Here is a 285927-nt window from a genome sequence, read left to right on the forward strand (position 1 = left end):
TCTATTTATTTGTTTATTTAGAGACAGAGTCTCACTCTGTCACCTTAGGTGGAGTACCATGGCATCATAGTTCACAGCAACCTCAAATTCTTAGGCTCAAGCTATCCTCTCCTCTTGCCTCAGCTTCCCCAGTAGCTGGGACTAGAGGTGTCTGCCAGAACATCGGCTAATTTTCCTATTTTTATTTTTATTTATTTATTTATTTATTTTTGAGACAGAGCCTTAAGCTGTTGCCCTGGGTATGGGCAACAACCATCATTGTTGTTTGGCAGGCCTGGTTTGGATTTGAACCTGCCAGCTCAGGTGTATGTGGCTGGCGCCTTAGCTGCTTGAGCTACAGGCGCCGAGCTAGTTTTCCTATTTTTAGTAGAGATGGGGTCTCATTCTTGTTCAGGCTGGTCTCAAACTCCTGAGCTCAAGTTATCTTCTTGCCTCAGTCTCTCAAATAGCTGGGACTACAGGTGTCTGCCACGACACCAGCTAATTTTTCTGTACTTATTTATTGATTTATTCATTTTTGAGACGGAGTCTCAAGCTGTCCCCCTGGGTAGAGTGCTATACCATCATAGCTGGCAGCAACCTCCAACTCTTGGGCTCAAGTGAGCCTCTTGCCTCAGTTTTTCTGTTTTTAGTAGAGATGGAGTTTCATTTTTTGTTCAGGCTGGTCTGGAACTCCTGAGCTCAAGCAATCCACCCTCCTCGACCTCCCGGAGTGTTAGGATTACATATGTGAGCCACCATGTCTGGCTCCAATTTTTCTGTTTTTAGTAGAGATGGGCTCTTGCTCTTGCTAAGGCTGGTCTCAAACTCCTGAGCTCAAGCAGTCCCACCTTGGCCTCCCAGAATGCTGGGGTTACAGGCATGAGCCACCACACTTGGCTGCAGAGATTTGTAGAGATGGAACTGTGGGGCTCACGAGTCTCACTGGGGCTGGGATTAGGGACGGCCACAAGACCCAGGGCCTGTCCCCAGCTGTGTCTCTACCATTGCATAGTGAGGGCAGAGGAAGTGAACCCACAGTGGAACAGAAAGGCACAAAGCAGCCACCTCTCCAGGGTGAGCCCTAACAGAGAGCCTTGGTGGCTCCGACGGTCCCAGGCCTGGTTCCTGCCATCCAGCTGTGTATGTCCTCATCTTACGGGACCCTCAGCGAGGTCCTCCTTCACCTGGAGTTGCTGCCAACATGTTATTTAGACTTGCTACCAACGGGCGCCAGCTGTAACAAGTTCTGGTTCTTGTCATCGCTGTCTAACGCTGTGGCTTTTACATTCCTTTCTTGGGAATTCACTGAGGGGTGTGCGTGTATGTAAAATCTGTAATAAACTTTTGTATATATTCCAGAAAAGATGATGTATGTGTCTTCTCTATGCGATGCAAAGCTGTACTTACAGTAAATACACACGTATCAGCTTGAGTCTCTCCTTTGGCCCCTGAGTGTGGGACCAGCTGGGTCTCTGTGCCCAGGTCTGGCTCAGTTCATGGCAGGGGGACAGGGTCAGGCTTCATACACCCTTAGGAGGGGTAAGTGGGTAAGCGCTGCAGTCCTGGGCCAAACACCACGGCCACTACAGGCAGAGACTGAGCCCAGCAGGGTAGGGTCTGAGGAGAGTGGGGGCAGCTTCAGAGCCTGTGAAGCTTCCAGGGTTGGTGGCAGAGGCTGGCACCAGGTCAGCATTCCCGCAGGGACAGTGGGAAGTTCTAGTGGCTGTGTAGGTGGCAGACATCTGTGTGGAATCCCCCCACCTCACTATGGTCCCAGATCCTGGGTCCTGGGTCCTGGCAGGGAGCACATGGGTGCATGACCATGTGTCAGCTGTGCCTAGCACAGCGTGTGACACACGTGTCTCCCCAGAATGGCAAATGGATACATGCTGCTGGCCTCCATTACGGACTGAGTGTTCGTGTTCCCCTCAACCACCGATTTGCAGTCATGACTCAGGGACACAGCATGCTGGTGTGAGAGGATCGTAGGTGTGCTGCCAAAATTAAAAAAGAATCATTAATCAAATTAGTTTAAAGCGCAGTAAGTATGTTCCTTTCCTTACTCCTTTTATTTTATTTTGTTTTGAGACAGTCTTACCCTGTCGCCCTGGGTGGAGTGCTGTGGTGTCATAGCTCACGGCAACCTCAAACTCCTGGGGCAAGCCATCCTCTTGCCTCAGCCTCCCAAATAGCTGGGACCACAGATGCCCACCACAACGCTGGGCTAGTTTTCCTATTTTTAGTAGGGACAGGGTCTTGCTCTTGCGCAGGCTGGTCTCAGACTCCTGAGAAGAGGGCCCTTTATGAACCAGGAAATTAGTCCTCAACAGGCCCTCACTGGTACCTTGATCTGAAACTCCAGAACCATGAGAAATAGTCAATTGTCCTTTAAGCCACCAGCCTATAATGTTTTTGTTATTAGCCTAAACAGACTAAGACAGCCACCTAGCCTCATCCTGGGTGCTTTTAGATATAGAAGCTTGACCAAGGGCTTCTCCTCCTCATAGCCCTTCAGTGGTTCCCCACTTCTCCCCACAAAACGAGGTCCTGGCATCTGCCCCCACCCCCCGGGGCTGCAGATGGCTGTGTACACTCCCCTTGGCTCAAGCCCACTGTTCCTCAGGGCAGGTCCAAATTAGAGGTGAGAACCAGCCCTAGGAGGTCACATGCCCTGTCAGCTTTTGGGCACCCCTCCCCAGGCCAGCGCCCCCAGCTGTACCCTGGTCCCACCCTTTGGTCACCATCCAGCACCTTGGTTCTCTCCTCCCTGACACTCTTAGGCCAGAACGCTGGCTGCAATTCTATGGGGAGCCCAATCCTAAAAAATGACGGCGAGCTCTTGTCCCTGTGCCATTAATTCTCCTGTGACCGAGGCCTTTTCCCCAGGGTGAGTGCGGGGTGCAGGTGACTGATTTCACCTGCTCGGCCTCTCGGGAGGACTTTGGCCGGTGGGCGGTGTTGACAGCAGTTCCCAGGTGAAATGCTGTGTGGAGATTAATGGTCTGAGCTGTAGGGTCTGGTCCCCAAGGCCTCAGTACAGCTGGACCTGCCAAGCATGTGGACCCCTAACCTCACCCCGCCCCGCATGGCCCCTCAGAGGAGCAGAGCGGGGGGGTTCCTTGCCTGTGTCCGGGTCCCCAGGATCTCCTAGAAATGGTGCCTCTGCTCCATGCCTGAAACCTCAAACACAAATAATTTTCAATTTGCCTGGGAGTTTCAGTCGCACAATCCAATGTTAAATAATAGATTAGATGCCTCAGGGAGAGAAACAGGATTTAAGAAGAAGAAATAACTAAAAGGAAAAGTAAAATTCAGCACATCGGTCTGGAGAGGGAGGAGTGAAGCTTTCCCTCCCAGCCCAGCTCTGTCCTGCCCTGCTGGGCTGCTCCTCGGGGCCTGAGGGGATTGCTGTGAGCCCAGGGGCAGACTCCAGGCTTCTGCAGCCCAGGGGCAGACTCCAGGCTTCTGCAGCCCAGGTCTCGTGGTCAGCTGGTGCTGGCCGAATGGACCCACTCTTTCCCCTGCAGCCCTGCTCCCAGGCACTGCACCCCAGGGCAACCCTAACTTGTCGTCCCGGCGACTGCCACCCACCAAGGCAGACAGGTGACCCAGACACTCAAGCAGATATCAACAGACAGGTACAGACTGTCACAGGCAACACTCAGATAGGCACACGCAGTAGACACTGGCTGGCACAGGGGACAGCAGGCAGGTATGATCTGATGGAACTGGATGCAGGCACAAACCCTGTAGCAGAGGTCATCTGTGACTTTACCCTCTGCCCATCCTGGCCACCCCCGCCCCTGGCCACACTCTGCCTGTCAAACTATCTCCAACGTCACAGATCTCCCCTTCCTCCTTGGACCCTACCACCTTCCGTTTGCCCATCAGCCCTCTGTCTTCATGCCCTTCCTTGTCCAGCCAGGCCCCCTTGGGCTACCATTTCTCTATCCCCTTTCCTTCTCCTGTCACACGTCCCTAGGAGGAGTCCAGCTCTAACCTTGGCCCACTGGTGTCCCTGCACACTTATCATAACAAGCCACCAAGGGGCTCTCAGCAAAGCCTGGAAATGTCCCTCTGTTTTCCAAGATAGTGTGCCTTCCCCTTGTCCTGGTGACCATTTAATTCCTTATTTGCTATTGTGAAACCTCCTACCACACTGGAGCACCCGAAAGACACTAAGTTCTGTATACTACAGGGTACAAGCGTGTATAGCCGGGCTTGAATCCTGGAACATCCCCTTAATAGCTGCGTGGCCTTGGGCAAATTACTTAACCTCTCTGTGTCTCAATCTCATCATCTGTGAAAAATGGAGAGGATGATAATTGTGTCTATTATACAGGGTTGTAGTGAAGATTAAATAAGCACAAAATGCTTAGAGCAGTGTGGTAAACCAGTAAATACCACAGTTAGTTCTTACTTCAGGGGCCAAAGCAGGAGGTGATTGTGGCTTGGGTTTTTTTTTTTTTAGAAAGAGTCTCACTATGTCGCCCTTGGTAGAGAGCTGTGGCATCACAGCTCACGGCAACCTCAGACTCTTGGGCTTAAGTGATTCTCTTGCCTCAGCCTCCCAAGTAACTGGGACTACAGGCACCCGCCACAATGCCCTGTTATTTTTTTGTTGCAGTTGTTTAGCTGGCCGGGGCAGGGTTTGAACCCGCCACGCTCAGTGTATGTGGCTGGCCTCCTAACCACTGTGCTGTGGGCGCTGAGCCTGGGCTCGGGTTTTGATGACAGCACTACACGGACTCAGGACCCTCTCAGGAGGCAGGGCTGGGATGGGAGGCCTGGGAGAGGGGAGGGGCCAACAGAGGTGTGGTGAGGTAGCCGTGGGGACTAGAGGTCAGGCCACAGAAGCAAATTTGGGAAGTCTAGGGCATGTGTGTACTGAGCTGGTGCAGGGCGTGTAACGTAACTGCTCAATTCTGAACGTGCGGGCGGTGGAAGCTGCCTTGTCAGCCACCTCTGTGAGCGCTGGGGCTGGAAGGCAGAGCAGCGGGGCCTCCAGAGTAGAAGGAGGTGATGCAGGAAGGATGAGTTCTGCTGGGAAGAAGGACAGCAACTGGCAGGCGCTGGAGGGGCCGCAGGGCAGCTTCATTTTGTAAGATGGGAAAGCCAGGAGAGAGAGGAGGCCAGTGCATGCGGGGGTGTCGGACAGGAGCTCAGAGGCTAGAGTCCAGAGAGTGTGTTGGAGGGTTGGTGGCTGAGGACTGTGGGGGACGGGGGACCTCTGACCAGGTGCCAGAGCAGAGGTGGAGACAGGGCAGTGCGGAAAGTGCAGGGATTTGACCTACGAATTTGGTTCAATGCAGCAAAGGCACCTTCCGAAGCTGGGTGCTTCTATGTCTATGTGAGTGTGTGGGTGCACACCTGCCTGTGCGTCTGGACCTGCGTCTGGTGTGCGTTTGTGAAGATGGCTGTGTGTGCCTGTGTCTACAGGCATGCCTGCGTGTGTCTGCTCCTGTGCGTGTCTTGGGTCAGAGAAGGCCTATTGTCACCTTCACGGAGAGTGGGGAACAAACTCCACAGGGTGTGTGTTAGACCCCTGGGAGGCGTGAGGGGCGCTGGAGGTGTTTGGGGGCTTGGTATTAGGACAGGTGGGTCCCTGGAACTGGTGGGTTGGAGGGTGACCTACAGGGTCTGGCTGGAAACAACCGGAAAGGCAGGACCCGCACGACCCCACGGTTGGGAGGGACCGAAGACAGAACAGTAGGGGAGGGGTGGGAGCGCAGACGCCTGCAGGGCTGGCGGACGCATCGCCCACAGGGACCCGCGCAGCCCGAGCGTTGCTGCCATCTTGTGGCCCAGCCGGGGATACCCGGGCCTCTGCTCAGGAGCGGGGACGTGGCCCCACCTGGTGGCCGAGGCCGGTCTCTGCGCCTGTGGACATCCCACCCCCACCCCCACCCCACTCTGCCCGGGGCACTCATGGACAGCACCGAAGGCGAGAAAGCCCCAGCCAGACCGCCTGGGGGGAAATCCCAGCTCCACCTCCACAGGTGTGCAGCTGTGTGGCTGTGCCGTCTGGCAAAGCTTCCCTGTGCCTCAGTTTTCTCAGCTGTCCAGCAGGGTGAGGGCTGGAGGGAGAGGTGTGTGGGGCACCCAGCAGGCCATGCCCACCATACACCTGACATCAGGCTGGCACGATCAGGCAGTGTGGCAGGGTTACCTAGGCCCCACGGCTGGGAGTGACTCCTCTGCCCTAGCTTCAAGGCTGGGACCTCCAGCCTACTTTCTTTACTTCTGAGGCCACTTGGGTATGTGTGTGTGTGGGGGTGGGGGTGGGGGGGTGGAGGGGGGGGTGGTGGAAATGTTTATTCCCTAGTGGCCCAGTCTGGCCCAGGCCCGACCCCGTCTGCTGCCCTTGTGAGACCCTTGTGCAAAGGTTCCCTCTGGGCAGGGGGAAGAGTCAGGTCACAGCACAGACTCACCCCAGCCAGGACAATGGGGAAAACTGGGGCTCAGGGGTAGCTCATACCCTCCCCAAGCTTGGGCCAGCAGGGCAGCCAGGACTAGCACTGTGTCCCCTCTCCACACACAGGAGGGTGGCTCCCCAGGGTTCCCCTAGCACCTGCTTATTCTTCACCCAGGTGTCATTGTACCCATCAGCACAGGGCCCTGGAGATGGGGGCAGTGTTATTTGAACCCAGACTACTCCCCACCCGCCCCACCCTTGCCCATTCCTGGGCCCCTGGGTCAGCGCTGAGTTCCCTGTGCCCAGCTCTGGGTCCTCCTGCATGTATGGAGGGATGAGGGGCACCAGAGGACATTCCCTTGATTGGCCATCGGTGCTTCCTGGCTAGAAAAGGGCTGACAAGGGAAGGGGGCAGTGAGGTGAGGCCACCTCCAGGCCTGCACGGGTCCCCTCTTCCACCAAGGGGCTCACCCTGAGGATAAAACTGGCAAACAGGCCCTGCGACTGGGGGAAAGTGCTGGAGGGCAGTCCTTCCATCCACTGCCTTGCCTGACTCTGTCCAGGTCCCCTTAGACAGGCCCTAAGGAGCGTCAAGCCCAGTGGAGACAGCCAACATTTCTTAGTGGCCAGAGCCACCTGACTCTCACACCTGCCCACTTGTCCGCACCTTAAATCCCATCTCCCCAGAAGACTCAAGGCTTTCTTGATTTACAGGCCCCAGGGAGACCCCAGGCTGCAGGATGTCTGGTCTCTTTACCACTCAGGGCACAGCTTTGTCACCTGGATAAGTCTTTAGCCATTCATGGGCAAAGGCCTGGCAGGGGCCTCCCCAGGGGCTGCACCAGAGAGGCCCTGTTTGAGGGACATAGCCAGGAGAGGGCACTGGGGCTTATGTGGCTATGTATCCAACTTGATGTGCCTACTTGACCCCTGAGAGCTGTCTGTGGCCTTTTCTTGGGTCCCTGATTAGATGTCACCCCCTACCCCGACTATGCCCAGGAAGGGGTGAGCCGATGGGCTGGGTAGGGGGATGAGGTAGGAGAGGGGTCAGCACAAGGTGGTCCCAGAGAGGAGAGGACTATTCACTACCCCCCCTACACACACATGGATACAGCCTCACACACACCCTCCCCTGCCCTACACATACTCAGGTGCACACTTGTCCATGTGAGGCCGGCTGGGTTAGGGACTGGAGCTGGGTCCAGCACCAGCTCAATGACTTCAGGATGGGGTCCCAGGGCTGGGCCTCTGGGCCATGACCTCCGTTGGAGGTGTGCTACAGGCCATCAGGTGGAGATCCTGGTCACTGCCTGGACACTGTGTCTCCTGTCATCACCACCAGGAAAGATAGCCCTTTGATGGATGTATTGTGAGTGCACATCTGCCCGGGTGTGCAGGCCTGGGTGTCTCCTCAAGATGACACTGGGAAGATGTCTCCTACACACTCACACACACTCAGACTTGGTGGGGGGCAATCCCCACCATTGCTAAGCTGCCATAGCAGGAGTAAAGCTGTCCTGCAGGCTGCTCCAGCTGGACGTCCAGGTGTCACTTTGCTGAGCAGATGACATGGTAATACTCTGCCTGAGGCTTCATCAAAGGCATCTGTGACCAGGGATACTTTATTGTGTTGTGAATCCAGTCTCATGTTCTGGGCACCAGAGCCTGGGTCAGCTACCTCTGGGTCATCATCAGCCAGGCCCCTCCCTGCCTCCTCTCACATTGACCCTGGCTCAGGTCAGCCTCTCTGCCTTCTCAAGCCACCTGGCAGCTAACTTCCCACCTTCTGTGAATACCCAGAGTCCCTCAGACCCTGACAGAAGCTTCCTCCCAGCTCATGTGTCAAATGGCCCAGGACACTTGTAGCTGGAATCCAAGGGGAGGGCTCACCCCACCCAGGGTCCAGGATGGATGTGGCTCCATGGAGGCAGGAGGCAGCCTCAGTGCCTTGCTCCCCCTTCACAAGGTCCGGAGCCTAAGGTGGGGGCAGAAAAAGAGATGGGGTAGCCCCATCTCCAGCAGTGCCTCCCCAGCAAGTGAGAGCCATCTCCTGGGGTTGGGGGACTGTGGAGAAACTCCATAGGGCAAGCAACACAGGCTGACATGGCTGACGGAGAGAGGGCAGAGACCCCACCAAGAGGCAGTACTTCTCATCAGAAGCCACACCCAAACCCGGCCACAGCCACACACCCTCTCCAAGCTCCACAAACACTTCCTCAGCAACCTTGCCAGAATCACCCTAGCTTTTGACAGTTCCAGAACCACGTATGGCGTATGGTGTGTAAATGTTTGCTTTTGGAGGTGGTTTCCTGTACAGTTTCTCCTCCCAGGCAGATGATCCTGGCAGCCCTGAGGTGGCTTTGACAGGGGAATGGGGCCAAGGATCGGGCTGAGGGTTGGAGAGTGACAGCTTTAGGCCAAAGCCCCTGAAGAGCCCAGGGGGTGTCAAAAGCTGGGGATGGCGTCACTCCCCACTGAGAATCACACCCACTGACGCCTGCACAGGGCCTTGGGGCTCCAAGTATTCAGAGCTCCCTCCTGCCCCCTGCAAGGTGCACTGGCCAGAAGGGACCTCGACGGGCCTCCACGGGGACAGGTCTCTCCTCTCCTTTTGAATTTGCAGATTCTGAGACCAGAGGGTCTGGCAGAGCTGGCGTTGGTTGAAGAAGCCTGAAGAGCCCCTGCAGGCCCCAGTGGAGGGAGTCTCTGGGCCCTCTGTCCGCTCCCACAGGGCGGCTCCTGCCCTGGGCTTCCTGGAAGCAACTGACGCCTGCTGGTAGCTGCTCGGGCTATCCCAGAAAGGCCTGGAGCGGGAGATGTTCCCATACCCCCACAGAGTAGACATTGCCACTCTGGAAACCGTGTGCTTTATTTGTAACCTCCATCCAAGGGGACATCCCCCCTGGGTCATAGAAAAGCTGCAAACCGCATGGTTTGGTACAAGGCAATGGCTAAGGGACCGCTAGAAATCCCTTCCCGCTGGGGCCTAGTCCTCGGGCCTCAGGATTCCCTGGTCATTGGAACTCCTGGCTGAGCTCCTGGGGGTCAGTCTGCATTTCCCTCAGCCAAGGAGGAGGAGGTGGGAACACGACGAGGGCCAGGGTCCCCACCCAAGAGCAGAGGCCTCTGTCCCCACCTAGGGCCTGGGGCATCCCACAGACACCTGGCTCTACATCTCAGCTGGGGACGCGGCCCCACAGAGAGTGGGGACGCCCCTGCGCGCCGCACCGCCAGCCGGCCCCGCCCTTCAGTACAGGTCTGCGAAGGGCTTGGAGTAGTTGAAGGTCAGGTAATCCATGTAGTAGAAGTCGTAGGCGCGCTGCCGCTGCAGGGCCGAGAGCTGCGCAAAGTACTGGTGGGTGATCCTCGCTGTCGTCCGCGCCTCCTCCGAGTGTCTGTCCTTGAACCTGGGGAAGGTCAGGTTCCCTGGCGCGTGGATGAGGCTCAGGAAGAAGTTGGCATCGTCCTCCATGCTCTCAAACTTGCCCACAAAGTCGTAGTCTATGAGGCAGGGGCTGCAGAGCCGGCTGACGTGGTCCCAGTGGATGTCCATGCCCACGGGCCGGTGCACGTCCAGCAGGTACTGCACGAACTCGGGGAAGCGCACCCCGGAGCCTGTCCGCAGCGCCTCCCGCGAGGCGTTGACCCGGTACCGGGCCAGGATGGCCTTGCCGAAGACGGGGTGGTAGTAGCTGTTGGGGTGCTCGAACTTGTCGCGGAAGGCAGACACCAGCCTCTCGAAGGGCTCGCGGACGAAGAGCATCTTGGTGTAGGTGCTGAGCCGGTGCAGGATGCCCTGGCGGTCGAAGGTGTCCAGGCGTCTGAGGGCGCTGCCGTAGTGCACCGTGTTGTGCTGGATGTGGGCGGTGGACGACGCCAGCCCCGCCAGCACCATGAGCACCCGCTTCCAGTTGGAGCAGCCCGCCTTGGGAACCTCGCAGTACAGCACGCGGTGGCGGTCCTCCACGAAGATGCGGGACACGTGGCGCGGAGTGACGGCCCGACGGCTGCTGCTCGCCCGGTACTTGGCACAGGCCTCCTGCATCAGCCGTTTGCGCTCCCGCTGGCTCTGCTGCAGGCTGACCCAGCGGCCGTCCAGGGCCCGCGGGCGCGGCTGCGCGAAGGTCCAGGCCGAGCTGTTGGCTGGGGCTGCTGCTGGCATTTTCTTGATGAGCAGCCGGCGGCGGCGCTGCCGGAGTCGCAGAGGGGACACCCTCTTCAGATGGGGTTCATGCCGCTCAGGCACCGGCCAGTCGGGGCCCCTCGGGGTTCCGCTGGACAAATCTCGTATGACCCTCTCTGTGGGTACCTTCAAGTCACCATCCTGAGAACTGCCTTGCGGCGGGAGGTCCTGGGGGCAAGAAGAGAAGTGGTTACCAGGATGGGACAGGTCAGGGGGCCACCGAGAGTCACCCAGGCCAAGTCCTCACTGCGGCTGCGGTTCCTGCCCTCTTTGTGGCCTGAGTTTGTTCCGGGTGAGAGAGACAGGCTGACTCTGCAGGTGTGACCCCTCTGAACCCTGGCCCAGCACCCAGAGGCCTCCCTTCCCTCTGGGGGCCACGTCCAGCCACAAATAGCGCAGGACCTGAGGCGCCAGTGTCATCTCGGCCACAAGATGGCGCGGTCTGCCCAGGAACCTGCGCTTGGGGACGGGCGGTGGGAGCCGGTGGCCTGAGGGAGGCAGGCTCGGATTTACTGCATCTATTACAGGGGTCCAAAGCAGCAGTCTAACAGCAGAGGGAAATTCATAGACCCAAAGCCCTGTGCTTTGTTCCCAAGGCGCCTGGGAAAGACTGGACACATTTTTCTTTCCAAGAATGGATTCACTGTGAGCTCCAAATTTTCTTCCCTGCCCACCCCTACTCCCCCAGGCTGCCTGCTGAGATTTATCCAACTCTCAGAACTTACCTCCTGGGCCTGCTGCGGCCTGATGTTGAACTTTATTCCTGAAAAGCAAACAGAGGAGAGGACAGGATTAGGCGCGAAGTACCACGTGGCTCCCAGGGGCCTGTTATGGACTCTTGGCTGTGGATACCCAGGCTGCAGGGAGCCTGGGGCCAGCTCTGGGCAAAGACAGTTTTGGGGGTAGGGGGTGGGGGGACAGCTCGCTGTTGGAGCTCCTCCATCCTCTGCCCTCTCAGAAAATGGGGGTGCAGCAACGATGCTGCCCCACTGGCTCCCAAATGATACTCACTTCTCTATATCACACCTCTTGATAAACCTGCAAGGTCTGGACAGGCAACCTGCCCAGGTGTGCCCACACACCTGTCCAGAGGAGTGGCCAGAGGTCTCATAGGCCACCTGCTGCCTCACCTCCCTAAGTCACAGGGAAAGGACCATTCAGAAAGCTCTACCTGTCTCCCACACCCTATCAGCCATGCCTTAGGTGCTCTGTACTGAAATATAATACATTCACACACCTTTGCGCACACAGACCAGGGGATGGCGTTCCCTACCCTGGGCACTTGCCTTGTGATTTTGGCCTTCTAGCTGTCCATGTCTGGCTCACCCTGGTCTCCAAAGGGCTGAGCCCAGGTAGTGACTTCCCCATAAGCACTAACTGCCAACTCAGGGAAGCTGGGGATCACACTCCAGAGTCGCCCCCTCTGCCCACCAGGGCAGACCCTCACCTGGGCTGAGCCAAGGTAACCCAGAATTACAAGTTCTGGGCAGGCAAACCTTTGGCCAGTCTGCTCCACATTCTCTTTGGTCTGTTTGGGGAGAAGGACCTGGGAGGACACGGACGGTTCCCTCCGAGGGAATCAATTTAGAAGTCTGGGCCTCCTTCCCCATTCCCTGCCTGGCCACTGAGGTGTCACTGGCTCTTTCTCCTCCTGTGCCAACTGGATGGAGATTTTTGCTCTGAGGCTTTGCCAAAAGCCAGTCATCAGAACCAGGCAGCCCTTAGACAAGCAAAGCTTGAACTTCCAAGCTGGCAGGTCGGGGCACTGTGTCCAACCACATCAGACCAAATCCTGGCTGATTCCTGGGGAAGGGGGATGGTACTAGTGGCTTTCCATGTCCCCTGCCATCTCTGTGTACTTGACAGAGGTTCAGTGGCTGGAAGCCCAGATGGTGAGGGGACATAGGACTTCCCTGACCCTGCAGACTTCTCTATGGGGCCCGTTTTCACAGGGTCAGCCAGGGCTGCGACCTGACAGTCCGAGGCTGTGCCTTCACGGTCTCTTTCATCCATTAGCAAGGGAGGAGGGGGATGCAGTCACTCCTGGACTGATAAGCCTCAATTCCCTGAGCTTGCTGGAACCTTCCTCAAGTCCCAAAAAAGGCAGAGACGAAGACAGAACTTGAACACACCAGTCCTTTTGTGCACTCCTCCCTCTGGGCTGAGAACAAAGGTTTGTTCTTTCCCAGCAAAGGGCAGAGTGTCCCCACCTTCCTGGGTATTCTCCAGCTTCTGCGTGCATGCATGTGTGTGTGCACAGGTGGGGGAGCTCCGAAACGGGCCTCTAGCCTCATCCTTGAAGGCTGAGGGTAAGCTGTGTATAGCACTGGCTGTATCCCTCCATATATATCTCCTATTGGTTTTATTTCTCTCGTACACCTCTGAATTCAGAAATCCCCCCGCCCCCCGTGGTAGGGGTGTGGACAGTGGATGTCGGGCTTGAGAGGAGCCTTTTAGAATCAAGCCCCTCTCCAGAGCCCCCTCTCAGTCCCGAGCCTACTTGCTTCCCTCTTCATAGCCACCCGCTCCTGGTCCTCACCCGTCTACCCCACAGTCATCTCATTTCCCTCTGGCTTATAGGGGATTCTTTCCCTCAGCCAATGATGACAGATCCCTTCACCAGAAGGGACCCGCCGGACCACTTGGTTTCCCTCTGCATGGCCCAGTCTCCTTAATTATTTTCTTCTGGCAATGGCAGCTGGCTCTGCTAAATCACCTCTCTTCCTCAGTCTCAGATACAGGAATTTACTCTGCTTGTCACTCCTGTCAACTCGTCAAGGTGTGATGGTGCTTATTTATATCCCTTTTCTGGAGCAAATGAGTCATGCCAGCTTCAGCCTAGATTGGGGCTGGGGAGCCACTTCCAGAAAGCACCTGCTGGACGGTGAGGTCGGAAGAGCATGTACTCATGGTGGGGGGACGCTGCAGTCCCTGAGGCTGTGACCTCCCAGTGGCACTGCTCCCACACCCTGGGTGGGAGGTGGGCTGTGGGTCTGTTCTGTTCTAACTGCAGAATGGACAGAGGGGGCTCTGTCGCTTGGACCTCCGGACTCTGAGCCTAAAGTAGTTCCCCAGGTTGGCCTATATAAGGCTGGCCAGGCTAGAGCCCTGGGACTGGAAGAAAAGTTGCTGCTAGACAGGGCTTGGCCAGCCTGGCTTGGACTGCCCCCTTTGGAGGAAAAACTGTTTCGTGGACAGTAAGAGAACCAATAACAGATCACAGCAACACATCTTACGTGGAGCCTGTGGGCTTGGCACAAGCTGTATGTTCCTGACCCTGAACCTCAGGCAGCTTATTGGACACAGCATAACCCCAACCCCAAGAGGCCATTTTTGAATAAAGACAGAAAGGTAATGAAGGAAATATAAAGGGCTCTCCCCCTTGCCAAGAGTCCAGTATCCCCACTTTCTCCATGGAGGCAGCTCCCCTTCCTTGCACTGCTTGGATAATGGTAGAAACAAAGTGCACCCCAGAGCTGGGCAGGGGAAAGCCGGGAGCCTTGGGTCTCCTGGGGCTGGGGTCTGCTCATCCCCTGGGTGGGCTGCACTTCAGGACCCTGGGCAGCCATAGGGAGGGCAGCTAAGGGCCCAGGAGGAAGATTTGCCCCACCCCCACCCCTGTGAGTCCCTAGTACAAGTGCTATGCAGGCTATATAGGGGGTAGAGGGCTTATAGGGGTTGGGGGGCTTTGGCCTCAATATAACCATCATCAGGTCTCCCAATAAATGGTTCATCTAGATAAAATCAGTGACCTTGCTTAGCAACATGAGTCTCAGCGCCCAGCCTCCTCTCCCACCCAATGCTACTGTGCTGCCAAGCACACTCCCCCCCCACCTCCGCCCCCACAACGGGAGAATCCAAGGCCCGCCACACGCATTTTGCTTTCAGTATCTGAGTTACCCGTCCCCTCCTCTCAAAGTTGCGTTAACGGTCTGTAAGACAGCTCCATCCCCCCCCCCCCGCACAGTAAGAAATAAACAACCACTTTCTCTTTCTGGACAGATGACATTCGCAGAGAGGCTGAAACACATGCGTTACGATAGCGTGAGCATCGGGGAGAGGGAACGAGGCGTGAGTTATTGGGATTGCCAGACGTGCTCTGAGGCGAGAACTCTTCATTGGCTGAAGGTTTTTTTCTTGGCATTTGGCTGAAAAGCTTCCTGGTTACTAACAAAGGTTGATGAGAGTGTGCAAAGCCAGTTTCATAGTAATTAGGCTGTGTGGCCTGGGGAGGGGCCCGGGCTGGGGAAGGGTCAGCCTGTGGGCAGTTCACTCCTCTCCAGAGGCACAGGAGAGAGACTGGATGGCTGTCACTGATGCCCAGGACCCACTTGTGGTACTGATTGGGGACAGCCTTTCAATCAGGCCCTTTATTTTATTTATTTATTTATTTTGAGACAGAGTCTCCCTATGTCGCCCTTGGTAGAGTGCTGTGGCATAACAGCTCACAGCAACTTCAAACTCTTGGGCTTAGCCGATTCTCTTGCCTCAGCCTCTCAAGTAGCTGGGACTACAGGCGCCCGCCACAACACCCAGTTATTTTTTTTTGTTGCAGTTGTCATTGTTTGGCAGGCCTGAGCTGGGTTCGAACCCGCCAGCCGTGGTGCTTGTGGCCAGTGCCGTAACCACTGTGCTATGGGCGCCAAGCCAGTCAGGCCCTTTAGACAGGCCACATGGCTGTGGGTAGGGGTATAACTGCCTCATGAGCCCCTGAGCTCCCCAGCTCCAGGTCGCTCATGCCCAGGAAGGTGACAGCTTCTCTGGCTGCTCCAGTCCCTCCCCTGGCCCTGATGGGCACAGGTTGAGATGGTCCTGTCACTCTGAACACTGCAGACAGGGGAGGCAGTGCTATCCTTAAAGAATCAAATCCAGGGGGACAGACACTGGAGAACTAGGGGGGTCAGGAGAAGCATGGAGTGGGTGCCAGCCTCAAGTCCCTGTCTTGTGTGGAGTTTGACTTGTGTATCTGTTGGGTTTCCCAATGGAGCTGTGTCCTTGGCCACCTTTGCACCGGCTGGGCCTTCGTGGTGGCTAAGCCGTGTGGCCACCCCACATCCATCAATGATGTACACTCACTTACACTGCTCAGCTGGCCAGGGAGCTCCCAGGGCTTTTGGCTGGCCTGAAGGGTGTGGCACTGAGGGTGTGGCCCTGACTGCATCTTTTTTTTTTTCTTTTTGAGACAGAGTCTCACTAGAGACTGGACTATAGTGCCATGGCATTACTGCTCATAGCAACTTCAAGATCTTGGGCTCAAGCAATCCTCTTGCCTGTAGACTCCCTACAGAGGCATCAGATGGGACCAGGCACTACTGTCCCAAGCAGCAGAAGGATGCAGGTTCCACCTCCCAGTCAGAAAGGGGCAGACCTAACAAGGGCGTGAGAAGGGCCTCCAGTCACAGCCCCACACGCCAGTCAGTGCCAAGCCACAGGTGGCCCGCCCTAGTGCGGGGTGCTGGTGGGGGAGAAGGCAGCCAGATGGGTGAGCTGCCCACTGGGGCCAGCGGAGAGAACCCTGAGGGAACTGCCAGGCCCCATCCCGAGGGAAGTAGGGGAGGTTTCTGAGTTTGCAGGTGTTCAACAGAAATAGAACCAATAGGAGATATATATGGAGGGGTGGGTAGGGGGAGAGGCAGAGGAGAGGCGAGAGAGAGATTTATTTTAAGGAGTTGGCTCACACAATTATGGGGGCTGGCAATCTAAAGTCTGCCTGGGGAAGGACTGATGTTGCAGTCTGAGCTGGAAGGCTGTCTCAGAGCACAGTGCCCTCTTCTTGGGGGAACCTTGGTCTTTTCCTTAAAGCCTTCAACTGATTGGATGGGGCCCACCCACCCTCTCAATGTCTTCATGACAACATCTAGACTGTTGTTTGGCTGGACAGCTGGACACCATCGCCCTGCCAAGTTGATACATGTGATTCGCCATCCCAGTATCACCATAACAAAGTCTCCCAAACTGAACAGCTTAAGAAACAAAAAGGTGCTTGCTCACAGCTCTGAGGTGGCCGTCTGCAGTGAAGGTGTCAGGAGGCCTCTCAGGAAGGACCCTTCCTTGCCTCATCCAGCTTCTGGCAGCCCCAGGCATCCCTGGACTTGAAGGAAGGGGAATTCAGTTTCTGCTTCTATATTCACAAGCTCCTCCCATGTTTGTCTCTTCTTACAAAGGCCCCTGTTGTACTGAGGGAGCACTCACCCTACCTTATCTTAATTTGATTCCATCTGGAAAGATCCTATAAGGTCTCAGTTACAGGTACACGGAGTTGCAACTTCAGCATTACTTTTTTATCCCTAGGGTACACAATGCAAACCAGAATAGGGGTGAATATGATTTCAGGGGGCTTTAAGAGTGTCCTGAAGGCAGGTTAGGGACAGCCTAAAGGAGGTGAAAACTGGTTCACTTTCTGGGTTGCATCTCCTGATGAGTAGAGAAGGACCACATTAGTTCTTGATGTTCTTGGGGCAGAACCAGTGTCTTGTGGTCTTGTGTCAGCACACAGGAGCTCAATAAATGCTTGTGGAAGGGCTGAGAGCTGCCTGGACTGAGAGCTGGCCTCGGAGGTGGGGATGGGTGTGGGGCCTCACCTTGTAGAATTCCAGCCCTCACCTTCCAGAATTCCATGTCGAGGTGGCAACGGATACACACAGGAGTGGCCCCAGCCCAGGGATCTGTCCAGCCCCAGGCCCAGCTGGGTGGCCCTGAAGTGCAGCTCCGCCCACCTCTCCCTGCCAGAGCTGGAGCCTTCAGAGCTGTGAAGGAACACATTTTGCTCTGGGACTGGGATACACCTCCTCTGGTTCTCCTTCCACCAGCTCCCACTCTGCCCTTGTGAGGTGTCTGCTGGCCCCCTGGGTGAAGGACAAACTGCCCCCCAAGGGCCTCTGCCTCATAGTGAACTGCTACCACCATCTGGGGTAGGTTGTTAATATGCAGATGAGATGCAAAACGGAAGTTTTAACACACTCAGCAATTAGAAGGCAGCCTGGACTCAAGGCACAGAATTCAGATGAAAGCCGAAAATTCTCCCTGTGTGTGCAGGAGGATTCGACTTATTAAATTCCTGGCTGGGTCCCCAGGGGGTAGCCTGGAACCCAGCCTCTGTTGCAGCCTCACCCACTTCTGCTGCCCCAGAGCCCAGGACAGGTAAATGGGGATCCAGGTATTGGGGCTGCCCCGGACACAGGTGCCAGCTGCTCCAGGGCCCTGAAAGTGGCTCTGTGGCCAGAGTGTGGCCTGAGGCAAGGTGGTGGCCAGACACTTCTGGGCAATGCAGCATGCGGCCCCTGCAGCCCCCTCCCCTCTCTTCCCTTGGGCTCCAGGGTGCACTTCTTCCCATTTGCTCAGAGACAACTGAATTGGTCATAGTGGGGTCATACGGGGATCCCTGACCTTTGGCTCAGACCAGAGAAGGGGCTTACTCCCCACCACCTGGAGAGTCCCCTCTGAGTGACAGCCTTTAATGAGGAGTCAGCATAGCAACAAAGAAGAAAGAGAGAAAGTGTATGTGCACCACTGTGTGACCTTGGACAAATTCCTCGACCTTGCTGAACCTGTTTCATCTATAAAAAGAGCTAAAAATATGCATCTTGCAAGTCCACAAATGAGGCACAGCCCTGGGCACGGTGAGAGGCTGTTGGCTGGAAGCTGTCAGCTCCTGGCTGCCCATTATCTGGGTTTTTTTGTAGCAGCAGAGTTTCCCAGAGCTCAGCTCCAGCACCCAGCAGGACTCTGGGATGCTCTGCCAGGGTGGGGAGCGGGGATCTTCCTGTTTTGGGCGGATGCACACCTGATGGCTCTGACCGCTGCTTGTTTTGTTTAATGATTCTGTTCCCTCGCCTCCGTGATTAGGAACCAGGATTCGCCGCCTGGTAGCTCCCTGTCAGCTCAGCCTCGGCTGTGAATTCCCTCGGAGCTGTCAGAGTCGAGCATCAGGGGGCTGCCTGTCAGTCAACCAGCCAGCCAGTTAGCCAGTCTGGTCTGCGAACCCACCAGCTGTTCCCCCCACCCCCACTCACGTGCCCATCAGTTTGCAGGGGAGGGGAGTCCTGAGCGCCCCCCTCTTGTGCTTCTCCTATCCACAGGCGGAGGTCCTCACCTCCTGCTTTACAGAGCTCTTCTGTTAGATCCTGCAGTGACTCCTACAGTGTTTAGTGGGGGGCGTGTGGTCCCAGCATCCGCATGCACTCACAGCATTATGTCCTGCATTGGGGGAACGCATGTTGCAGAGGGTGGATTCGGATGTTTTATAGATCATAAAACTGTGTGCCTATTAGCCCACAAATGTGGGGGGGCTGCATCACAGCTCACATCTGTGTGGCCCGGGGCATGCTTCCGGCTGTGCGTGGTGTGATGTGGCGTGCCCGAGGTGGGGACTGTGTCTGTGTTCACGTCCCGGTGTGGTTTCTGGGAGTCCGCCACACATGGTTTGGAGCAGGCCATACCTTTTCCCTCCTTCATGTACTCTTGGAAGGATGAGCAGGAGCTGGTGAATGGTGCTGCAGATGGGAAAGAACACACTTGGTGGCACCAGCTGGTACCCTCAGGGTGGCCCTGGGCATTCCCCAGTTCTGTTTCCTGAAGGACACTGGCAGTGAGATCACTCAGCCGCCTCCACCTGGCAGCACACGACGGCAGAGCAGTCCCCCTGTCCAGTGCCATTTATCCCTCCACTCAACACTGACTGAGCATCTGTAGGGGCCAGGCAGTGTCTAAGACACCAGTGACACACCCCAGCCAGGACTGGATCAGTCATGGCCCTGCCCTCATGGAGCTTACAGTCTAAACAGGAATTGAAGTCTGGATGGCAATTCCAGGTGGGACAGCCATCAGGACTGTGCATGTGTGACGGGGTGTCAGCAGCCCAGGACACCAACTGACATCTCCCAAAGGTGAGGAGGGCATTTCCGGCAGAGCTCAGTGGCCTTGCAGTGGGATGACAGGTGTCAAGACCACTGGGGCTGGAAGGCCAGGGACAAGGGCCCTTACAGCTCTATGTCCCGAGGCCCAGGTGAGCTTACGAGGGCTGGCAGCTGTGGAGTTATTTTGAATGTAAGTACCTTTCAGGATGAAGAAGCAAAGACAGAGCAGAGAAGTTGGTCAGGGGATGACAGTCCAGGCAGGTGACATCTGAGCTGAGCTGATCGTGAGAGAAAGCAGAAGATGCCAAAGATATTCCAGGAGTGACATCAGCATGGTGGTGTGCTGGTGGAAGGCTGACAACAGGCTCTCCAGGCAGTGGGATGGATGGGGGTGGGGGGAGCCTGATTTGTAGTGTTTTCTGATTTCCATGGTCTGATTACTCCTGCCTGGCAGCAAATTTCAAGCTCCTGATGTGACGGTGGAGTTGAGCCCTCCTGGGCCGGTACAATCCAGCTCCAACTTGACGCCACAGCAGTAGGAGTCCCTGGGGACTCGCTGGGTGCAGAGGGAGACTTTGGTTTCTGGCCTGAGCAGCGGGTGAATGTTGGTGCTGTTTCCTACCAAGGAGGGTGGTTCCCCTTCCGTCTCCTGGGTGCAGATGTCCCTAGGGCAGTTGGAGGAGGGTGACACGGTGATGACAGGTGGCTGGGCAGAGCAGTGGGGCAGACATTTTTTTTTGTTGTTGTTAATCAAAGATGGACAAGAGCTTTGTCTCCTGACCATGGAGATTGTTTCAACATCCTGCCCAGCAGCCAGGGTGTTCACGGAGGCTCGGGGGTGGGGGTGTCAGTAGGGCCTGGCTTGCCTGTCTTAGCGTTAGGGATGCCTGTTCACCACCAGAGCTCTCCTGGGCAGGCGAGGGACCAGCACTTCTCAGAGAGGAGGCAGGGTGGAGGTGGCTGCAGCCCTGTTCTTCGCCTGGCCCTGGAGGAGCCTTGCAGCCTCACAGCACCATGCCTGGGGGTCTGACTACAGGGATGTCAATGACGTCTCTAATTTGGCTGACAGGGTGCCTGGTGACCACTTTCCCATCAGCTCTGCAGGAAGGGGCCTAATTTGGTCTAAATAATGGTGAATCCTGCTGTGGGGTTACCAGGAAATAGAAGTGAGTCAGACTAAAGCCTGAGGCTTGGACGGCTCCATGCAGGGGCTGCTCCTTTGCCTGGAAAAGTGACCACCCCACCCACCAGCCTGGCCCTGACACGGGTGCCCAGGGACAAACACAGACAGTGCAGTCCTTGTTCACTGCAATGGAGTCAGGCCATAGGAGGCAGCCAGCGGGGCAGCCTCATTACCAAAGTGGCCTGGCTGCAAGATAATGATCAGACCAGCTCCAGCCGGCCTGGGGGTGTGTTGTTCCGGCTGCAGCATCAATTACTGAGCTGGCCTGCGGCAGTCAGACCCACACAGCTGTTGCCTGCCATACCCCGAAGAGCCACAGAAGTAAATCTGTCCCAGCTGGTGCTCCTTTGAAGCACCCCCCACTGCAGGCTGCTCTGGCCCCCCGTGAGGCACTACAGGCAAGGCTGCTGAGGGTGGGGGTAGGGGCTCAGGAAGGGAGGCTCTTGAACTTTAGAAGAGCTTCCCAGATGGCTGTGCACTGGGGGTCAGTGCTGTCCACTGATCCTACCCCGAAGGGTCCCTGAGTCTAGGTGGCGGCCCAACTTGAGCACAGCCGATGGGCAGCTGCAGCTCCAGACACGGCCCCCTGCCCCACCCCACCGCGTCCGGCTTCTTCTCCAGCATGTCAGGGAACACCCAGGAGCAGCTGCATTTGAGGGGTCATGCTGTGTGCCCCCAAACAGAACAGGGCCTCTGGCAGCTCAAAGGCAAGGCCAGGGGCTGCCTGGAGTGCTGGTGGGTGGTGGTACTGGCAGCGGCCCAGCTATTCCCTGCCCAGGGCCAGGATGGCTGAAGTCTGCATTTGAGAGCAGAGGTAAATCTCCCAGGGCAGGGCCTTGACCTCAAAATCAGGTTCAGCCAAGGGCTAGGGCAAGAGCTGTTCAGGAAGCCTCCGGCCTGAGGAACAGACCAGCTTCTTTAAGGGGTGAGACCCCCTGAATACTGACATCAGTCCTGGGTCAGCAGTGGCTGGCTGTGAGGACACCACCTTCCCTGCACACCTAGCTGAGGGTCCACTTCTGTTCCCTCTGCCCAGCTTGGCCCATATGCCATGGGCAGCAGAACCCACAGGGCCATGTGGATGCAGGGCAACCGCAGGCCATCATGGGGGCACAGACAGCCTGTCCTCTTTTTTTTTTCTTTTTTTTTTGAGACAGAGTCCCTCTATGTCACCCTTGGTAGAGTGCCATGGTGTCACTGCTCACAATAACCTCAAACACTTGGGCTTAAGCGATTCTCTTTGCCTCAGCCTCCCAAGTAGCTGAGACTACAGGTACCCGCCACAATGCCCGGCTATCTTTTGTTGCAGTTGTCATTATTGTTTGGCTGGCAGGGGCCGGGCTCGAGCCCACTAGCCTCGCTGTATGTGGCTGGCACCATAACCACTGTGCTACGGATGCCGAGCTGAAAGCCTGTCCTCTTACCACCCATCACGGCCATGCCACCTCACCCTCTCATCTAGACCACAGGCCCTCTGCACCTCACTGCCTGCACCGCCTCCACTCTGGGACCCTGACTGCAGGGCTGAGGACAGGGGGAGTGAAGAGGGGCCCTGAGGTCTACATGTGCCCCGTCATTCTGGAGGGAACTGGAGAAGACTGAGGCCCCAAAGGAAGTGGGAACACGGATTAGGATCATTACATTGCTGTGCAGGTGAGGAGTGGTGAGGCCTGGACTTTGGTGGGAGGACTGGGGGTGGGTGGTCGGAGAAGAGGAAGGTAGGTTTTTGTAGACCCACCAGGCAGGAGGGTTTGGTGAGTCAGAGGTGTGAGGGGTGAGGATGAAGAACGTGTGGGAGAAGCCCCCATGAGGCACGGACTCGACTCAGCACAGAAGGGAGGTCTAGGGCATGGAAGGGCCCAGCCCTGCCCGGGTTACCCAGAGCCAGAGACAGACGTGAGTAGCACCTGCAGGGAGAAGCTCTCAGCTGGAAACAACGCCCATTAGCCGGCTCTGAGCCATGCACCTCAGTCCAGGAGGCAGCACAGATACAAACCACACCACCCAGCCCTGTGACCTCCAACATCCTTGAAATGTGTCCGCACCACTGCACAATGCCACCCTTGTTAGCTCTAAGAACTAGAAACATCCGCAATTTTCAAAATTGTCACGTGTGCTTAGAATCTGCCTAAGTCTTTGAAGGCCAAGAAGATCACGCCCTACCCCCCATCTTCTCCCTTCTCCAGCATTTTGGGGGTGTCTCCCTCTCTGTGAGAGACACCGTTCACAGGGAATTTGATGCCAGGGTTTGCCTGGGTGGGGGTGGAAGGCTGCCAAGTTCCTGGGAGACACCACTTGAGGTCCCAGAATCTCCTTTCAAGGCTGGGCAGGACCCTTCTTAGCTGGCACATTTGTAACAGGACCCTGGAAATTTGTCACGACGGGCTTTGCAAATGGAATGGGCTCCCATGTAACGGTCGCACATCTGGTAGCTGGGGTGGCTGTGAAGGGAGAGCTAAAGAAGATGTTCTGAGCTGCTTTCCTGCTTCCTTTGAAGTCCAACTAGCGTGACTGCTCTCAGGACAAAGGGAGCCAACTGCAGGTGCTGAGGGGCCCCTCCCCGCTGCCTACGCTGCTGTCTGCATTTCCAGAACGATTCTCCAGCCTGGATCCCCAGGCATGCTTCGCAGGTGTGAAGGGTGCTATTTCAGGAAACAAAAGCAGCCTGGCTTGTGCCTTCAGCCTTTCACACCTGTGAGTGGTGGCGGTGCAAAGCTGCCCATAGGCTAGGGAGGAGGAATCTTCTCTAGAATTAATGATTTGCTAGTTGGTGAGAGCTGCTTGGCCCACCGCAGCATCTTCTGCAGGATTAAACGTCATTCCTTCTAATGACTTGATTTATGTCTGGAGGTTTACAGCTCCAAACAAAATATTGTGATGACGGCAATAAATCACGCTGGGGATGCTTATGACGGCGACTGCCGTGTTTTCTGTTTGTCTGGGAGTTCATTACCAATGAGGGCTGCCATGTGACAGCGTGTGCGGGGCAAGGTGAGTGAGCACAGGGAAGGTGGTGTCAGGTGCCCGGGAGCGTCGGCAGAGAATCTGTGGTTGGCAACGGCAGGGATTTGGGAAATCTGGAAATCAGTAAGAAGGGACCATCCCAAGCTCCAAGGCAGGTGCGTGAGTGGTGGGAATCCTGAGAATGTCATTTCTGGCTTTCAGCTTCCTGCCCTGCTGCCTCTATGAGTGAGAGACCCGAGGATGGGCCAGGTTAGGGGGCTCTCTAGGGCTGAGCTCCAGGGAAGAATGATGATCAGGCCATAGACAGGTGCCCCCTGGGCCTGCACGCCTCACTCAGATGATGGGGAGAAAGGGACCTCTTCCCAAGACCATGGCCTGCACAGCAAGACCTCAGAGAAACTGAATTCAACATCAAGGTTTGCTTCCAAAATAGTAGAAACCAGCGGCCCTGCTTGGCCAGCTGTGTCCTTAGCTGGTCTTGTTAACTGTCACCCTTGTCCCTAACAGAGACTAGAGACAGCAAAGGAGGGTGAGCAAACACTCGAGGGGCTGCCCCACAGAGCACCCTGGACTGTGTCCGCTAGCTCAGCTCACAGCTTATTTAACTGGGGGGTGCGGATGGGGAGCAGCTCCTGTGCTGCACAGGGGTGTCCTCCCTGTCAGATGTGATGGGCCACTGATGAAGGGCAGGTGCGCCTGTGGGCCTATTGATGACAGGTGGGATGGTGGGGGGAGGGTGCAGAGGACAGCAGGTTGGCGGGGGATAGATGGTGGGTGGAAGGTGGGTGAGAGGTGAGTGGACAATGGGTGGAAGGTGGGTGGATACTGGGTAGAAGGTGGGTAGAAAATGAGTGGGAGGTGGTTAGTGGGAAGGTGTCTGAGGCCCCCCAGGGACAGACTTGAGGTGAAGGCCTAGCAAAAGCTAGGGCTGACTGTGTGCATGGCTGGGATGGAGACAGGCCGGGGCAGAGATGGAGAAGCTATCGTCCAGTCCACTGGCTGAAGGTGAAGCCTCCTGCTGTGTCTTCCCCATGGGCAAGAGGGACAGGAAGCTTGGGCTGCCTCTCTGACCTTCTCTGGCATCCCTGACACTCAGGGTGGCAGCACAAGTGACAGAGGTGGCAGCTCCAAAGTAAAGGCAGTCAAGGCCCCACTCGCCCCCTCCCCGGAGCCTCGGTGAACACCCTGGTTGCCAGGAAGGATGTTGAGAATAATCTTCAAGGTCAGGAGACAAAGCTCTTGTCCATCTTTGATTAACAGAAGAGCAAAAAAAAAAAAAAAAAAAAAGTTGTTTGTTTTATAAAGTCTGGAAGATTTTGATAATGAAACCTTTAGAACATATAATTCTGAACCCTTTCTAATTCCAGGCAGATAAGGAATAATAGTAACGTATTTCAACTTCAGAAGCAAAAATAACCTTTTATCACCTAATTTAACAATGTTACTGGGGAAATAGGAGAATGTAAAATGTTATTTAAATGATAAAATATGCTATCTGGGATAGGCAAGGATTTTAATTGCCACAATCAGAGTCTAAACACTTCCATGCCAGCCCTGACAGACACCACTAATGACACGTGTCCGTAACAAGGAGTGGCGGAAAGGGTCAGCCTCAACTATTGAATCTCCCCAGGGAACTGCCAAAAACTGACAGCTGTCTGGGCTCCGCGCTGCTCATCTACAGAGCTGGCTTGTGAAGTAAGAGCCGGTTCAGATATTAATATTAATCGGCCAACACATAAATATTAATCAGTTAATATATACTTCCCATGACAATAAGAGATAAAGGAATCTTATTATGTGGCGGATCAGGGAACACAAACGTCTAAGTGGATTTCTTCGGGACGCACAGCATAAAGAAGGCCTAAGCCTCTTAGGCTTGTCATCTCCGCGGAGAACGCAGCCAGGGCTCCCGCGTGGGCAAAGCAGCGAGCAGGAAAGCCCTACGGGAGCGAATTCCTCTCCACGGGCAGCGGGTGTTGCTCGCCCCCAGCCAGTGGGGTGGGTTTGGTGGCACAGTGGCCAGCATAGGCGGCCCCCAGGTTCCTTCCTTTCAGGGCTCAGGTGCAGAAAATCTCCCCCCAAGTCCTGGGCAAGCAGGTGCAGTGTCGGCAGGCTCAGAACGGCCAGGCAGGAGCCCCCCACTGCCCAGGAAGGGAGCACACAGTGACTCTGCCTCACCCGGCCCCTCTTGGCCCTGCTGCTGGGGACCGTTGATTCTGCAATTATTCATTTGGAGAATAACTGGGAGGAAGGTGACTCTGGTGTGTGCCAGGCTCTGTGCTGAGAGAACAAGGGTGATTTTTTTTTCCTGGAGACACAGTCTGACTCTGTCCCCCTGGGTAGAGTGCTGTGGCACTCTAGAGTTCACAGCCACCCCAAACTCTCAGGCTCAAGTCATCCTCTTGGCTCAGCCTCCCGAGTACCTGGCATTACAGGTGTCCATCACAACACCTGGATATGTTTAGAGACAAAGCCTCCCTCTTGCTTAGCTGGTCTCGAACTCCTGAGCTCAAGCAATCCTGCCTTGGCCTCCCAGAGTGCTAGGATTACAGATGTGAGCCATCAGGCCTAGCCCACAAGGATGAATTAAAAAGTGGTCCCGCTAGGCTGGGTGAGGTGTCTCATACCTGTAATCCTAGCACTCTGGGAGGCCAAGGAGGGAGGATTGCTTGAGCCCTGGAGTTCCAGACCAGCCTAAGCAAGAGTGAGACTCTGTCTCTAAACATATCCAGGTGTTGTGATGGGCACCTGTAGTCCTAGCTAATTGGGAGTCTGAGCCAAGAGGATTACTTGAGCCCAAGAGTTTGATTATGATGCCACAGCACTCTTCCCAGGGTGACAAAGTGAGACCTTTTCTCAAGAAAAAAAAAAGGTCCTGCTGTCGTGGGGCTGTAGCTGGGTATGTTCTATTCTGCCAGTGAGACAAGAGGGCAGACTCTCAGAGAGGTTAAGCACCTCACGCTGTCCACACTGCCGCCCAGGTGGGTGGCAGAGCCGGTGTGCCAATTAATGTGTATCTGAACCGGTTCTTACTTCACAAGAGACTCTGTGCCCTTGTCCTAAACATTGTCCATCAGTGTCAGAGGACACCAGGCTGGCCAGCTCAGGGCTTGGGTGTACCTGGGAGGTCACAGGAGGTCTCACACTACTGTTAGGCAGGTGTCAGGCAGTCAGGGTGGGCTCCTGGTCTTGGGCTGCCCACACCAGGGTCCCTGGGAAGGCCCAGCCTGTGCGGTGCTGACCGGGGAGGCACGGAGGTGGAGATCGCCCAGGTGCAGGCTCACATGCAGACGGCCTCCACAGGCAAAGGCACATCTGAGCACAATTAACATTTTAAGCACTAATTATTTTACTTGGGAGTCTAAGTCTGAGGATCCTTCAATTTCAACTTAATTGGAGAAAAATGGTCAGCAGTTATTGAACAGCAGGAGGGGAGCTCTAGGCTTCCTGACTCTGAGCCAACCGTGAATGATCCTGACTTGCGGGTCTCCACTGCGGCAGCCGTGCAGACAGGCCAGGCGAGGGTGTGGTGGCCAGCCAGGCCCTGGGCGCCCTACCCCACCATCCCTGACATCTATCTGCTGGGAAGGCTGTTTGGCCAAGTTAATTACTTGCCTTTTTATCTTTTCCATTTCCTGTGACAGCATGTTGCAGGAAAACCAAGTGTAGAGGAAATGGGATTCATTATTAAGAGGGGAGCTTGTAAGTTCCCCATCACACCCCCTCGCACTGGATAATAATCTGAACTCACAATAAAATCCTCGGGTTCTCCTGTGGTGGGGAGGGTTGGCAGGTGGTGCACTTGCCGGCTGCTGAGGGTCACAGGTGCTGTCACCTGGCTAACCCCAGGGCCCACCACGGCCTCTCCCCTCCCTTGAGGGTGGGCGGCTGGCGCCTGGGGCCCCGTGGGAGAAACATGGGGCTTTGTGAGGGAGGGGGGCTTTCACGCTTGTGGAAAACCAAACAGAATGTTTTATTTTGCTTTGCCTATTTTTTTCCTTTGGTCCCCTATGGGCAACCAATTAAGAGAATCAATAAGTTCTGGACCCTAGGTGGGAAAGTGGGCCACAGTGGTCTGGCTGCTGGTGGACGAATGTGCCTGGCTGTCTCTTCAGCCTTCAGGGATGGGGTTGGGGGGTTGCAGAGATGCTGGCCCAAGACACAGGGAGGTGCTAACTCTGGGGGGCTCTCCTCCAGGACAGCCCTCAGCTCCAGGAGGAGAATAAGCAAGGAACTGAGTCTGTCCCAGTGCTTGCCTTGACTGGTGGCCCTGAAGCCCCTGCTGAGGACACCTCGTTCTGAGCAAGTGGAGTGACTGAACTCAAGTGACAGGCCCCTGTCCGACACACACCCTCCCAACCTCACTGACCCAGCTCGAGGAGCCCTCCCCTGTCACAACCTCAGTGGCCCCTGTAACTTCATGCTGTTACCACCCCCTTCCTTGGGTTGCAGACCTCCTCGCCACTCCTCCTCAGTGACGCTCCCTCCCTTCCCAGGTCCCTTTTGGACCTGGGCCTTCTGGCCTGTGTTTGGTCCCCCAGTCCAGTGAGCTTCCTGGACTGGTCCTAGCCAGGGCTCCTGGCTTGCTAGAGGAAAGCACGTCGGCAGGACTCAGGTGATTCAGCGTGTGGACAGGTGAAGGGCAGGATTGTTTTAGGTCCCAGGTGCTGTGGATCAAACAGTGAGAACAGCCTGGCTTTGAGGGGGAAGCACAGCATTCCCCAGGTCCTTGTTGGGAGGGGGCATGGGACAAGGGCCCTCTTGCTGCTCCTGAGGGACACGGACTTCTCCATCCACAGGGGTGCCTTCCTCCCCCACCAGAACTCATTAGGAGCATGAATTCTGTTGTCACACCCAGTGGACAAGTGGTGGGGGGCAAGAGACTTGCCAAGCTGCCTCCACAAAAAGTCATGCCCGGGTGTGCCACTAAAAACAAATAATCTGGCACGGTGGCTCATGCCTGTAATCCTAGCACTCTGGGAGGCCGAGGTGGGTAGATCACTCGAGCTCAGGAGTTTAAGACCAGCTGGAGCAAGATTGAGACCCCTGTCTCTACTAAAAATAGGAAAATTAGCCGGGTGCTGTGGCAGTCCTGCCTATTTGGGAACCTGAGGCAAGAGGATCACTTGAGCCTAGGAGTTTGAGGTTGCTGTGAGCTATGATGCCACGGCACTCTACCCAGGGTGACAGAGTGAGATTCTCAAAAACAAAAACAACACCCCCCCCCAAACCTCTCAAAGCTTAAAAGTCTTCCTTAGAATTATTTTTCTTCATGAAACACTTCATTCATACAAAAGAAAGTATACGACGCATAATGCAGGCATTATGAAGAACAATAGAGTAGCACACACCCTGGATTCACCACCCAGCTTAAGAAGGAGAACTCTGTTCATATCACCGAAGCTCCCTCTTGAAGGTTTCCCTCCCCTTCTTACCAGGGGTGACTGTTACACAGAATTCCCTTCCCTTCTTAATTTTTTTTTTTTTGCATATGTTTATAGCCCTAAGCGACTTGTTACGTATTTTTACATGGTAGCTTAGAATCTGATGCAGCTGGGGTATTTACCCCACAGAAATTGGCAAATGCTACAGATCAGGGCTTTGTGTTCTGTCCCCCTAGAAAATGGCTTTCCCAGCATGTGAATGCTTATAGCTCACCTTCCTCGGGAAGGTGTCACCTTCTAGGAGCAGGGGCTCCTGTCCCCTGAGGTTGAGTCTCTGACTGAGGATGCAGCTGTGAGCTATTAGCAGACCACACAGCCCCGCAGCTGAAGTGGATCTGAGTGGGGCGCTGATAGCTTCTACCACAACAAGTTATAGCAAGGTCCAGACTAGAAGTGACCCCACAAATCTGCCCCTTTATTTTTTTTTTTTATTCTTATGGCTCCTAATATTTACAGGCTGTTCCCTGGAGTCAAACACATGCTTACTAGAGCTCTTCCCAACCTGAAATTATTTATGACTTGGCATTCAAGGTAGAAAAGCAATTTTCTCAAAACGTCTGATGTCATGATATATAGTCCATTTGACACGCACGTGCCAAAACCCACGGCTCCGCAGGTCTGTTCCTCCATCACCATCATCCTGAATTAAAAAGGAGAACTTGTGTTGCTTGGCAGGGTGCTAGCTCAAGGAACATCCAGAGAAAATGCCTAGAGCATCTCATGGAAAATAAATGCCTGGGAAGAAATAACAAAATGTACCAGTTCTTTGGCCTGCACACTGTTCCCCCGGGGTCTTTTGTCAAATGATGCTGGGGTGAAGTGACATCTGGCCTCCTGGTTCACGGAGCCTGATCTGCCACCTCAGGGCTGCCTGGCTGTGACAGGTCACACCTCCTACCTGGATGTCACTACAGAAGGCATGGCCTGTGTCCAGGTATGCCATGACAGTAAACTCAACAAACGCATCCAACAGGTGAAGGGATGAATGAACCACGGCGCGCCCACACAATGGAATATTCCTTCTCCACAAGAAGAAATACAAGATAGTACGGACGAGTGTCACAAACGTTACCCTCAGCAAAATCAGCCAGACGCAAACGAGTACATACTGTCCGATCTCACTCAGATACAATTCTAGGACAGGCCAAGCTAATCCCTAGTGATGGAATAAGATCAGTGGTCGCCTGGGGGTCGTGGGTGGGGAAGACAAGCAGGGGTGTGACGGAGTATTCCAGGGTGAAGGGATTTTCATATTTTGATGTTTTCATATGGTGATGGTATATATTAGTCAAAACTCATTTACAATGCATTTTCTTTTTTTTTTTTTTATTGTTGGGGATTCATTGAGGGTACAATAAGCCAGGTTACACTGATTGCAATTGTTAGGTAAAGTCCCTCTTGCAATCATGTCTTGCCCCCATAAAGTGTGACACACACCAAGGCCCCACCCACCTCCCTCCTTCCCTCTTTCTGTTCCCCCCCCATAACCATAATTGTCATTAATTGTCCTCATATCAAAATTGAGTACATAGGATTCATGCTTCTCCATTCTTGTGATGCTTTACTAAGAATAATGTCTTCCACGTCCATCCAGGTTAATACGAAGGATGTAAAGTCTCCATTTTTTTTAATGGCTGAATAGTATTCCATGGTATACATATACCACAGTTTGTTAATCCATTCCTGGGTTGGTGGGCATTTAGGCTGTTTCCACATTTTGGCGATTGTAAATTGAGCTGCAATAAACAGTCTAGTACAAGTGTCCTTATGATAAAAGGATTTCTTTCCTTCTGGGTAGATGCCCAGTAATGGGATTGCAGGATTGAATGGGAGGCCTAGCTTGAGTGCTTTGAGGTTTCTCCATGCTTCCTTCCAGAAAGGTTGTACTAGTTTGCAGTCCCACCAGCAGTGTAAAAGTGTTCCCTTCTCTCCACATCCACGCCAGCATCTGCAGTTTTGAGATTTTGTGATGTGGGCCATTCTCACTGGGGTTAGATGATATCTCAGGGTTGTTTTGATTTGCATTTCTCTAATATATAGAGATGATGAACATTTTTTCATGTGTTTGTTAGCCATTCGTCTGTCGTCTTTAGAGAAAGTTCTATTCATGTCTCTTGCCCATTGATATAAGGGATTGTTGGCTTTTTTCATGTGGATTAATTTGAGTTCTCTATAGATCCTAGTTATCAAGCTTTTGTTTGATTGAAAATATGCAAATATCCTTTCCCATTGTGAATGCACACGTTTTCTTGTTTATAAATTGCACCTCGAGTAAATTGAGAAATTACATGAACATACTTTAGCACTCTGAAGTGTCATGTTAAGAAAAACACACTTCAGTTTTGCAGAGATCTTGCTTGTGTAATAGAAACCAAATGGCAATACTTGGAAGAGAAAGGTTTTTATAAAACTGAAAAAGGAAAGTTAATTAAAGAATACCAGATACAATTAATTTTCAGTGATCTTCCAATAAGCAAAGTCATTTAGAAAAACTATCTCCCCATCCACTCCTTGTCCCATGTGGGATGGAGGGCCAGGTGAGCGGGGGCTGAGAGTTAGAGGTGAAGGCTGCAGGGAGGCTGGATCAGGGCAGCTCATGGCTGCGTCTCCCTCCAGAGAGGGCTGTTGGCTGGAGAAAGTCCCCTCACCTGAGGATGTACCTCTTTCCTGAGGGCTGCCTTTATCCAGTCTCCAGTTGATGTGCGGTAAAAACACCCAGCCATCTTGCCTCAATCCAGGCCGACTCTGTAGGGCCTTCCTGACCCTGGGTCTCCATGTGGAACTGGATGACTAAATCACACCTCAACTGTTCCCTGGACCCTCTCCTGCTTTCTTCCTTCCCCACATGCGCTGAGTCCAAGGCCCCCTGCCCCCTCCTGCAGTGTGCTTCCCACACGGCCCCCAAGACTGCTCCCCTGGGACCTGACAGCCAGTGCAGGAGCCAGGAGGAGAAGTCAGGGTTGAATCACCTGCTGACCAGACACCCAGGAGGACCCCAGTGTAGGAGGCACCTGTGGGAAATACTTTGGCGATAAGGGATTGGGGAAGGGATTTAACAACATTTAATACTATTTAACATCATTGGTCTCTCGTTAAAGAGCACGAGACAAGAACACCGACATGATGGCAAAGCGGTCTCCACACTTTATAGAAGTGATAGGAGAAGTTAGCCGGGGTTCCTCCTCTGGCTCCTCCTTTGGCTCCGCTTCTTGCTCGCAGGATGGCTGATCAGCGCTCCCCTCCCCTCTCAGTGAGCTGCTGAGATGCCCGCTCCTACTAATATTGACTGTGACTTCTAAGGTGCTTCGGCACCTGAGACCTGAATGAGACCCACCCCGAGTAAGCTGGCCCTGTGGCCTGCGTCCAGACAGTTGAGTGGGCTGGAGCTGGAGACCTAGCGTCCCGGCTCTGATAAGGCCCTGGGTTGGGGCCGGAGACACGGCGTCGTGGGCCCCAACACCCCAGACCTGGTGGCAGGTAGACAGCCCCTGCCAAGTGGCCAGAGGTGCTGATGCACCTGTTAAAATATGTCCTGGTGGTGGGGGTGTGCTCAGAACGAGGCTCCTCTGTTTAGAACACACCCAACAGGGGCCGGACGTGATGACTCCCACCTGTAATCCCAGCACTCTGGGAGGCCAAGGTGGGTGGATTACCTGAGCTCAGGAGTTCACGAGCAGCCTGAGCAAGAGTGAGACCCCGTCTCAAATGAAAATAGAAAAACTAGCCAGGCATCACAGTGGGCACCTGTAGTCCCAGCCACTGGGGAGGCTGAGATAAGAGGATTACTTGAGCCCAAGAGTTTAAGGTTGCTATGAGCTATGACACCATGGCACTCAACCGTAGGGTGACTGAGTGAGACTCTGTCTCAAAAAACAAAACAAAACACCATATGAAACAGGAATCTTGGGTCATTGTGATGAGGAGCACAAAATTTGGGACCTCCCTATGAACAATTTCTCTATATGTAAAGAATAAAAAAATTACAAAATGTATGCAGAAGGCACATGGGTGATCACTGTATAATCCTTTCAACTGGGCTGTATGTTTGAAAAATTGTCTAATAAAATATTGGAAATTAAAAAAAAACAAGTGTACTGGTGGTGAGCCAGGATGGCGTACCAGTGGCAGGAAATGGGGCACAAAAATGTATTTGAAAAGTTGAAGAATATGGGGAAAATAGTAATTGGGGGATGACAAAATCACCTGGCAACTATCTCTTTGGTAGCCTATAAAGAGACTGTCATCTTGTGCAGCAAGGGGACAAGTCCCAAGACTTAACGATGAAAGCAGCAGAGCTACAGAAGGTGAATTTTTAGCAATGGCAGGTGTATGTTGGAGAGGAAAGGGTACCCCAAGAAGCGAGATGGGGACTTGCAGGTCGATGCATGCTGGAATCTTGAATGCCCAGATTTTCCTGAACCCTCTGGGGTGCAGACGCATACCACCCTCTTCAATATAGGCGACTGGCCCTCTGGTAACTGAAGACACTGCAGGGGTCTCTGCCTGTACCTCCTTTCCGCTAGACCAATAACTACAGAGAAACCACAACAGAACCCAGCTGGGGAAGTGCTGGGGCAGAGAAGGAGCTGGGTGAGTATGCCTAGCCCTTGATGCTGAGGCTGGGTGAGCACATGGAACACCAGGTTGGATGAAGAGGAACCCGATGGGGGCGCATTCTCCTGGGATGCAGGATTTGACAGCACGGCAAGGACCCCAGAGGGCCGAGGGGGGGGGCGGGGGGGAGGGGGACATGCTGCTGGGATGGTTCTCAGAAACGTGGAAGAGGCAATGACCCACAGTAAATAAAGCAGCGATGACACACCGCCGTGACTGCTGGTGCAGATGGGCACAGTGGATAGTGCTACAGTGGACACATAGGAAAGGCTGGAAAACCCGTCACTGCCGATGCTTTGTGGGAGGGCCCAGAGGACACCCCCCCGCTTTCTAAAGCAACACGGAACATGTCGGTGAGAGAAGCTCTGGGGTGCCTCTCCTCTGCACGGCAGGCTTGAGTGCAGGCAAGGCCGATACAGCCCTGGACTCCTCCAGATCGATAGGATTGTAAAATAATAGAAACTGCAGGGTGGTGCTTAGCCATCGTCACCAAAGTGTGCACACTTAACCTGGTGGGCAGCAGTGTCAGCATGGCAGTTAAGGGGGGCTGACCTGCAGGGTGCAGGACGTGGTAACCGACTAGGATAATCGATATATACATTAGAAATCACGGACCGACAACCGGGAGGCTGAGGGCAGTGACCCCGTAAAAATCACAATATTTTGTCCAGTTTTCAGATCCAGAACTCAACGGCCAAAGGACAGATAGGGTCCCCGAGAACAGCATCTGACATCATGACAAGTACACACAGTAATGCTTCCTGTTTCCCCCAAAGTGAGCGACAGCAATTACAAGGACAGATGTACGCTCAGAGAAGGGAACACGCAAACACTTCTGGATTTTTGTTCAAGTTGACATCTACACTTGGCTGCTGGGGACCTGAAGTGTCACTGAGGCGCCCCGGGCCTGATGAGGGCGTGCAAGATGCCAGGAGGTGATGAATGGCCCAAGTCTGGTTCATGCTGGGTTCAAGGCTCCAGCCTGGTGACCATTTCTCCCCAGGCTCTGGAGGTGTAATCAGAATGGATATATAAGTACATTTGGCAAAAGCCCCATGTCCCTGACCTGTGGGGACCATCACAGTAGGGAAAGCCTAGTAGAAACCCTCAAAAGTGACCCTCTCCACTGAGTTCAGATATTAAATCAAAGGCAGCATCGCTTCCTGGGGCATGGTGGAGATTAGCGCTATTCTTTTTTTATCCATAGGACTCTGCTTGATAAGGGCCTTTTTAAAAGATCTAAAGTGGTTTGTTTTGGTCGTGGCTCAATGCCTGTAATCCTAGCACTTTGGGAGGTGGAAGAAGGCAGATTGATTGAGCTCAGGAGTTGGAGACCAGCCTGAGCAAGAGTGAGACCCTGACTTTACTAAAAATACAAAAACTAGCAGGTATTCTGGTAGGCACCTGTTGTCCCAGCTACTGGGGAGGCTAAGACAGGAGAATGGCTTGAGCCCAAGAGTTTGAGGTAGTTGTGAGCTATGATGCCACGACACTCAACCTGGTGCACAGAGTGAGACTCTGTCTCAATCAATCAACCAATCACCTAAAGAACACGGGGACAGATATCATCACCTCACCAGTGTGGAATTCACCCTTCTAGTCCTATAAAAGGCAATGGGTTCTAGCAGAATATTGCAAACCCCTATCATGTTGTAGCCAGAGCTGCAACCACTCTGTTGGTGGGGTATCTTTGCTGGAGAAGATTACGTGGCCTCAGATACGTGGTGTGGGGCCACTAGTCTGACAAATAGGTTGTTTTCCATCCCTGTCAAAACAGTATCAGAAACAATTCACATTGATTTGGGATGAACTGAAGACATTTATATTTTGCTCCAAAGTTATTTTAACTCTTCTCTGTCATAATATATTCCCAGTAAGCTTTCTGCACACAAATCTCTGCCCCAGAGTCTGCTTTCCCAGGGAACCCACGTGCAGCTGGCTGGAATGAAGTACAGGTTTACAGTCACAAGCCAACCTGGGTCAGGGGCTGGCGAGACTGAGGTTACAGGAAGAGCTGATTCAGGCAGGATCATTTAGGGGCTCAAGAGTATGATTGAAAGCAAGAGCCCAGGGCGGCGCCTGTGACTCAGTGAGTAGGGCGCTGGCCCCATATACTGAGGGTGGCCGGTTCAAACTCAGCCCCAGCCAAACTGCATCAACAACAAAAAAATAGCCGGGCATTGTGGTGGGCACCTGTAGTTCTAGCTACTCAGGAGGCTGAAGCAAGAGAATCACCTAAGCCCAAGAGCTGGAGGTTGCTGTGAGCTGTGATGCCATGGCACTCTATCAAGGGTGACAAGCCTTTTTTAAAAAAAAAAAAAAATACGAAAGCAAGAGCCCAGACTTTTGGGGTCTAAGCTAGATCAAGGCAGAGAAACTGGCTATTAGGTCACCAAAACCAGGCTGAGGGCTGGCACAGATATCTCTAATCCTGCCGTAGCAGCTCAGCCAACTAGGAGGCTGTTTTCAGGACCATGGACAGCCCCCAAATGTTATCCACCCCCACCACCTGACCTCACCAAATTCTCTGGGATAGGAGACCTCTCAAAATGTAAGATGTGAAGTTTGTCAACATCCTGGACAACAAAGATGAGGTCCTGGCCGTCCACATGATTAAATGAAGCGGCCACAACTGGGTCTCTACACCACCGACAGGTTCTCCCAACACAATGAGAAGCCAAGAATTGTACATAGACACGATGCCAGTTGCAGGGCCTAGTGCAAACAATATATGACTTATCTCTAGAGAGGTTCATTCTTTAGGGGGGGAAGGGAGGTAGGTGGGCACATAATGGCCTTTAAGGGTCTCCGAACCTCTTGAAACAGTCAAGTGTGCGTGCGCGTGTATGTATGTGTGTGAAAGAGAGAGAGCTGGGGAAGGGGGGAGAGAGAGACCCCCCCCCAAACATTAATACCCACTCCTCTGGACCTTTGGCTGAAAGTCAGTGTTGTGGTTTAATCACAGGGGTCTGAGCGTATGCCTTACCCTGCCAGTCTGGGTCTGTTTCAGAGGGATTCTCTTCTCCTAAGGGATATTGTTTCTGTTAATTCTCTAAAATGACCTAGTCCATTGAATGTCTTTGTCCCAGATCCAATTTCTCATGGCAGATGGCCACACAAACTGCAAGGCCCCCCAGAGACCAGGAAGGTCTCAGCCCAGCAGGTGCCCAGGCTGTGAACTCAGTCTGGCCTGGGGTTTTCACGGTCCACTCGGCAAATGGATGCCCACAGGCTTGTGAAAGGCCCTGGAGGTCACTGGAGAGGTACTCTCACCCTCAGGGGTTGGGACTTTCCACCAAGGGATCCCACAGCCCACAGGCGAGATACTTCTAGAAGGAGCTGCAGGACATATGCTTCTGTTTGAGTTTCTCCACTCAGGGTTCCTATAGCTCACTGGATGGTTCCAACACAGGCTCGTATTTATATCTAATTCTGAGATGAGTAACAGGCATCTATTAAAAACTGACTTAGGGGCTCAGTGCCTGTAGCTCAGCAGCTAGGGTGCCAGCCACCTACACCGGAGCTGGCAGGTTCGAACCCAGCTTGGGCCTGCCAACAACGACAACTGCAACCAAAAAATAGCCAGGCATTGTGGTGGGTGCCTGTAGTTCCAGCTACTTGGGAGGCTGAGGCAAGAGAATTGCTAAAGCCCAAGAGTTGGAGGTGGGTGTGAGCCGTGATGCCATAGCATTCTACCAAGGGTGACAGCTTGACAGTCTCAAGCTGTCTCAAGCTGAAAACCGACTTAGGGTTGGGCGTGGTGGCTCACGCCTGTAATTCTAGCACTTGGGAGGCCGAGGCAGGTGGATTGCCTGAGTTCACCCGTTCAAGAGCAAGAGCGAGACCCCACCTCTAAAAATAGCCGGGCGTTGTGGCGGGTGCCTGTAGTCCCAGCTACTTGGGAGGCTGGGGTAAGAGAATCACTCAAGCCCTAGAGTTTGAGGTTGTTGTGAGCTGTGATGCCATGGTACTCTACTGAGGGTGACAAAGTAAGACTCTGTCTCAAAAAACAACAACAACAAAAAACTGACTTAAATACTAGGTTAAAGTATTAACTACATACTTTCTTTTAAAAGGTATTACAGAGAGAATCACGAGGAAGTTGCCAGGCTCCCTGTCCTCACTCTGCCTCTAAGAGTTGCCATCTCTAACCACGCCGGCCTGAAGCATCGGGGCCTTTTGTGTTAGGTGACACTTTCCGGGATGTGGGTTTATCTGGTTCTTTATAGCACCTTCGTTCGTCTGTCAGACCTCATCAGATTCTCTGACCATCTCTTTTTGGCTCTGGGTGACCCCGATTGCAGAGGAGAGAGATCTCATTCTCAACTCTTACCTAAGCATTCAAGAGACATTAGATAGAAATTAAAAAGTGTTTCTGGGGTGGCGCCTGTGGCTCAAGGAGTAGGGCGCCGGTCCCATATGCTGGAGGTGGTGGGTTCAAACCCAGCCCCAGCCAAAAACCACACACACACACACACAAAAAGTGTTTCTGTAAAAAACTAGTAAGTACCTGTGAATTCTTGGGAAAGATGTTTTATGGCTGATGAAATGAGCCTTGAACTCCGTGCAGTGCCAGAGCAGGTACGCAGTCACACCCCCATGCATTCACAACTCTAAGTACCATGAGAGTAAATGAGTGACTTAATTTCTATTTATCAATCAGCTCTGAGCACACAGGATAAACCAACAGCGTAATGTGGGATGAACAGCTGCAAACACTGTGTAGGATCTCGAAGGGCCATCAGATCCTCAGGGAGGCAGGCAGGTGGCCGCGTGACCCTGCTGGAAGCGGGGCTGGGGGGCATAGGGTTGGGGGGAGGGACAGTTTCCTGCTCCCCTGACTCCTGAGGGACGGGTGACACTGGGTTGGGGGAGTGACTTTATCTGCTGGTTAACACTCCCCCTTCCAGAGGTGGAGAGAAGAATCAAATCAGGCTGGGAGCAGAATGGGACAGAAATTAGGTAGTTGGAACTAACAAAAATGAGACTCAATCTCCATGGATTTGATTTTTTCCTCTCTCTCCCCCTCTCAGGGCTCAAGGAGAGTCGTTAGGAAAACCTCGTAACTTCATGCAGTGAAGGGGTTCCTGAAGGAGGGCAAGGTTGGGGTGGGATTGTTTCCCACACCAGGGAGCCCTCCTGGGAGGCAGGGTCCTCACAGCCTTCGTCTTGGCAATTTGCTCTCCTCCCACCATCTCCCTCCCCAGCCAGGGAACAGCTGAAGCACTTGCTAAAGAACTTTCCCTCTAAATGTCAAAAGAGAACTAATATTGACACCAGAATAATAGCACAGTAATCCTGACTGGCTTCTGCTTCATTTAGACTCAATTACTCTTTGCTTCTGAGAGGACTGAAGTTTTGAAGTAATAGGGGAATGTGTTTAATTACTCCCTGCTCTGCTCAGGGCCAACTGGTTTGCAGCGTTTTTGCTGCAAGCCCAGGGATGGGGCGGGGGTGGTGGTGGTGGTGGTGGCTCCAAATGACTGCAGATTCATCACTGAAGGACAAGACTCCTCTAGCTTCCACAGTTGGTCCATTTTCCCAATTAATGTCTCCATGAAGGGCAGAGATCAAATGCTGCGAAAATTTCCCAGGCAAACGTTCCCAGGGCCTTTTAACTTGGCCAGTCCGTGACCCTGTCCTCTCACACAGGCTGAGGGTGAACGGGGGTGGGGGGTGTGAGTCACAGAATCCCCAGATCTGCCCTGGGAGGTTTTGAGCCGTCAGAGAATATGATGTATTTATCTAGCAGAATGTTCTAGCTGCATGTCATATCCTCATCAAGAATGGGAAAAGGGTAATTGGATTTAAATGTCAAGATGTTCCCAGAGTAGGGTGGAAGGCACATATCTATTTTCTCAGCTGCAGTTTTTTTTTTCCCTGTCTTATGATAATGAAAACTGCAACTACTTGTTGCCGAACATGACAGGAGATAAATGCTGAGTCACAGCCTGGGGGCCTGGGGAGCGGCTATCAGATGCAGAGGCAGTGCACCTGGTGGCCACGGGAAGAGGGACAAGTCTTCAGTCACTCAGCAGGCAGGGGAGAGTCAGTGGGCTGGTGGTGGGAAACTTCAGAAGGCTCTGGGGGGTGGAGGAGATTCCAGGGGAAGAGCTGGCCAGGACTCCCATCTGGGGAGGACAGCCACACTTTGGGGAGATGTGCCAAGTCCCAAAAGTCCCTGGGGACATACCCATCTGGGACTTCTGTCCTGAGGCCTTTTTCTGGATTTGGAAAAGCTGACCATCAGGACCTAATAGCATGAGGAGGTAGAGGTCACCACCACTTGTCTCAGCTCCAAACATGGCCATGGTGAGCCCTTACCACTCCCTGGTCACCAGCACAGCTAATTTCCCCTACTAGGGACAGCTCGGGATGCATGTTCCAGTGGCCCTGTCCCTGGGTGTGGAATGACAATGATATACCACATATTCTTTCATGTACCTTGGGAACCGGGCTGTGGACTGAGTCCTACATGGCCACAGACCTCCGACTTCTGCAGCACAGGGTAGAGGGGCAGGAGTGGTGGCCAGGGTGTGGTGTCTGCTGGTGCTAGAAAATCTCTTCGAGAACTAGAAGGGAGTCTGGACAGGACATGTCCTGGCTGCCCCCAAAGACGCAGGACCCTGCTCACACACATTCATCTGCCAGGTGACCGTCACCCAGGGGGCCTAGCAGGAGCAGGGGCTGGACGAGGCTTGCAGCCTGGGCTCAAGCAGCCTCTCCTCGGGGCCTTGGAAGAGCCCACAAAGGGATTCCTTCTCTGTAGATGTGAAGTCACTGTTTTCTGGGGAGCACAATGTTAGTCTAACAAAATGGCCAGGTGCAAATGGGACAGGGCATGGCCAGCAGGGGAGCTTTCTATGCGCCTGCACTTCCCTTCTGATCAGGAGGGTCTAGGCGATCCCTGGAGGACCCTGATATGCACACACAGGTAAGGACCTCTGCTTAGACTAGGCCCCCAGTTGCTGAACAGGGGCGGGGGCTGGAAGGGCCTAGAGGGGGCTGGAAGGCTGGAGAGTAGAGTCCAGAGGACACCCGTAGGGGCCCAGTCATGCTCCAGGCCAGTTACAAACTCTGGGGAGATTAACTCCTGGCTAGTCTTCCACTGCCAGCTCCCAAAACACCTCGCCTTGGAGGTACACCCCAGCCCCCAGCTTGTCCCCCAGCTTCCTTCCTTGCTCTAAGTCTTGGTTCAGTAAGCACCGTAGACAGGGATAAGAATGAAGGCATGCCGTTCAGCCTGGACACAGAGCACGGGACACAGGCCCACCAGCCAGGAATTCCAGGGGGCTGCCTCTGCTCGGACAGAGTCAGAGGACAGAGGGTGTGTGACAAGGGGGTGAGGCAAGAGGCTGGAGTCCCACTCACTCCCCGAGACTGTCTCTGTCACTACAAATTCTTGGCACTGATGGGCTGAGGCCACCCTGGGCCCCTCAGCTGAGAGTCCCCTTGGGAAGGAAGGACCCTGCTGGGTGGTGAGATGGTGAAGTGCACATCTTTGATTAGACAGACATGGAGGGATGCAACTCCACTTTCAGGACCTAGCGATCCTCTGGTGGAAGGTGGGGAACGTGGTTTGATGTGGCTGCTGTGGGGAGTGAAGTGGGGGTGGGGCGCAGGGCCTTCCAGTGGCCCTTGGGGTGAGGAGTTAGAAGTGGCTAGAGGCAGACACTGTTCCCCCTCACACCCACAATCTCATGCTGCCAGAGGCTTGAGCTCAATTGCTTACTCTGTGAGGATTTTTAAGTGTCATTCCCATGCGTCCCTCCCTCCCAGCGGTGCCCCTGACTCCCCCACTGCAGCAAGGTGCAGCCTCCATGGGTGGGAGGCCGGGAGCCAGCAGGGAGACAGCAGTAGCTGCCCCCACCTCCATCTCTCCCAGCCAGGCTGTTTCCAGGGATTGTCTTTGTCTCTGCCAATAGCTGGGATTTTCTGATCAAAAGCCAGGCCTGGCCCTGCTGCCTGCCAACAAACACATGTCTTTAAAAGGGTCCTCCTCCTCCGCCTCCTCCCCTGGGCCAGGGACTTCCCTGCCTGACATTTGCTACAGCTTCTGGTCTTGCTTGGGGCTGTGGAGGGGACCCTCTGGGAGATGTTGCAGGGACCAAGCTAGGGAGGAGATATAGTTGCCAACTATATCTCTCCCTATATCACTCCCACCGACCCTGCGGGGTCTTCACCCATTCCCCATGCCAGGAAGGACCTCAAGTTAAGTCAGAGCTTCTGAGGTGCTGTGCTGGGCATAGTGGGAGGGGGAGGCTCTGGGGCCAGGAAGACGGGGCCCTACTCCCCACAGACCCTTCTCCCAGAGTCCCTCCTGCTGTGGGCACTGAGCAAGTTGCTCTCCCTCCTTGCTCTCCCTCACCAAGTTCTGGCATTTGGGGTGACAACGGAAGAACATTCTCCTGGGACTCAGAAGCCTCCAGTCTGGCCTGGCTAGTTGCCACCCTGTTCCTTCATCTCTACTCTGCCTGAGGGCAGCACCCCTATGTCATGCCACGTGGGTCCCCACCACTACCTGCTCGTAGAGAAAGGAATCTTGCCTTGGAGAATCATAAGATCAAGGACTGAGACTTTACTTTGAGCCCCTTGAGAGTGGTGCTCCTAGATGTCAGGTGTGGCCCACATAGGAAGTTCCAGCTCTTCTGGAGCTGAAGCTAGAACCAGCAAGGATTTATCTGTTATACTCCATCTTGTGCAGAGATGGTTCAGGATGGCATAGAAGACGTGACAGAATAAATTAGAAGTGGGCCTGACAGGCGAAAACAGACACACACAAAACAACAACAACAACAACAACAACAACAAAAACAACAAGGGGATAATAAAATGGATCCAGAAGTAAGTCTGAAAGTTGATGGGCTGTGGGATAATCAAGAATACGTCTTGTCTTTGTTTGTTCTGGACACAGAGCTTCAAAGACTTTGGAATTTCCAGAGTGATAGTAGTGTCTCGTTATGCTACTGACAGGTCTCCTGCTGGGGCCCTACAGAGCTTCTAGATGGATAGGGGCTGGTCACCAGAAAGTCCACCCACCTGAACAGAGGAGCAGAAGGTCGTTGGAGACTGAGTTCAATCAATAGTCATATCAATGAAACACCAATATGCAATGCACTCCCAATAAAATCTCTGGACACGGAGGCTCGGAGGAGCTGCTGGTTGAACTCCCTGATCTGCCGGGAGGGTGTCACGCTCTGAGTGCACAGGGGAAGAAGATGAACATTCTATGTGCAGGACTCTCCCAGGCCGCGCCCTGTGGGTACCTTTTCTGATAAAACTGTGACTGTAAGTATAGCAGCACTCTCCCCAGTTCTTTGAGCCATTATAATGAAGTCTTCAAACTGAGGGGGTCCTAGGAATACCTAAATTTGTAGCCGGTTCATCAGTAGTTCAGGTGGCCTGGGGACACTGCCACTCCCCACAGCTGGTGTCTGAAGTAAGTTCAGTCTCGTGGAGGACTCTGCCCTTAACTGCGGCGTCTAATGCTAACTCCAGGTGGTTCATGTCAAAACTGCATTGTGGTATAGCCCAGTCGGGAGCAGAACAGATCATGGGCTCATACATTAGGCATGAGCCGCCCAATGGCTGGTACAGAACAATGATTCTTGGTACAAGGACTAGACAAGAGGATCTCCTGAGTGACAGGCAAATGTGTGTGACCTCATCCTGAAAGTAAGGGCGATCATGAGCCTCAGGGGGCTGCTTCTCAGGGCTTCAGAAGAAAGAGGCAGCGTTGCAGGCAGCTCTCAGCAGCACTCACAGTGCTAAGCTCATGTGGCGGCAGACCTGGCTGGTTTGAAGTGGAGGCTCAGCCATCCCAGCACGGGGATTAAGGAATTCCCCTCCCCCTGAACCTCAATCTCTGCCTGTGTAGATGGAGACATTGAGACAGGCTCTCGTATTCCTCTGAGGCTGTGAGCTTCAGCTGGAAATGGGGTTGTTAGAAGCCTCGGCCTGCAAGAGAACAGAGCATCCTCACGCCTCTTCTCCACTCACCCCCTCAGGGTAAGTGCAGAGAATCTGGCCACACACTCCTGCAAGGCCCTGGGCTCCTCCGGGAGAACTTGAACCTTGTCTCCCCAGCCATTGTTGCTCACACATGAAGACAAATGAAGCCGTATTCCATGAACGGAAATGGGCAGAGGCACACACCAGACTCTAAGAGCAGGCCATTGTGGATCTGAGAAAATGCGTGAGCTGAACGTGGTCCCTATATTATTATCCCATTTGATTTTCATGATGCCCCTGGAAGTAGGCTCTGTTATTCACCTTACATCTACCTTACAGAAAGGGAAACTAGTTTTGGCGAAGAAAAGTTTCTCCCAGGCTGGGCATGGTGGTTCATGCCTGTCATCCTAGCACTCTGGGAGGCCAAGATGGGTAGATTGCTTGAGCTCAGGGGTTTGAGACCAGCCTGAGGAAGAGAGATACCTCATTTCTAAAAGAAAAATAGCTATGTGTTGTGACAGGTGCCTGTAGTCCCAACTACTTGGGAGACTGAGGCAAGGGGATCGTTCCAGCCCAAGAGTTTGAGGCTGTAACACAGAACACAGCCACAGTGATGAGGTGTCACTTCTGAGGCTAAGTTACAAAGACACTGTGACTTCTGTCTTGTTTCCATTTCTTGCTTCCTTGCTCCAAAAGAAGTCAGCTCCCATGCTATGGACTGTGCCATATAGAGGACCATGTGGTTAGGAACAGAGGGAATTCTGTGGCCAAGAACTTCAGAGGAACAAAATTCTACCAATAGCCACACGGCTGAGCTGGGAAACAGATCTCCACGGTTGAGCCTTCTCATGAGACTGCACCCTGTTTCCTTCCAGTGAATTTCCCTCTAGTCCACTGAGGCCTGGAGCTATTGGGATCCCCAAATTTCAGAGCATTCTGGTGCACAGTAGAGGAGGGCCCATCTCCCCTCTGTCCCATACCTGCTGGATACCAGCAGACCAGCTTGTATTTCTCAATATATGCTCAATGCTCTTCTTGCGTATTCTGAGCTTGTCCACAGAGAGTGGGGCCAGAGGCTGGATTAGAGCCCTGTGTGAGCTCACTTCTGTCCCTAGAACCAAGTCTCCCTCCCCGGGCAAGCTTGCCTTGTGTTGTCTCCCCAGATGGTCCCAGCTCCTCTGGCTCCGGGCTCACAGATAACTCAGGGAAGCTAGAAGGGTGGGGTCTGCCTCCCTCCCTCCCTTTCTTGCTCTGAGCTCCCCCACACCTGTCTCTCCTCAGCACCTCTCCTCTGAGTGTGTGTGGCTCACTTCCCCGTGGGCTGGGAGTCTGTTGAGGGCAGGTGCATAGCTGGGTGCCTGGGGCCAGTTGAGGGATGTTGATCAAACCAAACCTCGGTACCAGGGGACTCCAGGAATTCTCTCCTAGGAGTCTGTGAGGCCCTTGGGGCCTGGTTACAGGAGGTTGGGCTGAATGTGCTCTGTCTTCTTTGCCTGGCATCAGCTGGCACTATGTCCCCACCCCACCCCTTTCTTTGATCCAGCAGCAAAGACATCCATCCAAAGACTAAGAGACATCCATTGTTGAGGGGTGTGATGTGTAGTTCTAGGCAGAGCCAAGACGAGAAGCAGCTGCTCCCCAGGGGGATGAGGGCACACCCAGTTCACAGAAGCCACCCCCAAGGCAGCATCTGCATACAGCCACATCGAGGACACGAACACCACCCCTCGCCCAAGCCTGACCTAGGAGAGAATTTTAAACTAGATGGGGCTGTGTGAATTATCCTGAATTTGTCCAAGAAATCACGAGCTGGACCAAATCTACCAGAAAGAGTAGCTAAATAAATAGTCTGATGTGGGGCAGGCTAGGGGGTCTCAACTGAAAAAATTACATCTATGCTGGAAATAAAGAGAGGTCATCCTGCTCTTCCAGCTTTTGTGTGGATAGCCCACAGGTGTGGCCGTGAACTTGTCATGAGAGCAAAGGTGCTTGCTGGACCCACAGACTGTGCCCACCACAGTACTAGTACTCTGGGAGGCACCACAGTACTAGTCCCATCTCGGTGCAGCGGCCACCCACGGCCTGCCTGTGGTCCTCTGGAGCACGTCCTGGGGCTGGGCCAGAGGAGAGCTCCTGCTTGAGGCTGGGCGCCCAGCTGAGCAGGCATAGGGAGTGGGGTGCAGGGAAGAGGGCGCCAGAAGAGAAGGCATACAGGTTTCCGCAAACAGCAGAGGCTGGCCTGGAACGCAGCCACCAGCCTGCTACTGCGAGAGGCTTCTCCAGGGAGCGGCCTCACTTGGCACCTGGTCACGGTAATTACTGCTGAACTTTAAAGTCTAACGTGGCAAAACCGCAAATATTTAACATGTGCTCCTCCTCCCGGGGGGCCTGGAGGAAACAAGAGCAAATGGCCAGATTCACAACCTGAACTCCCAAGTCTGTTCACAAAACAGATTAATGAAGAAGCCGATCGCAAGGAGATGTGCAGTCCCCACCCCCGGGAAAGCAACGGGTCCAGTCCTCAGCCCTGCCTGGCTGGGGCGGGCTCTGGGCGTCCCCATGGCCCGCTCTGGGACGCTGTGGCACACACGTGTACACGGACGGTGTGTGCATGTATGTGCACAGCCATGGGCTGTCAGGGCTCTGGAGCACACAGATGTAGGCCCACACCTCAGGTCTTCAAACCACACGCGTGGGGTTTCCTTGAGTGGTGCTGAAAGCCACCACGGGAGTCTGGGTTAACACAGGGCCTGTCCTCTCTGTCCATCCTAAGCCCTGCGGATGGAGGATTAAAGGTACCAAGATTTTTATCCCTGGCAGGGACTTGGGGTCAGCCTGGGAGCAGGGGTGGGAGAAGATCCTGACTGTGGGACACATATGGGGAAAGCTGGACAGATCCCAAGCCGGTAGGACCTGGTACACAGCTGGTGGGCCCTGTCCCCTGCCCAGCCCACACCATACCTCCTGGTCCTGGCTGCAAAACACAATCATCTCGAGAGGTCAGTGGCCCGAGTCTGTTCAGTATACAGAGGCCTCAAGACAGACGCACATCACCTCAGACCCCAGCTCTCCCAGGAACACAAGAAGTTCCCCGCTGCACTGGGCAATAACCTTCCTGCCCATCCCAGCTGCTTTTCTGCACCAGAGGGGACAGGACCACCTCTAGGCCAGAGCCCTGAGTAGCCCCATGCTCAGTGTCCCCAGTGGGCAAGTCCAGCTCGGCTCAGGACACCAGCCATCTAGACCCAGGGCCAGGTCTGGGCTCTAAGGCCACTCTAACCTGAGGCTCAGGTTAGAGCGACCATGACCAGACCAGGAGAAGCAGGGAGCAGGGAATGTGCAGCCAGAGCCGAGAGCCCGCCCAAAGCTGAAGTCTCCAGGCTTGTTCTCACCTTCATAGCTTGTCCCCAGCTCTGTGCTGAAACCCCTGCAGTCCCAGTCTGATGGGGGGCAGGGGAGAGCCCTGGAGGGGGGGAGAGTCACGGGACAGTAATGTCTCCTGATTGCATGCAGGTGGGACACACGGGTGAAGGCAGAAGACTCACCCCTTTTTACCAGTGAGGAGAGGGGTCCACTCAGCTCCCAGCAGAGCAGGCAGAAGAGACGCTGCTGCCTCCCAGGCCACACAGAGGGCCCAGCGGGGGCCCTGGCCACTGCAGTGACCCAGAGGCTCTGCCGTGGGGTTTTAATTTTCACCTTTCACAAATTTCATTACTAGGGATTTCAGATTTGAAAGATTAGGACTGCAGGCTGGGCTCTCAGAGTGAGGGTCTGGGAGGGGCCCACGGCAGCAGGTTCAGGATGGCCTTGGGGGTGCCCCTGGGGGGGTGTAGGGCATGTGAGCCTGGGCCAAAGGGAGATGTCCTTCCTGGCAGGACCTCTTAACCCGATCTAGAGTTTGTGACCTAAAGAGCCACAGACACAGAGCCTTAGTTGCGCTCCCAGAGTCACACACAGCCACACGGCTCTGAGACACCCACACACACAGGTGCACACGTGCACCCACAGCGAGGTCGTCTGCTCATGTTAGACACTTCCTAGAGCTCCAGGTGATTCCTGCTTCCTGCTTCTGCACATCTGCAGGGTCCCTCCTCCAGGGATCTACCTTTGAGGCAGCAGCAGCCTGGCCCCTAGCTGGGGTGTGCCCAGGTGTCCCCTCTGGGTCACAGCCCATCCCTGGACCAGCCCCTACCATGGCCAGGGAGAGAGGGGTCTGCTGGGCACCTCCCTGGGTCAAAAGCAAGCCTCTCTGTGCCAGCTGGCTTGGGACTTGCAGCAGGCCCTCCTTTCCCGCTGACCCATTTCTGCCCTGGGGGCTCTGAGGGTGGGGAGGAAAGAGAAGGCCGGGAAGGAGAGAAGGGCCAGGGGTCTGGGCCTTCACCCCTCTCCAGGGCCATCCCTGACAGATGGGCTCCAGCAGCATTGTCTGGGCCTGCTGCACACAGCGGGGGAGGGGCATCCTCAAGGCTGCAGACGCACATTTTAAGGTGTCTTCAATTATTCATGGAGACTTGGAAGAGCTGCCTGCCTGCCATGAGCAGCCCCGCAGCCATACTTTGCAGGAGGACGGCTTGAGGCTCCTCTGGCTGTGCCCGACAAAGCGTCCTCATCTAAGAAAGGGAGCACCGCTGGGAATGCGAGGCCCCCCCATGCTGTACCTGACCCAAGGGTGGGGGCCTGACCAGCACCTTCCCCTTCTTCTGAGAGCCTGCATGGGACCAGGGGACAGTGGAGGTGCCAGGCCCCGTGCCTAGGGCACTACTACCTGTGGGGCAGGGTCTGTCTTCATGTGGTGGGCAACTGTGGAGGAGACAGACTGGGCTGGCAACCCCTGGAGCCTGCTCAGGAGGCACGTGGCCAGGGCCCAGGGTCATCCAAAGCCTGAGGCCAGAGCAGCTGCCCTTGGCTGCCTCATAGTGGCACCAGCACCCACTTGGGGCTGGGGGCACTGAGGAGCCAGGCCCAGTGTCCTGTAGGCTGAGCCCATTAGCTCCTGGGACAACAGACTCCACCCCAGGAGGAAAGCACCCATATTTGGTCCTGCCCGCCCAGCCTCTCCATTCCCATCTACATCGGCATCTTTCTCTCCATGAAGCCATCCCTTCCCACGCTCAGCACCTGCAGTTTGGATAGGGTGACACCACACACACTAGGAGGGGCATGTGATCCAGTTAAATCAACCGCCTTAGTTTGTCTTCTAGCTATAGGAATCGGCTCCAGCATGGTCAGGTGACAAACCTAGGGTGACACTGAGGGTCCAGAGAAGCCAGGGCCACTCCGTGGGGAAAGGCTGCCTGGGACCGAAGCCTGCAAGGAGAACAGAGGAATAGAGAAGGAATAGGGAAACTGCGTTCTAAAGACACCGAGATAGTACCTAGATACAGCCCTACCTGATGCTGTCACTTGCCATTGAAATGTTCCCATCCAACCCCCCCTTCTCCCCAGAATGTCTTCTTCTGATGTGCACAAGCTTTCTCCAGCAGGAAGGGGGATGGCAGGTAATCACAGGGTTCCCACCATCATGCCTCCCTTCCAGGCACCAGCCAAGAGGGGGTGACAATGTGATGTCCCAGGGCAGGGCAGGCTGTGGGGCATCCCCATATCTTGGAGAGAGGACTTGGAGGTAGGCAAGGGGGACATAGTCAGTGGTGTGTACAGCAGCACCCTGATGGTGAAGCCAGGCCCCCCAGCCCCCCGACACCTTCCTGTAGACGCACATGCACGCAGATAGAGAGACGTGTGCGTGACACACTCACGGGAATACTGCCAGGCACACAGACATCCACATGCACACGCAGACACTCATCTATGCACTCACGGGCATGTACATTCCACCTCCAGGCACGCACGCACATACAGACTGTCACACTCACAGGCACGTGTGTGCTCTCGAGCCCAGGGTGTGCACAATTCCCGCTGAGCCCCCTGCTCTGTGCAGGGTCATGTGTAGGCAGCGGGAATGTGAGGCTGGAGCCTGGGGCTCCTCAGGGAGCGGGGCTGAGGAGCTTCTGACGTTGCTGCTTCATCTCCAGCAGGCCTCAGAGCAGAGTGTGCTGTCTCCGGAAGGGTGAACACCAGGTGACAAATGATTAGCTGTCACTCAGCACTTGACACATGCAGACTGCCTTCTCCCCTCACTCTCAGCGCAGGCCTGACATGCTATTGATCCACTTAGGGTATTCGGATCAGCAGCTGCACGGCAGAGCCAGGGCAAGCTGAAGAGCATCAGCTGGGAAGGAAGGAGGCACGTCAGGGTGAGGGGCCGGGGGCTGCTGCTGCTGCTGCTGCAGCTCCCTGAGACCCTCGCTGGGCCAGCAGTTATGCTTGTGATAGGGAGCTGATTCTCCCAAGAAACCTCATCTCTAGCCACATACCCTCCGGGCTGGGGTTACCGACTGTGAATGCCCAGGCCAGGGAAGCGGGGAACAAGGAGGTGAAAAAAGCAGAGCCAGCGTGCAACCTGGTGACAAGGCCACAGGAAAACTGGATGTGAGAGATTCCAGAGATGTTGTTAAGTTCTCTCCCTGTTGTCTGAGAGAGTTTAGTGCATACCAGAGGCTATGGCTTCAGTCTACCAATAAACCTTTGCTGAATTCCCCTCACTTCCTTCTTTCTTTTTTTTTTTTTTTCTTTTTTGGCCGGGGCTGGGTTTGAACCCGCCACCTTCGGCATATGGGACCGGCGCTCTACCCCTTTGAGCCACAGGCGCCGCCCATTTCCTTCTTTCTTATACTACAATTACCTATCCAGCCATCCAACTATCCACTCATCATCCATCCACATGTCTCATTCATCTATCTGTTCATCCATCCATATCCATCCATCTGTATATACATCTATCTATCCATCTACCCACTCATCCACCCACCCATCCATCCATCCATATGTCTCATTCATCTGTCTGTTCATCCATCCATCCATCCATCCACCCACTCATCCATTCATCCCTCCATCTGCCCATTTACCCACCCATCCATTCATCCATCCATCCTTCAATTCATTCATCTGTATATCCACCCATCGACCCACCCACTCACTCAACTATTCACCCATCCATCTGTCCATCTTCCCTTTCATTCACTCAACAGATATTTACTAAGCACCTAGCATGTGCGAGGCTCTGCACCCATTGTGGTGATGAGAGATGGGAAGGTGTCTGAGGGTGGACAGAGACAGGAAGAGATCTGAGCTTTGTTGGGTCGGATGCCCAATCTCAGAGGACCCAGAGGGACAGAGAAAACTGAGGCCAGCCTAGGTCATGAGCTGGCTCAGGACGCCCTCTGCCGGCGTAAAGGCAAACACACACTGCAGGAGCCAGGGTTGACCTGGAACCTTGAAACAATGGAGCTCCCAGAGAAGGTTCCCAGAGAGGACTACCCTTCCTGTCGGGGCCTGTCACCTCTCAAAAAGGGGTTCCTTATGACTGTGTGAACTTTGGGTTTTCTGTTTCTACAGCCCAGGCAGATATGGGACAAATGGCCTTGAACCTGGAGATGGCCACAGGTGCAGGCTAAGAACAGGCAGGGTGACTCAGGCCAGACCACATGCAGCCTCCCCAGCCTGGGCCAGGTCTGCAGACCACGCCTCCTGCATCCAGGTCAGGTGAGTCTGGTGACCACTCTGCTTTCAGCAATGACAGGCATGGCTCCCACTGATGGGCCCTCTCCCAGCTCCCAGGCGAGGCTGACCACTGCAGGGGAAAGGAACTGAGGGGTGGGTTAGGATAGGGGAGTGGGCCCTGCCCTGCCTGGTCCCAGTGCTCATGCCATTGCCTGTCTAGCTCCACCTCCTGAGGCCTCATGGCTCTGGAGTAAAGAAGTCCCCCAGCTCCCATCACTGTGCCTGCCGAGATCCCCAGGAGCCCCCTGAAGGAAAGAGTGCAGGTGCCAGGGTTGGGAGAGAAGCTGCAGCCGGGAGACAGTGGCCAGCCAATAGAGTTTGTGTAGGGCGTGGGTGTGTGCATGTATGTGTGTGTATGTGGGGTGTACATATATGGTGTGGTATGTGTGTGTCCATGTGTGGTGTGTGAGGTGCATGTGTATGTGGGTGTTAGTGTGTGTAGTCTGTGTATGTGGAGTGCACGTGTTTGGTGTGCTGTGTGCAGGTTTGTCTGTGTGTGGCATGTGCACCTGTCAGGCTCAGACAGTCTCTCCAGTCCCTTCCCGATGTACCAGGAGCCTGCCATGTCCTCCCTTTGGGTTTCTGGGGAAGAAGCCCCTCACCTGGCAGGAGGGAGCCACCTCACAGAAGAGGACTGTGTCACCTCCCGGAGTGCAACCTGCAGAAAGAACAGACCCGGTGCTCTCCCATGGGGAAACTGGAGCCCCAGGGCCTTCTTGGTGGCCCGAGGCCTCCCCATGTTCATCTAGTAGCTGACACATGGGGTGTGCGGATGCCGCAGGCACTGTCACAGAGGCCAGGGGCAGCCAGCCTCCCTGGCTGGCTCGAGAGCTGCTTGTGGGGGACAAAGGAGTGTCACGTGACATGCTCGAGTGGAAAGCTCATGCCTGCTGCAAATGGTTCAGGCCCAAGTGCATGAGATTATCTTTTTTAACTACGAGAAAGTCACTCCAGGTTCCCGTGCTACTGAGGTGACAGCCAGGCTTGTCGGTATTTAGCCCCATCCTCCTCTCCAGGGTCCTGTGAAGCTCCCAGGCCTGGACACCCTGGGTGTCTGGGGAGACCCTCTGCCTCTGTCATCTCTGGTCATTGCAGGTGGGTGGAAAGTCCAGCTGTGAGACTGCAGTCCTGTCTCCCCCGTGTCCCCCGTCCTGTCTCTCAGGTTGCCACCCTACTGGGCTTGATGCCCGCCACCCAAGTGACACTTTTCTTTTCCTGAGCTCAGGCAAACTCCGTGTCCTCTGAGGTTTGGACATCACATCTTTTTGACCTTTTTCAAAGCCAGCCCCCACCCCCACACTGCGCATGCTCGCTTTTCCCACGCACATTCAGGTTTTCTCACAGACATCGCACCTGAGGACTCAGCAGGGACACAGAGACCTGGAGACATGCAAGTGGAACGAACACAGATCGCTGCTGCAAATGATATAACTGTCAGCCCCTCACTGTCTGCCCCAACCAGGCCTCCCCCTCTGCCCCGGGGAGGAGTCAGGCCCTGGGCTGCTCCGATCCCACCTCCCTGGCACAGGCCGCCCCCACCCGACCCACCCCCGGCTGACAGAAGGTATTTGCTTTATATCAAGGGAAGTGTAAACGTTTTAAAAAACATTTTAGCAGCTTCAGCAACAGTTTGGAAAACACATTTTAATTTGGAGGTGGCAGACGCCTGCCTGGTCTCTGGCTGTAGAGTGTCACACCTATGACATCACCAGCCGGGGGTGGGCTGGGGAGAGGACGTTGGGCGGGTCCTGGCCCCTGGGAGCCCACGCTGGGGTGGAAGCCGTGGATTGAGCCAGACCCCAGGCCCTGCAGAGCAACACCTGGGAGCCTCCTTGCTTCTGTCTCTCTGGCACATGTGCAGGCCCTGGTACAGCCTCTGTCTCTCCCTCCTCAGCCCTCGTGGTGGTGGCCTCTTCCCACAGGATCCAGCAGGGCCCAGAGAGCTCACGGCCAGCCTGGGCTGAGTGGACTCAGCGCCCTCCTCCGCAGGCTGCAGCTCTGACCTCTCGGTGGGGAAGCTTCTGGACAAACACTGCAGACTGAACACACCCACGTATCTCATCTTCCTCCCAAGATCCCAGTATAACGACAGCGAAGGAATGAGCCAGAGAGAGGCCCATGGTAACAGAGAGAACCGAGGGGACAGGGGCAGATGCCAGATTCCAACGTGTCTTTGGAAGATGGAAAGTGGAAGGGGTGGGTGGGTAGCAGATTCCACAGGATAAGGGGACATGCTAGCCCAGCCTGCAGGGGCATGCGTGGGAGACCGATCTGCCCCCCCAGAATCCAAAAAGATGGGGGACTTGGCAGTACGAACACAGGCAGATGGCCGGGGTGAGGGGTGGGTTTGCAAATCTAGCAGCCAGGCAACCTTCCCAGCTCCACCCCAGGCAGGTTTACCTGCAATGGGACTGCAGGGCGCTGGCACTCCAGGCTGGGAGGAGGGGCAGGAGAGCACTGAAATAAGAGGATTAATCTGGAGCCTTCAGAGGGAGGAGGCAGATCCCCGGCTCCCTCCCCGTCCTGCACACTGGGGGAGTCTCTGCCAGGATGAAGACTGCAAGTCTGTTGGTTATGGGGTGAGTGTGTCTCCTCCAAATCCATGTTGAATCCCTTACCCAGAGTACCTCTGAATGTGACCATAAAGAGGGTCTTTGTAGAGGTAACTAAGTTAAAATATGGTTATTGGTGAAGACCGTGGTGACTGAAATAACTGATGTGTTTATAAGAAGAGGAACGTCTGACGCCGAAGGGATAAAAGCAGAGTGTGAAGACACAGAGAGAAATGGCTCCCACAGGCCAAGGGTCTCTGCACAGAATAAACCAATCCTGGGCGGCGCCTGTACCTCAGTGGGTAGGGAGCCGGCCCCATATACCGAGGGTGGAGGGTTCAAACCCGGCCCCGGCCAAACTGCAACAAAAAAATAGCTGGGCGTTGTGGCGGGTGCCTGTAGTCCCAGCTACTCAAGAGGCTGAGGCAAGAGAATCTCCTAAGCCCAGGAGTTGGAGGTTGCTGTGATGCCATGGCACTCTACCGAGGGCAATAAAGTGAGACTCCATTTCTACAAAAAATAAAAAATAAAAAGAAGAAGAAGAAACCAGTCCTACTAACACCTTGACCTCAGACTTTCTCTAGGACTCTGAGGAAATACATTCCTGTGATTTAAGCCACCCAGTCTGTTGATGCTTTATATGGCAGTCCTAGCAGACTTGGATAGCTGACTCCTCACCCAATACCTTAAAGGCCTGTCCCCCTATTTTACATCAAACAATCAGGCATCTCAACTATGGCTGGGTGACTAAGGGTCACCAAGCACCCAAGGACAGCCTCCAACGCAGGGGGGATCCAAAGAGGCAAACAGAAAAAAAGATGTCCTCAGAAGAAACAGAAATAATTTCTGTCAAAAGACCCAGAAAGATTTTGCACCCATAGTCTCAGCTTCTCCAGAGCCTGAGGCATGAGAATTGCTGGTGCCTAGGACTTCAACTCTAGTCTGGGCAACATAGCAAGACCCTGTCTCTTAAAAAAAGAAAACAATTGTAAACAGGTTAAACATAAATCAGTAGGAGCTGGTTAAATGAATCAATGATACATCTTTACAATGAGTACCATAAGGCTATGGAAAGGTGGCAGGTGTGGTGGCTCAGGCCTGTAATCCTAGCACTCTGGGGGTGCTGAGGCAAGTGGATTGCTAGAGCTCAGGAGTTCGAGACCAACCTGAGCAAAAGCAAGACACTGTCTCTCCTAAAAAAAAGAAAAATGAGTCAGGCATTGTGCCAAAGGCCTGTAGTCCCAGCTACTCGGGAGGCTGAGGTAGGAGGATCGCTTGAGCCCAAGAGTCTGAGGTTGCTGTGAGCTTTGACACCATGGCACTCTATCCAGGGTGACAGAGTAAAACTCTGTCTCCAAAAAAAAAAAAAATTACAGTAAGTGGAGCCAGATCACGTGTATGCAAATGACGTGTATATAGGGTAGCCCTGGCAGCGGCCAACAGGCTTGTGATGCGTGAGTGTTGACAGTATCTTCTAAAGGGGTCCACTCACGTGCCAGGTGAAAAATCTCTATGGAATTCCTGACCTCCAAGGTTGCCCAGATGCCTCTGGATTCAAAGAGTCATTCCTGTATGACCCAAAGGGCTGGGAACTCATGTACTTACCTGAGAGGCTAGCAAGAAACCCAGCTCAAGGACTACTTACTGGATTAACAGACTGACAGATGGGAGGATGGATGGATGGGTGGATGAAGGTGAGGAAAGGGCTGGAACAGCTGGCTGGGCACGATCATGTGATCATGCAGGCGGCTAGATGACAACCAGGGCCAGCTACCCTAGCAAGGTCAAGTTCACCCTGAGCTGTCTGCCGCTGAGGATCTGCGCACCTCCAGGGGTCCTACCACCTTCTGCCTAAGAAGACACCATGGCCAGAAAGGAAGTTTAACCTGTTGAGTTGCCAAGGCAACCAGAAGCATGCTGGGCTGCAGAGCTGACAGTCCCAGGGAAGTCCTGTCTCCTGCTTGCTAAATCACAGCCCCACCGGCTCTCCCTCAAGGCCTAACCCTGCCTGTTCAGAGAGAGGCCCCTGACCCCAGCTTCTGGGAGAAACTGCGCAGCTCTGCCAAGAGCCCCACGTTACCCACACAGGAGCCTGAGCTCCAGCAGAGGCTGAGGTCACTCTGGGGACAGCAGGACTGGGGGAGAGGCAGATGCCACAGCCCGAGAGTGGATTGGGGGGTCTCAGGCCATTCACATCACATTCACTGACCAAGCTGCAGCTCCCAGGTAACAGAGAAGGGAGGGCTGGGGCACAGGTAAGGAAGAGACTTGTTCAAGGATGGGGCCAGAGCATCTCACTGTCTGCAGAAAGGATCAAGCTCAGAGGTGCCAGGGCAAACGTGACCAGAGCAGAGCTGGCATCTTGGGCTAGTCAGCTAGAAGGCAAGGGGTGGTGGGAGAAGTGATGGCAGCCTTGGTGCTGGAGCTGGGGTCTGCCAGGGGTGGGGCAGGCTGGGAGTGTCAGGGCGGGTGCAGGGGGAATGCTGTGCTTGCCAAGATGGCCGGCCGTGTGGTCAGGAGGCTGCTGCTCGCCTGAGCCTCAGAAACGGGTTTGCTGGAGCCCAAGGTCAGAGAACTTGGGGAAATGTTGGGGGGGAGCAAGCCCTGGACTTCAGGAACCCCACGAGGGATGAGGAAGGTGAAGGTCAAACCTCCCCAGAGTAGACAGCCCAGCCAGAGGAGAGAAGAGAGGAGGAAAGAGCTGTCACAAGCTAGAAGGGCCACGAGCCTGGGATTTGGCATCTGACGACAAAGAGCTGTTCACCTGTGAGCCTTGACCGCTCCCAGGAAGCATTCTCCATCTCTCAGGCTTGTGGGGTATTAAAGTCCCCCAAACCAGTGTTTCTCAAACTTCAAACTGCGTTCAGACCACCTGAAAATCTTGATAAAACGCAGATACTAAAGAAGTAGATCTGGGGGTTGGGGGGCTGAGAGAACGCTCCCGAGGGTAGCCGATCCTGTTGGCCCACAGAACAAACTTTACGCAGGATGATTCTGAAGGGAAGCCCTTCCTGTCAGAAATGTGCAATCCCTGGCTCCGCACCCGTAGCACAGTGGTTACCGCACCGGCCACATGCAACGAGGCTGGCGGGTTCGAACTCAGCCCCCAGGCCAGCTAAACAACAATGACAACTACAACAAAATAATAAATAAATAAATATATAAAAATAAAGAAATGTGCACCTGAGTCAGAATCTGCTGTCCCCGTGATCGGTAGTCCTGTTAATGTCAGAGAAAGCCTATTCTGAACGAAGGGCTTGCAGACTTGTTGACACTGTGGGGTCATCTGGGGAGCTAGGAAGACATCTGGTACCTGGGTTGCACTCCTAGCGATCCATCCGAGGTGCAGCCTGGACAGTGAGGGCATAAACACCTCCACAGGTGAGTCTAGCAAGTAGCGGGTTGAGACCTGCCATGTCTGTCCTCCTGGCCCTGGGGATGGATGGAGCCACAGTGGCCAGGCTGCTCTAGCCCCCAGCCCTTCAGCCCAGCATTCTGCGACTTCAAAGAGACGAAGGGCAGGTTCAAAGGTCCCATGGACACCAGCCTCCCAGTGACCAATGAGTTCAGAAAGCTCAGGCTCTCCCAGGAGCTACATGGAGGCATGGAGATGCCGGAGGAAAAGGAAGAGGTGGGCAGCTGCCTAACCAATGGCTTCCCAGGCTGCTGTGGTGTTTGTGAGAATACAAATAAAAAATGCCGGGCGGCGCCTGTGGCTCAAGGAGTAGAGCGCCGGTCCCATATGCCGGAGGTGGCGGGTTCAAACCTAGCCCCGGCCAAAAACCACAAAAAAAAAAAAAAAAAAATGCCCAAGCAGCAGTGCCCTACCAGGGGGAGCCGGTCCTGATTCCTCCACTAGCAAATCACTCCGGAAGATGTGGTGTCACCACAGTTCCCTCTGGCATTTTGGAGAAGCAGCAAATGGCAGGTGGAAACTCACCTGTACCCACCCACTGAGCCAATCTAGGTCTGGAGATGGCAGCGGGCACTGCCAGGCTACAGACCCCTCATGTGGGTCAGGGGTGGAGGGATCTGGGCCGGGTGGGGCTGAGGTCACCTATGGCCAGGTGCCAGCTGCCCAGTACTGGGCTCCGGGCCTCGTCACTGACACCTGGCTGCTGTCTGAGGGATGAGGCCCACCTGCGTTGCCAATCTCATCTACATCATGTAAGTAGGAGTTACAAAACTGAGCCCCCGGCTATGGTTGTTTAGACCATGTCCATGGAAATGAAGGTGGACAGAGGGTAGAGAGACAGACACACAGACAGTCACAGTGGGAAGCACAGGGTGACCAGAGCCCAGGGCAGGTGCTGAATGGGGTCCCAGCACCCTCGGTGACACTTGGGCAAGGAGCCTCCTTCCCAGCTCACCTTGGCTCGGGGCAGCCCCCACTTGGGAAGAACTATTTCCACCCTTCAGCTCCTGTGGGGTAAGACCTAAAGTGGAGGACTTTAAAATCACATATCAACTGGACATCTGGTGAAACTGGGAGGGCCTTAAATGGCCTGACTGCAAGTTCCCCTCCCCACCACTCCTCTGGACAAAGTCCCCTTCCAAACAGCCTCCTCACCAGGGGAAAGGCAGAGTGCAGGCTCACCTCTGAGTAGTAGGTTCCAGCTCCCTCCGAGCTTGGGGAATTATTCAAGGCAGCCAATGACATCTTCCTGCAGGAACTGCTGGTCACCTCACCCTCTGGGTACTACAAAGCTCACCTCCACAGCCCTGTTTGCTCACCCTGTCATTTGGCGTGGTACGCACTGTCCTCCCCAAGCTCCCGGTGACTAATTACCTGCTATTAATCTCTGTCCAGTGGTGAGTATTTGCCCTCCCTGTAACCAAGAAGTGGGAACCTCCCATTCACCAAAGGGGTGAACAGGAGGAGATTAAACACCTGCCAAGTTCTAGGATGTGGCCCCACCGGGAGGGGCCAGGGCAGAGGCTCAGAAAATACACATTCATATCTCTCCAGTGCTGCGGCGTGTTCTAAAATATAGTCCAAAGTGTGTTACTATGCTGATTGTCCTCCCTAACAATGTAAAGATCTTGGACATTTTAACTCCAATTACTGCCCCCATCTAAACTTCTATGTTACTGCTATCCTTGATCCCGTGAAAAATTCGTGTTTATAATTATTATTTTTGAGACAAAGTCTCACTGTGGAGAGCTGTGGCCTTATAGCTTGCAGTAACCTCAAACTCCTAAGCTCAGGCGATCTTCCTACCTCAGCCTCTAGAGTAGCTGGGACTATCGGCACCCGCCATGATGCTACATTACAGCGACTATTTTTAGTAGAGATGGGGGTCTTACTCTTGCTCAGAATAGTCTCCAACTCCTTAGCTCAAGCAATCCACCCACCTTGGCCTCCGGGAGTCCTAGGATTACAGGCATGAGCCACGCCCAAGCTTATTATTATTTTTAATGCAAACATTTGTTTAGACTTAATTTATATGCCTCCAATTTATTTCCTCACCACTATTTCTTACAGCTCCTTCTTTTTCTTTCTACAGAAATTTTCTTCTTACAGAAGTACATCTACACAACGAGTGTGTTATTTATCATCAAAATAAAGCCACACCAAGCTGCAGGTGTAAAGGGGGATTGATCCGGCAAACTGGGCCTGTGGCAGAGGTTTTGATGCCTTCTGAGGGCTCTATTTACAGAGCAGTTGCATTTCCAGCTGAACACCAGGGTTAAGCTGGAGACCTTATCTTCTGTCTGTGTAGATATCAAGACCCCAGTCTCAGAGGTACGGCTTTTGGAATTAGCTGAGTGAAGAGCTTGGTAGATTCTTTCCCACGACAAAATGATAGAATGGGGGGAAAAAAACCCCACCATTAAGAACAACCGTTTAAGAACTCTGGAAATTGCTGAGAAGCATACAGTGCACTAAGAGGCATTTATTCAAGAAAATCTGCTGGAGCCTGGGAAGAGAGTATGAGCCCGGGGCATCGTAGCCTGGGGCTGCCACATCCCCACTCAGCTGCCTGGTGGCTGAAGTTCTATCAGGGTGAGGTAGGCAGGAAGACTGACTGGAAAATTCCATGCCCAGAAGCATTATTGAAGATAATGATTCTAAAATCTCAGGTAGCCCAAGGTTGTGATATGGGTTGAAGGAAACAAGAGACCAGCAGATCAGATAGAAATTTAATAGGGAGATCCAGCAGATCTCCAATAAAGTGTATTACAGCTAAAGCAGTGCCCAGAGGGCCATTTATAGCTGTAATGTCTACATTAGAAAAGAAGGTGAGGAGGTTGAGGGCAGAGTTGGGGTGACAGTCCACAAGAAGGAGAGGTGGCCAGCCTTCTTTCCCTCCTTTATTAGGGAGGGAAAGAGCAGCGTGGAGTCTGACCAAGAGCCAGCTCCCTGTCACACAGCTTTAAGATGCTTTTGTTGGTCTTATCAGTGTGGTTGGAACGTGGGAGGGGTTGCTGGGGAGTCATTCTCTTCTGCAGAGGGACTGATCTTTGCACCAAGGGCTAATCTTGGAGTCACTCCCCTCCACGGAGGGGACCAGGGGTTTATTTTTGGTGCCAGCTGGGGCCAGAGTAGAAAGCTGCTGTTCTGTTGTTTCCTAGGAACACTGGCCTTGAAGCCTTCCAAGCAGGGGGTTTGCTGGGATCATGCAGTGTGGTTTCTGGCCTGTTTTCTGCAAAATGGCTACACTCTTGTCAGGAGTCAGAGGAGTCCTTCCCCACTGAAGGTCTCAAATCAATAGCCTGCTCTTCCACCTAGGAAACTATAAAAGAACCAACTAAATCCAAAGCAAGCAAAAGCGAGGAAATAATAAATACTTGAGTAGAATCCAATGAATAGAAAGCGGAAAAACAACAGACAAAAGCAATGAAATTTAAAGTCGGGTCTTTACAAAGATCAACAAAACTGACAAACTTTTAGCTAGGCTTACCAAGAAAAAAGAGAGAAGACATAAATTACTAAAATCAGGAATGAAAGAGAGGACATCAGTAATGATTACAAGGGAACACTGTGAACGTGGCTATGCTAACAAATGAAACCACTCCAATAAAATGAACCAAAGCCCTAGAAAGGCATAAATTATTAAAGCCAACTGCAAGAAGAAATAGAAAATTAAAAAAAAAAAACTATAGCAAAGAAATTGAACTAATAATTTAAAATTTAAATTTCACAGTACATGGAGGGGGGTGGAGAATGGGGGATAGGGGAGGGAAGGTGGGGGTTCACGGTGTGTGACACACTTCTTGGGGGCAGGACACAATTATAAGAGGGAATTTACCTAACAAATGCAATCAGTGTAACCTGGTTCTTTGTATCCTCAATGAATCCCAAACAATAAAATAAAATAAATAAAATTTAAATTTCTCTAGCCAGGCATGGTGGTATTCACCTGTTGTTTCAGCTACTCAGGAGGCTGAGACGGAGGATTGCTTGAGGCCAGGAGTTTGAGTCCAGCCTGGGCAACATAGAAAGACCCTGTCTCTTAAAATTTTTTCTTAATTTAATTTCTCACTAAAGGAAAGTTTAGTCCCAGATGGCTTCACTGGGGAATTCTACCAAACATTTAAAAAGAAATAATGCCAATCCTTCCTAAACTGTTCCAGAGAAACAGAAAAGGAGGAGAAAGAAACACTTCCCAGCTCATCCTAAGACCCGTACTAACCTGATACCGAAGCCAGACAAAGACATAATAAGAAAAATATCCCTCATAGAAACCTACTACACGATCTCAGCAAACTGAATTCGGCAGCATAGAAAAAGGATTATACACCGTGGCAAAGTGGGATTTATCCCAATAATGTGAGGTTAATGTATTAATATAATATACCATCTTAACAATAAAGGATGAAACTACATAATCAACTCAATAGATGTAGAATAAGCTTTTGACAAAATCCAACACCTATTCATGGTTAAAAAAATTATTTTCCAAAAAACGAGTGATGTAAGGAAACTTCCTCAAACTCATGAGGATCATCCACAAAAATCCTACAGTGACCACTGTGCTTATTGCTAGAATATTGAACAATTTCCCCCTAATATCCGAATAAAGCAAGGATGCCCACTCTCAACTCTGTAATTTCAGATTGTTCTAGAAGTTTTCTATTCAGCTCAATCAGTCAAGAAGAACAAACAAAAGGCATTCAGACTGTAAATGAAGAGGTAAAAATCTATTTAAAAACAACATGACCCTATATTTAAAAAATCCTACAGAAATCACATAAGGAACAACTAGAATTAATCAACAAGTTGCATGGTACAAGGTCAATATACAAAAATCAATTATATTTCTAGATACAATCCAGAAGTGAAATTATGAAAATAATTCCATTCACTGCAGCATCAAAATGAGGAAAATACTTAGGAATAAATTTAACAAAAGGAGGGTGAGGCTTATATACTGAAAGTTACAAAATACTCTTAAGAGAACTTATACAAGGTATAAATAAATGCAGAGACATTCCATGTTCATGGAATGGAAGACTCAATGTTGTTAAAGGGAAATTCACCCCCCAAGTTTATTTTTAGATTCAATGCAATGTCTATTAAAATCCCAGCAGGCTTTCTGTTGGCAGAAATTGACAAGCTGTTCCTAAAATTTACATGGAAACTTAAAAGACCCAGAATAGCCAAGACAATTTTGAAAAAAAAAGAACAAAGCTAGAGGCTTTACACTTCATGATTTCCAGTGAAATATGAAAGTGAAAGCTAGAGGCTTTTCACTTCATGATTATAAATCTATAGTAATCAAAACCTTGTACTATTGGTAGAAGGAGAGACCTGTAGACCAATGGAATAAAATTGCAATTCCACAATTAACCTCTTACATTTGTGCCTAATTTATTTTTGACCAAGGTCCCAAGGCAATTCAACAGGGAAAAGACAGTCTTCAGCAAGTGCTAGGTGCTGGGACAACCGGGTATCTTGCAGAATATAAAGTCGGACATTATCTCACACTATGCACAAAAAGTAACTCAAAGTGGACCACAGCATAGATATAAGAAGTAAGACCATAAAATCTTTACAAGAAACATAAGAGAAAATCTTTATGACTGAAGGTCACGGAGTTTTCTTCACTGAAAGCATGATGCATAAAAGAAAAAAAATTGATCCAAATTCAAACACTTTTACACTTCAAAATCACCATTAAGAAAATAAAAAGGGAGTTTTCCCTTTGTTCTCTGGAATGTTCCTTCACTCCTTTGTGCGTTTTTTTGTTTGTTTTTAACCTTAGAACATTTTAAACTATGGTAGGTTTTGAACTTTTAGCCACATAAAGAATAGTATTTCATCGGCGCCTGGACCTCCGTAAGAGCTGTGCACAATCAGCGATCAGCGCCAGGACCTCCGTAAGAGTTGCACCGTGATCAGCGATCTGCTCCCACTCAGACCCTGGTAAGAGCTGCGCCAGCTGGGCCTCTAAACACCCTGACCAGGAAATCCGGGAGCAGTGCAAACACGCATCCTCCCTCCTGTACCCTCCCTGCCTCCACTCCGGCCTGCTCGCCTGGCCGGGACTCTGGTACCCGAGTGCCCTCTGGAGCCCTCCTGCCTCTGTGCACAGCCCTTCTCCTGGCCAGAGACTACTGGAGCCTTGGGCTCTCTGAGCCAAAGTCACTGGGTGCCAGGCACTCCCAGAACCATGTGCATCCCCCCCACCCCCACCCCCACCCTGTTGCTGGATCTGGGTGTGTCACACTCTGGAGCTGCTCCCACGACCAGAACTCCCTGGCTGGGGCAGCTCCAGAGGAGCTACACAGGGTCACTCCCTACAAAGATCCAGCAACAATAGAGTCATCACACTGGGGTCTAATCTTGGAGAGGCACCTCCCCAACTCTGTGGACAGCTAGAGGCAATGGTGAAAAAACAATCATGAAGCGAAATCAATGGATAAACTCTGGCAATATGAATAATCAGAGTAGATCAACTCCCCCAAGGATCAATGGGGCAGACACAGCACAAGATCCCATGCACAAACAAATAGCTGAAATGTCAGAAATCGAATTCAGAATCTGGATAGTAAATAAGATTGAACTAGAGTTCCAAGCAGTAACCCAAAAGATATCTCAAGAATTCAATGAATTCAAAGACCAAATGACCAAAGATTTTGATACATTGAGACAAGAAGTTGTAGCCCTCAAAGATCTGAGAAACACAGTAGAATCCCTCAATAACAGAATGGAGCAAGCAGAAGAAAGGATTTCTGACATTGAAGATAAAGCTCTCGAACACTCCCAAACTCTAAAAGAGGAAGAGAAATGGAGGGCAAAAACAGGTGACTTTCTCAGAGAGCTCTTGGATAATTCAAAGAAAACCAATATTCGTCTTATAGGGATCCCGGAAAGTGATGAAGTGGCTTCACAAGGCATAGAGTCTCTTCTCCATGAGATTATGAAGGAGAACTTTCCAGACATGCCAAGAGATTCTGAAATTCAGATAGCAGACAGTTTCAGAACTCCAGCATGACTCAACCCAAATAAGACATCCCCCAGATACATCCTAATCAAATTCACTAAAGTTAATATGAAGGAGAAAATTCTGAAAGCAGCCAGACGAAAAAAAGCATCACCTACAAGGGGAAGAATATTAGAATAATTGCAGATCTCTCTGCTGAAACCTTTCAAGCTAGAAGAGGATGGTCATCAACCTTTAATCTCCTAAAACAAAATAACTTTCAACCCAGGATCCTGTCTCCAGCTAAACTGAGTTTCATTTATGATGGAGAAATTAAATACTTTAATGACATTCACATGTTGAAGAACTTTGCCATAACTAAACCAGCTCTCCAGGATATTCTCAGACCTATCCTCCATAAAGACCAGCATAATCCTCCACCACAAAAGCAAATCCACCCAGAAAATTTTGATCAAATTCCAACTTCCACAGTTGCAAAAGGATTAAAAAATGTCCACCGGACCCTTGAAAGGCTTATCAATATTCTCAATTAATGTTTAAATTGTCCTCTAAAGAGGCACAGGTTGGCTGACTGGATACAAAAAAAAAACTTGAGCCTGATATCTGCTTCATACAAGAATCGCATCTTACATTAAAAGACAAATATAGACTCAAGGTGAAGGGATGGTCATCCATACTCCAGGCAAATGGAAAGCAGAAAAAAGCAGGCATTGCAATCCTATTTGCAGATGCAATAGGCTTTAAACCAACCAAAATAAGGAAGGATAAGGATGGACACTTCATATTTGTTAAAGGTAATACTCAAGATGATGAGATTTCAATTATTAATATTTATGCACCCAACCACAACGCACCTCAATTTATAAGAGAAATTCTAACAGACGTGAGCAACTTGATTTCCTCCAGTTCCATAGTAGTGGGAGATTTTAACACCCCTCTAGCAGTGCTGGATAGATCCTCCAAAAAGAAGCTAAGCAAAGAAATCTTAGATTTAAACTTAACCATTCAACATCTGGACTTAACAGACACCTACAGAACATTCCTTTCCCAGCAAAACTGAACACACATTCTTCTCATCAGCCCATGGAACATACTCCAAAATCGACCACATCCTAGGCCACAAATCCAACCTCAGCAAATTAAAAAAAATAGAAATTATTCCTTGCATCTTCTCAGACCATCATGGAGTAAAAGTTGAACTCAATACCAACAGGAATCTGCATACCCATACAAAAACATGGAAGCTAAACAACCTTATGCTGAAGGATAGATGGGTTATAGATGATATTAAGAAGGAAATCACCAAATTTTTTGAACAAAATAACAATGAAGACACAAATTATCAGAACCTCTGGGATACTGCAAAGGCAGTCCTAAGAGGGAAATTTATAGCACTGCAAGCCTTCCTCAAGAAAACGGAAAGAGAAGAAGTTAATAACTTAATGGGACATCTCAAGCAACTGGAGAAGGAAGAACATTCCAACCCCAAACCCAGCAGAAGAAAAGAAATAACCAAAATCAAAGCAGAATTATATGAAATTGAAAACAAAAGAATTATACAACAGATCAATAAATCCAAAAGTTGGTTTTTTGAAAAGATCAATAAAATAGATAAACCTTTGGCCAACCTAACCAGGAAAAAAAGAGTAAAATCTCTAATCTCATCAATCAGAAAAGACAAACACGAAATAACAACAGACTCTTCAGAAATTCAAGAAATCCTTAACGAATATTACAAGAAACTCTACTCTCAGAAATACGAAAATCTGAAAGAAATCGACCAATACTTGGAAGTAGGCCACCTACTAAGACTTAGCCAGGCAAAGTGGAAATGTTGAACAGGCCTATATCAAGTTCTGAAATAGCATCAACTATACAAAATCTCCCTAAAAAGAAAAGCCCAGGACCAGATGGCTTTACGTCAGAATTCTACCAAAACTTTAAAGAAGAACTAGTACCTATATTACTAAAACTCTTCCAAAATATAGAAAAAGAAGGAAGACTACTCAACACATTCTACAAAGCAAACATCACCTTGATCCCTAAACCAGGGATCAACGCAACAAGAAAAGAAAATTAAAGACTAATATCACTAATGAATATTGAAATACTGAAATACTCAATAAGATCCTAACAAACAGAATCCAACAACACATCAAAAAAATTATACACCATGACCAAGTCAGATTTATCCCAGGGTCTCAAGGCTGGTTCAACATATGTAAATCTATAAATGTAATTCACCACATAAACAAACTAAAAAATAAAGACCATATGATTCTCTCAATTGATGCAGAAAAAGCTTTTGATAATATCCAGCATCCCTTCATGATCAGAATACTTAAGAAAATTGGTATAGAAGGGACATTTCTTAAACTAATAGAGGCCATCTACAGCAAACCCATAGCCAATATCGTATTGAATGGAGTTAATTGAAATCATTTCCACTTAGATCAGGAACCAGGAAAGGTTGCCCATTGTCTCCATTGCTCTTTAACATTGTAATGGAAGTTTTAGCCACCGCAATTAGGGAAGAAAAGGCGATCAAGGGTATCCATATAGGGTCAGAAGAGATCAAACTTTCACTCTTTGCAGATGATATGATCGTATATCTGGAAAACACTAGGGATTCTACTACAAAACTTTTAGAAGTGATCAAGGAATACAGCAATGTCTCAGGCTACAAAATCAACACCCATAAATCTGTAGCCTTTATATATACCAACAATAACCAAGCCGAAAAAACAAGTTAAGGGCTCTATTCCTTTCACAGTAGTGCCAAAGAAGATGAAATATTTGGGAGTATACCTAACAAAGGACGTGAAAGATCTCTACAAAGAGAACTATGAAACTTTAAGAAAAGAAATAGCTGAAGATGTTAACAAATGGAAAAACATACCATGCTCATGGCTGGGAAGAATCAACATTGTTAAAATGTCTATACTACCCAAAGCAATATATAATTTTAATGCAATTCCTATTAAAGCTCCATTGTCATATTTTAAAGATCTTGAAAAAATAATACTTTGTTTTATATGGAATCAGAAAAAATCTTGAATAGCCAAAACATTACTCAGCAATAAAAACACAGCAGGAGGAATCACGCTACCAGACCTGAGACTGTACTATAAATCAATAGTGACCAAAACAGCATGGTACTGGCACAAAAACAGAGAAGTAGATGTCTGGAACAGAATAGAGAACCAACAGATGAATCCAGCCACTTACCATTATTTGATCTTTGACAAGCCAATTAAAAACATTCAGTGGGGAAAAGATTCCCTATTTAACAAATGGTGCTGGGTGAACTGGCTGGCGATCTGTAAAAGACTGAAACTGGACCCACACCCTTCACCATTAACTAAGATAGACTCTCGCTGGATAAAAGATTTAAACTTAAGACATGACACTATAAAAATATTTGAAGAAAGTGCAGGAAAACTCTTCAAGGAATCGGCCTGGGTGAATAGTTTATGAGGAAGACTCCCCAGGCAACTGAAGCAGTATCAAAAATACATTACTGGCACCTGATAAAAATAAAAAGCTTCTGCACAGCCAAGAACACAGTAAGTAAAGCAAGCAGACAGCCCTCAGAATGGGAGAAAATATTTGCAGGTTATACCTCCGATAAAGGTTTAATAACCAGAATCCACAGAGAACTCAAACGTATTAGCAAGAGAACAAGTGATCCCATCTCAGGGTGGGCAAAGGACTTGAAGAGAAACTTTTCTAAAGAAGACAGATGCACGATCTACAAACACATGAAAAAAAGTTTATCATCCTTAATCATCAGGAAAATGCAAATCAAAACTACTTTGAGATTACACATAACCCCAGTAAGAGTAGCCCACGTAACAAAATCCCAAAACCATGTTGGTGTGGATGTGGAGAAAAGGGCACACTTCTACACTGCTGGTGGGAATGCACACTAATACGTTCCTTCTGGAAGGATGTTTGGAGACTACTTAGAGATCTAAAAATAGACCTGCCATTCGATCCTATAATTCCTCTACTAGGTTTATACCCAGAAGACCAAAAATCACAATATAACAAAGACATCTGTACCAGAATGTTTACTGCAGCCCAATTCATAATCTCTAAGTCATGGAAGAAGCCCAAGTGCCCATCGACCCATGAATGGACTAGCAAATTGTGGTACATGTATAACATGGAATATTATGCAGCCTTAAAGAAAGATGGAGACTTTACCTCTTTCATATTTACATGGATGGATCTGGAACATATTCTTCTTAGCAAAGTATCTCAGGAATGGAAGAAAAAGTATCCAATGTACTCAGCCCTACTATGAAGCTAAATTATAGCTTTCACATGAAGGCTATAACCCAACTATAGCGCAAGACTATGAGGAAAGGGCCAAGGAAGGGGAAGGGAAGGGGGAGGTTAGGGTGGAGGGAGGGTAATAGGTGGGGCCACACCTGTCGTGCATCTTAGAATGGGTACAGGCAAACTTACTAAATGCAGAATACAAATGTCTACATACAATAACTAAGAAAATGCCATGAAGGCTACGTTGAACAGTTTGATGAGATTATTTCAGATTGCATATGAAACCAGCACCCTGTACTCCTTGATTGCACAAATGTACATAGCTATGATTTAACAATAAATAAATAAATAAATAAAAAAGAATAGCATTTGAGACATGATTGCAAGAGGGACTTTACCTAAAAATTGCAATCAGTATAACCTGGCTTATTGTACCCTCAATGAATCCCCAACAATAAAAAAAAAAAAAGAATAAAAAGGCAAGCCACAAATGGGAGAAATTATTTACAAATCTAATAATACTTATATCTAGAAAATAAAGAATTACGACTCAGGACAAAGATAAATAACCCAATTTTTCAAATGGGAAAAATAATTTGAATAGATGCTTAACTAAAATAGATACTTGAATGGCAAATAAACGCATGAAAATATGCTCAAGATTGTTAGTCATTAGAGAAAGACAGATCAAAACTTCAATGACATTCCACACCTGGGTGGCGCCTGTGGCTCAGTGAGTAGGGCGCCAGCCCCATATGACATTCCACACCATACCCACCAGAATGACTATAATTTAAAAGATTGATAATAAGGATTGATAAGAATGTGGAAAAGTTGGAACTCTCACATACTGCTGATGGAAACATAAAATGCTACAGCCATTTTAGCCAATAGTTTGGCAGTATCTTTAAAATTTATCATAAAGCTGGGGGCAGTCCCCAGCTACATGGGAGGCTGAGGTGGGAGGATCACTTAAGCCCAGAAGTTCAAGGCCAGCTTGGACAACGTAGCTAGACCCTTTCTCTTAAAAAAAAAAAAAAACATCAAATAAAAATAATAAATTTAACACAAATTTACTATACAACCTAGCAATTCCACTCCTAAAGCGTCTACCCAGGAGAAATGAAAATATATGTTCACACAACGACTTGCATGTTAACATTCTTAACAGTACTAGTGATAATAGCCAAAAAGTATAAACAGTTCAAAAACCCATCAACTAGTGGAGAGAAAAACCAAAACTTCATGTCATAGGATACTATCTGGCATTAAAGACAATCGAAATACGGCTGACCCCTCAATGCACAGATTCACTTATATGCAAATTTCCTTTCTCCTCTGCCATCTCCTGATACTGCAAGACCAACACCTCTTCCTCCTCCTCCTTCAAGAATGAAGACCTCATTTCCACTAAATGAGCAGTAAATATATTTTCTCTTCCTTTATGATTTTCTTAATAACATTATCCTTTCTCTAACTTACTTTATTATAAGGATACCGTATGTAACTCACATAGCATATAAAAGACAGTATGTATTAATCAACTATAGTATTTATGTTGTTGGTAAACATTCCAATCAACAGTAGACCACTGGTAGTTTGGGGGGAGTCAAAAAGGTACACCCTGATTTTTGACTGTATAGGGCCATCAGTGTCCCTAACCCTATGTTGTTCAAGGGTCAACTATCCTGAGATAGTATGCTCACAACAACTCTCAAAAACATTCTGCTAAGTGAAAGAAGCCAGATGCCGAAGACCGCACCTTATATGATTACATCCAAATGAAAGGTTCAGAAACAGCAAATCCATAGACAGAAGGGGGTTGTGGTTGCCTGGGATGGGGGCTGGGAATGCAGGTGATCACAGATGGAGACGAGAGATTTGGGGGTCACAGCGGAAGTATCCTGAAATCGGGTTGTGGAGATGGTTGTGCAACTGTGTCCATTCCCTCAGAGTCTTTGAAGTGTGCACTCAGGTGAATTTGTGGCTTGTCAATTATGCCTGAATAAAGCTGTGCTTTACCAAAAACAAAACTCCCAAACAAAAGACTCCCTAGCCCCAGGGCTTGTGGTGGGCATCACGGAGCTCAGGGCTTCCCTCACTGTCTGGTTCCTGGGGTTCCCCTTTTCCTTCTTGAATTTTAAAGGTGTAAGTTCTGTTTTACCCGGAGTGGGTAGATAGAGCGGCTCGGCCCACCACACTGCTGGTATTGACTTTTGTCTGGCTCTGGACCTTTCTGCCAAAGTCTAGAAGGGCTCCCTGAAGAGGGGTGTCTTCCCCTCAAATGGAAGGAATCAACAGGCGTGCTGGAGGGGGGTCCTGACCTGGTCGTGAAGCTCCAACTTGACTCCTAATGCCACATGAGAGGGGGTCCCTCACCCCCATCTCTGCTCAGGTGGTTCCAAGCCATGCTTTTGGCCCACCCCTCTCGTCCTCTGCCTAGTGGGAAGTCTTAGCATACTCTCAGACCCTAACATGCGGCCCAAAGTGGGTGGGCGCAGGACCCTAACTTACGGCCCCAAAGTGGGTGGTGGACAACACCCCACCCTGAGAATACCACTGAATCCTTTCAATTTCAGCATCAGAGGGAGGGGATACACAGGGGCAGAGGGGACACTGTGAGCCCATCAGACTAGCGACCTTTCAGTAAATATCTCTAAAATAGGAAGAGTGAAAGTGGAAAAGTTCCCCCAGCAGAAAGAAGCCATCCCCGCCTCACCTGGGGCCTTCCCTTCCTGCTGGCAGCCCCTACCATTCCGCAGAGAAGGGACGCGGTTTTGTGGGCCCTGTACACTGCACACGCTGGATGAGCAGACTCGATTTAAGCCCAGAAAATCCTTAATTACCGCCGCTACTTCTGGCTGGGTTCTGGGAAGGAACTAATTCAAGCAGTGATCGCTCGACCTGAAATATTATGAATGTAATTTCATTATGTGGTCTGTCTGGGTCACGGGCAAGGGGTTACAATAACTGGTTTTGCTGAGTGCCTGCTCGAGTGGCAATTCCTCCCTCACGTCTGTGGCTGACAGCTACAGACAACTCACCCGGTGGTGCTCGCATCACCTGTGCCCCTGCCTGCACCATGATGTGGCAGGTGAAAATGTCGGGGTACACTCAGAGCAGCCCCAGACTTCATCTGATATGCTGCACACACAAGCTGTGCACCTGAAGGCTGTGCGGTAATACTGAGGTGAGCACATGTTTGGACTCATCCAGGATCACGATGACAGTCACATGAACACACACATTTGCAGAGGTACCTGACCTTCTCCGCACACACACACAGGAACTAGACCATGTGTGCCACGCGCAGGACTGGAGCACGTCCCAACCCTCAGCAGGGCGGTGCACTGCAGGCCCCCTAGACTGGCCCTACAACGTTGCATGTCTCAGAGTGTGGTGCTCCCAGCCCTGAGTAGCTGTTGGGTCACCAATAAGACTCCAGATGTTTGTCTGGCTGTGTGACTTTGGGCAAGTGACTTTGTCTTTCTGTGCTGCAGTTTCCCTATCTGTAAAATAGAGACAGGTGTAGGCTGGGTGTGGTGGCTAATGCCTGTAATCCCAGCACTCTGGGATGCTTAGGCAGGTGGATCACCAGAGCAGAGGAGTTCAAGACCAGCCTGAGCAAGAGCGAGACCCCATCTCTCCTAAAAATAGAAAACCTAGCTGGGCATCATGGCAGGTGCTTATCGTCACAGCTACTTGGGAGACTGAGGCAGAAGGATTGCTTGAGCCCAAGAATTTGAGGTTGTTGTGAGCTATGATGCCACAGCTCTGTACCCAGGGCAACAGAGTAAGATTCTGTCTCAAAAAACAAAAAAACAGAGATAGGTGCAATGAGGCTCCAGTGCAAGAATATTTGCAAATTAAGTAAGTGCAGGGCCTAATACACCCCAGGCCTTCGGTGCTCACACCACACCCCCAGAGGCCGCCTCCTTGAATGTTGTTGGGACTCCCTGATCCCACTCACAGCCCTGGTGACGTCACTTCTGACACAGAAGCAGCAGGGAAGGGAGGCTCTGCAGAGCACTCCTCGCTCAGCTAGGCCTAACTGCTCTCCAGGGAGACCCCTGCAGGTGTGGGTGCCACAGCGTCCCAGGTGGGGAGGAAAGGAAGCCCGTATAGTGGTCCTTGCCACACCCATCACTGCGGCAGCAGAGGCAGAAATCCCTTTCCACTGCAACCCAAGCCCATCCCACAGGGCGCCCACAGCCCATTCCTCAGGCCCATCCCACAGGGCGCCCATAGCCCATTCCTCAGGTGCTCAATGGAGGGACCACTCTTGTGGGAGGTCTGTCCAGAAATGATTCTTCATTTATTACAGCAACAGAAGCTTGCTGGTGGGTGCAAATATTTGCATTCCAGTAACCATATGTAAATGAAGGCAGGCTTCAGTTATGTGCCCTCCCCAGGGCCCCCTTCCTGGCCCTGGCCTCATTCATATCTCTGCTGAGTTTGCCTTCTGAGCCTTCCAGGTCCCCTGCCCGACCTGAATGGTGAACAGAGGCCTGGCAGGGCTCTTGGCCCCTGAACTGAGCGGGAGCATGGTAGGACTCTGTGAGGCCACTGTTGGTCGGCAGACCTTTAGAGAAGCTGTGCTCAGGGCCCACCGGGGTCTGGCTTGACAGGAGCCCTGTAGGGCTAGAAAAAGTTAACAGAATCCCCTTCCCGTCAGGGAGACAGAGCAGCCACCTCCCTGTCCTCCTGGGGGGCACACACCTGACAGCAGGTGTGCAAACTCAGCTGGAGGGAGTTGGGGATATCGGACAGGCACTCTCCTTCCTGCCCATCCAACCACCATTCTGAATGACAGCTGCCTCTTAAAAATCAGGAGAAGCCACATAAATGCATGCTACAGATTCCCAGCTTTTGTGGGGGGGTGGGGGGGGGAAGAACAAAAAGGGAGGTCTCGCCACCTTGGGCCACATTCCTGCACAGAACTTTTGGCTGAAGCTGAGGTCAGTGGCCATTGCCACCAGGGCCCATCTGTCCACTTCCCCACACCCTGTCCCCCATGTCCTCTGATCCCTTTCTCTCTACTGCCCTGATCAGGTCCACTCCCTGTGACCACACAGGTCTTACTGACACCCCCTCATCTCTTTCTTGCCCCCATCTCCCTCCCCAGGATAGGCTCAGATGCTGAGAGCAAAGGCCAAGTGCACCCTCAAAGGGCTGTAGCCTTGGAGGAGGCGGGATGGGGGTCACAGAACTCCATCAGGGCCCAGGGAAGGCAGGGGCAACCTTCCCAGGCCTAAGCACATTCCTGACCAAAATATGGCAAAGGGTCCACAGACCATCCTGCTCCATCCAGCCCAAGGGGACAACCACTGGCCAGGGAAGTGCCTCCATCAGGCCTCAGGGCAAGAAGAGAGACAGGCCCTGCTGACATTCCCTCTGGGACCCTAGACCGTGACCATAAGCTGCTCCCTGGTCCCCTCCTCACCCTCCACATGAGCAGCCACTCTGCAGGGGCCTGGCAGCAGCTATCAGGGACCACCCAACCAATTTAAGTTCAGCCATTTTCTCCACATAAATAAATTTTAAAATGAGAGAATCTTCCACTGACTTCCACTACGATTTAAGTCAAAAACTGCAGAGCCACAAATCCTGGAAAATAAGCTTCCTAGTGAACACATCAGCAGGTGCAGAGCGCTGAGCTTTTGGCTTGAATATCTGCCTGGCAGCTCCTAACTTCCTGCAAATATTGTGAGAAGGAATAGCGGGACCTAAAGGCACAGCTGCTGTGGCAGCCTAAAGGGAAGAGGGGGTGTGCCCCCAGGGCAGGCGGTTTGCCCCATGCTGGGCCCTTCTGGCCCCAGGGCACAAGGGTCTCAACCCACACCCACGCCACCCACAGTGGGCTCATCCCTCCCACCTTGGGACATGCACCTGCCCCCAGATCCAGTCTTCCAGTGTTTCTGTTGTCAGAACAATCACCATGACCTTTCTAGGGGTTTAAGAACAGCCCAGTGACCCTGGAGAAGGGCGACAATAATAGCAACAGCCTGTCCTCGGAGCCTGTGCTGGCTCAGCAACAGTTCCCCACTTTTCACAGTAGCAATAGGGAGGGGCTCTAGGAGGGTGGAAGGGCAGCACGTGTTAGCACCCCACAGCCCTTCCCCACCCTGGCAGTGGGTGCCCTGTTTCAACTCACTGTGTGTCCCAAGGCCACCCCCCCATCCCTGGCCCTGAGACCTCCGGCCAAGTGAGCCTGAGGGAGGGGAGGGAGCCAGGTAGAAGGGGCCACCCCCTCAGGCTTCCTCTGAGCCTTGTACCCCGTAGGGACCAGAGTCTCGCCTGCCCTCAAGCTCTCTCCGGCAGGTCACCTGGGCTGAGTGGGCTGCTTGGCTCTGATGTCAGGTGACCAAAGAGGCCTGGTCAGGGCATGGGGACTGGTGGGGGAGGGGGGGCTGTGGGGCACAGACGGAAGGAAAAAGAGCTCAGCCCATGAGTCCCTTCCCAACCCCAGTCTGGAGTCGAGTTCCAGACCAGATGTCATCTGGGGACATCATCACCCACAGAGTGACCTCGGCCTCCTCCTCCCCACCGTCTCTCCAGTACACTCTGGGCCGGGCAGAGTGGGAAAAGGGTCGCCCCACACCTGAGACCCGCTCTGGGACTTCTGAGCTGTGACTCATGTCGCAGGCGAACAGCCTGATTCATCCCCCTGGGGGGACCCCAGGGAACAACTGGCTGCTGTGGAGACAGAACCCGAAACCAGGGTTACCCAAGGACAGGGTAAGCCTCGGAAGCAGCACCCCCGCTGGACCCCACCCAGGCCCACACACAATGGGAGACCTGGTTTTCCAGCTGGCTGTAATTTCAGAAGGACTCTTTGTTGTGGGCTTTATTTACCCAAAAAGCCGTGGGGGAGGGGGGGGCACCTGGGGCCTGGGTTCAGGGCATTGTCTTTTACCAAAATCTGCTTAGTGTTGGCACAATGCCCTTTGAAGAAATGGTAGAAAACCACCAGGAAATAAAGGAAATATGGACTGTGACATTACCTAGTAGCAACAGGAGAGGACAGAGGGGGCTGAGTTCAGACAGATCTGAGTTCGAGTCCGGGCTCGGCCACTCGGGCTGCAGGACTCTGGGCCCTGGATTTAACCTGTTGGATTCTAAGCTAAGGATGAAGATCCCTGCACAGAGGGCCCAGGAACACAGGAGAGTGCCCCGGGCATGCCAGGCACCCAATAAACAAACCGTGACTATGTTTCCTGCTGGAGGAAGCTTAATTACATTGTCTCATTTTACAAACTGCCACCACACAGGTGCATGGGGCTCTGTGGTTTCCAAAGCCGTTTTCGCCCATTACTTCATTAGACCCACACCACGATCCTGTCTTCTATTTTTAGCGTTTTACTGTAGTTCTTTTAAAATGTCTCACTCTTATTGGACACGATGGTCCCAATTTCCTGTTCTGTTCTCCTTTTTAATTTCCCCACCCCTAGGAACCTTTAGCATAACAATTCTGGGACCATTTTCTATTAATATCAATTTTCAGATTACAGCAATATGATGTCTGTTTCCTAATTGAATTAGGTGATTCCTGTTATTAGTTCCTACATGCTCATTATTTTTCGTTTAGCATATTTTAAGGCACCAGAGGAAAGTGAGGCTCAGGCTAGCAGCCCCCAGGGCGTCTCCTGCGGGAAGGAGGGAATATTTGCTCCACCTGCAGGAGGGTGGAGGAACCCATGGAGTAGGGGAAATATATAAGACTAGGGGTCGGGCATGGGCAGGGACAGTCACAGGGAATGGCTCAGGCTCAGGTGACAGAGGGCAGGGTAGATAATCTCCCACTGCAGAGATGGGGCCCACAGCCGGCACCCTAAGTCTGGGCCTCCCGGGGAGTGCAACAGTGAGGTTTCTCTGTGGCCCCCTCTCCAAACAGCAGAGCCCAGCAATGGCTCCAAAGCTGTCACTGCCAGGACCCAAACCCCCTGGTCTCAGTGTATCCAGACTTGAAGGCTGCATGTTCTGACCCTGCCTCTTTCTGGCATTTGTTGGATTATCACCTTGTGGAGGCTCCATATCCACCCCTCCATCCATACTTGCCCTGGTACAACTCCAGGGGGCGCCTTTCACAATGCAGCCTAAGTAAATGATACCTCAGAATCAGTGAAGAATGCAGCATGGGTGGGACCCTGCCTGGTGTAAAGCATCAGCTGGGGCTTGGCTCTCTGTGTCCCTGGGCTCTGGCCACCCCCTTGTTCCCTACCCATCTCCAAGTGAGCCCACCAGATTCCTCCTTCCCTCTGCTGGCACAGTGATGGTTGGCCTGGCCCAGAAAGAACCCCCACAAAGATATTCTGGAATCTACCAGAAAAAGGAGGGCAGGAATCCCAGGGCCATGCTTGGGAGGAGCGCTTTTATAAGCATCCCACCTACGGCTGTGACCTCAAGAGACTGGCGCAGCAGGTGACAAGGAGGGGACACTCCAGAAGAACTGAAAACCCAGTGGGCGGCTTTCCCAGGTGACACTGTCTCTGCTGTGGCCCAAGAAAGGTGAGCACGGGAGGCGGCTCTTGTCAGCGTTTGCTGAGAAGTTTGAAGACGCTGCAGGTGTGTTTAGAAACATCGGTTCGTAGAGTCCCAGCCCTGCTGATTCTGAGATGATATATTACCAGCTACTTAACAGGATGGATCACTGCAATTACATGTCACTTCTGATATTCACAGTCACAACAAGGATGTGTCAGCCTCGCAAGGTTTGTGGGAAATATATATGATGTTCTGCAATGCCATTAGAAAATGGTTTTGGGAAACAGACTCGAGAGGATTCCAATAAAACCCACCTGCCTGGGGAAGGGCGGGAGGCTCCATGGAAGCTGGAGGGGCTGGCTGCCCGACCAGGAAGGAGGACAGGACTTGCCTTCCCACCTGATGCCAAGCTGCCCAGGGAAGGTTGATGGGGCGGCTACTCCATCTCACTTACTCTGTCACCCCACTTGGTTGAATTGTTGAGAGCCTCTTAGCAGTTATCCCCGTGGCTCTGGCGCAGCCAGGGCTTTTGTCCTGGTGGTGTGGTCTCAGAGCTTCAGAGAGACACCCCTGGTCAAAGATAGTCACTGTAGGGGCCAGACACAACTGTCACTGCCGGGTAGCCCTCAGCACCGGCACAGGCAGGGCTGTGTGTCCTGGGTGGACTGTGTGGGACCCAGCGTGAGGGCCAAGCCGCCTTCAGTCCACACAGCCCTGCCTCTAGGGAAGCAACCTAGAGCCCTGGAGTCCGTGAGACCCACGGGTGTTGGAAAACTGGCTCTGTTGACTTCTAGCTGTAAGACATTGTGCGTGACCGCAGATCCAACAGAGTGTCACCAGGCCCACCACACTGCTGCCCCTGGAAGGCTGCACCTCTTATGCACTAGAGAGGATGAACACTGGCTCACAGCACCCCTCCTCCAGATGCCCTCCTGTGTCTTCCAGCTCTCACCTGCCGAGCCAGGACTCACAGCCTGCCCTGTCTCTGAGTATCCATCCCCTGGGTAAGTTCTCCCAGGGCCCCCTGAGGCAAGGCCAATTCCCCTCCTCTACTCTCTCCAGACTGGAGACCTCCAGGAAAGGGCCTGGGAACCCCCTTGCTGAACCCCCACACTGTGAGCCCCTCCTGAGAGCACAGCCTGAGCTTTTTCTCCCTGTCTCGCCCTCCTCTGCATCTCTCCCCCACCCCAGCACTGCTCACTTGGTGGCTGGGCTCACAGTGGTCTTGCTCAGATGTCACACACATGTCTCTCCCCCTGCAGCAAGCCCAGAGACCCAGGCATAGAGGCCTCCTCACAGGACAAGGTGAGCAGCTTTGGGCAGAACCCTGATTTTCAGCCCTGTGGTGGAGGAGTCACAGGGCAACTGCACGCATCCTGCCAAGCATCTCCAATGCCGTAGCCCAAACAACAACACACAGTCTCCTGCCCCCTCCCCAGGGCCTGTCCCCATCTGGCAAATCTGGCTTGGAGCAGGGCACCCCTGACTGCCCTCTGCCAGAGCCAGAAACCCCAGGGTCCTACCCTACTCAGCCTCCCACCCCCAAGGTCACCAACTCTGCACCTGATGCCCTTGGTGGCCCTGAAACCATCCCTCACCCAGCCCTATCTGCCCCAGGCCTGCATCTCTCCTGGCTTCACTCGACACCCTCCCAGCGGCTCTCCTGGCTTTCATCCTTTCTCTCCGTCTGCTCCTTGCCCATAGTCACATGACATGCAGCCACCAGAATAGACTTTCTGATACAGCACCCCCCACCCTAAAACCCCAAGTCCTCTGCCATGTTCCAAGGGTCTGCTGGGCCTGGCTGTGTCTGCAGCCCTAAACCACTTGGAGTTGTCTGTGTGCCATGTTCTGTCATGCCTCCAAACCTCTATCCGCACTGTTCTCTCTGCCCAGGCTCTGCTCCGGGTAACAGCAGGTGCCACAGTGCTGGGGACACAGTCTGGTGCAGTGGTCAACAGGAAGCTGCCTCAGGACACACAATCTGAGGGAGCTTCAGAGCTGGGCTGTGTCACTGGGCACAGTTAGGTCTTAACCACTCTTATCTCAGTAGTCTCATCTGTCAAATGGTGTACAAGGAATTAACACAGGGGGTTTTCAGTTACTAAATGAATGTTAAATACATGGATGGTGGCTGGGTTTGATGGCTCACACCTGTAATCTCAGCACTCTGGGAGCCTGAGGCAGGTGGATCCCCTGAACTCAGGAGTTGGAGACCAGCCTGACCAAGAGTGAGATGCCATCTCTATTAAAAATATAAAAAAAATAAGCTGGGCATCCTAGCAGGTGCCCATAGTCACAGCTGCTCAGGAGGCTGAGGCATGAGAATCTCTTGAGCTCAGGAGTTTGAGGTTGCTGTGAGCTATGATGACAGGGCACTCTACCCAGGGTGACAGAGTGAAACTGTCTCAAAAAAAAAAAAAAAGTAAAAAACAAAAGCAGTATCCCTATGTGGAAGGAGCTGGAACATATTCTTCTTAGCAAAGTATCTCAAGAATGGAAGAAAAAATATCCAATGTACTCAGCTCTACTATGAAACCAATATATAAGCACCCACACTTCCATATGAAAGCTATAACCCAACCACAGCCCAAGATGAAGGCGAAAGAGGAGGGGGAGGATGAGTGAAAGGAGGGAATCGGTGGGACCACACCCATGGTGCATTTTTACAAGGATACATGTCAAATCTACGAAGTGTAGAGTATAAATGTCTTAATACAATAATTAAGAAACTGCAGTGAAGGCTATGTTAACCAGTTTGATGAAAGTATTTCAAATTGTATGTAAAACCAGCACATTGTACCCCATAAATGCATTAATGTACACAGCTATGATTTAATTTAAAAAAAGTGCTCTTTATAGTGTACCAGCGCAGAATCTGTATCATGGTCATATTTTTTTTTAATCTATCAGTGAATAAACCAATCAATCCACCATGCACTTTAGCTTCATGGGTCACTGACAATGGCTCTTCTTGCCCCATTAAAATAAAATCCATTCCACTTAAAAGAATGACGAAGGAACGATAAAAATCAGAACATTGCCCTGGTGTAACCCCCAGTGAACAGATGATCGGTGACTAAGTGACATCTCAAGCAAGCCGGGCAGACGGGAGCCTGCCAGACCTGAGCCCCTTGATGGAGGCACACAGAACCAATGAATCATGCCAAGAGCCCCTCCCCAAAACAACAAAAAACCCCAAACCTATGTCTGATCAAGCTTCAAGATTGACCCAATTTATTAGGACTACAAAGAACAGAGGAAAAAATTAAACCACCCCAAACAGCCCCAATCAGCAAAATCCCAACGGTGGGAAATTCTATAGGACCCATGACCTGGTTTCCTCAAATAAATAGCAAGAGAAAATAAAGACATAGGGAAACGTACAGATTAAAAGAAACTCAAAATACTTAGCGACCAACCACGATGTGCAGGATGAAACAAACTGGAGATAAAGGTATTTTTATTAGTGAGACAACTTGTAAACTCAATGGGGAGTGGACTTGTGATGATATAAAGGAGTGGGTTTAGAGGTCATGTTAAAAAAGGAGTTCTTGGCCGGGCCTGGTGGCTATGGGAGGCCAAGATGGGAGGATCCTGTGAGCTCAGGAGTTTGAGATCAGCCTGAGCAAGACAAGACCCCCATCTCTAATAAAAATAGAAAAAAATTAGCTGGTATTGTGTTGGGCACCTGCTGTCCCAGCTACATGGGAGACTTGGGCAAGAGGATTGCTTGAGCCCAAGAGTTTGAGTTTGCTGTGAGCTAGGCTGACACCAGGGTGACACTCTGTTTCAAAAAAAAAGAATTAAAAAGAGTTCTTAACTTCTAAACTGAGAAATGTATTGGAATGTGGACAAACTGATAGGATGTCAAGTATAAGCTTCAAAATCAGAGAGAAGGTGGATATTGTTGATGTGGACTGGGCCACTTTGCCCATGCTGGGGAGTGTCAGGTGACAGGTACACAGGGTTCATGGCACTATCCTAATCTACTTCTCTGTGTATTCCAATCTCTCCATGATAAAAGTTAATAACAAAAGGCAGCTCAGGCCTAGCGCAAGTGGCTTAGGCCTTTAATCCTAGCACTCGGGGAGGCGGAGGCAGGTGGATACCTTGAGCTCAGGAGTTTGAGACCAGCCTGAACAAGAGCAAGATCCCATCTCTACTAAAAATGGAAAAACTAACTGGGCATTGTGGCAGGCACCTGTAGTCCCAGCTACTCAGGAGGCTGAAGTAGGAGGATTAATTGGACCCAGGACTTTGAGGTTGCTGTGAGAGCAAGGCTGACTCTAGCCCGGGTAACAGAGAAAGCCTCTGCGGGAAGGGAAGGGAAGGAGAAGGGGGAAGGAGGAAAGGGAAGAGAAAGGCAGCTCACAAGATTGAGTTTGCCCAACAGAATGTGAGTTGGGGTTTGTTATTCCTGCTTTGGGCCTGGTCTCCAAGTCCTCCTCTTGGAGAAGGGGTGAGTCTTATCACCTGAGCCATGGATTGAGTTTCCTGAAGGTAGACACGCTGGCCTCAGGGCCTGGCAATATTGAAAACTGGAAAATAATTGTAACTGGATAGGTGAACTCTTGGATATGCAAGAAAATCTAATCTTGGAATGCAGGTCGCTCTTTCTGTATCAAAATATCTGGGTTGAAATAGAGCAAGTTTTAATATGATTTGATTTACAAAACTTAGCAACCCCATAGGATTCCATCCAATGCCCGAGGCAGGTGAAGTTGCCGGGCAGGCCCAGGAGAAGTTAACACCTGGCAGCTGCCAGACCTGGAGAGGCCACAGGCAGCTGAGAACTCTGCTGCTTTCTCAGGCCTTTTCCTGAATCCTCACAGCTCCCCTTCCCCTCCCATCTTTGTTGTGCAACAAACTGCAGATCCCAGAGAACTCTGTCCCCAGGAAAAGTTTGTGCCTCAATGTGAAATTTCCTCTGACCCTCTCCGACTGCAGGGCAGCCTCCAGAGCCTGCAACTCCCATAGACAGAAATGCACAGAAAGACTTGTCAGGGGCCCCAGGGGCCACCCAGCCGTGCAACTGGACACATACACTTTGTGAGCACTGGTTTCCAACAGATAAATGTAATCAAGGTTTATATGCCCAGAGAAGCCAACAGGATGGGATTGTTTCACTTGAAAGATCAGAAGAAAATTGTAACTAATGTTGTGGAAAATTACTTTGATATTGCTTTCTTGGTACAGAATCACAATTAGGCCGCTGTGAGAAGTACAGGGAAGGAATAAATGAATAGTAACAAATCAACACAAACAGCCTGTGTCAGGAGCGCTTTGAAGGGAAAGTAACGTAAGTATTACTTAAAGTTTTATGACTGTGTTTGGTGTGATGTACGGACAACGTCAAGGGTGTCCGCCACCCGGCGCACATGACCTCACGGAGTCTCCTCACCTGGGTCTGCTGCTGCGGGGGGACGCTCGCCTCAGCTCATGACATCAGAGGCCCCCTGCTAGCCTGAGGCTCCGAGCACCCCACTCTACCCCAGAGACCCCAGTCGCATGGCAGGCAGGAGTCATGGCCACCAAACCAAAAAATGCCACCAGGAATGTCCAGCCTGGCCCAGGAATGTGTCCAGATGGGCCCAGACCCCTGTCCCAAGTGAACATCTCAGATACACTCACACCTCCTCTCCTAGGCCCTTCCCAAAGAACACAGACTCTAGACACCCGGGCCACCTGCTTACAGATGTGTCCCCAACCACTTACACACCAAGATATTCACCGAGGACATACACAACACTTATCCCGAGCAGCGTCTGAACGCCCTTCTTCCAGAGTACATTTCTGTATGTAACATACAACCTTGGGGACCAGCTCTCAGCCTGCCCTGACAGCACTGTCCCATGAGGCCCCGTTCTGCTGACGCAGAGTCACTGGCCATTTCAGGGCTCTTGCGAGGCTGCAAAGTCCCCACAGAGAAGCTAGGCCAGTCATGTGCTTCTTCAGAAGTCTAGGAACAGCCATGCTCACTTTTGATAGCCACCACCTGTGGGGACCGGCCCAGGAGTGAGTCAGCACCGATGATTTGCCCACTGTCTCTTGGGGGCCCACTGCCTCAGCCACCTCCTCTGATGCTCTGTGATGAAACATCCGCTCGTAGGCCTCTCCACACAGGGCCCCTGGTGGCCGCTGCCAGCCCAGCGCCCCAGCTCTGTTTCACCTGCCTTCCCTCCTGGTGCCCATGGGCCCTCACTTTGCACTCAAGGCCACACATCATGGGTGCCTGGCCCCTGTCTGCAGAAGCAAAACAATGGCAGGGTGGTTTGCAGAGAAAGAGTGTGAGCCACTGAGAGCTGCGAGTGCAGCCTCACGGAGGAGGCTGCAGCCGTAGGACTGAGGGCAGGTCCCTGGGCTCTATGTGCTCTGGGCTGCAGGCAGGCAGGGCTCAGGATGCCTCGGCCTAACCTCAGGCCTCCACTGCTCTCCCGCCATCTCTGGTTCACAGACAGAGTGAGCGCATGCTGGGTGTGGAGAGTGTGTGAGCACGGGGTTGGGGGAGTCTTCATGGACTTGCCCCAATAGGGGCCACTGTGGAGACCCCTGCTTCCTCTTGCTCCAAAGCAGAGCACTCCTTGGACTTGGCCCTGCCCTGGTCACCTCCAGCCCTGCTGTGTCCCTGGCGACGGGAGCTGTGACCCAGTAGCGGAGACCTTGCTGAGCTCCCCTCTGCATGGTCCATCTGCCCTGAGGCACGAGACCCACCCTTCCTGCTCTCTCCCCTCACCCCCATCCCACCTGTCCCCAGCAGACCCCCGAGACCCAGGGAGCCCTCCAGCACATTGTCAGGCACAGGTGGCATATCAAGCAGCAGGTGGGGACAAATGGGGGGCACTGTCTGTCAAAGCCAGGAGGAACCCCGACCCCCTTTGTCCAGGCCAGAGGGGCGAGATTCAAGGGGTTTTCTGGGCTGGGTAGGGAACTGAGCCTCACTCGGGAGGCCTGGGCTCAGGGAGAAGTCCACAGTCTGATGTCGCAGACGACGCAGAAGACACCTGAGCGGGGGCAGAGCCCTGTTTATATCTGAGTTTCAATAAAGGCCTAAACAGGCTGAATAGATAGGCAGCCCCCTCCCCCACACTGTGGTCTCTAAGAGCAGGTCTGACGTCAGACATGGCCTTCCCACGTGGGAACCAACGACCCCCACAGGCCGGGCACAGACTCAGGGCACATCGCCCCTGGCCCGGCACACCAGGGCCTCAGGTGGGGGCGGGCTCACCTGGCGCCTGCGGGGGGGCGAGCTCCGTGGGGTCCTGCAGGCTGATGAAGAGGAGGAGGCCCGCAGCCCCGAACAGCAGGACGGATGAGAACATGCAGGCCAGCCGCATGGTCCCGGGTCGCGGGGTCATCCGGGGCTTGCTCCGGGCTCACCTCGCAGGTGGGGGAGGCATGTTCCTCCCTCATTGTCCACACCAGACGTCCATCAGGCTGAGATCTATGGGGCAGAGGAGCAGAGCGTCATCGCCGAGTCGCAGGCCATCTGGCGGGGGGAGCCCCATCGCTGCGGTGGCCCTGGAGCCCTGCGCCCTCTGCAAGTGACTTGGGTGTGTCCCTTCCACCCTTTCAAGCCCAGGGAGGCTGCGGCCAGGACACCAGCTTCCTGCCAGTGTCTCCTACCTCTACATCCCACGAAAAGCCATGACATGACGCTTTCTGGTCCTGCCTGGGGGAGTCCAGGGGGTTCCCAAGACCTATAGTGCTGAAGTAGCAGCCACCCCATGCAGTGTCCAGCCTCTCTGAGCCACCGAGGGAGCACATGTGGGGGGGTCTAGGTGCAGGCGGGAAGCTAGGTCCTTGTCCCTGACAAGTGGCTCAGTGAACAGAGAAGCTCTGAGTCTCCTCAGAGACTTTGAGGAGCCACCCAGCCTAGAGGACATTCATGCCTAGACTAACTCCGCAACGCCAGCCAGGATAGTCCTCACTAACACACATGGATGGGCCGGCAGGATTCAGGCCCCACTGGACAATCACACCGGTGGGACCTGGAGCTCTGGCCATGTAGGCCACAGTTGTTCTTGCCCTCCCTCAAGGCCCTAGGGCTAGCGTCCCTTGTGGTGCTGCTCGTGGACAGTCGGCTCCAGCTGCTGCGGACCCAGTGTGCCCACATGAGCTGTTCCCTCACCCTGTGTCCTCCTAAAACCAGGGAAGAATTCCTAACACCCCAGGTACCAGCCAGTGAGCCCAACTGGGCCAGGCTGTGGATCACAATGGGAGCACCCCAAGACTTCTGCCTGAAGGCAGGATAAGTTCTAGCAGTGTGCTATGAGTGGGGTGCAGACAGGGTGCACAGGAGTCAGGCCACAGCAGGTGTCCCAGGGACCTCCCCTTTGAAGCAGGGTCACTCTGTTCCTTCCTTTCGCTCACTGCCTACTGGCCCAGGTCCCGGGAACCACCCTCTTTCCACTCAAGGAATCCTGGGGGAAGTTCCCAGCTCCCATGTGGGCAGCTCCCAGCGGCCTATGAGACCACAGCTGCATGGCCGGTCAGGCCCCAGACTGGCTGCACTGCCTGGCACAAGGACATTTCCTTGCTGGGGTGCAGGTCCTCTGTCAGGGCACCCAGCCCTGGCACTAGGAGAAGAAGCCCCACTACTGTCTCCACATCCAGCCCCTGGAGCTCAAGGCGCCCTCCCCTCCCCTGCCCAGAAAAAAATTCCCAAAGCCTGGAGGCTGCGGAGTATAAATGCAGGCGTGGGTTTCTCCCCTCTGCAGTGTCTGTAATTATTTTTTCACTCAGTTAACTTTAATTAACCTGCCCCAGGCCTCTCCCAACCAGAGGGCTGTGGCTGGCTCCCACGACCTGCTGGCTTTTATGGCTGGGAGGCAGCGCTGAGTGGGGATCATTTCGCCTCTGAAGCTGGCTCTGGGACTTCAGGCTGCCCTGACCTCAATGCAATGGCCCCTGCTCCAAAGAAAGACTGCTGCTGCCTGCGGCCTACGGGGGCCACCCTGTCCTGCTTGAAGAAGGTGGAAATGGGCAGCCACAGGGGCGAAACCCAAAGCCCCTCGCATGGGGCCAGGGCTGGATGGGACTGTCCATGGGTCGGGTTCACTGTCCTGCAAAGACACGGACGCAGCAGCACAGGCTCCAGCAGGCCAGACGATCAAGACTCCCCAGCCCTTCCCTCAGTGAGGACAGGACTCACTGCACAGGTCCTGGCATAGGAGCGGCTGATGGGGAAGCAGAGTGTTCCCTCTGTACCTCACGCTGGGAAGCCCAGGCAGTCATGGAAAGCAGTGAGAAGAGTGGACACGGGGGACAAGGGCGCCAAGATGGGGAGCAAGGGGGGCAGCTCAAGGCCACTCACTCACAGACACACTCACGTGTGTACCTTGCCTATGAACTGGAGGAAGTATGTGTGTGTGCACTAACAAGTACACACACATACCCTGGTGCACGCTGGTGGGCGCCTCCACACACCATCCGCCTCTCTTCCCAAGGCCTCTGCTGTGAAGAAACTGCCAGGAACCCCTGAGTCTGAGGCAATGGTGCTGATACACTCCTTGCAGCCACATTCAGGCCTCCTGAGTCAGAGGTCAGTCTGAACCAGTGAGCTGCAAGGCCAGGCATGGTGGCTCATACCTGCAAACCCAGCACTCTGGGAGGCTGATGCTGAAGCTGATCAATTGAGCTCAGGAGTTTGAGACCAGCCTGAGCAAGAACCAGACCCTGTCTCTACTAAAAATAGAAAAATGACCCAGATGTGGTGGTGGGTGCCTGTAGTCCCAGCTACTTGGGAGGCTGAAGCAAGAGGATCACTTGAGTCCAAGAGTTTGAGGTTGCTGTGAGCTACGACACCAGGGCACTTTACCCAGGGTGAGAGAGTGAGACTCTATCTCAAAACAAACAAAAAAGAACCCGAGTGAGCTCTGACATCAAGACATTTTAAGGGTGGAGAGAGGGATGAAGACAGAAGAGAAGAGGACAAGTTCACGACCAGCACATAAAGCTGCCTGGTAAAAGGGCTAATAAAATATCACCCCGTGTCAGCCCAAGACTCTATGTGATGAACAAAGGGGACCCAGGAGCTCATGTGATCACAATCGGGTTGTCTGTTCAGGAGCCGGTGCTGCAGAAGTGGCTACAGGAGAACTGGTCTGTCCCTACTTCTCCCCAGTCTGTCCCACTGCTGCTGCTGTTGGCGCCAGCACAGACTTCCCCCTGTCAAGGACTAAATGGGTCCTGCAGCCACAACCCATCCTCACTTGTTTCTGAACCTGCCCAGCCCCTAAGCCCCAGACCCCAGCTTTTCCCTCTGGGCCCCTCCTCCCCATCTTCACTCTATCCGGGGACCATCTGATCCACTAACGCCCTGCTCTGTGCAAACAGCAACCAAGAGGTCAGCACACCTGCCCTTCTGCAAAACTGGCCCCAGGAGGGGACCAAACTCTTGGGCACTGCAGGAACCTCCTTTTCGAAAGCTGAGGGATGGGAGGGGGGTCACTGACAGGCGGCCGGACATTCCAGAGAGTGTGCACAGCTGATACCTGATTGATTCTCTGAGGGTCCTATTCTTCAAAGTCACATTTTATTTTCAAGGCAACAGGGAGAGGCTGGTCCAAATGCCGTTTCTCTCCCTCTCCTGGGAGTCGAGCTGCTGCCCAGGGAGTGGACACCACCATCTGTCGCAGGCTGGAGCCTGGCTGCTCCGGCGGGGGCAAGGCGGGGAAGGAGACACACTCATGGGCCTCAGCTCCCACCTGGGACTGCCCCATCTTCAGCACACACTGCATCACACTCAGCTCCGATGACAAGGGCAAAACCTTTCTTACCTCCCTGCACCCCTCTCAAGACCAACAGACAATAAGAAAATTCGAATTACTGGGAGGCAGAGCAGGGGAGGGTTACAGAAAGATAAATAAGCATCCCCCACGGAGTTTCCAGGCGCTGCTGCCAGCCTCCCAATTCCTAGTCCTCCTGGAGGCTTCCCTCCCCGAGGCCTGAATGGCGTCACCAATTTTTACTTTAAGAAAAAAAAGAAGATCCAATTAATCTTAAAAACACCTCTTGGGACACAGGGCAGGGCCAAGGATTTCTCCTATTTCCTTATTTATTTGATTTAAAAATTTGTCTCTTTGGAGAAATTCACTTCGGGATACAAGCAAGGACTTGGGAATTCAGCCAAAACACACGCACCTCCAGTGGAGACAGGCCGGCAGGCTGACGGACGCATGGACAGCTCCAAGGACACGCTTGGCTGCGGCTGCTCCCAGGCCTGGATGCTAGCCCAGAGGGTCCCCTCTGGCTGGGGGGACTCGCCCCCGCACCCTGCTCCAGGCAGCATGGGTGCACCCACGTGGTCTGCAGACCCCTGCCCAGGAAAGTTCCCTGTCCGGCCAGTCTCCTCTTCTCATGGGCAAGCGCGAGCAATGACGTCCCTCCCGGCTGAGGGCTCCAGGAGAAGCTGCTCGTTGGGGAGAGAGGCTGCTATGGCAACTTGAGTAGAATGGAGCCAGGCACAGCCGTCACCTTGAATCCGGCACCGTGCCTTCTGCTGTGGTGGCCACAGAGGGGACCCCGCGCCCGGCTCTCCCCGCTTTGCACAGGGCACTGGCGCCTGACCCCCGGCTTCTGTCCTCGGCTTCCTGGCCTCGGGAACTCATCTGCTCATGGCCAGCCCACAGCCTTGTCCCCTGAGAGCACCACCTCCATCTGTTTTGTCAAGACTAGTTCCTCCATGTGCGTGGCTCCTGCTTACTTCAGAGATGGGGCTCTTGATTTCAGCTCATTAAAATCCTGCAGCTAATTAAAACTGCTCTAATGGCAGCGGTGGCGGCAGCAAACTCTGGGACGAGTCCCTCCAGTCTTCATGCGCAGGCATAAAGTTGCAAAGCTCTGCACGGATGACGGATGGCTGCAGGGGTTCAGACTCAGCAGGGCTGCCACTCGGAATCGCTTCTGCCTGCATCTGGGTCTAAGGAGCGCTGGCCTGGGGTCCTAAAGTCCCCAAGGCCCAGCCTTGGGACAACCGCAGGGCCCCACCCCACTTCTGGGAAACGCAATTTGCCAGCTGTTCACTGCCCTGCCCCCATGCTCGCTTCGGGGAGAGGATGGGCATCCAATCATGTTCAAATGGCCCCAAAGCCTTGCCCTCCACTCCCTGCCCCACCAGGAACACCACAGCGCAGTCTGTCACATCATGTACCCAGAGAGAGACTGTGAGATGCCTGCAAACACGCAGCTGCAGGGAGGGGTCCTGAGAGCCTCCTCAAAGAGTCCCGAGCTACCACACACCCCCTGCTGGTAGGGGGAGAACCATGCTATGGACTCCAGCTCTATCCAGGACTTCTCACATATTGAGGACATTTTATGCCATGGGGCAGGGCAGGGGACAGTAATTCTGCAGGTAGAGAAACTGAGTCCCTCTTCACCCCGACCCTGGCAGAATCCATGATGCCAACTCAGCACCCTGAATTCTGTGCTGGTGGGAACCCAGGTCACAGTCCTGCCCCCACTGTGCGGACTGCCTTTGCTGCCTGTCCCAGAGCTGGTGCCTGGGGGCCAGCGGCAGGTCTCGCCTCGCCTCTGTAATCCCAGCACTTAGCCCAGTGCCCGGCACAGGCAAGGTGATCAATAGTCTCAGCCGCACGTCAAATGAGCATGAGTTAATAGATGGGAGGGTCTGGGGCCATCTGGAGAGAGGCACTCCATGAACCTAGAATTTTAAAAAGGTCATTTATGTTTCAGGGAGCTGGTGGATTTGTTTTGATCAGTATGGGTTGCCATCAGGTACAAAGAACAGCCTATGAGAGCAGAGAGGTAAGAAAGTGAGGCCCTCCCAGGGAACCCAGGAAAGTGCCCAAGGCACGCCACCTGCCAGGATGTCCCTTTCATAGGCTCATGTTGGCGTGATAGGTTTCAGATCGCAGGGCCTAAGACAAATATCCTCTTAAAGCTAGTCACCGACTCTGTCTCTACTACACATAGACACTAACAGGTATAAGACAGACACAAATTTACAAGTCTTTTAGGTGCCATAAAACTGATCTAACCCAAACCTATAACATTGTATGATGCTACGAAGCCCCCAAATTCCATCTTGCAGATGTCATCAAAAGTCAACGGAAGCAATGCAGGCTACCACACATGTGACTCTTGAGGACGTTATGTTGAGTGGAACAAGACAGGCTCAAAAGGACAAAAAAAGTGTGAGCCTCTTTGTAGGAATAGAGAGTAGCTGGGTTCACAGGGACAGACAATAAACTAGAGGTTACTGGTGCTGGAAGGAGGAACTGGGAGCTATCGCTGAGGGCAGTGTTTTTCAACCTTTTCTATCGCACTTGAACCTATAGTTAAACTTCTGCGGCACACAAATTATGTTGATCAAAAAAAAAAAAGAGAGAGAGAGTAAACAAGATAATATACTTACTACAGTTTGAACTTGGTGGAAAATAATTTAATTAATGATCTTTAAAATTTTTTCCTGGCACACTGATTGAAAATTGCTGATTTAGTGGATACAGAGACTCCATTTGGGACAGTTCAGGAAGATTGAAAACGTTCTGGAGATGGACAATGGTGACAGTAGCATTAAAATGTGGATGTATTTAATGTCACTGGGCTGCCACTTAAAAATGATAAAAGTGGTAAATTTTATGTCATTTATATTTTACAATAATAACAAAAAAAATCAATGAAAACAGCCTGAGCAAAGCAGCCAGATGTCACAGGACAGACACCAGGCTGAGTGGGAGACCACGTTCTAGCCCTGGCTTTCCCTCTAATCAGCTGTCTGAGCCTCTGGACTTGATTTTCTTTATTTCCGAATCTGTCCTCATCCAAAATGCCTCCCACAGATGAGCTCTCAAGTCCCTTGCAGCTCTGGTGTGAGACAAATGTCTTGGAAATCAGACAGTCGCTCTGTGAGTTTTATTTGCATGGGCTGCTTTCAAGGAGAGCAGGTGGCCCTCTGGCAGGGGTGTCCCTTGCCACAGACAGATCTGCGTCACTGCTGTGCTGCAGCCTCAGGAAGGCTGTTGGGTGGGGTGGGGAGCCTCTCAGAGTTCTATACCTCCAGGAATGGCTGTTCCAGATACAACTGGACCCTGCGGACCATAGGAGCCCAGCCAGGCGGTTTCTCTTTGTGACAACTCTGTCCTTGTTTGAGGAATTAGTGACCTCACTGCAACTGTCAAGGCGGTTCTCAGGTTCTTTCTGATCTGTGCAGCCCTGCTCACTTGAGAGCTGCCTGGCTGATGTTAGTCCCATCTGAGGCTTCTCCCCACCTGCCACCATTCCTCTGCTTGTGAGCACCTGTGCCAAGCCTAGCTGGGACCTTAAATGATGGAAATCAGTTTCAAGGCAGAAAACTAGCAGAGATAATGATCCTACAGTATCTACAGCCATCTTTTTCATGTAAAAAAAAAAAAATCTTTAACTGTTAAAGAACTTAAGAGAAACAAACAGGGACCCTTTCGGGGATGGAAATGTCCTTCCTCTCGACTGTACTAATGTCAACATCCCAGTTGTAATATTGGACTATACAGTTGGGCCCAATGTTACTGTTGGGAGAAACGGTGTAAAACGTACATGGGATTTCTCTGCATTACTTCTTAGGATCATTTGTGAATACATGGTCATCTCAAAATAAAAAGTTTAATTAAAAAAATCAAAAACTTAAAAAATGAAAGCTACTGGCCTTTCAGCTCATGCATAATGGAAGCGAGTTCTAATGCTGTCCACGTAAATAATAGATGGGCATTTTCATAGATCAGTGCCAGCCCCTGTTGTATGAGAAACATTTTAAAGGTAAGGGACTATGCCTTTAATAGGAAAATTTGATGTGTTAGCAACTACTGGTTGATCCTTGTGCATTTTTCAATTGCAAATTGCACTTTAAAAATGCAAACAATTATTAATATTGATTTGGACTAAAACAATATTGAATTTCAATATATTTCCAGCTCTTTTTACGAATTACCCTGTGGATACATGGTGATTATGATAAAAGAGTATTTGCATGCTCAATTTCTTTTCATTGAGGAACCTTGAAGAGGGCTGACGTGATCCAGGGATAATGAACTTCACAGGGACAAGTCTGGCTCCAGAGTCATCTGCCCGGCTTTCACATTTAGCCAAGCACAGACTTTTCAGGGCTACTTTCCTCGCTGGGTTTTTTTTCTAAACTGTTATACACAGCACAGGTTATGAACACCTGCTCAAGGCCTGGAATAGAATTTTGAGTCACAGGTTTTAGGGGAAGGAGACGGAAAGGAACGGATATTTATCATGCTTTGTTAATGTTCCAGGCACGACTCGAGATACTATATAAACATCCCATTTAGCTTCCACACAATAACCTCTTGAAGTGAAAATCATTATCTTTATTTGTCACAGCTTTGGTACTCTGTATGGAGATGATGAAATGGAGGATAGGGTGCAAGATGTTTATTAAGGACTTGGGAAGGGAAAGGAAGAAAATGAAGTGGGCAGGAGACATCAAGCCGGGACAGAGGCCGGGACGGGGAGCTCGCGTGGACACAGCCTGTCAGAGTGTCCTGCAGCAGGCAAAAATGGCTGGACCTTTATGCCTCCATGTGCTCACAGCTGGATCTGGGATGACCAGAGGAGGGTATGATCTCAGAGGAGACAGTTTTCTGCAGCTGATGGGGCTGATGGCTAGAGAATGGCTTCTGACCAGATGTCCCCAGCGTGGCCAACAAATCCTTCCCGGGGGGAGGATCTGGGCCGCCTACATCCAAGCCCATCACTGTCTCACAAATGATAAAATCAAGGCCCAGAGAAACTAAATCTGGCCAAGGTTATACAGCAAAGAAGGGCTGTCCCAGATCTGTCTGGCTCAAATCCTGCTTCTCTCAACCCCAACCACGCTTTTCCCAAACAAAAGCTTAGATCAGAGCATCCTGACCTTCAGTTACGGAGACACAAAGGTTTGAAAGTCTCCAGAGGAGCAAGCAGAAAGTTCGGCTGTGTAAGCAAATATGCATATTTGTAGTTGCTAACACTCGCCCCACCTCCCCCACCGACATCCGGCAACACGCATGCACACGCACAGACACACACACCCTGGCAATTATCACATGACCAGCGGGAGGTGGGGACGGGGATTCTTTGCGATAAAAGTTCCCTTGACAGTACAGCCCGGAGAGCTCCTCCCGGCAGCAGAGCTGCTGGGTCTTGCCAAGAGTGGCGTGGACGGCTCCTGTTCCTTTTTGAAAGCACGGAGCTGTTCGCATTTTCTGCTGCTCTGACATCCACAACCACAGCAGGGAAAATTACAGGGAGGAAAAAATTGCTTATTTACGTCTCAAAATTGAAAGTTGGGGTATAACGTAGACAGAAAGGAGTGTGTCAGTAAACCAGAAGTGTCCTGGCCCCTGGCGGGGTGCGGCTGTCGCCACAAGTGGCAATTCACAGACTCCAAGGGAGGAGAGAACGGCAGGCAGGTTTGGTTCCCTTCCAGGGAATCCCTCTGCCTGTGGCTGGCACGAAGAGGCCACGAGGGACTTGCCTTTGTGTTCCCAGCTGCCAACAGCATGCAGCACAGAGTAGGAGCTTGGGCTGTATGTGGTGAGCAAAGAGAAATTAGTAAGAGGGGGTGAAGGGGGGAAGGAGGAGGCCGCGTCCCCCCAGCTGAGCTAACGTGGAGCCCAGCAGCTGTGCACGTGGCCACCCCTTTGGAGGCAGGCTGATCTCTCTAAAGCTGGCCCCAAGGTGACCACCATGTTCTTGACACCCCCCTCCCACCAGCTCAGCATGATTCTCCCTGGAGCTCCCCTCAAAACACACCAGTCTCTTCCAATCTGCAGGCTCAAAGGATAAGAATGTGGTGTAACAGTCAAGTCTCCCGGCCCTATCCACTTTGTTCTGCGGGAAAACAGGTCTCTCTCAGGCCAACAGGAGGGGGCCAGGGCTCTGAGTGACCTGGAAAGCTCTACCGAGTGGCTATGCCCCAGGCAGGAGCCTGTCTTCTTCCAGCTGGCATCCTATACTGCAAGTCTCCCTGAGCCCCCTGATTCCTTGATGTTACCCTTCTCCCCGCAGGATAGGGGGGCCCTTCCTAGCCCCTCCCCCACATCTGAATGCTGACCCAGCCTTCTGAATCTGTGCTCAGTGTCTGTCTTTCCAGTTCCCCGTGAGCCTCCTATTCAGCACTTGGGGTCTGGACAGCTCCCCTCTTGCAGCCCTGCTGGGCAGAATTGGCACCTCTGCACTAAACCTTCCAAGTTACCCACCTTGGCCACCAGGCACTCAATGGCCCAAGTTCAAATGTCTCAGCGCAACCTGTGAGGTCTCTGGAGATCCAGTCTGCTGACCTCCCACTTCAGCCTCAGCTCTCACCATCCCCTGATGGCCCCTAAACAAACCAGGTGAGGCACCCATGTGTGCTTCCAGAATCCCCGGGCTTTCTCTAACACAGGTAACTGTGAGAGCGCAGCAAGAATGGTTAGCATTAAGTGTCCTCACTAGGAGAGGTTCGGCACCATCATTCACACCTCTGAGCTTCAGTTTTCCCAACCAGTAGGTAGGTCCTTGTGGGAAGAAGATGCCTCCCGTGGTAGGGTGGAGGGCAGAGGCTCAGGGTGGGTGGGGCGGGCTGCTGGCCCCAGTCCTCTCTGCAGGGTGCATGCTCTCCTACAGCTCAGTTCACCTGCTTTTCAAATGGCTTTGCTGACTTCTTTCCTCCTCTTGAACAATACCCAAGGAGGTCTGTCTTCTACCACCACAGCAACCCCCTCCCCCCGCCCCCCTCCCCCCACCAGGCCTGTAGGCTTTCTTCTACTATCCTGAGTCCTGGGTGTTCCTATCACTCAGCCTCAAGGACACGGGCAGAAAATCTGTGACCCTGTATGATCCCAGGGCACGGCGCTCCCTGGCATCTGTTTACCAGGCTGGGACAGGTGGGCGGAGGATGCAGGCAGCACCCAGTTCATTGGAAGTATTGCAAAGCAAAATAGCTCCCACTCATGCTCACACTTGAGCCCTGGGCCACCCCATTGGCTGATCACGCGAGGAGCTGCTTCAGTCCTGACCTTTTACGTGGTTGCGTAAAGAGGAAGGGAGACGCATTTTTGTAACAGGACCCAAGTGCCAGTCACGGGTCTTCAGTGAGCACCTGTTTGAAGCAGCTCATTCCCTATCATAACCATATGACATTTTTATAATAAAAAAAATTAATAACACATCCAGTGACCCCTGGTAGCAGACCTAGACCTTCAGATCCTTCAACACAGATTTTTAACTTCGAATTTCCTGATTCTCAAATTGGCGAGCAATGCACATTTAAAAAACCTACTTGAGCTGAACCAAAGTCACGTCCAAGCTGAATTTGGTTTGGGGTCCACCCACTGCCACCTCTGCCATGAAAATATAGCCTAGATTTGGGAAAGGCATGTAACCCCTGGATAAAACCAATGCTTACTGGTTCAAAACATTTTGTGCAAAATAGCTGAGGGGAGAAAAGGCCTGTGAGAGGCTGGTGTGAACAGAGGTTGCAGCAGCCTCCTGGTCAGGTGCTGGTCCCTGCAGCTCTGTGACCAGACAGCACATAAACACGGCAGCTCTGTGTTGCTTTGTTACAGCAGCCCTCGCTGACCAACACGGGCCCTGTGCCACGAATGTCAGCCCTGACCTACAGGGCAGCCTCCTCGGTGGGATGGGAAGGGAGCTAGGGTGTTTCCAGGAAACCAGCTCTTGCCTGGTTCAATAATTGATGAGGACAGTGCATGACGGTGTCAGACCATGCATTTGACACAAACCCTGCGTCAGTCAGGATGGACTTGGAGATAAGCCACAGCCGGAGTTGGTGGGAATAGTGGGGCTGGACAGCATCACTGGGGACTCAGGGCCTTCCTGTGCCTCTGCTCCTCTGTCCTTGGGGCAGGCTTTGTCCTCAGATGGTGGCCATCTCTGTGTCCACTCCCTCATGTCTCCTACTCATTGATCTGGGGAAGGACTGACCCTACCCCCAGCTCCAGGAGGGCAGTCTCATGCCACTGATTCTGGTACCTTTCCCTTCATGGGTCAATGGCTACAGCCATAGTCCAAGCTATAGCATCCTGTGTGTCCAGAGGGACACACTGTCCCCAACTGTGGAACAAAACTTCTTGACTCTGAGCCAATAAAATCTTCTGTACCTGTGCCTGGGACTGAGGGAGTGCCCTGTGCTGGTGGCTGCAGGTCTGGGTCCTGGAACCAGTGGGAGGGCACTGCCCCCACCTCTGGAACTTTGTGACAAGGAAGCACCAGAGAAGGGACACAGAGATGGCCACTAGAATCACACATGTCCTAAGTGGACATATGTGATTTATGTGTGACGGAGCAGACGTGCCTTTGTGGCACTGTGCACCTATGCGTCTGGGAGAGCTCGTGTGGAAGGGACAGGCCTGCGCACACCTCCCATTTCTCTCCCCATGGCCACCAGCTAGGAGCAGTCCAACCACAGCCGGGACATACCAGCCTCTGGCCACCCTTCCACCCAGCTCCGCGGTGCTTCCTCCCAGCGGCTGCCCGAGGTCGGGCACGCTTCCTGGCGGAGGAGAGAAGGGGCCTCCCTTTTTCCCACCTGGCCTGTAGGGGAAGGCGGTGGGAGGGTGGCCAGGGGGTGGGGCTGGGGGCTGGGGAGTGGCAGCCTCAGCAGGGCCATCTGCCATCTGTGCCTCCCGCTCCACTCCCCCCTTCCGTCCCTTCTCCGCCTCAGGGTGCATCGCTCTGGCAACCCCTGGGAATTGGAAGCTAATTTTCCACGATCATTAGTGATGCAAAGACCTCAGGTTCTGCCTTTAATTAAAGTCAAACGTGGGGCTGAGGAGAAACGCGGCATGCAATCGTCCTCTTCTCGCTTGTGAAAGCCATGTGCAAATAATTAAGCAAGGTATGGAAGCCATAATTAAAAATTTCACAGACCCCCTCATTAGCTCTGAGCAGTCTGCACAGAGAAGTGAGCCGAGACTCTCCCCCATGCCAACAGCGGCTCCTGCAGAGGATTAAGTGGGTCTGAGGGGAGTGGCGGGCCACACCTAGGTGACAGTGCACCTGCCAATTAGCTGGCAGGGTTCCTGGCCTCTCTGGAGGCTTTGTGGCCACTGTGCAGGGACTGACCCACCTGAAGACACAGGCCCAGCCAGGATACCCACACCCACCCAGAAGCTCCTCTCTCCGCCCCAGCTTGTGGGTATCTCCAGCCTGGGTGGAGGGATGAGATAGCAGGGAAGTGCGCCTGACCTCGCTGCTGCCGACACATCCTCTGGCCCCCTCCAGGTTTCATGGCTGCGGCCCTCGGTTCCCACAGACGTCTGCTTCACCTCATGTCCTCATTGATCCTGCCAGGCAAGTCACCGCAGGCATAATCTCCACTGGCTTATTGACATTTCCAAATGAATATTCACTCGTCCCAATTGTGGCCACTAGTTTTCTGCCTGGCCTGATCAATGGTTCTCCTCAGAAAGAGTCACGCTCACCAGCGGCATTGATCGACATCTGGGAAGCCGCCGAGTGTGCGGGGACCAGATGTGCCCACCCAGTCACTGGCCAGATCTCCTTGACATGGACACCCCAACCCTGGGCTGGTCCAGAGCTTCCACACCGCCGAGTGTGTGGGTGTGCACACGTGTGTGCACCTAGATGGGAGGTGAGCATGAACAGGTCTGGAAAATAGCTCAACTTTTGAGGATTTGGTTGGGGAGTCGCATGGGCCACCAGGAGTGGCAGAGCTAAGTGTGTCCTGCTCCTGTCTATCCTGATCCAGGGCATTCCTTCCCTCTTCGTCCAGATCCCTGGGCCCAGCCCATTCCATGCAGGCCCTGCCCTCCTTGGTGGCTCAAAAAACATCATTGCTCTCGCTGTCTCTCTCTTTTTTTTTGAGACAGAGTCTCAAGCTGTCACTCTGGATAGAGTGCCGTGGCTTCATAGCTCACAGCAACCTCCAACTCATGGGCTCAAGGGATCCTCTTGCCTCAGTTTTTCTATTTTTAGTAGAGACAGGGGTCTCGCTTTTTGCTCAGGCTGGTCTTGAACTCAATGAGCGCCAGCTATCCACCTGCCTCGGCCTCCCAGAGTGCTAGCATTACAGGCGTGAGCCACCACACTCGGCCAGAAAACATGATTTCTCTTTCTCCCCTTCCTCGGCCAAGCAGAGGGGACACAGGCAACTCCAGCAAGGACCATCAGACGTCCCCCTCCCCACCTCTCTGGACATTTTGCTCTCAGAAGCTGGCCCAGGGCAGTCTTGAGCCTGGATGACCCTCCAACTCACTTTCCCCGAACACACACACTTTGACAGGCGGCCCTCTTAGGCAGCTCGGGGACCCCTGGCTGCCCTGCTGCTCAGAGCCCTCACCCTGCCATCTCCTGCCCTCTACACCGTGTCTGTTGCAAACCATCTACCCCAGGGCCTGCACTCGCCACCGCTAACATGAGGTAGGCAAGGGAAGGGGAGTATTCCACTCATGTGAACCACACATGAATTTTACTTTTTGACCCTGTTTGGTTTTTAGAAATCCCTTGTGAAACATGATAACATGCCTTCGTTTCCTCTTCGTGAATACCTAGTAAAGGGATTGCAGGAGCAAATGGTAGGTCCACTTTTAGCTGTCAGGAACCTCCATATGGCCTTCTGTAGAGGCTGCACCGCCATATGTCGCACAGGCAGTGGGGGGATGGGGGTGGCACACTACCTGGGTGGGGGACTTTAACCTTACAAATGCAAACTGTGGAACCTAACTGTTCATACCCCCACATTCATCTGAAATTAAAAGAAATCATTATGAAACATTTCAGATATACTGAATAATATAAATATAAGTATATAATAATATAAGTAAGCGACATGTGTAGTAAATATTTAATAAGCACCTACTACATGCCTGGCACTCTTCTAGGAAACCGGGATCCATCAGTGAACAAAACGAAGATCCCGCATTCAAAGAATTATATTCCAACCACAAGAGAGACAGGCAATGCAACAAACATAATAAATTGGTGAATTACATATAACATTAGAGGGTGGTGGCCTGGCACTGTGGCTTCCACCTGTAATCTTAGCACTCTGGGAGGCCAAAGAGGTGGATTGCTTGAGCTTAGGAGTTCAAGACCAGCCTGAGCAACAGCGAGACCCTCTCTCTGCTAAAAATAGAAAAACTAGCCAGGCATTGTGGTGGGCCTGTAGTCCCAGCTACTTGGGAGGCTGAGGCAGGAGGATTGCTCATATCCAGGAGTTTGAGGTTACTGTGAGCTGTTGCACCATAGCACTCTACTAAGTAGAAAAGAAAAACAGGAGGGTGGGAGCTTGAGGCTAGAGGTGGGTCTCAAGACTTGAGCACACGGGAGGAGGCCTCACTAGAAGGTGATGTTGGAAGCATAGGTTACCTAAGGAACAGCCTGTGCAAAGGCCCTGGGGTGGAGCATTCCTGATGCCTAGTGTGTCTGGAGATGCCTGAACATAAATGAGAAGCAAGGAGATATGGTCAGCGAGGTAATGTGGGGTGGACTTGGGCTTTGACTTTGAGAGCGACAGGAGCAGGGGACAATATTATCTGACCTGGGTGTTGGTGGGACCCCTCTGACCAGGCAGGTAGGCCAGAGCAGAACTAAGAAGACCAGGGAAGAGGCAGCCACAATAGGAAGGGCCCAGGAGAAATCTCTGCCTTCACATGGAAATCTGCTTATACCCTTCTCATGTGAAAATTGGTGCTTTCAGAAGGCTTTATTTTGATGTTGCAAATTATATGTTTTTACTTTGATGCTGTGATATCAATGTGTGTCTCTAGTCCCCTTGCTGTCCGGGAGCTTTCTGGATCCTGAAAAAACCGTAAGTCACTCTTCTCATGGAGCCCAGCCCTCTCTGCTTATTTTCATATCCAGAGGCTCAGGAAACCGAGCTGCTCAGTACGCATGTGAGAAATGGAAATGGAATCATGTAATGTAATGGAGGAGGAGGAGGACTCTGGAGCTGCCGGGATGCCTGGGTCCAAACCCGGGCTCCACCACTTAGCAGCTGTGTCACTCTGGGTAAGTTACTTGACATCTCTGTGCCTTGGTTTTCTCATCTGTACAATGGGAGTAATAACCCCTCGTGGGCACTTCTCAAGGTTGTTATGAGGACATGATGGGCAACAAGAGTGACGCTCTTGGAACAGTGCCCATACCCAGGGAGTGTCGATCACGTCAGCGACTACTCTGGAGAACGTGAACAGAGCTCCCTCACACGCTTCTTTCCCAGGCAATTCCATCAGCCAGAGGAGTTGGCAAAGGCTGAATGCCTGCAAGAAACGGGAGCCATGTAAGCTTCCAACAGAGGCTTCCAGGAAGTGTCTCATGAGCTCAGGCTGCAGGCAGACCCGCAGAAAAAATGTGACACTCCTGGAAAGGGCTTCCAGGAAACTGGCCCTTAAGCACTTCATTAAGAAGGGAAAATGAACAGTGGCTCTCTCGGCTCCATGCCTCTGCCGCTGGCGCCAGCCCTGGGCTACCACTACCAGCATGTGTCATGACAAGCAATGGGGTTGGTATTTATGTTTAAGTTCTGTGTTTGCAAAACTATTTCAGTCATGTCTGCTGAGTATGCCAAGCATCATTCAGAGCGATCAAATTTTGAAAGTTTGACGCAGCCGGTTTTTTTCCTTGATAAGGAAAAATATGGTAACCTTCAGCCATCAATTCACCGAGCACCTTTGACAATTTCAGTTCAGATCAGAAGAACCCAGTGCACAATTTTAATTCACTGGTCCTGAATGTCATAGAATCAGGAAAATAAACAGTATGGAGTTCAATGCACTGCAGTTTGGGTTTTGATTTTTTGTGGAGTTTTTGTGTTTTTGTTTTGTTTTTTTTCTTTCTTTTCACATAATGAATTACTTGGCTAGCCAGGTTGAAGTCTTCTTTAAAAAATTGGCAAAATGCTAGAAGCTGATGCTTGGCAGAGAAAAAGAGAATATAGTCTGAAAATATTTGTAAGGCTTCCCTTTCTATTCACACACACAGAGACACGGAAACAATCCTTGTCTTGAATTTGGCATTGCTGGAATACCCATCATGGAAATCTAATATTATTTTCCAAATCAGTTCATTTACTTTGAAGAAATTTGACTCTAGCTCAGAGACAATTTTATTGGTAGTCTCTCAGGTGTAAGAAAACAGCGTGCCAGGATGCTGGGAGGCTGAGGTGGGTAGATTGCTTTAGCTTAGGAGTTCAAGACCAACTAGGGGGTCCTCAAACTATGGCCCGCAGGCCACATGAGGCAGTGTGATTGTGTTTGTTCCCATTTTGTTTTTTTACTTCACAATAAGATATGTGCAGTGTGCATAGGAATTTGTTCATAATTTTTTTTTTAAACTATAGTCCGGCCCTGCAACAGTCTGAGGGACAGTGAACTGGCCCCCTGTTTAAAAAGTTTGAGGACGCCTGACAGCTAGTGCAATAGTATCTCTACTGAAAGTAGAAAAATGAGCTGGGTGTTGTGGTGCACGCCTGTAGTCCCAGCTACTCGGGTGGCTGAAGCAAGAGTATCGCTTGAGCCCAGGAGTTGGAGGTTGCTGTGAGCTGTGATGCCATGGCACTCTACCCAGGGCTCTGTCCCCCTCAAAAGAAAACAGCATCTCCCTGGTGACAGTGTCTTCCACTATGCCTGTCACACATATCTTGGTACACATGCCTGGGTTCCTTCGTCACCCATTCCTCGCAACTAAGAGCCAGGCAAGAGATTTGACCTTTTGCACAATTTGAAGCCTGCCACCCTCACCGGGTCGCTACTTTGGCACTGCACAAGGAAGCCCTCCAGGTTGCCTTCTCAGCTTGTGGGACAAGTCCATTTCTGTCTGCCTTTGCCACGGGGTTTACGGGAGTTATCCAGGAGGTGAGGATTTGTCTGCTTTAAGACTGCAAGAGTTTTGCACAGATGGGTGGCAGGCGTTTTGGAGCCTGATGAGGTGTTTCATTCCTAATTTCTCTCATGTGAAGCAAAGAATGGAGCTTTGCAGGAAGACATAAAAACCACAGCTTTTAGAATAAATCTCACAAGATCTCGGTCCAACGTTATTTAAGGCAGGAGGGTGGCTGGGCACGGCTGCCCAAAATTTGCCAACACCTCAAGGAAGGTGCCCTCCATCTTTGCAAGAAACTTCGGTCTGCCCTAGATGTGAGCCTCAGGCACCATCTCTGGCTACCCCAAAAGGACAAAGAAAAAAAAACCACAAGACCCCTGATGCTCAGTTTTAGTTTGCAGTTGGCGATGTGACCTCTGTGGCCGGCTGTAGAGAGTGGTGTGCTAGGCCGGGCGTCCATTCGATAGATGTGCCTGGACTCTGAGAGCAGAAATGTGTGTGTGTGTCTGTGATTTCATGTAGCGCAAAATGTCATGAGCATGGTACATGGGTGTCTGAGGCTGAGGGAAATGACCCTACTTTGGAGACCCTTTGATTTCCAGTATGTAGTGTTAAATCAAACTTTAAGTCTTGCAGAGAGCAGAACTGAAGTTATAACACAGATAAGTTTCCTGAAGGCTCACAAAACCCAAACATTTTCCCCAAACCGTATCCTCACCTTCCAACAGGAAACACTCACGTTTATGGTCTGTGATGGGGACTGCAAGACAGAAGGTAACATCCGTGCATGACAGCCATCCCATCACATATCTGGGGGGTCACAGAGCAAAATCTCAGAATCCCCAGATCTCTTGCTTTGGAAATTCTGCAGAGCCCTGCCCACCAGGAAAATGACAAAAAGCCTTACCTTGATTATAAAAATATAATTTTAGATTTCAAAGTCCCCACAGAAAAGAAAACCTTTCTAATTATTACATTTTCTTTTTCAAACCTCCCCTCTCTTCTCTCTCTCCCCAGAGACCCTGATACACCTGCTTCGGAGTCATCCGATCCTCCTCTCCACCACCTTCCCGGAGAATCGGAGCATCGCTGCCCTACAGGACCACCTCTGGAGAAGGTGGTAAGACAATTGCACATGTTTTTCCAAACCCTAATCACTCGAAGGCTGTCCTTCCCTCCCCCACAAAGCCACGTCATCTCTTCCCACTTCAGACATCTGCGGACCAAGCCACAACAGCCAACATGGTGGAGGCTGTGCCTTCTCACAGCCCAGCAATAAAGAGAACCGGGAAAGCTCTGGAAAGAAAAACAGGGCTTTAGGTAGCGTGCATAGCACGGAAAACCCAGGGTCCCCAAACTACGAGGCTCCATCTCCTGGCAACAACCAACTCAGATGCAATTTTGTGAATTCCCTTCTACACCATCTCAACTTTCACAGCACCCTTCCCGAATACAATAGTGGCAGAGGCGGTCCCGGGGATGAGGGGACCTGGGGAATCATCTTTGCTTAAGCAGAGACAATCGAAAACCAAGTGTCAGATTAGATCTCTGACACCTGTGGGGGCTATCCCCACTCTCATTATTTCCCAAAGCCCTGTTATTTTAGGATGATATGAAGTGACTCTAAAAACGACCCATATATTTGCTCCTACACAAGGGCATAAATCACTACATCTTCGGCGCTTTCTGTGGGGTATCGATTTTTTGAGAACGCAGGCAGATGGTTCCGATACGGCATCATCTAATATTCCCCCAGCTTGATTTATAGATTTCTTTGTGCACTACCTGAACATAAACCAGTGTCACATTATTCCTTGCACACTTGGCAAATTAAGGTAAGATATTCTTGTTGACCTTTAAACCTAAAAAATTAAAAAAAATTAAAAAAAAGATGAATGTGTCTGAGACATTTTCCAGCAAGCATTAAAATGAGCTGGGCCCTCAGATGCCAATTAAGAGGGTGTAATTAGGAAGGGGGTCGTCTTCTGTGCTGCTGGTAATGATTTAATTTTAGTTTTAATGCATTCACTCAATGGAGAGAAAGAAAATAAGCTGGTTACGAATCATCTGCAAAACAGACAAGAACAATTTGGCACCATTTGTTCCTTAATTTACCAAAATCGGAAGGAGCTGGGGGAGCTCGCCGCCCCAGCCTTCCAGAAGGAACGAACACTTCTCCAAAGGTGCAGAAAGAAGCGTCCTGGCAAGAACAAAAATAGATACACGGTGGCCGTTTGCTGCGATGTTACCAAACAGAGCCAGCACCAGCCTTCGGAGGCATGAGGGTGTGAATTGGATCTGATTTCAAGCAGGGGAGGAAATTCCGTTTGGGGGCTGGTGGCACTCAGCCTTTTTCTCTTACGGTGGCTTCTTCCAGGGCCCCTCCCATAGTCGGCCCGTCCCACATCTCTGGGCCACGCTCACTTATGGTTGGCTGAGCCCTGTCTGCCAGGACACAAGAGAGATGGATGCATCCTTCACCCGCTGTCTGCCAGCACAGCTCTGCAAGGTGACACAATGCTGGCCGTACCCAACCAAGCCAGCCTCAGCGCAGCCAAATCTAGGGGCCTGAGCACAGGCACCCATGCACACCCCTGCACACACCTGTGACCAGACAGGGCCTGGGCCACCATCAGAAAAAGCATACCACTGAAGAACCAACCTCCAACTAAGGCTGCCTTCAAATCTCACTAAAACAACCAAAGGGCTTGCATAGGTCACACCAGCTCCCCACTTAGAGCCCTCTGTCCCCACCGCTGTCATAATATCACTGACATCCTTTTTCTCACTCTGTCTGGACTCTCTCAGTCTGTCTGTCCTCATGCCCAGCCTCCCCTGCCCGTCCCTCCTTTTCTCTGCTGTGGTAACCCTGCTCTTCCCGGATCCCTGCCCCCCTCCCTTCCTTGTTCTCATCCATCACCAATTCTGGAAACACCAGAAAGAATTCTCCTTGTGAAGCTGGGAGAGGTGTAGCGGTTCCTGGCGCCCTGTCCAGGAGGCCAGAGGCCTGCCTTGTAGCACCCAGCTGTGGGGACACCCCTTGTCTCTTCCCGAACCCAAAGATATGGTTGATCTTCCCAGACCTGACCTCGTTTGCCACCTCCCCAAGGCCAGGCAGGCCACCCAGAGCCCTGCTCACTTTAGCAGGTGCTACATAAGCACCAACCTCATGCAAGCTCAGCCGTCCAGCAGGCCTGCTCCCCACGAGCCACAGAAGACACAGTCCCTACGGTCCCTTGCTCCTGGGCTCTGGTGGCCCAGCTGGAAGACGTGGCAGGACAGTATGCTCACGAAAAGCAACTTTTTTCTCAGTTTTGCAGGTCATCAAATAGTCCTTTCAATGTGATACTTCTGATTAAAAACCTAGTATGGTATTTCAATTTGTCATTTTTCTCTTTTCATACCCATCTGTGCTTTAAAATCAATTAAACCAGGCTGGGTGTGGTGGCGTGAGGGTTAATCCCAGTGCTCTGGGAGGCTGAGGCAGGTGGATCACCTGAGCTTAGGAGTTTGAGACCAGCCTGAGCAAGAGTGTGACCCCATCTCTACTAAAAATAGAAAAATTAGCTGGGTATTGTGGCAGGCACCTGTAGTCCCAGCTGCTTGGGAGGCTGAGGCAGGAGGATCGCTTGAACCCAGGAGTTTGAGATTGCTGTGAGGTACGATGATGCCACAGCACCCTATCCAGGGCAACAGAGTGAGACTCGGTCTCCAAGAAAAAAAAAATCAATTGGCTCGGCGCCCATAGCACAGTGGTTATGGTGCCAGCCACATACACCGAGGCTGATGGATTCAAACCCAGCCCTGGACAGCTAAACAACAATGACATCTGCAACAAAAAATAGCCAGGCATTGGGGTGAGCGCCTGTAATCCCAGCTACTTGGGAGGCTGAGGCAAGAGAATTGCTTAAGCCCAAGAGTTTGAGGTTGCTGTGAGCTATGATGCCATAGCACTCTACCAAGGGCGACATAATGAGACTCTGTCTCAAAAAAAAAACAACAAAAAACAATTAAACCAGAATTCAGCAAACTGGGGGTCAGATCTGCCAGCCACCTGTTTCTGCAAATACACTTTTATTGGCACACAGCCATGCTCATTCATTCCCACTTCATGCTTTCAAGTCAGATGGCAGAGGTGAGTAGTTTCAGCAGAGACCTTCTGACCCACAAAGCCTAAAATATTTACTAATGGGCCCTTCAGGAAAAAGTTTGCCGTCCTCTGACCTAAACTACAAATATAATTTGATTGTAAATCCTCTGTCGCATAATGTTTTGGGATGTCTAATAAACGTTGGGTAAGCCATCTAACACAAGATCAAAGAAATAAAAATTAAAATCTCGGAAGCCCAGGGTCAACCAACATAGATTCCCAATTCTAAATCTACACAGATGAGACAATTAAGTTTGCAAACTCATCCTAAGAAGTGCTACATACCTAAATATCATTACAGTCATCCTCAGGGTATTCCCCTTTGAAAGCTGCGCACCAATGCCAGCGCCGAGCACACCCTCCAAAGCCATTTTGGAACTCTTTCTGGAATGGCCACCAGAGCTTATCATCACAGGAGGTCTGATAATGAAGTTTGCAAACTCATCCTAGAAAAAGTGCCACACACCTCTTTGCTGGCTATCACTATGGTCACCAGATGGCCAAGGGAAGTACTTGGAAGGTGACCATTGTGATATTCAGCAACGAGGTGTGTATCATTTTTCCTAGGATGGGTTCGCCAACTTAATTGTCTGACTTCATACCACTCTTTAAATCACACGAGTACACAGAAACACATCGTCACAGGAGAAAACTGCAGGCAACATGGCTAAAGTGAAGACGGCTTTGAAAGTCGTCCCAGTCCAGTCCACTCTGCAATAGGATCATTGGTGGAATTCCTTCCAGACATCTTTCTAGGTGTGTGTTTACAGATACGTAGAGGATATACAGTTGTGGCTTAGCCATAAATGGCATAGATGTACATATTGTTCAATAGTTTGCTTTTTTGCATTTAACAACTTCAATAGTTTGCTTTTTTGCACTTAACAACTTTCGCATTTTTTTTTTTTGAGTCACAGCCCCACTCTGTTGCCCTGGGTTGACTGCCATGCCATCATCATAGTTCACAGCAACCTCAAACTCTTGGGCAAATGATCCTCTTGCCTCAGCCTTCCAAGTGGCTGGGATGACAGGTGTCCACTACCATGCCCAGCTATTTTTTTTTTTAATTTTTAGCAGAGACAGGGTTTCACTCTTGCTCAGGCTGGTCCCAAACTCCGTGAGCTCAGGCAATACATCTGCCTGGGCCTCCTGAGTGCTGGGATGACAGGTGTGAGCCACCACGCCCGGCCTTAATAACACTTTTTAGACAACTTTCCCGGGCAATACATATGCAGAGACCTAGCAAGCTTTTTAACTGTCTGGAATGTTCCGAGGTGTGGGTGTTGCAACATCTGAGCAGTTGCTGAGCTCAGCATAACCAGCTCTCCTTTCCAGGGAAGGGGTTCATCGTGCCATCTATTTGATATCCCCACTCCAGGAGTCCAGGCCTTTCGTCTACAAACGTGGATCCTACAGGAAGTCTTTGCATGACCCTCAGCCTCTCCTGGCAGAGTCCCTACGATCCATGACTCCAAAACCCCATTCCAAGAAGTTTTTGAAAGGAGAATCACTGTGAATATAAATGACTTTCTCAGAAGCTTGACTTTTAAAAAGGGAATATGGATCTGGCCCTTGCAAATAAAAAACAGATTGAGAAGCTGAGCTTCATGGAGTGACTTAAACAGGCGTTCAGAGTTGGCACCCACTGGGAACAGTGCAGCGTTCGGAACAGACAGAGCCTGGAGCTTGGCACCAGAGCAGCCCTCCCCTCCTCCTCTATCATCTCCTCTCCCCCCCGCACCCCCTGCCTTTCACCATCTCCTCCTTTCCTGCCTCCTGGCCTTCCCTTCATCCCATCCCTTTGTCCCATAAAACCTCACTGACCACCTGCTATATTAGGTGTGCAGCGCTAGGACCTCAGACCCTCCCTCCCAGAGTTCCCAGCCATGCAAAGACATTTCTGAGCAAGGGACCACAGCATGACACCTGGTCTGCGGGGCAAAGCAGAGGGCCCCGTGCTAGTGAGCAAGATGAGACCTCAAAGGGGAAGGGAAGGGAAGGCAGAGTTCTGACAGAAAGGATGTAACCAGGAGAGTGATGGATGAAACTGTCCTTTTAATAAGCCCTCTTTGGCTGCTGGTGGAGGTCAGCTTTGTGGGAGGTCGGCTTTGTGAGAGGAGTAGGCTGGCTGCTCCCACGAACAGCTGAGGCAGGGGCCCAGCTGACTGCAGGACAGGGTATGGCTGACCCGTGGGCATTGCTTCTTTCCTGATGGCCCTTCAGTGGACAACCAGATTGCCCTCTGCACAAAGGGCTCCAAGGACCCTCCCTAGGGAAAGACAGAGGGTCTCCCAGGGCCCTTGGAGATGCTGTCCAAGGATATGCCCCCCATGAAGGAGCCCAAGAACATAGGACTCAGGCGAAGATCCCTGTGAACTGCTGACCAGCTGGAGGCCACACATGGGGCAGGCTCAGCTCCTCCTTATAGGCCACTCTGCTCTGTTTGTTCTCAGATAACAGAGCAATGTCCTTGATCCAGTGCTGGACACATGGGGAGTGCGCAGTGGATACCTACTCACATCCAGTTTGCAGGAGAACCAGTGCCTGCCCAGGTCTTACAGATGAGAGGGGAGTATAGGAAGCCTCCTTCCTTCAGAATCCAAGCCCCTGACCACAGGTCCCCAAACACATAGGCCAGGCTGCTGGCAACCCCACAGTTCTGTGCTGCCATGCAGGGATCAGGGGTGCTAGAAACATTCCTTTCTGCCATGAGCCCATGTACGGATGGACAGTGTTCATCAGGGGCTAAGGAAGGAGGTTAAGCTGAGGAGGTGGGAAAAGAACTTTCAAGCTTGAAAAAGCAGTGGTGCAGAGGAAAGGGGCTTCTGTGTTAAAACGGCAACAAGTACCATTTGTTTAATCCATTTCTCTCCAAAATTCCCATTGATGGGAGCAAATAAATATAAAAATGGGGTGAGGGATGGGGCCTGTATCAACAGAGGAAAGCCAGGCAGGGTGCCACCACCAGTTGGCCCTAGCGAGGAGCTCCTGTAAGCCATGGGGCAGACAGAAAGCAAAGAAAGCACAGCCTAGGGCTCAGCCCTGACGTCCACATGCGGGAGAGAAATCTTCATGGCCCTGACAAGAGTGCAGCCATGTTGGGAGACAGCTGGTGGGAAACCAAACTGCATGATCACAGCAAACTTCCACCCAACTCCTGGAACGCTTTAAGGCAGGTGTTCCTGGGAAACAACAGAACAGTAACTTTTCTTCTGGCCCCAGCTGGCAGTCAATGAAGAAAGTAACTCCTAGATTTGCTCTGAGTGCAAAAATCAGTCCCTCTGCAGAAGGGACTACCCTTTCTGGGAACCACCACTCTCACAGTCCCAATCCGTGGACTGCCCTCCTCTCCTTTTTTTTTTTCTTTATTGTTGGGGATTCACTGAGGGTACAATAAGCCAGGTTACAATGCCCTCCTCTCCTTTATACAGACCCACTCCATCTCCCGACCCTATCCCTGTCCCCTGACATGAAGGCTTCAGTGAGGTGCCAGGGGTCAGCCTGTGGAGTAACCTACCATGGACTGACACCCTTGCCTCTCACAACACAGCTTCAAAATCTATAAAGCAAATCCTTAGATTGAAAGAAGGAGATTTAACAAATCCCCCAGCATCAAGATCCCAACAACTTTTAAATGAGTAAGTTACACAAGCAAAATTAGGTGAGAATATTAAGGATCTGAGGAATAAAACCTGGTGCACCAATAAAGGATACATTTGGCATGAAGAAAATGAATGCGAAAATAAAGAATGAGTATTAATTAATTAATTAATTTCATTTTTTTTGAGACAGAGTCTCATTCTGTGTCCCAGGTAGAATGCTGTGGCATCATAGCTTACAGCAGCCTCAAACTGTTAGGCTCAAGTCATTTTCTTGCCTGACCCTTTCAAGCAGCTGAGACTGCAAGTACCCGCCACAATGACTGGCTATTTTTAGTAGAGATGGGGGTCTTGCTTTCGCTCAGGCTGTTCTTGAACTCCTGAGCTCAAGCAATTCACCCTCCTCAGCCTCCTACAGGGCTAGGATTACAGGCATGAGCCACCAAGTCCAGCAAGAATGAGATTTTAAAATAAAACGAACATTGGTATAATTTATTAGTAAATTTAACTGACTATTGGCTGTATGTATTAGTAATACTTTTTTTGTATTAAGGTAGAAAAAATTCTCAACTATCACACTAAGGAAGACAGGAGAGAGCATTCAGCATGGTGTGTGAAAGTCCTTGCTTATTTCGCAAGATGACAGAGATAATAACTTTAGCCTTGCTAAAAAATGTATAGTTAAATATGAATGTTAACATTTTATGGGTGCCAAAAATAATGGTACAAAAAAAAATCTAGAGTTCTCAAATCAGCAATTAAAAAAGAAATAAAATTGTATCAATTGGACTGAGTACAAGAAAAGAAATTGTTGAAGAGAAACCACAAATAAGGTAATAGAAGCAAACCCAAAATATTAGTGATGACAAATATTCAGTGATTAAACCCCTCTAACACTTTCTGATTGTGTGAGATATAGCCATGGTCTAAGCATTTTACACGTCTTGGCTTGCTTAATCGTCAAAATGAGTCCATGAGGTGGGTACTTGTGTCACATTTTATAGATGGGGTGACTAAAGCTCCAAGAGGTTGAGGAATGTGTGCCAGGATTCAGACCTGGCATCCTGGCTCCCTGTCCCTCACCCTTCCTTATGTTCTCTGCTGTCTCTGAAACAGGTGCTTAAAAATGCAGATCTAGGGTATAGCTTGCCATGCTTGCCACGCACCTAGATGGGTAGACATCCTTGGAAAAGCAACGTGGAAAGGCTGGAAATAAGTAGATGAAAGTGGAACACCAGGAAGTACCATCCAAAGGAAAGCTGACACTGTGATAGTATCATCATCAGATAAAATTGAATTCAAGGCCAAAAAAACCCCCCAAAGCATTAATGGGGTAAGGAGTGTTGCCATACAAGAAGAAAAAGAACAATCTAAATAGACAGTACCCACAGCTCAGTGGGTAGGGAGCTGGCCACATACACCCAGGCTGGTGGGTTCAAACCTGGCCCGGGCCGGCTGAACAACAAGAAAAGCTGCAACAAAGAGATGGCCCAGCATTGTGGGGGTGCCTATAGTCCCAGCTACTCAGGAGGCTGAGGTGAGAGAATGGCTTAAGCCCAGGAGTTTGAGGTTGCTCTGAGCTTTGATGCCACAGCACTCTACTGAGGGTGACAGGGTAAGACTCTGTCTCAAAAAAAAAAAAAATCTTAAAAAAGATATAACAATTATGAAATTCTAGGCAGCTAACAACAGAGCTTCAAAATACATAAAGCAAAAAGTGGTGATCACCAGGAAAAACAAATCTACCCTCAGGCAGCACCTGTGGCTCAGTGAGTAGGGCGCCAGCCCCATATACCGAGGGTGGCCGGTTCCAACCTGGCCCCAGCCAAACTGCAACAATAAAAAAAAATAGCCAGGCATTGTGGTGGGTGCCCGTAGTCCCAGCTACTTGGGCGGCTGAGGGAAGAGAATTGCCTAAGCTCAAGAGCTGGAGGTTGCTGTGAGCTATGATGCCACAGCACTCTACCAAGGGTGACAAAGTGAGACTCTGCCTCTAAAAAAATAATAATAAATAGATAAATAAATCCTCCCTCAGAGTAGATGATGTTAGCAGTTCTCCCCAAAAAGGAAAGGTCAAGTGATAAAAAATAGTATCAAGGATATAGAAGATTTGAAAAACACAATTTCAACACAGATTTTATATGTGCCAGTGATTTTCAGCCTGTGTGCTGTGAGAGGATCACAGGTGTGCCTCAAAAAATTTTAAAGATCATGAATTAAATTATTTTCAAAAGAAGTTCAAAGCACAGTAAGTATATTCTTTTTACTCTTTTTTTCAGATCAACATAATTTAAGTGTGCCATGGAAGTTTAACCATAGGTTCAAGTGTGCCGTGAGATTAAACAGGCTGAAAAACATGGATACAGGCCCCTTGTGATATCTGTATGTAAAGTATATAATGTATAGAAGGTATACAAATACCTATAACCAGCAAATAGAAAAGATACATTATAAAAGGTAAATAGTGATACCCTGTAAATATAGTAGAAATAGATAAATGTATTTCAAGCACTTTTAAAATATTTATAATAACTGACCACACACCATTGACCATGTTACAAGGAACTAATACAATATATAGAATACAATCATATTCTCTGACCACAATACACTTAAATTTATGGACAAATAAACTTTATATTTCAGACATTCTAAGATGTACTATATTTTTTCACATCATCTCCCAACCCAGGATGTTTCTTATAATTGATGAGATGTTAACAGTTTAACTGGCAACATTTTTTTTTTTCTTTCTTAGTGGTATAAAAATTAATGGTGTGTATTACGATCAGGAGCTTTTAGATGTCATGAAAATATGGTAGTTTTTTAAAAATGTATGGGATACATTACCACCTAACTAGAAACTAATAACAAAAATAATAATAATAATAAAAAGCTTTAAAGTACTCTGCTGAATATCTGTCTTGTATCAAAGAGGAAATAAAAATAGCGACTCTGAAAAATTATGATAATGACCATTTATGCATACCAAAATGTATGGAACATGGCCAAAACTGTACTCAGAGGAAACTTTATTAGTTTAAGTATTTTATTCTTAAAGAAAAACGATCATAAATGACCTGGACATTCAACTTTAAGATATTAGAAAAAGGGCAAGAAAACAAACCTTAACAAGATATTAAAGACAACAGGAGGAAGTCATATTTTTCAAAGAGTTCAACAGTAGGATAAACAAATAAATTTAATAGTTGTTTCTTAGCAAAAGTCAAGAAAATAGACAAATTTATGGTAAAGTTTAATCAAGAAAAGAGAGAGAAAAAAACATTAACAAGAAAAATATATGAGCAGAGATGCAAAAAAAATTAAAATATAAGTGTAGTACATAGAATACTACGCTAATACATTTTAAAATCTTGATTAAACGTATAATAGGCTAGGGAAGCAAAGGTGATAGAAACTGATTTGAGAAGTTGAAAAGCTGAATGGAAAATAAGTGTGGAAAACAATCACCCATCCCCGAAGGCAGTATCCTCAGACAATTTCAAACCTCTGAGGAACAGAAATTTTCTGTGCTATTTAAAAATGTTCTAGAGAATGAAGAACAAGGAAAAAACCTCCCAATTAATTTTATGAACAACGCATAACCCTGGTAGCAAAACCTGCTAAAGATGAAACAAAAATAAAATCACAGACGAAATCTTGCTTGTCACTATAGATGCAAAAATCCTAAATAAAAGACCAGGGCAGGCAGACCTGGCACCACCATCACCATGCCCAGCTCCCAGTGTATAGCAATGCTGGATAAAATGTAACGTAAAATACATGTACAGTGGAGCTTGAGGGGAAGGTTAGGAAATCCTCAGGTGCAAACAGTGAAAAGAGGAGTAATCGGAGCAGCGAGCTGTTAGTGCCCCCAAGACCCTAAACAACAGGTGTCAGACCCCACAGGCAGGACCTGGGGCTTTGGTGCCCACAGGAGACTCAGCCTGGGCCTCATAAGAAGAGGAACTGAAACCATCTTCTTACACAGAGTCAGGGCTTTAAGAGGCTCTACCTCAGTAAATGGAAGCCTGGAAACCTCAGCCCCCATCAGAGGGAAAATACACAAAGTCCTAGGGAAGGAGAAAATCTTCTAGATGGAAAGGAAACCCCAAGTCTCTACTCTAGTTGTGGAGTCCAAATTTACACTACCTATGTGGTGCTGCTATATACACCCACATAACAGAAATAATGGGGAAAATAGGTCCCACAACGATGCATTCATGCAGACCCCCAGCAGAAACAATTTTTGAAATGCTCTAAGCAACACATTTACAACCCAGGAAGAATAGGGCTACCATTAAAAAAAAATATATATTAAATGAGTTTGCATAACTTCCGGTTCCCCTAGAATATGATATAGAAATTATAATCCACTGAAGGAAATGATTGACCATGAGGAAAAATCAGCAGAAAGTCCAGAACCTGAGATCAGGGAAAAACCTGATTTGTGTTCATTGATTGATTTATTGATTGATTATTTGCATTTATTTATTTATTATTTGCAATCAAGCAGAAAGGCTGGAACCTTGAGATCAGGGAAAAACCTAATTTGTGTTCACTGATTTATTATCTGCTAACATTTATGTTTTGAATGAAGTGAGTAAAAGAAAAGGTAAACACAATGATGAAATGATGGCAAACTTCACAAACAAGTACATAGATTTGAGATTTTTCCATAGAATTACTAGAAATGAAAAGCATAGCAATTGATATTAAAAACAGGTTACTGGTGGTTAAGAACAGATAGGAGATGCAGTGATCCAGGAGAAGGCTCTGATGTTATCACCCAGAATGCATTGATGGAAAACACAAGTTTCCATTCTATACCCAGCTCAACTATTAAGAGCAAAATAATAAATGAACAAGGGCCAAGAGAGTTTACACAAACCTTTCCTAAAAGAACTATGAGAGGGTATGTGAGGAAGTTGGAAATGGAACCCAGAAAGAAAGAGTAAGATGCAGTAACCAAGAGTGAACAAAGACATTGGTAAACAGCTATAAATCGAAATAATCAACAGTAATTTTTTTTATTGGAAAAGTTATAAACACTAAAGCACTATGGCACTCAAGTTTAACAAAAGATATGAGTTGGGAATATGATTAGAATTAAAGGTTTCTAAGATCACAAATTTTTTATAAATGTGTTCTAAGATCATTGCATTGTGTTGAAGGAAGGTAGGTAGTTTTATTCAACTTGAACCATGTTAAACCAAGTGTGTGTATTAATAATGTAAAAGTAATAACTGGAAAAAAAAACTATCTAACGCTCAAACCAGTAGAAGGAGAAAGAAAGTATATACAATCAATCCTTTGGAAAGCAAGATAGATTTAAAAAAGAAACAACGAAAAACCAAGGTAAGTAGGAAACACGAAATAACATAGCAAAATGAAAACAGATTAAACTTGCTGTGAGAGACACTCCCAAAACATGATGATGCAGAAATGATGAAAGAGAAGACCACCATATTACCAAGACACAGTTGTTTTTATTAATATAAATACAGTATTAATACTGTGACTGTATCAATACAGTCAATACAGTATTAATAGAAGGCAAATAGAATTTAAAACAAACCAAAAAAAAGCACTGATAGGGATTTTAAAAGTTATTACACAAGGAAAAAGGGAAATAATTCACTAGGAAGACATAACTGTCTTGAACCTATATGTACTAAATAACATTGCTTTACAAAAACATAGAGAAAAATTGATAAAATTTCAAAGAAAATCAACACATCCATAACCATATCGATAGATTTCAACACATCTCACTCTGATGTTGATAAATTAAGCAGCCAAAAAAGTTAAGACTATAGAAGACACAGATAATATAATTAAGACTGATCTAAGAATGTATATACATACAGATGCGTACGGAATTCTGCACCCAACAGTTAGAGGACATGTATTATTCCCAAACATAATGGAGTTTGAAAATAACCATACACTAACCAGGACACCAAGCAATTCTTCACTAAAATCAAATAATCAATAGCAACAAAGCACAGCCTCTGGCTACAATGCAATAAAATTCAGAAACTGATTTTTACAAAAGCAGAAAAGAAAAAACTCTCCTTGAAATGTCCGAGTCTAAATAATTCATGAGTTCAAAGAGTGACAAGGAAATTATGAACCCTATGGCTATTGAACAACCGGTATAATCAAATTAGTATGTATACTAACAAATTAAGATTTAATTCAGAAATTCATTATGGTGGCTCAATATTAGACTATCTATTAATATAATGTATTGCATCAATAGATCAAATCTCCATAGATAGATTAAATACATCTTGGGAGGGGGAAGTCCTCAATTATTTATGAATGCTAGTAATAGAGGATTCTTTCTTAAAAGTTTAAAAAATCTCAGCCCAGCACCCATAGCATAGTGGTTCAATGCCAGACACATGCAGCGAGGCTGGCAGGTTTGAACCCAGTCCAGGCCAGCTAAACAACAATGACAACTGCAACAAAAAAATAGCCAGGCATTGTGGCAGGCACCTGTAGTCCCAGCTACTTGGGAGGCTGAAGCAAGAAAATCACTAAGCCCAAGAGTTGGAGATTGCTGTGAGCTGTGACGCCAAGGCACTCTACCAAGGGTGACATAGTGAAACTCTGTCTTAAAACATACGAACAAAAAAAGTTTTAAAAAATCTCATCCCATAGACACAATCATGATTAACGGTGAAATATTAAAGTTAGCAATAGAACAAAGGAAGCCCACAACTACTTAACCTTGTCCTGGGAACACTAACCAATTCAATTAGAAATGAAAATTAAATAGGAAACACAAATAAAGAGCAGAAAGAGGTGAATCTTCATAGGTCAGACACGATACCAAAAACACAAGTGAGAAAGAAAAGAGAAAGAAAAAGAAAAGAGAGAAAGAAAGAAAACAATGTAGCCTAAAAATTGTACTCTCATATTAATTTGAAGAAATAAAAAAATACAAACAAAAAAAAGAAAGAAAAGAAAGATAGAAAGAAGGAAAGAAAGAAAGAAATTAGACTTCATCAGAATTAAGACCTTTTGTGTTGCAAAGGAGACCATGGAGAAAATGATAAGACAACCTACAGAATGGGATAAAATATTTGTAAATCATATATCTAATAAGGAACTTGTACTCAGGATATAGAAAGAACTCTTGCAACTCAATTTTTAAAAAAATAGACAACCCAATTAATTTATTGGCAAAGGATTTGAATATAATCTCCAAAGACACTCAAATGACCAATGAACACATGAAAAGACAGTCAACATTAGTCATTAGAGAAATGCAAAACAAAACTAAGACGATGTACTACTTACTTCATACCCACTAGGAGAACTATAATCAAAGGGCTAGATAGGCCGGGCACGGTGGCTCACACCTATCATCCTAGCACTCTTGGGAGGCCTAGGTGGGTGGATTGCTTGAACTCACAAGTTTGAGACCAACCTGAGCAAAAGCCAGACCTCCGTCTCTACTAAAAATAGAAAAACAGAGGCAAGAGGATCTCTTGAGCCCGAGTTGGAGGTTGCTATGAGCTGTGACGCCACAGCACTCTACCCAGGGCGACAAAGTGAGACTCTGCCTCAAAAAAAAAAAAATCAAACGGCTAGACAGTTACAAGTATTACTGAAAAGAAGAAGAAATTAGAACTTCCGTACATGGCTGGTGGGAATGTAAAATGATGCAGCTACTTCAGAAAACAGTTGGGCAGCTGCTCAAAAATCTGCGAAGCACAGATTTCTGAAATGCCCAGCAATTCCGCTCTTAGGTATATAACACCAGATCAAGAAAAAGAGTAAAAAAAATAATATAGTACTTTGAACTGCTTTCGAAAATAATTTAATTGATGATCTTTAAAAATATTCGAGGCACATTGGTTGAAAAAAATTACTGTCTGTTACTCACCCCCCATCTAATCCACCAGGAAATCTCACTGGCTCTGCCTTCAAATATCTGGACGCCGTCCACTCACCTCCACTGCGGTCATCACGCACTGCCAGCCCTCTTCAGCCCTCCTCATGGCGGCAGTAAAAGAGTAATCCTCTCAAACCATCACTTCAACGCTGGCATCTGTCTCTTCAAAGCTCCACATTTGCTCCCCATCTCACTCAGGGACGACACCAAATTCCGTACCCTTTACCCTGCCTCAGGAGGACCAGAGCCTCTGCCCTGGCCCCCTGCTCCATGTGGCCTCACATGGAGGTGAGGCCTTCTCCCTACTCCCCACTTCTCTGCTGCTCCTCATTCCCACGTGAAGACTTTCACTACCCCCCTCGGCCGGGAGCCATCTTCCCCTAGATTAGGCTTTCTCAACCTCACCACTGGGAATATGTGGGGCTAGACAGGCCTTTGCTGTGGGGAGTGTCCTGTGCATTGTAGGCCATTTAGCTACATCCATGGCCTGTATCTGCCACGTGCCAGGAGCAGCCACACACCCCCAGCCCCCTGCCATGACAATCAAACATGTCTCCAGATATTGCCAAGCCCCACTGGGGGGGGGGTGGTGGTGGTGGTGAGGCATACGTTCGTCCCAGGCTGAGAGCCACCAGCGTAGACCACCATATGGCCCAGGCCCTCACAGCCCTCAACCTCAACATTACTCTTTTACTAAGTACTAAGTATCTTCCACGTGCACTGTCTGCTCCCCTTGCTAGAATATGGGCGCCACAGAGATGGGGCCCTTCTGCTTTGTTTTCTGATGTAACCCCCCCAATGCCTAGAACAGCACCTGCCACACACTAGGTTCTCAAAAAATGTTTGTTGACTAAATGGCTCTGACCAGAACACTTGATACAGTAGTACATGATAAATATGGCAAAGAAGTTGATTTATCCGTAACTTATCCTAAATTGTATCTATAACTGAAAAACTACCCCAATACGAATCTCTATTGCATGTTATTTGAACCTGACTCTCTATGCTCAAAAGGCACTTAAAAGAATAAAAATGTGGTCGGGTGTGGTGGCTCACACCTGTTAGCCTCGCACTCTGGGAGGCCAAGGCAGGAGGATCACTTGAGCTCAGGAGTTCAAGACCAGCCTGAGCAAGAGCAAGACCCCATTCTCTACCAAAAATAGAAAAATTAGTGGGTCATCATGGCAGGTTTCTATAGTTTTAGCTACCGGGGAGGTTGATGCAAGAGGATCACTTGAGCCCAAGAGTTTGAGGTTGCTGTGAGCTATCATGCCATGGCACTCTCCCCAGGGCGACAGTGTAAGACTCTGTCCCAAAAATAATAATAAGGTGATATCCCACATGAATAATAATGAGATAAAATTTGCCAGCTAGGATATTTAAAAAACATGTGCATAAGCTACAATAATTAACATAGTGGATTCTGGTCCTCTAATAGAAAAGACAGACTAGAACAGAAGGGACCTGAGTAAATAGAAGAATTAAGCAAATGATAAAGCTGGCATTTCAAAATCAGCGAGCAGCTGGGAGCCGTGGCTCACACCTGTAATCCCAGCACTCTGGAAGGCCAAGTCAGGTGGATAGCCTGAGCTCAGGAATTTGAGACCAGCCTGAGCAACAGCAAAACTCCATCTCTACTAAAAACGAAAAATTAGCGGGGTGTTGTGATGGGCACCTGTTGTCCCAGCTTCTCAGGAGGCTGAGGCAGGAGGATCGCTTGAGCCTAAGAGTTTGAGGTTGCTGTGAGCTACAACAACACCACAGCACTCTACTCAGGAGTGAGACTCTGTCTTCCAAAACAAAAATAAAAACCAGCAATCAAAGACTGAGTGCTCAATAAATGATGCTGGTACAACTGGCTGGCCATTTGACACCCACCGTGTGTGCGCATTATTTAGAAATATGGAGGTTGTGCTGTAATGCATGCTGCCTTCAGGAAGCAGGCCCAGGAGAAGCGGGGAGGGATGGTGCAGAGGCCTGCTGCATCTGTTATAAGCCTTTTATTATTTATGCCTTTTTAAATCATATATATGTATGTGTTACTTTGATAAAAATGAAACTTATGTTTAAAAAGCCATAATCGTGCCCTTCTTTAACCTATCAAATTGACAAAGATTTTTGAAAACTGAAGATCCCCAGATACTGGTATGATTATGAGAAAAAATAGGCACGTTCATGCACCAATGGGTCTTTCTAGAAGGTGATTTGTCAGGAAATATTAAAAGCCTTAAAACCGTGCCTACCCTTGGAGGCAATCATTCCACTTCTAGGAATTTATCCTGAAGTGACGCAAATGTATACAGCAAGAACATTCCCTTCAACATCCTTTCAAATTGGAAAACAAAAATGAAAACCACCAAAATGTCCAACAGGGAACCGGTCCTATAAATTATGATAAATTTCATGCGAAGGAAGCCGTGCGGGTGTCAAAAGCAGGATAGAGGCAGGTACATCCTCGTGGAAAGGCGTTCATGATATATAAAGTGATTAAACAGGTTATGTGCGATAGGCATAAAGATTCCTGCATTTTTATAAAATGAATAGGACTTACGAGTTTAGTATATAAAGTGACATAACCATAAGACACCTCTAGGGTGGTGCCTGTGGCTCAGAGGGGTAGGGTACCGGCCCCATATGCCGGAGGTGGCGGGTTCAAACTCAGCCCCGGCAAAAAACTGCAAAAAAAAAAAAAAGACACCTTTGCTCGGAGACAATGTGGGGAACACAAGATCCAGGAGGGTGCTCTGGGTGGTAAGATTTGTATTTTCTTCTTTTTGCTTTTGTGAAGGCATTTCTGCAGGGAATTTTTAGGTCTTGTGAAGGTGGAGGCAGAGGGCCGCCTCTCTGCAAGGAGGGGGCAGCGCCTTCTTAGGCAAGGCAACATAGTAAGAGCTGGAGATGCAAGAGGAGAGTGTGCCGAAAATTCGTCACATCTCCGGCATTTATTTGAAACAGAACATTAATTCTGACTGTCATTAGAGTCCATTTCAATTTCGTAATAACGTAAAAAGTTAAGAGTCTAATTTATTCATACAAATCTTGTTAGCATCCAATTTCCACATAATGTAACATATTCCTTAGAAAGCTGACAAAGCAGAAGAAATTAAAAACATTTTAAAAAGACATCCGTGGGCTCTCATTGCCACAGAGCCAAAGGTGAGGGGCCTGGGGGGAGACCCAGACAGCTCCATGAAGGACTGGAAGCTTAGAAGGACAGCGGGCAGGCCTGGGGAGGCAGGTTCCATAGAAGAGGAGTGTAGCTCCCACCGCACCCCGCTGCCCCCCACACGGATGCCTCCTCCGTACCACCCCCCAGTCCCAGGCCGGCCCCCAGCTTGTCCCGCCCTTAGGGTCCCTGGCACTTCCCTCAGCAAATTCACCCTCGAGAAGAGCGCGGTAACTCCTTTTAATTACATGTCTGCAGTGTTTGCATTAGATAGCTGTCACCCTATAATTTGCCTGTACAGGAGTTTTAATTGTACATTAATCTTTCCTACGCGCCACTCCCCTGCTAGAATCTGTAACAGCAGCAGTTTGGGCCATTTTGTTTATTCCTTGATCCCAAATAGCTGATGAATGTAATTGCACAGTTGTTCATCCCCTCCTTTTGCAGGATTACCTGCTGCATGCTGGGGCTGAGAGACAAGCTCCTGTCACCTGCAAGCCATCTTTCAATACAATATTTGACTATTTCTCGGCTGACAGCAATTTTAGAGGAAAGGTCGGCGGCAACAAGCAATCTCCTCATCACCCGCTGCATGCTCTGGGGTGCGCACCTGCTCACACCCTCTCCCCTGGAGCGCTGTCGCAGGGGATGCAGGACAAGGTGGGAACCTAAGAAATCCACCAGCATGGAGGTTCCAAGGTCACTTGGAGAACCACAAAGGAAAGCTATAAATTACAAAGGCCTGGCTGGCTGCCAGGGCCCCAGGAAGCTACATTTAGCATATCATTCTCCTGGCAGCCGCGTGAAGCCTTAACTCCCTTTCCAAGGGAATTTGAATGGAATTTGTTACAAGAACATTGTGATTGAAATATCACCAATTGGCTTTTCGGGGACAACTCAGCAATAGATTGCAATTGCTAAGAGGGGTGGGTAGGGGCACAGGGAGAGGGCGGCTGGTGTGTTCTCAGGCTGGCTGAGGTGGCGCTGAGGAAGCCCCATACAATATTTATGAAATCCAGATGAAGCCCCAACGCTGGCAACGAACTGATATCATAACACAGATTTCAAAAACGCCTTGACATTTGGCAGAGATCAAATTTCCCCTTGCAGAAACCCACGAGGCTGGCTCCGTGCTGACAGCGGGTCTGAGCCTGTCACCCCCACCAGCCGCCTTCTTCATTTAGGCCCAGATCATTAACACCAGGATGGGGCGGGGGGGAGGAACCTGCGTGTGGAGAGAACACTGAGCAAGTCCACTCGTCCTTTAAGAAAAAAAAAAATTCACAGTGGAAGACGGTAGTTTTGATCATTTTTATTGTCAAACACTTTCCGACAAGCAAAATAAAGCTTGGGTGATCTCCTTAACCTGACTGAGACGCTGACACTGTATTGGGAAGATCCTTCTCACAGCAGCCCAGGGAACAAAAATGACAACAAGAAATGCAGTTCTTCAGGGCCAGAGACCTTGCTTAGGCTCTGCCTTTGATTCCTTTTAGGGCAGCCTTGGAGTCAAGAGAACCTGTTAGGAAGGGGCCGTTCAAACCCTCCCAGGGTATAGTCTATGCTGTAGGTCCCTACTTTCCCATGGCATGGGCCACACGTTATTCAGCAGATAAAGGACAGCAACACCCCTAAAGGGGACCTTTAGGGCATCTCATACCCCATGAGGCTCCTCCTACCTCTAACTGTGGCTTATTTATTTATTTATTGTTTTAAGCCTACAGCACCCGCTATTCCCAGGAGGTCTTCCATGCAAGTACTAACCAGGCCAGACCCTGCTTAGCTTCCGAGATCAGGCACGTTCAGGGTGGTGTGGCCGTAGATGTAACTGTGGCTTTTAAGAATTTATCTTTTTATTTTTTTTTAAGACAGAGTCTCACGCCATCGCCCTGGGTAGAGTGCTGTGGCATCATAGCTCACAGCAACCTCAAACTCTTGGGCTCAAACAATCCTCCTGCCTCAGTCTCCCAAGTAGCTGGGATAATAGGTGCCTGCCACAATGCCTGCCTATTTTTTCTATTTTCAGTAGCGAGGGGGGGTCTCATTCTTGCTAAGGCTAGTCTGGAATTCATGAGCTCAAGGGATCCACCCTCTCAGGCTCCCAGAGGGCTGCGATTACAGGTGTGAGCCACCGTGCCCAGCTTAACTGTGCCTTTTAGAGACAAGGACTCTCTCGCCTGTATCAGGCCCCAAGTAGTGAGACATGACATATGGCGTGGAATCCAGGCCTGAAGTCCTCAAATTGTTTACGAGTCAAAGGCAAGGGCGATTTAGGTGGTTTTTGATAAACACTCCATATCCCGCCTCCTAAGAGAAGCAGAATACTTGTCAAGCATGCATCTTTATGAGCTGTCTGCCTATAAACCTTGCACGATAGGTCCTCGCTTAATGTTAGTTTGGCAGTAAATTGGCGCCGAGCACGCGAGTCTGCTGCATCAAATTAGCATCGACCCATAAAACATTACTGAATGATTCCTCAAATCTGCCAAGTCTTCAAATCAATTTCAGAGAAAGCGTCAAGGTTTTTTTTTTAACTTTGATAAACCTTTCATATTAGTTATCACAGAAGAGCATAAACCTCTCTAATCTGTCTTCCCACAAAAAAAAAAAAAAAGGTGTTGTTTTTCCCCAACTGCTTTTAGCTCTTCCGTCTTTGCGCTCCCGCCTCCAAATCGTATAAATGACGTGTGTGCCACGGATTCATTTGCTGCCCTATTTTAATTCTCTCTCTCTCTTTTTTTTTTTTTGAGACAGAGTCTCACTTTGTCACCCTTGCTAGAGTGCCGTTGCATCACAGCTCACAGCAACCTCCAACTCTTGGGCTTAAGCTTTTCTCTTGCCTCAGCCTCCCACGTAGCTGGGACTACAAGTGCCCACCACAACACCCGGCTATTTTTTGGTTGCAATTGCCATTGTTGTTTAGCTGGCGCAGGCCGGGTTCGAATCTTCCAGCCTCAGTGTATGTGTGACACTGTAACCACTGTGCTACAGGTGCTGAGCCTACTGCCCTATTTTAAAGCAACTGGTATTTTGCTCTCACTGTCCGTGCCCTGTGGTCCCAAAGCTTGGAGAGAATTTCTGCCACACCAGTATATAAAGTTCTCACCCCTGGCCTTTGAGCTATGCAGTCCCAAGCTCACTTAGTCTAGGCAGCTGTCCAGGGCTCTTCCAGTGAACCCTGATCATTGCTTTACACCCTTGCGTGTGCGTCTTTATGTGCTGCTCAACTGGACCATGATGTCAGCCCCAATTCATGCTGCCAACCCCTGGGACAGGACTCAGGCTGAGTGTTCCCATCCTTAAAGGCCACCCCTTGCCTCATCCTTCATGGAGCCTCACACATTTGCCCCACCCAGAATGCCTCACCCTCCCTTCCCACTGGTTGCAGGAGAGCTGTGTGTGAATCTGCCTCCCTGCCCTGTGGGCAACAGCTGGGTCTCAGAACCACCCAAGGTGGCTGGGAGCAGTGGCTCATGCCTGTAATTCTAGCAGTCTGGGAGGAAGAGGTGGGAGGATTGCTTGAGCTCAGGAGTTTGAGACCAGCCCGAGCAAGAGCAAGACCCCGTCTCTACTAAAAATAGAAAAATTATGCAGTTGTTGTGGTGGGTGCCTGTAGTCCCAGCTACTCGGGAGACTGAGGCAGGAGGATGGCTTGAGCTCAAGAGTTTGAAGTTGCTGTGAGCCATGGCATTCAGAGTGACAGAGTGAGACTGTGTCTCAAAAATGAAATAAAACAAAACAACTCAAGGGACTGACCCTGAACTCTCCTAATCCAGATCACCCTGCTAGTCTTGAGGAGGAAGGGGATAAGCCACACCCCAAGAGAGAAGGCTTTATCATGATCCCCATCTAAAATAGGATCTTTTTTTTTTTTTTGAGACAGAGTCTCACTTTGTCGCCCTGGGTAGAGTGCCGTGATATCACAGCTCACAGCAACCTCTAGCTCTTGGGGCTCAGCCTCCCGAGTAGCTGGGACTATAGGTGCCCGCCACAACGCTCGGCTATTTTTGGTTGCACTTTGGCTGGGGCCAGGTTTGAACCCACCGCCCTCAGTATATGGGGCCAGCACCATACTCCTTCAGCCACAGGCACCACCCTAAAATAAGGTCTTTAAAAAGGAAAACCAGGGTGGCACCTGCGGCTTTAGGAGTAGGGTGCCGGCCCCATGTACCGGAGGTGGCGGGTTCAACCTGGCCCTGGCCAAAACTGCAAAAAAAAAAAAAAAAAAAAAAGAGCAGGTGTGCCAGAAGAAAATAATCTGAGTTCCAAAGCCCAGAATAGAGATAAACATCTTGGGCGGTGCCTGTGGCTCAGTGAGTAAGTAGGGTGCTGGCCCCATATACCGAGGGTAGTGGGTTCAAGCCCGGCCCCAGCCAAACTGCAACAAAAAGTAGCTGGGCGTTGTGTGGGGTGCCTGTAGTCCCAGCTACTCAGGAGGCTGAGACAAGAAAAAACCCCAAGAGCTGGAGATTGCTGTGAGCTGTGACGCCACAGCACTCTACCAAGGGTGACGAAGTGAGACTCTGTCTCTAAAAATAAAATAAAATAAAAAGGAAAACCAATCACAGTAAAAAAAAAAAAAAAAAAAAGAGTGTACAATGCTGACAGGGCAGGAGTGGATGAGCTGCTGACAGACATGGGCGTTTGCCCTTTTCTGACCAAAGGCATATCATCTAGGAAAAACTGGGGCTGAAAAGCAGAGGAGGCCATGGGGGCACAGGCAGGGAGCCCCTGTGCTGGTGGAGGCCCTTCCAGGCTTCTTCAGAAGGACCTGACAAGAGACTCACTGGCAGGAAGGAGGTCACTATGGATTTTGTGGGTGTTTATGGAGCCCCAATTTGTGCACCAAGACACCGCAGTGGACTCAACGGACAGGGGAGCCCCAGCAGTCATGGAATTCGTGACAGGAAAAAAAGACGAGCTCCAGGAGATGAATGGACCAAGGGGGTCTCAGATGATTCCGGTGATGGGCTGGGGCCCAGTGTCAGCATCTCTGACCAGCTACCCAGGTGTTTCCCCAAACCCATCCAGAGAAACACCTGTCTACTTCATCCCTTGGCTTCCCGCAAGGAAGATTCAAACCCATCCAGCAGAAAAAAATCACCAGCACCCCTAAACATATAAGAATTCTACAATTTGGGGAGAGAAATGAATTTTCAAATCTGTTAAATAGTGTTTTCAGGTTCAAAATATTGTTGGAGAAGGAATAAGCTGTAGTATTAGTCACCTGAGAAATAAAATTAAAATCACAGTGTGATACTGCTTACACTCACAGAATGGTTAAAATAATGCAAAATGGCTCAGGGCCTGTAGCTCAGTGAGTAGGGCACTGGCCATATACACCAAGGCTGGCAGGTTCGAGCCCAGCCTGGGCCTGCTAAACAACAATGACAACTGCGACCAAACAAACAAACAAAGGCGGGCGCCTGTACTCCCAGCTACTAGGGAGGCGGAGGCAAGAGAATCGCTTAAGCCCAAGAGTTGGAGATTGCTGTGAGCTGTGTGAGGCCACGGCACTCTACCCAGGGCAACATAGTGAGACTCTGTCTCAAAAATAAATAAATAAATGAATAATAAAATAATGCAAAGTGCTAATGGGGATGTGGGGCAACCGCAATTCTCATTCATAACCAGTGAGGAAGGGGATAAGCCCTGAAACCACTCTAGAAAACAGCTTGAGCATACCCACAAATGATCCCCACATGGCACCCAGCAATTTTAGGCACATACTTACCAAAAATGTGTACATACACCCAAGAGATACATGTAAAAATGTCACAGCAGGGTGGCACCTGTGGCTCAACGGAGTAGGGCGCCGGCCCCATATACTGGAGGCAGCAGGTTCAAACCCACCCCCAGCCAAAAAACTACAAAAAAAAAAAAAAAAAAAGAATGTCACAGCAACCCTGTTCACAACAGCCCCAAATTCTACACAACCCACATGTCCATCAACAAAAGAACAGATAAATAAATTAAGGTATATCCACGGGATGGAATTCTATGGACTCGTGTTTTTCTTTTTCTTTCCTTTTTTTTTTTTCAGATTATTAATTTATTTTATTTTATTTTATTTTGTAGAGACAGAGTCTCACTTTATGGCCCTCGGTAGAGTGCCGTGGCCTCACACAGCTCACAGCAACCTCCAACTCCTGGGCTCAAGCTATTCTCTTGCCTCAGCCTCCCAAGCAGCTGGGACTACAGGCGCCCATCACAACGCCCAGCTATTTTTTTGGTTGCAGTTTGGCAGGGGCTGGGCTTGAACCCGCCACCCTTGGTATATGGGGCCGGCGCCCTACTGACTGAGCCACAGGCACCGCCTATTTTTTTTTTTTATTGTTAAATCATAGCTGTGTACATTAGTGCAATCAAGGGTTACAATGTGCTGGTTTCATTTACAATTGAAATATTCTCATCAAACTGTTTAACGTAGCCTTCATGGCATTTTCTTAGTTATTGTATGTAGACATTTGTATTCTGCCTTTAGTAAGTTTCGCCTCTACCCATTCTAAGATGCACCATAGGAGGCACATAGGCACTCCCTCCACCCTAACCTCCCCCCTTCCCTTCCCTTTCCTTGGCCCTTTCCTCATAGTCTTGTGCTATAGTTGGGTTGTAGCCTTCATGTGAAAGCTATAATTTAGCTTCATACTAGGGCTGAGTACATTGGATACTTTTTCTTCCATTCCTGAGATACTTTGCTAAGAAGAATATGTTCCAGCTCCATCCATGTAAACATGAAAGAGGTAAAGTCTCCATCTTTCTTTAAGGCTGCATAATATTCCATGGTATACATGTACCACTATTTGCTAGTCCATTCGTGGGTCAGTGGGCACTTGGGCTTCTTCCATGACTTAGCAATTATGAATTGGGCTGCAATAAACATTCTGGTACAGATGTCTTTGTTATATTGTGATTTTTGGGTATAAACCTAGTAAAGGAATTATAGGATCGAATGGCAGGTCTATTTTTAGATCTCTAAGTAGTCTCCAAACATCCTTCCAGAAGGAACGTATTAGTGTACATTCCCACCAGCAGTGTAGAAGTGTGCCCTTTTCTCCACATCCACGCCAACATCTCTGGTTTTGGGATTTTGTTACGTGGGCTACTCTTACTGGAGTTAGGTGATATCTCAAACTAGTTTTGATTTGCATTACTCCGATGATTAGGGATGATGAGCTTTTTTTCATGTGTTTGTAGATCGTGCATCTGTCTTCTTTAGAGAATTTTCTCTTCAAGTCCCTTGTCCACCCTAAGATGGGATCACATGTTCTTTTCTTGCTAATACGTTTGAGTTCTCTGTGGATTCTGATTATTAGATTTTTATCAGAGGTATAACCTGCAAATATTTTCTCCCATTCTGAGGGCTGTTTGCTTGCTTTACTTACTATGTTCTTGGCTGTGCAGAAGCTTTTCAGTTTGATCAGATCCCAGGAATGTATTTTTGATACTGCTTCAGTTGCCTGGGAGTCCTCCTCATAAAGTATTCACCCAGGCCGATTCCTTCAAGAATTTTCCCTGCACTTTCTTCAAGTATTTTTATAGTTTCATATCTTAAGTTTAAATCTTTTATCCAGTGAGAGTCTATCTTAGTTAATGGTGAAGGGTGTGGGTCCAGTTTCAGTCTTTTACAGATCGCCAGCCAGTTCACCCAGCACCATTTGTTAAATAGGGAATCTTTTCCCCACTGAATGTTTTTAATTGGCTGTCAAAGATCAAATAACAGTAAGTGGCTGGATTCATCTGTTGGTTCTCTATTCTGTTCCAGATGTCTACTTCTCTGTTTTTGAGCCAGTACCATGCTGTTTTGATCACTATTGATTTATAGTACAGTCTCAGGTCTGGTAGCGTGATTCCTCCTGCTGTGTTTTTATTGCTGAGTAATGTTTTGGCTATTCAAGGTTTTTTCTGATTCCATATAAAACGAAGTATTAGTTTTTCAAGATCTTTAAAATATGACAATGGAGCTTTAATAGGAATTGCATTAAAATTATATATTGCTTTGGGTAGTATAGACATTTTAACAATGTTGATTCTTCCCAGCCATGAGCATGGTATGTTTTTCCCTTTGTTAACATCTTCAGCTATTTCTTTTCTTAAAGTTTCATAGTTCCCTTTGTAGAGATCTTTCACATCCTTTGTTAGGTATACTCCCAAATATTTCATCTTCTTTGGCACTACTGTGAAAGGAATAGAGTCCTTGAGTGTTTTTTTGGCTTGGTTATTGTTGGTATATATAAAGGCTACAGATTTATGGGTGTTGATTTTGTAGGCTCAGACATTGCTGTATTCCTTGATCACTTCTAAAAGTTTTGTAGTAGAATCCCTGGTGTTCTCCAGATATACGATCATATCATCTGTGAAGAGTGAAAATTTGATCTCTTCTGACCCTATGTGGATACCCTTAATCGCCATTTCTTCCCTAATTGCAATGGCTAAAATTTCCATTACAATGTTAAAGAGCAATGGAGACAATGGGCAACCTTGCCTGGTTCTTGATCTAAGTGGAAATGATTTCAATTTAACTCCATTCAATACGATATTGGCTGTGGGTTTGCTGTAGATGGCCTCTATTAGTTTAAGAAATGTCCCTTCTATACCAATTTCTTAAGTGTTCTGATCATGAAGGATGCTGGATATTATCAAAAGCTTTTTCTACATCAATTGAAAGAATCATATGGTCCTTATTTTTTAGTTTGTTTATCTGTTAAATTACATTTATAGATTTACATATATTGAACCAGCCTTGAGACCCTGGGATAAATCCCACTTGGTCATGGTGTATAATTTTTTTGATGTGTTGTTGGATTCTGTTTGTTAGGATCTTATTGAGTATTTTAGCATCAATATTCATTAGTGATATTGGTCTATAATTTTCTTTTCTTGTTGGGTCTTTCCCTGGTTTGGGGATCAAGGTGATGTTTGCTTCGTAGAATGTGTTGTGTAATATTCCTTCTTTTTCTATATTTTGGAAGAGGTTTAGTAATATAAGTACTAGTTCTTCTAACTGTGGAAGTGGAATTTGATCAGAATTTTCTGGGTGGGTTTACTTTGGCGGAGGATTACGCTGGTCTTTGTGGAGGATGGGTCTGAGAATATCCTGGAGAGCTGGTTTAGTTATGGCAAATTTCTTCAACATGTCACTGTCATTGAAGTATGTAATTTCTCCGCCATGAATGAAACTCAGTTTAGCTGGAGACAGGATCCTGGGTTGAAAGTTATTTTGTTTTAGGAGATTAAAAGTCGATGACCATCCTCTTCTAGCTTGAAAGGTTTCAGCAGAGAGATCTGCAGTTATTCTAATATTCTTGCCCTTGTAGGTGATGGTTTTCTTTTGTCTGGCTGCTTTCAGAATTTTCTCCTTCATATGAACTTTAGTGAAGTTGATTATGATGTGTCTGGGGATGTCTTATTTGGGTTGAGTTGTGCTGAAGTTCTGAAACTGTCTGCTATCTGAATTTCAGAATCTCTTGGCATGTCTGGAAAGTTCTCCTTCATAATCTCATGGAGAAGAGACTCTGTGCCTTGTGAAGCCACTTTGTCACTTTTGGGGATCCCTATAAGACAAATATTAGTTTTCTTCTAATTATCCCAGAGCTCTCTAAGAGAGTGATCTGTTTTTGCCCTCCATTTCTCTTCTTCTTTGAGAGTTTGGGAGCATTCGAGAGCTTTGTCTTCAATGTCAGAAATCCTTTCTTCTGCTTGCTCCATTCTGTTACTGAGGGATTTTACCGTGTTTCTCAGATCTTTGAGGGCTGCAAATTCTCGTCTCGATGTGTCAAAATCTTTGGTCATTTGGTCTTTGAATTCATTGAATTCTTGAGATATTTTTTGGGTTACTGCTTGGAATTCTAATTCGATCTTATTTACTATCCAGATTCTGAATTCGATTTCTGACATCTCAGCTATTTGTTTGTGCATGGGATCTTGTGCTGTGTCTGCCCCATTGATCCTTGGGGGAGTTGATCTACTTTGATTATTCATATTGCCAGAGTTCTTCTGTTGATTTCACCATTGCCTCTGGCTGTCCTCAAAGTTGGGGAGGTGTCTCTCCAAGATTAGACCCCAGCGGGATCACTCTATTGTTGCTGGATCTTTGTAGGGAGTAACCCTGTGTAGTTCCTCTGGGTCTGCCCCAGCCAGAGAGTTCTGGTTGTGGAAGCAGCTCTGGAGTGTGACCCACCCGGATCCAGCAACAGGGTGGGAGGTGGTGCGCACAGATCTGGGATTGCCTGGCACCCAGTGACTCAGAGAGCCCAAGGCTCCAGCAGTCTCTGGCCAGGAGAAGGGCTCTGCGCAGAGGCAGGGAGGCCTCTGGAGGGCATGCGGCTACCAGAGTCCCTGGCCAGACGAGCACACCAGTGTGGAGGCAGGGAGGATACAGGAGGGAGGACACAGGGTTGCGCAGCTCCTGCAGTTCCTTATCAGGGCATGCGGAGGCCCAGCGGGTGCAGGTTGCAGGTCGGGGGTTGCAGTGCAGCTCTTATGGAGGTCCGGGCGGTGCCAAGCCCAGGAGTTTGAGGTTGCTGTGAGCTGTGATGCCACAGAACTCTACCCAGGGCAACAGCCCGAGGCTCCAGTGTGCCAAAACTGGTCTCACTCTGCCCCTGAGGGTTAAGGCTGTAAGGCAGCTCAGTCCCCACCTTTAGGCTGCTCAGTCACTAGGTTACTAGCTCCCACCCGATCCTTGCTCTGCGACCCTGAGGGCAGAACTTGCCAGGGCAGTTCTCTCACAACGGCTCCCTGCGGCCCACAGCCGAATACTATTAGCTCCGTCCGGCTCAGCGGTTCAGTCTGTGTCCCTAGACAATGCCCAAAGTTCTCTGCACTCCTGCTCAAGCTCTGCCCAAGGCAGTTCAACTGAGTGCCAAGTCCAAAAACACCAAAACAGTTCACAGGTGAGGCCTTTCCGGTTTGCAGTCTCACTGCTGCTTGTACTTACGGCTGCCGGCAGGATTAGGTCGATCGAACACACGCAACCAGTTGCCAGTTTTCCACTGTTTTTGTCCTCCTCTTGGGGTCCAGAAGTCCCTTGTTGACTCCCTGTATCCTTGAAGGGATGATTATAGGCAGATCCCACTAGCCAGAGATGCCTGGAGTCTTCGGACCCGTGTTTTTCAATCTATTTTGTCTCACGGCACACTTGAACCTATGGTTAAACTTCTGCAGCACACTCAAATTATGTTGATCAAAAAGGAGTAAAAAGAAAAGAATAGGCTTACTGTACTTTGAACTTTTTCTGAAAATAATTTAATTAGTGGTCTTTAAAACTTTTCATGGTTCACCTGAGATCCTCTCACATGTGCCACGACACACGGGTTGAAAATCACTGCTGTAGAGTGATGGGAATGAAGAAATTACAATGACTCACAACAGTGTGAGTGACTATCACAAACACGGTCCTGACTCAGACACCACAGCATAAATGCATTAGGATTCCATTTCTAGTAAGTTTAAACAGGAAAACCAACCCGTGCCCTTAGAAATAAGGAGAGCAGTTAGCAGCCCTGGGGGAAGTGTCTGTAAGAGGTAATGGGGGCTTTGGGGGTGCCAGTCACACTCTGATCCCTGCTCTGGTGCTGGGTACACTGGCATGTTCAGTTTGTGGATATCCGTGGCATTGCGCACCTATGATCTGTTTACTTTTCTGTATGCATGCCATGCTTGGGGTAAAAGGTTTATAGATATATTGTAGTGAGTCCAGAACAGAGAAAAGGCATCTTTAGAAACCTGCTTAGAAAAAGCAGGACCTTATCCTGGCATTGTGGTGGGCACCTGTAGTCCCAGCTACTTGGGATGCGGGGCGGTGTGGAGGCAAGAGGACCTTTGGGCCCAGGAGTTTGAGGTTGCTGTGAGCTGTGATGCCATGGCTCTCTACCCAGGGCGACAGAGTGAGACTATCTCAAAAAAAAGCAGGAGATGAGGGGCATTGGTCAGTTGGGCCGCATGACCCCTAAGCCTCTGTCAGACTACCAAGAAAGGCCCTTGACCAACATGCCTCCTGGCACCCAGGTAGGAAAGGGTCTATACCTCAGCAGAGAGACCAAACACAGAGGATACTAATAACGATAGTAGCAGCCAGTGTAGACTGTGGGCTGGCCGACAGTGAGGCACGATGGGCCTAAGAGGTGGGTTCTGTTTTTACCCCCATTTTATAGATGGGGAAACTGAGTCTCTAGTCCACAGAGTGGCCAAATGGTGAAGTTGGGAATTGAACCCAGGCAGCTTGACTGCAGGTGCTGGCCTCAGTCACAGCCCAGAGACAGCTGCCGAGCCAGGGGAGGGGTGCAGGTGGTTGCCATGGCTGTGCATTGACACATTAATCCATGGCAGAGGGAAGCGAGAAGAGTTAAATAATAGGCATAGATTGTGCTTTCACAGGGATGAATGGTCATGAAATTAAATTTGCAGATGAGGCCAAACCTCACGAGGCCCCAAATCTAAGCAGGAAATAGGAAGATGGACCCAACCAGGAGAAATGCAATTCTCTGTGTCCGCAGAGGCAGCAGCCCTTGCTAAATGACTTGTGAGAAAAAAGCACATGAGCGGCCACCGGGAGGGATGGGGGGCAGGTGGTGGTGGCCATTGACAACAGGTGGCCCCTGCTTAGCCCTAAGTGCAGCAATGGGGGAGGGGATGGCCAGGTGAGATCACAGTATCACATCACTCCCAGCCCTGAGCCAGCCTCCGCCAAAGGGATTCAAACAGATTGAGAAAGCTCCTTGAAGTGGGATTCGAATTGGACAGAGATGTGCAGAGGGGAAGGGGTAGGAAAGAGTGACCCTGGAAGAGAAACCCACACACAAACAGCTGAAAGTGTCGGAGGGAACCCGGGGCGTTGGCCTCAGCAAGCCAGGCTGGCTGCATCGCCCACTGACCCACCCCCTAGAGGTAGACTGCCTGAATCACATGCTGAGCCCCACCAGTGTAGACAGTGCTTATCTGAGCACTGGCTCAACCAGTTTAGACAGAATGGCTTGCATAATGTGCACTGGCTTCACCAGTGTAGACGGACTTCATAGACAGGTGCTGAGCTCAACCAGTGGTAACAGGTAGCCTGCATCATGAACCAGGGACTCGACCAGGGTTGGACAGATTGTCTACACCACACACTGGCTTGGCCTACGTAGATACCTGCATCACGCACTGGCTCCACCAGTGTAGACAGACCACCTGGACCACTCACTGACTCCACTAGTGTAGACAGACCTGCCTGGATCACTCACTGGCTCCACCAGTATAAACAGACCACCTGGACCACTCACTGACTCCACTAGTGTAGGCAGACCACCTGGACCACTCACTGACTCCACCAGTGTAAACAGACCACCTGGACCACTCACTGACTCCACTAGTGTAGACAGACCTGCCTGGACCACTCACCGACTCCACCATTGTAGACAGACCACCTGGACCACTCACGGACTCCACCATTGTAGACAGACCACCTGGACCACTCACCGACTCCACCAGTGTAGACAGACCACCTGGACCACTCACCGACTCCACCAGTGTAGACAGACCACCTGGACCACTCACCGACTCCACTAGTGTAGACAGACCACCTGGATCACTCACCGGCTCCACTAGTGTAGACAGACCTGCCTGGATCACTCACTGGCTCCACTAGTGTAGACAGACCTGCCTGGACCACTCACTGACTCCACCAGTGTAAACAGACCACCTGGACCACTCACCGACTCCAGCATTGTAGACAGACCACCTGGATCACTCACTGACTCCACCAGTGTAGACAGACCACCTGGTCCACTCACTGACTCCACCAGTGTAGACAGACCACCTGGACCACTCACTGACTCCACTACTGTAGACAGACTGGACTACTCACTGACTCCACCAGTGTAAACAGACCACTTGGATCACTCACTGGCTCCACTAGTGTAGACAGACCACCTGGACCCCCTCACTGACTCCACCAGTGTAGACAGACCACCTGGACCACTCACTTGCTCCACCGGTGTAGACAGACCACCTGGATCACTCACTGGCTCCCCAGTATAGACAGACGGCCTGGATCACTCACTGCTCCAGATTGTAGACAGACCACCTGGATCTCTCACTGGCTCCGCTAGTATAGACAGACTGCACAGTTTAGCTTGCCCAGCAAGCAGTCACTGAGTGCCTTCCCTATGTTAAGCTCCTTGTGGCCAACACAGCCGGAGACAGCGGTGTGCACACCGGACCTGTAACCCGCTGTGGGCACCACAGGGAAGGACAGGGCGGCATGTGCAGGTGCCTGGATGGACAGGGAAGGACAGGGCGGCATGTGCAGGTGCCTGGATGCTCCCCTCAGGCGCTGCCTCGCATGGCACAGGAAGCAGAGCCCCCGCACCCCAAGGCTGGGGGAGGGTCCCAGTGCTCACAAGTCTGGGCAGATGAGTCTTGTCCAGAGAGATGAGTCAGCCCCCAAAAGAGGCAGCCCCGAAGGTGGGGACAACTTGTCTGCCAAGCGTGAGTCAATCTGTGCCCGGGCTAGGGACGGCTGGCAGAGGGGCTGGCCTGAGTCACCTTCCCACTGATGAGCATCTGGGGGCTCCGGGGGCTCGTGCGGGCGAAGACTGTAGGCAGAAGAGAGAAGCAACCCAGCCACCCCAGGAAGGCCAGTCTGGTGCAAAGAGCACGGGGTGCTGATTATCAGTGCCCGAGGGGCCAAGGAACCCAGAAAGAGGATCTGTGGCTCCTGCACCCCCTGCTTGGCTCTCATCCCTCCCGTCCCTGGGTCTGGCCCAGCCAGGGAGGAGCTGGTTCAGGCCCATGCAATGAGAACAAGGTGACAGTGACCTGGGCTGTTGCCTGCAGCTCAGCAGCCACTTGGCTCAGGGCCTGCGGCTATCAACGTGAGCACAACTCACAGACCTGCTCCCCCCACCCGCAGCTCTAGAGGACAGAGCCTGGTGGACCCAGCCGGCTGGTGTCTGCAGGGAGCTGGGGCCCGAGCTGAGCTTCAGGCAGCCACAGGAAACTCACCAACATCAGAGGGGTGTTTGGGAGCTCCAAGCCTGGGGCAGGAAGGAGGAAAAGGAGGGCGGGCTGAGTGCAAGGAAAAGATGCAAAAGAGGGGTTCTTTCTGGGGCAGGCACCAGCTGGCTGCCAGGTTACATCCAATGGGTGGCCTACTGGGGACCAGGACATTAAGTAGATGAAACACAAGCCCAGGCTATTTATTCCTGGCCAGCAGGCGATCAGTTCCAGAGGAAGGTGGGCATCTCGCCTGCAGGGAGTATTCGGCATGCAGGGAGGGCCGAGCCCCCAACACGGCCAGTAGCCGGCAGCAGCCTTGCTCCATCCTCCTAAGGAAGGCCAGCCCTGAGAGAGTCTGGCCCAGCGGGGACCAGAAGCTAAAGATGTGGCAGGCCCCCAGGTCTGGGCCTTGAGTGGCTTAGTTCTCACCATGGAGAGGGCACTGGGCTGAAGGGTAGACACACAGGAGAGAGAGGCAGCAGAAGACCCCAGGGCTTGGAGAACAGCTAGAAGGAGGTGGGCATGGGGCAGCAGTGCGGGGACAGAGCCATGTCACCAGCAGCCTGACCCTTTGGTCCTGGGAGGATGTAACAACCAGTGGACAGAGAATGAATTGTCCGGCAGAGAATGAATGAGTGAGGCGCTTAGGATCCAGGGGCAGCCCTGCCTCCGCAAATGAACAGCTCCTAACAGCATCCCATAAGTCTCGGACCAGACCAGCCTCACACTGCCCCACACACACCTAACCCAGCTCCAGGCCCTGTGGGACTCACGCCCCGAACTCTTCTTTAGGCACCACCATCATCTTTCTCTAGGATTACCACAGCTCCCTCCTGGCTGGCCTCCCTCCTCTGCAGCAATTATAGGATAAAGTCCCAAATCCCGCCCTGGCCTCAAAGGCCCTGCATAGCCAGGTCCTGAGCCACATCTCATCCCATTTTCACCACGTTGGCTGCATAGCCCTTCCTGCAGCTCCTGGACAGGCGCCACGTCCCTTTCACATACTCCCTGTGCAGGGGACCTGTGCACACTCATGCCTGCCTGGGTGTTCTCTATCCTTTCATCCCACCCCCACAACGCCTGTTTCACACCTTAGCTGAAGGGCAGCCTCCTCAGAAAGTCCCCTCAACCCCTCAGCCTAAGCTAGAGGTCTCACAATAACCCCAGTTCCTTCTGCATCTTTATCACAGCCTGCAATCACACATTTGCTATTATTTTAATTAATGTCTTTGTCTGGCAGAGAATGAATGAGGGAGGGAGGAATGAATGATGGGGAGTGTCTGTCCTGCCAACTACAAACCCCACATGGGCCAGAACCACCCTTAATTTTGCCTATCTTGTGTCCCTGGGGCCGGCATGGCAACAGACACCTACCACGTGCTCAGTAAACATTTACAGAGGGTGGAAGGAGAGAGACCGTGGGCCTGGCACCGTGAGTGTGGGACAAAGAGTCGTTTGGCTCCAGGTTTCAAAGTAAGCAATTCCTATTTAGTTCAAATAAATGTCACTCATCAGAGCCAGCTCTGAAAATGGCTTGGCAGGGAGAGGGCACCTTGCCCTCTGTCGTCAGCTCCTGGAAGCACTGATTTCCCAGAAATTCACAGTCTCCCGGGTGGGAAGTGAGAATGGGAGACTCCAGCCACCAGCCTGAGAAGACAGCTGTGTCTGCCGTTCCAGCCCCAGGCTTGTATGCCAATACTCTCCGACTTCCTGAAAGGTGTCTTTGGACACGGACCAGGGCTGCTTCTTGGTGTCAGCCCACCTGGATGGAGGCTTCCCCAGGCTTTTGGTGGCCCGGGCTGTATTTCTGAATCTCTAATCACCCAGCCACAAGCCCAGCAGATCACAAATGACAGGTAGTTCTGTACAAGATAAAAGTCACAACTTTCTTCCACAACCAATTTGTAAATCTCGTCTTCTGCCAACGGTGATTTACTGACCACAGGGTCACACGTCCTTCCACTGATGAAAAATGAGATGGCACTTCCCACGTCCTCTACCACCTGAGCCAGTACAGCTCTGTCTCCGGGGTGTCTGAGCCCAGGGGTTTCCTCTGCCTGTGGGCAGCCTTTTCTGGGGCGGGAGGGACACAGCTGCTCTGGAGTCAAATGAGTCCTGGCTGTAACTCCAAAGACAGCAAGCACCAAGCAGCCTGCTATCATTATACTGTCACCATGCTGGCTGCCCCAGCTCCAGCAAAGTTCCTGAGACCCCAGGACACTGATGCCATATATAAATCCAGACATCATCCTTGATTTTTAATGTTTTTATTTATTTTATTTATTTATTTATTTTTTTGCTGTCCCATGGCAAGGCCACCCGGATCTCCTTGAGCCAGCATTATATAAATCTCATGTTTATAACTCACTACCTTCTGATCAGGTGGAAGGCTGGCCACTTGCTTCACCAGGTTTTGACTGACTCTAAGTGCCACCATTGTTCATTGAGGAGCTGCCATAATCTTCTGTCCTGTTTCCTGCCCCTCATTTCTCCATGGTGAGATTCTCCCAGCAAGAGATGGGGAAGTCAGCTCAGGCCACACCTCCCACCCACCTCCCACAGCACTGCAGCACCCAGCATGGGCCCTCCAACCACATACAACAACAACCAATGATCAGAGCTCAGAGAGCCCATCCTGTCCTCCATCAGCAAAACCACAAAAAGCCTATCCGCCACCTCAGGCATCAACTCAGAGCTCAGAGCAGGAAAGCAGTCTGCACCACAACATCTCCAATTTAGGGAAATCTCACTCTCTTTCTTTTAAGTGAATTGAAGGCAAATTCTGAGATGAGCCCGCCAGGCACACTTTCCCAACAACCATACAGCAAAAAAAGTAGTTACTGAACTTTCCCAGACTTATTAGCTTACATAAACAGAGATTTGAATAAATGTTTAAAAAATGAAATTCCCTTGATATTCTGTAATCAGTAAATGTTCATTATGGAAATACAGCAAATGTGCATGAAATTTCCCAAGTGATATTCTGGCTATAAGATGAAAAAGCAGGCTGGAACAGCAGGCTGAGTTACAAAGCACCCTCTGCGGGTCACAGTCCGGGAATGCTTCACCAAGCCCAGGAGGTCACACCAGCCTGCTGGAGTCTCCCAGCCAGCGCCAAGGAAGATCAGAAGATGTTCATTTTGCCCACTCAGGCAATTGAGCAATGAGCCCCCATGAGGATGATGTTTCTCTATAAATAATTAATCCTTGACCTTACTTGAAGAAAGCCTTGACTTTTTAATTTGGGGTCTTTTAAAAAAATCAATACCTGGGGAACGTAATTCACTCTTGTGGAATCTGATTCCAGATGAATAAATAAATAAGTTGTGCCATTCGTGGGCCCCAGGGCGACTGGCAATGGGAGTGGGGTCAGACTTTGAGGTTTTCTGTGTCCAAATGCTACTGGGTTATTTATTGCCCCATTGAGGCTCAGTTCCTTTGGGGTCTATCTCTCTTGGGGGGTCACACACAGGGGAGTGCTGAAAGCTCCCAAATGCACTTCCACACACACCCCCCAAGGGGTCCCCAGACCCTGCCCTGCCTTATGTGCAGGGATGTCTTCATGAAGAGGCTCTCCTACTGGGCCTATCTGCCTCGCCTTGGGGACAGGGACAGCAGGTGGTCAGGAGAGCCTGTGACAGTTGGGAAATTTTAAAGAAGGCTCTGCCACTCCAGCTGCAGAGGCTCCTGTCTTCCTTCCCCACCCGCAGGCAAGGATCAAGGTGAACTCAAAATTGAGAAGTTACCTCCCCAAAAGTGGACTTGGTAGTGAGCACGCTGGGGATGAGAAAGACACCAATCTGACTCTTACCTTTCTGTCCCCAGCCCCTGCCATCCACTCCAGAGCCGCTGTGGCCACTGCACTCTGCAGCCTCTCCCACGTGCTCTGCCGCCAGCCAGATCCTCCAGAGGACGAAAAGGGCCCCGGGACCATGTTCCCCCAACAGAGCCAATCACTGCTCAGGGTCCCGCCGGGCCCCCCTCCAGGGTGAGCAGGGTCCACTGGATACTGGAGACGGCTACGGGAGAGAGAGCCCCAGCATCGGCCCGGACTCTTCAGAAGAGAAAGCCCAGCGGCGAGCTCCCACAGTCTGAGAGCGCCGTGGCCGCCCCAACTCTGGGTCGGGGTCGCTGGAGCTGGTGGCAAGATGTACGGGGAAAGTTAGGGCCTCGGGAGTCCCGCGCTGGACAAAGAAGAGGGGTCACCTCTGACCCAAGCGTCAGCACTGGCTCTCCCAATCCCGCCAACGCACCCTTGCCTGGGCCAGCCGTCCTCCCGGGGGGCCAGAGCTGGCGTGCAGAAGCAGCTGCCAGCAGCTGGGGGGCTCGGTTCAGTCCCGCGGCAAAGTGGATCCTTTCACCGCCCGCCAGAGCCGCCCCAGGCTTGGACTCCCAGATACACACACGCACGCACACACCTTCACACGATCGCTGACGCACACACACTCGCCTCCAGCACAAAACAGGCTCGTGCCCCAGAGAGTCGCGGGGTGGGGATGTGCGCGATGGCGCGCGGGGGCACCTTCCGCTGCTCGGTAGGATGCCAAGGCCACCGCTAACTTTCTCCGCCCACCTAGTCCCTGCCAGCTACCACCCGCTCCGAGTCCGGGCTCCGAGCGCGCGGGAAAGCCCCGGCGCCCTGGGCACTCCGACGCTGCCTCCCCGCGCCCAGCACCCAGGGCCAGGAGGGGGTGTGAGGGCTCCGCAGGGACCGAGCGAGCCCGAGAGGCGGCAGTTCACAGACGCGCTGCAGCGAGTGAGATCCTAGGAGCGAAAGTCTAATTAAAGTTCCAGTTACTAGGGCCGGTCCCCAAAGTGCCGCCAGACCCGAGCCCCGCGCGCCCCACCTCCGCCCGAGGCTTCGGACTCCTATCCGCGTCGGGTCTCGGGATCCGCGCGCAGTACAGACCAGGGCCTGCCCGGGACCTCTTGGGGCGTCCCTGCAGGCCAGGCGGCGGCGCAGGGCGGGAACAGGGGTGGGGCAAGACGCAGCCACTTACCTGGCACTGCCGGCGCTCTCGAGGCCGCGGGAACCTCCGGTCGGAGCGCGGTCCTCTACGGCGAGCCCTCAGCTCCGGGCGCCCAGGCGGCAGCTAGAAACCTCCGCCCCAGCTCGGGCCCGGTGCCGCCTCCCGCTCCGAGCGGAACCCGGCGCGGTCCACAGGCGACCTGCTTGGGGCCCGTGGCCGCGGCGCACGAGAGAGGGTGCGGTGGCGCGTTCCTCCTCGATCCCGGGCCCGGTCGATCCCCCACCTCCTGCCGCCGGCGTGGCCGCCGCCTGTCCTCTCCCCTCTCCGCAGCGTTACCGGATCCGGCTCGCGCGCCGGGAAGGCTCCCAGCGAAGTGCTAGCGAAGCCTCCGGCAAGGCTGGAAATAGCGCCGCGCCCGCCCGGCGCCCCGCCCCCGGCCCGTGCCCCGCCCCGCGGTGGTGGCGGCGACAGCAGTGGCCGGGCTGGGAGGGGATCACTCCTGCGATCCGCTTGGCCCTTCCGGGGGCCAGGCACGGTCTGCGGCTTCTCGGCCCCGCTGGCCTCGCGCTCCGAAGGAGTCGATGCTGGGTGCGGTCCGGCGGCTGCGGGGGTGGGACAGTAGTTGCGAGAGCTACGCCAGTCTCTGGGGTCCCTGAGAGCTGGACTCCTGCCTGACGCTTGGCTCCAGACAGTGGCCAGAGTGCTGCTGCTGCCACTGCCTGGGTGGGTCGCACCCGGCATTACCCGGGGCCCCCGTTTACCGCAGTTGAGCAGGCGCGCGCGCCCAGGATACGACTCTGCGGAGAAACGGGGTCCACAAAAGACAGAGAAGTGATCCGGAATAAGATTCTGGGAAGTCCCAGGGCTACAGCCTCGCCTGGAATTTGGATAAGGCCTCGGGGCGGCCTCAGTCCCAGGGATCTGCACCAATCCCTGAATTCCTGGAACTCTGGATCCTGTTGAAAATGCTCCGTGGCCCAGGCTCTCCCTTAAGGGCTTCATCCCTGTCAGGACACCTGCGTGAGGCCTAGGCCAAGTGTCCCCTTCCCATGAACACCCAGAACAACAGAGGGGCAATGTGACCAGTCCCTAGCTGGCAACGCTTGGGCAGAGCAGGGACACGAACACAGACTCTGCGTTCTGATTCTCATTCTTCTGGGAAGATGCAACCCCCACCTGCAGGAGGCGGGGATGGGGCTGGGGGCCAGGGGGAGCCTGTTTTCTCCCTTGCAGGCCTGTATGAAACTGTGTAAACCAGTCACCTCTCCGTCTTGGAGTATTTTCAAAAGACTGCAGAGATGCCTTTAGTAAACTAGAGTAAAGGACGCTCACCTTCTCTCTAATTGTATCTGCTGATTAGGTAGCTTGAATACAACTAGCTGACCCAGAGTGCGTGATAGAACTGGGGGGTGGGATGGACCTGTGACCCTTGACTGACCAGACGTGGGGGCAGCCCTGGCAAGGAGCAGAGCCACTCCTGCAGACTGCCCGGCCCCCAGCACTAGGGCCCTAAGGCCTCCTTAATGCCCCAGGTAAGCCCAGAGCACCCAAATACAGGGTAGCCATAAAGTTTACAGCCACCCTTATAGACCAGGACAGGTGAGAAGATAAACTGAAATACACCAACACTATAGAAATCTCCCTTTAATTCAGTAGGCATTATTATTCCCATTTTACAGATGAGGACAAGTGAGGTACAAGACCACCACCAAGTTGCCCAAGTCCACATACCTAGAAGATGGCCCAGGTATGCTAATCCCAGAGCGGAATAAGTGAGGCTCTGGGGTTCCCTGTCTAGCTCTCTGAGCTCAGACTGTCCCAGCCCAGGGCTGTGCAGGGACTCTGCCACTTCCAGCCCCTCTCACCACTCAAGGGCCTGGCTGCCAAAGTCCTCCCCGTCTGCAGTTGGACCTGAGGCAGGGCACACAACTTTGACCAGAAAGGCCCAGTGGTCAAGAGAACCTCTTCAAACCCATGAATGGATTAATAAACTATGGTGTACATACACCATGGAATACTATTCAGCCATTAAAAAGATGGGGATTTTACATCTTTTGTATTAACCTAGATGGAGTTGAAACCCATTCTTCTCAGTAAAGTATCACAAGAATGGAAAAGCAGGTATCCCATGTACTCAATAATAATATGAAGCCAGTAGATGAACCAATACACACCCACACAAGAGGAAAACTCAATTCAATTCAAGTTGGTGGGAGGGGGAGGAGAAAAAGGGGGAGAGCAGAGAAGGGAGGGGGATGGGTGTGCTCCCACCTAATGGGCACAATGTATGCCTGGGTGCAGGACACAACTACAACAGGGACTTTACCTAACAGAGGCAAACATTGTAACCTAATTGTGTGTACCCTCCTATTAATCCAGAAAAAAAAAAAAAGGAATCTCTTCAGTGCCATACACACTCTGGAAGGCAAATGCACTCGTGTTCACTGTCTCACTCACACACACATACCACAGGTGGCCCCCTCCAGAGCCCAGCCTCAAAGCAGGGAAGAGGCCCTGGATGGTGAGTACTTCTGCAGAATGAGTCTATGCACAGGCTTTACTGTGGCGCCACTGAGTAGGGCCAGCCAGGCCATCTCAGCTGCTCTGTGCGTTTGTGTCCAGCGAGCCTCCTGGGAAAGCTGGTTTTTCCATTAGCTTTTCCAACTCTACTTATTAGCACTTATTTGCATCTCATATTCGGGAAGGCGTCCCTAGGAATGCCTTCCTTTGACATTCTCCACCTTTCCATTTTCCACTCAGACCTCCTTCTTGTGTTGAGAAGCCCTCAGGGAAATTTCCAGAGGGGCCTGAGGCCCCTGGCACCACCAACGTACAATGAGTTTTCCTCCGAGATCTGCCAAGGGCTGCGTGCCCTTTTTTGAAAGTCAGGCTGAGCCTCTGCAGCAAGGGAGGAGCAGGCAGCCTGCAAATCCCCGGCATGAAGCTCGTGTGCAAACTTGCAGTTTTTGATATGTGTGTCTCCACCAGAAGATTAGTGGCAAACTTGTCTCTTTGCATCCCAACGAAGGTAAAAAGATATTTCTGTTGGATGGCCCCGTGAGCATGTTGGCCCAGGCCCCGGGAGGGCTAAAGAGAAACTCAGAGCCACCCTATTTGCTGCAACAGAGATGAGGGGGAGGAGGAGGCTTGGCTATGCGACCCCACCTCCACCCCACCCATTCCTAGGAAGGAAGATCCCAGCCCCCTTTGGACTGACAGTGGCACACACAGCAGGAAAGCTGGGACTACCTCTCATGGTGTCTGAAGAAGGGCAAGACAGAGTCTGAAGCCTCAATCCTGCATTCTGTCTCCCTGTTACCCTCCTCCCCCTGGCCCCGGGGAGGAAGAAGAAAATAATGGGACAGCCCAGGAGAGCTCTTTCTGCTCTCCCCGGCTCCCAGGCTGGTGCCAGCATGCCTCCGCCTCTTCAGATCCGGTGCCTGTTTGCAGAAGGACAGCAGACTGCCCTGCACAGGTAAAGGGAGGGCCGTGAAAGCAGTTGGAGAAATGGAGTCCTGTGGCCAGCCTGCCCTGCGCCACTCCTGGACCAGCCACCCTAGGAGATGGCCTGGCCTCCACATCAGGCATCTGACCCTGTAATGGCCTCTGAAATACCGTGACTGCAAGGTGACCTGAAATCAGTTCAACATGCAGACAGTCCAGTGACAGATTAGAGCACTGTCTCAGGGGAAGACTCTTCCTGGGAACGTGTGTGTCTCCCCCAGCGGCCACTGCTGGGACCCTGTGTGGGCTGCCGGCCATGGCATCGGCTTCACTGGCCTCATCCTTTCCACTTGACGGTGAGGGATTAGAGCCCAGACACCTGAGGCTCTTTCCAGGCCTGATTCTATAATTCCTAAAACTTCCTCACCTGGGAAAAAGCTTAGCGCCATCTCCGGCCAGGGAGTCCCTTGTCCACCTTACTGGAGGAATGTTCCTTCCAGCTCCTTTCCCTCCATTTCCCATGATCTGTTTCCTTCTCTCCTTCTCTGTCACCCGTAGGGTTTCTGAGGAGCTCGAGGGTCACTTTGTTTCCTGAAGTTTCCTGGCAGCACCCTGTCTCTGGGAGAGCCCCTGCATCAGCAATGTCACTGGGGGTTCCAGGCACCCCCACTCCCCAGAGACCTGCTGCAATGTCTGAAATTCTCAGTTTGTTTTGTATACTACCCAGAAAACCACATCTGTTCACCATACACTGCCCCAGGAACCTGCCTTTAAAGAGAAGCCTTTTTTTTCTTTTTGAGACAAAGGCTCACTCTGTCACCCTGGGTAGAGCACCATGGCATCATAGCTCACAGCAACCTTAAATTCTTGGGCTCAAGCAATCCTCTTGCCTCAGCCTCCTCGGACTACAGGCACCCACCACAATGCCTGGCTAGTTTTTTTCTTTTTAGTAGAGACGGGGACTCACTCTTGCTCAGGCTGGTCAGGAACCCCTGAGCTCAGGCCATGATCCACCCACCTGGGCCTCTCAGCGTGCTGGGATTATAGGGGTTAGACACCTCACCCTGGCCAGAAGAGCCATTCTCCTGCCCTGAGGAATGATGGCTGAATTTCAGTCCTTATAACATAGACAAGAGTTTGTGAACAGATGTGGTTTCCTGGGTAGTATACAAAAGAAACTGAGTGTGACTAGAGCAAACAGAGGGGACTGTCTTGCAAAGACAGAGGGGAATCCGACAGTGCAGGGGGATGACCATCTGGGAAGCAGGGGGGCGGGAACCCGGTGGAGGACTCAAGTACCCTAGGGGCACCCTTCCACTCTGACGGAAGGGTCACCCTCCCCTGAGCTGGCAGACCACTGCCACGATGGCCTTGACGTCGTCACCCCAATCTAAGGTGAGCAGGCCTCTGGAGGGCCTTTTTTGACCCCAGAGGACAGGAAAGAGCTGTGTCCAAGCCAAGTCCAGCCCTTCTGTGCAAACTGGGCTCAGAGCCAGCCTGGCTTCTCTGGTGAGGTCTTCCCAAGCTCAGATTCATTTCAATGCTTTTTAACTTTAAAACACATCACCACCGGCCTGTCTGCTTCTGGTCACTCCTTCAGGGATCAGGGGTCCTCATAACCCGTCATCCTCTGGTGGCCTGACAGGGATCCCTTCTCTAGGCCTGCCTGGGGTAGGGAGAGAGGACACTGCCTATGGTGGCAATTGGCTGCAGAAATGGACCCAAAATCCCCTGAACATAAATGGTAGAGATTTTCTTTTTCTTTGGGTCTAAAGAGTTTAAAATTCTAGAATATTTATATGTCACAATTGAGCAAATGCTATCGAATTGGAACAAACTAATTCAGCATTCATGCCATACACAGCCAGGCTGAAGTTTACTTTTTCACCGTCAGTCAAAGACAGTGGGGACAGGCTCGCAGGGGGAATGTCTCCTGTACTTTGTATAGTAAACAGATTTTGACTTCCATTAACCCTGGAGAGTTTCTGTGCATTTATCTGCATCCAGACCTGGATGAGCTCAATATAAATAGTCCTCCCAGTTCAATCAAGTAGGCTTAGCTGACCCTATTTTTTTTTTTTTTTTTGGCTCTGTCATTACTTATTAACTGGGCTGACTATTAAAAATAAAGAAATTACTATATGTTATAAATAAGTAGCTCTTCTTTTTTCTTTTAATTTTTTTATTAAATCATAACTGTGTACATTAATGTATTTATGGGGTACAATGTGCTGATTTTATATACAATTTGGAATGCTTACATCAAGCTAGCGCTTCTTTTTAAATGCTCCCTAATTTGGGAGAGCTTGCTAATTCTCTAGGACTCTCTCTAACTTAGCCCAAATTGGCCAGACTCGGTCTCCTTTGATGCACCTGCTGGTGTGGTGACTCCCCAGAGCACAGTGGCAGGAGGTTGCTAAGCTTCATTCAGCCCTTTGTGGGGTCAGAGAGGAGTCGGGGGGCCTCTGAGGCCAGGACCCCCTCTCCAGCACCATTAATCTAGAGTGCCTTTTCAAAACTTCTCTGTCCTTATCTCTGCAGTCCCTGAGATAGCTAACCATATCTTTTTTCAATGCAAACGTGAGAGCTATTCTAAATATAATGTTTAGTATTAAGGATCAGTTTGCAGATTTTGAGAAGAAAGGATTGCTTTGAAATGAACAGACATAGTTCCACAGGAGCACTCCAGAAACATTTATCAGAAGCCCCTGGAGGGACACCACTGGGTAAGGATGCATATTCTGAGACTTCCCTGCCCAGGGAGGTTTGTGATCAGATAGGTCTAGAAATGTGACATACGGGTAGAGGACACACGTGTGGCAATGTCACAGTGAAAAAGGGCCTCGGCCTGGAGGAGCCTCAGGACTGCACCCTCGAAGCTAGAAAGCAAAGCGGGGTCACCAAGCTCGGTAGTGACTTTTTCTTTTTTTGTTTTCATTTTTGTTTTTGAGACACAGAGTCTCACTCTGTCACCTTGGGTAGAGTGTCATGGTGTCATAACTCGCAGTGGGACTATAGGCTCCTGCCAAAACTCCCAGCTATTTTTGGAGATGAGTTCTCACTCTGGCTCAGGCTGGTCTTGAACTCCAGGCAATCTCACTGTCTTGGCCTCCCAGAGTGGTAGGATTATAGGTGTCAGCCACCATGCCCAGCCTTGGTGCTTATTGTTGCCTGCTCAAGGACAAACACTCTAAAAATCTCCTAAGTGCAATCAGGGCGTTTTTCTGAGGTTTTCTCAGACCCTTTTGGCATAGGCAAGCAGCGCTGTAAACCACGTGGGCGGCCACAGCAGAGATGGGAAAGCCTGGGCAGGTACTGCCCTTCTCCTCCAGGTGGTCCTGAGCAAGTGGTATTTTCATAGTGTGCTGGGAGCCCACACAACACCTGGTGGTATGAATCTCTCCAGCAGGACTGAACACAAAAGCCTCGTGATGACGCATCCAAGGAGACAGGATGAGGAGAGCCCATCCGCCAGGCAGAATGCCCCTCAGGGGACAACCAAGGCGCAGATCAGGAACGTCCGCCCCACGTCCAGCACCCACGCTGGACCTCCAACTTGCAGCCGCTGCTGTCCTCTCTCTGGTAGGGAAGATGCCTCGGTAGGAAATGCCTGAGTTGCCTTGGAGGAACACACCCAAACCCTTCTCCTGCGGGGCCACTAGTGTGAAGGGGAGACTGGAAAAGCCTAAGTATGTTTGGTTCCTTAAGTGCTCAAGACGTTTTCCAAACTGGAAGTGGGTGTAAAACTTACTGTCAGCCCCTCCTTACCCCATGCCCAGCAGGGCTGAGAGCAAGCCGGCCTCCCAGGGACCTCCCCCACGCAGCTTTGCTGAGCCATTCCCCAGGGCAGAGAAGGTGCCACGGTTAGCAGGTATCACTGGCAAACGTCATGACTTGGAGAATGTTTGTCAGGGAGGAACATACTCGGCTTCCCCGGATTCCTGGGTGCAGGAAGATGCCTTTGGACTCCTGGAAAAACAGGACTCCGGCCCCCAGAGAGAGGCAAGTTGGAGCAGAAACTGAGATGAGCCATAAGCCACTGCGGCTTCATTGCTGAGGCTCTCAGAGCCAGGAAACTTCATCCAGCAGGCAGAGCCCAGGATACCCTGGAGTTGAGAATACTGCCCAGTGGCGTCTGGTCTGTAACTATGGAAACGGGGAGCTAGTCACCTTCCTGTTAGTTTTCCTGCCAGAGACATCATGCTGTCAGTAGTGTTTAAAGTTAGCTTTAAAAAAAAAGCCAAGATAACGCAAATATCCTCTTTTGACATCATGCAAAGGGCCCTGGGGCACGCAGGTAGCCGTGAGGATCCCAGCATGGAACCTGTCTCCCTCTGTCCGCCATCCTTGTCCTCAGAGCTTCCTGTATGCTGCTTTTAGCAATGATATCTTGGGCTCAAATGATTCCCTGCTTTGTGTCTGTTCTGGCATTGGTGCCTTGAGACAAGGCCTGACTTAGCCGTGGTCACAGTTGAACTCGGGGACCAGCTAGAGGCAGGCCCCAGGGCAAAGCTCAGCACCCGCTGTCTTCAGTCACCAACCTCCCAGCTAGTTCTCCTTGAGGAACTGCTAAGGACAGGGTGGACGGTCAAGGAGAAAGCACGCAGGCAGACAGACAGAAGGACAGACTCCCAACTAGAATGCAAGGCAGACCGTGATAGAGCCACGAGAGGGCTGGCCAAGGTGTCTGCCTGGGCATCAGGGACCAAGGGGGACATTTGCACCTGACCTACTCTCCCCTGGCCTGGCCCCCCTCCTAACAAGCTTCACAGTCACAAAGAGCCAAGGAGACAATAATTCGACCTGTATTTTGTTAAACACAAAGGATAGGCCGGCACCTCCAGATAGATGACTCCCACTTCCACTCTTAGAAAAAGAATAGAACCTACAATTAGAAGGTATGATTGCTGAATTCTGGAAAACAAACCCAGCAGCATTTAGGGAAGACAGTGTCTGGGGAGAGCCGCTCATCAGCCAGGGGCTTTTGAGGGAATAAAGAGGGTGTGGGCAGGAAAGGTAAGCATTTTGTTTGTGTAGTAGACTAAACAGATTTCTCACCAAAGGCATAAGCTAACACTGTTTCGTTTTTGAAAATCATAAGCAAGTTACACTTACACGAGGGATGCTGGAAACAGGCTACTAGAACCCGGCTTGGTGTCTGTCCTATGCCCTTGGGTTCAGGTGGCTCATTTGATAGTGACCTCAGGAAACTTGTGGAAGGCTGGCAAGCTTTGGTGATACCAGGGAAAGACCCCATGAGGGAAGAGAGGTACAGGTGCCTGAGGTTAGAATTGTCTTCTGGGGGTGAGCTGGGGGACACTGAGCCAAGGGCATCGGCAGGGTCAGCCACAGTGCCACAGCCAGCACAGGACACTTCACACACACCACTCTTCACAAACATTTTCTCCTCTAGTTCCATTGTTATAAAGCATTCCTTAGGAATGCTAAAGTGTCAATATTAACAGTTGTCCCTGGGGTGTTTTTGAGAAGATGGTAGCAGTGTCAGGAGCATCATTTAGGATACAGCACTAATAAAAACAGGCAGACCAGCAAGATGACAAAACCAAAAACCTAGGGAGAACGCTCACAGTAAAACTGGTGGCCAGGGCATCCCCTAAAACTGCAACATCTTGGCAGGTAGGGACTGCCAGCTTTGAAACCCAAGTGGTATTTGTATCTGTGCAGAGGAAGCAAAGAAAAGTTATGAACAGGTGCATTGCTGTTTGAATGTGGTTTGTCCCCACCAAGAGTCATGTTGAAATTTGATCGACAATATGGCAGTGTTGATACTTAAGGCCTAGAGGGCGGTATATGGGTCATGGGGTAGGCCCTTCATAATAGAGGGGGTGAGTTCTCACTCTTTTTTTTTTTTTTAATGAATTTAATTTTATTTGAGACAGTCTCACTCTGGAGCCCTGGGTAGAGTGCCGTGGTGTCATAGCTCACAGCAACCTCAAACTCCTGGGCTCAAGTGAAATTCCTGCCTCAGCCTCCTCAGATGAGACTACAGGCACCTGCCACTGTGTGAGACCTCCTCTGTATAGAAGAAGCTCAATTTGAGAACAGCAGCTGAAACAGAGGTTTTGGCCTCGCCCACAGTGTACAGGTGCAAAGGGCCTCAGATTACAAGATTTAAAGGAGATGAAGCAGTCTAGCCCCTGTGCACTCTTAAAGCTGATCAGGACAGGGCCCCCCATGGAGGAGAAACTGCTGAAAGAAGATGAAAATTGAACAGAGCGGGAACAATGGAGGAGAAGGAAATAGAAGATCCAGGTAAAAATGGAGACATTTGTGTAAGAGCCAGGAACCTCAAAAAACAAGCTGCTGTATTTTTTCAATACTGCATGGAAATAACAAGAGAGGGAACTTTGTGAAGGTAGAAAAGCTGTCTGGAACTCTGCCCCATTTTTAAATTCAGGAAAATTAATTTTACCTTTACAGAAATGAGCTGCCGGGAAGGATCAAGCTCATACCCCCTACAAAGTCATTTAAGAAAAGAGAGAATGGAGGAGGAATAAAATCTCCACAAATGATGAAAAACACACCAGAAGGACATGCCTACAAAATAAAAACCTCCTTTTTTTTTTGAGACTGAGTCCTACTCTGTCTCGATGAGCCATGGAATCATCATAGCTCATAGCAACCTCAAACTCTTGGGCTCAAGTGAGCCTCCTGCCTCAGTTTTTCTATATAGAGGAGGTCTCACACTTGCTCAGGCTGGTTTCAAATTCCTGAGCTCAAGCAATCCTCCCGCCTCAGCCTCCCAGAGTGTTGGGGTTGCAGGGGTGAGCCACCATGCCCAGCCACTAACCTATTATTTTCAAACAAACTGAAAGAAATTAAGAAAATGAGATAAGATGTAAACAAACAACACAAACAAAAAATACAAAAACTTGGAAATGAAATGACAAAAACGAAATGACAAACTCAGGAAGGAATAGGTTTAAAAGACAAAAAAAAATTCAGAAATTAAGACTAACCCAGGAAGAAAAGAAAAGTGAATAAACAACAGATAATGCTTTAGAAGAAATGAAAGATGAAACAAGTGGAAATTCTTAAAAAATCAAATCAATAACTGTGATACAAAGGAATGAAGAGAAAGTAGCAAATCTTGAAATCTCGATCCAAGGTAAAGAGGATCTAAACCACAAAGAATAGGATTCCCTGAAGAAAAAAAGAAAAGCAGGGAAAAGGGTGCATGCTAAAAGCTAGAGTTTAAAAAAGAAAAACCCCAAACTTTCAAAAATAAAAGCGTTTTCAAGCTACATATTGAAAAGCTGCACCAGGTTCTCAAGAATATTGATCCAGAAGGACCAGCCCCAAGGAAGGTATAATTTTAGCAAGATGATAGAACTTTAAAGAAAAAGAAAAAAAAATCTTTTGAGTTTCTAAGCAAAAAATAGTACAGGATTTGTAAGTGGCTGAAAATTGGATTATCGTCAAGTTTTTCACTGTTAACACTTTTACCAGAATGAAGTAGAGTAACATATTTAAGGAGCTGAAGAAAATAAAATGTTAGCCAAGGATCTTATATCCAGGGAAACTGACTTTCAAGTATAAAGGGTACAGACAAACTCTTACCAATATGGGAAAATTTGGGAAATATTGTTCCCGTGAGAACTTCCTGAGGAATTTACTAGAAAATGAACTTCAGAGAACCAGAGTGACCAGAGAGACGTTAGCATGAGGTGATGAATGTTAAATGTGTACTCATGAATAGAATTAAGAATAAGCAGCTAAACAGCAATGACAACTGCAGCGAAAAATAGCTGGGTGTTGTGGAGGGCGCATGTAGTCCCAGCTACTTGGGAGGCTGAGGCAGGAGAATCACTTAAGCCCAAGAGTTTGAGGTTGCTGTGAGCTGTGATGACATAGCACTCTACCGAGGGTGACATAGTGAGACTCTGTCTCAAAAAAAGAATAAAATAAAATAAAATTAAAAAAGAATAAGTGAAAGTTAAAAAGGAAAGAGTATAACGTCTATTTGTTCTTCTTTTTTTTTTTTTTTTGTAGAGACAGAGTCTCACTGTACCGCCCTGGGGTAGAGTGCCGTGGCGTCACACGGCTCACAGCAACCTCTACCGTCTATTTGTTGTGATGATATTGTACGGTTCTTTATAAATTGAGGCATAAGAGAATGAGGGAAGCATAAGGAAAAAATTTTTAACTGTTTTCAATAGTGACTTGGATTGAGGTAGTAGTAGTGTTTTATGTTGAGACTTTTTTTGTTTGTTTTTTTGAGACAGAGTCTCACTATGTCACCCTGGGTAGAGTGCTGTAGTGTCACAGCTCACAGCAACCTCCAGCTCTTGGCCTAAAGTGATTCTCTTGCCTCAGCCTCCCAAGTAGCTGGGACTACAGGCGCCCGCCACAACACCTGGCTGTTATCTGGTAGTAGTCGGCCTTGTTGTTCAGTAGGCTCCGGCCGGGTTTGAACCCGCCAGTCCCAGAGGGTGTGGCCAGCCGCTGAGCTACAGGTGCCAAGCCATTATGCCATGACTTTTGTGTGCGTGATATGGAATAAAGGAAATGCATGATTATTGGATATTCTAATTCTGTCGTCCCCTGTGTCCTGGAGAACCAAGAAAGATTCTCAGGTGAGAAAAAGGAATTCAAGTGCAAGAGAATAATTTCAGTAAACACCCAATAATTCTAAATTTGAATTGGTATATGCTCACCAGTTTATTAATTAATAGAATTTATCTCTTAAGAGCAATTTTAGTTTCCTGGTAAAATTGAGCGGAAAGTACAGAGGTTTCCATACACCCCCTTCCCAAAGCACACACAGCCCCCCGACACCCCACGTCAGTGTGATACGTCTGCTGCAACGGATGGGCAAACCCTGACAACACCAACCAAAGTGGATGGTTTGCACGGGGTTCCCTCTCTGGGTCACACCATGGCTCGTATCCACCATCCCAGAAACAGAATAGTTTCACCGTCCTACATACCCTCTGTGCTCTGCCTATTCCTCCCTCCCTCCCTCCCTCCCTCTCCCGCGTCCCCAAGCCCCTGGCAACCACTGATTTTTATCACTGTCTCCGTAGTTTTGCTTTTTCCAGAATGTCATATGGCTGGAATCACGCAGCATGCAGCCTTTCAGACTGGCTCCTTACCCTTAGCGATATGCATTTCGGCTCCTTCCGTGTCTTTTCGTGGCTTGATAGCTCATTTCTCTGTATATTATGGTTAAGAGTCCTTTATCAGATAAATCTTTTGCAATATTGGCTCACAGTCTGTGGCTTATCTTCTCATTCTTTTGACTTTTTTTTTTTGAGACAGAGTCTCATTATGTCACCCTCGGTAGAGTGCCTAGGCGTCACAGCTCACAGCAACCTCCAGCTCTTGGGCATAGGTGATTCTCTTGCCTCAGCCTCCCGAGTAGCCGGGACAGCTTTTGTTGCAGTTGTCATTGCTGTTTAGGTGACCCAGGCTGGGTTCAAACCCCCCAACCTCGATGTATATGGCTAACGCCATAACCACTGTGCTACAGGTGCCGAACCTCTGTTGATGTTTTTATCTTTTATAAAAAGATGGATGATAGATAGATAGATGTAGTTAGGTAGTTAGGTAAGTAGGTAAACAGAGACAGATACAGAGAGAGCGAGCTTGCTTTTCCAACAGAAACCAGGACTTCTTAGAGAAATGGCTGATTTCAGGTCTGGAACAGGAAATGTATAAGGTGAGCCCGGAACATCTTCCCAGGCCAGGTAGGAAGGAGGCAATCAGAGACTAAACGATTGTGTCGAAAGGACAGAGAAACCATCTGTAAGAGGCTCCCCCCAGCCAAATATAAAACCATTTGAACATCGATAAAAATTATAATTGTGATGGATTAAAGCCCATCAAATAGGTTTAAACCTTTAATTCATAAAACTACTTAAAACATTGTCACCTTCAGAGGACGAGGAACAAAATCATTCTCTCAAGACCTGGCAAATAAAGAAAAAGAATTAAGCATTTATCCCGCCTTTATTTAATATGTGAACTGTGCCACGGGGTAGCCAAATGGTAGATCAGCGGAAACATCTCTTTATAGAGCACTCAGGTTGAAAACTGGATGGAAGTAGAGTATCACCGTTCTGGAACCCCCAGTGAATCAACAGAGCAAGGCCTGGTGCAGCACCCCCTGTTAGCATCACAGCCAGGTGCCACGGTGCCTCCTTGTGAAATACCACCGACTCCTCTACAGACCAAAAGGACTGAACCCGAGTCCCATCCAACCTCTGGATGCAGCTGGGAAGACAGAGGACCATCTGGAACTATACACGAGGGTGACCAGGGAGCAGAATCCAGACCCCAGTGGGAACTTGGTGGGTCAACAAGCTCAGGTTCTTCAACAAGAGAAATTGTAAAGAAAATTAAGGAGAGGGAAACTGTACATTAACAGACTCAGAAGATAGATGGAATTTGTAAAATGGCAGGACTGAGTCAGATGTCTAGGAAGCCACACGTGGGTGATAAACCATAAAGACAGGACATAGATCACTGTCAAAGTCGTATGAGGGTCACTTTTGCAGAGAAGGGGGGTGGTTCAGATTTAGGAGGAGAAGCAGGGGAGGCCCCCAGGGACTGTGGCCAGGTCCTAGTCCTTGATCTGGGCAGTGGCTGTTCTAGGATAAGAAGTCCATAGCTATTCATTTGTTTGGCTTATTTTTTTTTTCTGTCTGTTTTATTTCACAACAAAAATATTTCTTACATAAAATATCCTAATCTACATTCTCTACATGCCCAGAGGCAACGGTGAAGACTGTGACTCTGACTTTCCAGTATGAAGACTTAGGCCTTCCACTGAATGTCTCATTAGAAAGACCCTCTGACCCACCAGAATATCAGGTCCAGAAGGCCAGTGACCACATTGCCCCCTTCACACTGCATTTCCAGGTGTGACTAGGTAAGAGCACTCAGTAAGTATTTGTTGAATGAGTACATGATAAGGCTGGACTCAGAGGACTGCACTTTATCGGGTGAAATGGCCGATGTTAGTCAACAGACACCTCGTCCCCTCCATGAAGCCTTGGCTCCCCCCTATTTCTGGGGCAGTCATACCTGCTTCTCCGAGGTCACTTCCTGGCCCCTTTGGACACAACTCCTCCCACCATCTGGACCAGGTGATTGAGGAGCTGCAGGAACCTCCTTGGTGACCCCTGGCCATCTGCACAATAGCTAGGCGTTGTGGCGGGCGCCTATAGTCCCAGCTACTCGGGAGGCTGAGGCAAGAGAATCACTCAAGCACAAGTATTTGGGGTTGCTATGAGCTAGGACGCCACCACACTCTACCCAGGGGGACAGAGTGAGACTCTGTCTCAAAAAAATATAATAAATAAATAATAAACGAATGAAAGGATTAAACAACGTTTCTTTTAGGTAACCCTCTTCACCACCAGTTTAAGTACAGTAAACCCTTTTGAAGAGTATCTCCCAGGAAGCATAAAGTTTATTTCATTGCACCCTGTAATCCCCTGTAATGGAAAACCAGTAATGAGGATGCCAAGCAGCAGGTGCGGAAGGCGGTTTTACATCAATAGAAAATTCAATTCTAATTAATCTCTTCCCAGCCAACATAATTGAGTCTTCATAGGAACCCCTGGACTACCCCCTGCCCCTCCCCCACACCTCACTGGTCCCTTTGACAGGCCCCACTACTGTGCTGGAATTTTTCTGGAAACAAAGGGAAAAAAAGTGCTGATACCATCTCCGGAGATGTGGGTTTTCAGGAGTCTCTTTATTTCCATCACCAAGTTATTACTGACAGCCAAGGCTCTGAGCAGCAGTTGCAAAGGCCTTCCCTCAGTATGTAAATAGCATTCTACTTTGTTATTTATTTCTTAGCTCTCCCGCTCTCGTCTCCTGCCCCCAGGGTTTTTTTTTTTTTTTTCTTTTTTTTGAAGATATCACTGGGGCCACATCTCTCTTTGCTATCTCAGTGTTCTCTGCTTTAGCAGCATAAGAAAGAATTATGAGCCAGGCGAGCTCCCATGCCCAGTGAGCAGTGTTCGTCTTGTTGGCCCCCGGGTCGAGGCGATAATTCATGCATGGTGACAGCTAGTTTAAGAGCGATCGCTGTGAAGCCACAAGAAAATGCGCAGATTTCATAAACTCCCAGTATTGCCTCATCTGATCTATTTCCTTCATTTGAACTGCGATCACCCTCCGTGTTGAGCAAAGTTGCGTCAGACCAGCTCCATTAATTAAAACACTTCCTCTGTGCAGATATCCAATGGGCTCCCCTCCCACCAAAAGTGAGCACGCAAAAAAGGAAGCCAAAACCAGCCTTGGATTGGCTTTTCACGCAGATTGTGAACCACAAGCCAGCAGAGATGGGGTGGGGGCTCAGCCCTCTAGCCAGGGTCTGTCAGGGAAAGAGGAAGCTGCAACTTCAGAGCTCTCCCTAGAAGCTGGGCTCTAGCTGGCGGGGGTGAGTGGCCTCCTGCCCTTTTTGGGGTCTGCCTTGATTGCCTTGGAAAACTCTGCTTTTTCTATTGCCGGGGGTAGACCTGGGGTTGTGCCCTGCCCAGGGAGGCTGAGAGCACCGCCAGGTGTGAATAGAGCAGACCCATTACCAGTATTGCCCTGGGCATCCTTGTACCAACTGCCAAATCAAAGTCCCCAGCCAGGAATCCAGGGCTGGGCTTGGGCAGAAAATCTGGGTCTGTCTTCTGCCCCCCATCATTCTTGGACCTCGATATCCCAGAAACCAGGGACACTTGCAGTGCTTTGATGCTTATGAGAATAAAGACCCAGCAGAACCAGAGTGACACATGGGGACAGGGTCCAGATAGGGCCACACAAGGGGAACCCGGGTTCCTTGATGGGGTTTGGGGCCACTCCCCCCCCCACTCCGTGCTGATTTCCCCTGAGCTTATAGGTGTTCCTGTTTATGGATCAAACTCCCATTTTTAAATACCCCCATCCCCCACTACCCAAACTTCTCATAGAACCCCTGCTGGCCCTGGTCAGCCTGCTCCCCTTTGCCCACAGAGGCTGGCCTTTCTCTTCCTGCCTCCTCAGCGTGTTCCCTGCTGCAGGTCCCCAGCTGCCTTCCCATCTCCTTTCTTCTTTTCTTTTTCTTCCTTTTTTTTCTTTCTTTCTTTTTTTTTTTTTTTTTTTTTGAGAGCTGTGGTTAACTTTGTCGCTCTCGGCAGAGTGCCATGGCATCATCATAGCTCACAGCAACCTCAAACTCCTGGGCTCAAGTGATCCTCCTGCCTCAGCCTCCTGAGTAGCTGGGACTTCAGGCGCCTGCTGCAGCACCTGGCTAGTTTTCCTATTTCTAGTAGGGATGAGGGCTCCCTCTTGCTCAGACTGGTCTCAAACTCCTGAGCTCAAGGGAACTTCCCACCTCAGCTTCCCAGAGTGCTGGGATTACAGGTGTGAGCCAACACGTCCAGCCTGTCCTCTCTCCTTCTCCAGATCAAGCTTCCTCCTCTGGGTGCCTCTGGCTCTTCTGACGCTGTATTGGCTGGATCTGGGGGGCAGGGGGAGGACACGTGCCCCGTTTCCTCACCATACCCCTGAGGTCTAGCAACTTACACCGACCCACTGATGACCACTGAGGTCCTAGCCCCACATGGGGCTAAGCTAAGGATGGCTCGAGAATGGAGGGAGCCAGGGGAACCTTGACCACAGAAGGAGAAAGTTGAGTTATCACCCCTGATCTGCGACATGACTTACCCAGGCTGTTGAGGCCCCAAAACTTGGGAATTTATGGATCACTACTTCTGTTCCATCATCTAACAACCAACAGCAAAAACAAAATCCATGAAGCCCAGGCTGGAAGCATAATGAGCTCCAGGGTAAGACAGGAAAGAAGCCCAGAGGCTGCCCTCAAGGCAGCCCTAACACAATACCTATCAGGAAACAGCTCGGTCCCTGCCTCACCTGAACCTCGCCTGTTCTCTACAAGCACAGGTAGCAGGCAGGGCACAGGGGTCCTCAAACTGCGGCCCGCAGGCCACCTGAGGCGGGGTGATTGTATTTGTTCCCGTTTTGTTTTTTTACTTCAAAATAAGATATGTGCAGTGTGCGTAGGAATTTGTTCATAGTTTGTTTTTTTTTTTTAACTATAGTCCGGCCCTCCAATGGTCTGAGGGACAGTGAACTGGCCCCCTGTTTAAAAAGTTTGAGGACCCCTGGCTTAGGACCTAACAGTAATCTCAGCAGGAAACCTGGCATGCTTCATCACACCCCCCACAGCTCCCATCCTCATCATCACCCTCTTGATGATTAGAAAGGACTTGGCTGGTCACCCTGTCTGGGTTCCACCTCCCTCGGTCTGTCCTTCACCTCTGCCTGAGCAGTGCTTCTAAAACAGGACCTGACCACACCTCTCTGATCCTCAGACACCACCAATACCTGCCAACCAGTTGCCCAGTCGAACACACAGTCCTCATCCCGGGCTTGAAAACCAGCCTCTCCTTTCTCTGCATGACCCCCTGAATATGACCACCTTTTACACATGTTCACCCTGGTCCCCGGGCAAGTCCCCTGCCACCATGCCACTCCTGAAATCCCCTCTTAGACTTCCCATTCCCTCTTATTCAATATTGCTCTGAAAATCTCAGCCTGTGCAATAAGTCAAGAAAATATATAGATGCAACGATGGCAAAAAAAAGAGAAGGTAATTGTTTGGAGAAGAGATGATTAAAAAAAATACCCAAAACATCAGAATATCAGCAATTAAAAAAGGACTAAGACCCATAGTTTCTCTATATTCAAATAGTAACTAGTTAGAAATGATGGGGGAAAGAAAAAAGACTCATTCACCATGGCAACAAAATATAAAATATCCGGGGATAAACCAAAAGAAATTCGCAACATCTGTATGAAAATAATCTATAATAAAACTATACAGTAGGATATAAAATAAGAACTTAAGAAATGAAGAGATGGGTTACAAAACACGAAGGCTTGGTAATAAAAAGATTTGAATCCTTCCGAAATTAATCTATAAATGTAACTCCAATAAAAATCCCAGCAGGATGTAGGGAAGAGAACCTGATAAAATCTGATTGGAAGAGTTCCAAATAACCAAAATGAACTAAGAAAATTTTTTAGAAAGGACAATGGAAGTAGACTTGGGATGTTCATTAAAAATGGAAACAGACAAGACAATGTAACAGAAAAGAATTCTAAAATTGATCCTTGGCTCTGTGCCCACAGCACAGTGGTTCTGGCACCAGCCACATACACTGAGGTTGGCAGATTCGAATCCAGCCCAGGCCTGCTAAACAATAATGACAACTGCAACAGAAAATAGCCAAGTGCTGTGGCCGGCGCCTGTAGTCTCAGCTACTTGGGAGGCTGAGGCAAGAGGGAGGGTTTGAGGTTGCTGTGAGCTGTGACACCATGGCACTCTACCGAGGGTGACATTGTGAGACTGTCTCAAAAATAAATAAATACATACATAAAATTGATCCTTGCAAGGCCGGGTGCAGTGGTTCACATCCGTAATTCCAGCACTCTGGGAAGCTGAGGCAGGTGGATCGCCTTAGCTCGGGAGTTTAAGACCAGCCTGAGCAAGAGCAAGACCCCATCTTTACTAAAAATAGAAAAACTAGCAGAGTGTTAAAAAAAGAAAGAAAGAAAGAAAATAGAAAAACTAGCAGAGTGTTAAAAAAAAATAAAGAAAGAAAGAAAGAAAATAGAAAAACTAGCAGAGTGTTGTAGCGGGAACCTGTTGCCAGCTATTTGGAAGGCTGAGGCAGGAGGTTGGCTTGAGACCAAGAATATGAGATTGCCGTAAGCTATGATGTCGTGTTACTTTACCCAGAGCAACAGAGTGAGACTCTGTTCAAAAAAAACAGACCCTTGCATAGGTAGAAATTTGGGATTACAAACAGTAACAACATGTACTTGCTGGGCACTTCCCCTGTGTCAGGCCCTGTTCTAAGCGTGTCACATCTATTAATTCATTTAATCCTGACAACAACTCCATGAGGTAGGTCACTTTTACTATCCCAAATTTATAGATGAGGAAACTGAGGCACAAGAAGGATAAATGACTTGCCCGAGGACATAAACCATTATATAACAAGGGTACAGGGTCAAGTTAGGGTGAGCAGGACAATGAACAAAGTAAGTGTCACTGGGATAAATGGAATGAATGAAGTTAGACTTCCTTCCTCAAACCATGTACAAAATTGAAGCCCAGATGTGGGAAATATTTCAACGAACGAAGAACCCTGGGCTGGGCACAGTGGCTCACACCTGTAATCCCAGCACTCTGGGAGGCGGAGGCAAGCGGATTGCTTGAGCATGGGAGTTCTAGGATGAGTCTGAGGAAGAGTGCGACTCCTCTCTACTCAAAATAGAAACAAACAAATAAGAAATAATCTAGCTGAGAGGCCGGGTATGGTAACTCACGCCTGTAATCTTAGCACTCTGGGAGGCCAAGGCATGTGGATGGCTTGAACTCAGGAGTTCAAGACCAGCCTGAGCAAGAAGCCTGAGGCCCTGTCTCTACTAAAAATAGAAAAACTAGCCGGGTGTTGTGGTGTGCACCTGTAGTCCCAGTTACTTGGGAGGCTGAGGGAGGAGAATCTCTTGAGCCCAAGAGTCGAGGTTGCTGTGAGCTATGATGCCCCAGTACTCTACCCAGAGTGACAAAGTAAGACTCTGTCTCAAAAAAAACCCCCATATATATAATATTAACATATTAATATTAGTGCACTTAATATGAGCATACTAGTTGATATGAATATACTTAACGTCATTGAATTATACACTTTAAAGTGGTTAATGGTTAATTTTATTTTATATAAATTTTACTTGGAAAAAAAAGGACTGGACGGCACAGAGGGTGATTTAACATCTTGGTGTGGCAGGTTGTTACAATAATGGCGATCAAGGAATCATACCTCCCTGTACCTGGGTCCCTTTGCAATGTGGCTTTGCTGTTCTTTTCATCAATAAGTAGCGTCTATTTCCCACCCTGAAAGCTAGGCTGGCCTCGTGATTTTGGTCAACAAAGTTCAGGGCAGTGATACTGTGACTTTGAGATGCTGTGACTTCTCCTTGGCCTCCTCTGCAGTCTGTGCCTTCTGCCTGGCTATTCCCAGAGTTTCTCTTGAATAAACTCTTTCACACTAGGTTTTCAACTATTTCGGGTTCACACCCTCATCACAGGGGAGGGGAAAAGGAGGTGTAGCAACCTAAGGAAGAGTAAGTGATTTGAAGAGAGATGAACAGGCCCCCAGAAGAATAGGTGACTGTCTGGATGTCCTGTCACCTCCAAGCTCCCCTCCTGTGTTCTGAGTTCCTCTACCTCACTTGATGAGGTTCCCACGGGAAGGGATTCATGACAACTGAATTCTTCTGCAGGCTCTGTCTTTAGACAGACCAGGGAGGTTCAGAGGAAGCCCTCCTTCCTGCATGGGCTGTTCCTCAAGTGCCCTCAGTTTGAAGTCAAAAGCCATATATTTGGGGTGGCATTTCCTGAACTTCCTCATGTCCCACCCAGAAGCCAGAACCAACAGCGGCCATCTGTAGCTGTGTGAGTGATCCTGGGCAAGACCAACAGAAAAACCACCCAGCTGAGCTCTTCCCAAACACCATTCAGGGAATCATGAAAAGTAATATGAGGCTATTCTTTTATTTATTTATTTATTTATTATTATTTTTTTGGCCAGGGCTGGGTTCGAACCTGCCACCTCTGGCATATGGGGCCAGCACCCTACTCCTTTGTACCACAGGTGCTGCCCTTTTTTCTTTTTTCTTTTTTTCTTCTTTTTTGTTTTTGAGGCTATTGTTTTAAACCACTATGTGTTCGAGATTAGATTGTTATACATCAATAAGTAACTAATGCATTTGGGCTGAGGAAGGGTTTTTTGCTAATGCAGTGCTTAAAAAGACAGAAATAGGACAAATCTGAATACATAAAAAAATTTTAAAACTTCCATACAGGGGAAAAAACACAAATAAAACACTACTAACAGCAGTACTCATCCTGGGGGCATGTTAATACTGCCGGGAGAGCTTTCTGGACATACACGTACCAGCCTCACCCCAAGGGAACATTTCAGACTCCCCAGGGTTTATAATAAATACATGTGGCATTAGGTCTTGATTAGAACAAGAAGCCCAAGGAGTCTGTAGCCAGAAATGGGATTGAATCCCATCTGCTAGTTACATGCCCTTGAGCAAGTTATTTAACTTCTCTGTGCCCAAGTCAGGGTTATCGTTGTAAGAGAATTAGATAAACTAATAAAGTGAAACATAGCAGCGTCTGGCATATAGTAAATACTTAATAAATGTACCTAGCATGCATATGTTGAAAAATGTCCAGGTGATTTCCATACACTATCAAAATTTGACCATGAGTGTATAAGTGGTGAGTGACTTGTAACACTTATTATTTATTTATTTTTTTGGTATTTGCTCATATTATGATGAGCATCAATATATAAAGAGTTTTCAATAATCAACAAAAAGATAAAAGGAACACAATTCAATCAATTCTTTAAAAAATGCAATGACCAATACACATTAAGGGATATTCAACTTGAAGTCAAAAGCCATGTATTTGGGGTGGCATTTCCACATCAGAAATGTATATTATGACAATATGTTTCATATTCAATGTTTCAAGTATGATCTTCCCTATCATGTCTGTAAGGAGTGAGAAAAGATGATCACTAATGCTGATGAACATGGGAGAAAACAGGAACTTTCATACCCTGCTGGGCAGATTCTGAATTGTTACCATTTTCCTGGGACTAAGGTGGCAATATGTGTACCCGATTGTAATGTGATTCACTTCTTGGGATTTATCATAAGGAAATCAGCAAATGGTGTAAAAATGATACACACATTAAAATGTTCATTATGACACTCTATCTGCAGGGAGAATGGGGGACCAAAGACCCCATTCTTGGCAAGGGTAAAACACCTCCAGAAAAAGGGAAAAACAGAGAAGTAAGCTGAGCAAAGTATAATAAGAAGAGTTTATAGCTAGCTTACTTTTAAACCAGCAGCTAAATTACTTGTCAGAGTAGTTCCTGCTTTTACTAGAAGCCTGGCCTGTAAGGGATACACCTTGCAAACACCCTGCTGGGTCTGTAAACATTCTCAAGAATAATGGCTGTAGAGGAAGCTATGTGCGAAGCCTGGGAAGGAACATTAACCAGGCTGTCCCTTGCCCAGTCAACAGTCAAAGCAAATACCCATTGTGGGGATTTGTATTATGGCCAGGGCAGAGATCAAGGGAACAGCTGGAGCCCTGAGATATGGGCAGGAGGGTTTGTACCCCAATCACAGAGGGAAACACCTTGGGTGGAGATCAGAAGACAATTCTTCTCTTCCTCCCTTCCCCTCCTCCATTCTTCAGAGAAGCCTGCTGCGTCTGCTCCACAGAGAACTAAAGGGGTTTAACCTCCCCCTAGGAATCTGTGTGGGTGACCACAGACAGGAGGCTGCCTGCACACAAGGCTCAAGTTTCAGATTTCTCAAGGCTGCCCAGACCCCTAAAGTTAATGATTATAGGTAGAATAAAAACTAACATGCTGGGGGGTGCCTGTGGCTCAGTGGGTAGGGCACCAGCCCCATATACCAAGGGTGGTGAGTTCAAACCGGCCCCAGCCAAACTGCAACCAAAAAATAGCCGGGCGTTGGGGTGGGCGCCTGCAGTCCCAGCTACTTGGAAGGCTGAGGCAAAAGAATCGCCTAAGTCCAAGAGCTGGAGATTGCTGTGAGCTGTGTAATGCCATGGCACTCTACCAAGGGCGACAAAGTGAGATTCTGTCTCTACAAAAAAATAAAAGCACAAAAAACTAACATGCTTGCCCACAGAAACTGCTGACATTTTTATTCCCTTCCGCAGCTTACCCTCCGCTAAATGAGAAAATAGCCTTCAATAAAAGCTGGGTGGAACAAACGCTCCGGGCCTCACTGGAACCTCACAAGCTCTTCGAGTCCTGTCTCTTTATCTCTCGCTGCTTTTAACTTTATTTTTCTGCAGTTGATAGTGCCAGTTCCACAGGTCTTAAAGGAACCGCTCCGGGACCCTGGCATTTATCCTAGTCCCAAGTTGTAACAGCCAAGCTGCCAGTTAATGGAGATTCATAAATTGAAGGGTATTGATAAGGGACAAAACAGATTTCAGAGCATTTTGAATATGGTGTGATCCATTTTTGTAGATAAATATGTCGGGGAGTGTCACTAACCACTGTCCCAGCTAGTGGGGAGGGAGTTAGCCGTGGAGTGTAATATTCGGCAGCTCAACAGGGCACCAGGGGCTGCGAATCCTCCCAGCCTCATCAATGTTGCCAGTTTTCTCTCCAACTGTCTGATTACTGTATTTTATTTTTCAATCAGCTCAAAACTTGGTGGGGAAAGAAGGGTATTGTCTATTGCACACCTCAAACGCCAACAAACCCCTCATCTTCTCTTGTACTTTCACAATAGGCCTGATTTGATGAGCCATTAAGCCCACCATTTAGTAACCAAGAACCCGTTACCCTTTTTTCCCCCTCAGGGCAGGAAGGGCTTAATAGGCAACCCTTCCCGGGAGGTGAGATTTTGCATTTTGTCTCACTAAAGCAACAGGAAAAGAGAAGGATCAAATAGCTTGGAGTCTCTAATAAAACAGCAGAGCCATTCACATTCTGCTACCTCGTATATGTAAAATTTATCACAAATACAGGAAAAACAAAGCCTGGATGGATGTGTATCAGAGATGGGGGCAGGCAGGAGCCTTGAATAAGGCGTTAATGGTAATTGTCCCAGCAGGTGGGATCAAAGGTGTTAACTTTTATCTTGAAATTAATGTTTCTATAACTTCTGTATATTTCTCTTGAAATAGAAAAAAAAAATTGGGGGTTCTGTTCCAGACCACTGCAAAAGAAATGAATATCACAGTAAGACAAATGTCACCATGAAGGAGTGCCAAACTTTTCTGGTTTCCCCCAGGGGATATTAGAGCAATGTTTACATTATACTGTGGTCTCTTAAGTGTGCACTTAAAGTGTGATATCTAAAAAATTTGCACATACAACTTAATTTTAAAAATACTCCATTGCTAAAAAGTGCTAATGATCATCTGAGCCTTCAGTGAGTTGCCCTTGGTTTGCTGGTGGAGGGAAGGTCTTGCCTCAGGGTTGATGGCTGCGGACTGATGGGATGGTGGTTACTGAAGGTTGGTTGAGATGGCTGTGATAATTTCTTAAAATATGACAACAGTGAGGTTTGCTGCGTTGATCGACATATGTCCCGTCTTCTCAGTGAGATTCGTGACTGTCCATGGGATGTATTGGGGAAGATTTTATGATCATTCAGCCTACAGCTGGCACCATTGGAGTCAGGCACAGATGAATGGAGCTGCCTACTCCCTTTAGAAAGAAGAGGTGCTCTAGCCCAAGGCATGGTGGCTCATGCCCTTAATCCTAGCACTCTGGGAGGCAGAGCCTAGAGGATGAATTGAGCTCAGGAGTTCAAGACCAGTCTGAACAAGAACCAGGACCTGTCTCTATTAAAAAGAGAAAAACTAGGCCTGCTGTGGTGGCTCACGCCTGTAATCCTAGCACTTTGGGTGGCCAAGGCAGGTGGATTGCCTAAGCTCAGGAGTTCAAGACCAGCCTGAGCAAAAGCAAGACCTTGAGACCCTGTCTCAAAAAAAAAAAAAAAAGTTGAAGTGGACGCCTGTAGTCCCAGCTATTTGAGAGGCTAGGCAAGAGGATTGCTTTAGCCCTAGAGATTGAGGTTGCTGTGAGCTATGATACCACACACTCTACAAACAGAGACAAAGTGAGACCTTGTCTCAAAAAAAAAAAAAAAGAAAGAAAAAGAAAAACTAGCTAGGTGACTCCTGTAGTCCCAGCTACTGAGGAGGCTAAGGCAGGAAGATCTCTTGAGCTCGAGTTTGAAGTTGCTATGAGCTATGACACCACAACATTCTCCCAGGGTGACAAAGTGAGACGCTGTCTCAAAACACACACACAAACCCCAAAAAAACAAAGAAAGGAAGTGCCTGATCCCTGCCTGGAGGGGTTGGACACAGACAGGTGGGTTTTAGGCATTTTTTTTTTTTTTTGAGACAGAGCCTCAAGCTGACACCCTGGGTAGAGTGCTGTGGCATCACAGCTCATAGCAACCTCCAACTCCTGGGCTCAAGCAATTCTCCTGGCTATTTTTCTGATTGCAGCTGTCGTTGTTTGGTGGCCCAGGCTGGATTCGAACCCACTGGCTCAGGTGTATGTGGCTGGTGCCCCAACCACTTGAGTCACAGGCGCTGAGCCGGTTTTAGGCATTTTCCTCAGAGAGAGAGGTCCTCTGATGTAGGACATCGGAAACCACTGGATAGCCGAGAAGGAGTATCCGGCTCACACCCCTGGCCCCAGGCATTGTAGCACCGCTGCCCTCCTGACTTTGGGCTCCAGGATGAGCCCTGCAGCTGCAGCCTTCAAAATATGTGCCCTTTATTGTGCTTTGGTACTTACAACTTAGAGTCTTGAACTTTTTTAATTAACTTATTTTTTTTTACTAAAACAGTCATGACTGAACATGATAAAAAATTCAAACAAGTCAAAAAATACTCAACGAAGACTAAGTCTCCCTTTCACCCCGTCCCTCTATCTAGAGGCAACATCTACTAACACTTTCCATAAACCCTCTCAGAAGCTGTCCAAGCGTGCCCAGAAGCCCTTGTATGTATTTTTTAAACAAATAAGAGCTAATTATGCACGCTTCTCTGCACTTTGTTTTTCTTTTAACTTAATCCTATCTTGGTGATCATTTCATGTATTAATTCATTTTTAATTTAAAAGCTACATAAATAAATAAACAGCGCTGTGATCATCAGTTAACTGTTTATGAAAAATATTAAATTGGTTTCCTTCCCAACATCATGTACCCACATAAATCCCAAGTAGTGGATTAAAGATTTAATCATAACAAATGAAGCTCTCAAAAATAATGAAAGAAAACGTGAGTGAGTGAGCCTCCAGTGACAGATCCCCGGGTGGGAGGAAGTCCTGGGTGCGGGCCTGACAGAAACGCCACTGGAAAACTAAAATCTAAGACCCACAGGCTGAAATGTGTGTTTGTGGGCACTGTTTGGGTTCTATTCTTTTTATCTGGTTAGGAAAAGTGTCGGAGGTGGGGTTCTCGGGGAGTAGAGCCTGGATGGGCAACCTCAGCAGGTGAGTCATACTGGAAGCGCCCCCAAAGAAAATCAGGGAGGGAGGGGAGTAGGGTGAGAGGAGAGGAAGGCAAGTGAGAAATCCCAGCTGTCCTCACCTGGAGGCAGAGAAGCTGGGCTCTCCTGTTCCTGCACCCATCAGTCCTGGAGTGAGGGCTGCCCCAGGGGTCACAGTTCCCAGCCTCCCCCACTCTCTGCACCTGTGGGCAGGGCGGCTTCTTAACCCACTGCGGGCCTCCCTGGAGTTGCAGGTGCAGTTTGTAGAATCCAGGGTGCAGGTGCCCAATGTGGCAAAAGGGATCAGAGAGGGTCTGGGGGCAGCAGCCCCGGTGTCCACTCCAGAGGGGGTTCACCGAGGGGGTGCGCTAGGGAAGGTCTGATGAGGTCAGACCCGGAAGATGTTACCACTCTTGAGTTTGCAGAAAATTCCAAGAGGATGTGAGCCCCAACTCATCACACCCACAGCCCCAGAACCCAGAGTTTAGGGCAGGAGGTTTATGCTGACAGCCCTGAGGACAGACCCCTGGAAGGTAGCAAGGAGGGCGTGAGCGGGCAGAGGGGAAAACTGATGCACAGTGCAGTTACAGACACAACTGAGGCCCAGCCAGTGCCACGGGCAAGTCCCTTCAGAGTGACACCCCTTCAGAGTTGTCCCCAAATTGAGGTGAGTGGTGGGTCACCCAGAAGGGGCATAACCTTGGAGGATGTGCTTACGTCTACCGCTGGGGACCGCGTCTGTGCCGGTTAATTTTAGATGTCAGCTCGACTGGATTCAGGGTGCCTGGCACAGCCTGATTTCTGGGTGTGTCTGTGACAGTGTTCATGGAGGAGATCGGTCCATGCCTGGGGGGACTGGGTGGGGAAGACCCACCCTCAATGCAGGTGGCACCATCCAGTCAAGGGGCAGGAGGGGGGGGAGCCTGGGTAAAACAAACAGGCAAAGGAACAGCAAGTTCTCTCTCTCCTGGAGCTCCGTCGCCCTTCTCCTGCCCTTGGACGTCAGAACTCCAGGCTCTCCAGCCTTTGGCCTCTGGGACTTGCACCAGTGGTCCCTGCCCTGGGTCCTCGGGCCTTTAGCCTTGGGCTGAGAATTACATCATGGCTTCCCTGGTTCTGAGTGAGGCCTTCAAACTTGGACTGAGCCTGCTCTGGGCATCCCTGGTGCTCCAGTTTGCAGAGAGCTTGTTTTCAGACCTAGAGGAGCCAATGTCTCTAACAAATCTTACCTTGTCTTGGCCCCTCCTTCCCCTCCCAGCACCCCCATTGGTTCCGTCTCTCTGTACAGCCCTAATACAGCTGTGCCAGCCCTGGGGGAGGGGGATCTGGGTGGAGCACTGCAGTGCCCAGGACAAGGAAGAGCCGAGAAGTGTCCTCTCCTGGAGGATCCTGGCTGCAGTGACTTTCCAAGGAGAGAAGCTGAGGGGGAAGCCGAGGGACCACAGATGTGGGGCCATCAGGAGGGGTCACCCCCTAAGGAGAATACCTTCTCTGGAACCCAGAGCTGATGGGGCTGGGTGGCCCTCACCAGGCTTTGGGGACTGGTGCTCCCTGGCAGAGCTGCCAGTGGAGAGAGATTGCAGAAGATTACCTTGGTCTATTTTGTGTGGCTATAACAGAATACCAGACTGGGTAATTTATAATGAACAGAAATTTATTGGCGCACGGTTCTGGAGGCCGGGAAGTTCAAGATGGATGGGCTGCAACATAATACGGCAAAAGGGCAAAGACAGAAAGGGAGATGGAGAGAGAGTGGAGAAGTGCTGAACTCCCATTTACAAAACAAACCACTCCCACAGTAACACCATTCTTCATTCACTCTGTCCTCACAGCCTTATCCCCGCTCCTTAGACCCCCCCGCCCAAACACTGCTGCACTGGGGAGTGGGTTTCCAACACAAGGCTTTCTGCGGGACACATTCAAACCATAGCAGAGACTTCTTAGAAACCTTCATGGGGGAGCATGAAAGGTTGAGTGTGAGGCCCCAGGGAAGGGGAGCTCCAGCCTGGGGCCTGTCTCCCCACAGCTTTGCTGGAGGTAGGGAGTGTGGATAAATGGGAGGTCAGCAGGCCTGAATGAGGTGGACTTCAGCAGATGACCTGCCCCACTCTGGGCTGAGCATGCCACCACTGCCCTTCCAGCTCCTGCGTCAGGAGAGCAGAGGGAGGAGCCCTGGAGTCATGGGACCTGGCTGGGCTTGGAGAAAAGGTACCTAGAGGGCAGGTAGGGGTATTCTGTGTGCGTGCGTGGAGGTTTATGGAGCCCCCTGATCCCCATCCCAGTCCTCTCACTGCTATTGCTTTGAAACAAATTGTCCAGAGAGGGAAAAGTGGCAGAGATGTGTGGGCAGCTAGGAAGCCTTGGGTCTGTGGGGTAGCATATCACCCTCACCCCATTTGACAGATGAAAAAACTGAGGCTACAGACAAGGAGTGCCCAGGGAGCCCAGAGAGGCTGTGGTGGAAAACAGCACCTCTGATGCCCTGCAGGCCACTGCAGGATGGGGTGTGGCTGCTCAGGGAGGGGTGGGGAGTCCCACAAGGCTCAGAATCTGGTGGGGAACACACAGAGCCGGCTGTGGACATTTCCCCACTCTGCCTTGTCCTCCCAGGAAGACTTGGCTCCGGTTGCCAGGATACAGCACGGCCATGCCTAAGCATCCCTGGAAGGCCCGCTTCCCTGAAACACCCCCAACCACAGCTGGAGCAGAAGGGCCAAGCTTCATTACAGGCTGAGCAGACGGTTCTTAACAAATTGTCCTTGGCAGAGAGGGTGGTGTGGAAAGCTCAGCCACACAAGGAGATCTGGGGAGGGTCCAGGCACCGGGCGCTGGGGGACAGGGATATGTGTGTCCCCCACCCCTGCCCAGCTCCTTGCTGGGCCCAGGGAGGGCCTCATTGTTCTCCTAGAACTGCCCCCGGGGACGCAATGCCTTCACCCTGACCAGACACTCCTCTCCCCAGCAGCCCTCTGACCCCCTGGGGAGCCAGGCACCGGGAGCCAACGTTATGGATTACACCCCCAACAAGGTAGGACAACTAACAACTCAGGGCGCTGCTCTGTTTACACTGGTATTGATTCTGGGCCTGCAGTGACTCAGAGGCCACAGAGAAGCAGACGCTTACAGAAGGTGAGAAGGTTTCTGAAGGGCAGACACTAATGGTTTCAGAGGACGCAGAACATTTCCTCGGGATGGCCTGTGTGCCCCCACCTGCCCTGCTCATTGTGGTAGCTGCACAGGCCATCGTAGTGGGGCATCTGGGTTCACCCTCAGGTCCCAAGCATAAGAGGGATGCGGGTAGAACTTGAGTGAGGGGAGGGATTTTCTGGGAGAGAACACCCGTTGTACACAGCTCAAGGGGCATTAGCCAAATAGTCCAGGCAGCCCAGGTGGGAGGACAGGGAGGGTACGAGGCCAGCAGTGTGCCCCCACTCTCCAATGGTGGCTGCAAACTGACTTGCTCCAGGGAAAATCTCTGAGACATGGATGTGATGGGGCTTTGGGATTCCATCCCCTTCTTGTGGCCTGTGGCAGCTGGATTTTCTTTTTTTTTTTTTTGTAGAGACAGAGTCTCACTTTATGGCCCTCGGTAGAGTGCCGTGGCCTCACACAGCTCACAGCAACCTCCAACTCCTGGGCCTAAGCGATTCTCTTGCCTCAGCCTCCCGAGTAGCTGGGACTAAAGGTGCCCGCCACAACGCCCGGCTATTTTTTGGTTGCAGTTTGGCAGGGGCCGGGTTTGAACCCATCACCCTCGGCATATGGGGCCGGCGCCCTACCGACTGAGCCACAGGCACCGCCCTGGCAGCTGGATTTTCTAAAAGGGGGGCTTGGTGAGATGGAGTGTGGGGAGAGACCATCCTGAAGAATGGTTCCAGGGTCCTTTGGGGAACTGGGATAGGTGGAGAAGGTTGTTTCTGCCTGGGTGGGAGGGTTTGGAAGGCTCTGAGGGAGGCAGAAGCCCTGAGATGGGGCCTCCAGAGGTTGAACCCCAAGCTGATGAAGGCCGTGAAGGGGGACCAGGACCCAGACAGCAGGCCCACAGCCGGTGTCCTAGCTGTCTGGGACTGATGGTTGTTACCCCTCTTTATTGATCTGGACACTGTCTTCTGGGCTACTAAGGGAAAGGCCGTTTGTCCACAGGTGAGCTGGGCTGCTGAGGCCAGAGGGCCAGACCAATGGTCACTGGGCAGCACTCAACCCAGAACGCTCCCTTCACAGCCAACATTGGAGGTTTGTCCTTATCACAGTGGTTGGACATTTGTTGCAACCTCCAGGGCCTTATCTGTGCAGGTCCCACCTCTGGGAACAGCCAAGAGGATCCCTTAAATATAAGCCCCTTGAATACGCAGACTGAAGGTGAGGCCCAGGCTGGGAGGGGCACTGGGCTCCTTTCCCACAGGCTGCCCTGTCCCTGGGGAGCCCTGCCAGTGCCACCCACTGGAAAAGCAAGACCCACAACTTTATCCTCCTGCCAGCCAGCTGGGGGTCACTCCAAGGAGGCAGCACCTCTGTGGGACATATGTTCAGATAGTGTCACTCCTCAGGGAGGGAGTTGACACCAGATGCCTACCCAGGTGTGAAAAGGGCTGCAGGGGAGGGGAGCAGAGGCACTGCTCCCCAGGAGCATAGGATAATGCTGCAGGACGGCGAGTTTCTGTAAACTGTGCTCCTTGGCCCATCCAGGAGAGGGGCCCTCCTCAGGGGCTGCAAAGGGATCCACAGTTCTTCCTCGGCCATTCTGGGTGAAGGAGGCACCACTCCTTATCCCTAAAGACATCGACCAGCTGGGCGAGGTGGCTCACACCTGTAATCCCAGCACTCTGGAAGACCGAGGTGGGAAGATCCCTTGAGGTCAGGAGTTCCAGATCAGCCTGAGCAAGAGTGAGACCCCCATCTGTACTAAAAATAGTCCAGCTACTTGGGAGGCTGAGGCAGGAGGATGGCTTTAACCCAAGAGTTTGAGGTTGCTGAGAGCTATGATGCCATGGCACTCTACTCAGGGGGATAGAGTAACACTAAGTCTCAAAACAAAAAGACATTTGGCCCCAGCTTCTTACCAGGAGCCTACTGAGCGGACTCTGGGGTGACTGGAAGCCACGATGGCCCACTGTGTACGTGTCTCTCTCATTCACCTGAGATGTAGCCAGCGCCATCCCACAGCTACACCTGCACACACACACACACACACACACACACACAGAGCTCAGGGAGGCCTGTGGCCAGATGTAAGACCCAGGAATGACACACAAAAAAGGGGGTACCTACCAAGCAGCCCCCCAGACTCTCAGGCCTGAGCCAGGTCTTCTGAACTGATTTGAAGAGGCTGGGGAAGGAGGACGGTGATGAGTAAATCACAGCGGCATGACACAGCACAGAGGGCGAGAATTCAGCAGAGGTAGCAGCCGGGCTGGACGCGCCAGGAGAGCATAATTCATCCCCCCTCCCCCACTCTCAGGCTCAGAGTTGCAGAAATCTCGAGAGAGTGGTGAGACTTTCTGCTGCATGTGAAATACCGTGATGAGGGGCAGCTGGGCTACGTTTGTTAGGTTTTAATCTTGTTTGGTTTAATTTTTAAACGTGGTTATCAAAGCAATGCATGTACATAGTTCAAAAAGTCAAATACTTACCGAAAGACTTATCATACGCGTGATAGTTCTTTCTTTGTGAGACAGAGTCTCATTCTGTTGCCCTGGGTAGAGTGCAGTGGCATCATAGCTCACAGCAACCTCAAATTCTTGGACTCAAGTGATCCTCTTGCCTCAGCCTCCTGAGTAGCTGGGGTTACAGGTGCCCGCCACAACACCCAGCTAGTTTTTCTATGTTTAGTAGAGACAGGGTCTCACTCTTGCTCTGGCAGGTCTCCAACTCCTGAGCTTAAGCAACCTACCTGCCTCGGCCTCCCTAAGTGCTGGGATAACAGGTGCGAGCCACCGCATCCGGCCAAGAGTGATAGTTCTACTTTCCCACGCCCCGGTCTTGCCCAGATTCTACCTCTTCTAGCCGCTTCCCCGGTATTTCCCCCTGCGTTTCCAAATCTCACATTGACACTGCTCTTCATTCTCGGGTTCCGTTGTTCTCCAAGGTGTCCCAAAAGTCACCTCTCAAGTCACCACGCATAGGGAAAATGGGAAATTGTAGCTAAATGCATCATTATTTACAAAATATTCATTATAAAATTTTACAAAGAGGTGGTCAATATGTAGAGAACATTTTGTGAATATTGCATAATATTTTGCAATGGATATTTTCTAAATGAATGTCCATTTAGCTACAATTTCCCATTTTCCCTATGCGTGACAACTTTTACGAGCGACATAGGGACACCCCGTATGTTGCTATCCCACACTGTGAGTTCCTAGCTTTCCTATAGGACCCATGCCCTTATCCACCAGCCCCCAGCACAGTTTTGCATGAAACTATGGTTAGTGTTGGTGTTATTATGACCATGCAAATATTCTTTATTATGGGTCAAACAGTATAATACCATCTCATCTTTCTGCACTATTTTCCCCACCTATTTCAAAATTTCTGCCACAAACCTATTTGTTTGTTTGAGTCTCATTCTATCGCCCTGGGTTGAGTGCCACAGCATCATAGTTCAAAGCAACCTCAAACTCTTGGGCTCAAGCGATCCTCTTATCTTAACTTCCCAGAGAAAACTGAAGCAATTTAAAAGGCATAAACAGTGGCTCACGCCTGTAACCCCAACACTCTGGGAGGCCAAGGTGGGTGGACTACCTGAGCTCAGAAGTTGGAGACCAGCCTGAGCAAGAGTGTGACCCTGTCTCTACTAAAAATAGAAACACTAGCTGGGTGTTGTGGCAGGTGCCTGTAGTCCCAGCTACTTGGGGGGCTGAAGCAAGAGGATGGCTTGAGCCCAAGAGCTTGAGGTTGCTGTGAGCTGTGACACTGGGACACTCTACCAAGGGCAACAAAGTGAGACTCTTTCTAAAAAAAAATTGTTTCACTTTTATAGTAGCAAGATTAGGGTGGGGGAGAGAAAATGCTTGAGGGCAAGCCACTGATTTTTCACAGCTTCTGCTAGTGTCTGACACTTGGTTTTAGTGCATGTGAACATCATCACCAACTGTAATTTTGTTCCTCTACGTATTGGCTATCATGGTCAATAGAAACGGCGGGGCAGGATGTTTGCAAGGTTTCTGCCCACGGGTGTGGCCAATTCATGGCAAGAGGGTCAGCCAGCCCGGCTGTCTCTCGGGCAGGATGACTCTGGGTAGGATGTCTGAGATCCCTGGGCTTATTATAGGAGGGGACACTGAGTCCCTCCAAGGCCAGAACCTAGTCCTGCTGAATTCCAAGGTAGTCTGTGCCTGGGACTTTGTTCGAGTCCAGAGCCTTAAACCAAATGCATGACCGTTAGGCACCTCTGATGCTGAGAGGGTGCTCAAGCCATCTGCGTCCAGGAATGAGTGCGCCTCTCCTCTGAGCAAGGCTCCGGCTGCCCCGCGCTTCCTAATTGCCAAGTGGGTGTCAATAATTTCCCAGGCTGAAGGAAGGCATCTCTTTTTTCTGCTCTTTGGTGTTTAATATTGAGTTTCAGCCTGACTCATGATCGCGGCTGCTGTCAAAGGACCTACAGGAAAATCCGTTTTTATTGAAACTGAAAAGGTCAGTTTTCTTGGACGTCTCCATGGTGAAAATAATAAATGCAGCAAATTCATATCCTTATGATATTTAGGCTCTCCAGCTGGAATGACCCATGGGAAAAGGCGCCTGAGATTTTAATTAGGTTTCCCTTCCTTCCCACCACAATTGCTGCAGAAGAAACCGGCTGGTGGGCCATTTCCCTCGCTGGGTCACTAAGTAGATAGATGGATGGTCAGGGAGTTGGCAACCACACTAGGTGGCATCTGGAATACTCTGGGCTAGCTCCCAGTGGGCCCTCTGGCTCAGAAGAGCAACTCACCCACTTGGTCTAATATGTGGGCTCGGCGCCTGTGGCTCAAGCGGCTAAGGAGCCAGCCACATACACCTGAGCTTGCGGGTTTGAATCCAGCCTGGGCCCGCCAAACAACAATGACGGCTGCAACCAAAAAATAGCCGGGTGTTGTGGCAGGCGCCTATAGTCCTAGCTACTTGGGAAGTGGAGGCAGGAGAATCGCTTGAGCCCAAGAGTTAGAGGTTGCTGTGAGCTGTGAAGCCATAGCACTCTACCCAGGGCGACAGCTTGAGGCTCTGTCTCAAAAAAAAAAAATAATAATAATAATATGTGACCCATCAGTGATGTGGCTTGGGCTGGTTGGCATTTGTTCCATCGCTGACCTGAATGTGTAGAAGGGCGAGCCTCTCCCTCAGCCTACCCAAATCCCACCAGCAGACAGAGATCCCCGCAGAGACACCTGAGCAGCCGAGGCTTAGCTGGTGGGCATTGCCAGCCCCTGGTCCCTGCAGACCAGCCCACTACCTGAGGCAGCCCAGCAGCTCCAGGGTGGGACCGGAAGTACAAGTGCGTCCCACCTGGGGCTCCTCCATGCTGGACTGAGGGAGGGGTGGTCAGGAAGACAGAGGAAGATGTGCAGCAGGGCAGGTGAAGCCCATTCTAAGGAGGACGGGGTGGTAGGGCGTGGGGTGAGGGAACCAGGGTAGCCTGGTATTGGCGTCTTTACAGGGACTTGTTCTCTATTAATCCAAGAGATTAGACCATGTCACAAGGTGTCTATTGATGTTTATTCTTTCAGATGTTTGTTTATTTGTGAATCGTAAACCTTTCAACCTACTGATTTAGACGGGTCTTTAGTTCAGCAAAGTTTCCCACTTTTTTTTTTGTTTTTTTTTTGAGACAGAGTCTTACTCAGTTGCCCTGGAGTAAAGTGCCGTTGCAGCATAGCTCACAGCAACCTCAAACTCTTGGGCTCAAGTGATCCTCTTGCCTCAGCCTCCCAAGTAGCTGGGTCTACAGGTGCCCACCACAATGCCTGGCTAGTTTTTAGAGACAGGGTCTCACTCTAGCTCAGGCTGGTCTCACATTCCTGAGCTTAGGCGATCCACCTGCCTCCGCCTCCCAAAGTGCTAGGATTACAGGTGTGAGCCACCGCACCTGGCCACTCTTTTTTCTTTTTTAATATCAGGGTAACATGAGGTTGTAAATGATTAGGTTGCATTATTTGTGTTTCTAAGGTAAAGTTCAAGTTGTGGTTAGCCCTTCCTATAGGAGGTGTGCTAGATACCACATCAGACGAGAACGTACCAATACCCTTCCCTTCCCCCACTTCAATATATGTGTTTTTCTCTAGTGTGGGGGGTGTAGTTGTTTATCTGTCGGTTTCATATTAGTATTGAGTACATCGAATTTTCATTCTTGTGGCATTTTGCTAAGAGACTGTGTTTCAACTTCAACCAGGTAAACACGGAAGATGTAAATTGTGCATCTTTTCCTGGGTGAATAGTATTCCATAGTTTGTTGATCCATTCATGTGTTGATGGGCACTTGGGTTGATTCCACGTCTTGTTGGCTGTGAATTGAGTTGGGATAAACAATCTACTGCAAATGTCCTTATGGTAAAACAATGTTTTATTTCTGGATGGATGCCTAGTAACAGGATTGCAGGATCAAACAGAAGGTCTACTTTTAGCTTGAGAATTCTCCATACTTGCCATATCTCTTTTATTTTTGACTGTTTTTTTTCTTTTTTAATTCTTTCTGTTCTTCATTAACACCCCTTATCCTGCTTGGATTTCCAGTATGTTTTCTTCAGGCTGTAACTCACACCTGTAATCCTAGCACTCTGGGAGGCTGAGGCAGGTGGATGGCTTGAGCTCAGGAGTTCCAGACCAGCCTGAACAAAAGAGAGACTCTGTGTCTATTAAAAATAGAAAAATTAACTGGGCATCATGGCACATGCCTGTAGTCCCAGCTGTTTGGGAGGCTGAGGCCAGAGGATCACTTGAGCCCAAGAATTTGAGGTTGCTGTGAGCTATGATGTCATAGCACTCTACCCAGCATGGCAGAGTGAGACTCTGTCTAAAAAAAAAAAAACAAAACTTTTCTTCTAAGATGTTGCCCTTTCCCTACTTCTAGCATCTCTCCTCCTTTCCTGGTGAATTCTGAAGATGCCTCTAGGAACCACAATCCATGCCACTGGCTCGGCTGCCCACTGGCCACCCCCAGCCTTGCTGCTGCCCGACCCTCTTACACCGCTGTGTTACTGCCTGTGTCCTGGGACGCTCTGCCCGGCTGCCTGCCCCCTTTTCACTACAGCTTATCCTCATCTTCTCTTCAACTCTTGCTTTTCACACTCAATATTTTCATTTTGAAAAAAAAAAAAAAAAGAAAGAATGAAAGAAAAAACCTTACATCTGTTTCCCAGAGTAAATATTTTTAGAATTCTGTTTTTTCTCCTTCCTTGGTATCACAACAATATGGTTTTCTAGTCCATCTGTCTCTTCCTCAGGAGCTGCACGGCTGAGTTCGCTCTCAAGCCCAAGGTTCCCCCCATGGGGGCCGTCCCATTGTGTGATGCCGCATTGCCTGAGGACAAGCAGAGTCCAGCACAGAGATGGGGGGATGGCTAGAAAAGAGCCCTGGCCATGGGATGGCCTGGTGGGAGGCCGAGTGGTCTTCCCAGGCCAACACGGCTTCCTCGTGGCGGCTGGTCCCTGGGGGGCAAAAGGTGTCCAAGCGCAGCCTGCTCTTGTATCTAACCTGCCTTTCCAAATTCCAGGGGTTCAAGAAGAAAGAGATCGTCCACTCCAGGAGATAGACAGGGCAGAGAAATCTTCCAGCAGGCTGGGGCTGCTTTTTGGAGCAGTCAAGCTGGGGCCCCCGGGCGTCTGCAGCCCCCTGAGTAGTGAGCGCTGCCTCCCTCTTCTCCACCCCAGGACTGCTCCCATGGGTTCCTTGTCCTGGAGAGAAGGTGACTTGCCTGCTGCCCCACCGGCACCACACTGCCTCCCTGGGAAAGAGAGCTGTGGGTCTGCCTCCAGCTATGATTTCATTCTGGCCTGGCCACCCGCACCTGGCGAAAACTGGAAGCTTACAAAACACAGCTGGAGCTTTCTTTGAGTTTCAATAGGACTTCTTTGATTTTTATTTTCTTTTTCTTCCCCTCCCCATTCTTCTCACTTCAGAGAGGGACATCTAAGGCCTTTTCCTCCCGCTGCGTCTTCATTTACACATATCGTGCCTAAGTTTCATGCTATGTCTGTTATGACCGGCCCCAGATACTTTTCACACATGTACCTATGACTAAAGGAGTTGGTGAGTGATTTTTCCCAGGGAAAAATAAGGGGAAAAAAAGACGTTGTGTGTGTGATAAGGCAGATCTCTAGGGAAACTGGAGAGAGTGAAGGCTCTGTTTCTTTGTCTGAAGATGAAGAAAAACCAGCACCTAGTTCAGGTTCTAATTAAGACAAACAGCACCTGAGAAGCCCTCAGAACAGGCCCAGCACCTGGAGGAGTGGGGTAAGTGATGTTTAGGCATTATTTACTACACCAGAAATTGTTCTTTCTGTTACAACTCGACCTCCTTGGTTAAATGCCTATGCTACGGTTGATTCACATTCTCTACCTATGGTGATACATACAGCAAATCTGACCTCAAATTCAAGGCCCTAAGAACTTTCTCTGAAGAATGTTGGTGGGCTGGCTGTGGTGGCTCATGCCTGTAATCCCAGCACTCTGGGAGGCCGGAGGCGGGCGGACTACTTGAGCTCAGGAGTTTGAGTCCAGCCTGAGCAAGAGTAAGACCTTGTCTTTGATAAAAATAGAAAAACTGGCCGGTGTGGTAGCAGGTGCCTGTAGTCCCAGCGGCTCAGGAGGCTGAGGCAGGAGGATTGCTTGAGCTCAGGAGTCTGAGGTTGCTATGAGCTACAATGCCATGGTACTATCACCCAGGGTGACAGAGTGAAACTCTGTCTCCAAAAAAGAAAAAAGAAAAAAAAAAAGAACATCAGTGGATAAGCATAGCACTTCTGGGGTGAAAAAAAAGACCACTGGGCTATTTGGGTTTATCCTATCAAATCTATCTCTTCTAGGAATAACACACGCGCGCGCGTGCGTGTGTGTGTGTGTGTGTGTGCGCCCAGAGGCAGGTCCTTCTTCCCAACAGAGCCTCTGAATCCTGAAATGCAGCCTGACGGCCTCGAGATCCACCCACCTCCTCTCTGGTGCCTTTTCCTAAAATTTAAAACAAGATGCTTTTTCCTCTCAGAACACAATTGGCAGAGATAACTGCCAACGGGTGGGGGTGTGATGAAAGGAGATCCCGGGCATTCTCCAGCATCACAGCATCTGTGCCAAGGGTGGTCCCCCATCTCTGGACCCTCGAGCTCCCTGCAGGTCCCTGCTCTTTGGCCAAGTGTCCCTGGGCAGCTGCACAACCTCTCTGAGCTGTGGTTTCCTGGGCCATCAGGTGGCTCCCAGAGCTGCTCTTGGAGCACAGGGCACCTGCGGGCAGCTGCGCCCTGAAGGTGGACCAGCTCTATCAGTCCTGACCGCTGTGTCAGCTCCCTCTCTCCCTCTGGCCTGGCTGTGGGACAGGCTGTCATCAGAACTTACTCCCTCCCAAACACTCCTTGGTGCAGTCCGGTCTCTGTGCCACAAACCAGCTGCAGCCTGCTGGTGTCACTCACTCACTCGGCAAATCCCCGTGCAGCCCCCAGGCCCCAAGCCCCTCCACCCCTTCAGTCCCCACAAGGAAGGGGAAGCAGAGCTCACCTGATTCTCTTCCAGCTGCCCAGGGAAGATTCTTCCATGCACAGTGCCCCCAGCAAGCCACCAAGAAGGGAACAGGCCCCTGGGTGCTCCACCGTGGAGTGCCCGGGGTCACATCCTGCGCTGACACAGCCTGCTCGCCAGGGGCAGATCAGATGGCCGTCTGCCCTGTCCTCATCCCTTTGGGACATTTTGGTCAAGATAATAGTTGCTCCCAGATCAGGAAACACAGGTTACATGTGCCCTCATGTACAAGCACAAACATACCTATCTGACACAAATACACAGGTGTGCTCAGACACTCCACAGATGCACTCACCTGCATGCTCACGCATGTGGACACATTTGCACCATGCACAAGCACACCCATGTGCCACACACAAGGACATAGGCATCTGGCCCTGCCCACCTTCCAGGCTCCCTAGGCTGCCCCGGGCCTGGCTGGTGCTCCCTCTCTTCTGCCCCTGGGGTGCCCAGGAGGCAGGACTAGTCCTGCCATCATTAGCTGCCTGTTGCCCCCACTGCCCACTCTCTGGAGCTTTCCAGAAGGCAGCTGCTGTTATTTAGGTTTCCATTTTCTTACCTCACCAAGGAGACCTCCAAAACCTGAGCCGCCCAATGGCATGAGCTGGGTGTCAGGCGCACAAGGTTCATTTGAGAATCTCCAGCGGTGATGTCAGGCTGTGTCAATTCCAGAGTGTCAGACTTTATTTTTTTATAAACCTCAGTGTCTGATCTATGCATAGGTCCTCTGGATTTATCCTCTAGATTTATCCAAAGAGATAGATTTGATAGGATAAACCCAAGAGGACCCTCATGCATCATGCAAATATAAACAAACCTGGGCATGCACACTTGTGTACACAGTCACACAAGCACACACCCTTGTGCCTAAGACAGACACACAGACAGACATATGTACACGTGCTCACATAGACACAAGCACACCACACACATTTTTTTCGTATGCACAGTAAAGACATATGTGTACAGGCATGCACACAAAAGCACATGCAAAGTATACACAAAACACAGAGCCACACACACAGGTAAACCCACACACAGAAGCAAGCACACGTGTACGCACATGCCAAGGCTGGGTGGGATGCTAGGAGGGGATCCCCCTCTGTCCGCTCCTGTGCTCTTTTTCCAGAATGGGTTCTTTGCTGAACGTCAGGCATGGCTGACCTCCCAAGGAAGGGAAGAAGGAAGCCCTGACCCCGCCTTCCATGTTTCACGTGCCTGCCTGCTGGCCCCACCTTCTCACAGACTCCCTCCCTGCCCCATCATCCATCACAGCTCCAGGTTGCCTCCAGAGGACTCTGAACCTCAGCTCTGAGCTGCAGAGACACACTCAGGAGGGAGCCTGGGCACTCCACCTCAGCCCAGTAGCCCCCCAACATGGACAGTGCTCTGTATCCCAAGGCAAAGTGTCTCTCCCTCCCCCAGCACTGCCCTGCCAAGCACAGGCCTGTTCCAAACTTCTACGCACCCTTCAAGACTGGCTTGGGTGGCCCCTTCTCGGACCTCCTCATCCAGAGACGACTCCTCTGCCATCCCTGAGCCGCGCATTCAGTCCCTCCATTACTTTCCCTGTCACGCTAACACTTGGCGAGACTCAGGTGTCTCTGCCTTGCGGGTTCCGTCACTTTTGGAGGCACAGACTGTATATCTTCTTTGCCTGAATGTGGCGGGAGCCTGACTCGTAGTGAGCCCTCAATAAATACATGTTGGCGGAATGAACGAGCACGTGGATGTGCTGCGTTGAAGTCAGCTCTGTTCTGTTTGGAGATGGGGACCAAGGCCAGCTGGAGAAGCCTCCCTCTCAGCTACGCTGTTCTCCAGCTCAGCTGTGTCCCCAGAGGGAGGGCTCTGCAGAGAGAACTTCATGGAGGGAAATGCCGCCTCCAGCCCCATTAATCAGGAAATGCCTGCCTTCCTCCGCAAGCTCCATTTTCTGTGTACAAGAGGAAATCACATCGGATGTTCGGTATTCAAATCTGTATGGATTTTAGATAATGGAATGGAAAGTTTGGGTTGTGATCCAGCTGTGGCTCAGATGAGATTTCTAATCACACAAAGCACACACATATCACACCAGAGGGAAACATCAGCAATAAGGGAGGAGGAACATCCTCAGGCCGGCTGCTCCAACAGGAGGATGTCACGTCTCCGTATGCCTTTCCAGAGCTGAGCCTGTGCCCGGTGGGCACCCGTGGAAGGAATGTCTGTCATTTATTCTTATCCCTTGGGTATCCCTTGGGCCTTGGTGAGAGCAAGGGAAGCTCCCTTCTCCCCCCCCCCCATAAGGGTGGTGTGTCCCGATGTTATTAGAGACTTTTTTGCCTTTCAAAGACACTTCAGATATTTTGGTTCTAAGTTTCCACATTTACCATTAAAGCAATTATCAGTGAAAAATACTCTGCTCCCTGAAAGAATGCAATCCGAGGGCAGGAGCATATTTAAAGGTATAAATAACTTCCTTTCTCCTGGTACTTGTTTGCAGTGCCGTATAAATCTTTAGGTGTGCGAATTTCATCATTACCTACGTTCTTTAAAATGTAATAAAACTTTTCCCATAAAAAAAAGCCAGCCAATCAAAATAAGCACCTCACAGACCCTCAGATGTAAAGCCCGCAGTATTTGCATTGCAGAACAACTAATTTTATTCATGGGTTGGCAGAGTCTCAACCCATCAGTAATTAAACACAGAACAGCTGTCACTCTGCGGCATCTTGGGCAGGCGGGATGGAATAATCAGCCCCTAGTAGGGGGCTGACATGGATGGGGAGGGAGGGTGGCTGGTGTGGGGGGAGGGGCTGGTGTGGGCCAGGGGGCTGGCATGGGTGTGGGATCGCTGGGCCTGGCGGCTGTACCTGGCTCACCTGCTTCAGACTTTCCTCCTGGATTCTCTGGGAAGAGGGCAAGACATTGCATAGACAGATGGGGGAAGGATAGTGGTGGTGATGGTGGTATTTGCTAGAATATAAACACACTTCCCAGAGGCCACTGGGACCTAGTGGAGGTGGGCTTAGTGGGGTGGAATTTGCTTGCAAGTTCCACTTTGTACCCTCCTGTGCTGTTTGAAATATGCTAACAAGCTAATAGGTATTGCTTTTGTAATTCACAGAGCTAATTTTAAGAACAGGCAAGGTGCTAAGCAGTGGGGGACAGAGGTACAGGAGGGGACTCTGGACCTGCCGGAGCTCCTGCTGACCTCCCAGGACATGGAGAGAGGGGTCCTGAATCTCTGGAAAGCCCAGCCAGAAGGAGCAGTGAAGATCTTCTGACTTTGCAGATGAGAACAGTTGAGGGCTGTGGAGGTGCAGTTGGGGGTGGTCATTGGCACTGCCCAGAGGTCCTGGTTCTGGACTCTCACAGCCCACAGTAGACCTGGAACAGACACATCTGCCTCATTTCCTGTAGGGCCCAGATGGGGAGCCAGTAGGTGTCTGTCCCTCCAGCAGCCCCTAGCTGGACTCCCCTTGCACCTCCCCATACCCCAGGCTGCACAACAGCTTTTCTGGACACTTCTCAGGATTCACTTTCCCTCCCTCGGTCTGTCTTCTAGGCCTTCCAGGCTATATGAACCACCCCACCAGCACTAGCAGGGGACAAGTACTGTGTTTCCCAGAGCTCCTGCAAAACCCACATTAAGGGCAAAGGGCAAGACTCAGGACCCTGCAGTCCCACAGGCCCAGCGCCCTGCACACTGCTCCAGGCTGCACACTCACCCTCAGGGCTGCCCCCTTCCACCCTGACCCAAGCAGCCTGCTGGTCTGGAGGCCCAGGAAGGGTAGCCTTCGTCAACAAAGGCTTCTTGACTTGGCTGGGCCCACCAGGTGCTCTTGACTTTTCTTTCTTTTTTGTATTTTTAGACAAAGTCTTACTCTGTCACCCTTGATAGAGTGCTGTGGCGTCATAGCTCACAGCAACCTCAAACTCGTGGGCTCAAGAGATCCTCTTGGCTCAGCCTCCCAAGTAGCTGGGACCACAGGCACCTGCCATGATGCTCAGCTAGTCTCTCTCTTGCTCAGGCTGGTCTTGAGCTCCTGAGCTCAAACAACCCACCCACCTTGGCCTCCCAGAGTGCTAAGGATACAGGTGTGAGCCACTGTGCCGGGCCTGACTTGTCTTTCTTGAGTCCTGGATGAGCTGAGTAGATGTGGTGGGCCAGGTTGGGGGCAGGACACACGGGTGCACAGTGGGGCTGTGCTGAGGGGGCTGGCTCGGTGACACTTGGTACCTGGGTGGGAAGGGAGGTCTTCCAGGAATGGACTGGCAGGTGCTAACTGTGGTGTCTGAGTTCCGGCATCTGTACTCACAGTGAGGGTGGGAGGACCCCATGCAGTGGCTGGGCAGGGCACTGCCTGCCCTAGGTATGCAGATGGTGGTGGGGAAAAGGTCTAGGGACCTGTCAGGGGTTCCCTGAGGGAGGGGTGATACCTGGGAATTCCTGAGGCTGTCAGTGGGGACAGTAGGTCTTTTAGGTCACTGCTGGTCATTGCTGGTCATTACAGTATGCCCACTGTCAGGCTGTGCACTGTAGGACACAAGAAGGGGAGGCCTGTCACCCAGACCGAGAGGCAGAATGCACCAGGTCTGATCTCCCTGTGACAGAGAGGGCTGATGTCCTGCTGGGCTGATGTCCCCTGTACCTTCATGTCTGGGCCTGTGAGTGTGATTGGATTTTCAAAGCCATCTGTGGAACATCAGGTCTGATGACAGATGAGAATGAAATCAGGGGACCTGTGGTGAGGCTCCTGGGGCCAGGCCGAGAGAATGTCCCATGGAATAGGTGGGGCCAACATTTATAAGGACTGCTGGATGCCAGTGACGACCTCCATGTCGGACTAGAGACCCTGAGAACTGGAGGGGACATGGGCTGGCAGGAGCAGGAGTCTCCTGAGCTGACAACACACAGTCCCTTTGATGTGTGGATCCTGACAAATGCCTAAAGGGGCAGCTGCTGAGGCTCCTCTGCTCTCCTAAAGCACTTTGGGACACACGAGCTGCCTGTGTGCACAAGTGAGAGCACGTATATATTATGCATGAACACGAGTGCACATTTATGTGTCTGAGCATGCTGGTGTGAGAGTGTGCGTGGAAGTGTGCATGAGCACGTGTGAGTGTGGGTGAGTACAAGGTGCACGTGAAACTGTGTGCATCTCCATGAAACCATACAGTCGGAAGAGTCTGGGGTCCCAAGAGCTAGCTGGCTGTTCAGCCTCAGTTCTCCTTTTGGCCCTTCCTGGAGCCGTGCACCCATTGAACAAGCTTCTGGAGATGGAAGGTGTCATTCCAGAGGTAGGCTGTGCCCGAGCCCTCATTGCTATGTAAGAACAAGATGGTTTGAAACCAGCAAAGAGAAGGCTTTCTTGGGGCAGGACCACAAGGCTCCCACCACCTTCTAGCAGCTTTGACAGATGTGGCTTCTGGGGCAAAGGCTGTGTGAAAGGGAAAGCCTGCTCAGAGCGGGTGGGAGTTTTCTGGTCTCCAGCGCCTGGTGGTGGTGTGGGGCCGCAGGGGAAATCACCGTGGGGTGGGAATGCGGCAGAGAGCTAGAGAGATTGCTGAGGAGGAAGGAGATTCTGGAGCCGAGCTGGGCACCTTGAGTCTGGGAACAGGGCATCGGAGGACCCAGAGTCATAAACATATAGTAGGCTCCACTTGTGCTGGAGGTGGGCGCTTCCCAGCAGGGGTGCGTCCGTCCCCCTCTCATCCTCCCGGCTGCTCCCTGCAGGCCTGCGTGTGCCTGTACGGAGGGTCAATACTGAGTTCGAGGTAAGGGCCCTGGCTCAGAGCAATCAATAGCGTTGGGCCCACGGAGCAGGGGCCGATGGAGAAGGCAAGTGGGGCTGCCAAGCCTCCTGCCACTATGGGCGTGGGACAGCGCCTCCTCGGCTGCGGTTCTCCTGGTAACCTCTCCCTGTCTTCTCTCCACATTTCATGCTGGCAACAAGCATCTAGCGTGCCACAAGTGCTGTGCTGGGCGCTGCACACAGATAATCTTCCTACTTCGTCATAACGGACCCTCAAGAGCTAGTACTCGTTCCCTACAGGTGGGGGAAACGGAGGCTTGCAGAAGTCCCATCAGAAGACCCTTTTGGTCACAGTGACAAAAGCCCAGTTCAAGCAGGAGTAAGCCCAAAAGGGATGTATTGGCTCACATCGCCAGAAACTCCAGGAGTAGCCCGAATTCCAAGTTCAGGTGTACAAATAATACTATCAGGGCCTGTCCCTTCCACATCTCTCTGCCAGGTGCATCCGCATCCTGTGGGGTAAGAGGGCGACTCCACACCTGCCGGAAGAGCAGGCGCTCTCCCATTGGCTCTGATTGGATCACATGCTTTCCCCTGAGCCAATCACCATGACTGAGAAATACGAAGCTCTGATTGGTCCACCCCAGAGCTTTTGGGGCAGTGGGCTGCTCCCAAAGCAAAACAGCAAAGTGGGGTGGTGGGGAGCCCAAAGAGGAATTACTCTATGCTGATGGCAAAGCACCAGACCCCCACCGAAAAGTCCAGAGCTGAGCCAGGGTGTGGGCAGGCTCCAGAGCCCCTCACCCCTTCCCCACTTCCCTGCAGTGCTCTGGGGTCACGGGGCTGCCATGCCTGCCCCAGAATCCTCACACCACGTGCCCTGGAAGGCTCTTGACTGTGCTTTGGGAGACCTGTCTCTGTCAGCGTCGCTTCTGCTTGAGATTTGGGGGATGGGGGTGCTGCAGGGCAGGGCTGCCCCAGCTTAGGCCCTTCAAGCTGGGCCCCCGGGGAGCTCAATCAGATTGCCACTGCAGTTATATAACTTAAATATATGGGACGTAATTATTTTTAAAAATATACCAATAAAATTGTCTCTGATTATTTTAGTCACAATACAAATAGCCTCAATTACAGCAGAAATAGGGCGCGGGTTTATGGCTCCCATGAATCTGAGAGTAACCTCAGCTCTGAGAAGGAAAAAGCCTTCAGCTCCCTTCTGGCCCTGCCATGAATCCTGCAGCGAAATGCCCCGAATCAGCATGGAGGAAGCAAGCTGGGAGGAGCCAGAAGCGAAGCTCCCTGGGTTGTCTGTGCAAGGCTTGCTGGGACAGAGGAGGGCCTGATGCAGGGTTGAGTCCTGACCCACTCTTGGGTCCGTGCCCCCTCCCCACAGCCAATCTGTTTCTCTCTTCCTCTGTAATGGGAGGGATGACCCAAGACCCCCAGGGCCTGGAAAAGCCACACTCAGGATAGGACAATTCTCAGGCTCTCCTGAGCCTTCAGCCTCTGTCTGGCCCACCCAACCCTCCCAGCTAGCTGGACACCAAGTTATAAGACAACAGTTTCCACTTTCCCAGGAAGGCAGGCTTTGCTGAAAAGCCCTGAAATCCAGCCAATGCCCGCCCCCCCGTTACAAATGGGGAAACTGAGGCATCAAGGGGACACATGGTCCAGTTCACACAACAAGTGCATGGAAGACCAGAGGGGACACAAGGCTCTACCTCCCCAGCCCCAGAAGCTGTGGGAGAGGGTCAGGACAGAGGTAAAGCAGCCCCCCATGGCTGAGGGTCACATTCTCACAGGCCCTCCCCTGCCCTCTCCTCCTGCCTGGTCAGGGCCAGGGACATCTCAGCAGAGAGCCACCTCACAGGTCTAGTTTGTGAGTTGGGCTCAGCCATTAGGTCCTGCTATGGTCTGAATGTTGTGTCTCTTTCTGAATTCTTATGTAGAAACCTAATCACCAATGTCACAGTGTTAGAAAACTGGGCCTTTGGGAGGCGAGTGGGAGGAATACCCATATAGAAGAGGCTTCAGGCTGGGCATTGTGGCTCATGCCTGTCATCCCAGCACTCTGGGAGGCCAAGGCAGGTGGATTGCTTGAGCTCAGGAGTTCAAGACCAGCCTGAGCAAGAGTGAAAACCCATCTCTACTTAAAAAAACATAAAATAAAATAGAAAAAATATGTAACTAAGCAGGTGTTGGGATGTGCACCTGAGGATGTGCCTCAGCCTCCCGAGTAGCTGAGACAAGAGGAACTTTGGAGTTCAAGAATTTGAGGTTGCTGTGAGCTGTGATGCCACAGCACTCTACCCAGGGCAACAGAGTAAGAGTCTGCCTCAAAAAAAGAAAAGAAAAGAAAAGAATCCCCTTTTTGGTAAGGCAAACAACACTGACCAGGAAAAAAAAAAAAAGCATCACAAGAATGGAGAAGCATGAATCCTATGTACTCAATTTTGACATGAGGACAATTAATGACAATTAAGGTCATGGGTGGGGGGAAGGAAAAGCAGAGAGAGTGAAGGAGGGAGAGGGATGGGGCCTTGGTGTGTGCCACACCTTCTGGGGGCAAGACATGATTGCAAGAGGGACTTTACCAAACAAATGCAATCAGTGTAACCTGGCTTATTGTATCCTCAATGAATCCCCAACAATACAAAAAAAAAAAAAAAGAGAAGAGTCTCGGGAGAACCGTCTTCTCCTTTCATCACGTGAGGACACTGTAGGGAGGCACCACCTACGAACTGCAAAGCAGGCCCTCCCCACACACTCTGCCATGATCCCCCAGAGCCTTGATCGTGGACTTATCAGCCTCCAGAACTGTGAAAAACAAATTTCTATGGTTTATGAGCTACCCAGTTGAGGCTATAGCAGCCCGCATAGACTAAGACAGGCCCCTCCCCAGGGCCACCGGCACTCCCTGCTCTCTGATGCTGCCCCGGCAGCCCACCGTGTCTCTGATGCCGCCCAGCCTGCCCACCTTGATAGTTTCAGAACACACTGCTGATGACCCCACGAGAGCAAGTCTGGGGAGCAGGCCCGTTCCTCATCCTGTCAGGCACAGGAAGCAGTAGGTAAGTTGAGGCCGTGGCAGTGCCCCTTAGCCCAACCACGCCTACTTTTGTTTGTGTGTGTGTGAGTGATTATGAGCATTTTTTTGTTATTGACATTTTTTTCCTTTAGAAGTGCAATAAAAACACAGATGAATTTGGAGAGAACTTGAATCCTTACAATACCACATCTTCCCATCTGAGAAAGGACCATTTCTGTTGACCAAGGCTTGTCTTTTTGTCTTTTTTAAGGTTTTATGGTTGTCTTGAGGTGAGTCTTGCCTGTGGCATGTCAAGTTCACGTAGTTTCTAGCTTTACTGGTGTTATGAAGGAAGCCTTTTGCATTTCATTTTCCAGTCAGCTTTTCACTGGCACCTGGGAAGCTCTGGCTCTTTCTCTATGTATTGTTTCTTTCTTTTCTTTTTTTTTTTTTTTTGAGACAGAGTCTCACTTTGTCACCCTTGGTAGAGTGCTGTGATGTCACAGCTCACAGCAACCTCAAACTCTTGGGCTCAAGTGGTTCTCTCGCCTCAGCCTCCCAAGTAACTGGGACGACAGGTGCCCGCCACGAGTCCCAGCAATTGCTTTGTTGCAGTTGTCATTGTTTAGCTGGCCCCTGCTGGATTCAAACCTGCCAGCCGTGGAGCATGTGGCCAGGGCTGTAACCCCTGTGCTACAGGCCCCAAGCCTTTCTCTATGTATCTTTCATCACACCACTCCTCAAGGTTTTCTCAGTGGCTCTGATTGTTTTGCAATTAATTCTCTTGGACTTCCTAGGTAAATATAAATATATTCCCTGCTAGGATGATAATATTGTCTCTTCCTTTCCAATCTTTGTTTGCAACTTTTTTTTTTTTTTTTTTTGCAGTTTTTGGCCAGGGCTGGTTTTGAACTTGCCACCTCTGGCATATGGGGCCGGCACCCTACCCCTTTGAGCCACAGGCGCCACCCCCCTGTCCAATCTTTGTAACTGCTTGACTTTGTCTTTATTTCTAGTCTTACTGTGCTGCCACATTCTCTAGTTAAAACTTCTATACAGAGTGGTCACCTCCAGCTTCCCTGTATGACGCCCCAGCACTGGACCCCAGGAGCCCTGTGCATACCTGCCAAGACTGGCTGCCCCATTCCCAACAGGCCGGGAGCGCCTGTCTTCAGCATATCCACCATTCCAGGTGGATGACATTTCCCGGGACTCTCTTCCTTCTCTGGGGGGCCTCCAGGGCAAGGCTCTAATTTAGGCTGGGAGGCTCGGTGCCTGCAGCTCAGCGGCCAGGGCGCCACTCACATACACGCTGGTGGGTTCGAATTCAACCGGAGCCTGCCAAACAACCATGACAACTACAACCAAAAAAAAAAGAGTTGGAGGTTGCTGTGAGCTGTGACCCCACGGCACTCTGCTGAGGACGACATAGTGAGACTCTGTTTCAAAAAATAATAATAATTCAGGCTGGGAGGGAAGAGGCGGCCAACTCCATTTGCTCTAAACCAGTGGTTTTCAACCTGTGTGCCGTGAGAGGATCTTAGGGGTGTCGAAAACATTTTTGAAGATCATTAATTAAATTACTTTTTGAAGGAAGTTCAAAGCACGGTACGTATAGACGTTTTCAATCTCTTTGTTTTGATCAACATAATTTAAGTGTGCCGTGGAAGTTTAGCTATAGGTTCAAGTGCGCCATGAGATTAAAAAAGGTTGAAAACACTAGTCTAAATGGTTCCTCATGCGGAAAGCTCCAAAGAAGATTTTCCTGGCCTTGTTTTCAAATTCTCCATGTCCCCCTCTTGAGAGGTTCTAACCTCTGGGTGCTGCAGCACCAACCGCACTTCCTATCTTAAGATCCTGACAAGGGCTGGCAGCAACTGCGGTCCCAACTCCTGGGGGTGTCCCACCCTCCATTCAGTACACGTTTACTGAGCACCCACCGTCTGCCACACCCAGCTGGCACCCCGAGCAGAGGGAGGGGAGAAGACACATCACAGGGCAGCAGGGTCGGCCTGTCCACAGGGTTCTAGGGACTTGGGGATGGTGGGCTGCTGTGCTCAAAGGTAAGGGTGGCTCCTCCTGCTCATCTCCACGGTGGGGGAAGCAGTGTGGTCCCCGGTTAGGGGTCCCTGATAGACAAGACAGGAAGAGCTTGCCAGGTCAACAGCAGCGCAGAGGTGTGGAGGAGCCCCACCCAGGCCCCAGGGTCCAGTCAGGGCAGGATTTGAGGCTGGGGAGAAGACACAGGGCTGGTGGCAGATGGGGGTCTATGCAGGGAGGCCTGAGACAAAGGGCTGGAACTTACGATCTGTAGGTCTCAGGCTGAGGGCTGAGGGACTTTGACCTGTGTATAAGAAAGATCACATTCTCGGGACCGGAGGGGAGGGGGCCTGCAGCTAAGGACACCCTGGGACATTACCTATCACCCCTAAACTAATGGCGTTTTGTTCCTCCTGAGCCACGGGAAAGGAAAAAATAGACAACCCACTCCCCACACACCCAATCCCTGCTGTCGCATCGACTGTGCCCAGACTTCCAGCCCAGGGGAAGGGTGCACTTTGGGGTAATTTTCTACTCAGACAAATCATGGAATTGCATCACAGACTAGTGACATCGAAAGCAAAATTATGCAATTTTTAACTAAGGAGAAAAAGTTAAAGTGGCCTGGATTGCAATGGTAGCAATGTTCACATTTTATTTATTTACTTATTTTTGTAGACACAGGGTGACCCTCTGTCACTCAAGCAAGAGTGCAGGGGTGCAATCAAAAGCTCACTGTAACCTCGAATCCCTGGGCTCCAGAGATCCTCCCGAATATCTGGAACAACAGGTGCATGCCACCACGCTCGGATGATTTTTCTAACTTTTTTAGAGGTGGAGGTTTTTTGTTGTTTTGTTTTGTTTTTCTAGAGGGCACAACCATGCTGGAGACTAGAGGAGTCTCCAACTCCTGACCTCAAATGATCCTCCCACCTCAGCCTCCTGACTTGCTGGGATTACAGGCACAAGGTGCTGTCCCTGGCCAGCATTCACGTTTTAGCAGCAGCTGAGGGGACATCCTTGCTCTCAGAGGGTTCCCTGACCTGGAGGAGGGGAAAGAGCTCTGGCACCTGTGACTCAGATCTGGCTGAGTAGAGTTTCTCAGGAGAGGTGGTGAAGTTGAGTGCCCTGTTCATGGCCAGCCCAGGGAAAGGAAGACCCCAGAACTCCTGCCTCCAGCCCTCCAAGCCACCCTGATTTTGTTCAGCTCTTTGAGCAGCAGCATGGGAACTGGGACTATGCCTTTCAGAACATTGCTTTTCTGGGGCCACAGTGCTTGGCTCTAAGGTGCGCGTGCGTATGACTCTGCACATCGTCAGGCCCCATTGGAACTACCTCTAAGGCTTTTGTCTGAGCAACTTGGAAGAATTGCCTTCTGTGTCCTAATGGATCTGTGCTGGACAGGTATGAGCCACCACTAAGATCCCAGGAATGTCACCATCAGAGTCAGCCAGAGCCCAGAAGTTGTGGTTGAATCCAGCCCCATCTGAGGCCAGCCTGTCCTGGAAAGAGTCTTCCCAGCCCAGGGTGGTTTGTGTATTCTGCTCTTTGCCCCCAAGAGACCTCCCTGCAAACAGCATCCTTTCTAGTAAACCCACTCTCATTCTAATGGCTTAAATTATCCAGGCAGCTTCTGTTGCCCAGCAAAGGAGCTGGTCCTAGAGGCCAATGAGTAAGAACGGGGAGCCAGCTCTAGGAGGGGCCGAGAGCTGGCACAGCCCTGGGTTCTGACCAGTGCAGTGACAGATAAACCCAGCATTGGCCTTTTGAAGTAGTGACAAGAGGCAGATCTCCTGAGGCAAATCCAGGGATGAAGGGCCTGGGCATATGAGGTGGCTTGAGCTGGGCCTTGTCAGTATTTGGATGGGAGAGGGCATACAGGTGTGGGAAATCAAGTGGGCCCATGACAGAACTAAGTGGAGTCCTGGGTCCTAAGGCCGGTACTGGGCAGAGGTAGTCATGGTCACCCAGACAGCCTGGGGAGTTTGGGTTTGCCATACAGGAAATAGGATGTCCTGTGATATGATTTACTCTGGACGGGTGATCATTGATTTAGGGCTTCTGACAGATGCACTATTCCGAAAGCTGACGGAGAGAAACATTAAGTCTAGGAGTCCCCATTTTGCATCAAGCAATCGCATTTCTCTCCGCCTGGTCAATTCCACAGTTGAAGCACTTTTGTCCCCTGGAGGGTGTTAAGGATGGATTTGAATTAACCAGGAAGTTCTCTGATTGCTATTTTAAAACTTCTCTCTGCTACCTGGACTGACATAATAATTACCTGCCTGTGATTTATCTCAGGCAGATTATGAGTGATGATAGGGTTTGGGGTGATAATTGAGCGTACCCAGCACCTCACCTCCTCCCTAGTCATTCAAGCTGAAGCAGCATCACCGCTCTCCCTCTGGGCCTCTCAAGCGCACTGCCTGCCGCCCGCCGAGAGCAGGTTATGGAATGAGATGGGCATTTTGCAACAAACCCTTGCTGCATCCTGCTCCATGAGGGGCTGTCCATCTGGGTCTGGGCCTGGCCACCTGGAAGCCATCCCTTAGACGGACTCACAACCCAAGCACTAAGCCTGACCTCTGGAAGAAAAGGAGGCATTGTTTCCTGCTCTTGAACACGGAACCCTGTATTTTTGTTTTGTACCAGGCTTTTCGGATCGTTCTTTACCAAAGAGTTACTGGGCTCCAGCCATGTGCCCAGCACTGTGTTTGAGGACATATCAGTGAGGAAAACAGACAGGGCCCTGCCCCCTGGGGAGCTGTGGAGGAAGAGTGAAAGGGCAGGGTGTCCACAGACACATAATCAAATACAGAGACAAGGTCCCAAGGTCCGTTCAGAGACACAGAGGAAGAGACCGTAAAGAAAATGCAACTATGCTAAGCACAGTGGCTCAAGCCTCTAATCCCAGCACTCCGGGAAGCCGAGGCGGGTGAATTGCTTCAGCTCAGGAATTCAAGACCAGGCTGAGCAAGAGCCAGACTCCATCTCTATTAAAACTAGAAAAACTCTCCAGGCTTTGGGGTGGGAGCCTGTGGTCCCAACTACTTGGGAGGCTGAGGCAAGAGGATCTCTTGAGCTCAGGAGTTTGAGGTTGCCATGAGCTATGGCGCCATATGCTCTACCAGGGCACAGAGTGAGACTCTGTCTAAAAAATTAAAAAGAGAAAAAAAGAATGCAACAGGGCCAGCAGTGGGCAGGGGGACTTTAGTAGGGAGTTCAGGAGGCCCCCCAAAAGGTGGCATTGCAAGCGACAGCCCAGGGCGGTGCCTGTGGCTCAGTCGGTAAGGCGCCGGCCCCATATACCGAGGGTGGCGGGTTCAAACCCAGCCCCGGCCAAACTGCAACCAAAAAATAGCCGGGCGTTGTGGCGGGCGCCTGTAGTCCCAGCTACTCGGGAGGCTGAGGCAAGAGAATCGCCTTAAGCCCAGGAGTTGGAGGTTGCTGTGAGCTGTGTGAGGCCACGGCACTCTACCGAGGGCCATAAAGTGAGACTCTGACTCTACCAAAAAAAAAAAAAAGAAAGTGACAGCCCAAGGAGCCAGGATGGAAAAGACTGGAAAAGCCCCAGCAAAAGGCACAGCAGCTGTAAAGGCCCCCACGTGCTGGGGAGGGGGTGGGGAGATGGGACCAAGGTCTCAGGGCTGCCGTGGGAGTGTGAGGGGTGGACCTGAGCTCAGAGAGGCTGACAGAATTGTGGGGGTTCCTTCACCCCGCCCCCTGTTAGAAACTCCTGCATTTGCGGGTTAGGCTGTTCCAGGGGAGCCCACCTCCCCCAGCTACTTCTCCTTGCAGAGACAGCCCCTGGGGAAGGGTCTCAGTGCTGTCAGAAAGTCCTGTGAGTACAGAAGGCACGTGGGGGGTGAGGGAGGCACCAGCACCCTTAACCACCCACAGAAGCAGGACAGCTACACAAGTTGCAGAGCTCAGCACAAAATGAAAATCCAGGGCACCTGGTTCAAGAGCAGGCTAGAGCATCTCTGTCTTCTGGTCTCTTCCTCCTCTTGTCCTAGTGTTCTCTATTTGCTATTTAGGTCCACCTCCCTCAGCCTCCTGAGCCATGGGACAGTGGGTGGGCCTTTCCCTGAAAGGGGGAGGACAGATTGGGAATAGGTCAGATCTCCCACATAGTCAGCCTCTTCCTTAAGAGAGTTAGTTTCCATTTGTAGGACACCCTGTGGGCCAAATGCTTTGCACTGTTCAGTTCTTAAAACCCAAAGTGGAGACTGGCGTGGCAGCTCACGCCTGCAATCCTAGCACTCTGGGAAGCCAAGGCAGGTGGATTGCCTGAGCTCAGGAGTTTGAGCAAGAGCAAGACCCTGTCTCTACTGATAGAAAAACTAGCCAGGTGTGATGGTGGGCACCTGTAGTCCCAGCTACTTGAGAGGCTGAGATAAGAGGATCGCTTGAGCCCAAGAGTTTGAGGTTGCAGTGAGCTGTGATGCTAAGGCACTCAACCCAGAGTGACTGAGTGAGACTTTGTCTCAAAAAAATAAAAAACAAAAACAAAAAACCCAAACTGGATCTGTGGAAAATCATGGGGCTGACAATAGGAAGGGGGTGAAAAAGCAGCCCCCAAATCACGTCCTGAGGTGGTCTCATGGGCACAAGGGCAGGCGGCTTGGGCTGTCTAGGAATCAGGGCAAGTGCTTCTATGGTGACAGATGGATGGCCTGGAACTACCCAGGCAGACACGGGGCTGGACAGAGTGGGAACACTGTGGATTTCTGATGAGTCCTGTTAGATTTGGAGCTGCCACACAAGAGTTTCCTGATATTTGTAAAGATATGAAGAACGAATGGGCCGTCCCTTCTCATGCTTCTCAGGGACAACTGAGGCCAGCAAGGCCCTGGACACTGTGTCAGGCCATCGTCTTGGTTAGCTGCTTGTAACTCTCCCTGGAGGATGAGAGGGAGATGTGTCCCAGAGCACCACCTAGACAGCGGAAAAGGGTGTGTTGGTCCCCAGTGTCTTGAGCCTAGGGCCTGACAAGAGCAGGGCTCTGGAGTCAGGCTTCTCCGGTCAGCCTGGCTCTGCCCCATGCCAACTGTGTGCCCCTGGGGGAGCCAGGGATCCCTCCTGGTACTGGGTCTGCGTCTGTGAAGTGGGCCATGAGACTGCCATCAGGTGCTTGGGTCTGCCTTAGAGAACTGCTGTGGAGACTTGCTTTCCAGCTGAGCAAAGCCAGCCTCTTCCCAGGCATCCCTCAGCCAGTGATTGAGTGTTGCAGGGGTTCCTGAACCCGCCCTTCGTTGGTGCCCAACGCAGGTTTCCTCGTGGCCTCACTTGCTGCTGCAGACGTCCCTGTTAGGGTGGCTGTCACTTTGCCAGATCTCATTAAGGTTGAGGTGCTTCCTCCCCTGTTATCACCCCAATATACCTGCTGTACCTCTGACCCCACTTCAGCATCTGCTTCCCGGAAGGCCGGACTGACACGGATGAACAGATACCTTTCTCGGGGAGTTGTAACCAGGAAGAAATGAGATCCACCTGTGAGGAAGCCAGGCCGGGCTGGGCAAATCCGCGAGGCCTTTCTAACTGGAACAGAGTGAGTGAACTGCCTTGGGCTCTACCGTGCCTGCCCAGAAACCTTGTGGGTCCCAGGCAATGCAAGAAAGCTGAGCTGGAATCTGAACCACAGCATTTTTTTTCTTTCTGTATCAGAGACTAAAATGTCCCAGTTCCAGGGATCCCATGAGTAAAGGCAAGTCTGTCCCCAGCTGCGACTGGCCCCGGCTCAAGTTCTTCCTCCGTGGTGTAGGGCCCGGCTTCGCAGAGAACCCAGCGCATGCGCGCACAGACGCAGCTGGTGTGGCGACGGCTACCCTCAGAACAGGATGTCCAGGAACTCCCAAAGAAAGGTAACTGCATATGGTCCCAGAAGTGATCACAGGTTCCCTTTACACCCAGGAGCTTTGTCCTTCTACCCCTAGCAGCTGAAGCTGTCCAGCACCCCCAAGCTGTGAACCCTGGGCCCTGGCTGGGCTGGAGGGGGCAGCTGGACTAGGGGTGCTCGGTGCATTGGTGCTGTTCTGGTAGTGCACAGGGTCAGAGCACTTGGGGTGGTGCCCCAGTGGGTATCTACCAGGAGATCTGAACTCTGCCCAGATGCTGCTGCCAGCTTCCAGTATAAACTTAGGAAAGACCATCAGTTAGCCCAGCTTGACCTGGGCATATTCACCCGTACAGCTGGCATAATGCTGTCTCTGCTCCAGGCTTCTCGAAGCTGTGATGAGGGCTGGGGGTCCAGCAGCTGCTGGGCTGCAGGGTGGCTGGACCTAGTAGTCATATACTTCAAGTGTCCATCAACCTGCAGGGGAGGGGATGAAAAGAGCAAAAAATAATCTGTAACTGTTTGGCTCTAGGAACAGGAGTGAGCGGTTGTAACCATTTATCAAGATGGGGAAGCACAGATCAGACGGGGCAGAATCTGGACTCCAGGTTGGTTCACTGGGAGAACAGAGACTTCAGTGTTCTGGTTTCTGCTCAGCCTGCTTCCTTCTACCCTTCTGCTGCTGGCGGTAGAGCCTTTCCTTGCTGGACCTTGGAGTGGGATGGGCCTTGGAGTGGGATGCAGCTGGCTCCTCCCCCTAACTTTCAGGGTGGGATTTAATCCAAACCTGGCCAATCAGAGGCCCTCATTCCCCTAGGCAACCCCCTGATTGGTTCAGCGATGGACACGTGACCCCAGCTGGCTGATCAAATTCATCCTGGGACTTGGAGGAAGGCTGTACTTGCTGTCTTTGCTCCAGCGTCGCAAGTTGGTATGTGGAAGTAACTTTGGAAACGCATGTGGCTGTTCTGGCTGCCACAGGCAATCAGCCTACCTGAGAGTAAAACCAGTAACGCAAGAAAGGAAGGGTGGAACCCTGATGATACCTGTTAGACCCCTGGATCCAGCAGTATCTGAAGCAAATTGCTCCTTTGGACTTCTTGGTCACACTCAAGCATATAGTAAATGCCCAGTACTTTATTGAGCACTGGGAAAACAACATGAGTGCAAAGAAACATGGTTGAGCTCTTTGGACGCTTTCGGTTGATCAAGAAAGCATTTCCCCTAGCTATGTATCCAACAGGAGCTTGTCAATTGCATCTTTGCAAAGGATGTGACCAATACAACAGATAGTGTCGGAAAGAACAATGTTATGGGAAATGCAGAGACGGTTTACGTGTGTGTTCATCCATTGGTCCTCAGAGAAAGAAGACAGTGTTCAAACATGGCTTGGTGAAAATAGCTCTGTGTGAAAGCAAAGAAATGCAGTGCAGGTGAGTGACTTTTTGGCAATCTGAGGAGAAACAAGGGAAATAGGGCTGGGAGAATCTCTGAATCTTCAGCCGGTGTGCCACGTTCCGCTGGTGTGGCATGAGAGGATCTTAGGTGTGCTGTGAAAATTTTTAAAGATCATGAATTAAATTATTTTTGAAAGAAGGTCAAAGCACAGTAAATATATTCTTTTTCTTACTCCTGTTTCTGATCAACATAAGTTAAGGGTGCTGCAGAAGTTTAACTGTAGGTTCAAGTGTGCCATGAGACGGAAAAGGTTAAGAAACACTGCTCTAAATGTTTGGTTTGTTTCCCTCTCCGCACCCAGCAGCCTCTTCTGAATCACAATTACCCTAGCTGCTTGACAGAAGCAACTTGGTAGATGATTTTTGAATATTTATCTTTATAATGATAAAGATAATATAAGCACATTAACAAACATTTGGAAAACAGAAAAGAGTATCCCTTATAATCTCCCAACCCTAATACACCATCATTAACAATAAGATTTTCAAAATGTAATGGCAGAGTGTTTGATGTGGTTGGTGAGCTTGTGTGATGTGTTCATTGGTCCACCCCAGGCTCACCAAGGGCCCCAGGAGATGAAGTGGTAAGAACATCTCTGAAGTCAGACCAAGCAAGCCATAATCCTGTCCTATTTGTGTAAGAACTGTGTGACCTTGGGAAGTTATTCAGCCTCTGAGCCTCAATTTTTCGTCTATAGAATGGGGACAATAATAGTATGTGTGTTGGCTTGGTGCCTGTAGCTCAGCGGCTAGGGAACCCCCCACACGCTTCAAGGCTGGTGGGTATGAATGGGGCCCGGGGCCTGCCAAACAACAATGACAACTACAACAAAAAAAAATAGCTGGGTGTTGTGGCAGGTGCTGTAGTCCCAGCTACTTGGGAGGCTGAGGCAAGAGAATTGCTTAAGCCCAAGAGTTTGAGGTTGCTGTGAGCTGTGACGCCACAGCACTCTACCAAGGGCGACATGGTGAGAGTCTGTTTCAAAAAAAAAAAAAACGAATAATAATACCCATGTTGTTGGTGCCTTATGAGGCTGAAATGAGAAAGAGCTAAGCAAATACTGATCCTCTCTTCACCAGCCTGCCTGAGCCCCTGGCTACAACCCACATTCTGACCCTGGCTACAACCCACATTCTGAACCCTCCAGGGACAGAACAAGGATGGCCCCAACCCTGAGCCACCAATGGTATATAGGTAGGGGCATCACCTTCACAGTGGGGCTTCCCATATCCCACCATATGCCTGGTTCAGGCACATCCCATCCCTGGGCACACCCAACCACTGCTCTATCACATATTCATCCATCACCTTCCTAAGCTCTGATGTGTGTGGGATGCCAGGCTCTCTGCAGTGTGGACACACGGCTCCTGCCCTCAGTTCACACTCAGATTCCTGGAGCCAGGGTTGCAGGGAAGTGTGTGTGTGTGTGTGGGGGGGGAGGGTTCTTTGTCCACAGAGGGGACCTGTTTGCCTGAGACCACAGAGCAAGTTGAGAGGTGGAGCCAGGCCTTGAATCTAGGTTCATCTTTCGGGAGAAGTTCACAGAGGCCAGGAGGGTGTCTGCCAGAGCATGGGGGTCTCAGGTTCTCCACACTCCTGAGATCTTCCCTGCCCGTCACTCTTCCCCTGTGGATCTGTCTCGCCATGCTGGTGATCAATGGCAGAAAGAAAAGAGAGTGCCACCCCTGAGCCCTGGTGTAGCAGGCTGACCGGTGCTTCCCGGAAGATACATCAACCTGCAAAGCTGGAATGTGACATTATTTGGAAAGAGTCTTAGCAGATGTAATTCAATTAAGGATCTTAAGATGAAAATCATTCAGATTAGGGTGGGTGCTAAATCTGGTGATGAGTGTCCTTAAAAGGGACAGAAAGGGAGAGATACAGAGAAGAGAGTGGGTTGGAGATGGAGGCAGAAACTGGAGTTAGGCTGCCACAAACCAAGGGACACCAAGGATGGCTGGAGCCCCCAGACTCCAGGATAGAGGCATCCAGGAGGAACAGACCTTGATGGCACCTTCTTGCCTCCCAAACTGTGAGAGAATAAATTCCTGCTGTTTAAGGCACTGGGTACGTGACCATCTGTTGCAGAGGCTTGTGGAGTCAGTACTCCTGGGGCGCTCACCTAGGGCTGGGGGGGTCTCTGTTAGTCTTGTGCCCCTTCCTCCAGCCACAGGGCCTAAGGTCCTCCTCTGGGAGGTGGGAACGAGACTGCCCACACCCTGTCTGGCTCTCACATGGGTAGAGCGTGTCAAAGAGACACAAGCTGGCTGCTGGTTACAGGTAGTAAAGACAGATTTCACCCAGTAACTCCTGCGGTGGGAGAAAGAGGCTTAGCTACAGAACTGAGCTCCACTTGAACTCCGATAGAGGTGATTGGGCATTTTAAAGGGAGATGGGGAAGGGGTGGGACAAGCAAGGACTTGAGCGGGGGTCAGGGACGGGAGGTTGGCGGGGGCGGGGGGGTATATCAAACTGAGATAACTGAGGCTTGTTGGAATTAGGCTTTTAGAGAGGGTTGGCTGCAACAAACAATAAATTTTTTTGGCAGCCTTGAGGGCTGGATCATCCTGGCTGGAGTTTGCTCAGGGCTCTCAGTGTGGGGGTGGAAGGCGGTAGGGGAAGCCCTTTGTGCTCAGAGGGTTGAGGGTTGAGGCCTGGTGGAGAGGAGGGTCTATGCCGGGAAGGCAGAGGCCGAGGGGAGCACTCCTGCTGGAGCCTTCCTTCTAGCGGGAAGGCAGACAGGTCAAGGGGAGCATGGGGTGGTGGGGAAAACGCAGGCACAGTGGGTGCCCAGAGGCGGGCTCTCCAGCAGACAGGAGGTGGGATACTCAGAGAAGGAAAAAGCCCAAGCTGACACTGGAAGGCATGGGAGGCAGGGGTGGCAGAGGGACAAGTGTCAAGGCAGGGGGAATGGCGTATTTGATGTGCCCAGTGTGGGAGGAACGGGGCACACTGTAAAGGTAGGGCCGGAGGTGACAGCAGGAGCCCAGCATGTTGCACTAACTGGGGTCCAGCTCTGTTGGGGCTGCGGGGTGAGATCCAGGCCTAACATTGGTTACAACTCCTCAGAAGATGCTAACATGCAGGCCTGCTTGAGGCCTCGCTGCCAGAAAGAAGCCTGAGGATTAGGTGGCCTCCTCATAAGCAGCCAGGAGGGATGAGATCAGGTCTGTTTTATTCAAAGGCTCACTAGGCAGAAGCCAGGAGAGCCTTGTTCTGGCCATAACTGACCTGGGTAGGAAAAGAGGGGGTCTCGATTTAGGGAGATGGGAGGGATTCTAGAAATACTAAAACTTAGAGAGAGGACAGACAGCATTTGTTGATGGATGGGATGTACCTGTGAAGGTGAGGGGACACCCTGGTTTCTGATGGGGACAGCTGGCTGTATGGCCACTGAGATGGGAAATACTGAGACAGTGAGGGGATCGGTGGACAAGCGGTGTCTGCTGAAGACTTGGCCCTGCCCAGTGACCTCAGAGGGGTTGTGAGCCATGTAGAAACGGAGCCGCCTAGGAAGGATCTGACCTGCACTTTATCCTGCTGGAGCCACTGACCTTGACAGCAGTCACTGACCTTGCACAGCACTTGAGCAATGTAGAACTTGCACTGGGGGCCCAGTTATTAGAGAGATGGGCCGAGTCTTAGCAGCTGGGCAAGGGCTGGCCAGGGGAGCAAAGGGAAGCCAGAAAAGGGGGCTCAACAGGGGGGCAAAGCAAGAGAGTGTTTTAAGGATGAGGGGGTGGCCCCCAGCGCCTAAGATGCCAAGGGCAGAACAAGACAAAGCCAAAAGATGTCCATGGATTCCGAGGGACAAAGGGGATGGGGGCTCTTCCCCTGCCCCCAAGCCCCCTAGGTCGAGCCTTACTCCTTTCTTAGTGCCTGACGCAGCCCAGGTGTGAGGATAAAAGGCCGCTTTGGGGGAGCAGAGGGGTCCAGCGGGCTTTAAAATGGAAACCTAACAGTTTAGGCGTTAGTCTCCTTCCCACCTTCGAAAGAGAGAACACAAATGGTTTCAACTTCCCTGTCATCCTCAAGGGCAGCTGGATTAATTGTGACAACTTTTCCTAAGTGTCAGACACGCAGCATAAAGTGTACAGCTGTGACTGCACATCTGTAACCATCTGCACCACTCACTTCCCACTCCAGAGTCTCTCCCATGTTCCCTGCACTCGCCGCTGCTCGCCTAGGGAGCCATTATCCTGACTTCCCACCATTTAAGACTAGTTTTCCCTCATTGTTCTATTTAACTTGAAATAAATGGAATCATACAACATGTACTCCTCTGTGTCTGGCTGATTTCACTCAACACTGTGTTTCTGAGAGCCATCTTCTTTGTTGTTCGTTTCCATCATATGAAAACACCACTTTATTTATCCAATCTTCCGCTGATGGGCGTCTGAGTGGTTTCCAGCTCCGGACTGTGCAGAGATACACAGCTATGAGCGATCTTGCCCACGTCTGCCTGAGCCACAGCCTCGTCCTTCTGTGGAGCGTACACCCAGAAGTGGAGTTTCTGGGTCAAGGAAGGGCACTGTTTAAAGTTGTGAACAAATGGTTTCCTGTCTAGGTTTCATGAGTCATCCAGGCTGACTGTGAAGGCTGAGATGGGATTTGGGGTGAGGGGGCAGGGACCCATGGGCTGCCTTCGGAAGGCAAGAGCGGAGTGGAGGAGCTGGCCACGCAGTTGTTCAGAAGAGAGGGGCCATGCTGGGCTCTAGCCCTGTCTTCCCTCCCAGGAACATCCTCCCCCGCATCTCCTTCCCCTGGAGCCCACTGTCCTTGCCCGCAGTGCTGGGGGAGGACTGTTTGGAAGCTTGGTTATGGCTTCCAGGAGAATCAGCTAGGAAATTGGTAAAAAATCCCAAGGTTCTATCTTCACTCTTGGCAATTCTGATCTAGTTGGTCTGGGGTCCAGCTTTAGGAGACTCTCCTGGAAGCCAGGGGAGAGGACCATGGGGCCTCGTCCAGTAGTAGCCCTTTCAATCACAGTTGGTCTCCAAGAATCCAACTGTACGGTGAGACCACCCACCCACCTGCAAACGTCGTTCAGGGCAGGGCTCTCTATTGCAAAAATAAAAATGGCTGTAGGCAACTGTATGCTACAAGGAGCCTGCTGGAAAAAAAGATGCCAGGCAACTCTCAGAACCTGCTGGGCCCCAGGCTGGGAAGGGACCAGGCCTCCACTGAGGTCCCCCGTAGGGTACTTGTGCTACCATTGCAGCTGCTCAGCTGCCCTGGCCCCTGGCTCTGCTGCAGCCACTGTGAATCTTTCCTGGCTGAGCTGGACCCTGGGCAGGAGTACTGGCCTGGCCATGCTGGGACCTGTATGCCAGGACCCCTCAAAGGAGAAGGGTGTTGGGGTGCTGGGCAGCTAGAGTGACAGTAACCTCAGCCTCTCCAGTCCCCATATGCCCAGGGCCCTGGCAGCATGGAGGAGCAGTGAACACCTCACATCTGCTCTGGGAGGGGCTGAGCTGGGCAGGGTGGGTGTCTCCACCGTACACCGTTCTCACCTCCCTGCCTTTGGTGCTAGAGCCCCAGGACCATGGGGACCAAGTGAGTTCTCAGCCCTCCCCTGGACTGTCCTCTTCACAGTCCACTAGATGTCAGAACTCAGAGCTTGGGTTCTGGGCACAGGTCTTAGGATTTAGGATATAATAGGTGTCAATCAAGGTCAGGGGCCAGTGGACAGGATTTGGGACAGTTCTTCTCACCCATGTAGTGACCCTTCCCAGCCAGTTTGGACAGTGTCCCCTCTTGCTGTGGTTAGTGTGGGCTTGTTCTGACTGGGGGTGACAGCCCCTCATGAGCTTGCTTGAAGTCATTTAGGACAGACATGCTTCCTTTAGTCTCCCCCACCCCTGGGTCACCCAGGAGGAGGACAAGTTGTGCCAGGCCCCCAGTGAGTCCCCAACAAGCCCTCCGAAAGCTTCTGTGTATCTCTGGGGTCTCTGGGAGCAGGTGGGCCTGTGGGGGCTGTTATGGAGTAGGTTCCCCCACCAAGCCGGGGGCGGGGCATCCCAACCCAGCTTCCCTCCCTCTAGCGCTGGGGCTCAGGTGCTGGGAGCAAATCTCTGAATCCATGGAAACCACAGAGGAGGCTGGAAACCAGGAAGGAGGGGGGGCCGCGAGCTCTGTCTTGCAAATCCCGGGCAAGGGGAGGGGGGATACTCCCTTTCTTGATGAGTAAAAGCCTAAAATACTACTTTCTCACTGGCGGCTACCCCACCAAGGGCTTGGTTCCCATTTCTCTCTAGGGCTATGGAAATGAGGCAGGAGAAACTAGCAGGCCAGGAGCAGAGAGCAAGGGGCAGGGAGGAGAAAGGCTGGGGGTCAGAATAGTGGTCGGCGGCAGACATGGGAGTCAGGGGTCAGGGGGAGGCATTGAAGTTGGGGTTGAGAGTAGGGGCCCTGGGACTGACCATAGCAGAGAAAGGCAGGATGTCGGGGGTGGACCGGGTGGGCAGGCAGGGGTGGAGGTGGAGCAAGGTCTGGACTCACATCAGCTAGGGGAGCACCCCGCTCTCGGGCCCTAGCTATCCTCTCAGCACTAGCCTGGGAGAGTTCTGCAAATTTTTTTTTTTTTTTGAGACAGAATCTCGCTATGTCGCCCTCAGGAGAGTGCTGTGATGTCACAGCGCACAGCAACCTCAAACTCTTGGGCTTAAGTGATTCTCTTGCCTCAGCCTCCCAAGTAGCTGGGACTACAGGCACCCACTACAACACCGGCTATTTTTTTTTTTGGTTATAGATATCATTGTTGTTTAGCCAGCTCGGGCCAGGCCTGGGCCAGGCCTGGGCCAGGCTCGAACCAGCCAGCTCTGTCATATGTGGCTGGCTCCCTAGCCGTTGAGCTACAGGCACCAAGATGAGTTCTGCAATGTTTATGAATAAGCCCTTTTCCTTCAAAACAACTAACCAACTCCCCTCCTGGACAGAGTTTGACGTGTGACTTTGGAGCCGGGAGCTAGGGAAGGATAGTGGTGGGGACAGGCCAGGGTGGGGGGAAGGTGGGGGTGTCTGGTGGCGGCTCCCACAGATTCAAACAAGCTCCCCAGAGATCACAAAGGGAGTGCCACAGCCTGAGAAGCATTTCTGAGACAGAGATTTTCTTTCTAAAAGTACTTTAATTTATTCTTAATGACACAAATGCATGAATTTAAGGGGGGAAAAAATCCCAGACCATTAGATGAAGTTAGAGCTCCTCCAAGCTTCCCATGGTAACTGTCCCCTTGCCCTGAAGACACTCCCTGGGTTTATTTTCTTCCAGACCTTTTAAGTGTCTTTATACCCATACGCACATGACTGTAGGGAATTTATAGAACAGCTTCTTATTTTATGGGTTTTGTGAATGAGTCCAGCATGACACCGTCCATGTGTCCTGTTCAGCATCTCACCCACAATGTGCTGTTGAGAAATCTCCCAGCTGACACCTGCAGGGGGTACATTCCTTTGAACTGGTCTCCCCCGTGAGCAGACAGGAGTTCACTTATCATGAAGCACTCACATTGCTTCCAATTTTTCACTATCACAAACAACACTGCAATGAGCTCTCTAGTTTATGTCTCCTCGTGCTCACAAGGCAGCATTTTTTTAGGGGAGATCATTAGAATAGCAAATAAGGGGTCAGAAGGCTTGGTTTTCATTTTTCTTGGTTTTTAACAGGTATTTCCAAACTGCTCTACGAAGTAGCTGTTCCAATTTATTTCTCCACAGCCTTATAGACTTTGGGTTCAGCAAGCATTTACTTGGTGCCTGTCTGGCGGTGGGAGTAGCGGACACCTGAACCCTCTGGCCAGTATGCAGGGTTTGGGGTTCTGTAGGACCCACAGGTTCCCTGGCCAGGCCAGTGATCTTTCCTGCCCAGGCTGTAGGGAGGGCAGCAGTGGTGGGCAGGGCTCTTAGTAGGCAAAAGGAGGGAATAAATTAGGAGGAGTAATGAGCCAGGGCTCCAGGACAGGCCGCCACCAGGGCTGGCACAGCCACATGTATGACCTCAAGGCCAGAGGGGCTGGGGTCCTTTAGTTGGGTGCCCAGTGAACCTCAAACTGGGCCACAAACCACAGGCAGCTGGACTGCTGGTGGACCCAAGCCCGGCAAATCAGAGTCTCTGGGCAAGGCTGCATGCCCCACCCAATACAGAAGATCCGTCTGATTTATGGACCTTCCCAGAGCATCAGGACACTTTCAGAGAGAGCCCCGAGTCTTCACCTAGCAAGCAGTCCTGGTGACAGAAGGGACAAAGACGCTGAGAGCTCTTCTCAGCCCAGTTTTGGCCTCTTCTTCCCCTCAAGCAGAAGTGGCACCCAGTGGAAATGTGGGGCCCCTGTTCCTCACAGGTCTCTGAGAAGAAAGGGCTGGCTGCACACCCCCAGCCACACTGGTGCCACGGCTATGGGCAGCTGGGGAGGCCACCCGGCCTTGCTCACAGGGGAGAGCTCAGGGAGGCTGCATGCTGGGCCACAGCTGGTCCTGCAGGCGGGTCATTTTCTGGAACTGAGATAACACACCTCTTTGCAGGAGCCTGACACACAGATACCAGGCGAGTTTTCGGTGCATTTTCCCTCAAGCTCTGAATGTATAGTGTGATAGTGACCTTTGAGATCTGGAAATAAGATTGCAATCTTCCAAAGGCTGCTTTGAACTGAATGTCCAGGAAAGATGGGGAAGGGAGTGAGATTCCTGTTGGCTCGTCACACAACCATGATTGCCAGAGACCAATCATGCTGTTGCCTGAACGGGAGCAGTGGCAACCTCTCGGGACTATGTTAAGTGTTTTTTTTTCAATTTCAGAGTAATATGAGGGTACAAATGATTCTGTATTTATTCTGTAAAATTCCTGTTGTAGCTGTGTCCCACACTCAGGAGGTGTGCCACATACCACCTTACGTTGTAGCCATCAGGAGAGAGTACACCAATCCTCCTCCCTTCTCCCCTCCCCCCCCTTCCTCCTCCCCCAACTTGAATTCATTGAGTTTTTCTCTTGTGTGGGTATGTATTAGTTAGTCTACTGGCTTCAAATTAGTGTTGAGTACATTGGATATTTGCTTTTCCATTCTTGAGATACTTTACTAAGAATAATGTTCTTCAAACTCCATCCAGGTTAATACAAAAGATGTAAAGTCTCCATCTTTTTTTATGTCTGGATAGTATCTCATGGTAGACATATGCCATGATTTATTAATCCATTCGTGGGTTGATGGGCACTTGGGTTGTTTCCACATTTTTTATTGAGGCAGAGTCTCACTATGTCTCCCTTGGTAGAGTGCTGTGGCCTCACAGCTCACAGCAACCTCAAACTCTTGGGCTTAAGTGATTCTCTTGCCTCAGCCTCCCAAGTAGCTGGGACTACAGGCATCCACCACAAAACCTGGCTATTTTTTTGTTGCAGTTGTTATTATTGATTTTAGCTGGCCCAGGCTGGGTTCGAACCCACCAGCCTCAGTGTATATGGCCGGCGTCCTACCCACTGAGCTATGGGCACTGCCACATTTTTTTTTTGTTGTTGTTGTTTTGAGATAGTTTTACTTTGTCGCCCTCAGTAGACTGCCATGGGCTCATAGCTCATAGCAACCTCAAACTCTGGAGCTCAAGCAATCCTCTTGCCTCAGCCTCCTGAGTAGCTGGGACTACAGGTGCCCGCCACAACGCCCGGCTATTTCTAGAGACGGGGTCTCGCTTTTGCTCAGGCTGGTTTTGAATTCCTGATCTCAAGCAATCCACCTGCCTCAGCATCCCAGAGTGCTAGGATTATAGGCGTGAGCCACTGTGCCTGGTCCTTTTTCCACAAATTGGCGATTGTAAATTGAGCTGTGATAAACAATCTAGTGCAAATGTCCTTATGATGAAATGATTAATTTTCTTCTGGATAGGTGCCTGGTAATAGGATTGCAGGATTGTTAAGCTTTTAAAAAGATTCTCAGTGTGTGGTGGCCAGGGCTCAGATGTGGGGTGGGGCACTCTGTGTGGTCAACCTGAGCCTTACAGAAGCCTTATCTTTGGGAATAGTTCTCTCCTCTTGTTCTGTGCTCAGTTTCCCCACTGGAGGGGAATTCTCTGCTGACTGTCACCTCCAACTCACCCATCCAGGCCATCTGGGTGCCCCTTGCACTGGCCTTGCTTGACCCCCTTCTGGGCTCACTGGCTTGGGGTGCACACATGGGCCCTGAGACACAATCATTCACACGTAATTGGCTCCAGCCCCATCTGCATTATCGGGGCCCTCCAGTCCCCTGGAAAGTCTCTTCTAGGAATTCCTGGGGGTCCTTGGAGGGTTCTTATAGAAGCTCATGGAATCATCCTACTTCCTGTGATGCTGCTCAGGAAGCTCCATGGGGACACAGTCTCTGTGCATCACTGCTGCCCAGCCATGCTCTCTCCCTTCCCAATCTTTTCTGGACAGTCAGTTCAAAATGACCTCTGGGAAAAATCACAATTTTACTTTCAGGTGTCTGTGTGTCAGGCACTGCCTTCCAGTGCCCCTAGGGCAATGCAACAGCACAGTGCCTGAGCAGAATCAGGTCCCTGCAGCCTTCTCTGCTGAACCCACACTGTGCTCCAGGCTGGAGTAGGAGGGAGGTGAAGGTCACACTTTCTCCCCAGGGCCCCACAATAGAGCTGCTGGGACCCTGCAGCTCTCAGAATTCCTTGTGAAAACAGCCCATGCAGCATCTCCCCTGCCAGCCTCCTCTCTGGGGCAACAATCCCAGGCTCACCTCCCTTTGCCCTGTGTTAGTGATAACTGCTGTCTAACAGCTGCTCCATGAAATGGCTCAAAACCACCATTGCTACAGCTTGGGACACTGTGGCCGGCTTGACTTGGATTCCTTCATGGGTGTGAGGGCAGATGGCCTCACCTGCAGGTGTGCTGGTTGGCAGGCTATCAACCAGGTGTCTCGCCTCTGGCATGCCACCGAGGGCATTTTCCCATGGTGGTGGTAGCGGGGCTCCCAAAAGTGGCAAGAGGGTAAGCCTGCCGGGTGAGCACCCTCTGAGTCCTCTGGTTTAGTAAGTGTCGTCTCATTATTCAAATTAAGTCATGTGGCCATCCAATTCAGGCCTGGTGATACAAACTCTACCTCTGGAAGGGAGGAGCTGAGCATCACAAAGCCAGGGTGTGGATCCGGCAAGGAGAAGGATCTGAGGTCCATTTTGCAACCTGTTACATACCCCTAACACCTCTTACAAACCTCCTTATAGCCCCTCTTCCCTATGTGCAAAGCCATGCCTACAAGCAGAGCCCTGGGACTGAATCCCCAGGCTGGCCCAGAGGCCCTGGCTATAGCCAAAAAGCCCCTCCTGGCAGCCTTCCCACTCATTCTTATTGCCATGAATCTATGGGCTTCCAGCCTACACACCTGAGGTGGTGCAGCAGCCCCAGGACCCAGCCAGTCCTCTTAAAGGGGTTGACCACTGGCCACTGGGGCTTGGGATTGCGGACTCACAAATTCTGGTCAAGGCAGCTCTGTAGGTGGGCAGGGCTAGAGTGATCTTATGGGTGTCTCACGCGCCTTCACACCTATGTTCCTTTCCAGCTGCCCCTACTTCTCATGCGACCATTGAAATAAGGATGGCTGCTGTTGCCAGACTAAGGAATCCATCTGCTGGTCACCTAAGCCAATCAGCTGAGAAGCAGATGAGAGATCAATTGTTTCACTTTTATTTACAGAAAAGCCAGTGATTCTGGAGAGCAATGGGGATATCTCCTAAAATAACATCAGCAATTTTATTACTCATCATAGTACACATTAAACAGATTCCCTTTCACAGGTTACAAAGTTACGCAATATCCCCCTATCTTAAAGTGGTTAGATCTTCCAAGCATCCTTACTCTAGACTAAATTTACAGTCAACACTTTACTGGGTGTGCAGAGTGCCATATGTTCTTGACTGGTACTGTGGAGTCCAGTTCCCTAAATTATCTATGACAGTAGCCTTGTAAGTGAATAAACAATCTCCAGAGGGCAGCACGTAGGCTCATCTGGACTTGCTGGGGCCTGACCAACAGTGCCCTGCAGGAAACAGCTGCTCAGGTGAACAGTGGCTGGTAACACTGCCATCATAAGTCAAGGGCTAATGTGAGTCTCTCCTGGGACCACCCCATCTAGTCCCTCATCACTCCACCCATCCCAAGCTAGGACCCATCATCTCCAGTTTACGAATGAGGAAACTGAGGCTCAGAGGGGTTGAGTAATTTTCCCAATGCCACATAGCAAGTAAACAGCAATGCCAGTGTGACCAAGTTTTTCAGTGTTTCCTTATTTTTTCTTCTTTCTTACTGCTTGTGCTTTACCCTTCTCTTTCTTTTGACCTAACCTCTGAGACAAGGTAATTTGAAGTAAAGGAGGAAGGGAGAAGGAAAAAGGAGGACAAGGAGGTGAACAAGAAGAAAGAACACACGAGGAGGAACCAACAGAAAATTTCAGGCAATGTAAAAAACCAAAACAGAGCAACTTCCCCAAGGGACCACGAGGCAGCTACTACAGAAGGCTCCACCTATAAAGAATTAATGGATTTGACAGAAAGGGAATTTAAAATGTGAATCATAAAGACGATAAAAGGAATGGATGAGAAAATGGAAAGACAGAACCAAATGTTGGATGAGAGATATGTAGAATATAGAAAGGATCTGGCGGAGCTTAAGGAAATGAAGGAGACAATCAGGGAATGTAAAGATGCAGTGGAAAGTATCGAAAATAGGTTAGACCATGGAGAAGAAAGAACCTCAGAGCTAGAGGATAAAGTTTTTGAGTTAATCCAGGTAGTTAAAGAGACAGAAAAGAGAGAGAAAGCAGAACAGGAGCTTAGAGAACTATGAGAGTCTATGAAGCATTTAAACATACAGATAATAAGGATTCCTGAAGGGGAAGAAGATTTTCCTAAAGGAATGGAAGCCCTATTGGAGACTATCATAAATGAAAACATCCCAAGTTTTACTAAAAATCCCGACACACTCCTTTGAGATGGCTATCAAACCCCAGGTCATCTCAACTCAAACAGAGCTTTTCTAAGACATATTGTAATGAACCTGTCCAAGTCAAGATGAAAGAAAAAATTCTGCAAGCAGCCAGGAGTAAGCACCAACTGACCTACAGAGGCAGAGCCCAGACTTTTCAACTGAAACTTTCCAAATCAGAAAAGAATGGTCCTCCATCTTCAACATTCCTTTTTTTTTTTTTTTTTAGGGTGAAAAGTTATATATTTAGAATTAGCCAGCTGGACTTGGTTTAGATGATCCCAATTTTGTTGGCAACATCTAAAGCATCATAATCAGGAGCCAGTCGAACATATGCCTTCTTCTCACCATCAGGCCTGATCAGGGTGTTGACCTTGGCCACATCAATGTCATAAAGCTTCTTCACAGCCTATTTGATCTGGTGCTTGTTGGCTTTGACATCCACAGTGAACACAAGTGTGTTGTTGTCTTCTATCTTCTTCATGGCAGACTCACTGGTCGGGGAACTTGATGATGACATAGTGGTCAAGCTTATTTCTCCTGGGGATGCTCTTCCGAGGTTATTTGGGCTGCCTCCGGAGCCTTGGAGTCTTTGGCTACCAGAAGGTGGGTGATGTACAGATCTTCTTTTTTATGTGGCTGTGGTTGCTTTTTAGCACTGCCTTCTTGGCCTTCAATGCCTTTGCTTTGGCTTCGGCTTTGGGAGGAGCAGGAGCTTCCTTCTTCACTTTCAGTGCCATCTTGTGAAAAACCACCTTCAACATTCTTAAACAAAATAATTTTCAGCCCAAAATTCTGTATCCTGATAAACTAATCTTCAAAACTGATGGAGTAATCAAATCTTTTGCAGATATACAAACCCTGAGGAAATTCACCACAACAAGACCAGCACTACAGGAAATACTTACCTATTCTCAGCACTGACCATCACAATGGACCACCAGCAAAGTAAACACCCCAAAGCAAAAGGTCAAAACTTAGCTTCCACAATGGTGGAAAGGATAAAACTACATAATGAACTTTCACAAAATAAGATGAATAGAACTCCACCACACTTATCAATTCTGTCAATAAATGTCCATGGTTTGAAGTCACCACTGAAGAGGCACAGGCTGGCTGATTGGATAAAAAAGTACAAGCCATCCATATGCTGTCTCTAGGAGACACACCTAGCCTTGAAGGACAAATCAAGACTCAGGGTTAAGGTATGGAAAACAGTGTTTCAAACAAATGGAAATCAGAAGAAAGGAGGGGTTGTGATCTTATTTTCAGATACAAGGGGATTTAAAGCAACTACATTTAAGAAAGACAAAGAAGGACACTTTATACTAGTCAAAGAAACAATACAACAAGAAGACATTTCAATTTTAAATATCCAAATTAAATGCTCCCAGATTTATGAAACAGATCTTGATGGGTTTGAGCAATATGATATCCCATAACACCATAATAGCTGGAACTTTAACACCCCTCTAACAGGACTGGACAGATCATCTAAAGAGAAAATAAAGATACAAAGAACTTAATTGTGACCCTAGAACAAATGGGATTAATAGACACATATAGAATACATCATCCCAAAGCTAATGAATATATATTTTTCTCATCAGCCCACGGAACATACTCCAAAATAGACCACATTCTACAATACAAAACAAATCTCAGCAAAGTTAAAAGAATAGAAATTATACCTTGTATCTTCTCAGACCATAAGGCAATAAAGGTGGAACTTAACTCCAACAAAAAATCCCCACACAAAGATATGGAAATTAAACAACCTTCTGCTGAATGATAGTTGGGTTAAGGAAGAGATAAAAGAGGAAATCATTAAATTCCTCAAACATAACAACAAAGAAGACATAAATTACCAAAACTTATGGGATACAGCAAAAGCAATCTTAAGAGGGAAATTTATTGCATTAGATGCCTACATTTGAAAACCAGAAAGAGAGCACATCAACAAACTCATGAATCATCTTATGGAATTGGGAAAAAAAAAAAAAAAGAAGAAAAAGAATAATCTAATCCCAAACCCAGCAGAAGAAAAGAAATAACCAAAATTAAATCAGAGATTAATGAAAAATTGCAAACAAAAAAAATCATTTGGAAAATTAACACAACAAAAAGTTGGTTTTTCAAAAAATAAAAATAAAAATCAATAAACCTTTGGCCATATTACCTAGAAACAGAAAGTAAAACCTCTAATAACCTCAATAAGAAACAATAAAGGGGAAATAACAACAGATGTCACAGAGATACAAGAGATCATCTCTGAGTACTACAAGAAACACTATGCCCAGAATTTGACAATGTGGAAGAAATAGATCAATACCTGGAATCAGATCCTCTCCCTAGACTTAACCAAGAAGAAATAGATTTCTTGAACAGCTCAATTTCAAGAACTGAAATTGAAGAAATAATAAAAAATCCCCCAACAACAACAACAAAAGCTCTGGTTGAGATGGCATCACACCAGAATTCTAGCAAACCTTCAAAGAAGAGCTTATAACCATGCTGTGGAAATTATTCCAAAAAATTGAGAAGGAAGGAATCTTCCCCAACACATTCTATGAAGCAATTTCACCTTGATACCCAAACCAGAAAAAGACCCAACTAAAAAGGAGAACTTCAGACCAATTTCACTATTGAATACAGATGCAAAAATTCTCAATAAAACTCTAGCCAATAGATTACAGCTAAACATTAAAAAAATCATTCATCATGTTCAAGTTGATTTCATCCCAGGCATGTAAGCCTGGTTTAACATATCTAAGTCCATAAATGTAATTCACCATATCAACAGAAGCAAAAACAAAGACCATATGATCCTCTCAATACACACACAAAAAGCATTTGATAAAATTCAGCATCCTTTTATAATTAGAACACTCAAGAATATAGGCATAGGTGGCACATTTCTTAAACTGATCAAAGCCATCTATGACAAACCCACAGCTGGGTTTATATTATACTGAATGGAGTAAAAGTGAAAGCTTTTCCACTTAGAATTGGAAGCAGACAAGGTTGTTCTCTATCACCACGACTATTCAACATAGTGCTGGAAATTCTAGCCAATACAATCAGGCAAGAGAATGAAATAAGAGCATGCAAATAGAGGCAGAAGAGGCCAAACTCTTGCTCTTTGCCAACGATATGATCTTATACTTAGAGAACTCCAAAGTCTCAATCACAATACTCCTGGAAGTGATCAAAAAATACAGTAATGTCTTAGGGTATAAAATTAATGTCCACAAATCAGTAGCCTTTGTATATGTCAGTAACAGCTAAGATGAGAAGCTAATCCCTTCTACCGTGAAAGTCCCTTCACGGTAACTTCAAAAAAAAAAAAAGAAAGAAAGAAAGAAAAGAAATACCTAGGAATATACCTATCAAAAGAAGTGAAGGACTTCTACAAAGAAAATTACAAAACCCTAAGAAAAGAAATAGAAGATATTAGCAAATGGAAGAACATACTATGGTCATGGCTGGGAAGAATCAACATTGTGAAAATGTCTATACTCCCCAAAGCAATCTATAGATTCAATGCAATCCCATCATCATACTTTCAAGATTTGGAAAAAACAATTCTTTGTTTTGTATAGAACCAGAAAAAAACCCATATAGCCAAGGGAATTCTTAGGAATAAAAGCAAAGCCAGGGCATCACCCTGCCAGACTTTAGGCTATACTACAAGGCCATTGTGATCAAAACATCATGGTATTGGCACAAAAATAGAGATACTGACATTTGGAACTGAATAGAAAACCATGAGATGAAGCTAACATCTTACAGCTGCCTAATGTTAGATAAACCAAACAAGAATGTACACTGGGGAAAAGAATCTCTATTCAATAAATGGTGTTGGGAGAACTGGATAACCATGTGTAAAAGACAGAAACTAGTCCTACACCTCTCACCAGTTACAAAAATTGATTCAAGATGAATAAAAGATTTAAATCTATGGCATGAAACAATAAAAATCCTCAAAGAAAGTGTGGGGAAAACACTTGAAGATATTGGCTGGAGGAAAGAAGACTCCACTGGCAATTGCAACAACAACAAAATAAACAAATGGGGGTTAATTAACCTGAAAAGCTTCTGTACATCTAAGGAAACAACAACCAAAGCAAACAGACAACCTTCAGAAGGGGAAAAGACATTGGCATATTGGGCGGCGCCTGTGGCTCAAGGAGTAGGGCACCGGTCCCATATGCTGGAGGTGGCGGGTTTAAACCCAGCCCCGGCCAAAAAAATCACAAAAAAAAAAAAAAGAAAAGAAAAAAGACATTGGCATATTATGAATTGGACAAAAGATTGATAACTAGGATCTACAAAGAACTCAAGTTAATCAACAAAAAAAGACCCAACAATCCCAGATATCACTGGGTACGAGGCATGAACAGAACCTTCTCTAAAGAAGACACAAGAATGGCTAACAAACATGAAAAAATTCCGATCATCCCTAATCATCAGAGAAATGCAATTCAAAACTACCTTGAGTTATCACCTAACCCCCATGAGAATGGCCCACATCACGAAGTCTCAAAGCTACAGATGCTGGCGTGGATGTGGAGAGAAGGGAACACTGCTGGTGTGACTGCAAACTTATATAACATTTTGGGAAGGAAGTATGGAGAATCCTCAAAGAAGTCAAATTAGATCTCCCATTTGATCCTGCGATCCTATTAATAGGCATCTACTCAGAAGAAAAAAAAACCTTTTACCATACGGACATTTGCACTAGACTGTTTATTGCAGCTCAATTTACAATCGCTAAGATGTGGAAACAACTTAAATGCCCACCAATCCAGGAATGGATTAACAAGCTGTGGTATATGTGTACCATGGAATACTATCCAGCCATTTTAAAAGATGGAGACTTTACATCTTTTGTATTAACCTGGATGGAGTTGAAGCACATTCTTCTTAGTAAAGCATGGCAAGAATGGAGAAGCAAGAATCCAGTGTACTTAATTCTAATATGAAGGCAGTAGATGATGTAATACAAGCAGTGGGGTAGGGGAGGAGGGAGGAGGATGGGGGCCGTCACAGTGTACGACACACCTCTTGGGGGAGGGACACAATTACAAGAGGGACTTTATCTAACAAATGCAATCAGTATACCTCATTCTTTGAACCCTCAATGAATCCCAAATAATAAAAAATAAATAAATAAGGTGGCGCCTGTGGCTCAGTGGGTAGGGCACCGGCCCCATATACTGAGGGTGATGGGTTCAAACCCCGCCCAGCCAAACTGCAACAAAAAATAGCTGGGCATTGTGGCGGGCGCCTGTAGTCTCAGCTACTTGGGAGGCAAGAGAATCACCTAAGCCCAGGAGTTGGAGGTTGCTGTGAGCTGTGATGCCATGGCACTCTACCGAAGGTGATAGAGTGAGACTCTGTCCTTAAAATAAATAATAAATAATATTGAATGGAGGTTTAGGCAATAGACAGATTCACCTGGGGGCAGGGGGAGGAAAAAAAAGAAAGTGACTACCACTACATTTGTATCATGTTACACTTTCTGATGTCTAAGGGCTCAGCTGACCCTTGGAACTGCCCTTTAAGGGAGGCAAAGACCACCTTTTCTCCATCTCTAAACAGAGAAAGTGAGAACCAGAGATGTCACATTGCTAGGACCTGAGCCCAGGCTGCTGACTTTGAAATCCGTGCCCTTCTTTCTTCACCACACAATTTCTAATGGCATATTTTGTGGGGATATTCATCTACCAAAGAGACAAAGCTATCTAAGAGTTATGAAGCCAAAGATGGTGTATCCCCCACCCCCAAGCAAACTGAAATTTAAAATTATACCAAACCATGAAACAAGAAACTCATACTTATGCTAAAATGAAAATAACTGCATTCTAACTGCCTGATTGCAATATTCAGGGTGCGTTCATCCAAGCAGAACTTCAAGTTTCGTTTTACTTTTTCGCGTGTTTGTTTGTTTGGGACAGAGTCTCATTCTGTCATCCTGGGCATCATAGTTCACGTCAACCTCAAACTTGGGCTCAAGTGACTCTCTTGCCTCAGCCTCCCAAGTAGCTGGGACTATAGCCACCTGCCACAACGCCGGGCTAGTTTTTCTATTTGTAGAGATGGGGTCTTGCTGCTGCTCAGGCTGGTCTTGAACTCCTGAGCTCAGGCAATCCACCTGCTCCAGCCTCTCAGAGTGCTGGGATTACAGGCATGAGCCACTATGCCTGGGCCTTTTCAAGATTTTATTTGAGTGGGGTTGCTGGCACCCCAAGCTGATCCATCACTGCAGTGCTTTGTGTATATTAACTAGCATCTTGGAACTTGGTGAGATACCAGCTACTGTGCCCCACCATATTCCCACTCCTAGCAGAAACCAAAAGGGACAAGACACCCGGGGTGTGGGTATGAGACGTGGGCTCTATAATTGGCATCACTGCCTATCTAGGACTTTGGCCATGCAGGGCGTGAAGCCAGGATGCTGTGTTAGCCCCAGCCCAGGAGCAGAGGTGGTGGTAAGGGTCTGAGTAGCAGCACCAGGTACCATCCTTCCTAAGGGCTGGCCCAGTGGTGTGCTCGGCCACCAGCCATCTTCGTCAGCAGTACCACCTGACGTCCTTCCCATTCATTGCTCCTCCACGTGAGGTGCCCAGATCCAGGGGATGTTTGCCACAGAAAACCCTGATGAGTGTGGGGTCTCTGAGTGGGAAGAGGCTGTGGCCAGGGGGTTATGCAGGGGAGTGGCAAGAGAGTCACGGGGAGGGAGAGACCAAAGCAGAGGAGAGTGTGAGGTCAGGAGTAATTCCAGCAGAAGCAGAGGAAGGAAACAGTCTTGGCAGTGGCATGGGCAGGCGGCTGCCAGGGACACAGCTGTAGGTGCTTTCACCAAGTGCGGAAAGCATCCTTCTTAAAAATTTGACAACCTGAGCAGAGTGCCTAAAAGGAACAGTTGTGTATACCAGCAGAGAACCACTGTCCAGTTGTGAATGCCGCAGAACACCACTGTCCAGTGACTTAGAGCTAAGCAGAGGGACAGTCCATCCCTGCCCAGGGAGTGTCTCTCCAGGTCTCAAGCTGCAGAACCAAATGCCCTTTACTCGGGGACTTTGCACTCATGCTATTGAAATTAGAAATTTCATCTCATTTTTATCAAGATCTTGAAACGAGGTAATAAAGTTATACCGATGAACAGCCCGGCACAAACGGGAAATGTAATAAAAGGTGAAAGCAATAAAAGGTGGGGCTTCCAAGCACTCTGCACGGATGCGCCTCTTAAGAAATAAAAGTAATTATCACCTGTCCAACCTGGCTGGCCTGTTCCATGCGTGTGTGGAAGAAAACCATTTCAGAACTTTATTTCCTATATTGAATGTCGATAATTGGATGTATTTATAAGTCTCCCTGGAAGAAAACAGCTTGTGATTTCAAGATGAGAAAACAGTCTTCCAAACAGTGAAAAACAATATATTCCCCATTTTCACACACACAAAAAGAGCTTGTTTCCTTGAACGTCTTTCAGGTGCTGTCGGAATGATTTGCCTCTCTGAAGCCACTGTTCCATTTCTCATCTTGAATTGCCTCATAGACCCTGGCGAAGCACCCAGCAGGGACCACTCCATCTAAGGCAGTGATGGCGCTTCCTCGGGAAGGCCCCTGGGCTCTGCCTACCTTTTTTCTGCAGAAAGACGGCTGCCAGGGTGGGCTGGGCCAGGGGAGGAAGGGCAGGAGGACCAGAAGGTGAGGTAAGGGGTCCTCTGGGAGGGGAAGTGACAGATGGTAGTGACAGCTGGGGTGTGGCCCTGGAGGGAGAAGAGGGAGAGCTGTGGCTGTCACTGTGGACACTGCAGAGGGTGAAGGCTGGGGTCTGCCAGCATGGAGAGAAAACCTCCTGTGCGTCTTAAGCCATCACGCTCCTTCCTTGCCCATCGGGGAGAGGTTGAATTAGAACACGCCACCTACCCCTATCTCACCCCAGACCTCACCCCCTTTTTTCTCCCTTTTTGTTCTATTTGGTGCTGTTTTTCTACAGCCACTCTTCCATTCTCACCAAAGACAATTACAAAAAAACCCAAATTCCATGCTGTATGGCTTTTACCCTCTTAGGCTGGTGTAGCTCGTCTTACCAGCTCTTTCCAGGTTGCTCCTGCATGAGGGATGGGCTTGGACTCACTGCTCCCTGCTCAGAATCCCTTAGCAAAGAGCAGTAGCAGCCTGGTACTCAGGGCTCCTCTTCCTCCTCTGCCCCCAGTCTGAAGTTCCTCTAGGACAGGGGCTGGGCTCCTAGCTCTTGCAGTATGGGTGACAGCTCTGCAGCTGGGGGCAGAGTCAGTGTCCAGGCCACCTCCAGCTTGGTCCCACGGAGCCTTCCAGCAGATACACCGCAGATGGATGGGCCCATGTCATGGGTCTTCCAGGGAACACCCCGTATCACCCCAACAGTGGTCCATGATTCAGAGCCTGGCTGGTCACTCTGTCTGGGCCTGCTGCCTCCAGACAGCCAGCCTTCAGCAGAGTCCATGGTGGCTAGATTGAGGTAGGTGAGCAGAGCAGGGAAACCTGGCCAGAGACACTGTCCCAGGGACAAAGGAGTTTTCCTGGGATGAAGCTCCTTTTACAGGTCTCTGGCTGGGGCCGGCACTGCTGGAGAGTAAAGATGTTCTGGTGACCCAGGTGACTGTGCACAGGCACCCCCCTCCCCCACCCTGGCCACCTGTAGGGCATTACTACTGGGAAACTGTTTCAGTCAAGGACCTGTGACCTCGAAGGCAATGCTGCGTGAGGCCTGAGTGTACTGTCTGGCGTTCTCCGGCAGCTGATTTACACACTCCCACTCTGACTCTCTAAATCAATCTTTCCCCAGTTGCCTCCTGGCTCCCAGCAGCGTCCCTGGCCTGCCCTGCATGAGTAACTACGCAATCTTCTCCCACATCCTGGGCTTCTCCTGGCGCTCCTGCCAGAGCCTCTGATGGAGAGAGATGAGGGTGGCGGACAGCGCTCTGTGCCAGGCTTATGGCCCTGCCTAGAGAGGCCCACTGTCCAGGCAGGTCTGGGTGGGCAGCGGCTGTGAGCCATGCCTCTCTATGACTACCCAGTAACAAGGATGCTCTGCTCAGTTTTCCCTACTCTTCTGTGAATGTTTCAGATAATTACTTCTTTTTCATACTATTAAACACTCAAAGCTGGCGGTTGGCTTGATTTTGACATATTTTATGTCAAAAGAAATGGTGGGGCCAGGTATAATTACCTGCGGGACAGGTTTTCCTTCCACAAAGGAGTATGAAAAGCTCATTCTGTTCACCCTTTGTTATTTATAAAAAGTGTCCCTTACTAGGGAGTCGAGTGTCTTTCGCTGAAGGTGGAGCTACTGCCTAAGGGGTGGGGGTGTCCAAGCTCTCGGAGACCCTGGGCCAGGCAGTGGGGTGTGGACCCTTGTGCCTAGGCTCTCTTCCCTGGAAACTGGCAAGAGGGTAGAGAGACCCTCTCGTGGGTCTTATCTTGATGGCAGGGACCTGTGAGAAGTGCCTGTGTGTAGAGGGGAGGGGTGGAAGGGATGGGTCCCCCCTTTCTATCAACCCTCCTCTGCCTTAGCAGGGTCAGGGAGGTGGGAAGGACTATCGGGACGTGCCACCTTCCTCCTGACAGCTTTGGCTCCTCTGGCTGTGCCATGGGCTAAAGGTGTCTGCAAGTTTGATTGTTAAATCCTACAACAGCCCCTGGGGAGGCCCCATTAGCTCTCTCCTGACAGGTGAGGATATCAGGGGTGGCACTGGGGTTCCGAGGTGCCGAGCTATGTGCTCTTCACTCCTGCCCCACATGTCTGGCTCCATTCCTCCTATTTAAGGGGCCTACTCTCCTTCCTGATTTATGGTGACAAACAGCAGCCAGGCTCCCACCAGACTGTCCACGGTGATCCACATCTTTGTCTCAGCAAAGAAGCAAGAAGCATCCCCCAACCTGAAGCCACTTCCAGCTGTGGCTCAGCCCTCCCTCCTGTCCAAACACATCTGTACATGTTTGTGTGGCCCAGGACCCCAGGGCACTTTCTCCCCCCCTCCCTGGACACCGTCCCTTCACAGAGTCAGCATGGGTCACCAGTGGGGGGCGACTGTGTTTGCATGGCCCCCTATGTGAGCTCTGGTATGTTTCTCACCTCTTTGGGCCTCAGTTTCCTCATCTGTAAGATGGCATCAAAGAGAGTCTCACAGGGCTGTTGTGAGATTTCTATGAGCTAACATTTGCAAAGCATCCAGGCCAGTGCTAACAAATGCCCCGTCCCTGCTGGCAGTAGGGAGGGCAGCCCCTGCTGCCTCATCTCCTCCTGCCCACTTCTCATAGGACTCTGCACCCAACACCTATGCCTGGCTGGGCAGAGGAGCAAGCCCCTGGTAGACTCTCCCTCCTGAGCCCCTCTCCACTGGCTCATTTCTCCCCAGCCCTCCTCCCTGGCTTCCCTTCCTCAGGGTTCTTCTCATTCTGCAGTTGGAACCTGGAAGAGATTCTACCTAACTCACCCACCCCTTATTGAAGGCCCTCCAGGGGCTGGCTCTTGCTTACCTCTGAGGCTGCACCTCTGTCCCCACGCTCCCTCTCCTGGGCACTGAACATTTGTTTTCTCCTAGTACCCCAGCCTTGGTTCAATCCCTTTGCCTTCTTAAGCAACAGCTGTCGCCTCTGCCACACCCTAGCCTGGGTCAGTATCCTCCCTGCCTTCTCCCCCTCCTTCTTCTCCCAAAGTTTTATTCCTAGGAGAGCTCCTCAGGTCCCGGGCTAAACCAGTAAGTGGCCACTGCTGTAGACACTCCCTCCCATCCCAGAAAGGTCTCCAATGCTGTCCCCGCCCCACTCACGCCTGGCTGCAGCCCGAGCCCCGCCCCTCTCACGGCTCCGCCCCACCGATCCTAATGGACTGGGCGCTGGAGGGGGCGGGACAGGACCTCCAGGCCCCGCCCTCTCCCCGCCTCTGACTCTGACCCCGCCCCCGCAGTAAGACCCTACGCAGCCCGGCGGGGCTGTGACTGGCTCAGCTGACGCCGCACTTCACGTGACGCCCCTGCTGGCTGAAGATGGCGGCGGCCACCGGGTGAGTGCTGCTCCTCTCCCCACCTCTTTCCGTCCAGCGCGGAAAGAGACCCTGGGCGTTCCTGGCTGGACAGTTGGTGAGGGCCTCTGGCCAGACTTGCTGAATGCCGTGGGCAGCCATGTGGCCGCGAGCTGCATGCCTTGAGTTGGTTCTGACAGCTCCTCTCCACCCTCCCGGCTGTGCACTGGCCTTTGAGGGCCGCCTTGGCTGAAAGGCTCCACCCATGCGCGTGTGGTGGCCCCGCTGTATGAGGCCAATGTGGGGGTTCGGGTCGACACGCGTGTTCATTGCCACGACCCTCAGACTGGAAGGTGGCATTGCAAGGGCAGCAGGCACGAGGGTGTGTTTGAGGAGAGCTTGGAATCCCCTTTCCCCGGCAGGGCACTTCCCGACGTCTTTCGGGACCCACATGTCACCTCCTAGGAGAATCCTTCCCTGACCACTCAGGGGATTCTTTGCAGCCCTTATTCCTACCTGAAAAACTCTATGTAGTATTGTTGATTGCCTTCTCCATGTGTAGAACAAAAGGGCAAGGCCCTTCTCTGCACTGGGTTTTACTACCCCAGTGCCTTGCACACAGTCGGTGCTTCATCATTCTGCCGAAAGAAGGGTGAGGGTCCTAGCGGGAGGAAGTGTGGACATTTGGCTCACTGAAGCGCTGGGGAGAATGTCCCAGAGGAGGAAGCATCTGAGCAATGGTTAAGAGACAAAGGTTGAGAGTTCTGAGTGTTTGGGGGTCAAAGAAGAGCGAGGCTCAGCCCTTGACTGAAGGGTGTGGTGGCCTCTCCAGACTTTGTCCTGAGGTGCTGGAAAGGGTTTTCTTGTGCCTTTTCAAGAACTTTCTCCCCTGAGCTGTGTATGAGTTCCGTGGGAGGGGGTGTAAGCCTGGTGGTACAGGGGGCTAGGAGAAGCAGGGGTTGGAGGGAGCAGTGCTCCAAATGCCTGCTTGGGAACTGAGACCAGAATGGGGTAACTGAGATTCAGAATGGGGACTAAATTCATCTCTTTTTGGGAGGTGGGGAGAATGACAAAGAAAGTGGGTTCTCAGTTGGGTCCCCAAGGTTAGGGGACGCTTAGAATATGCAGATCAAAGATAGAGTGGGCACCTGCTGTATTCCTAGAATGCAGGAATAGCATTTGGCCTACCCATAGCTGCTCATAGGCCACGGGGCAGACAGAACTTGGAGACTCTTGTCATCCATCTGCCTGTATCTGGTCTTGGTGTGTGCAAAGGAGGGACGTGGCTCTGAGCTCAGGGGAGAGTTGGGAAGGCTTCACTCTCTGGATCACTTTTGTGCTAGTCCTTAAGCAAAGAGATGCCTTTCATGTAGAGAATTGCTAGTGTAAAGATGTGCATCCCTGCCAGGGGCTGGGGCGGTAGGAAAGAAGTATCTTTTGTTCTTTGAACGGTAGGAGATGGACCTGGTGCCAGGCTGGTGGGGGAGTTTTGGGGAGGAGTTTTGGGCAGATTTCTCAGGTGGGTGGAGGTCATGGGTTAGTCTTTGGCAGTGAAGAGACTGTTAGAATTATTAACTATAGTTGAAAGACAATAGGCTTTTCTCCTTAAAAACTCTGTATTTCTGCTTATGTTTGTGAAAATTGGTATTTTGAGATAAATAGTCTGCCGTTTTTTCCTCCTTTGCCAGCAAAGTAATAAATTTCCTTTTCCTTCTTCTCAAAAAAAAAAAAGAAAGAAAGAAAGAAAAAGATTAAGTGTGGGCCAGGCACAGTAGCTCATGCCTGTAATCCTAGCACTGCAGGAGGCCAAGGTGGGTGGATTGCCTGGTACTTGTTGATCTCTAAAAATAGCCAGGCGTTGTGGGGGGCTCCTATAGTCCCAGCTACTTGGGAGGCTGAGGCATAAGAATCACTTAACCCTGAAGTTTGAGAGTTTGAGGTTGTTGTGAGCTATGATGCCATGGCACTCTACTGAGGGCAACAAAGTAAGACTCTGTCTCAAAAAAAAAAAAAAAATGATTAAGTGTGAAGAAACTCTGGGTCAGAGCCTTGAGCCCACCCTGTGACCCTCTTAAGGATCAGAGAGAGCAGACTGTGCTCAGCTGTGGGTGTGCTGTATCTCTGGGTGGCCCAAGTGGTCACAGGGAGTTTCAGGGACTGTAGTTTGGGCCTCCATGCTGGCCTGAGGCCTCCTTTCCTTCTGAAGGCACAGAGGAGCCTGGCTGGTGACTGGCTGGATCCTAGAAGGAGGGCTCTTTTAGCAGAGCCAGTAGGCAGGGTGGGTGAGGGCGATAAAACAGGTTTTAGAGAGGTGTGCTGCTGGAAGTGTGTAAGGACCTTCCAAAGCTTGACAAGGCTTCCTTGAGAAGAGCCATCCTGGCCTAGTATGGGGCTGCTCTATAGATACTTTGAGCCTGAAGTTGAGCCCAGTGGCTTCCTTAAGAGCAGGAGGGTTGAGCATGTTTCTAGCAAGGCAGAGCTCCCAGCTTTACTCACAGGAGAGAATGGAGGTCAGGCACAATGAGGCATCACAACAGCAAGTCATGGCCATGGGCTCCTTGGAAGTCACATTTTGTTTCCTGTAGAGTCCTGCAAGGGTCTGACACAGGGGAAGCCCATGAAAGTTCCAGGTGACTGGGGTGTGCCCTATATGGTTTGGGCAGCAGTGGAAGCCCTAAACTAGCATCTCAGATTCTATCAGGAGCTGAAGATGCCTCTTTCAGGAGTGTTTCAGGGCTGACCCTGCTTTGCTCTGCCAGCCCGCATGGGCTTCAGGTGAGACACAGTATCTGGCTGAAGTCACTTTACATCACCCCATGGAGAGGGCCCCTTATCCCATGGCACTTGGCGGGAGGTAGCCTGCGTGCCCCTTGAGCCATGCTTTGAGACCTTTGGGCTCCCCTGGGTGGCTTTTTCTCTTCTCTTCTTCCCTGGCTGACTTACCTGCTGGCTCGCGAATGCCCTTCTCCTCTGACGTGATTGTTCACATACTTGCCAGCCCAGCTAAGATGTTTCCTTCTCCCAGATGTCTTTCCCAATCCCCCAGTAAAGCCTTCCTTCTCGGAACACACAGAGTCCCAGTTTTCTTCCCTGGCGGGACACTTGTCCACATCTGCCCTTGGTGGTTGGGTGAGGGGTTGCTTCCCTTCATACCTCTCCTCCTTGACTGGAGCTTGGGGACCAATTTGCTTTGTACCCCCAGAGCAGTCTGCGGCTGCCTGGTGATTGGTGCTTGGTAAAATGAATGAAAGGGGGGAGGGTTATTCTAAATTAGTCCAACATTGCATCCTGCTTTCCTGGGAGACTCAGTGACTGAGGAAAGGAATTGTGGTTGGGTAGGGGGACAGAATCCTGAGGATGAAGAAATAATTTTTTAATTCTTTAACTGAGCACTCCCAAGAGCTGGGAAGAAGCAGCAGGTGAGCTGTCCCAGGTGTGTACCTGTGGGATCATAGGTCATGCTAGAGTCAGCATTCTTCTGGATGCAAAGTGTCTGGAGGAGTCACAAGCCCATCCCCACCCTGATGTGAACCTTGTACTCCTGGTATAGCAGCCTCAGGCTGCCCGTAGGGTGGGTCTGTGGGAGGTGGGCTGCTGAGGGCCCTTTTACCTCCCTGGCCCTTGCCTAGGCCTGGTCCTAGTCCTGACCCCACACAGCCCTCTCTTGTCTCTGTGTGTGCTTGGCCTCCTGACCCTCCTCAGGAGTGAGAGAGGCAGGGTAGGGAGCTTGAGCAGCTGCCTGGAGGCCCTCCCCAGCCCTGGTGACCCAGCTTGCCTTGCTCAGTGCCTGGCCGCGAGCTGGAGGCTGAGGTGAAGAGGCAGGCTGGCCTCAACTGGCCTCGCTGCTGGGTGCTTAGCTGCACAGTCCCATCTGGAAGTGGCTCCGCGTTCTGGAGCAGGGATCTTGTCCTTGTCCGTGCTGTGGTCCCCCAGGCATCGGTGAAACGCAGGCACCATTCTCAGTGTAATGTGTTCACATCCACAGAATAAACGTAGGAGATTACAAAGAAAACCAATTCTATGGAAATACAGTTACCAGAATGTTAAATAAACTTGTGATATAGTCACACATGGGTCTTTATGAATCATTAAGTAATAAAAGCTAGCAGATCTATTAATTACCTTCATTATTATTATTATTATTTATTTTTTTTTTTGAGAAGTCTCAATCGTCACCCTGGGTAGAGTGCTGTGGCTTCATACCTCTCAGCAACCTCAGATTCCTGGGTTCAAGCAATCCTCTTGCCTCAGCCTCCTGAGTAACTGGGACTACAGGTGCCACCCACAACACCCAGCTTGTTTTTAAATTTTTTAGTACAGATGGGGCCTTGCTCTTGCTCAGGCTGGTCTCGAACTCCTGAGCTCAAGCAATCCATCTCAGCCCATCTTGGCCTCTCAGAGTGCTAAGATTACAAATATGAGCCACTGCGCCTGGCCAGCACTTTCATTTTTGAAGTAGTGATGAACAAAAGTGATATTTTGAGATGCTGCAACAGCAATAACATGATATGAAAAGACCTTTGATTTTTTTTTTTTTTTTTAAATAGAGTCTCCTATGTCACCCTCAGTAGAGTGCCGTGGTGTCTCAGCCTCCTCAAACTCTTGGGTTCAAGCAATCTTCTTGCCTAAGCCTCCCAAGTAGCTGAGACTACAGGTGCCTGCTACAATGCCCGGCAATATTTTTTTTTTAATTTTTTTATTAAATCATAGTTGTGTACAATAATGCAATCATGAGGTACAATGTGCTGGTTCCATATACAGTCTGAAATATTTTCACCGAACTGGTTAACATAGACTTCATGGTATTTTCTTAATTATTGTGTTCAAACCCTTATACTCTACACTGAGTAAGCTTCACCTGCACCCTTCCAAGATGTACCCTAGGCTGGCAATTTTTTGGTTGTAGTTGTTTTTGTTGGGCAGGCCCAGGCTGGATTTGAACCTGCCAGCTCCAGTGTATGTGGCTGGTGCCCTAGCTGCTGAGCTATAGGTGCCAAGCCTTTACCTTTGATTTTTGTTGGTGACAGATTCACAGGCCCTGCTAATGCTGAGTGGTGAGTTGCTTATGTTAAAAATGGAAGAAAATGTAGATTTGAATGAGGTTAGAGAAAATAAAGATATAACTTTTTCTCATCCAAGCAGATGAAGCCCCTGAATTCCATGCGTGAATTCTCAGGGGTCTGGGACCTAGGAGAGGACCTGGCAGGTGGCCATTGAGGAGAAAGGAGAGGTCGGCTCAGTTCAGATGTGGGGGTAAAGGTTCTGTGTACAGGGACATGTTGTAGGGGTAGTGACATTATGCCCTCCTGGGGCTAGTCCCCTTCTCGGTCCTTTGTTCTTGGCCCTGGGCTGCTGATGGGTGTTGGTGGTTGCTTGAGGGAGGGCTCGTGCTGGGGGCCAGAGGCTTGTTCTGTGGGTCTCCTCCAGGCCCTGGAGCTGTTGGTCCACCCAGGCGTTGCCTCCCCCTTGACTGCCTGCAGTAAAGGCTTATTTGCCTGGGACTTAAGGATGACATGGCTTTTGCCTTTTAAATTCTGGGTGCCAGTTAACAAAAGCTCCAGCAGAAATCAGTGAGAGATGTTTTATTGGTGCTGCTTTTGCTGAATTTGCAGGAAGAAGTGATCCAAGTTGGCTCTGGGCCTGATGGTCTCTTGGGGTTTGGTTTATGCCATTAGAAATCAAAGGGCATGTCTCTGTAAACCTTGATTCTGGGGAGCCCTGCCTGGTGGCTCAGGCTAAGTGGCCTTTCCCAGGACTGGGTGGAAGAGTAAAAATTGTGGTAGATTTTCTTCACTGTTACAGCTGATCACTCTGAGGAAAGGGTGGCTTATCAAGTTTTCTGTCTTGATCTGAGCAGCCTGGCCATTGAGCAGGTAGATTCCAATCTGGGTGGCCCAAGTGGCCCAAGAGAGAGAGGCTTCCTAGGAGGTTCTTGACAAGAAGAGAGCCAGCCCTTCTGAGAGCCTTACAGGTAGGGGTAGCATCAGGCCAGGGGGAAGAAGCGCAGAGGGCGTGCCGGGCAGAGAGACGGGAGTGGGCAGGGCTGGGCTGTGCAGGCCTGTGGCTCAGGATGGGCATTTTCAGCCAGTTATGCTGTTGGGTGACTGGCTGAGGTCTTCTGTAGCAGTGCTTTGGGATCATTGCCACTGTGCGGTCGGTGTGTCTGTAGAGGTGAGTTTCACCCCACACTTCCCCCATGGGCTTTATGGAGTGCAGGGAAAGGGTGTGGGAGGCTGTGGGGGACCCCGTGCTGGTGCTGCACTTTCAGTTCCTGACAGTGTGGCCAGCTGCGAGGCTGTTGTGTTTACAAGCTGCACTTTTATCCTTGTGGCTGAGTAAGACAGAAGAGCAGCCCTGACTTAGAGGAAGCCCTAGCTGCAGGGGTCCACCCAGCCTGCCATTAACCCTTCTGGCAGGGGAGGCCCGGCACGTGCAGGGAGGGAAGGGCCACTCTAGTCTGGTCAGCAAGTAAGGGGGTGTTTCCGGCCCCTCCACCCTTCCTGGCCAGGCTGAAGCCCTGGGTCTGTTTCCTGCCCTGCGGGGGCTGATGTGATCTATACAGCTGTGTACGTGGCTGCCTGTCAGCTGCGGCAGGCGTTCACCCAGCAAATACTGGGCACTTCCTTTGTCCCAAGCAGGGTGCAAGGCACAGGGGGCCAGCAGTGACTGGCATTGGACCTGGAGCTCTGTCTCACAAGCTACCCTGGAGGGCAGGCACCAGCCAACATTAATAGTCACTTGCCTGGTTAGATTAGAAGGGCCAAGCACTGTTGCACTCAGGGACCTGACCCCAAGCCAGGAGTTCACTCAAGGGCCCATTGAAGAGAGTTTAACATGGGATGGTGTATGACCTGTGCACAGGTGAAGGGGACCTGGGGAGGAAGAGGAGGGAAGCTCGTCAGAAACCCATCGGAAGCTGTGCTTTGGGTCGGGGTATCCTGGCTGGAGCTGTGCCGCCTTCTCTCTGCCTCCCATTGGCTTAAAGCCTCCTGGAGGCAGGGTTCACACTGGAGGCTGGAGGTTGGGTAGGCCAGCCTCTGGAGAGCAAGCAGAGAAACCCAAGGCCAGTGCAAAGTGAGGGGTGGGTCAGTGGGGGAGTCTCAGGTTCAAAGAAGGAAGCAGGCAAAGACCATCCTGAGTGGGGGGCAGTGGGCCAGGACTTGTCTGAAGGTGTCACTGCTCATGTGTCCCTGGTGTGAGGGTCCCATGAGAGGTGAGTGGGAGGTGCCCCAGGCCTCTTTACCCCACCAGGCAGAACTCCAGCTCTGGGCTGTCCCTGCCCTCCTCGACCTCCAAGCCCACCTGTCACCTGCCCCTCCTGCACACCCCAACTCCATCCTCCCTCCACACTTGGCTTCCAGCCTCTTGCTGGGACTGTGCTTCCTTTCTCTGTTGATTCAATTATTCATTCAGCAGATACAGGCATCTGCTTTGTCCCTGCCTCCATGGAGCCTACCTTTTACCTGGAGGGGACAGCAAGCAAGTAAGTTAAAGAGTTCCCAGTGCTTTGGAGAGAAAAGAGCTGGGGGGTGAGGTTTGGATGGGGTGATCAGGAAAAGCGCCTTTCTGCAGAGGCTGGACAAAGTGAGAACTGGCCACGTGCTGGGCACCTGCCAGAGGTGCAGTCCCCGTAGCGCACAGCAGTGGCAAAGGTTGGGGTGCTTTGTGGACAGTGAGGAAGCCTGTCCTGTAGTGGAGGGAGCCACAGGTGAAGTGGGGCCTGGATGCCAGCGGGAGGGGTCGAGCAGGCACCTACTGGGGTTGGCATTTCTAAAGGGCCCTTCTGGTGGTGAGTGAACATCAGGCTGGGCTGCAGGGAAGCTGGCTCAAAGGGAGCTGCTGACAGTTGCCTGTCATGTCCAGGAGGGGGATGCTGGTGCAGGGAGTGGCCCTGGGGGTGGGGACACGTGGTGGAAGTGGAATGAGAGTAGGCAGCTTCAGGGCCGCAGGGAGGCTTTCTGGGCAGAAGAGTGTGGGGAACACAACTTAAATTAGGCTTTCTCACCTGAAGGCTACAAGGTGCCCCATTGTTTTGAATAACTATGATTAAGCAGCAGGTGCCCTGTGTTCCTAAGTAATTGTCACTAGTGTTTCATTTGGAGCCACTGTTGTTCTGGCTACTGTATAAGGCCCCAAGGCTTTCCACTTGGGGGATGGAAAGAAGCTTCCTGTGCTAGCTTGCCTGCCCCCATGAGCTGGATGAAGGCGGGTGTCCCCATGCCTGTTCCCTGGCTGCCATGAGTTGAATAAAGGGCAGGTTACAGCCTCCTTCAGGTCCCTGGCTTTTCCGGTTTGTCTAAATCCAGTGCAAACCTTTTCAGTCTCCGCCACTGGCCCTACGGGGAGACTGGGCAGGAGCAGGCTTGAGGTCTGTGCTGTGTCCTGAGTTTGAGTTGGCCGGTGGGACCAGCGGACCAGGAGGGGGACATCGGAGGCCTGTGGGTACAGGTGGTACTGAAAGCTAAGGGGCAAGGTGGGCCCAGCTGGGGGAGAGATTCCAGGCCCCTACTGAGCTGGGTCTCTAGCAAGGAGGATGAGCCAGGAGGCGGGGCGGCTGGCTGCAGGGGAGCCTGGGCTGTACTTCAGTATTTATTGCTGAACATTGAGAAGGGGAAGCCAGGGGAGCTGAGTGCAGAGGGGAGGGGAGGCGTCGGCAGAGACAGTAGCCCTCAGAGTCATGGGCGCTGAGCGCCCCAGTGAGGACGGGGAATGTGCTGCAGATCCAGGGCCTGGGGCCGCTGGGGCCTGACGGGCTGGTTGTGGAGGGTGTAGAGTGTGGACACTAACTACAAAAAGGACAGAAATAGGGCGGCGCCTGTGGCTCAGTGAGTAGGGCGCCAGCCCCATGTACCAAGGGTGGTGGATTCAAACCCAGCCTCGGCCAAACTGCAACAAAAAAATAGTCGGGCGTTGTGGCGGGTGCCTGTAGTCCCAGCTGCTGGGGAGGCTGAGGCAAGAGAATCGCCTAAGCCCAGGAGCTGGAGGTTGCTGTGAGTCCTGTGACGTCATGGCACTCTACCAAGGGTGGTAAAGTGAGACTCTCTCTACAAAAAAAAGTAAAAAGGACAGAAATAGACCATGGTGGGGATGGTGGTTGGGGAAGTCTATCTCTGTTTTATCTTTTATTTTTTTGGAGACAAAGTCTCAGTCTCCCTGGGTAGAGTGACATGGCATCATCATAACTCACAGCAACCTTAAACTCTTGGGCTCAGGTGATCCTCCTGCCTCCGTCTCCCAAGTAGCCGGGACTACAGGTACCCACCACTACGTCTGGCTGGGTTTTTTTGTATATTTTAGTAGAGATGGGTTCTTGCTCTTGCTTAGGCTGGTCTTGAACTCCCGAGCTTAGGCAATCCTCCTGCCTAGCCATCCCAGATCTTTTTTCTTTTAAAGATGGATGAGGTTACTGTGTTTGTAAATCAGTGTTTTTCAGCCTTTTTTTTTAATCTCACAGCACACTTAAACCTATAATTAAACTTCTGCGTCATAAATTACGTTGATCCAAGAAGAGTAAAAAAAAATACTGTGTTTTGAACTTCTTTCAAAAATAATTTAATGATCTTTAAAATTTTTGACAACACATTTAAGATTTTCTTACGGCACACTAAGTTGAAAATCACTGCTCTAGATGCTGCGAATGACCCTGTAGAAAAAACTGATGTTGAGCAGATGTGACCGGCAGGCAGCCCCCGCCCCCTCCCACACACACACAGGGGAGGAGAGGCCTCGGGTGGGAGCTGCTGTGGGAAGGGCCCAGCAGCCTGTGAGGCTGGGGAGTGGCTGCTGGGCGGTGAGCTGTGCTCAGTGAGCAGGGACGCCTGCATGGGGTCGGCGTGGGGAGTGAGCCCCCTGCCTCGCTGGGAGCAGGCAGCAGCTCCGTCCTTTGATGGCCCTTCTGCCGTCTCAGTTGCAGTCTGCTGCTGGCAGGTGCCTCTGCACAGGGCTCTCTCAGGATGCCCTGTGTGGATGTGGGAACTCCTGAGTTGGGCTGTGGGGTCGGTGGCTTGTAGAGAAGGTACAGGGTACGTGGGCGGGGAGCTGCGTGACTGGGGTCAGATTCTTCGGCACTGGCCCTGCCTGTGGTAAGCTCCTGGAGGTCAGGAGTTCCCTCACGGGCCTTAGCTGCCACCCAGACCCAGCTGTCCCTCCTCCCCACATGTGGGCCAGGTGCTCAGGGACAGCAGCATGTGTGTGTGTCTGACAAGACCCTGTGGGCCTTAGGAGCGCCAGGGAGGAGCTGTTTCTGGGTCACGTTGAATAGGTTGAGCTCCGGCTTGCCACATGGGATGCTCAAACAGTGGGCGGTGCATGTGCTTGGAGGCCCTAACAGAGGCCTGTGCTCCTGTCTCCGCAGACCCTCCTTCTGGCTGGGGAACGAGACCCTGAAGGTGCCGCTGGCACTGTTTGCCCTGAACAGGCAGCGTCTGTGTGCCCGGCTAAAGAAGAATCCCGCTGTGCAGTCTGGCTCTATTGTGGTCCTGCAGGGCGGTGAGGATGCCCAGCGCTACTGCACGGACACCGGGATCCTCTTCCGCCAGGTGAGCCGGGGAGTGTGCACGGGCCTCTCCAGGGTTGGGATTAGAAACCTGTCTTTGGGTTTTTTTTTTTTTTTTTTTTTTTTTTTGAGACAGTCTCAATGCTGTCCCAGGTAGAGTGCCATGGCATCATCACAGCTCACAGCAACCTCAAACTCTTGGGCTTGAGCAATCCTCTTGCCTCAGCCTCCTGAGTAGCTGGGACTTCAGGTGCCCACCACAATGCCTAGCTAGTTTTCTTTAGGAGAAATGGGGTCTCGCTCCTGAGCTCAAGTGATCTACCCACCTCAGCCTCCCAGAGTGCTAGGATTACAAGGGTGAGCCACTGCGCCCAGCCTAGGAACCCATCTTCTTTGAGTCTAGCATTCTGTGCACTGCCATGCCCAGAGCTGGGGTCAGACCATAGTGGGAACTCCAGAACTCTGCTACAGGCAGGCAGAGCCTGGGGGCATGGCCATGCAGTGTCCAGGACAGCAGAGACACAGGGGTGCATTGGGGAGCTGAGTGTGGAGGGGAAGTGCTGGTGTGGCCTCTCCAGCTGGACTGGCCTCCCTGGCAGGGCCCAGATGGGCTGAAACCTGTTGCCAAGTACAATGGTAGAGTGTTTTCTACTGAAACCACATCTGGCCTGCAGGGTCCCGTCCCTCTGGCCCATTGTTCCCACAGCCGTAGTTCTGCAGTCCCCTGGCTGCTAGAGACGGGGAGGGTCTAAATAAGTTTTCTGTGACTCCTCTTGATGCTTCTTGAGGTTTAAATATTCTGTGGTTTAAAAACCGATTTCCTAAATTCAGCTGTTGGCTCTCTTACTGATGTTACGTGAGGCTAATTTTAGAAGAGCTTCTCTTCCACTTCATACCTTCATGATGTTATTTTAACTCAGTGTTTATTGCTAAACACTGGAGTCGTCAGCTGCGCCGGGGGCGGGAAAGGGAAGAAAGAAGTCCCAAGGGCGGCGCCTGTGGCTCAGTGGGTAGGATGCTGGCCCCATATACCAAGGGTGGCGGTTCAAACCCGGCCCCGGCCAAACTGCAACAAAAAAGTAGCTGGAGTTCTGGCAGGTGCCTGTAGTCCCAGGTACTTGGGAGGCTGAGGCAGGAGAATCACGTAAGCACAGGAGTTGGAGGTTGCTGTGAGCTGTGATGCCACAGCACTCTATTGAGGGGGATAAAGTGAGACTCTGTCTCTAAAAAAAGAAAAAAGAAAAAGAAAGAAGTCCCAAATGAAGGGATCCCTTTCAGTGCCAATATCTGGCCCGGGCGGGTGGAGAAAGGAGGGCACTTACATGAAACCTACATCGTCAGAGAGGACTTAATTCAGGGTCAGAGGAACTGCCAGGCTGCCCCCTGCCAGACCACGGCAGGATGAGACAGGGGGCCCACAGCCAGAGTGGAGAGGTGGGTGTGGAGGGAACAGGGCTATGTGGGGCTGGGGTCAGTTTCCAAGCTCTCCGGGGTGCTGGGAAGCAGGCGCACAGTCTACCACCTACCTCTCTCATTGTGCCTCGCGTTCCACTGGGTGACGAGGGCCCTTGTTCCCACTGTAGGAGTCCTTCTTTCACTGGGCATTTGGCGTCACCGAGCCAGACTGCTACGGCACCATCGACGTCGATACCGGGAGGTCAACCCTGTTTGTGCCCAGACTTCCCGCCAGCCATGCCACCTGGATGGGAAAGTAAGGAGCAGTCAGGGCTGAGTCTCTGTGCTGACTTGGGGCCACTTGGGGCAGGCCCCTGGGGGGACAGTGGGTCATCCCCTTTGACAGCTGGCTCTGGGTCAGTGCCTTGCACCCTTGGTCAGGGAGGGGCGTCAGAGCTGGCGCTACAGATTGGTGGCTTTGTTTGTTCAGAGTTAAGGTTTGAGTTTGGTATCTGGAAATTCTGGATTCCAGGCTTTGTTAAAATGCCTGTGGCTTTGGCCCCAGTGGACTGTTACTCCTGTGACATCAACAGGGGTGGCATGGTGGGCAGCTGCTGGTATGTGGTGGTTTTGGTGTGGGACAGGAAGGCCCCTCACAGATGTGCAGGGATGTTATATGATGCTTGCCTCTGGGCCCACGTGCGGCTCTCTGCAGGCTCCTCTGTGACTCAGGGTGGGGACCTCAGGCTTCTGTGTGCCCTCTCCTCCCTCCCTCTGTGGCACCTACTGCCCCAGGCCCCCTCCCCGGGGAGCCATGCCTTCCTGCTCAGAGGCACCGAGGCAGGAGCTATACTTAACCAGGAAGTTTTGCAGTGATCAGGGTATCCCGCTAATGCTCGTTGTGTCCTACCCTGTCATTTCTGCCTGGAGAGTGATCATTCTGGGCTAATGTATAAATTACAGCCTTCCCGGCCTCCTGCCCCAGCATACTTCTTATTACCACCTTGCTCATTATTACCAGGTGGATTGGCGGGTCTGTGGCTGGTTTGCATGACAAGACAGTAGCAGGGCCTCCCCAGACTTGCTCTGCTTCATGCGCCACTCCTCCCCCTCCCCAGCCATTCAGTGCAAACTCCACAGCCTCCTCTGCTGGTCCTGACATATGCCACTTCTGCTGCCTTGCGGTCAGGGGTTCAGGTTCACAAATTGCTGACCGTTCTGTTCCAAGGCCGCTTGGCAGGATCCCAGCTTGGCCCTGGGCCCTCAGCTTTGCTGTGAAGACTTGGCTTTGAGCAGAATTGGCAGCCTGAGAGAGGAGGGATCTTTCTCTTATGGGATGTTTTCCTAGCGTGGCTCTTAGGAAGAAGGATGGGGAGTGGATATGCCCGATCCAGCTGGCCTTTGGGGTGCATGGCTGGGCTGCCACTGGGAGGCCCTCTCCTGGTAGCGTCTCCCCATCCCGTCATGATCTGAATCCTTAATTAACAGCTGCCCTGTTAGGGAAAAGGAAACAGCTCAGTGTGATGGTGTGCCCTGGGCAGACCTGGTGGCCCCGCTTGTCTGAGCTGTGATCAGAAGCTGAGCTTGCCTGCCGGCTCAGCCCAGCCCCTCCGCAGAGGTCAGGGGGGCTTGTGGGTAGATCTGTCACTGTTGGGGGCTCTGATTCCCTACCTCTGGAGAAGTGGCCATGCCAGGGCTGTGGTGCTCACCGGGGACAGTTACACCTGTGACACTGACATGAGGTGGTGATGATGCCAGGAGGCAGATTATAATGCCCCAGAGTGGCTGCAGAAATGTTTCTGGCCATTCACTGGCAGCAGGTGGAATCTGTTTTCCCTCCTGCTTGACCCTGGAAGGACCTCGTGACCACCTGCACAGAGGCAGCAGTGTGGCTGTGTGACTTCTGAGGCTTCCACCTATTCTCGCTCCTGGGATGCCCCCCCAACCCCCGAAACCCAGCCCCCGTTTCACGAGGAAGCCCAGACTCACCCATGTGGAGCAACGGTGAGGTCCTAGACATCACAGAGCAGGGATCAGCCCTCCTCTCCGGGCTCTGTCCTGATTCCCACCCTTCACAGTCCATGAACCACAGTGAATGGGTTTTCACGCCATTAAGTGTCAGAGTAGTTTGTTCCTGGCTCTAGTAACTGGAACCGCTGTGAGGAAGAGTTTAGATCTGGCCTCCATAAGGGGATTCTCCCAGCATCCTTTCTCCACCCTGAGGTGATTATGGGAGTGACGTTGTGGCCTTAGCTCTTCTTGCAAATGGCAGATCTCCGGAGTAGCCGGGGCCCCTGTACCAAGTGCCCCTTGGCTCTGAGTGTCACCTGGGCTGCCCTCACAGCCTCCCTGGGGCTCTGCCCATGTCTCAGAGCCCACTGGCATGTCCTGCTGCTCCCAGAGCCAGCTCAGCAGTCAGGGAAGAGGCTTCCATCTGTGAGATGTGTGGATGGACAGTGATGGAGGCGACAGCTTCAGGGAGGGTCTGATCAAGGCCTCAGGAGGACCTCACCTGGAGTTTCCTTGTCGAGAGGTGGAGGGGCTCTGAGTGCATCTCTTTCGTCTTTTTATGAAGAGCTAATTCTCTCAAGACGTCTGGCAGTGCCCATCCGTGGGTTGAAGGTGAACACCCTCTGGAGCTGGGAAGAGAGGCCCCAGTCCTGCCTTGGGCCTCCCTCTGTCTAGTGGAAAAACCTGAGCAAATCTCACCATGTCTCCTCCCACCTGCTGTCTGGGGAGACAAATGGCACTTGACTTGATGGTTTAAAATCCAGGACCTGATTGGGTAGAGAACAGCTGTTCGCAGTTGGCTTTTCTGGAGCTTGATCTTCACTAATCCAGGAATAATGCACTGCACCTTGGTCACAGCTGGGTTTCATAGTGGCTGTTAGAAGTTCTCTGGCCTCTCCCTGCTTTGCTGAGCCAGCTGGTTGTCTCATTGCAGACATGCAGGATTGGGTGACCTTGAGGGTGCAAATGGGTCTGCAGGGTTTGGCCTTCCCTGTTGAAGGCATGCCGGGCACGCTGTGCAGGTCAGATCAAGCAGCGTTGGTCCCGAGGGGGATTCAGGCCCCACAGCCGATAGTCGCATGTCTGTCTCCTGCAGACGACCGCAGCAGCAGGCCGCTCCCTTCCTCCATCCTGGGGTGAGTCACCGTGTCTCCGGGCCTTTGGGAGAAAAGGCATAGTTGGAATGGGGCGATGGTGAGGTGCTGGTTGTTTGGGGCTGGAGTTTGAGGAGTGGCCAGATCTGATTGTGTGTGGTGGCTTCCAGACACTCCTGGATCAATAGGGCACCAGGAGCGAGGCTGTGATGGGATTACCTGGCCTTTGCAATCAAAACCCTCCAGACTGAACGTTTGACCTTCAACTCCTCAGCTTCCTTTTGAGTCTCTATCTGATGGCTTTTGAAAATCCATCTGGCAGATAACTGCAATCCAAAGTCGCCCAGGGAAATGCCACCCCCGTCTGCAGTCTGTCTTGTTGTCAGGGCTGCAGACACCCAGGGTGGCCTGTTCCTCACTCCAGGCCTCCTTTTTAGGACAGGAGGAAGTTTCTGATTCATTTTTACTTGGAGCCTTTGTGATGTGAGACTGTTTGCCATCATACCCTGTCTTGCTCCTGTGTAGCTGACGGTGCCAGTGGTGGTATATCTGGGAGTCCTCCGAGGAATTTGCCTCTGTGTGTCAACACCTCGGGCAGCCTCAGTGCCCGTAGAGGGTGAACCACTTTGGGCCAAGTGGGGGATCCTCTCAGAATATTTGCAGCTTGGAGGCGTTCTGTTCCCATCCCTGGCAGAGAGCCCTGGGGTGAAATGTGTGATGGGAACGTGGGACAGTGAGCTTGGCCCAGCAGTGCTCATCTTGCTGAGGGCCTGCGTGAGCCTCGAGAGGGAGTTTCTCCAGGGCCGGGTCCCAAGGCTCTGCATGCTGCTCCTTTTGTTATCAGAGTTAACGTGTGGCAGGTGTGGTGTGTATGTGAGATGCATATGGGCCGTGTGCAGTGAGGCTCATTTGGGGTGCATGCGATGATGCTCGTGGGGGGCAGGGGTGTGTGTGTGTGTGTTAGTTTTTCATGGCCCTGCCCTCCACCCCATGCACACACCTGTGTCCCAAGGACCGTGGCTTCCTCGGCCTCTTTCAGCCCCACTGTGGCTACAGGGTATGTGATGGACCCTTTTTGAGGGGCAAAGGCTTCCTCGAAGGGGCTGAGGGGTTCTTCTGGCCCCTATCCCATGCAGTTTAGGGGCGTCCGATGCCAGGCAGTCCCAGACCTGGCTGGCATTTGCCAGTGTCCACAGTGGCCTGTCTCTGCCACCTGTCCTGGGCGGTGCCCCCCACCCCATCAGGCCTCTGCAAGGAGGTGCCACTGTGGGTGCCGCTGTCTTACAGGATTGGTGTCTGGGATCAGATGCCCACGTTGCTTTAGAGAGGTCTGCCTCTCTCTCTGACAGCCTAGTGTTGAAAATGGTTGCCACCTTCCACCGTGGAGCAAGTGTCGTCGCTGCACTCTGCAGAGTGGAAGGCAGCGGTGGCGGTGGCATTGTTTGCAGCCAAAGGCAGCCCCTGGCTGCTGGAAATTGATGGTGACTGCTGTAATTTGGCCCTATTACTTATTTATTAACCACATGCAGGTGGTCAGCCAGCCGGCAAGACCTGCTCTTTGAAATTTCATTTTCTAGTAGACTCCTTGTGTCTGCACCATGAGGCATTAATTTAACGTATTCTTCCCACCCGAGGCCCTGAATGGGGTGTTGGTGGTGGCTGCAGAGTGAGCGGGCATCCGCGCAGACCCTGTGCTTTTGGAAAGGGCCTTATACTGAGCTCCCACCGTTGGCAGAGCAGGCCTGTTCAGGCCAGAGTTCCTGGAAAGTGACCCCTCTGGAGGAAAAGAGCCCCTTCTAGTGGGAAGACTTCCCTCTTCTGCCAAAGTGCTTGAAGGGAGAGTGTCTGGGGGTGGCATCAGCTTCCCTGCCAACACCTGCTTCCCCCCACCCCCCCACCAGTCCTGGTCCTCAGCAGGCTCAGCTGCCAGGGGACCTCCCCAGCCAGCTTTGCAGGGACCATGTAGAGATGCCACCTCTTTTCCTGTCAACTCTGCTGAATTGTGTCTGGTTCGATGTGGCTGTCTGGCCTTGCATATCCCTTAAGGTGACATTTAAATGATTTTTACCATAATTAGCTCCAAAACCCGAAAAATAAGTACTACCGAACTTAATTATCTCTGCCCTTTAAAAAAAGAATGAGTTGCGCTGTGCCAGAAAAGACGCTCACAGCTTTTCAGCTTTGATCTGTCAAACAGTTCTTCCTGTTGGGAACCAGGCCCATGGTGAACCAGGCACTTTTTGGCAAGGAGGGCAGACGCACATTTCCTGGTGGCTTCCCTTAGCAACACAATTGGGGTGATCTGGAAGGTTTTGGGTCCCCTGTGGGAGAGGCAGTGAGAAGGTCAGGTGGCCACACCAGCGGCAGAGATGCCTGCCTGGATGCTGGCCTCAGAAGCAGGTCTTTTGTGCTTCGCCAGGCTGCTGGGACTTTGCTTTTCACACTGTCACAGCTGGAGGTGATGAAGTGACTTGGGCCAGTGGCAGGGTTGGGGCCTTGCTATGCTGCGGGGGCAGTCAGAGTGGATATGATGATGCGGATAACTTACTTTGCTGACAGCCTGCCTCTTGCTTTTCCCGTACGTGCCTTTGTGCCCAGTTGCAGGGTCAGTTTGATGCCGAGAGTGTTACCACTCAGTAGCAAAGGGCTTGCAAGCACCCCTTGAGCTGGCTGCACGGTCAGTAAGCAGGCCAGCCCTGCATCTGGGGGCTCCACAGTCCAGTGGAGGCACTTGTCATCAATTCCTGCCTCCTGGCTGCTCCAGGCTGTGCTAATGGAAGCGTCAGACCTTGGCCATTAACTTTTGAGTCATGTCTCAAACCTGGAAGCTAATGTGACTGAATAGTGCAAATTTAATTAACAGCAGGAGCTTGATACTCAGTGATCATTTCAGAGACGTCAAAGGGGAAACAGAAACAAAGGGCATTCTGGGTTGCATTGACCAGCGATCATGGTGAGATCAGTGTCTCCTCCGCTGGCCCGAGGTGGGTTTCCTATCTGAGCCCTGCTCACTGTATGTGGCTGCGAGTTCCCTGCTGCTGCTTATCCCTGTGGCCCTTGTGCCTGTGCCCCGGGTGCCAGGGTCTGTGCCTCCTGGTGTGGGTGGAGGGCTCGGGGAGTGGAATGGGATTCTGCTTCCTAGGCAGCGATGTTGGTTGTTGGTGTCTCAGAGGCCAGGAGTGGGGCACAGGGCACCTGGTGAGCACGCTTCAAGGTCCTCATCACTGCCTCGCTAAGTTCTCTCCCTCCCCTGTTTCCTGTGGGGGTCCCTGGGCACGTTGTCCCCTGCACCCTCCACACTCACCTTTCTCTCTCTCTTTTCTTTTTAAAATTTTTTTGAGACAGAGTCTCACTCTGGGTAGAGTAGGTGGTGCCACAGCTCACAGCAACCTCAAACTCCTGAACATGCACTATCTTCTTGCCTCAGCCTCCCAAGTAACTGGGACTAAGGCACCCACCACAATGCCTGGCTAGTTTTAGAGACAGTCTTGCTCTTGATCAGACTGGTCTCAAACTCCTGATCTCATGGAATCTACCTGCCTCTGCCTCTCAGAGTGCCAAGATTATAGGCGTGAGCCCCTGCGCCCAGCCCACACCCTCTTCCCATCCGCTTACCCCTGGAAGTCCTAGGAAGCACAGTCTGAAGCCATCTGCTATTTCTTGTCTGGCCCAGTTTGGGATCCAGCACCTGGAGCTGTGGTGCTGTGAGGCACTATGGGGTGGGGTCAGGATGGGGTAGGTCCCTGTGATCATGCGGTGCTCAGGTGTGGACAGCGTGCTCGTGTGTCCTGGGATGTGGCTCTCCTGTCTCCTTGTGCAGGGTGTGTCTCTCCTCACATGTGCTCTGTCACTAGCAAGGCCGCTGACTCATCGCCAACCAAGAAGAGCCCAGGGATGGCAACCTGCAGGCTACAAGTCTGCCTGGCAGGGCTGTGACCCAAGGGACACCATGAGGCAGGCGAGGGCTGTCCAGCCTTGTCTTTTCACTGACAGATTTTTTAAGAGTGATGAGGAAGGTTGAATTTATCTCTTTACATGCAGTGATGCTGATATTGACTTCTTTAAAATGTTAATTTAAGAGGTTCCAGCAGGGTCTGGATAGCCTTGGAGGCAGCTTTCTTCCCCTGCCCCAAAGGGTGAGGTGCGCTGGTTGGCCACCCTGTGGGCGGCTGTCTCTGATGGTGAAGGAGAATGACCAGAGTTTTGTCTGCAGCTGCTTGGAGGAGCTGGAGATCCTGGGGTCATGGAGGAACAGGGGCCAGCTCAGGGCAGGGGTGGCTCTGTGGTCACTTTGTGACCTTTGCCTTCCATGTCTGTGTTGCGCCAGGTGCTGGCCGTGATGGGGATGGGCCCTGGGGCTTCATAGGCTGGGCTTGGCAGGCAGCCGGGTGGCCATGCTGAGCTGCTGCTGCACCTGACCTTGGTACTCTGTGCTTCCGTTCAAGGATCCATTCCAAGGAGCACTTCCGGGAGAAGTATGCCGTGGACGTTGTGGAGTACACAGACGAGGTGAGTGACCCCGTCCTGTCTTCACGGGTTGGGGCTTCTGTTTTTTGCATCCTCTCTCCCCTCACTGCCATGGCCTGGCTGGAAGTTGGGAGACACCCCCACTTGGCCACCAGCCCCCTCCAGGGTATTCCCATTCAGGAAAGAGCAGCACATCACACGTCTCTGAAGAAGCCATTTCTTGGGCTGGGTGATGCCCCCAACTCTGGGAGCGGAAATATCTGGTGACCTGGGCTGTGGCCACTGAGATGCGCAGGAGAGGGTGTCTGTGCGGGGCAGGCCTGCCTGCCCTGGGCACTCCGTCCAGTCTGAGTAAGACCTGGGTTTTCCTGTGTTGGGAGGCCCTTCCCAGGGGCCCTGACTCTCTGTAGATGCTGCTGTCACAAAAGCCCAAGGCTGTGAAAGGTTTGTGGGTGGAGTTGGAGGACCCTCAGCTTTAATCTACTTCCCAGCATGGTTTTACAGGTGGCTTCTGTTAAGTCTGTGGCTGTCTTGGGTCTCTTTGAATCTGTCCCTAGTTCCCAATAGCGCCAGGCTGAGGCAGAGGTGAGAGCACGGCTAGGAGCCCCCATGTCAGGTGTAAGTGATCGAGTGACCAAGGGCCATGACACTGCAACCACTGCTTGGTGCACTGGAGGCCTCTCTGCTCCGCCCCTGGATGCCGTCATGGTCCCATAGTCTGTGCAAGTCGGTGTGGAGTAGAAGGTGACACTCCCAGCAGTTAGTACCTGCCAGCAGGGGTCCAGCCTGGTGGCCACATTTCCCCAGACAGAGGGCACACATGGACACATACTAAGAGGTGGGGCTGCAGTGTAGGGGTGGTGGGGCAGAGGGGGCCAGCTGGAGGCCAGGCAGCTCCCCATTTTCCCTGGCAGCACATAGCCTGGTTGGGAGGTGGCAATATTGGACAAGAGGCAGGTTTCTGGGGAGCCATTCTAGCTGGACACACAATATTGTGGGGAGCCAGTCTGTCTCTGCCTGACGTCAGAGGCTCAGCTCACCCTGCTCAGGGGACAGCCAGCTTACGGTGACCAGGTGGGACAGCTTCAGTGCCATGCTATCCAAAGGTTCTGGTTCTGCTGTCTTGGGATGCTATCCCCACTTCTCAGACTGTGCCTTCCCTGTCCTTCTAGGCCTGGCCCGAGGCCTCTGCGTCCCCTGCCCTGAGCTCCCTGGACAGGCTGTGGATGTTGACCGTGTTCTGACCTGCACTGGGCCCTTGGCTGCCATGTTTGTGTGGAAGGCCCCCCTGCCTTCCCTCAGACTGCCCTCTTGCACACTGTCCCTACCTGGGCCCAGGGACATGTGGGCCTCAGAGGTGGTTGAGACCCAGGGCTAAACTCAACAGCTGGGGCACACAGTCTGGCGTAGAGGTCACCATGTGGGATGGGAACTGCTGTGGGGTCATCGTGTCTGGTCAGGACTACCAGAGGGAGCACCGCTCACATCCGTAGGACCATGGGGATCTGTCTCTGCAGCACCTGCTGCCTGGCTGGACAGAGAAAGGGGGCTTTAGACGGCTTTTTCATGGGATTCCAATACCAAGCTCTTGGGGCTGGTTCACCGTCTAGAGAGTCTCTTAATATGTATGTGACCTCTCATGTTGATCCCTTTGGTGTACTGAACGTTTATTTGCATGCCCCTGTCAGGGTCACTTGCCGCTTCAGTTGTATTTCTAAGCACCAGAAGGGGAGGGGCCTGCTCATCTATTTCTCTTCTCTTGTTCCCAGCACTCTGCTTGGTCAGGCCTGTCCTCCACACCTGCGAATTGTGTTAACGTTCTTGCCTTTGGGATCCTGGCCCTTCAGGTCGCCTTGGTGCATGTGACACCTTGACGGTACATCCGGGGCACCTGCTGGACCTGTGTCTGCCCAGGACTGGGTTGCTGACTTGGAGTCTTGCTGAGGCTCTGTGCCACGGCCTTTGCAGCCACTGTCTGACATTTTTGTTTTTATAACTGAGGGGAAGTTCAACTCCATTTATGCTGTGATTTCTGGAGAGAGAGGGGAGAATCTGTCTCCAGGCACAGTAAAATAGTGGAAGTCTTGAGTGTCAGGGCAGGGAAGTCCTCAGTGGAAGTGTAGAATGACAGCCGTATAGACCACCTTGTTCTTAACCTTTATTAATAGAGCAGGATCTTAAATGAAGGCTTCCATGGAGTTCAAAGGGCAGAGTCTCTTTAGGGTTCAGGAGCATGCTGCACACTGCCTCCCTGTTATCACCATTGATCAGTTTTGTTATTACTGTTTTTATTGGAAATGAAGGTCAGGTGGACATGGGATAGTAGGACAGAGCCTCACTCTGGGGTGCCAGTAACCTGGGCAGCTCATTGGGTCCCCTCATCCCTCCTGTCCCGTCCCATGGCGAGCCACTGTTTTCCTCCCATTCACAGATGAGGGGGGCTGAGGCTCAGAGAGGTAGAGGGATCCCACAGGTGGGGGACAGTGGTGTTGGCATGTGACCCCAGAGGCCTGCCCTCCAGTCCTCACTTGCCTATCAGAAATGACGAGTTACTGCCACACTTCTATGGAAGTGACATAGGCTGGTCAGGGAGCCTGCCAGAAAGTGCAGCCTGCTGGACTGAGCTCCGTTGGGAGGTACTTCCAGATGGCTGTAGGGACCTGGGGCCTACTCCATGACAGGAGGTGACAGGAAGCCCCTTGGCACAGGAGAGGGTTCCTTAGGCCGATTCTGCTATGCCCAACCCCAACTTACCTGGGGCAACCTCAGCCACCGGTGACAACAAATCATAGCAGCTGGCACAGGGCTCCTCTGAAAGAAGGCAGAGACTGCCCTTGCAATCCCCTGGCCCCTTTATACCACGTATAATATGCAGGTGTCTGATACCGCAGACCTGGCTGGCTCTGGTTCCTTCTGCCCCGTAGATTATCCTGAGCTTAATTATTGAGAAGGTGGTTCCCCTGAGAAGGGGACACTCCAGGGGAGTGTCCCTTGAGGGGACAGAGGAGTGTGTTCTGCGTCTGCTGTCCGTAATGGCACCAGGCAGGTGTTGGAAAGCACCAGGGTAACCGACTGTGGTGCAGGCAGGATGGATGGGAGAGAAACGGCCCCTGTCCCCAGCAGCACAGGGGCCACTGCCACTTCCCGGCCTCTGTGTGGAGAGGCAGCAGGGAAGGAGGAGTCAGGGGACAGCCACGCTGCAGGACTGCTGGCCTGGGGCTTCTGGAGCCCTCGGTTGTCCAGGAACAGCTGCACATCTCGACTGTGCTGATGTTCCCTGATGTTTGCATTTTAGAGACCAATTCAAAATTTTGAAATCAGTTGTGTTACTGTGCTCTACTGCTTGAGGAGGCTGCCTTGAAAGATGGTTTCTTTTCAAAAGCTTCAGTCTCTGTAGGGTAAAGCCCAGCTCTTGGGTGGAGTTGTGTCCAGCCTCCGTGTCTGGATTGTCACCCTGTGAAGGGTGGCCCTGGGACCTGGTCCGGACTCTAGTGAGGAGAGCATGGGAGGTGTCCAAGGGAAGCCTCTGATTGGCCCCAGGGGAGGATCCACCTCACTGGGCTCTGACGAATTTTGCATGTGCCTGTCTACCTCAGCCAGCCCGAGAGGCCCGGCTGCCTGAGAAATTGACGCAGGCCTTGGCATGAAATGAGGCAGGGCCATTTAACAGCTCAGGTTTGTGAGAGGTCCCTGGCGGCCACCGCTGTGTGGAAACAAGGCCCCGAGCTGACAGAGCGTTCTGTTTTGTGTGCCAGGGCTGTGTCTGGAGCCAGCGACACACAGCACTTCTATGTCCCCTTGATATCTGAGGCCTGGCGTCGGGATGTGCTGACAAGCGTGCAGCGCTAATGGGTCTCCATGGGGAAGAGCCATGGAGCTGCTGGGCCAGGAGAGGCTTTGCAGCCACGGAGGTAACCGGGGCCCACGCAGGCTGTTGTGATCGATAAAAGATGCTGCCCTGCCAGGGCTCACACACGCGCAGGCTGCTCTCCACACTGGGCTGCGGTTGGTCTGAGCACTGAGTCGCTTGGAGACAGCTGAGTTCTCCATTATTCCTAAGCAGCACGTCCTGAGAGGCGTTGCCGAGAGAAAAAGCCTCGGCCCACACATTTGTTCTCCTGTTCCTCCCCTGTAAGGACAATAGCAGATATAATTCGCAAGGGCCTTCCTGCTCTCTGATCCTGTGCTGTAATTGACGGAGTTGTTCTGTGCTGATGAATGTGGACGTCAGCATAAGGGCGCCTTAGCTCTGTTCTTTTAATGAGCCTCCTTTTCTCCAGGACGGGTTGGGAGAGTGGCCTTTTGTTCCTGAGACACTGAGCCCAAGGGACGCCATCCTGCTCAAAATGGTCACTGAGTAAATGAGGAAGGATCCCGGGACATGGTTGGGACCTATCTGGAGGGTCATCTGGCCTTATGTATTGCAATTAACTGGGTCCAATTTGTTATTTTTTTTTTTCTTGAGACAGAGTCTCACTCTCTCACCTCCTCAAGCAGTAGAGCACAGTAACACAGTGCGAAGCTAAACAGTCTCCAGGAATGGGATTGTACACGCATTTTTATCTTTTTATAGTTTTGTCTGGGGTAGAGTGCTGTAGCATCATAGCTCACAATAACCTCAGACTCTTGGGCTCCAGTGATCCTCCTGTAGTCTCTAGCTGAGACTACAGGTGCTGCCACAATGACCAGCTAGAATTTGATACTTTTTAAAAAGAGAATACATTTTTTGAGATGGAGTCTTGCTCTGTTGCCTTGGGTAGAATGCTGTGGTGTCATATCTCACAGCAACCTCAAATCCTAGGCTGAAATGATCCTCTTGACTCAGCCTCCTGAGTAGCAGGGACTACAGGTACCAGCCACAACACCTGGCTAGTTTTTCTATTTTTAGTAGAGATGGTGTCTTGCTTAGCTCAGGCTGGTCTCAAATTCCTGAGCTTAAACCATCGACTCACCTCAGCCTCCCAGAGTGTTAGGATTACAGGTGTGAGCCACAGAGGCTGGCCAAGATAATACATTTTTTTAAAGGCATTTTAAGGAAATAAAGCCTTATTATCAGTGGTTCTCAACCTTTTTTTAATCTCACAGCTCACTTGAACCTATAGTTAACCTGGCACGGCACACTTAAATTATGTTGATCCAAAAACAGAGTAAAAATATGTACTTTGCTTCGAACTTCTTTTGAAAATAATGATCTTTAAGAATTTTCATGGCACACCTAAGATCCTCACACAGCACACTGCTGAAAATCACTGCTGTGTGTGTATGAAGATATCACAGCGTTGTTCATACAAGCTAAGCAGAAACAATTCAGGTGTCCAGTAGAGGAATGAATAAATGATGCTGTGTCCATCAGGAGAGGGTATTATACAGCTGTAGGTTCAGATCTGAGCTTTGCTGTTTTTTAGCTGTGAACCGGGCAGTTAACCTCGGAGGCCTCTCTCCTTCGTGAAGTTCCTTGTTTGTGGCTCTGTCATCGTGGGTGGTTTAAATGACATGCTGTCTTAAGGTGGGGCCCAGGCCGTTGTCACTGACTCACTGGACGCTTCACCATCCCCAGCGACAGTGACTGCTGAAGGTTGCATGTTTGATGAATGCTTCATGACAGGAAGTAAGTGAAGCGTGTCATTTCATATGATCCAAATGTCATTCCAGAGCTCGTGTTTTCACGTGCGAAGCTAAACAGTCTCCAGGAATGGGATTGTACACGCATTTTTATCTTTTTAGTTTTCAGTACATTCTAGGTTTTGTCTGGAAGCATCTCAGTATCAGAAAAGGTATATGTACATATGTCAAAACTTATCAGAATGTCCACTGGAAATATGTGCAGTGTAGAGTGGCTCGGTGGTCGCATAGTCATGCTTTTGAAACAACTCGCTACCCTCTCACTCTCCCCATGTGGGAAGAGTCTGTTCTCTGCCCTGGGGGACTCAGGTGCAGTGGGGTCTACAGAAGCCAAGGTGTAGGGCAGATTAGGCAAGGGGCCCAGAGAGGAAGACATTGCTCTCAGCGGGGTGGTAGGCAACCCATGGGGCATAGAAGAGGAAGTCAAGGAGTCCCACTAGGGTGGGGTGGGGGCTGAGGGCTTTGATCCTGAGAGCAAGCTAATTGATGAAGCAGCTAAGGTGGGGTAAGGGGGAAGCCACTGCAGGCGGAGGCCAGAGCCCCAGCAGAGTCATGGGGAGATGAGCGTTGGCATGAGCATTCCAGGGGTTGCAGTGGGAAGCAACTGGGTTGAGTAGGCCAAGGTGGAGGGTTAGAGATGTGGGGTGGGGGCCTAAGGGAGGGGCTGGGAAGGCTTGTTGACCTTGATCTAGGAGCTAATGAGAGGCAGGGAAGCCCCAGGGACAGGAGGCTGGTAGAGCTGGTACTTAAGGGTGTGCTGGGGATGGGTCTTGGAGGAAGGACTTGGCAGGTGGCAGGGGTACTACCCTTGGAGGGTGGGCAGGTCCGGCTCTTTTGAGCCATGATGGGAAGCATGCCCCATTGAGGTTTTACCCTTTCTGCCCCTCTATAGCTGTGTGGCTTTCAGAAGTCCTTCCCCTGTGTAAGCCTGGGTTTCCTCGTGTGGAGGATGAGTGCCCCCACACCGTCGACTGTCTTGAGAATCTGCTCCATAAACGTGTACTGTCAGTTACTAAGTAAAGATGAGATGACGTCTCCTTATCGTCACTTGTCTTCGTGGCTTCTCTAAAGTGGATTTTCTTTCTGCACTTCCAGATTGCCAGCATCCTGACATCACGGAAGCCCTCTGTCCTCCTCACATTGGTAAGTGGCTAGTGTCCAGGGGCTGTCAGTGTTTGGCATGGGGCAGGGGGGAGCATTAAGGGGGAGAGGGGGTCCGTGTTTGGCAGGTGTGAGGACACGGGGAGGGGAGGAGCATTAAGAAGCCGAGAGAAGTGTTCATCCCCTGTAGGTAGCAACAGTTGCTCAGTCCAAATGGCTGACCATGTCCAAGACCCCAGCCTTAAGTCTCCTTGGGATATGCAGTGTTCTGTCACGAGGCCATGGTGGACAAGACACTGTGTTCGTTTCAAGGGTGAAACCTGGCCAGAAGATGTACTTGTATCAGGCTGAGTTCCTGGGATTTGTGGGTGTGCCAGGAGTGTTGAGCCTGAGGCCAATTGAGGACTGTGTTGCTTATCAGTGATGGCAGATACTGCAGAAAGTGTGCACAGACTCCCCCCCCCCCCGCCCCCATTAGCTTTTGTTAGTGTTTGTGCATTTAAGGTGTGGCTAAGGACAACTCTTTTTTTCAGTGTGTGGCGGGAAAGTAAAGGTTGGACCCCCCCTGTGTAGACTCAGTTCCCTCCCATCCTGTGTCTCTTATTAGTGAGATTTGAAAACACACCGTCGGCATCTGCCCTGGAGGGAGCTGGGCTGTGGGTCCAGGCTGTGGGGTTTCTCAGAGAGGACGCCTGCCCTCTTGCCCTCCTTGGACTTGAGAGTTTCATGTATGAAGCGTATTCACAGCTCTTCCTTCTCCCAGTGGTCCATTTCTCTTTTCTTGATTATTTTTACAGAAATCATTTTTCTTGGTTCTTTCTTTTAGCACTTAGTCTCTTTCTTCCCACTGTGCAGTTTAGATGGCTAAGAAGGAAGGTGATGTTAGAAGATTGTGGTCAGAGGTGGTGTAGTGTCTTTCATTTGGGTGTACAGTTTCTCATCGACCTGACCTTCTGGCTGAAGAAGTGGTGTTGAAAGTGCCTTTCCTGGCCAGGCAGTGTGGCTCACGCCTGTAATCCCAGCACTCTGGGAGGCTGAAGCAGGTGGATTGCCTTAGCTCACCAGTTCAGCCTAAGCAAAAGTGAGACTCTGTCTCTACTCAAAATAGAAAAAAAAAACAAAAACCAACAGAGGCAAGAGGATTGCTTGACCCCAAGAGTTGGAGGTTGCCGTGAGCTAAGACGCCATGGCACTCTACCCAGGGCGACAGCTTGAGACTGTCTCAAAAAAAAAAAAAGAAAGAAAAAAGAAAAGAAAAGTTCCTTTCCTCCCTGGGGTGGCACATTGTTCTATGCTTCTCTTATTTCTTTTCCCTCCTCGTCTGGAGGCTCCTATAATTAGGAAGAGGAGAGGCGTGGGGCCCAGTGTCACACCAGTCCTGCCTGAATCTGGTCCTGACCTCTTCCCTGGATCTGGCGGTCCTCTTGGACCTCACGCCGTTAGTGGGGGCGTGTGCAGGAGCAGGAAGATGGAGCAGCAGGGGAGAGCAGATCTGTGGTGAGGGTGGTCCGGGGTCTGTGCTCTCCTGCCTGGACCTGTGCCTGAGCAGCCGGGCCGGCATCAGCACGGTGCTCTGACCCATCTGTGGAGCACACCTTACTGTGCACGTGGGATGCTGCAGGGTTTGTGGGGCCCTCACTTCCTCTGCCATGGAGAAAGTAGAGCTGGATCCTGGCTTGGAGTCACCTGGCTGGGGGTGTCGCTTGTCAAGGAAAGGCAGGCGGGATGGGTTGGCCGGGGGTGAGGGGGCTCCCTTTTCTTACCTGTCTGGTGGCAGGTGCAGGCTGTGGGTTACCACGGGACCCCTAGGTGCCACATCTGTATTCTCATCCTCCCTCTCTCTCCCCAGCGCGGTGTCAACACGGACAGCGGCAGCATCTGCAGGGAGGCCTCCTTCGAGGGCATCAGCCAGTGAGTCCTGGGGGTCCGGGGACTCTTTCTCCATCCTCCACCAAGTTGTCCCTCTGCCAGCAGGTCATTCCCAGTCTACAGATGAGACAAGAAATACACAAATAGGAGCATCAAAGAAAGGAGTTAGGGCATTTTGAGGAAATGTTTAGGAAAATAACCTCACCTCCATGTCTAAATTCACCTTCACTTTTACTTCAAGGTGGAGTGTCCCTTCTCCGCTGTGTTCAGCAGGAGTGCTGTGGGAGCCCTGGCTGCATGCAGGGACCTGCTGTGAGCTCTCTTGGTATTTTGTTTTTGTCATACCCTTTGCAATACAGCCTCCTCCCCTTGGTCCCAGCTGCTAACTTTTCTCAGCCTGGCTCTCAGCAACTCCTGTGTCCCCTGCTGTCCTAGTCCCAGGTAGAGTCCCCCTGCCTGCCCTCGCTCCCAGCTGAGCTCCAGGCTGAGCCTCCAAACCCTGCATGGGAGGTGGCTCCCTGCTCTCAGCCTCTCTAGGCAGGAGGACAAGTGTTGGGTGCAGGGAAAGCAGCCCTTCCCCCTGCTTGTCACACCCCACCCCCTCCCCCCCAGCCCCTGGAGAGTGCTGCCGGTTGGCTGGTGGCAGGCCTGGCTGATGCTGCAGCAGACGAGGCCCCAGCTCCTTGGGACTCTGGCTCGTGCTCCCCCACATACTCTGCAGACCTGGTGTCCTCTGTTGTCCTTTGGTGGTGACAGAGGAAGCACCTTATAATTATGTATGAGCCTGAGCTGCTGGAATTTGTGTATCTGTGTGATGGAGGGGTGATTAGGGTGGATTATGAGCTCATAAATATGTATCGCTTCCACCCATGCTAAGAGTGATGGGGCAGGGGGAGCCGGGATCAGGTTTGCTTCTTTCCACCACACAAATCTCCTTATCCTCTTGGGAATTTCCCCAAAGCAACCCTGCCTCCCACGCCTGGCAGCCACTAGCCCAGCTTGTTGAAATGCTGGCCATGGATCTGCTGTCTCTCGCCAGGTCTTTAAAGGGTGAGGTGTGAGCACAGCCCACTGCTGCCTGTCCCGGGCCAGGATTTCCTGCATCCTCCCAGCACAGTGGGCTGCCAGCACTCCAGTGCCCTGCTCACCTTCCTCCGGCCACGCTATAGAATGTCTCTGTGGGCTGCTAGGGTCTCTGCCTCGTTGGGAGGACTTTGCACTGGGAGGAGGGAGCCCCAGTGGCCACCTCACTGACCAGCTCGGTAGCCCTGGTGGGGCTGAGCCTCAGCTGTCCTGAGTGTCACATGGTGCTGCTTGGGCCCTCAGCTGGAGCTTGGCAGAGCTGGTGTGCAGTACCCGGCTGCCTGCAAGCAAATCCCTATCAAATCCTGTTGCCCCATCAGGCCTCAGTTCCCCCATGCGATTGCAAGATTCATAGATGTCAGATTGTTGGCGGCTTCTCAGCTGTGAGGTCCTTGCTTGCCCTTGCCCCCAAAGGTCTCTTCTGTACCAAACGCCGAGGGCTCCTGGGCCAGGCCCCAGAGTGGTGTGATGGATGTGGTTTCTGGTGGCAGCTCAGAATGTGGCCCCTGAAGCACAGCTCTACTGGCCGCTCTGTGAGGTCCCTCCCTCTCCCCCGCCCTCCGAGAGAGCGGCAGGTGGGGCCTGGGCTGCCCTAGGGACAACATCAGTGTCAGTGGGCAGCAGGACACAGAGGTCTCATCCTGTCCCGTTAGCAGCTTTCCCTGACCTCTCCTCTCGTCAGTAGACCCCAGCCTCGGTGCCCTGTTGCTCCTTTACATCCCCATGTCTCATCCTGTCCCGTTAGCAGCTTTCCCTGACCTCTCCTCTCGTCAGTAGACCCCAGCCTCGGTGCCCTGTTGCTCCTTTACATCCCCATGTCTCATCCTGTCCCGTTAGCAGCTTTCCCTGACCTCTCCTCTCGTCAGTAGACCCCAGCCTCGGTGCCCTGTTGCTCCTTTACATCCCCATGTCTCATCCTGTCCCGTTAGCAGCTTTCCCTGACCTCTCCTCTCGTCAGTAGACCCCAGCCTCGGTGCCCTGTTGCTCCTTTACATCCCCATGTCTCATCCTCTCCCGTTAGCAGCTTTCCCTGACCTCTCCTCTAGTCAGTAGACCCCAACCTCGGTGCCCTGTTGCTCCTTTACATCCCCATGGCCCCTTTTGAGAGCCCAGAGGGGCCTGCACCCTTCAGACTCCCTTTGCCCTACCAGTCAGCATCTGGAGACTTTTTTTGGAGGACTGGGACTGCCCTAATTTTGCATCAGCTCTCTAGCACCAGGCTGGTGCCTCTCCAACCCATGATCTAGTGCAGATGGGGGTGACTGTGGGTGCTCCCCAGGTCCCTGAGCTGGCAGGCTGGCTGAGAGACTGCCCCTCATGCCAGCGGGCTGGGTGGATCAGTTTCTATACCTGTGTGTCACATAGGCTGAGGTCTCAGATTGGGTGATGTGCTGTAGACCCACGCCCTTGCACCTGTGTCTCTGGCCTATTTGTGTTACTCCCTCCCTGCCTCATCCTCCAGGTGCCCCCCCCACCCCCCCATTTCCTCCATCTGGGCCTTACATCTCTCTGTGTCATCTCTTGTGTAACTCTACCTTCGGGGCAGAGGCCATCAGCAGGTGCCTCAAATACTGTGTGCCATGGGTACCAGCCTCTGCCCCCAGCTGCCTCCTGGGTCTTTCCCTTGCGAAGTCAGGTCTGTACACGTCTGTGATCCTGGCATCTGGGTACAGCTCATCCCCTGTTGCCCGCCTGCCAGGCCGGGCTTGAGGCCCACTGCAGCTCAGTTTACCCAAGCGCCTGCCCGCCGGTGCAGCCCCAGCGGTTTGCTGTTTCCCGAGCAAGGTGAAGCTCACTGCCATCCTACTTGCCAATTCTAACTGCTTCCACCCCTGGTCTCTCACTGCCCTGACGAAGCTCCTTGTTCCTGGAGTTGTCATTTTTGACGCTCTTCAGTGTCTCTGGAACACCTCCCACTTTGGGTCTCTGGTTGGCCTCTTGCATTGTCCTGAGGGACTGCCCAGGCTATATTTATCCCTTGGCTGCAGGCAGAAGGAACTTGTAGCAGAATGGTGGTCTGACCTGTGGGCCCTGGTCCAGCTGGACTGTAGGCCTGTGACTTCTCTAGATGTGGCCACTCAGGTGGCCTGTCCAAGGGTCCATCCCACTTGGGCTCTGCCCTGGTCTCAGACCTCCCTCGGTCTCCCCATGTCAGGGCTGGCTGGGCCAGGCTGCCTGTTCTCATGAAGTGTGCTGGGTGTCCTGGTGGTAAGGATGGTAGGAGACAGGGAGCAGAGGAAACAGGGAGCTGAAGACCTGCCCAAGGCCTAAGAGGCCCAGGGCCACTGGGCTCACCAAGGGGTGTGGCTTAGAGTGGTTGTAACAGGGTGGTGGAAGTAGGTGGTGGTGGTGGTGATGGGGCTCATTCTGAGTTCGGGGTCTGGCCCAGGCTTTGGCTGCGGCTCTGTGTATGGCTTGATCCTAGCAGGGAGAGTCCCATGGAAGGTCTGGAAGGAGCAGACCTTGCCATGGGCTCTGGCAAGAGGCTGGGATGTGTGAGTGGGGTCAGGTGCCCATTACCAGGTCTGGGTGAGGGCATGGAGCAGGGCTGGTCTGTGGGCTAGGGGTCGGGGAGCTGGGAGGGGAAATGGCTCTTCAGTGAGCAGAGCCTTAGACTTCTTCCTATGGTCTGTGGCTGCCTGGAGCACTTGGTGCCCGCAGACTGGGAGCACAGTAAGGCATGGTGGATCTCTGAGCACCTGAGTGTTACCAGCATTTTTGAAACCCCAGACTATGCGAGTACGTGACAGGACAAAGTTTATTTACATTAGTAAAGTATCCCAAGAATGGAAGAAAAAGTATCCAAAGTACTCAGCCCTACTATGAAACTAATTTATGGCTTTCACGTGAAAGCTATAACCCAGTTACAACCTAAGAATAGGGGGAAGGGGGAAAGGGAGGGGAGGGGGATTACACCTGCGGTGCATCTTACAAGGGTATATGTGAAACTTCGTAAATGTGGAATGTAAATGTCTTAGCACAATAACTAAGAAAATGCCAGGAAGGCTGTGTTAACCAGTGTGATGAAAATGTGTCAAACAGTCTATGAAACCAGTGTATGGTGCCCCATGACCACATTAATGTACACAGCTATGATTTAATAAAAAAAAAAAAAGAGTTTATTTTCAGAGAAAGACATAGAAAGAAGGGTAACAAAGCCTCCAGCAGCAGAGTCGGGGAATTCCTAAGTTGAAAAACCCACGTGGGTCTTTGGTCTAGGGGTGCACATACTGCCTGCAAGCAGGGCAGGGGTCTGTAACTCTTGGTTGGAGCCGGCAGACAGAAAGCATCCTGACCTTGTTCATTAGAGAATGAATGTATTAGCAAATGAATTTCATCCTCACTGTCTCTGTCCCAGGCAGAGCAGCAGGGTGCATGCTTTTCAGTTGAGGAAGGGCTGCCCAGGTGAGATACTGGTCTGGCTGCTTTCTCTGCTGCCACTTGTGTCCAGAGAGTGCAGTCTGGAAAAAGTCTGTTTGCCCCAGCCTAGCAAGTGGGGGTCCCTATGCAGCCCTGAGCAGGGGAGCCCTGTATCATGAGGAGATGGACCGCAGGGCATGTTTTCTTGAGAGCAGGAGACTGAAGTGAGAGAGATGGTTTGAGGCATGCAGGTGCCTGAGCCAGGGGGCTGCCCATTTATCAGGTTTGCAGGGCTCAGCAGGTGGCTGCCAAGTGTAAGACATTTCCTCCCAAATATGCAGAGCGTAGTATGTCCTGAACCCTGGGCTGGTAGGGCATGAGTCTCAGAGGACTCTTATTCCATGGCATTGTCTCAGAAAGGAAGATGGTCCATATTTCACATCAGCTGTTTGTTCAGGATAAGCATATTTCTTATCTTTTGGCATTTACTTAAATTGCCTTGCATATTTGAAGACAATCAGTTACAAATTAATTCCATTTAAATAAGCAGTTAAAGATGAAATGCTGAATGGGGGGGGTTGTTAATGCAGGAATATTAATATTCAAAGATGTGAATTTTTTTTTTTTTTTAATTTGGCCGGGGCTGGGTTTGAACCCGCCACCTCTGGCATATGGGACCGGCGCCCTACCCGCTGAGCCACAGGCACCGCCTCAAAGATGTGAATTTTTAAACCGAAGAAGTAGAGTGACATTATTAAAACTTGACAATTATAGCAAAATGCCAGTTTGTGGTTTGGAGACCATGGCTTCCTGGTTGCTGTTAAGTGGTATATCCAGTTAATATGCGGGATTGGGTTTCTAATGTGGTCCATGGAAATCTCAGTTGGGGGTGGGGGGAAGTCTTCTTACCTAGAAGAGGCAAGAATCCAAGGCAGCCCCCCTGCAGTGGGTAGAGTAGTTGGGGGCTGGGGGTGCTGCCTCTGTTGTTGGGTTAGAAACCCCAGGGAGAAAGGCAAGGCCTGCAGCAGGGGCTTAGACCCACACGGCCCACCCTGTGTTTAGAGCCCACTGGAAAATTACTCTCTGCTTCCAGGACATTGCCACTGTCACAGGCACCTGTAGGGTTTTGTTGTTATTTTTACATCATGGTCATTAATGGTCATTGTACAAAATGCTGACTAGCACAGAGGCCAAAACAAGGAATATCTGAATTTCATTGCTCAGAGTTCAGTCTGTCAACACTGTCTTTTGGAGACTTACATATGTGTCCAAATGTGGTTTGCATGGGTCTGTCTGTATACACATCAGCCTGCATGTGTCTTTGTGAGTGTGTGTATCTGGGTGTGGCTCTTTCTGCATCTAAGTTTAAGCCTGTCTGAATGCGTGTGTGTCTATACACCCCTAAGTGTGTATGCCTTCACGTGCACTGGTATGTTCACAAGTGTGTCTGTGCAGGTACGTGTGCACGTACGTCTGTCCGTCTGAGCGTGTATCTGTCAGTGTGTGTTGGTGTGTGCCTCTTTTCTCAGCGTAGGCCTGTCTGTGTATGTGTGTATTCTCGCATGCATCGGGTAAAGTGAAATTCTGCTGGTGTGTTTGGCTATTGAGTATATAGGCCACTGCTTTTCCTAAAGTCAAAGTGACGTTGGTAAAGTGGGAGGCAGTCTGTTTGTCATCGTGATTTATGTCCTCTGCTCCCTGTTCTTCATCCTGGCTGCCTGTAGTGTCTTTGATATTTCCCAAGTAGGGCTTTGCTTTAACAACATTTAAGTTTTAACTGTGAATCACGTCGTCCTGTCTGTGTATTAAGAATCCTGAAATTTTCAGGTCCCAGGAGTCCTCCCGGCCTGCCAGGACCCTTGCTTTCCCCTGTCCCTGCCTCCTGTTCAGCCTGCTCAGCCAGGAGTAGGGCTGCTGGTCTCAACCATGGCAATAGATAGTGCTTTCCAACACCTTTAATGGAGCCATGGAGAGTCCCTGCCTTGCAGGAAGTAACAACTCTGCACATACTTACATGTGGTGGAGCAGATCTTGGAATCCAGAGAGTCGAAGTTTTGCTAAGGCTTCTCAGCTGAGGCCTATACCTGGGCTGGGCCATGTTGTTCTTCCCCAGCTGTCTCACCAGCAGGTTGAGCTCTGGGTCACATGTGAGTCTCTTGTACCAGGGATGTACCCTGACCTCATCCTTTTGCCTCCTGGGGCTACCTTTTCATTTATATTCGCCTTATCAAAGAGCAGCTTTTGGTTTTGTAGATTTTTCTTCGTCATATATTTGCTTTTTATTTCACTGGTTTTCTGTTCTTTTAAATTTCCTTCTAATAGCTTCTCTTTCTCTAGCTTCTTGAGAAGGAAAAAAGGTATGTTCTTAGGACAGAAGCAAAGATCCATTGATTTTCAGTGTTCTTTTCTAGTAGATACACCTAGAGCTATAAATTTTCCTGTAAGCACTGCTTTAGCTGCGTTGCAGAGGTTGCGATCTTTCATATTTTTATTTTCTAATTTTGTTGTGACTTTTGTCTTTCAACAGTGGGTTTTTAGAAGTCTGTTGCTTAATTTCTTTCTTTTTTTTTTTTTAATTGTTGGGGATTCATTGAGGGTACAATAAGCCAGGTTACACTGATTGCAATTGTTAGGCAAAGTCCCTGTTGCAATTATGACTTGCCCCCATAAAGTGTGACACACACCAAGGCCCCACCCCCTCCCCTGTTGCTTAATTTCTAAATAAGTTGAGTTTTTTTTATTAAATCATAGCTGTGTACATTAATACAATCATGGAATAAGTTGAGATTTTATATTTTGCTTTCTTTAATTGATTTCTAGTTTAATTCTAACTGTGGTCAATGAACAGGTCTTGGATCTTAACCCTTAACATTTGTTGAAACTTCCAGCATACATCCATTATGATAAATGTTTTGTGTATAATTTTTTTTTTTTGTCGTTTTTTGGCCAGGGCTGGGTTTGAACCCGCCACCTCTGGCATATGGGACCGGTGCCCTACCCCTTTGAGCCACAGACGCCACCCAATGTTTTGTGTATAAATAAAAGAGCATATGTTCGCCATTTTTGGCTGTTGTGTTCTGTAAATGTTAAAATATCATATTGGCTAATTGTATTGTTCATATCTTTGACATCTTTCCCAGTTGGTTTCTATTTCATTGTTCTATCACAAAAGTTATGTGAAAATCTCAGACTGTGCTGTGGATTTGTCTATTTTTCTTTCCTGTTCTGTCAATTTTTATAAATCGACTTTATTGAACTAGAATTTATGTACAATGAAATTCATTATATGCATAATTTAGTAACTTTTTAAGAAAAGTTTTATTAGGATATAATTCACATACCTTACAATTTACCCATTTAAAGTATATTGTTAGTTTAGTTTTGTTTTGAGACAAGGTCTTAATCTATCCCCTAGGTTGGAGTACAGTGGTGTAATCATAGCTCCCTGCAGCCTGAAACTCCTAGGCTCGAGTGATCCTCCTATCTAGGCATCCCAAAATTCTGAGATTACAGGCATGAGCCACGTAACCTTCTCCTTCAATTTTGAAGCATAACTTTGCTAGGTATAGAATTCTCAGTTGACATTTTTTATTTGATGTTTAGCACTTTGAATGTGTCACCCATTGCCTTCTGTCCTCTATACTTTTTGATGAAAAATCTGTCATTCATCTTAGTGAGATCCCTTGTATATGATGAATTGCTTTTTTTTCTTGTTGCTTTCTTGATACTTTTGGTCTTTTGACAGTTTGGGTGTGATGGGTCTGGGTGTGGACCTCTTTGAATTTATTCTGCTTGTCAAATATTCTTTTTGCTCCGCTCTCTCTTTTCCTTCTGGCACTCCTGGTATGTGTATTTAGTATACTTGACAGAAGAGGCTGTGCTCTGTCAGCGTAGGTAGGGCATGGTGTTTTACAGCCAAAAAGCTTGCTCTCCTACTGACTGTACTTGGAAGACATGAGACCCAGGCTGCCAGGTCTGCTGCAGGAAATAGCAGCTGGCCTTCTGCCAGTCACGGAGTCAGGAAATTAAAATTTGGGGCCCTCTCTCAATTGTGGTATGTATGTCTTGAATACCATGTTTTACATGATAGACCATTGAACTAATGGGCTCAATTTATTTTTCCTCCGTAGGTTCAATGTCAACAACACCACCCTTCACCCAGAGATGGTTGAGTGGTGAGTATTACCTGTAGCCACCTTGACTGTTGTGCTCAGCTCACGGGGACAGGAGACCCTGCTATTCTTGCTCACCCCATCTCAGCCCCTCAGAAAGCAGGTCTCCAGAACATCTTCCTTTAGCCTTAATTGTTTTATTTGTTTGTTGTTGTTGACTGGCTGGCTGGTTTTTTCCAAAGGGAATGAGTCACTTAAATAGCAATTGAATGTCTCTCTTCACTTCCTTTGTTTTCGGTCTTTTAAAAACTCCTGCTGTAAGTAAGGCAAACATACTGTGGCTCAGAAAGAAGGTGGAAAGGGCAGAAGTAAACCTCATTCACACGTGATCCCCTGGTTCTCCTCAGGTCACACTTGTATCTTGACAGAGGTGGCTTCCTGTTGTACATAATGTTCTTCTGTTACCTTCTTTCTTTTGTTGGTGATTCCGGCAGCCCTCACCTGCAGCACACCTGGTTTCTGTTTGCTGGCCGCAGGGCGAGCCTTTTCAGTTGGACGTTGCCTCTGTGGGCCCTGGAAGTGGCCCTTCAACTCAGATGTGCTGCGGAGTTTTCTTTCTAAGCCACCGAGTTGCCCTTTGATGCAGCAAAATGTGTTTTCTTTGTTGGATGGCTGCTCTTACCGCAACTGTAGATGAGAGCGAGGCAGGGCCTTTGCCACATCATCACGCCACTTCTCATGTTTCATTCTGTGTCCGTGTGATCACATTTCTCCAACTAGCTGGCAGCTCCAACTCACCTGACGTGGAGCTCGGGGATGCTGTGCCCAGGAGGAAATGTAGGCGCCGAGGGGTCACTTGTTCTTAGAGACAGGAGAAAGGTTGATGGCTTTTTGTGGCTGGTGCAGAGCCAGGGCTGTGGGGTCTGGGGGTTGGGTGGTCAGAGAAATAGTCAGTGGCTGGGCAGGTGTTGGTGAGTTTTGACTTGAGAGAAATGGGAAACATAAGAAATCTTGATGGATTTAAGCAACAGAATGGTAGGATCAGGTTTGCGTTTTTAAAAATCGTTTTGGCCACAGATGTGTGACTCTGCTGCAGGGCAAGAATGGGAACAGGTGGCCTGTTAGACTGTGGCAGGGTCCAGGTGGAGTGGAGGGTGGTGGTGTGACAGAGCTGAGGGAGAGCAGCAGTTGAGAGGAAGGCTTCTGGGAGGAGCTGGCTGATGGTTGAGCTGGGGGTGGAGCTGAAGGTAACTCTGGGTTTTTGTCCTGCACAGAGGGTGGTATGTCACAAAGATGGGCAGATGCCAGGACAGATCTGGTACTTGTTTGGGGGTGTTGGAGCTGAAGCAGGTGCCTCTGGGAGAGAGGGAGGGCAGAGGTGGGGATCTGAGGGTTGCCAGTAGGTGTTGGCACTGCCACTCGGGAGAGTCGGAGGCCCGGTGGGCCCTCCTAGCTCCGTCAGCAGCATCAGCCCAGTACCCTCATGGCCACAACACCTGAGGAGGTTGAGGCAGTATGTCTGCAAGTTCCCATCCCAGCTGGCAGAAGAATAAATTCCAGGGATGCAGAGAGGGCCCAGGGCTGCGTATGTCGCCTTACATGTGATCTTCCCTGGTGGTCACTACAACGTGGGTGCTTTGGGGACCACATCTGGGTCATACACTCCGACATCTCCTGAGCCCTGAGTCATTAGCTTGTCACTTTGCAACAGGCACACTTCAATTCTAGTGACATTTCCAAGGTTTTGAGGTAGAGTCTGTGTTCATGAGAATGCCTCCCAGCTTTATTAAAGGGAGCAGCAGAAAGGATTTATTTGGCATTTGACGGCAGCAGAATTATTTTAGAAATGTCACGTTGTCCCTCCTGCCTCAGGGGTATGTTTTAATAGCCTGGGTCCCAGCCACTCTCAGTGGATCCTCTGTAGTCATGATCACTGCCCTCCCCGAGGTACCAACGGGAGGATTCTAGGTGGAACGGGGGGAGGGGGAGGGCAGGTCCCTTTCTGTGGTGTTAAATTATGACTCAGTGACGTGTGCTTGGGCCCCGTGTCCTGAATGCTTTCACCACCCTCTCTTTATGGGGCCCTGGGGCAGGAAGCTGCCTGGGGGTAACAGAAAACATCAACTCAGGGACACCCAGGTTGTAACCTCAGCTTGCCCTCACCGCACAAAGTCACTTTTCTGAGTTTCAGTTAACACCCGCCCCTCCCTCCCCAAGGCAGACGCTCACTCTGGTGCGCCGGGTAGAGTGCAGTGGCATCATTGTAGCTCACAACAACCTCAAACTCTTGAGCTCAAGAGATCTTCCTGCCTCAGCCTCCCAGAGTGCAGGGATCGCAGGTGTGAGCCACAGAGTTTGGCTTCTTGATCTGTGAAGTGGAGATGTAGTAACACGTCTCTAACTCGTGGTATGGGTGTGGAGATTCGCCCAGCCTCAGGTCCCTCACCTGCAGAGTTAGAGGGTGGCTCAAGGTTTGACTGAGAGGGTAAGTCAGGTGCTGGCACATTTTAGTACTGATTGTCACTGCTGAGAACCCCTGTGTTCAACACACTGTGCTAAGCACTTACCTAGCGTCACCTTAAAGAGGTGTTTCATTTATGTTAGGTACGTGTCCTAGTTATCCCCATGCTGCAGATGAGGAAACTGAGGCACAGGGACCTGAGTGACTTTCCCCCCAAAAAGCCAGTTGATCCCAGGCTGTTGGTTCCAGGATCCTGTGCTGGACACACACACACTCCCCTCACCCCCACCCTTGAGGGTGGGACCTGTTTAAGTGTCAGCCTTTCTCTCAGGTCAGGCTTGGCCCATTAGATGCATAGGGACACTTGGGCCCTTAGCAGTGGACCTTGTGCTAAGGCCAAGGTGGAGCAGCGTGGGGGACCACGGTGTGCAGCGAAGCTTCCCCCAGCAGGCACACGCTTCCTGGCACCCGCTGTCTGCTTGGGAGTCGTCCAGCAGCCTCTCCGGGTGCAGAGGAGCTCGCTTTCTCATTTCTGTTTGGGTGTCATTCATTTCCTTTCTGTGACTGTTTTATTGTTTTCCATTCTCTCAAGCAGTGCCTTTTTGATTTCCTGTAAATTCCTCTATAATCACACTCTTCCCCACAAACATGAGATCATAACGGATAATTTCTTTTCTTGCGCTGGGTAGTGCAGTTGGAATGCGAAGGTCAAAAGTTGAGACTTAAAAAGAGCAGGCGTCTTACTTCCATAATTTAGGCTGTGGTTCTCCTTTACTGTTTTGCAGATGATTAAATTGATCTGAAGGGAGGGTAGGAAATAAAAGATGTTCTCGTACAGTCTGAGAGCTCAGCGCCTGGGGTTTCAGCTAAGTACCTCTGGAAACGTCACCAGGAGAGCAAGCAAGCATGTCAGCAATTGCCGTGTACCTTCTCGAGTTTTTGAGTGAGACTGTGTTAAATTGACTCATCCGCCGGTTTTAGAACTGTTAATTACACGGAGTGGAAGTGTCTTGCCTGCATTCATCAGGCTGTATGGGTAACAGATCTATTTCTGCTCCCCGTGCCTTTCTGTGAGCACAGGGGATGGGGAGCCATGGATGGGTTGTAGGCAGAAGTACCCCAGGATCCCACATCCTGGGTAGCATGTCCCGAATTAGAAAAGGTGCGTAGATGATGGCCTACATTCTCCGTGTGTGTGAGAAATGTTCTAGTAGGCGGCTCATCCTCGGCTCCTAATGAGTAGGTGTTTAACCCCACGTTGGCAAGGAAGCCAAAGGGGGAGGGAGAATAAGAACGCGAGTCACGGCAGGACAGACAGCAGGAGATGATGGGCACAGAAATACCAGATGGGGGAAGGGCGCTGCTCAGCCCTGGGCTGGCGGGGAGCTGGGCCTCCCTCCAGGCCTCCTGGCCTCGGCAGGTTAGTTTCAGGCACTCTCAGCTCATGGCTGAGCTAAACCATCATTTTCTTCATGACTCTGGGTTTTTTTATTTTTGTTTTTTGAGACAGAATCTCACTCTGTTGCCTTCGCTAGAGTGCTGTGACATTATAGCTCACAGCAACCTCAAACTCCTGAGCTCAAGGGATCCTCTTGCCTCGGCCTCCTGAGTAGACAGGACTACAGGTGCCCAACGTAGCACAGGGTAGCTAGGTTTTCCTATTTTTTTAGTAGAGATATAGGGTCCTGGTCAGGCTGGTCTTGAACTCCTGAGCTCAAGTGATCCACTAGCCTCAGCCTCCCAGAGTGTTAGGATTTCAGGTGTGAGCCACTGTGCCCATCTGACCCTCTTTTCTTTGAGAAGACTAGTTTTTCTTTTTTCTTTCTTACTGAGACAGTCTCACTCTGTCACCCTGGGTAGAGCGCCTTGGCGTCATAGCTCACAGCAACCTCAAACTCTTGGTCTCAAGCTGTCCCCTCGTCTCACCCTTCTGAGTAGCTGGGACTACTGGTGCCCGCCACAACACCAGACTAGAGGTTTTTCTATATTTAGTAGAGATGAGGTCTCACTTTTGCTCAGGCTGGTCTTGAGCTCAGGTGATCCATCTGCCTCGGCCTACCAGAGTGCTAGATTACAGGTGTGAGCCACCGTGCTGGCGAGAAGACTTACTCATTGTCCCGAATTTATAGCCTTCCAACCGGCTGTCTGCTTTCTGTCCCTCATGTTGTGGGACTTTATCCCTTGCTTCACTGGGTCACGGAGTAGAGAAGGGGATGGCTTTGGGAGGCCTGTGGAACTTGAGTTTCGGTCCTCCTGGCTCCCACATCACCATTCCCTGCATATCCACCTCCAGGAGAAATGGAATTCCTGACCCTTCCGATGGGTTTTGTTCAACACAGTGTCTCTTTGATGCTTAGAGACCAATTTTGGAAATACTTCAGCCTGTCTTGGTACTATTTTAATCAGGGGAGCATTTAGACTACTTTGTTAATTGATGTCTTCATCTTGAGTTTAATGCCCATAGGCAGGTTTGTGACCTGTGAATATTTTTAAGGGGGAAGAAAAAATGGCACAAGTAAATCTCTGCCTGGCCTAGTTTTTGTCATTTCAGGCTTGTTGCAGGTGACTGGGCCCCAGGTGAGGCAGGGATCATTGTCTTGCTGCCAGTTTGAGCAGCCCCTGGGTTTAGGGGTGCTCACGGTGTGGCCATGAGCCGGGGACCCTGTGTGAGGCCGTACCTGCAATGTCCATCCTTTTCCTGGCCCGAGCTGCCTTCTGCCCAAACTTCGTATGTGACAAAGTCTCTGTGCTCATGTCTTGGAGGTAGCTGGACCAGGCTGCCCGCTGCCTGGGCAGGGCTTCAGGCCCACTGTGCCCATGGTGGGTAACTAAGCCGGCACACAGCAGATCCTTATAAGCTTACAGGGGTCCTCAAACTTTTTAAAAAGGGGGCCAGTTCACTGTGCCTCAGACCGTTGGAGGGCCGGACTATAGTTTAAAAAAATAACTATGAACAAATTCCTATGCACACTGCACATATCTTATTTTGAAGTAAAAAAAACGGGAACAAATATAACCACACCGCCTCATGTGGCCCGCGGGCCGCAGTTTGAGGATCCCTGAGCTTGGGTTATGCTGGACCAGGCCAGGCCAAAGCCCAGCCAGGCTGCTTTTATCAGGGAGTGGCCTTCGTCTTGTCCTGCTTCTATTTCTTTCTTTCTTTTTTTTTTTTAATTTTTAATACTACTGAAAAAATATGTCCCGAGTAGACTAGCTAGAGGCCCAGTTTGTCCAAAGTAAAATTAGAAAAGAAAGCAGGACTCTGGGCCCCGTAGCTAAGATGCTGGCGGCCTCTGATCAGAAGAGGCAGATTACAGGTGCTTCCTTCTCGTCTTCAGAGGACAAGGCTGGAGCTGCAGGGGGAGGCAGAGTAAGGGCTCAAGCCCTGGGCCACCTCTTCTTACCTGTGTGACTGGGGACAGGGCAGTGGGAGTTTGGGACACGGAGGCCTGGGGAGGCTGTGCCCTTGCACTGCCCAGCACAGCAGGCTTAGCAGCACCCCAGCTGCCCTGCTGGGGACCCTTGGGGCCATCAGCTCCCTCATTAGAGACAGGGATTTTCTGGTTTCAGCACAGTGAGTAGGTAGCACTGACAGGTGTGGTTCCTGTGTGAGCTGGTCACTGTTTTGGGCCTGGGACCTGTCCTCCAAAGCTACAGTCTTTTGGGAAAAGACTTAACTATAAGTGGGCCAGGCACAGTGACTCAAGCCTATAATCCTGGCACTCTGGGAACTGAGGCAGGTGAATTGCTTGAGCTCAGGAGTGCGAGATCAGGCTGAGTAAGAGCGAGACCCTATCTCTACTAAAAAAAAAAAACTAGCTGGGCATAGCGTCTGGCACCCGTAGTCCCAGCTACTTGGGAGGCTGAGGCAAGATGATCACTTGAGCTCAAGAGTTTAAGGTTGCTGTGAGCTGTGAGGATGCCACAGCACTCTACTCAGTGTGATAGAGTGAGACTCTGTCTCAAAAAAAAAAAAAAAAGAAAGAAACCACAAGTGTTGGAGTTTTCTGAGGATTCATGTAAACCGCCCAGTGAACACAGACGGGGGAGGGGTGGGGTGGAGATGGAGAGGCGTGTTCCAGGCAGCAGGGGAGGGGTGGGTTGGAGATTGAGAGGCGTGTTCCAGGCGGCAGGGGAGGGGTGGGGTGGAGATGGAGAGGCGTGTTCCAGGCGGCAGGAGCGGAGGCAGGAGTGAGTTCTGGGCACGGGAGGAAGGAGGCTGGGAGAGCGTGGGGGGGCGTGGCAGACACAGGAGTCATGCTGCCGCATTTTAACTGCATCCTGAGGACACCTGAAGCTGCTGCAAGGCTTTAAATATGGGGGAGCCCAGTGAGGTTTGCATTTTCTAAAGACCTCGGTTGCTGGGGGCCCAGAGGCTGGTAGGGCTGGATAGAGAGAAATGGAGGGTCTGAGCCAGCATGGAGGGGGATGGCAGCCCCTGGCCACAGTTGGCTGTGGGGAGTGGTAGGTGAGAGGCCAGTGTCGAGGGTGATGCCCAGCTTTCTGCAGGGGCAGGATCAGGGTGGCGGGGCCCTGTTGAGACCGGGGTATGGTGGGAGTCCTCACATGCTGAGCTCCAGGCTCCTACAACCTGCAGGTAGGTGCAGATGGGAAAGCCAAGGGGGGGAGGGAGGGAGGGCCGGCAGTGTGAGGGAGGCAGAGCGAGAAGGGAAGGAGCAGGGAGGTGAGAAGATGGAGAAGTTGTTGCTGGGTGTCGTGGCAGGTGCCTATAGTCCCAGCTACTTGGGAGGCTGAGGCAGGAGGATCACTGGAGCCCAAGAGTTTGAGGTTGCTGTGAGCTGTGACACCATGGCCCAGGGCACAGAGTGAGACTTTGGAAAAAAATAAATAAAAATACATGAAAATAAAATGTGTTCTCCTCACCCAAAACAAGGAGTGCTGGGAGGATTTTCCTCTAGAGAGGAGCCTGTTTCAGTGGCCATGGAGGTGCTAGTAGGAGGGGCAGGTGGGTGGAAGGTGAGGGACAGGACAGCCTCTTTGTAAGCAGAGGGAGAGGGAGGGAAATCAGATGAATGGGCGGAGGAGGGGAGAGTGAGAGGGGGCCCATCTGCTGGCTTCTGTGTTCTCCACAACGTGGGAGATGAGTTCATTCATCTGTGACAAGGAGCCGTGTGGGGTGGGAGTAATGATCTTGGGAAGATGGGGAGGTTAGGCTGGGCGCAGTCGCTCACGCCTGTAATGCCAGCACTCTGGGAGGCCAAGGCAGGTGAATTGGTTGCGCTCAAGAGTTCAAGACCAGCCTGAGCAAGAGCAAGATCCCATCTCAACTAAAAATAGAAAAACTAGCCGGGCACTATGGTGGGTGCCTGTACTCCCAGCTACTTGGGAGGCAGAGGCAAGAGAATTGCTTGAGCCTAAGAGTTTGAGATTGCTGTGAGCTGTGACACCATGGCACTCTACCCAGGACACAAAGTGAGACTATCTCAAAAAAAAAAAGAAAGAAAGAAAAAATGGAGACATGGAGAGGAGCCATCCTATATTCTCCCCTGCTGTGCGTGGCAGGAGAGGGGGCCTTGCGGGGGGGGCTGGTAAGGCAGGTGACAGGAGCCTGCTGGGCTGTCCATCTAGCTCTGTGACTTCCCCATGTGGATGGGTGGGCTCTGGCCCTGAGTCTAATGTGGTGGCAAAGTAGTAGCTGGAGGGAAGGATCAGGCCTTGAAGCTGCAAAGAGAGGCAGAGGGATGCTGCTGCCCAGGGGAGGTGGAGCGGTCAGAGGTGTGGGCTTGGGCACAGTCTGGCCTGGTGCCTACCTGTGCTGTCACTCCGAGGTCCACCCTGCATTCAGCCCCAGGCCTGTTCCATCAATACGGGTTCCAACGCTGGCGCCATTGAGAGTGGCTGTGGGAAGCTTCACACAAGTGAGAGTGTGTTTGGGCCTCAGGACCTGAGCTGCTGGCTCAGGACCACATGAGGCTGGTCCCCCATCCTGTAGGGAACAGCAGCTAGCGTTGTGGCCCCGGGTGGGACTGCTTGAGGCTTGCCCTGAGGAATCTGAGGCCCCTTTCCAATGGTAAACTACGGTGCTATCAGCTTCAGGCTCAGCCTCCTTGAGAAAGGAAAGATGTTCTTTTGAACAAGTCTCACTGGGCTTGTGAGTTTGTTTTTTCCACCTTCCCCAGAAGCTTTTACAGTCTTGGGAAGGTGTCCTCTGCTGCAAGAAGCCATCCTCATTTCCCAGTGACAAATGGCTGGCTGTTCCAGCTGTGTGGCGTCTTGGAGACTATGAGTCATCAGCTGGCTGGTTCACTCGGGCTGCTCCTGTGAGGTCCCCAAGGGCATGGCATCATAGCTCATAGCAACCTCAAACTCCTGATGGAGGTGGGCAGTGGCCAAGCCTCTCTACTCAGGCCAGCTCCATTGAGCTGTCTGGGCAGGCTGAGGAGGAGGGAGAGAAGGTGGTGGGAGGTGCCCCCTGGATGGAGAGGTGGGCGCTGACCTGCTATTGTAGACACTCTGGCTTTGCTGATCTTGAGGGGGCTTTTGTGTGCTCTCTTTGTAGAGGAGAGGTGGTCCCTTGGAGACTTGGTGCGGGAGGGTCCTTGTCAGTAAAGGGAACATGGCTGGCTGCTGAGGGGATCCCTGGGGAGCTCTCCGCCTTTGCGAGGCCTTCAGCAGAGGGAGTCAACTGGGGCTGCTCCATGTCCCTCTGCCCTCTCCAGGTCTCGGCACTGCAGACAGGCCTCCCCGCAGCCCTCCTCCCTAATTGTGATCATGTGCTTGCTTGTACAACACTCCTCTCCTCAGTCTTCGGGCTCCAGGAGGGAAGGATGTGCCATTTCACTCCACTCCGTCCCCGCGCATCCAGCTGGCACTTAATCGTGATGTGAAAGGAATGGATGGTTTTTGCCATCACGGAGGCCCCTCGTTTAAGCTTTTATAAAGTATCATCAAAGCAATATGTGCACATGCTTAAGAAAGCCACCAGGCTGGGCACGGTGGCTCACGCCATAACCATAGCACTCTGGGAGGCTAAGGCAGGTGGATGGCTTGCACTCAGGAGTTTGAGATCAGCCTGACCAAGAGTGAGACCTCGTCGCTACTAAAATAGAAAAGCTAGCTGGGTGTTGTGGCGGGCGCATGTAGTCCCAGACACTTGGGAAGCTAAGGCAGGAGGATCCCTTGAGCCCAGGAGTTAGAGATTGCTGTGAGCTGTGATGCCACAGCACTCTGCCCATGGTGACATGAGACTCTGCTTCCCTCCACCCTAAAGAGAAAGAACTCCACCAGCACAGACTCTATACTGGAAGGCTAGATGAGAGTAAACTGCCGACCCTTGCCAGGTCTTCTCCAGCCCCTGCCCCCCACTCTTTTACTCGTAAGGTTGTTTCTAACTCTCTGCTCGGTTGCAGGCGCCATCTCCTCACACTGCCTCCTCTTCCTCATCCTCTTCCGCCCGTGAACTCTCATGTCGTCCCGCTCTGTGGGCCAGGCCCTGCCCTTTCTGCCTCTTACCCCAGCCCCCTGCCCTCACCTCCCGACTTCTGTTGCCTTTTCCTTGTCAGGATTCGTAACATTCATAACTGTTTGTGTCAGTGGTGAATCTTAGTGTTTTTGAAGGCGGAGGGGAAGTTTAAAATGTATAAAAATAAAAAAGATGTGGCATCAACCCAAGTGCTCATCATTTCATGAGTGGGTAAAGAAAATGTGGTATGAGGCGGCGCCTGTGGCTCAGTCAGTAAGGCGCCGGCCCCATATACCAAGGGTAGTGGGTTCAAACTGGGCCTCTGCCAAACTGCAACCAAAAAATAGCCGGGTGTTGTGGCGGGTGCCTGTAGTCCCAGCTGCTCGGGAGGCTGAGGCAAGAGAATCGCGTAAGCCCAAGAGCTGGAGGTTGCTGTGAGCCGTGTGATGTCATGGCACTCTACCGAGGGCGGTACAGTGAGACTCTGTCTGTACAAAAAAAAAAAAAAAAAAGAAAGAAAAGAAAATGTGGTATGCACAGAGAGTATACACCGTGGTGTACCATGGAGTGCCGCTTAGTCGCACCAAAATAACGTCTTTTGTAGAACGTGGATGGAATTGGAGACTGTTATCCTAAGCGAAGTATAAACAAACACCATGTATTCTTACTAATAATTGGGAGGTAATGGCTGGGCACACGTGTGCACAAAGAGCTATAATGGTCACTGGAAATCAAGTTGGGGAGAAGAGGGGCACCCGTTAGGTACAGTGGACTCTGTTTCAAAGCGCTCCGGGAACTGTTTGTGGAATGGCCATCAGAGCTGTTGTCTCATGAAGACCTGACAATTAAGTTCACCAACTCATCCTAGAAAAATTGCTTTAAAGTGTGGACTAGGTGCTGGTGTCAGTACACAGCTTCCCGAGGGGAGCACTTGGACGGTGACCACAGTGATACTCAGCAACGAGGTGTGTAGGATTCTTTTTAGGATGAGTTCGTGAACTTAATTTATCCAGCCTCATACATTTGAGCTGATGTGTATTTGTGATTGTCCTCTATTAACACACAAAGGATGTGTAGTTGACTAGCACTACTGATCCTAAGGTTGACCACTGGGTTAGATTTTCCCTGTTGGACTAGAAAGTAATCTGCACGGTGTTACTTTGGTACCATACGAAAAAATGTGAGTTTTTTTTTTTTTTTTCGTAGAGACAGAGTCTCACTTTACCTCAGTAGAGTGCCATGATGTCACACAGCTCACAGCAACCTCCAGCTTTGGGGCTTAAGCGATTCTCTTGCCTCAGCCTCCCGAGCAGCTGGGACTACAGGCGCCCACCACAACGCCCGGCTATTTTTTGGTTGCAGTTTGGCCGAGGCCGGGTTTGAACCCTTTTACCCTCGGTATATGGGGCCGGCGCCCTACTCACTGAGCCACAGGCGCCACCCTAAAAATGTGAGTTTCTTATATACTTTTTTTTTTTAAGTCTTAAGGATTTTTATTGTCAAAATGAGAGACAAAAGACACAAATAAATTAATTGTTCTGATAATTTGAGATTCCAGGACATCTGTATGGAAAGGCCAGCCTCTTATGTACTGATAACTTCTATACATTTTTTAAAACTTATTTTTCCTGGAGTTTTTATTTGCATTTCCTTTCTGTTACTGAGAGAAGAAACATACCTTCTTCACCCTATCACTAAGAGTTTTAAGCTTCTTATTGATTTGCTCCATAAGAATGAATCTATTCCTTGGGCTTAGCGCCTGTAGCACAGTGGTTAAGGCGCCAGCCACATGCACCGAGGCTGGCGGGTTCAAGCCAAGCTGGGGCCAGCTAAACAGCAATGACAACTGCAATAGGAAAATAGCCGGGGCATTGTGGCGGGCACCTGTAGTTCCAGCTACTTGGAAGGATAAGGCAAGAGAATCGCTTGAGCCCAAGAGTTTGAGGTTGTTGTGAGCTGTGACGCCAGAGCACTCTACCCAGGGTGACAGCTTGAGACTCTGTCTCAAAAAAAAAAAAAAAGAGAACTCTATACACAGAAACACTACTGATTAAATAGAAAGGGAAAATAAATCCTTTCGAGACACTCAAAAGCTCAGGAACAGGAAAAGTATTTAAGGATGTACTCCAACAGAAGGGGAGAACCAATGAAGAGATCATTCTCTTCATGAGGTGACTCAATGGCATGAGAAAGTAGAGTTGATGCAAAAGTATAATTAAAAGAAAGCCCAGGACGTGCTGAATAGCAGCCTAGAAAGAAATCAGTAGAAATTCAGATGAGGGAACCAAAACACACAGGCTCTCAGCTGCGGAGCTTGGAGGGGTGGAGCTGGGGTTGGAGCCCAGGGTCTGTGTCCTGGGCCTGTGCTCTTAATGACCCACAGGGGCCATTTCAGTGCCCATGGGGCTGGAGTGAGTTATTTGAAGTGGGTGGACATAGAAAACTAGTATTTATTTAGCTCTTCTCTGTGAGTTGTACCTGGGGTAGTACTGATCGCAAGGACCAAAGACCTAACCAAGTTTGAGTGCATTAACATTTGTTTTCCCTGGGTCCAGCTGCGGGAGGCACAGCCAGTCTGGGGGGACAGCAAGTCTCCTGGCTGAGGCCCCCCGCCCCACATATACCTGCTCCTACAATCCTGCCTCCCCACACAACCCGGCTGCCCCCACGTTTGTGCCTGCACATGTGTCCCTGGAGGTGGCTGGGGTCCCCCCTCCACCCAGTCCTGTCTCAGGCAGGGGTCTGAGTCACTCGTTATTCCGAGTCACTAGTGTTCCTGGGCTGCTCTGTGACCAGGTGGGTGGGGACAGGGAGGACAGAAGAGGCCTCTTCAGCCAACAGAGCAGAGCCCTGGGAGGTGGCATTAAGGTCCAACAGCCTTACCGTGTCGATATGACCCCCCTTCCACGGATGGGGAAACTGAGGCTCCGGGAGGTAGGCTGTGCTGGCCACAGAGGTTGGGCTGCTTCTACCACCCATAGCAGCTTTTAGGTCTTGTCACTAGAAAACAGCCTGCCTGTGGTGACTGGCGTAAGGGCGTGCAGGCCTGCAGTACCGTGGCGCCCCTGACCCCTGGCTGGGGAGAATACATCACTGCTAGGCCTTGCTGGCCCCACTCTGGCCCTTGCAGGCCTTACCTGGTGCCCCTTCCTGGGCTGGGCAGGGTGTGGCCAGTCCTGAGGTCTCCCCAGATGGCTCCAGCCAGGCCCTTCTGGAGGTCACTAACTTGCTCTTTGTTTTTCTCTCTGAAGCCGAGTGTTTAAGACAGACATGGAACTGGAGGTTTTGCGCTACACCAACAGAATCTCCAGTGAGGCCCACCGGGAGGTGAGTGGGCTGCTGGCTCTGTGGGTGGACAAGCAGCCTTGCTTTGTGGATTCTGTCACCCTGGGTACAGTGCTGTGGCTTCATTGTAGCTCACAGCAACCTCAAACTCCTGGGCTCAAGCAATCCTCTTGCCTCAGCCTCCTGAGTAAGTGGGACTACAGGAGCCCACCATGAACCCCACTAATTTTTCTTTTCTTTTTTTTTTGTAGAGACAGAGTCTCACTGTACCACCCTCGGGTAGAGTGCCGTGGCATCACACGGCTCACAGCAACCTCTAACTCTTGGGCTTACGCTATTCTCTTGCCTCAGTCTCCCAAGCAGCTGGGACTATAGGCGCCCACCACAATGCCCGGCTATTTTTTGTTGCAGTTTGGCCGGGGCTGGGTTTGAACCTGCCACCCTCAGCATATGGGGCCGGTGCCCTACTCACTGAGCCACAGGCGCCGCCCTAATTTTTCTGATTTTAGTAGAGATGGGGTCTGGCTCTTGCTCAGGCTGGTCTCGAATCCTGAGCTCTAGTGACCCACCCGTCTTGGCCTCCCCAAGTGGTAGGATTACAGGTGTGAGCCATCTCGCCCAGCAGTCCTCTTTTCTGTTCCCCAGTGGGCACAGGGCAGGGACAGGAGATGCTCTGCCTTGGTTTCTCACCTTAATTAAGGCACCACCATCCCTGGGGGCGGTGAACGCTAAATCTTCAGGCAATTCTCCCACAATAATGGTCCTGACTTCCAGGAGGGTGGGGCTCTCCTTCCTGACAATTTCCAGAGCTCCCAGCTCTTTGTAAAGATTCTTTTGTCCTGAACTGTGATTCAGGGACGCCAGTTGCCGCCATCCATTTTCGGAGAACATCTTCACGTAATTCTTTTTCAAGCCTTCCCACTTTACTGGAGGAACAAGACTAAGGAAGGATGAGCCTGTCTTGAAAGACATGCAGGGAGGCGGGGTGGCCCATTGCCTGCTCATGGATGGCCACAGCTTTGCGTTAGGACACACACCAGGGGCGACTGATGGGCAGTGTGACCTCTTGTAGGAGTTAATCTTCTCTGTGTTTTATGAAAGTGAGACAAAGGAAACCTTTACGTGATCGTGGCCATAGCTTGTGTAGCATCAGGTATTTACCAAACACATCTCGGTTGAATGTCCCTGCCCTCAGGCTTCCCCTGCCTCTGAGCTGTCACTGGATGCTTGGTGTTTATGTGTCACCCGTGCAAGAGCCCTAGAGTGGTTTAAATAACCCCTGTGGATTTGGAGCTTTAGAAAGTCAGGACTTCGAGACCACCCTGAGCAAGATCAAGACCCTGTCTCTACTAAAAATAGAAACATTAGCCAGGCTTTGTGGTGGGCACCTGTCGTCCCAGCTACTCAGGAGGCTGAGGCAGTTGAATTGCTTGAGTCCAAGAAACTGAGGTTGCTGTGAGCTATGACGCCACAGTGCTCTACCCAGGGTGACAGAGTGAAAAAAAAAAAAGCAAGTTCTAATTTGTCACATTTTTGTAGGGCACGTATCATTCTAATTTTTTTCTTTAAAGAAGAGGCTCTTTTGAAAATCTGCTATACATTATTTATAAGGCTGTTACTTATCTGCTTAATACAAATGTCTTTGCTTAATATCCATCCTCTAGGTAATGAAGGCTGTAAAAGTGGGAATGAAAGAATATGAGCTGGAAAGGTAAGCCACCTGATTCTCTGGGTAAAGATTAAAATGTTGAGAGAGAAAAAAAAACCAAGAAAACAATAATTTATGTTCCTCGAGCAAGTAACAGAGGAGGCTGCAGCTACAGGCATCGGGTGGGGCTTCCGAGCAGGGCCCTGGGATCTTGAGCAGAGATTATTTTTCGTCTGACTGGGGCCACCTCATTGGCTGATAGCAGAGTGATTGATGGTAATGACCTTTGATGACTTTTCTGGGTGGTTTAGTGTCCCATCATTCCACTCTTGGACTCTGTTTCTGTAATTTGCAGGAGACTTTACCAAATAGCCGCTCTTGTGACTCTGAAGGCCGCTAGTAAAACAGCTTGCCATTTTTATGTGTAAACATAGCCATTATACCTTCTGTGCTTGGACTGTGGGGTCGAAGGATGGTTAAACGGCTCATAAAGTGCTCTGGAGAGCTCCATCGGCCTTCGGCTCCAATTAGGCCTGCAGTGAGCCGTGCTACTGGGGAGCTTCCCGGGGCTGCCCAGATGGGATGGGTGTGGCCTGGTCAGCTTAGCTCATTGGGGACCCAGGGTCAGCACACGGCTGCCCAATGTGTGACTCAGAGCTGTGGTGGCTTCCTTCTCACCCATGTCCTGGGTCAATGGTACCACCTAGATGCTCTGGGGTGGGGCCATGAACAGGGTGCCCTACTCCCCTCTCTCCCCTCAGCTTCCCTTTCCTCCCTGGCTTCCTCCCCACGTGGCAGGGCCAACTGCACCCTGGGACCTGCTCTGTGCAGGGCACTGGCTCTGGGAGCGTGCTGGTTCCACATGGCCCTCCCGGGCCCCTGGCCCGCCTGCTTTGTCAGCACTGGTCACAACAGGCCAGTTCTGGTCAGCAGTCATGTTTCCATCCTCCATTACTGTGGGGTGGACATAGGCGTCTTTTTTAAACAATCACACTGAAAGGAGTTCTGGACGTGAGCATACATGAGGCTCTCTTCTTACACCGGGCAGGAAGAAAGAGGTTAAAGTGGCCTTGTCCTGGGTGCAGTGGTGTCCGGCTCTGTCATGCTGAGGAAGATGGGAAGGGCCTGCAGAGCTGTTGGGTGTCTGCGTTTGTGAGGTCTGCTGTCAGTGTGTGGCACCTGGTCTGGTATTCTCAGGATCCCCGGCCCCACCCCTGATCTGGGTTAGGAAGGGTGCTGCAGGACCACCCCAGGGCATGGGCTGGACAGTGGGTCCCTGAGATCGGCCCTGTACCAGAAACCTCCCAATTGAGTTGGATCATAACGACCCATAGCTGATGCCTCAAATAAAAATAACCAAGAAACTGGAGCAAGAATAGCTTATCCCAGCATGGACCCCTGGTGTCCACTACACGCTGGCTGTACCCTGTGCTGTGGGGAGTCTAGCTCTGAAGGTGGTTCCTGGGGACCCCTCCACCACATCCTAGGGTCCGACCCTGCCTGGCCTGTGGACAGGGCTGTGTGGGCCAGGGATCCTGGGATCCTCCCCCAGCTCTCCTGCTCCTCTACATAATAGAGGTCTTTTTTTTTTTCCTTTTAATGAGAAATTTCAAATATTCAAAATAATAGAATAGTGTGATGAACTCTGAAGTCCTCATCAGGTTTCTGGTTTAGTTTTGTTTACTAGAGTATTTTGATACCGAGTCCCAGACACCATGTCATCTCACTTGTAAATTCTTCGGTATCTCAGGTGACAAGAATATTTTTTTCCTTTATGTAACCACCATGCCAGTATCCCATCTAACCAAATAATAATTCCGTACTATTATCAATCTCTAGCCCGTATGGGTCCAAAACTGTCTTACTACATTCGATTTGTTCAAGTCGAGATTCTAGCAAAGCCCACACTTTGGACTTGGCTGTTGATGGAAAGTCTCTCCTCGCGCTGAGCTCTGGGAAGACTTGACTGACCGCAGACTACTCAGCCTCCCCCTGACCCGAGTGCCCTGGGTTGGCCCAGCTGCTGACACTTGGTGCCGAAGGGTATCGAGTCAGCTTGCATGCCCGCAGGCTCTCTGTTGTACACCCCCTGTGTGCTGCGCCCCCTCTCAGCTGGCCCGCGCCCACCCATGGGAGATGCCTGCCTCGGGGCCTGTATTCAGCAAGCCATCTGCTCTGTGGATCCCCAAGAGCTGAGAGTGTGGGGAGGCTGTCGGGCGGGGACTGGATGTCGGGCGGGGACTGGGATGACAAGAATGAGAGCCTGTTCCTGAAGGACAGGTGGCATTAGAGGGGTCACCCTCGCCAAAGGTGGTGGGAAGATGGATGTGGGGAGGCTGTCATGTATTGGGATGTCCCTGGCCAGATGTGAGGAAGATGATTGAAGCCTCCTGGGGCGTCTGGAGCCTTGAGGTGGGCTGAGTCTTCTTTCTGCCCCCAGCTCCCTCCCTGTGGGCACGTGTCACTGTCACTTCCCAGATGACTGGGTGATGTAGTTTTGTGGCTCGCGTCCTCGGGAGTCTGAAAGTGTCATCTTCAGGCCACATCTCATTTATCAGCACAGAATCTGACCCACAGCTGGTGTCAGGAAGTGTGTGGGTTGGTTCCATAGATGGGCGGAAGAGAGAAGAAAAGGTCCAGAGCTATTTTTCTGCTGTCTTCTGTGCTACCAGGAACTTTAGAATTCTTTTCTTAACTAGTTGGGGAATAGAAATCTCTTCTAAAGCAGGTGGTGGTTGTCGCTGGGGTGTGGTCCTTTGAACACAGGCTAGACTGCTGCCTCGGAAGGTCTGGCGGGGGAGGGGTTGGCCAGGCTGACTCACTGGGTTAAAGGAGCGGGCTGCTTTTCTGTTTTTCTGATAGTGCCCTGTGAGCAAGGGGGACATCCCTCAAACCTGCTGGTCCTTCTGCTGGGAGCACAGACAGCCTAGCCTCACACAGGGAGGGCAGGGAGCCCTGGGGGCGGAGGTGGAGGTGGGAGGCAGGGCTGATTCTCTTGGAGGGGGGCACACCACTCCCCAGGACAGCTGTGCTCAGACTCAAGAGATGCTGGCCAGGGGAGAGGCCTTGTGCTAAGCCTCATCTTTTTTTTGTTTGTTTGTTTTCTCAAAGATTTGTTATAAAATCTTGGGAGCATGTTAAAAAAAAAAGAAAGTGAGCTGATGGCATTCACAAAGACACCTCTTGGTGCTGTGCCTGGGAGCGAGGTTTCAGAGGACATGAAAATCATTTTCTGCGACTGAGGTGTAGTAAATTGTGTTAAACCAATAAGACATTAACATTTGGGTAAATTGGGCTTTAACAGCATCTGACGGCGGGCCCAATCAGGCGGTCCATTTTGCCGCCTCATATTATTTAATGTTCGTGGCGTTACCAGCTTGTAGCTGGCTGGCATGGGGCTGGCAGGTGAATCAATTACCTGCAAACACTAATTTAGAGCACGCTCAATTGGCTGTGTAAGCAGGTCCCAGTTCACATTTACCACAAGGAGATTAATAACTTGATGTTTTTGACAGCCCGGGACCCTAATTGAAATTGCGTTTTCAGTCCACACTGTGAGTGGGGCATTTGGGGGCCTTTCGTGGCAGCTTACATGGGAGGCGAGAGCCATTTAAAAGGCAGAGGTTCCGTGAGGTGTGGGGGGACGGTGTGTCATCCTCCCCTAGCTGAGATCCTTGTCCCACACGTGTGTGACCCCATCAGGAGACCTAGTCCCCGAGGACTGGGCTTTTCTGGGCTCTGGTGTAATAAGTGACAGCCTGCAGTAGTGGCCTCCCACTGACTCCCAGCCCTCTGTTCAGGGAGGACTTGCCTGGCTGTGCGGCTGTGCACTGGCTGGCCCCTTGCCATTCCTGCCCTCTGGGTGGACGCGGGAGCCCCGGTGCTATGTGTGCAGTGTGCCCGTGGGGACGGGAGAGGAGCCACGGCCAAGAGTCTGCTCCCCCACACCCCGCCACACTCATTCCTAATGCCATGCGTACACTCACGCCACACAGATACCCATACCACACACACGTTCACACGCATACCACACACGCACTCACACTACACACTTATATGACATTCTCATGCCACAGACACTCACACTCTGACCACACATGCATGCAACACAGACAGACATGTGGCAACGCACAGCCCAGTAGCGGGTGCTCAGGGCCCCCGGGAGCAGGGCTGGCAGCAGCCAGGCTGCTCCTCCGGGCGCTGCCCCTGGCCTCGCCTTGCTGTGGCCTGCTGCCCAGGCTCTGTCACATCTGTAGGGGCTGCATTTCTAGCTCCCTGGGCCACTGAGCCTTGTCAGATGGGCACCCTCATGTCCGCGTCCTGCCCTGGATGCTGTCCCTTCCTGCCCTGGGTCTCGGGTAGCGGTTTCCGTGCCGGGTGCCTGGTCAGACATGGCTGGGGTCCCTGTGTGGGTCATGCAGAGGTCCCAGGAGGTCCCTGTCTGCGTCCTTCCCACAAATTCTGGAGATGCACGGTTTGCTGACCTGACCCGGTCTCAGGGCAGCAGGAGGTTACCCTCGTTTTTCCAACCCTCAGAAGGGAGCTAGAGTTTTGTCTGGGGCCCTTGGGACCAGGTTTAGGTCCAAGCAAACATGAATCCCCAGGCCTTTCTTTGTGGGCCTGGTCACTGTCCAAAGGCCATGTGCTGCAGTGCCACAGTGGACACACCTCTCCACTGGCTGCATTGAGGACTGAGAGCTGGGGCACATCCCCCTGAGCCCATGGGTCTGTGTGTGGAGAAGGCTCAGAGCTGTCAGCACTTCTTGGCTATTGGAGATAGGCTGCAGCCTCCCAAAAGAGGGGTCAGGGGACCCTCACCTGTGTCTAAGCTCCCTGGGTCCTACACGCTGGCTGAATATGCCATGGGGCATTTGTCAGAGTCCAGAGCAGGCTCTGCTGCTTTCTGAGCTACCCAGACTGGCAGGGCAGGTCCCGGGGCCTCCCACCCCTCTGTCCATGAGATTTGGCAGAGCCTGGGGCTGCTTGAGGGTGGAGGGGACTGTCGGGCTTAGGGCAGGGCTAGTTCATTCCGCCTCTAGGAGTGACTGAGAATGGGCACACACAGGGCACAGATTAACTTGGTGTCCAGCCAGAAAACTGGACAGAGAACCAGGGGGACAGTCTTTCTGCAAGTATGTAGCCTGCTCATTGCAGGCCTGATTAGAGCTTTTGGGGGCAAAGCCAACAAATAGGCCTTGTCTTTTCAAATGCTGGGGGAATTCCCCCTCCAGAATCATGTTAAGGAACCATGGTGCCACAGGCAGTGTTGAGATCCCCTCTCGTGTTTCACCATCAAAGCTGATAGTGACTTGATTTTAGATAAGTATTTATCACGGCTTTGAGAATGTGGTGTTTTCTTCCTGACTTACCAGGAGATTTTATCAGGAAAGGATGTCAAATTTTGTAAGCGGCTTTTTCAGCATCTCCCTTGGCCGCATCTGTGTTGTTTTAAGCAGTTAACACAGTTTTAGTTTTAGAATAGTTTGCGATTACAGAAAGGTTACAAGAATATCAGACAGTTCCCATATACCTTGCCCCTGTTTTCCCTGTTGTTAACATTAGGGAACATTTGTCCCAACTCATGAATAATACCAATACGTGGTCGTTAATCTGAAGTCCGCAGTTTATTCCTTATTCCACTTGCCCTGGCTTTTCGGGAACATCCGCACCTCTCCCAGGATCCCATCTGGGAGCCACATGACCAGTGTTCCTCAGGCTCCTCTGCACCGTGACAGTCTCTCAAACTTCCCTTGTCTTTGATGACCTTGTTAGTTTTGAGGCATGCCAGTTAGGTAATTTGAAGACTGTCTTTCAATTTCAGTTTTTCTCAGGGGTAGGCTGGGGCTCTGGGTGATTGGGAGAAAGATCACAGACATGCCATGGTCTTCGCATGGTATCAGGCGTACGGACTGTCCACACGGCTTATCACCATTGATCACTGTTGACCTGACTCCTTCACCGCCTGTCACGTTTCTCCCCTGTAGCGTTACTGCCCGGTTTTTCCATACTGTGCTCTTGGGAAGCAGGTCCCTGTACACAGCCCACCTGAATGAGCGGGCGGCAAGGCTCCAGCTCCTTGATGGAGGTCTCTACGTCCATTATTAGTAATCCTCCCGTGCTCATTTGTCTCTTATCCTTCCCTTATGTATTTGTTCATCCATTTGTGTTTTACCTCTATCTGTGCAGATTCCTGGATATTTATTTTATACTTTAGATTATGCTCGAGTATTGCATTATTTTTTTTTTTTGAGACATTCTCAGTATGTTACCCTTGGTAGAGTGCCGTGACGTCACAGCTCATGGCAACCTCAAACTCTTGGGCTTAAGTGATTCTCTTATCTCAGCCTCCCAAGAAGCTGGGACTACGGGCGCCCGCCATGATGCCCAGCTATTTTTTGGTTGCGGTTGTCATTGTTGCTTAGCTGGCCCAGGCCGGGTTCAGACCTGCCAGCCTCGGTGCATGTGGCCAGCGCCATAACCACTGTGCTACGGGCGCCGAGCCGAGCATTGCATTATTTATTTTTGTTGCTCAACTCATTCCAACTTGGGGCATTGAGAGCTTTTGTGTGGCTCCCATCGTCTGACGTTTTGAGTGCCTCCTGTCAGGCACCGTGAGATGCTCCAGGCTCATCTCCTGTCTCTGCTACACAGCTGGAAGCAGCCGTTTCTCCAAGGAGCCCTGGTGCCTCTTATGGGAGAATGGTGTTAGAAACCAACACTGGGTGTGTCTCGGATGGATTTTATGACCCGACTTCCCAGTGTGGAGCCAGCGCCTTCCTGGCACACCCTACTTTGTTGTGGTAGATAACTACTTTCATAAGCTCAAACAGGCCACATAGTATCATAGAGCGCGGTCTCCAGAGACTGCTGTTACCAGCTGTGTGACCTTGGGCCAATTGATAACACTACTCCTTAATTTCATGATCTGGAAAAAAGGGATAATAATAGGAGGACGGATGAATTAATACACAGGCATATCGTGGAGACACGACTCGCGTTGTTCTAGATTACTACAGGAAAGCGAGTTACACAAATGCTGTGGCTTCCCAGTACATGTGAAGTTATCTTATGCTATGCTGTAGTCTCTTAGGGTAGCAGCTTTATGTCTAAAAAATGTCATCCATGCTGTTGGGAAAAAGGTGCCAATATAACTTGCTTCTAACAAGGGGTTAATAACTAGAATCTACAGAGAGCTCAAATTAACAAACAAAAAAGAAAGCACTAACAATCCCAGCTACCACTGGGCAAGAGATACGTACAGAACCTTCTCTGAGGAAGACAGACAAATAGCTAACATTTGAAAAAATGCTCATTGTCCCTGATCATCAGAGGAATTCAAAAAACCGTCCTGAGAGATCCCCTAACCCCAGAGAGAGTGGCCCACATCACAAAGTCTCCAAGCTGCAGATGCTGGTGTGGACGTGGAGAGAAGGGAACATTTTTACACTGCTGGTGCAACTGCAAACTAATACAGCTATTTGGGGAAGGAAGCATGGAGAATCCTCAAAGAACTCAAACTAGACCTCCCATTTGATCCTGCAACCCCATTACTAGGCATCTACCCAGAAGAAAAATAATCATATCATAAGGACATTTGCACTAGATTGTTTATCACGGCTCAGTTTACAATCACCAAAATGTGGAAACAACCTAAATGCCCACCAACCCAGGAATGGATTAATAAGCTGTGGGGTGTGTATACCGTGGAATACTATTCAGCCACTAAAAAAATGCAAATTACATCTTTGGTATTAACCTGAATGGAGGTAAAATCCATTCTTCTTAGCAAAGTATCAGAAGATTGGAGGAACGAGAATTCAGTGTATTCGATACTATTAGGAAGCCAGTAGAGGATCTTGTAATATACACCCAGGTAAGGAAAAAATCAATTCAAGGTGGGGGAGGATGAATTCACTCCCTCTTAATGGGCACAGCGTTAGGGTGTATGGAACACCTCTTGGGGGCAGGACACAATTGTAAGAGGGACTCTACCTAACAAATGCAAACATTGTAAACTAGTTCTTTGTATCCTGAAATTAACCTGAAACAATAAAAATAAATCGGATCTTTTTTTCCTTTTTATATCTATCAAGCAGGTATAAAAAAAGGCAGTCTGCGATAAGATGAGGTGTGCCAGTGTGTGCAGAATGCTGGAGAGATGGAAGAGGTCTGACGTCTACTAAGGATCATGTTTGTTTTGTGGGTTTTTGTTTTTTTTTTCTTGTTGAGACAGAGTCTCACTTTATGGCCCTCGGTAGAGTGCCATGGCCTCACACAGCTCACAGCAACCTCCAACTCCTGGGCTTAAGTGATTCTCCTGCCTCAGCCTCCCGCGCAGCTGGGATTACAGGTGCCCGCCACAACGCCCGGCTATTTTTTGGTTGCAGTTTGGCCGGGGCTGGGTTTGAACCCGTCACCCTCGGTATATGGGGCCAGCGCCTTACCGATTGAGCCACAGGCGCCGCCCGGTTTTTTTTTTTACTTGAATTTTGTGCAGGCTCAAAATAGGAGATTGAACTAGAATATTTTTTTTTTTCTGTTTTTTGGAACAATTTAGAAAACACAGGGCCTGACTGTTCCTTAAAGGTATAAAGGAATCGTTTGTGTCTGTCAGAAGCTGTTTGATAACATAGCAGGTTTTCCTAGGGGGTTATTTATTCTGACTTTATCACTCTCAGAAATCAATACGATATATTCTCCTGGAAAGTGTTTGTTTTCATCAAGGATTTTAAATTAGAACCAAGTTACCAGTTTTATCCTCTTAAGTTTTTAAAAATATCCCTGAATAGCTGTAGTCGTCTTTCCTTTCTCATTCCTAACATGAGGTAGTTGCGTTATTTCTCCATGGATTGGCATTGCTAGAATTTTTATCGTTTTTATTGGTCTTTTCGTAAAATTAGTTCTTAAATTTATTTTTTGAGTTCTACGTTTAACTCATTGATTTCCAGTTTTATTGTTAAATCCTTTCTCCTTTCTTCCTGAAGCTTGTTTTGAATATCCATTCATCTTTTAACTTGTGAAATTGAATATTAGCTCAATTTCATTTTTTCTTCTTTATAACAAATGGATTTGGGCTGATTTATTTTAGTCTTTTCCAGAAATCACTTATTTTCATTCAACTGTTTAACTCATTGGTTTCCTTTTGTTATTTCATTTATTGAGATGGAGTCTCATTCTGTCGCCAAGGCTAGAGTGCCCTGGCATCAGCCTCACTCACAGCAACCTCATATTCTGGGGTTGAGGTGATCCTCCTGCCTCAGCCTCCTAAGTAGCTGAGACAACAGGCACCTGCCACTACAGCCAGCTAGTTTTTTCTATTTTTTAGTAGACAGGAGATCTCTCTCTTGCTCAGGCTGCTCTCAAACTCCTAAGCTCAAGCAATCGTCTTGCTTCAGCTTCCCAGAGTGCTGGGATTACAGGTGTGAGCCACTGCACCCAGACTGATTTCCAGTTTTATCATTAAATTCCTTTCTTTCTTCTTGAACTTGTTTTGAATATTCGTCTTTTGTTTAGTTGAATATTGGTTTATTTTTATTTTTTCTTTTTTAATAAATGGATTTGGGCTAATTTATTTTTAAATACTCCCTTGGCCATAATGTTAATGTTTGGATTGATTTGTTTTTCTAACTCAAGAACTGAACCAGTACATTTCATTTCCGGGTAGATGTAGTTGAGCTTTTCTGTTTTTTTTTTCCAGATAAAACAGCGGTTCACGAAGTGTTGAAATTTTTGTTGTTTACGTTTTTATTTTTAGTTATTGGTTTTGTCTCCATCGTAGTTAGAGAATGCAGCCTGTGGAAATTTTTTTGTTTTTTAATTTTTAGATTTTTCTTTGTGGCCTATTTAAAAATATTTTTGTCAACATTTTGTGGAGTATGAGGAAGTGTTTAGTTTTTATTGTTAGAGAACATACTTTGATGTGTATTTACCAGGCTTATTCTCTTATTCCAGTCCTCTTCCATCTCCCTTACATTTCGGGTATTTGCTCTAAGATTCAGAGAGGTGGTTTTGTGAATTCTTCTTTGGGTTCTTAACAGGTTTTGTTTTATTCATTTTCATGGTAAATTGTTTGAGGCATAAAGGTTGATGATTGTTACATCTTTATTATTTATTTTACTCTTTCACATCTTTTTGTCTTGAATCTGACTTTATCTGATGATGTTACTGCTCTGGAGGTTTTCTTTTTGTTACATTTTCCTTGTATATTTTCACTTATTTCTTTATTTTCAGTTTTTTTTTTTTTTTTTTTTTTGATGGGCTATTTATGAATTGCAGTTTGTTTATTGTTCCAAATGGAGGGCCTCATCCACAGCTGACAGCAATCTCAAACTCGTGGGCTCAAGCAATTCTGTTGCCTCAGCCTCCCAAGTAGCTGGGACTACAGGCGTCTGCCACAGCGCCTAGCTATTTTTAGAGACGGGGTCTTGCTCTTGCTCAGGCTGGTCTCAAACCTGTGAGCTCAGGCAGTCCACCTGCCTTGTCCTCCCAGAGTGCTGGGATTACAGGCTTGAACCACTGCGCCTGGGCCTGGTTTCTGTTTTTCCTTTGTGGCTTTAAAAACTTTTTCTGTCTTTGGAAAATTGGTGAACTTTTCTCCGTTCTGTTTTATAAGCATCCCACTTCAGTTGTAGAATCACCTTTAAATTGAGAATAAGATCTGTATTTCTGTTTTCTGCCTATGTTAAAAAGCTAAACATTATTGATTCCTCACTTAAAAAAGTTTATGCCTGCAGTCCCAGGTACTTGGGAGGCTGAAGCAGGAGGATTGCTTAAGCCCAGGAGTTTGAGGTTGCTCTGAGCTAGACTGGGCAACAGACTAAGATTGTTGTCTCAAAAACAAACAAAGAAGTTTAGTATAGTTTTACTTTTTAATCATCTTTCTCCACCTCCAGTTTATTGTATAACTTCTCTTTCCCACAATTATTTTCACATTTGCACTGTTTTACGATCGTTTTAATAACAACTATTTAGACTCAGCACTATCTCATTAAATCCAGCGGGGACCCCAATTTTGTGCCACATTTTCCCTTCAGTCGTGTGCTTTGAGTGCCCCTCGTGTTGGGGAGAGCTTTCGTGGGCTCCTACATGAGTGACCGCTTCAGTGGGTATTGAAGCTTTGTTCCCTAAGCCCATTTCCTCCAGGGAACTTTGTTTTCTTGCTTGGATCCTTATAGGATTCTTTATTTGTGAGAGTAACAGTATTTTCCAAGGATCTGTCTTGGTGCCATTCTGGGCTTGGGCTGTACTTTGGGAGTCAGAATCCCGCCAGCCGGTTGAGGCGGCTCCTGGAGGTGAGGTGCGAGCCAGGCCTGGGTTTGCCTCCAGGTTCTTCAGCCACTAGGCAGCATGACGGGGTGTGGAGGGCCAAGCAGCTCAAGTGGCAGGATTCACTTTGGGTGTGTTCTGACTCAGCCAGACACAGGTGGACAAACAAATGATCACATGTGTTACCTGTGATGGACAGGTGACCAGGTGATGCACACGACAGGTCTGCGGGGGTGGGGACGGCTTGGCCACCAATGAGGCCGGTCTGCCCACAATGGACAGGCTCACAGCAGTGGCCGCTTGTGCACCCAGGCGGGGGTGTCACACACTCTGTGTTTCCTGTTATCCCACTGATCGCTCCCTGGATGTAAGCGTTCCTCCTTTGGGTCGTGTTATCTGGGGCCTGTGGTGTGGTTGTTCACCGTGTCACCCTGGACAGATTCCACTCCCCGCTCTCTCTGTGGCTTCCTTCTGGTTGCAGCAGGTAATGGGGTACCTGTCAGGGACCGTGCACATGGGTCTGCGGCTGTCCTGTGAGTGTATCCATGGTGGTCTAGGGTCAGCTGATTTCATCTGAGACCACAGGGCTTTCTCTGAAGTGTCCGTGCCACGTGTATCAGAGCTCCTAGACGTGCCCTGGGGCTGTTATCTTTTCTCTCATTTCTGCTTCTGCACCAGTGGGAAAGTTCTCAAGTCGGTCTCCCAGTGCTTACTGTGCCCTCTTGCACCTGTTCTGCTGCCTGTTAACTTTGTGTCCTTTGCAGCCTGGTTCCTTTCCCTTTTTACTCCCCTTCCTCAGATGAGCCGTCCTCATGGGTCCCAAGCATGTGGACTAGGCCAGTGTTTTTAACCTTTTAACTTGAACCTATAGTTAAACTTCCACAGCACACTTAAATTATATTGGTCAAAAAAAAAAAAAAATAGTGAGAGGGCAGCACCTGTAGCTCAAAGGAGTAGGGCGCCGGCCCCTTATGCTGGAGGTGGCGGGTTCAAACCCAGCCCCAGCCAAAAACTACAAAAAAAAAAAAAAAGTAAAAGAATATATTTACTGTGCTTTGAACTTCTTTCACAATGATTTAATTAATGATCTTTAAATTGTTTTGTGGTACACCTAAGACCCTCTCACGGCACACTGGGTGAAAACACTGGGGTAGGGACACTCTCTAAGCTTCCCCTGATTTCCCACCGGGACACCCGCGTGGCTGGCCAGCTGTCTGATTGACCCTGGATCTGGGGCTCTGTTGAAATTGCTCAAGCCCAGAAGAAAGAGGGGGACAGTTTGGGGTGCTTGTAGATTCATGGTGCAAGGTGGGGAGATAGCGCAGAGGAGCTGAGGAGAGGGGTTGGACCAGGCAGTTCCCTATGGGTGGAATTAGGAGGCATCTTCTTCTCTTCAATGG

At 50.6% G+C, this 285927-nt stretch overlaps 2 protein-coding genes, 1 long non-coding RNA gene and 3 pseudogenes across 3 annotated transcripts in view; 4 read left to right on the plus strand and 2 right to left on the minus strand.

The window, feature by feature from the left end:
- Nucleotides 1-9253: 9253 nt before the first annotated feature.
- On the minus strand, nucleotides 9254-140840 carry CHST8 (carbohydrate sulfotransferase 8). The gene is made up of 4 exons (XM_053608128.1): nucleotides 140521-140840; nucleotides 84157-84372; nucleotides 11306-11343; nucleotides 9254-10748 (listed from the first exon to the last, which is right to left on the minus strand). The coding sequence occupies exons 2-4, from the start codon at nucleotides 84284-84286 to the stop codon at nucleotides 9645-9647; spliced, it is 1272 nt and encodes a 423-aa protein (XP_053464103.1). The 5' UTR covers nucleotides 84287-84372; nucleotides 140521-140840; the 3' UTR covers nucleotides 9254-9644.
- LOC128598025 (uncharacterized) lies at nucleotides 32571-32644 on the plus strand (annotated as a pseudogene).
- Nucleotides 32892-32995, plus strand: LOC128598024 (uncharacterized; annotated as a pseudogene).
- On the minus strand, nucleotides 122257-122365 carry LOC128597955 (uncharacterized; annotated as a pseudogene).
- A 55404-nt stretch (nucleotides 140841-196244) lies between the features above and the next one.
- Nucleotides 196245-198107, plus strand: LOC128597723 (uncharacterized). Its single transcript, XR_008383321.1, has 4 exons — nucleotides 196245-196435; nucleotides 196940-197015; nucleotides 197225-197338; nucleotides 197770-198107. It is a non-coding gene; the product is annotated as an uncharacterized LOC128597723 (long non-coding RNA).
- A 23669-nt stretch (nucleotides 198108-221776) lies between these two features.
- The window catches only part of PEPD (peptidase D), a 123766-nt gene continuing 59615 nt past the window's right edge, over nucleotides 221777-285927 (plus strand). The window contains exons 1-9 of the mRNA XM_053608297.1: nucleotides 221777-221879; nucleotides 232192-232375; nucleotides 233916-234043; nucleotides 241277-241340; nucleotides 248016-248063; nucleotides 249871-249932; nucleotides 258464-258508; nucleotides 271581-271656; nucleotides 273279-273325. Coding sequence (XP_053464272.1) covers nucleotides 221863-221879; nucleotides 232192-232375; nucleotides 233916-234043; nucleotides 241277-241340; nucleotides 248016-248063; nucleotides 249871-249932; nucleotides 258464-258508; nucleotides 271581-271656; nucleotides 273279-273325 — 671 coding nt within the window. The 5' untranslated portion in view covers nucleotides 221777-221862. The remainder of the gene's footprint in view (nucleotides 221880-232191; nucleotides 232376-233915; nucleotides 234044-241276; nucleotides 241341-248015; nucleotides 248064-249870; nucleotides 249933-258463; nucleotides 258509-271580; nucleotides 271657-273278; nucleotides 273326-285927) is intronic.

The sequence above is a fragment of the Nycticebus coucang genome, chromosome 10 (genome assembly GCF_027406575.1).
Source record: "Nycticebus coucang isolate mNycCou1 chromosome 10, mNycCou1.pri, whole genome shotgun sequence".
In the NCBI taxonomy this organism is placed as follows: Eukaryota; Metazoa; Chordata; class Mammalia; order Primates; family Lorisidae; genus Nycticebus; species Nycticebus coucang.

Bases quoted from the DNA above. Each gene is read 5' to 3' on its own strand.
- CHST8 (XM_053608128.1), bottom strand. From the start codon at position 84,286: ATGACCCCGCGACCCGGGACCATGCGGCTGGCCTGCATGTTCTCATCC. The intron at 11,344-84,156 runs GTGAGCCCGCCC...TTTGCTTTTCAG, and splicing joins CGCCCCCCCGCAGGCGCCAG to GAATAAAGTTCAACATCAGG. The intron at 10,749-11,305 runs GTAAGTTCTGAG...TCTTGCCCCCAG, and splicing joins GGCCGCAGCAGGCCCAGGAG to GACCTCCCGCCGCAAGGCAG.